At 39.7% G+C, this 229,579-nt stretch overlaps 5 protein-coding genes and 1 long non-coding RNA gene across 13 annotated transcripts; 5 read left to right on the forward strand and 1 right to left on the reverse strand.

Moving 5' to 3' along the window:
- The first annotated feature begins 33,049 nt into the window (after nucleotides 1-33,049).
- Nucleotides 33,050-34,842, forward strand: cfd (complement factor D (adipsin)). Its single transcript, XM_063499264.1, has 5 exons — nucleotides 33,050-33,154; nucleotides 33,266-33,422; nucleotides 33,698-33,839; nucleotides 33,953-34,243; nucleotides 34,380-34,842. Exons 1-5 carry the CDS (start codon nucleotides 33,097-33,099, stop codon nucleotides 34,557-34,559), a joined length of 828 nt encoding a protein of 275 aa, XP_063355334.1. The 5' UTR covers nucleotides 33,050-33,096; the 3' UTR covers nucleotides 34,560-34,842.
- Nucleotides 34,843-39,890: 5,048 nt separating this feature from the next.
- On the forward strand, nucleotides 39,891-63,240 carry dnaaf9 (dynein axonemal assembly factor 9). Its single transcript, XM_063497081.1, has 37 exons — nucleotides 39,891-40,058; nucleotides 40,926-41,005; nucleotides 41,149-41,274; nucleotides 41,362-41,486; nucleotides 41,760-41,856; nucleotides 42,011-42,117; nucleotides 42,240-42,317; nucleotides 43,809-43,910; nucleotides 44,258-44,313; nucleotides 44,429-44,564; nucleotides 45,051-45,132; nucleotides 45,295-45,331; nucleotides 45,425-45,509; nucleotides 45,597-45,673; nucleotides 45,781-45,825; nucleotides 46,556-46,601; nucleotides 46,705-46,816; nucleotides 47,062-47,132; nucleotides 47,262-47,309; nucleotides 47,403-47,493; nucleotides 47,591-47,691; nucleotides 47,906-48,049; nucleotides 48,376-48,455; nucleotides 48,571-48,672; nucleotides 49,912-50,029; nucleotides 50,229-50,317; nucleotides 50,404-50,529; nucleotides 50,728-50,853; nucleotides 53,454-53,491; nucleotides 54,598-54,733; nucleotides 55,075-55,161; nucleotides 55,824-55,930; nucleotides 56,188-56,262; nucleotides 57,073-57,260; nucleotides 57,373-57,438; nucleotides 58,084-58,177; nucleotides 58,410-63,240. Exons 1-37 carry the CDS (start codon nucleotides 40,003-40,005, stop codon nucleotides 58,514-58,516), a joined length of 3,441 nt encoding a protein of 1,146 aa, XP_063353151.1. The 5' UTR covers nucleotides 39,891-40,002; the 3' UTR covers nucleotides 58,517-63,240.
- A 12,136-nt stretch (nucleotides 63,241-75,376) lies between these two features.
- Nucleotides 75,377-179,331, forward strand: slc4a11 (solute carrier family 4 member 11). 4 transcript variants are annotated; one of them, XM_063498168.2, is made up of 21 exons: nucleotides 75,377-75,564; nucleotides 128,053-128,103; nucleotides 130,874-130,990; nucleotides 138,252-138,295; nucleotides 142,494-142,722; nucleotides 146,412-146,444; nucleotides 150,331-150,412; nucleotides 151,908-152,031; nucleotides 154,149-154,358; nucleotides 157,393-157,477; nucleotides 158,448-158,573; nucleotides 161,050-161,163; nucleotides 162,224-162,356; nucleotides 163,756-163,829; nucleotides 166,853-167,072; nucleotides 167,499-167,605; nucleotides 170,179-170,344; nucleotides 172,070-172,243; nucleotides 174,082-174,277; nucleotides 175,383-175,552; nucleotides 176,488-179,331. In XM_063498168.2, exons 1-21 carry the CDS (start codon nucleotides 75,504-75,506, stop codon nucleotides 176,552-176,554), a joined length of 2,583 nt encoding a protein of 860 aa, XP_063354238.1. In that variant the 5' UTR covers nucleotides 75,377-75,503; the 3' UTR covers nucleotides 176,555-179,331. The 4 variants fall into 4 exon arrangements, with proteins under 4 accessions (XP_063354238.1, XP_063354241.1, XP_063354239.1 ...); XM_063498171.1 differs by having other exon boundaries at nucleotides 75,438-75,564; nucleotides 130,879-130,990; XM_063498169.1 differs by lacking the exon at nucleotides 75,377-75,564 and adding an exon at nucleotides 106,068-106,226.
- Nucleotides 179,332-181,797: 2,466 nt separating this feature from the next.
- Nucleotides 181,798-183,754, reverse strand: LOC134645792 (uncharacterized). 2 transcript variants are annotated; one of them, XR_010096585.1, is made up of 4 exons: nucleotides 183,616-183,754; nucleotides 182,728-182,828; nucleotides 182,364-182,446; nucleotides 181,798-182,130 (listed from the first exon to the last, which is right to left on the reverse strand). It is a non-coding gene; the product is annotated as an uncharacterized LOC134645792 (long non-coding RNA). The 2 variants fall into 2 exon arrangements; XR_010096584.1 differs by lacking the exon at nucleotides 183,616-183,754 and having other exon boundaries at nucleotides 182,728-183,609.
- Nucleotides 183,755-187,235: 3,481 nt separating this feature from the next.
- rpia (ribose 5-phosphate isomerase A (ribose 5-phosphate epimerase)) lies at nucleotides 187,236-195,155 on the forward strand. Of its 4 annotated transcripts, XM_063499897.1 has the most exons (10): nucleotides 187,236-187,326; nucleotides 187,423-187,495; nucleotides 188,467-188,527; nucleotides 188,749-188,804; nucleotides 188,924-188,983; nucleotides 189,199-189,263; nucleotides 189,344-189,412; nucleotides 191,382-191,523; nucleotides 192,833-192,932; nucleotides 193,027-195,155. In XM_063499897.1, exons 1-10 carry the CDS (start codon nucleotides 187,313-187,315, stop codon nucleotides 193,122-193,124), a joined length of 738 nt encoding a protein of 245 aa, XP_063355967.1. In that variant the 5' UTR covers nucleotides 187,236-187,312; the 3' UTR covers nucleotides 193,125-195,155. The 4 variants fall into 4 exon arrangements, with proteins under 4 accessions (XP_063355967.1, XP_063355969.1, XP_063355966.1 ...); XM_063499896.1 differs by having other exon boundaries at nucleotides 187,243-187,495; XM_063499899.1 differs by lacking the exons at nucleotides 188,467-188,527; nucleotides 188,749-188,804.
- A 1,887-nt stretch (nucleotides 195,156-197,042) lies between these two features.
- On the forward strand, nucleotides 197,043-224,836 carry eif2ak3 (eukaryotic translation initiation factor 2-alpha kinase 3). Its single transcript, XM_063498718.1, has 18 exons — nucleotides 197,043-197,537; nucleotides 205,878-206,007; nucleotides 212,436-212,630; nucleotides 212,760-212,890; nucleotides 213,092-213,359; nucleotides 213,496-213,664; nucleotides 213,767-213,892; nucleotides 214,149-214,271; nucleotides 214,375-214,604; nucleotides 215,961-216,073; nucleotides 217,417-217,539; nucleotides 218,202-218,351; nucleotides 218,835-219,384; nucleotides 219,491-219,664; nucleotides 219,927-220,100; nucleotides 220,198-220,299; nucleotides 220,993-221,055; nucleotides 222,139-224,836. The coding sequence occupies exons 1-18, from the start codon at nucleotides 197,230-197,232 to the stop codon at nucleotides 222,319-222,321; spliced, it is 3,312 nt and encodes a 1,103-aa protein (XP_063354788.1). The 5' UTR covers nucleotides 197,043-197,229; the 3' UTR covers nucleotides 222,322-224,836.
- The last annotated feature ends 4,743 nt before the right edge of the window (nucleotides 224,837-229,579 follow it).

Below are 229,579 nucleotides of genomic sequence, written 5' to 3' on the forward strand. Positions count from 1 at the left end.
CTTTTTTCTTTTGGCCCTCGGTCTTATGAGAATGGTTGCAGACTGCTGGGGAGGGCGTGGGGGTGGGAGGGCGTATCGTTTCTATTTAGAGGATCCAAACATAATTAAAGGGGGAAAAATATTGTCATAATGTAATAATAGAACATTGTTCAAAGCATTTCACCTCATGCCATGCACTTGTGTGACCCTTGTTTAATTAATAATAATCTGACCTACTAATTAAGCCCTATTAATGTAGCTTTTCACGATCGCAGCTTCGTAGCCAAAGAGTCATTCCAGTGTGATCTAATCTGTAAAAGCATGGATCAGTTAGCACGTCGTTCATGCCCCCGATCATCTCAAACGTGTTTCTTCTTCTGCGCTCCTCTCCAGCGCTGCGGTGACTTCTGAGTGACAGTCAGATTACCTAGATCTGACCGTCGATGTCAATGTACATCGAACAGGCGGTTCCGGAGCTTTTCCCATCCTGGTGGACTTCTCCAGAGCTGTCCGTGAATGAGCATTCCTGCTGCCAAGTGTGAACTTTTCAATTAGAGAGGATCCACTGACCCAGGCTCTGTTTGATCACCTTCTTTTGTGCCTGGAACATCGGGCACCCCGTCCTAATTTGGCATTCGCGCGGCCCTATTGGGTGACATTTGAAAAGCAGCATTGTTGGGCCAGCTGGGAAGCAGGTTAAATACTAGACTGCTGGTGCTATTTCGATCAGTGACTGTACAGTGTAGGCCGAATTCAAGTCCCGAAACGACCCCACAAGACACCCCCCCTCTCCTCTCCCCAAACCCAAATTGTTCCTCTGATAATGGACGGGGAAGAGGTGACGCCTCGCTAATGAGAAACATCTTAGAGGGAGCACAGAAAGCAACTGTTCAGTCTCGTCAGCATGTTTCACATGAAGGGCCGGAGATCAACTTCATCAAGGATCCCTGACTGCGATGTTAAATAAGCACAGCAGAGTGATGCTGCGTCAGTCCGGTGGCTCATTTCAGGACACGGGACTGTCAATGTCCCGGAATGATCCACGAAAACAAAACAGGTTTTCCCCATGTCTGACAATAGCAACTCTTTCATCCTATTAGGTCAAGTATTTTATAATTTGACCTTACTCCTTAACTTCAATTTGATGTAAAGGTCAAACCATGTCTGTGAAGCATCAGTGCCCTTTAAAAAACAATTTTATTACTTCGTTATTATGATCATCTACAGTCCTGTGGAGATAAATAGTCAATTTAACAAATAAGATTAAATAAAGGAAAAAGTAGCGTGAAGGATCCCACTGCACCAAGACGCTGCGCTGAACGGCTTCAAACCTGGGGGTGTTGGTGGTTCCCTTACATGAACTGCTTGGTTGTGATCCCACATTTCTAAAAGATCAAGACTGACTTGGCCAAATTTTAACATTAAGTTTATTCTTCGTTGAACAGGTCTTGTGCTCTTTTTTTGTTGCTTTCTGGCTTGTCTTTAGCAACTCTCAAAGGTTACAGGTGCTTTTCTTCTTGCAGCAATGTTTTTTCTTCAATAAAGTGATAACAAAGTCAATTTTTAGGTGTTTTTTTTATATTTGATGATGTTTTTGGTCATAATTATGCAGAAAGAGAGAACATTTTAAAGAAGAAGCCATGCACCACTCAATCTGGGAGTAAATGCTTCAAGTTACTTTACCTGTGAACACCATTCTGACTTTTAATTCTAAAATTAAAAAGTAGAATAATAGTTTTGGCATGTGTAGAAAAACAAATCTTGGTGGGCTGCGTACTGTAGAAGTGGGAAGGTGGGGAGGGTTGAAATAGTAGGGTGGCTTGGGGGGGTCTTGGGCATGATTTGATCCTGGAAGGCTCAATTAAGTGGTTCGTTTACCCCTCGTGTGGAGCTGGTGAATTGGAGCCAGGTCAGCTCCGGGTTGAGATGTTGTTCATTATTTTTCCGCCTGTCGGATCCCATGAGTGGCCGCTGGAGACGGTGGCTGCTCGGCGGCCGAGGAGCAAAGGGCCTGCCGGTGGGGTACGTCAAACACACTCAAAGCCTCTCCCCTTGCCGAGGGGATTATGATCAACAAAGCATGTCCCACACCTGCACCGGCCAGCACAATGGAAACTCCGCGGGCCAATGGAGACGCAGAGAGAGACCAGTTATTAGAGGCCCCCGCCAATGTAATGGATTACATTAACCCCTTCTGTTGTTCTTCCTCCTGGAGCTTAAACATTGAACTGACGGAATCCACATCCCATTGAGAAAAACTTTAGCAACACTTTGTTGCAACAGCTTTTTTCCAGTCTGTCCACTCACCAGTGGGGATGCACTTTAACTTCACTGCTAAGCTGTTTGGTGACCTAACCAAACGCTGTAAGGGTTTGGGAACGTTTGGATAGCTCTTCTTACTAATACTACACACTGGTGGTGATTGTACTAAAGGCTTTAGTCTTATATAAGTATATACAAAACCAGTTGAACTAAAGATACTTTTTTTAATGACTGTTTAACTTTTTGGTCACTTTTTTTATTTATTTTAATCCGAAACAGGGAACATTCAACAAACTGTAAATACAGCAGCAAGGCCTACCCAGTGAGTAGGTTTGGGGTTACTCACAATAGGCAGGTAAATGGTAAATGGCCTGCATTTGTATAGCGCTTTACTTAGTCCCTAAGGACCCCAAAGCGCTTTACACTACATTCAGTCATTCACCCATTCACACACTGGTGATGGCAAGCTACATTGTAGCCACAGCTGCCCTGGGGCGCACTGACAGAGGGGAGGCTGGCGCCACCGGGCCCTCTGACCACCACCAGTAGGCAAACATGGGGTTAGTATCTTGCCCAAAGATATTTGGCATGCAGCCAGGAGGCAGCCTGGGATCGAACCACCGACCTGTGGTGGTGTTTAAACGTTAAAAAGTACTTAAAGTTAATAGCTTGATTTTTCAACACAGGTATCATATTTTAGCTTAGTGATGTGTAAACAAAATAATTTCAGCTCTTGGTTGGATTTTGTTGAGGCTAGCCTGCAAATCCCTTAAAATATTGAGAATTAATTGCGTTTTCCTCACACTTCACTCACAGCAAGGTGACTGGTGATTTGTGGTCTTTCTGTTTTCTATTTATGAGGTGAAAAATCCAAATCAAAAAAATCCAAAGGCATTTTGTTGGGCTTTTTGGAAAGTGGCCACAGTCAGTGTGCCGGGATCAAATGATGCCTTCTGGCTCTCAAAAATGTTTTGCCAGTCTACAACAATTCCAACATGATGAATACATTTTTTTTAAAGGCACAGTGTTATTTTGAATCATTTAGGTCCAAGAAAAGCTCAAAAGTCAGCAAATTAATTCCTAATCTTGTATGAGTCAAGATAATACACTCAGCCAGAGGAACTCTCTGATGTCCATTGTAGATTTGCTTATGCTTAGTCTAAGCACAACTTTCAAATGAGGTGCCATCCTAATGCACATTGTTATTTTTTAGAAAATGTACTCTGCCGCACACAAAAGACATTACATCAAAGTGGACTTTTTATGATTTTCCTTAATTTCTCATATATGAAATGTTACAGTTCTGTGACTATGTAAAACATGGACCTTCAAAATAATATCAGCATATGTCAGTGAATTTCCTGGGTCTCCATGATGTTGTACGGATCCTTAATATAGTCATCGCTGGCACAGAAGTGTTCAACTGTTTTTTGGCTCCAGCTGACAGCCAATCACAAAAACGCTGGCTTAAATGGAAAGTGAAGGGATTGTGCAAAGGTACTTTGTTAGAGTTGGAACTGTACATTAGCATAATAGAGCCCCTCTAAAGAAAAAAGGTAGCGGGTTTTCGGAAATAAACATGGTAATATATCACTGCACGTAGTGACGCAACTATCTATGATCTGATCCTGAGACAAAATGTGGTAGAATCTGTCTGAGTCACCTCAGGCAATGGCAGTTTGACTGACTGACACTTGCGCTGTTCTAATTAAAACTTGTTTTAACTAGAGCTGTTACAGCAGCTTTTACTTGATCACCATTTAAACGGACATACTGCAAAAAGAAGGTGAGAAATGAGAGGAAAACAATTCATTTTGTTGGGACCCAGCTTCTATATTCATGATTATTCAGGTTGTTATGGTCTTGTCAGGCCTGGAGTTCTCTTTTTTTCTTTGTCATTCTCAGGTGGCGTTGTAGGCCGGCGTTCGTCCCTGACCCACATGTGGGTGGAGTTTCTCTTTCCCGGGCTTTCTCCCCTACACCTGATCTGCATTAACCCGCTGGTTCTTGGTATTTAAGGCCCGGCTGGTGTTGCTATGCTCCAGATTGTTGTTGCTGCTATGCTCTAATTAGGCCTCATGTCTGTAACTAGTTCCTGTGCATTTTGCTCTTTAACTTTGCTCTCTTATTTGGTCTCCAGTTACCTCTCTGATGCCAATGTGATTCCACTGAGAGAAATTCTGATGTTGGAAACTGTGAGCCTGTAGTTGTTAGGTTAGCATAAGAAGAGTGAGGCACTGGTTGGAGGGGTCAAGCAATAATTGTTTGAACCATAAATGGCTGTCCTGCATTCAGAATGCAAATGCTTAAACTCCAGCCAGGCTAGCTGGTCCCATATCTTTTGGTAAGTTTAATTTCACTATTACTTACCAACCAGATTCTCCAAATATTAAACCTGATGCTCTCTCTAAGCAGTTCTCCATCCAGTCTAGTCCATCCCCATGAGAAACTTACCTGCCACTTGTATCCTGGGTTTCATGATAGGAGGAGGATGTCATTTGCCAGTCTCAGTTTGCTGAACCAGATCTTGGCTCTGGTCCCACCAACCGCCTTTATATGCCTTCTTCAGTATGATCACAAGTCATTCACTTGGTCCACACAGCAAAGTTTACCTGCTACCGCAAACCTGCTGTCCTAAAATGTTCTTTTTGGTTTTCAACTTTTGAGAAAGATGTTAAGTAGTAATGTTTAGCCTTCTCTGTTTGTACCAGAAATCAAACCAGTTCCCAGCCACAGGTCTGTTACAACCTATCTGTTCCGAGTCACCCTTGTTCACAAATAGCTTAGATTTTGTTTCTGGCTTACCTCCCTCAGAAGGCAACACAGTCGAACTAATCACCATTCTCAGGCTCTCTAAAGCAATAAATTTCTAATTAGTCCCACCTAGGTTCTCCAGAGAAATTGACATAGATCACCTCTGGGTACTAGAGGTAGTCTTGCCTATATAATACTCCTCAATAATACATTGCCAATAATACATTGACCTCTACAGGTACTGGACTCTCTCCTTTTGAAGCCTGCCTTGGTTACCAGCCTTTGTTTCCAGCTCAAGAGTGAGAGGAAGATATTTCATCCATCCAGCTCCATCTATGTTGCTGCCACTGAGTATGGAAAAAGGCTAAGGCTGCCCTCCTCAGAACCATGGTTTGACAAACAAAAGGGGAACCCCTCAGCCTCGCAGTGCTCCCCAGGTCAGAAGGCTTGACTCCAAGGACATTCTTTTTAACATACTCCTCCCAGAAACTCTCATTTAGATTTATTGGTCCTTTTGAAATGGAGAAATCAATCAATTCATCTGCAGACTGTTTTAAATTGTCTGCTGCTATGAGAATCATCACTACCATCCCACATGTCTGAAGTCAAATGAGCCACTTCTAGCCTTCTGTCTATTGTCAGATGAGTGTAGAGTCGAAAATATGCGTTACTACTCTTGTGCTGTTGTTGGTCCATCATCTTAAAAGCTGAAATCAAACTGAGCATTAATAACAATTAAAAGTGCCCATTGCAGCCACTGTCTGTACTTCTGTCTGTACTGAACGTCTCCCATTCCAGGTGAACTCTGCTGCCCCTTCTTTTCTGTTCCGGCATACTTGTCAACCAATCACTCAATCGATGCACAGCATCATCCACATGAAGCAATGTGCAATTGGAATCTTTGAAAACTGGATGGGAGCATGTTTGTGTTCGTTGAAAACCCTTCGCTGGAGGGTCTCTGTTGGCAAATACATATCAGTTCAGTTTATATAGTGCAGTAACCTCAACATGTTTTACATTGTAAGGTCAAGACCCTACAATAATACAGTGAAAGACCCAACAATCAGATGACCCCTTTGAGCAAGCACTTTGTGACAGTGAGAAAGAAAAACTCCCTTTTCACAGGATGAAATCTCCAGCAGAACCAGGTGAGGGGTACAAATACGTAAGGTGTTTGGTCATGATACAAATACGTAAGGTCTCAAATCGATTTACAAATTCTGCAAGACCTTATCAAACTTACTTTGGACACTCTCCCATCATCTCCAGCAGAAGCTACAGTCCCATTCCTATTGAGAGAACTCCCTTTCACGCCATTTGCCTGCTTTCTGAATACCGATTCCACTTTTACAATAAAATCTGTAAAGCTGCTGCCGGTTGTCTGGGTCTGCTGTCTGAGACCAATTTGTGGTTAAACATGACACTGCTGCTAATATTCTAACTCATCACAACAGCTTAAACTACAGTGTTATTAACTGCACAGCCACATTCGCTGTACAACTCTTGTAGTGGTGTCAATAAGAATATTACTCCTCCATATTCTCCATGTCCCATTTCTCAGACTGTATCAACAAGTAAACAGCATTGTTTACCCCAAACTGTGCAGCGGTAACATAGTTTGCGAGTGTGTTTGGGGTTTATTTTAGGTGTGTTTTGGAACAACAGAACAGGAGGATACTCAAATATTTTCAGTGGAGGAGGGTGTCAGTCCCTAGGGAACCCGTCATGGGCAAATTGGACCAAAAGCTCAGTGGAATGCACATCGTTGCCCTCGTCCTCACCCCCTCCCTAATACTCCCACCTCCACCCCTTCCACACACACACACTCCCTTCTCTTCTCTTTTCTCCTTTAATTGGGCCCATTTTTCTGGCACCTCCCCAGATCACACTGTCATTTTACACTGCGTAATAAGCTATTAGCCCCAGCCGGACCGGGTTCCACAGCCACCCCACGCTAATCAACATGGACATGGCCATTGTGAGGGACTGGTACTCAGGACATCACAGTCCTGCTATTGTTATTGGCTGGACCTCAAGGCCCTGGTTGCCCATGCCCTGGCTCACATAGGGAGGAGGTGGGAGGAGAAGGAGAAGTAAACAGAAGGAGGAGATCAAGGAGAGGTGAACTCACTCTCGCTACCCCCTAGGAAACAGCGAAAACAAACTGTCACACCTTTGGTTCAGCCATCCTGCTTTGACAAAAATATGACTTTCTACCTTGTCCTAAAAGAGCGGAGCGCCTGTTAGAAAAATGCTGATAGTAGGCTTGTAAATGAAGATTTTATTCATTGCATATTTTACCACCTCAAGTTTATCCAGAAAGTATTCTGGAATGTGTATTTTTCCGTCTGTCTTTACCTTCTGGATTTATTTTTGATACATTTTTTTAATCTTTGTTTTTGTATGCCACATTGCAAAGTGTTGGGCACGTGGTGCATGACAAAATACATAAAAATCAGCATGAAGGGAAATGGCAATCCTGCATTGGGAGCATCTTTTCATTGTGGGGTGCTCAGAGGTTTGGTCTACTACGATATTTTGTTTTCTCAGGTTGGTCTGACAGGTTAGCTTGGCAAACATGACACTTTTGTTTTCTTCACTTCTTCCATTTCACATTCCAACACCCACAGTTCAACCACAAACGTACAAAACTGCGCTGCTTTCACACATTCGTAATAAATATCACAAATGTTATTTATTTGTAATCAAATGGTATAGTTACTTATTTAGCAAAACCTTTGTTAAAAACGTTTTAGATGAGAAGTCTCTGGGCCTGCCTCAATGGAGAGGAGCTTTCCTCAGCCATATAACAGCTCCTGTACATGTCTCGACACCTCCAGGCGGAAAATCAGGGGGTTAGACAAGGCCTTGGCACTGCAGACCGTCTGAGGCGCTAATACTTGCACAAAGACTTGGCAGGGAGAAAGCAGAGCTGTATTTTATGTTGGGGATATACATGTTTCACAGTCGTTGAAGATTGTCAAGCACTCATTTGTCACCAGGAGTCAATTCTGAACTCCTGCCGCACAACTGATATACAAGTAGGTAAATCAAATGTGAGGTCTGTTGATTTATCCTGCTGGAAAGCTAAATAGTGATAGATTTTAGGATTTTATCTTGCAAGATATCAAGAGTTTTTTAAGAGAGAGAGAGAGTGTGTGTGTGTGTGTGTGTGTGTGTGTGTGTGTGTGTGTGTGTGTGTGTGTGTGTGTGTGTGTGTGTGTGTGTGTGTGTGTGTGTGTGTGCGCGCGCGCGCTTGGTGGAATGCTGGAGGGCAGGCTGGGACTGAGGTGTGAACAGGTGCATCAGAGGGGGGAGTCCAGGCAGGCGAGTCCCTGTAGTTACTATGTGAGTCTGTCTTGTGGTTAGATGTTGGAGTGGGGATAAACTTCTTCTTTACTTTATTAAGTTTTCTTCACTTTGACCAAAATCTTTTCACATTTTGAGTAAAATGTGTGTAATTAAAAGCAAAAGAATAAATTGCTACAAAAAAGTTTTTTATACGCCGCAATCTATGTCTATCTATCAAGATCCTTCTTCTACTTACACACATGCACGCACAAACATGTGCACACACTCACCCACCCTACCAGCCTCCACCCTCTAATCCAGCCACCACCTCTGAGCCCAGGGTCCTCAGGAAAAGTTCATCCAGAGGGCGGAATCAACCTCCATGGCAAAAAGCTGGGGCTAGAGAGGCATTCAGTGAGGTTGGTGTGGGATGTGTGTATGAGTTTGTAGTAGTGTGTGTAAGAATGGAGGGGACTGTAAGAGGGCATCATTCCTGATGAGTTTGAATGTGTGTGCATGCATGTAGTTGTGTTGGAGGTTCACTGGTTCTGAGGTTTTTTTTCTTCCACATTTGTCATAGTTCACCGCTCTGAACGTCTGCTCACGGGTCACAGCTGAGCTTCTGGTCAGGCTCCCGGCCATACCAGCTGTCTGAAATCGCATATTTTTTGGAGGGAAAGACGAGGAGTAGCTGTCTGGAGTAACGCTAAAAGATCATTTTAGGAGGTCTCAGAGAGGCATAACCGAATTGATTATATGCTTTCATCAATGACAACTGATCTTAATGCACTGGTTTTTGTGTATGATGTAACAACATTTCCCTTGAAAAATAAAATCAGTTATTGTTATTATCATTTAATTTTTAAAAAATATTTTAATATGCTTCAAATTAAATATATTTTAAGTTCAATATGGTAGTTCAATCTTTTTTGTGCATTATTTTATTGATATTTCATGTATCTAAAAATAACAGTAAACCTATGTAAAATTTATATGAAAATTAACTTATTCTTAACTTTTTTCTCACCAAGCATTTCTAAACTGCTTTTATTTATTTCTAAGATCATCCTTATAGAAAATTAGTAAACCTTCAAAATTAATTATTCACTGTATTAAATAATTCAGCTTTTGTCAGTAAGTTCAATTATCAGTAAGTTATAACAACAGAGGGGCTGCTTTAATAAGAAATCTAATGACACATGCTTTCAGTAAATGCTCCAAGTTATTCTATATCCACTGATGTGAAACTATAAAGACATATCCAACATGCTGCAGGATTGCATGGTCACCCTTAAATCATTGCTAATTGGCAGGACCTGAAGCTGCTCTACTTTTTCTGTTTTTCCTGCTGCTCATAATTGTTAAACCAAAACAAAAAAGCAGCAGTTGATGGTCAAAAGTGTAAAGACAAATAACTCCAAACAGAAAATGGCACCTACAATTAGTTCACTCAGATTTTACATAGAGAGTGGGAGCAGTAGTCCTCATGTGGCCCAGACCCAACCCTAATGAGGCAAGTTGTTGTTTCTGGGGTTCCAGTTAAAGTTGGGATGATTTAGGGTTTCCACATTAAATGGAAGTTAACAAAATGTCCTATCAATGATAGCTGACTGTGTGTGTGTATTGTTTACAGTTTACACAGTAGCACTCTGGCAGTGCATCAAAACCTTGTTGCTTTTTGTTATGAGGTAAACACAACCCTCAACCCTGAGGCAAGGCCAGGACAATCACCCAGACCAAGAAGGCATCCCATAGCTATGATACCCCCAGTACTCCAAACCTTCACGTGATAACTCGTACACCCAATAGGGAATATTTTAGTAAGAGCGCTAATGTAAAGACTGATACACAGCACACTGTGAACACCGAAGACGAGTGTGCTTGTTTGCAATTTTATCCTGGGTGACTTCATCAGCAGTCATCGAGTATTTCAAGGATAACCTCACGTTTTTTAAATGGTGTTGAGTGCCCACCATGTTACATTTGACACTATTGAGAAAAACAGTAAAGTGTAGTGTTTAACTATAAGATGCACCATATGTCACTTTTTAATAACAAAATGCTTACGTCTCACTATCCAGCACAGTTCTCCATAACAAGTGCGTGCTTTTTAGAAAGACAGCTATTTGTAGGCCACCTGACTCAAACACACATAGAGGCAAACAGGGTTATGCTCCGTGGGTTCTGTGTGTGTGTGTGTGTGTGTGTGTGAACCAAATGGGGGAAGAACTGGAAAGCCCCCAGCGCAGGTGCAATACAGGGCCATCCGCGACGCTCCGTCAGCTTCACACCGGGCCAGCAAGGGGTTCAGACAGGGGGGTGGAGGGTGAGATCTTCTCACCCTGCAGGCCTTCTTCTGCGCAGCAGAGCTGGTAATTTGGACAGAAAACTGGATTTCTGCCCAACAGCAAAGCAGAGCCTGGGCAGAGATGCAGTGAAGCAGCCCACAGCTGAGACTCAGAGCAGGCAAATAGGGGCTGAACTCAGGATGACCAATATATTTTCATTCATTCATTTGCTTGTCTTTTATTTCCCCCTCTACTCCCACCTCCACCTCTTGATCTCTCGCTGCACTGATCTACTTTTCTGTGATCAGCTTAGTCTGTCTCTGCTCATCGGGACGGTTCATCAGCTCTATTGTTAACAATTGAAGAGTGCATAGTACAGTTCCTATTCACAACATTTAGGACGGGCTTGCTTTGACATAACTACTGCAGTAATAACACAGATGTGTGATAGTTGATACTTACTAAAAACAGCCTACAGTTTCCTTAAATCCAAAATGTTTTGTTGCAGAAACTGTACTAAAGATAAAAATAAGGAAACCTTTATGCTAAAGCACTGAATTCTCCAAATAGCTTGTTGTTAAGGCATAAAAACTGCACACCCTTAGCACTGCTTTGTGCATATAAAGGGGCACTCAGTAATGATGATGTGCATACAGGTGTGTGCATGTATGGTGTGGTGCTAGACAGACACTAATTTCCACCTGCAACAGAGCAATGGGCCAAAAGCACAGCTTCAAATAATCCAGAGCAAACTATCGCCTGATGTTCTGTCTGTAATATTGTGACCAGTGGAGACACTGGACTTCCAGTTCAAATCCAAATTTTCTGATAACCGCTTCATAGCGTGCTTCCTATAAAGTGTCCATACAACAATCTAATATGTGGTGGGGACTTCAGGAAGCACTGTGTCCAGATTACCTCAACATAGTTTTTGACAAAAGCAATGTTTGAATGAACAAAAGAAAATGAATAATTAAAAATATGTATATTTAGCACCTTGACTATGGTTCCTAAGATGTCCTTAATTTTCAGGTGACTTGGAGATTGTTATTTTAAATTTACCACAGAATTAATGCAATACATCTGCAGCAGTTAACTTTAGTTTGTACTTAAGCGGATCCTAAGATGTAGCCCACACAAGTGACCAGCATTAATACCTCTGTGACCAGAGTTGCACCAAAGCAATGTGCAGTTACACTTCTAGAGATATTAACTTACAGCGTAGGGTTTCTGAATTGTTATGATGGGCCTACACTGTAGATTTAACACTATATATAAGTCCCCTTTTATAGGGGAGCCAATAGTTTTAATAGATCTACTAACCATGGATTCATTTCTAAGCAAAACCACAGCTAGCTCGTTTTACTAACTACCTGAATTTAACCAGTGCAAATTAGCTGGTGGAAACAAAGTAACGGCCAAAGTTACTGTTACTTTTTCACCTGCTTAGTAAATGCATGCATCATTACTTCTTTTTGTGTATGTGTGCGTGTGCTTGTGTGTGTGAGGCAGCGTATATTGATTAAAGTCAATATTCTATATTGTGATATTCACATATTGATCTAACATGCAGTCTCACTAATTGTTGCATTTTGAAAGACAGTGACTAAGCAACTAAGTGACTAAGCATGTGAAACATTGACAATCCTTACTCATATACTTTTTACTTTTTGCATTGGGATTTTTTCCTTCACCCTCCAAAGTTCACTTCAGTGAGCCGTTACATGGCACAGCCAAAGCTCAAGGCCCTGGGCTCACAGCTTTGAGCCATCCACCCACACCGTTTATGCAGTCCTTCTGATAAACTCCCACTCCATTTCCAAATAAATTAACACCCCTAATGGAAACTATAAAACCTACGCTGGGTGCAAAATATGGCATGCTTTTATTTTTCCAGCATTAATTTATAATTTACAGTAAATTGCAAATCATTTAAATACTTTCCACTTCCAAAACCTTTTGCTCTGAAACCGGAATACACAATAAGGCCAGCTGCAAAAACACCTGTGTCCATGCCTTTCAATGACAAAACTGACACTCTGGCCTCTTTAATAAATACAGATAGTCATAGCCATTAGTAAATGAGCTCCACAGTCATTACAGATTGATTAGTGCAGTTTTACACTCCAAAAACCCAGCAGTGTATGTGCGCATGGACAGTTCAGTTACCTTAAATAACTTAATTTATCAGAGCCAGTTACACAATCTGACTTTAAAGGTTGTTTCCATACCGCTCTTTTTTGTGTGTGTGTCTCTATTTTTGCCCTCAAACAGATAAAGTCTTGTAGATTCACCTGCCGGCTTTGTTAGTCAGTGTGAGGTCTACATCTGCCAAGGCAAGCACAGCAAAGTAATAGAAGGTAATAAAGTACCCCGTAATAGAGCATCGCAGAGGAGGTAATTACAGTGAGGGGTGCCTTTTAAAGGGTTGTTTGTAATGATTCATGGTTGCACAAATGCAATTTTCCTGTCACTCCCTTCTCATCACTCACTGCTGCTCGCCTGGATCTGCAGGTAGCCTTCCTCTCACCCCTGCACGGCGCATCTCTGCTGTGCTAACTAGACACATTTCCCCAACGTAGAAAAAGAAAAGAAAAGTTCCATTAATTTAGTTAATGTTCTATCTAACGGCTCTTTTAGCAGCTCTCAAGCTTCGAGCACAAACTGCACACTTTGCACTTTCTTTCATCCCTCATGTAAAAAAAAAGCCCCTTTCATGAATATCATCATTATTATTAATATTATTATTTGCTGCATACAAACAAAAAAGATGATTCAAATGTGTGATCTAACCAGTTTTCATCCCGTCAACGTGCATGTGAGAGCATGCAGTCAGGAGTGAGGCATAATGCATAAGTCATTCAACTTTTTTTCATTCATAATAAAGCAGATTTAAGCGATAACAGCATGGGATTAGCAGACTGTAGTAGCTGACATTTGCCACAGGACAAAAAAAAAACTGGTTGACGAGACTCTTTTTGTATTTTAACAGAATATTTCAACGGTTTAGTTTTCTACTAACTACTAATTAATACTAACTAATAACCTTTAAAAAGGAGAGAGAGAGAAAAGAATATTATTTATGCCAACTTGCTGTAAAAAGTCAAAAAATTATAATAAATATTACAACAACAAATATGACAGCATTAATATAAATACAGCCACTAAGAATAAATTGACAGTGGTATTTTTTTATTAATTAATCATGACGATAATTAATAAGTGGACAAAAACATACTGCAAAGCTTCTGTTACGAGGTGTCCCACACAGTATGTACATTGGGAAGAGACCATGCACAACAAGATGCTGCCTTGTTAAGCTGTTTGACTTCCTCTTGGCTCCCTATACGCATGAACGGGGTAAAATAAGAACAATTATATCAGAACCTTTACAGTGAGTCCAATTTTTCTTCTTTAAATTCCACAAAAGTTACCACAGATTTTCATGTGGTTTTCATCTGATGCACTTAAACTGAAGAAGTCATCATCTCTACCCCTGAGTCATCTCTTATCCCTCTGTCTCTTAGTCAGTCTTGACAAATCTATAGGCCTATTTGTCACCACAAGAAAAGCACCCCGGCCCCTCCCCGGCCCTCACGCCTTGCTTTAATAAACCGGGTTTGCATGAGATGCCATTCATGTTCAGAAAAAAAAAAAAAAAAACAGGCAAGCTGGAAGAGACTCGCGGTGGAGCTTACAGCAGCAAAATGACATCGCCTCTTTCCTACGCATCCCAACCCCAACTGAGACCCAGACATCAAAGGCAGGTGGAGTGAAACCATGAAATTACAGGTAAGGTGTCAATTACCCTTTGAAACCAAGCACTCTCCAAATCCAGGCAAGACCCAGCCGGTCCCTGGAATTAGAACAAATAAAGAGGAACTGAGGAAAGAATGGCAGGGAAGGGAAGGGAGGGAAGAGGAGTGAAGGAGGAGGTTTTACGGGCCATGTTGACAATATGGTATCAGTATAAAAGGCCCTAATTCACCTTTAAATTATCCCCTCCTCCTCTCTTCAGTACAACTGTACAACCATCGCCTGTTTGAGCGCGTGAGAGAGTCTCATCTGGGGAAAAAGGAGGGGATGCAAAAGAGCTGCAAGTAAAATCTGCATCTATGCTACTGTTTTTGCATGCATCAAATTTCCCGTGCAGAGTTTATGTGGCAAAAAGAAGCACTCTTAAACCCACTTGCATCTCTGGTTTCACTCACACACCTTTGCCCCTTAAGCATCAAAGTCAAATTTTCGGCATGTAATGAAGCATAAATCCAGCTGAACACCTTCTAATTTACAGGTACACCTTTTTTATGAGTAATAAAGTCTTTATAGGTTAGATTACACTAAGTATAATCTAACTGGGGGGAAAAGAAATGACAACAACATCAGGTTTGGGGTTTTGTTGCTCGTGTATTTGTTTCTGTATTTCCGAAGTGCTGCTTTTATAAACTACTGAAGCAAAAGAGACAAGTCTTTTAACTCACGCACAGCAGTCTCTTGTTTCTCTGTGATTCCAGTTTGACGATATAGTATTTATTATTGCCTCATAAAGGAAACTGTCACAGTGGGAATTAATTGAATTAATTATTGCGCTCTCTCTCTCTTTCTCTTTGTGTGCCGTGAAGTCAGTTGACAGCTCATGTGGGGGTGGTGGTGGGGGGGGGATCCATCCGCGGCTTTGGGTTACACAACACACACCCGACAGCGCGAGCCTGGTCCAGCCCAGACGCTGCAGAACACCCACAACGCTTCCCCGCCCCACCACCAACCCCCTCCACCTCCAGCCTGCCTTCCGCTGCCAGGTGGGCCTCACCGAGCCTGGCTTTAAAGAAGGCTGAGGAAGGTAAAGATGACCTGAGCTAGGGGAAACGCTACACTTTATACACCCATTCACAGAATATGCATCTGAGACTATAAAAGATATAACTGAACCAGAAATGCTACGTAACAATATGTTCCTGATTGTGTCTACAGCTTGCAGCTGACAACAGATTTTTGTAGGTTTTGAAGACTGAAATCTAAACATGAGGTAAATCATGTGATGTGACTGAAAGCTGCAGAATAGCTGCTTCCTGGACTCTGTGGTAAGTAAACACAGTTCAGCCACAACATTAAAACCACTGTCAGCTGAAGTGAATAACACTGATTATGTTATTACGATGGCACCTATCAAGGGATGAGGTATATATATTAGACGGTAAATTAATCCAACACTAGTGTGTTGGATGTAGGAAAAAGCTAAGTATGACAATATAACAGATTTTAACATGAGCTAAATTATGAATCACATTTTCTTTTGCAAGCTGGCAGAGGCAGTTTGAAACCTTGAGCAATGTGCTCCTAGAAACCTGTCAGTCTCTGTGTGTATCACTTTGATATGTACCAATAACCTACGCCTAATAGCAGTGTCCCCTTTCAGCAGGGTAAGTTCTGTTACAGACGTTGTTCAGGAATGCTTTGAGTAAAATGATAAAAGTTGGTCAGAATCAAGTGAGATCTTGCAACTCACAAGGCTTAAAGTATCTGCTGCTGACATACTGGTGCCATAGTACACAGCACATGCAACGGTACACCTTCAGAGGTCTTGTGAGGTCCTTGCTTTGACAGCAGGTTAGGACTGTTTTAGTGGCACAAGGTGTGGTTTTAATGTTGCGGTGGAAGTGTTATACAAATAATGGAGTAGCATGGATTAAATGCCCAGTTTATGATGCCCTAATGCACTTTAATACTGTTTATGTTTGGTCTATTTTAAAGCAGTACACCTGTCAGTATTCTGTACGGGACTTTTTATTGATAATTATGATTGAAACCAGACTCATTATGAAAATGCTGTTACTGTTTTTCTTTGTAACTTAGATCCATGTTGCATAATTTTTGACATGTAATTAATCAAGGACCTTTAATTCATATTATCACTTAGAACTCTTTGACCCTAATGGATTATGCAATACACTAGCAAGCTGATATTATCATGTCAACTCAGTCTTCGATGTATGAGTTAAAGAAGGAGGGAAAGTCCACATATCAGCAACAAGATTAAAACCAACTCCCTAACATTATGTAGATCTCCCTTTTGAAACAGGTCTGTCTCATCAGAGTGTGAAACATAAACCTCAGGGAGTGTGCCATTGTGTGTGGTGTTTTTTCCTTCTTATAGCATAGCTATAGTAGGTACCGGGTATAACCAAAGTAACATCCATATGAATGCCCACACAATGTGCATGGTGTGGATCATTGGTGTGTATAGAACTACTAAGGAATCAAACCGAGGTACTACAACTGCAATTTGTACACGTACAACAGTCTACCTGTTTAATGAAACCTGCTGTGAGCTCAGGTTACCTTTACACTTAGTGTGTTTACAAATGCTTCAGTTGCTAATGAATGTTGTATGAATGGAGAGCCAGACAGAGCAGACAGATCGTCTGTCAGCAACCTGATGACAATAATAAGTCATCTACATTTTCGAGGTCATAAACAACTTCCCATTATTAATTCGGCATTAACTGCTGTGATTCATTGTGGGTTGCGGTCTACAGTTGATTGCTGCCAAGTTTTTTATGCATGAGCTGAGTTAAAAGGTTGGTGTGTGGCATTGTTTCCAGCAGCCCAGGCCAAACATCTGTCAATTCATCTTACACTTCCTAATGAAGTCTTTTTGCTTTTTTTGCTTTTTGCTTTTTAAAAAAAACTGGGATACTGTCAAAAACACTCAGTGAAGTTTATAATGTACTATAAGTTATACTCTTTTTGCTATTACCCAAAGTACTCATTTCTTAAAGTTATAGTGTGGAAAACCTAACCACTAGATGTCAGTAGACTGCAGATTGCGCTCAACTGAATTCTGTCTTTTACACCTCCCAATTGAAGTGCATAATGAAGCTTATACATAAGTTTAATAAGGAAGATCTTTGTCTGCTTTCCGAGGTAATTTGGCTGTTTCCATCAGTTTCATTTTCCCAGTCTGTAAGACTTAATCATCGTCATCAATCATAGTCCAATCATCTTTCTACCCGCTTCAAGCCAATCAGCCTCCACTCTGCGTACTTTAAATAAAACTCTCATGTTACCCTTGCAGACTGCTAAATGCAACCTGCTTCCTCCCCTCATGCAAGTCACTCCATCCAACCCTCCATCTTATCTTCACCACCATTACCGTGATGGGTCATTTGAGTGTAATCACCAAATACTAAAATTTTGTATATCAAAAACTCTGTTCAGTTCCTTCCTATGATCTGTCCTTATTTAAAACCTAGCTACAGTGGCTGCTGTAGGACGAACAACTCTGGCTACCACCCATTTGTAGTGAGTGTGGGCTGCCAGTCTGCTGACCTATTTACTCTGGAGAAAGCTATAAAACTTTGTGAAAGGAGTCTGATATGACTCGATGAGTCAATGAAGCTCACTTCTAACTGATGACGGCGATGATGAGGTGATTGGTTGAGGCTTTCCTGAACTTTCTGTCAGTAAGCACTGCTGTTTTTACCATTTTTAGCTGCTATTAGCAGGCGATAGGGAAACTTTTATTTAAGTAGCTCTGATATTGTTGGACTCAGACACTTAGCAAATAAAATCAACTGTTTATCAGATGGAAAAGCGTGTTTTTGGGCCCTTTAGGCTAACATTAGCTAGCATAATGTTAGCTTATAACCAGCTGTTGTTGTTTAGCCAGTTCTTGGCAGTTGTCTGGAGACAGAAGCGCTGTGTTTTATTAATCTGCTGACAGTAAGTAAATGCGACCGTCTTGAGAATAAATAAACATATTTGTGCACGTTTTTGTTGCAGTTGGAACCCTGATGGGAGGACATGAGGCTTTAGGTGAGGATGAGTATGAGATTGTATCCAGATGCTGGTTGCATTGTCCCTGTCCTTCGCAACTACATTTTCTAATATCCTCCGCCTTTGGCGTACTGCTTTTGTGGCCAGTCTCAAGCTACATGCAATTTCTTCTAAAGCTATTAGGCGAAGTCTCCATCTTGGTCACTGCATTCAAGATTGTGGGTCAACAAGGTGGCTTCCGCAAGGTGGTGCCTGCACCTACATATTTTTTGATGGACAATTCTAAGCTTATAGGAATGCATCAATTAGTTAGAATACATAATCAATGTATATTTATGTGTATATCTTTCTATTAAATAAACTCAAAGGATGACTTACCGGTCCTTTAAAGTGATTTTGAAGCTAAGAGAGAAGTTCGTCATTGTGCTTGTATGACTGATAAGCACAGTCAGCTGTGCAGTCTTATTCGTCATCAACTGCCTTCTGCACTCTGTAAGCGCTTATCAACACATTGCCAGCATCCAGGTGTCTAAAGCTTCTTTAAAAACCTCTCCTGAAAATCATGTATTTTTAAAGCCTTTTTCTTTCATTTCCAATTAAAGTTACTGTGACATAAAAAAGTATTTGCCTTAATAAAGAACTATTCTGGTTTCCACAACAACATCCGTGTGGGGAAAAAAGCAGCGCTGTCTCATTTTAGGTAACCCTTCATCAAACTGTTAGAGGCACCAAGCTTTCAAGTAATGTGTGAACTTGCCTTTGTCAGAGCGACTTAGATAACAACAAGCGAGTGACACTTTTCGTCTGAGACTACCTCAGAGGGGAAGTGATGCAATGCTGACCCAGGAGATTCAAAAACAACTCTGAGCCCAGAATCAAAGAGGCCGGACACTTTGTCTGTTCTGCTGACAGACGCGACGTTTCAGTGGAGGTGGAGCCATGAAAGTCTCTCAGGTCGGAGTCACTCCTCTGGGATCACTCACACCCTCTTACACACATTTTAAATATATTCCAAGAACTGCCATGTTGTTTATATGTTTGTATGCAGAAGCGAATTGTTCTGGGCAGATGTGAACAAGTTTCTAGCTGCTTGCCTACGTAAGCAACTGTGTGTGGTGGATTTGAATTTTATGACTCAAACATAAATTATAGATCGAGATTACAAAACAGTGCATCGCTCAAGGTGCGATGAGTAGAACATAGTTGAAAACACGTGTTTCCACCGATAAATGCAACAACATCAAGTGTTCGAGCAAAGTGTATGAATATTTTCGCTCTCTGGAGGTCTGTTGTTGTTGCTCAGCTGGGACAAGACAGCTGGCCTTCGTGCTATGCCATTACTTCAGATCCCATTATTACAGAGAATCCCAGCAGTAATGGAAATAGCCTGTCGTCTTGGGCCAGGTAGCACAGCTAGCCCATAAATCAAACTGGCGTTTGGGGAGGTGAGTGAGGCAGGGAAGGCAGCGGTGATGGTGATGAATGGGGAGAGTGAGTAGGAGACAAAAGTGGGGTAAGAGAAGACGGGAGGAGTTTCCTGTGCTTGCTGACAACCTCGAAGAAGGCTTGAGCAAACAGGTCCTATAAGATGCAAGCTAAGATAGCCATCAGTAGACCGGTAGAAGACAGACAAGTTTGATTTAGGTTAGTTGGAATGTCAGTTTAGATTGAAAATTTGTTATCACTGATTATCACTCTGTCACAGATACACACACCTTTCGTTTTATTTGCTGCTCAGTTGGTTGTATTCAGTGTTAAATCAGAACTTCAACATTGCCTTTTGAGATGTAGCCTACAGTAACAAAGAGTTACATAAAACAGAAAGAAAGACCTCAGCCATTTTTAAGGTTATTTATTAGGAAAAAAAAGAATACTATCCATTAATTAGTAACAATAAACATGCTTGTGTATTCCTGATATTGTCACAGTTACTTATTGTGAGCAGATTAGACGTGCAGACCTCCCGTTTCTGCACAGCTAGCAACAAACTGGCGAAACAACAAGAGCATCTAATGGTGAAATTTTAGAGACTGTAACTTTAAAATGAGAAGGAATTAAAAGTTTAAATTACATTATTACATTATTATACTATTATTTTTTGCCAATGCAGACATGTGTTATTATTATTATTATTGTGATACTGATGCTCATGTGCCCACGCATATTATGTGCCATTATAGTGATATCCAGTCAGATATGATGTTGTTATCGGGAATTACCATAATATTTAAATTATGAAAAAGAATGCAATTTGTTGCACAGGTATTTATTTATGAATCAGGCTGCTTCAAATTCAAAAACATTCCAGTTAAATTCGGGAATAACAAAGTGAAGTCTTAATTAAATTTCAAAGTGACTTTTTTGGTCTGGACTGAAATGAAATACTGAATATTTGGGAAAAAAACGAATATAGCCATCACGTAGACACATCAGCTCAAAACTTAGGTTAGGCATCCCTTAGCTCATTTGTCCAACAACAGCTCACTAACCTCAGTATTATTCCACTCGCTGGAGATGCAAATTGCTCGGCTGCTCATAATTTACGTCCGACAGCCTAGTGGTTTGCCTTGAAATAATTAGTCAAAAACAGTCTTGTGGCATCACAATAATCAAAAGCCACTCTTGGATTTGTTTTATTTGGTGGGGATTTCAGTGATTTGTCTGTGTAAATGGGGTTAAATTCCTTGTGGTGATGTTGCTGAACAATCCTACCACTGTTTTCTGGAGTTATGACTGACTGGATGCTTAATTATGATCCTGTGAAGTAAGGCAGGTGGAATCATTGTGATCTCTCTGGTTTGCGTTGATTAGCTGTTACGGTGTTTGATTGCTGTGTAATGAAGTCAGAATTAAAGAGTTAAACGTTTCAAGGACCGCAATGTCTGCACCGTCTTTTGACAACATGGCATATGTTGTTATTATTTTTTTTATAACAGAATAAAAACCTTGCGAGTCAGAATTAACACATCATCTATTTGAAGTTCAACAACCGGAGCGCAGCCTATAACAACTACTATCAAAGCATTAACGCTGCATGTGTAAATTGTTGTAGGTGTGCTTCGCTGATCGAGTAAGCATGGAAGAATCTGGCAGAGATGTCCTGTTTGCGGGAAATCCAGAGGGAAGCCACTTAGAGGGCTGTATTTATCACTCCCATGAGTAATAACCACCGAGGAAAACACAACTTGGCACCAAGCACAATGGCGCAATTGTTTTTTGGGGGGTTTTGTATACGGGAGGGGGTAAAATGAAGTGCTTTTAATATTCACATATATCTGTTACCAGTTTGGATTGCAGGCCTCTCCTCCTTTCCAGGAGAGCTTGTTTAGCATTGAGCCCTGGGGGGAACAGGTGGATTTTTTTTCCCTCGCTGTGTCTGGACAAACCAGTACACACCAGGAGACAACATTGCAGAATGGATTTCATAGTTCAGGTCTTTTTTAATTAGCTCGTAATAGCGCTTTTGCGTTGGAGATCTGCACCATTTGCGTAGGAAAAAGGTGATTATGTTCCATCATGCCACACATCGATGTTTTCTTTGGCCAGGTGATGTTATGTTTGCTTGGCAGGGGTGCCAGTTTCTGCATTTCAGCACAAAGCATTTTGTTTTAGGGCTAATTACACGGCAGGCAAATGAGCCCCGTTTCTTCCTCTCCTCTGTGGGTGACAGTTATTGACAATCGACCCTGTCTAGCCATAATACGCCAGAGGCAGAGGAATCAACCACTTCCAACATAAACACTGCAGAAAGAGGAGCTTCAAATGGGGCAGGTTTTACCTTGACAACTGTAACTATGTTCAACAAATTAGTCCAAGATTCCCTGGTTGTTTACACACCTTGAAATGAAAAGAGACCCTTTTTTTTAATCAGACTGACAGCACAGATCCTTCAGATTTAGCATTTTGTTTTCATTGCTGTGGCTGTGAATGGGCACAGCAGATGACACCCACTCCAAGTTGAATCTGAATCGTCAGATCTGATGTTTGTGTGTGTGAGTTTGTGTAAATGAATGTGTGCAATTGCCAGAGGGTCACACTGTATTTTCAAACAGTTTTTTGGCATCAGTTGTATCCTGTAGGATTAAGAAGTACACAATTTGACTGTTTTATTTTGTCCGTTGGGTGTGTTTGAGCGTGCGAGAGCGTCTGAAACCAGGATCAAAGATCAGCAGATTTAGTCAGTGTCTCCCCCCGTTGAGTGACTCTCAGTCTTGTGTGGAAATGGTTGGAAGGGTCAGTGCCCGCAGGTCACCCATGCAGCTATTCCCTCTCTCCTGTGATTGTCCAGCGTCTGCTCCCACTCACTTGCAGCAGCTTCAAAGGACGCACCCCGTCACACCTTGCACTTCAAAGACGCACGGTCAACATCTGTGCCAATCAAACTGTGCACAGATGTGTCTGCGTAAGTCGCTACTGATGTGGCAACTTTAAATGGTTGACCTGTCAGTCAAGATTTGCCCAGCGTTTTTTGTTTTTTTGGTTTTTTAAATCAGCAAGGCCCCCACAAGCTATAAGTGATTTTCTTTGGTGTTTTAATACATAAATAAAATAAAACATCTCCAGCTGTTAGATTAATGGTCTTCAAACCTACAAAGATTAAGCAAAGGGGGGGAAATAAAGTGAAATTAAAAAGAAAAATTTGTATAGTTGCAAATGTGCATGCAATTTATAAAGTCAAGAGAGAAGAGAGTGTTCACATTGCAAATATTGTTGTAAAATTTCATATACATAAATCTACTTTTGTAGACTTTTATGTGTATTTTTAATGTGATTTTCACCAACCAGCGAGCAACTGTGCTGGGGGTTTTTCTGCTATTGTTTAACTGAGTGCTAGATGTTAGCTTCCATAAACTGTACTGAAGTAACCGGGGAAAAAAGACAGAGCAGTAGAGATGTGACATAAATTCTTCAGACGTTACTCTCAATAGGCCGAATAGTCCTACATTTGCCATTTAATATTTTAGACTTATAATTTCATAGTAATTTAGCTTCACCCAGCTCCTCCAACCCCCCTTGCACACGTCTGGATTTTATTCAGTCCGTTATATCATCTTTTATCTGGTTTAACATGAATAATAATAGTTTATATTAATAGACTATTATTATTTTGTACCTTTAAGTCATCATAATAAAAACTTTCTCCTATTTGTGCCAGACAAGATGCTTTATTGTCTATACTACCAACATTATAGAGGGCTGAAATTCATACATCAATAAGCCAGAGCTGCTCTCTTTAGGGGTCGTCACAGCAGATCATCTGCCTCTATCTCTATCGCCTCTCCCTAGCATCCTCTTCTGTCACAACAACCCTCTGCATGTCCTCGTTCACTAGATCCACAAACCTTTTCTGTGGTCTTCTTTTTATCTGGCATATATCCACAGAGTTGAGATGGTTTGGACATTTGCAGACATGTCCAAACCATCTCTTCTCTAACCTTGTCTCCAAACCACCCGACCTGAACTGTCCCTTTGATCTACTCATTTCTAATCCTGGTCACTCCCAGATTTAAGCATCTTCAAATCTGCCACCTCCAGCCCAGCCTCCTGTGTTTTGTGGGTGCTGCTCTCTCCAAACTATACATCACAGTCTCGCTACTATCTTGTAAATCTTACTGCTATCCTTCTGCCACAAATCACCCCGACAGTCCACCCACTCCACCCACACTGCGTTCCTTTTTCTTGTGTGCTGTCCGTCGCTTTCGATGGTTTCCCCCAGGTATTTAAGCTCCTCCATCATCGCTACTTCCACTCATTGCATCTTTACTGCGACACCTGCCTCACACATGCATTCTTTCAATCCCACTGACAGCCTCCAATATGCATTGATCTTCCATTGCACTGACAGTTATTTCAAATCCTCTGAATACCTCTACCCGGAAACAGACACGTCTACAAACACACTGGAGATATCAGAGTGTCAGAGGAGCACTGAGAGCTGGTGCTGGGCTCAGATCTCACGCTTTTGTAAAATACCAGCTTCATGTCTTTCCTCTCAGGAGTTTGGAAGTTGCTCACATGAGCTGAAGTGCAGGTGGTCCCATATTCTGCCAAAATGATCTGGATCTGGATCAGGATCAGAATCTGAATCTGCGTAAATTACAGCATCTGAAAACCTCACTTTTCCTGCATGTTCAGACGAGGATTGCGGTCATAGATCATCCTCGCTGTGTGTGTCTGCGTGCTCATATTTTCTTTGGTTCCCTCCTTTTTTCACTTACTGTTTTTTTGCCTTTGTTATCTGTTTTGTTGTTATTTTGTTAAGTCCTCACGGTGGTAATCTTGCTTGTTTTTAACAGAATTGTTTTTCTATTGTCAAAAAAACCCAACACACATTTACAAAAATGCTGATCTGTCGCAGAACTGAAAGATCAGACAAGGTTCTGCCTGAGCCGGACAATCTGAGCTTTTCACTCAGTTAAATTTCAGTAAATTCATAAGTGATTAATATGACCCTTAACCTCCTAGGACCTGGCGTCCACATATGTGGACATCACATTTTGCGTTATTTAGACCAAAATACTCAATTTTGCTCGACAAGGGCCTGATATCCACTTACGAGGACATTATACTGCTACTGTTCTATCAAAATTTTAAACGAATATCCTCATATGTGGCTCTTATTTTTCATAAAAACAAAAATAAGTAAAAAAAAAAAATAAAAATCTGGTAATTCTTTGTTTTTACATTCATCGGGCCCCAATATGCCCAAATATCAAAGAGAAATTAAAAATGCATGCCATGGAAGAGCTCGGGTCTTAGGAGGACCTTTTTGTACCAAAGAATGACCATCAAAAAAGACACAATTCAATGAAGTGAAAAGCTAAAATAAGGGAAAACTTAGGACTTTGCAACCAAAAAATAGCAACAGATTAAATGTCAAAATAGTTTCAGTTGATCAGTTCATCAATTATTTGTCTTGGTGTGTGTTCTGTTGCAGAATTTCGCAAGAATAGGTGATTTTTCTGTCATAAAGTGTTCTTTCCATCATGAAAGAAAGATTTTTTCATCCAAAACATTTTTTTTCCTTTTCCGTTTTCTGTTCTTTCATTTTTTGGACTCACAGGGAACATCAAACAGGTTTAATTGTCTCTTTTTCTGTTACATTCAAACTAGTGTTTTTGTCACATTTGTTTTACTGAGGAGGGACCTATTTCAGGAAGCGATCTCAACCATTAAGTTTTGTTAGGGGGCTTTTTTGTTTTTTCAGCTTTTTTCTTTTTCTTTCTTTTCATAGTTCGTACATTCCTTGACCTTGAGATAATATCATTTTTTTCCTGAGATTTTTTTTTTTCTAAGTTGAGTTGCTTATTTAGGGATTAATATTGAACCCCTCACTGTAATTACACATATATCCTGCTCGAGCTTCTTTATGAATGTGTTTCAAGACACATTTATTCCCTTGTGGGAATGTGAGCTCCTGGTTCTCAATTTTGTGGGACTGTCGCACATTCTCACCCTGATGTCTGGATGTACAAACAAACTGAGCGCTGCACACAGATGGGTACAAAAGCCAGGCTTACGGCTGAGGCGAGGAGGAGTCAGGTGGATCAAGGAGCAATGTGGGAAAGGTGGAATCTCCCGCTGATCCTCCTGGGACCAACACCAGGAAGAGAAATGTCAGATTTACAGGATTCAGTGTTCTCCTGGGAAACATGGAGGTACTGACGCACATTCACACACGTTTACTGGGAAAAGAAGGTAAATAATTGTAGATATTTGACCGTTCCTGAGAAGATTGTCCTCACACAGTCAAAGACACCCTCAAACTTGTAGTCGCCTTTCTTTCAAGGTCTAACTGGCAGGTATGATTATACAAATGCAAAGTAATGCATGGTCATACAGACTGATAAACTGTCAGATTACAGGATTCAGCTTTTGATGGGAAAATGCTGGGAAACACATTCACACACATATATAGATAAACAAACATCTGACCCTCAGTTTCATCCTTTCTAGAATAGAAAATGTAAATGTGCAAAAACAAATTAGTTCTAAAAACAAAACATTAAGTTAATTTACCTTTAGATAAATATATATACATCTAGTTAGCATTTGTAAACACCATTTGTATCCTGACATCTTAAGCACCAATAATTACTTAATGTGCATATTTCATTTTACTGTAACAGAGCGATTTATGAAATAAATTTACATTTATTTCAAATAATGCATCAGAATCTGAAGCATTTATTTGAATTGTAAGCAGTCTGTTTTGTAGATAATGCATTTTTATAGCTAAATATAACAGACGTTTCATTAGAAAAGACACAAAGCCTCTAAAAAGTGCCTAAACAGCTTGTGTGACCTTTTTTGCAAAACTCCCCAAACCTATTAACTGAAGATTTATTGTCATTAAGTATACACTGCATTGAAAAAAATTACCATAATTACTTTTTATGAGTTTGCATTTGCAAAAAAATGATTATATTTTCTCAACTAAAAATACAGGCTCTGTCAAATGGCTTTAGAAGAAATATGACAGTGAGTTACAAAGTGTAAAGATGACAGTCCTGTGGGACCCCGGCCTGCAGTAAGAAGCGAGATTAGAGAGATTACAGTTAAAGAGTATCTCGTCCTGTGGAGCCCCTTCTAAACACCAGCTCCCATCAGATGGGCCTGGTCTGATGGAGGAAACAGGAGAGATTATACATGTTTAACAGTAATCCCCCTCTTCTGGAGCGATGCCAGTGCAGAGCAGAAGACCTCCGTTCGACTGGAGAAACAAAGAAAAACAAGGAGAGAGAGACAGTCCCGGGTGGAGAGTCCACACTTTTAAAAAGATTTACAACTTTCACGAAAGAATGCTGCAGCTGACTCGGAGAATAAGTCACGTACCAAAGCACGTGCATTTTGTTGTAAAGCTTTTAAAAGAGAAACGTGAAGAGAAGATGTCGATTTCATTCCTGACACTTGTCATTTATGTTATCTTTTTGAGCCACTAGGCTCCGTATCTTACTAATTAATTTTTTATTTTTTGGTGGGGGTTATACTACTAGGGTACAGGATGTTATATGTTTAATTCATTCATGGATAGATGCAGGCACAATTACTTTTAACAAAGGAAAAATGACTTTGGTAAAGGTTACTGTTAATCTTTCCTGTCACTGATGTTCAGTTGGCATTTCTAACCAACAACTGCACCTACAAAGTTTAGTTCTTCTGCAAAATCACCTAAAAAAAAAAGCCCCCCACACTAGTCAGTACAAAATTGAGGCCTATAATCATCTTATGTCACTGGCTGATGTCTTTGTAAGGTGAAGATTCTATTCAATTTAATTCAGTTTTATTTATATAGAGCCCAATCACAACAGCAGTCGCTTCAAGGAACTTTATACAGTTAAGCAAACAAGACAAAGAAAGGCCAACGATCTCACAACCCCCAGTGAGCAAGTACTTGGCAACAGTGGGAAGGAAGAACTCCCTTTTAACAGGAAGAAACTGCTGGCAGAACCAGGCTTTGAGGGACTTTTCACCTTAACTCAGTAGTGCTGTGAAAAAGAGACAAGAAAACAGAGAAAGAGAAACACTGGGGCTGGTGTAAGACAGCGGTCCCCAACCTTGTTTGCGCCACGGAGCGATTTATGTCCTACAATATTTTCACAGACCGGCCTTTAAGGTGTCGCGGATAAATACAACAAAATAAAACCAGTACCTGTACCAAAAAAAGAAGATTTATTAATAACACACGGGAAAAGACACAGGGAAACTGAGTTAACGATAAAAACAATTTAAAAAATAACTATAAAAACCAATAATTTCACACACGAGCTTCAACTCTCGCGGCCCAGTACCAAACGACTCACAGACCGGTACCGGTCTGTGGCCCGGGGGTTGGGGACCACTGGTGTAAGACACACAGCAAGGGCCTTGCATCAGAATCAAACCTAGGCCGCTACATTTAGCCTGCACAATCAGTTTGCGACACCAGCATCCCAGGAGCTTAGATCTAAATTAAATGCAGGCACGAGGTGGTATCTGTGTCAACAGAGCTGAAACAGATCAGGATCCATTTATTCTCTGCGGTTTTTCACCATAGCCACACTAACACCAGCTGATAGAGGAATCCCAACTTTGTGTAGATTCAAACTTGAGTCAGACAGCAGTAGGACGGCTCCCCTCAGCAAGAGGCAGCAGTTCAATATTCAAGCCAGAGAAACAAGCCTTCACAGTAACATGTCCAATTACTTATACTGCAGCTATATGTAAGACTCCATTCAAACAGAAGTGTTTTTCATTCAATGTCTAGTCAAATTTTTCTTATTGATGTTGACAGTTTATTTTTACTATACAAATGCAGTTGCCATAGTGTTTCATGTTATGTGTGTAAACAATACAAGTTCACTTTTGTAAGAATCATATATGTCGGATGATTATGTTTGTTCTGTTTCTTTTGTGTCTTGGATTCTGTGCTCATGATCGACCTGTAAATCAAGCACTAGTGTAAAACAAAGCATAACACATTAACACAGGGTGTCAAGTGACATTAATGTGTGTGACACCAGTGATTACATGTTGTGGGACAGTTTGCTGCTTTAAAGATCCATTGTGTAGTATTACCTTGAAAGTGATAGCAGTTTTTATTTCTGTACTTCATATAGGATGTTTATGAATATTACAAGCAGAGTTAGTACTATGAGGCAGATTTACTGACAGTAGTTGATTTTATTCTGGTTTTATTTGCATTTCTAATGTGGAATTGTGTAATGTTGTCTGTATGTTTTATAATAAAAAAAAAGCTCAAAAGCCAAAAGAAAATAACATGCTACCCATGAGGCCGATAGCAAGGAGAGATCAAAGACATAGACAGTCAAACTGGCTGACTGACTGATTGATTGAAAGAAAAGCCTGCCAGACAGACTGAGACTGACAGGCACGCTGAGTCAGTGTCTGAGAATGAGAGGCAGAGGTGGAATGAGCAAGCAAGGGAAGCCGAGAGAGAGAAAGAGAGAGAGAGAAATGAAACATTAGAAAACATAAAGTTGAAAATGACTGTGTTAATTTACCTCTGATAACTGGTTCAGTGCCAGACCACACACACGGACGATCAGATATAGATGTCTGCACATACACACACACATATACACACACTGCATACCTGGATGGGTGGGCTCGATTGCTCGAGGCTACAGTTGTAGTTGTAATTCGTCTCCATCGCAACAGCCACGATTCATGGCTGACAATCAAAATACTGGAACGATTCTTCAAAGCTAATTAAAGTCTAATAATCTTTTTATTCTGTAGTAACCATAAATTGGTAAATATGCAACTATTAAATTACATTAAATGTATTGCACGTCCAATAACCAAATCAGGTGGTGATATAATTTTTTTTTAATATTCAGAATGTTGTTGGGTGAATTACTCACAGATTCTGCAGATATACCAAACATTTCTGTAGCTAAATTAACTCATCATCATCCAAGGTGGGTAGTCAGTTTTAACCTGTAATTTCTAACTATTATATCCTTCCTAACTTGTAATTGGGAGAATATGACTCATGACTTAATTGGTGAGGAGCAGGAAAATGTTATAAGGAGAGAGAGAAAAATCCTCCATGCATGCTATTTCCCCACTTTACAGTAATGAACCCACGTGATCACTCTTCAGTCAGATCCCAAAGACATAAGGAAAAGAAACTCTTAGTAAGCATTTGTAAGCACTTTAATTACCATAATAGGTCTATTTCAGAGAAAATAGCCTTAATGATATAAAATTGTTATCCTGTTCAGTCAATAGACACTAACATTTTAAATATGGCAAGACATTTGTTCATGTAATTTACTGTTTAACATTCATTACATTTTTACATTTACTGTAAGTGCTTCAGAACCTAAAATGAACATTTGGTAACACATTCACGCTTCCAGCCAAATATGAAACTTTTTTATCTTCACTGATGAGCGTCTCTGTTTTTCTAAAACATGGTCGTGTAGTTTTTGCTTGTACCTGCAGAGGGCAGTGCAGGCCTGCAATTGTAAAAGAGTAACAAACTGTTACGTTGTCTCCCTCTGTGTGTCAATAGTGGTAAATCGTGACACTTCAACACGGATTCTCAAAATGTAACGCAATAAACCGAATTGTCTTTGCTCTAGGTAGCAAAAAAGGTGTCACCAGCACATTATTTTCTACATTATTATTGTGTAAAATAATTATTACTGAACAGCCCTTAATTGTCATTGTTCATGTACAATGAAATTATGGGTACTCCGTGAAAACTGTGCGGAAGTAAAATTTAAAGAATCAACATAGTAAAGACTGAAGAAATAAACAGAGTTAAGAGGTAAGAGTGAAAGATATATACAAGGTTTAACACAACATGCCCCAGTTCCACGTGATGATGTCAGGAAAGACCTTGCAAACCTGGTACTACATCTATGACAGCACTATTTATGCTTCAAGTTTTAAGAACTCTCAGGCTTCAGCAGTGAGAATCCTATACTAGACAAAAATGGGACCAGACACTGGTCTCTCCTCAGTTCCCAGATGTTTATGGACCGTTGTTAGGAGTAGAGAGGATGTAACGGTAAACATGGCCCCTGTTAAGCTCAATTTAAGCATTTCATGTGTTTTCTGTGTTTTATGGTAAATTAAAGATGGGGTTTTGAAATTTGCAAGTCATTGCATTCAGTTTTATTTTAATTTAATAATTTTTTTTTAAATTTTACACAGTGTCCCATTGTTTTTGGAATTGGCGGTGTAGATTGGCAAAAGTTTTAAATGTATTTATGAATTTTTTTTTAATTAGTGACAGGCCACTCGAATACCCTGGTTTGGAGTACAAACTGTTACAGTTACAAGTGTGCAGTTTTACATATATGTGAAACTTTTAGATTTTCATATATGAATATATATTTTAGTCTCATCCAGCTGCACACTTTGTAAATACTTCCTCCAAAGGAAATGTCTAATGGGATCACAGAGCGTGATGATAAATATGTGACCTTTTGAATAGCAGATGTTGTCCAAAGCCCAGACCCACAAATCTCTACTACTACTACACTTACAATCACAAAACAATTCCCTTTACACTAGATGAATGTGGCAGAGAGGGTATGCTTAGTCAAAGAAACTTACAGTGTAAATATGAAGACATTTATTCATATGCATCCTTTATTAACTGTAAAAATCAATATGTTTTTTACGAGCATAAGGCATAGAGTTCAGTGAAGATCATAGACACAGGCTGCTGTCTAAGGAGTAATGATGCATAATAAGCTTCAGGGGACACAGACTACAACCTAATTACCAGGTCCTAAAGACCTTTGCTGAAACAAAAAACCTCAGTGTATTTCCCTGTCTATAATGCCTAACTGTCTCCCCCCAAATCAGCCAACTAGAGACGTTCCCAAATGTTCAGAGCAGGATAATTCTGTCCAAACTCCACCCAGTAAGAGTTTAAATTTAAGCAACCGAGAGCCTGGACAAGTATCTAAAGAAAAAAGAAAACAATTAAATACAACTAGAAATATAAGTGTAATATTAAGATCAAGGATTCAATACTTTTTTGCCATGTCATCGTTAGGAATTTGCCTCAATGTGCCCATGTCTGACAACAATCACAGCAAAACACCTAATTATATCTGATATATGAGGGGATTTGTTAAGAAAACTACAATTAGTTCTCTGTGTGCACAGTACACAAACCTCTGTGTCAGATGACATCCTGATGTGAACCATGTGTTGACAGGGACAACATTGAAGTGATTGTGCTTCTGCTGATTTTAGGCGGCATCATACATCACACAAAGACACAATTACATACCATTGCAAGTGGCTTTTACTGTAAATAGCAGTATCACGTTCCTGAGTTTCACTATGGATGTCCCAGGCTCACATTTTTGGCATGTTATCAATCTACTGTTACCTTTCTGTTAAAGTTTGGAGAGGGTTAATGTCTCCTTAGGTGCTGATGGTACAGACTTATTATTTTAACTGTGAGTTGAGTCAAAATGTACTGGAAATGGCCTAGACTGTCATTCTAGACACAGTACAGCCAAGTTTTTTTGAAAAAAAAGTTTTTTCGTTGAAAGCAGCACTACTCAGCTCGCCATGCTGTAAATTTCAAAGTTGAGAAACAAAGTTTTAAATCATCGAAGCATCTTCAAACCTACAAAGATATTTCATCCATTCTGTTTCTGATTTATATTTTGCAATACTGTGCCTCTGTATATAGGATTTCCTTGGTAAGGGCGTAAATTAGGAATTGTGTCTTTTTGCAGTGGGTATGTTTAAAGTCTGAGCCAAGATGCCGAAGCTTTGCACATATTTTCAACACATGCTGGAATTCCTGCCTCAAAAACTGCTTTGCAATGCATTTTCTCGCCATATTTTCCTGCATCTCTTACAGAAATCAAAGAGGAACATGATGTTTTCATCTGAGCGTTGTGTTTATGAACCTGAAGTCATAAGAAGCCAATTAAAACATGAGTTTTAAAAACTACTGCTACTATATACTACATACTTTGCTCATCTTCATTTAAAGATCAACTCAATAATATGACTGTATCAGGAAAAGTCACGCATAGGAATTCCAAGCAAAAACAATGGCAAAAAATAAAAGCCATGCAACAAAGTAAAGACCTCAAGAACATGTTTTATGTTTTCCTGTTTTTCATTCCAGGAAACAGAGAATGGGAGGATGGTCCGACTCCCACTTGTGCTTTGCGTAATATTGGTTTCCTTTGTTCCAAGTGAAAGGCTTTAAAAACAGCACACATGCTGGTTCTGTGTCAGTTAAAGCGACATCATGGTGTCAAAGGTGCTCGTGGGTGCTGCTGTTTTTGTTGTCGCCCTCATTTCAGAGAGTACGTCTGTGCTGCTTTATCTGTGTTTTTTGGTGCAACATTTCAGATGTTATTTTTCTGCTATTAATATTTTGCGCATCTGTAAAAGAAAAATATGCTTCTTCATCTCAGGTGTGGGCATAATCGGTGGCAGGGAGGCAGCACCGCATTCTCGGCCCTACATGGCTTCCATCCAGGTGCCAGAAGGGGAGAATCTGAAACATGAATGCGGAGGCTTTGTGGTAGCAGATCAGTGGGTGATGACTGCAGTGCACTGTCTACCTACCGGGTAAGGCAACATTTTTTACAGTGTAACAAATGTATGAAAACAAGTGCAAGATCAGAATCATATTAGCATGATATTTTCCATTTAGAGCTGGTTCTGTTTGGATTGTGTTTGTTTGTATTTGCTTGGGCAATAATCTCTCATGTGCTTGTTCAAGTTTCATGTTTAAATTTGCTCAATGGCTCTACAAAAGCATTTAGAGTTTGCTTTTATGTAGTAGATAATTATTTTTCTTGATGATTATTCAATAATATAACACTATTGTGCTCTTTTTTAAGACCAAATGGAAGGAAGGTGGTGCTCGGTGTCCATTCTCTGAGTGAACCTGAAGAGACAAAGCAAATCTTTGACATTTTGGAACTTCACAATCATCAAGATTTTAACCCGAGTAATTATGACAATGACATTGCTTTAATTAAGGTAAGTGCATATGCTATGCCCTTATACTATCTGAATACTCAGAAATAAGAGTCTATAATAGTAAACCAAAACAGTGATATATTTGGAATCATCATCTGTGGGGGCTTTTGCAGCTGGATCGTCCATTTAACATTTCCGAAGCGGTTAAAGCGGTGGAATTTCTGCGTGCTGGAGGCACAAACCCCGACACCGGTAACGAGGTCGAAACAGCTGGCTGGGGATCGGCTGACAACCTGGGGGCCAGACCAGATAAACTCAAAGAGGTGACTGTCGAGGTGATTAGCCCAGCTCGGTGCAGACGCAGCGACTACTTTGGTAGAAAGTTCACCACTAACATGATATGTGCACATAAAGTATGCGCAGACCCCTGTGACCAACCACATAAGAATGAGGACAGTTGTGATGTAAGTTTTACTTCCTTTTATTCTACTAAACATGAATGGTGAAACGTGAAAACAGTTGTTAGACAGCTGGCTTAGATGGCATTACTGATCCTAAACTTGTGCTTTTTTTTCCTGCTTCTTTTTTGTGGTCATTCAGGGGGACTCTGGAGGTCCTCTGCTCTATAATGACGTTGTGGTGGGCATCACCTCAAATGGCGGAAAAAAGTGCGGCCAAAAAAAAAAGCCTGGAATTTATACTATCATCTCTCACTACACTCAATGGATTGACAACATCATGAATCCACAGCCAGCTGCAGCACAAGACCAGAGCACATAAATGAAAGCAGACGTTACATTCAAGTTTTTAGCTACAGCTGACTATACATCTGTCACAGTGTTTTATATATATATGATTAACGCATGTCTGTAGGAGCAGATCATCAATGTGTGGCAAATGACAAAAACATATGTAAACGTCTTTATTTTTTTCTACTGCTCCTGATTGCTCGCTCTATGGGCGTCGCCATAGAGAATTGTCTGCCTCCATTTTACCCTCTATAGCATCATAATAACAATCACATAATTTAGCACTTTGCTGTATTATGGATTTAATAAAAACATAGTACGTGTCTCGTGTTATACCTGTACCTTGCAAAAAAGCAACAGATAGATAGATAGATAGATAGATAGATAGATAGATAGATAGATAGATAGATAGATAGATAGATAGATAGATAGATAGATAGATAGATAGATAGATAGATAGATAGATAGATAGATAGATAGATAGATAGATAGATAGATAGATAGGCAAAATAGGACACCAAACATTTGGCTTTAACATTTGGAGGTTTGATTCTACCTAAAATAAGATTGTATTACTGGGCATCCCAGCTCAGAACAGTAGTAGAGATGAAGAGATTAGTTCTGTTAAACAGAACTCCAGGAATGCCAGGAATATTAATATCTACAGTGCAATATCTTAGTCAACAGTCTCAGAGGAAAATTAACGTAATACACGGGTTAAACAAACACTGCAGGTATGGAATGGAGTGCATGCAATTAAAGGTGAACGTAGCAGGTCATGGACCATGCCTAGTGTACATTAGGAAATATCAAGTGTCCCCCCTCTATACTTGTTATTGATAATAGAAGATGGGCCAGAAGTTAAGAATTAACCAATTATTTGATGGAAACGTGTTTAAATTATCAACTCCAGGAAAAAATAATTGTCTTACTCCTAGGTGACTTATGTATAGACATCTAAAAATTAGACATCACATCACAAAACACACTGACTGTGGCATTCTGAAAAAGGATCCAACCAATATCGAATTATGATTTCATCTATGTATTCCAACAATAAAACATATATATGTTTAAAAAGTGAGTGACAGAGATATCAGAAAATACCAGATATATTATACAGCTTTAATTACTTTAATTTATAAGAAGATGGACACTTATCATTGTTGTCTATCTTAATTATGATTATGATCCATTTCGAACTTTTTGGGGATAAAAGCTTTGTTCTTTCTACAGTTTATTTATCTGTTTGTAGCTAAACTATATTTCAAATGAAGCCAACCCTCAAAGTCAGTCGGTGCCTTTTCCTCTTGTTTAGTTTTGTTTAATACTACCTGTAAGTTGTGCTATTGGCAATAAAGTTCCAAATGTACTTTGTGAGTAGAAAGACAAACAATAATAGATCAGACTAACTGAAACTATGGTTAAAAGCCAAAGTTTACAATGTTGGAACACAACACCAAGACGTCATCTAAACAATTTATGCATCACTGTTGTAATTTTAATACATGTGTGTCAGCTTATTGGCAAGTGGAAACATTTGTAAAATTGTCTTCAAGTCTCAGGCAATCAAGATAACAACAACAACAGATCTCATAAACTTGCCAGTCTTCATACCAGTGGTGAGGAAGTCCAAAAGCAAATAAAAAGAGCACATGTACTTTTTCTTTACCTCCTTTCACTGGTCTGTGCAGACAAGCAGGTATGTGAGTAGTTCCCAGCATGCTCCACTGATTTGTTTAGCTTGATCAAATCCACACCGTCACCCCTGCCATTGTGTTCTACCAAGTGGCTCACGTTTGTAAAAGAAAGTACATCTTAACAGTCATTTAAAGGTATTCATAGCTAGTTAACTTAAAATACAAAGGTTATAAAGACAATAAAAAAGGTTACAAGGACATTTTCTGCAAGTGATTCAACCTTCAAAAGCAAACCATGCTACCACATGAGTATCAAATAAAGGAAACAAATGTTTAATGTTTAATTCAATCCAATTTAAAACATCTACACTAACATTTTTTTTGCCAAACAGGAAGTTTACGAAAGGTTCAAGGCTCTAGGGTACATCATTATACTGCTTTTCCATATGCAGTGTTCCCCTTTTTATGACAGACAAGAAATTAATTTTCTCTTAATAAGTAGTTCACTTCCAGTGCTCCTTCCTTCCTCTCTTCAATCACTTTTTTTCGTTCCTGCAGCTCCTGCAAAGAAAATCTCTTGACTATGTGGGGGTGTCCTCCATGTGAGGCAACCAGTTTACTGATCCCAGACAGCAAATCTTTCACCTGAGGATAGCTCAAAGCATTCTGGGATTTTGTAATGTTTAGCTCATAATAACGGCTCCCGCACTTCCGGACAAGATCCTGCAGGGCTGAATGAGCACCAGCAACATAGTTGTTGATTTTCTGAGGCCTGTACTTGTTGTTGTCGAATTGAACAAACAACACGATGGCATGCTCTGCGAATTCTCGTCCAAAGATCTTCTGGAGGTGTCCGAACATCTCGCACTCGCCATGGGTGAAGCGTCCCACCTGGAGCACCAGCAGGAAAACATGGGGCCCAGGTACGGCCAGAGCCAGGCAGTCCTTCACCAGCTCTACATTCTCCACCCCGTCTTCGTCCCACAGCTCAGGGGTGTCGACGAGGATGAGCTTCCTCCCTGCTGCGTATACCTCCTTTCTCTCGCAAGATACGGTCGGTAGGGCCAGTTCATGAGTGGATCCGTTAATTGAGTACTGGCTGCCTGCTCTCTCTAGGATTACATTCAGAGCAGAAGACTTACCGCTGCCACTGAGACCCAGCAAGATCACAGAGATCTTATTCTTTTCATCATCTGAAAGCCAAAAATGAAATGGAAAATGACTGTTAGAAAACACCTACAGAAAATTAGACCATACAACTCTTATGAAAATGTTGAAAATATGATTACACACCAGCTACAGCCCTTATATTATAATATCTATAACTTGTGGTGGGTCATTTCCCCTGTTGGGGTCTATATCATGTTCTTCTGGTTTTACATGTGTCAAACTGAATTTTTAACACTAAAGATTATAACAATATCCATATAAAAATGTAACTCTATCACCCCCTAGGGGCAATTAACATCACTTTTACCTCTTCCAGTAGATGCTGGACCATGTATTCACCACTCTTTGGTGTACAGGAAAGTTATGGGTCTGTATTTTTATTCATCTTGACAACTTTAGTTTTAAAACACCAGAACAAATGGAAATAGCTCTTACCATCAGGGGCACTGATCTGAAGTTGCAACATGGCTCTGTGGCTTCTTACAGCCTCCTCAAGGCTCTCTCTTTTTGCCTCATACTGCTTTTGTTCAGCTCCCTCCTTCTTTCTTTCCTCAGCGTGCTTTGCTTTCAGCTCCTCCAGCTCCCTGGCTCTTCTCTGCTCCTGTTGTTGAAGTAGCTGCATGAAAGCTTGCTCCTTCTCTTCTGCCTCGCGTACTTTCCTTTTCAGCATGTTCGTGGCCGAGTCTTCTGTGCTACGTTTCATGGATTCACTTAGCATGCTTTCAGTGTAACCTGTGACACCATTTTCAGTCATCATGTAGTCAACCATCTCGAGCAGGGCGTGCAGCCCGCCACCCGGAGCAGAGGACCTAACCCGGCAGTACCTGCCGTCACATACATTTATCAAATCTAGCAGGGCGTCATCTAATGTGTCAACAACCTTTCCATCTTCCACAGAGAGGACAATTAAGTATTTTAAAGCCTCAGCTCCAAAGTGGGCCTGAAGGATCTCCGTCAGTCTTTGTTCTCTCATTGTGTAACAGCCACCTTGGATCAGCAACAGAAATGTTCTGATTCCTTCTGTGCAAGACTTGAAGCAGCTATCGATTGTCTCACAGATGCTCTCCTCTGCCATGTCTTCCTTTAACTCTGCATAGTGCAAGCTGATCGAACGATCCTCCACAGTCAAGTCACAGACTTGGTTTGATCCCACAGATCTAAAACTTAACTTGTGACTTTCATCCTCAGAGCTATTCTGAGGCAGAGATTTCAGAGCGGACCATTCTTCCATCATTGATATGACCACCATCATCTGTCTTATATCTGTTACATTGTCTGTCAAACAAAACAATAACAACTTTTAAGTACACAACCCAACACATCCTTAGGATCTAACGTTTAAAATAATTTGCATTGCTTTGTAAACCATTTAGTCATTGATTTGACTGCATAGTAAAAGAAAAATACGATTACTCACTGCTAGCCATGTCTTTTGCAGGTGCTCCAGCAAGTCTGCACTAAGATCCTTGTCAGCTCAAGATAACACCTGAAACTAGACACTCAGGCTCTGAAACAAGCATTATAAAGGAAAAAGGTAAAACAGGATGCTTCTGGATTACAACATTATGTGGCACTACAAGTTCTACTGTCAAGGAAGTGCATTCCACAGTTCACGCCTGCATGAACATGTATCTTCCTTGTGCTTCACTTTAGGTTTGAGAATACAAAAGAAAAAAAGCATTACTATTATGCTTCAAATAATTTTTGTGCACAAAGCAGTTTTCCATGCTAAACTTTAAAATTCAGTAAAGACTTGACCTTAACATAACAACAACAGGCCTAAGATAACGTGCTTCCGCCTAAGATGGAAGCGCTCATAATGTCAGTGTCTGCACAAGGTGAACATTTTAAATGGAACCATTATGGGAATTTGCAAACACATAATCAGCTTGCCTGATCCGGTTTCCCTTTCCTACTTTAATCATTTACTGCCCTCTGCACCATGGAGCCAGTCTGCAAGACATCCGGTAATTGTTTTTTGTTTTTTTGTTTTTTTTTTAATCTGGATAACAGCTGAATCAGCCACACTGCAGACCGTCAAGAAACATAAGTTTACTTTAGAGTCATGGCATGCCAAATATACTGTGGTTCAACAGCCTGTGAACACTTCATCTCCGATTAATTACTACTAATAAAAATTCCAAGGAAAAAAATCCCCAAGAAACCATTGAATGAGCAGTAATAACACATGGCTATATTATAACACACCACCTTAGAATAAAGGCACACTACAGTATGCAGCTGTTTTCCCCCGTACGTGATCGCCGAAGGATTGCAGCATCACTAGAAGCTGCGTGAAACTGCCAGCTGCTGTCAAAACGGCCCAAAACAAGACCGTACTAAGACGTGAAAACGGGGGCATCGTCTGTTAAAACCCGAAAAAATTATTTCTTATAATGGATTGGTGTGTCCGACACGACGCGAGATACTATAAAACTGTGTCGGGAGTAAATCAAATCATAATCTTATATTGTAAAGATTGCCCGGAAGTACTTATATGCTGGTTTAGTAACCCCCCAATTATTGAAATCGTTCGCTCCGTTGCTATGCTATCTTCTGTGGACACTCTCCAGGGTGATGGAGAAGAAAATGTAGTTACTCGGCCTGATACGGAAAAATACGCAACGCTTTGTCGGTTTTGTGTGAACGGTGACAACAATTACAATGTCCAGTATAAGGAAAGTTAACGGGAAATTCTCTGGAATCAACCCAGCCGTGAGGTAATGTTTGAATCGAGTTGTGTTTTGTTAGAAAATGCTTCACCGTAGCTGCCATGCTAACGTAGCTAACGTTAGACAGAACCACTCTCCATTACTGGTCGACGTATCAACGCCAGTTATCGTTATTAATTTTGACTGAATAGCATATAGTAATGCCCACATTATCAACGTTTCAAACCAGCTGAAGTTTATATTTTTTTATTAATAAAAACATCTGGTCAAGCTGCATAATAATTTTGCTATCCCCTGCCACTCATTTCTTAAAATTCAATGCATCCCAGTAGAGGCAGTTTATGCTGTGACAATTTTAACAGTGGCGTAAACAAAGAATTCTAAAATTATCTAAATGAATCCTATTAAATAAGTTAATGCTTGATACTATTGAGTATTTTATTAGGTGAACCTGTGTTATAACTATATTATTTCTAGAGGTAGGACTCACCAGACACCCCACAACACGATATTATTACAATACTACTCACGATAGCATATAGTGGCGATTTTAAACGTTTTTAAAAGTTATGTCCTCAAAGATAAACTTTGACAATATCGTTTTTTAATAGTAAAATGAAGTTAACTCACTTTGTTTTTATCTTATTTTTATTTTTTATTTTTGCCACAAAATGAGATTATCAAGCATACTGTCAGGAAAGCCATACAACAGTCAGTCTGATATCAGTCTGCAATTAAATGGGCTCAAATTGCCAATTACATGCAACTTCATTAGCTTCCGTAAATTTGGCATAACAAAAGCTCTATCTTTCCAAAAAGAAGAATTACTTTTCTATCTAAAATGTGTCATCAATAACCATGAAAGCCATGACTTTGTACTTATTTATGGGGTTTTTTTTTTATCATGCTTTTCAGTTGCTGTCGTCTGCGTCAAGTTCAGGCTCTGCTCTGTGGAAGTGGCACTGCCATTCCTGATGGCATCCTGTGCTCTCTCGGTATGTTAAGTCAGAAACTTTGATGTGTCAGTTGTTAAGGCTAGAATAAAGTTTGGTAAGCAGAATAGAAAGTGAATTGAATATTTTCTCTGGCCACTCCAAAGCCATTTACTTTATTTATTGTATTTTTTCCTCTATTTTAGGAATTGATAGCAGATATAATGAGGGGTGCACTGAGCTGGCAAAATACTTGTTCTATGGACTATATGAACAAAACCAGGTGAATCTGGAGCATGGCCTTGAGGAATTTCCTGAAGAAATGCTGGATGGTGAGTGTTGGTCTCCATATGTATGTCATATTTTTGTGCATGCTTTAGTTTTTATCAGCTTTGACACATCACTTGTCCTTGTGTCAGATGTAATCCTGCTGATTAAGGCGGACTGTGTTCACCTGTACTGCAACCCACTGAACTACAGTTACCTGTTGCCCTATGTGTCCCACTGGAGAAACCTACACCTGTACTGCATGACAGAAACAGAGGTAAAAACGAATAGATAAATAAGAAGAAGAAGGAGAAAAAAAACTATACCTCTCACTTTATTACAGTTCCTGTTTAGTCAATTAAATAAGAAGTACTTAGGTTTAACAGGTTGCATGTTTAACTTATTGACTCCACAATGATAGCACATTTATTGTCATCAATGACATAAAGAGGATTTTTCTTTAAAATGTGTTTCTTTGCAGCAGTGTTTGTAATTCTGTTATTCTACTCTAAAGCCTACATTTACTGTCGTTTTTTCCTTCCACTTACAGTATGAAGATGAAGAAGCAGCAGAAGAATTTAAAATCTCCAGTTTTGTTGCAATGGTGCAGGACTGTTGTCACATTGGAGTACCTTACAGCTCGCAAGGTACATGTTTTTACATTTTAATTTCCCCATCATTTACTACTTGTGTCTTTCAAAGAAATTAAAATGTCTTCTTAAACTGTAATTCATGTTGTTCAAATGAGACCTCCCAATTAACAAAACCTAGTTAAACTTAGTTAGTTTCTGTTAATTTTAGGACAAATCCAGAAGTTTGATATGTTTATGGTGGAAAAATGGCCTCTGCTTCAAGCTTTTGCTCTGGAAGGCATTGGTGGAGGAAGCTTTTTTACCATGAAATACAAGGTAAAGCTTAACAGCAAAAGAAACAACAATATGTAGAAAGTTCTTGGGATCCTATGCTTCTTTTTGTTTGTTTGTTTGTTTGTTTATTTGTTTATTTGTTTTATGTATCTCTACTTATGCAGCTAATGGACATGAGTGAGAATCTGTGGCAGGTTTACAACAGACTCGACCCAGTGTCGCTGGATAATCTCCTCACAGAGGTAACAATGAGTTTAATTTTCTGTCAGCTTTACCAAATTTGAAAGTTTCTTGTTACTTTTAGTGGCGAGGCCTACAGTAATTCATCATCTGACATCTGAAGTTTTTTTAAATTGCCAAAAATCCAGTGCCATTATTAGGAATCATTTTTTGGACTAGCCATTAATATATAAATCATTATTTGGTAACTACAAGTCATAGTAAGCACAGTACTATGGAAAGGTTTCCTTCTGTATTTTGCTAGACTTTCTTGCAATTGCTGACGTGGTCTTCAGCAATCGTTCAAAGGATTTTTCTTGACATTGGCTGCTTTTTCACTTTTTCAGTTCAATTAATAACCACCAATTCAATTTCCAATTGTATCTTTAGCCACTTTTTTACTAGCAGCCTATCATGGGAACACATAATTTGTGCTGATTTCCTTAACTGAATCTACAAAAAATATAAAAAAATAACAGATTGACAGGCAAAAAAATTTTTTTTGATCCAACAAAGTGATTCCTACAGCGCTATTAGCCAAAGACGTATTAACTGGGGACATTGTCCCTTAAAAAATGAGGATACTGGACAAGTAGAGGACAAAAGAAGAAATGGTAGGTCTAAAAAACTATCTATGGCAGATGAACAGTATTTGAAAGTCATATCAGCAAACACCTGACACAGGACCTGACAGATGAATCCAGTCCTTTAGTTGATCCATCTAGTGTTCACTGAAACCTCATCAGAAATGATCTTGATTGAAGAGTGGCTGTCAAAAACTCATAAAATGTGCAAGAACTAGACTGAAAAACAGTGTCAACAGTTCTTATATGTGATGAGTACAAATGAAATTGTTGGTTAAAATTGTTGTCTATACTGTATGTAGAGAGAGAGATACAACAGTGAGTTTCTACAACTATCTGTAAAAACATCTGGAACCCCTGTCATGGTTTAGCACTGAATTTCAGCCAGTGGTGTTGGGATCTTACCAAAACTGATCATGTTATGAATGCAGAAAAGCACAGCCAGATTTTGATCTGCCATGCATTAACATTTAGAAAGTGTCCAGATGACAGCTTGGTGACAGTTTTATTATTCAGCGCGTGAATAATCCTAAGAAAGCATAACTGGGTAGAAAACCACACACTGGAAAATTATCACTCATGTATTGGCCTCCCCAAATTCTGGACCTCAACATTATTGAAGCAGTGGGATCATTTTGACAGAGAAACGGAACAAAAGTCTTTCCTTCAAGAATCCTGAGGACTATTGCTGAAGATTACTTTAGCATATTATAGGAAAGCTTGTTTAAGAGAGTTTATGCTGTTTTGAATAATAAAGCTGGTCATACCAAATATTGATTTTCAAGCTCATTAGAATTCTAGAAACTATGTTTTATTAAATCCCTGCACCTATTTCCCATTTTCCAAGAAAAACAAAGGAATGAGGGACTCCACGGTACTGTATGTAAAGAGATATGTAGTATTACCTGAGTGCTGTTGGCTTTGTTTTAGGACCTGGTAAACTTTGAGAAACAGTGGAATGGCTTCTTCTCGGGCATGGACCTGGAAAGTCATCTTTCTATCTTGGAGCTCTCTGAAGCACAAGCAGGGGAGGTACATTTATACCTTCATATCATTACAAAAGTAGAATAACTGGTGTGTGATATTTGGAGTAATTTAAATTGTTCTGAATTTTTTTCTGGATATACTTTTTCCAAAAAAGAGACATCAACTGCTTTTTTTTACACAGTGAAAAGATAAATAATATTGAATGACTAATCAGACTTTGTTGCCAGTTCTGTTGCAAAGAGTAGCAGCTGAAAAAAGATTGTCTGCACAAATGTTATGCGGTTCATAACAAATGTAAAGAGTATTTGCAGACAGCAGGGGTTTTTTTTATCAGTCTAACAGAAGTAGAGTGTACCTGTATGAGCATAAAGTGTATTCTCAACAATCTGCAGGCATTCCGTTCATATTACCTTCATGGACTGATCTCAAGCAAAATCACAGATAAAAGGTATTCTTTATATTCACTCGTGTGTAAATATTGAAATGATGTTTATCTGTGGTCTTGTTGGTGTGGAATGAAATAAACACACACCTTTGCTCAGTGAAACATTTCTTTATTTCAGTAAATGTCAGCAGCCCTATGTGTTGTTTGGGAAACACTCTGCCTTAGAAGATCTGGAGAACTATTTATTCAGCTTTCCCTCAGAGAGTCATCAGGTCCGCAACACAGGGCCTCAAGGTTCTGCAGCCAGACACATGGTGAGGAACAGCAGCATAGTGAAGGATAATAACTTCTCTGGGGTAGAGCAGAGAGCAAGTACGAAGCAGAAATTTAAATCATCAATAAATAATATAACCCTACATCTACACCCATTACTATAAAACATTTGGTAATGACTGGACAAATGCTAAAGTGATTATTAGGTTCAAAGACCTCTGTTAAGACTCCACTATTTCAAATGGAGTGGATTTTTTTCCACTTCTAATGAATGTGCTATAAAACAAATTACTCAATTAAAAGAGAAAAATATAGCTGCAGCACCATCTACTGGGCTGCATTTTGATAAGTCATCTGGAGCATGTGTAGTAAGAAGCTTTTCACTGCTGTTACTAAGTCCTCCTGTAAATAAGAGATGTAGGTCAGTTTGCAAATTCTGGGTCTCAACATTGTTACTTGTGTTGTTTGTAAAGTGGGAACGTTCTGCTGTTCATGTCATTCATACAAAACACCTTTTACCCCATTAGATTCTCCAGTGTGTGGCTCCCAAAGGACCTCTAGCCTGCGCTCGGACCTATTTCTTTGGGACTACCCACAACCCATATCTTGGTGAAGTTTATTGTGTGACTTTACTTGTGTCTATTCATCTGTTGCATATTTAGAACATCTTATATTTACTTTGTTGTCCTTAGTACTTCAGAGACTGCAATATCTGATATATTAACCCATAGTTAAAGCAGTAATAACATTTTCCCCTTGTATTTTTCACAGGAAATCAGAACACAGAGCAAAAGAAGACAGACGTCTTGTAAGTGTTTAATTTTTAATCTTTCATTTCCCTTTAAGCTGTTGGGTGTCAAACGTTTGAGAATATCTAACGAAAACTTTTCTTTTTCTTCAGAGTTTTGTCACAGATTTATTCAGCCGCCATTCAAGCAGTTCTGTCGGGAATCAAATGCTACTCCTGTACCACCAGCGCTACCAAGGTTAGAGAAAAAGTACACAGATTTTAGCATTGGCTTTACAGCATGTACTCTAGCATATACAGTTGTTCACTGTGTAATCCTTTGTAGGCTAAGGATGTGGCTGAGAACACCTTTCTGATGTCATTGGACTCGATGAATTTAAGCCAGTATCGCAGTTTTCTCAGGTAGCAATTGATTACTTTTTTTTTTTCAATCATCAACTGTGTCAGACCTTGATCAAAGGTTTAAAGTATATGTTATATCCCTTTGCTCTTGTGTTTGCTCTCTACAGGTCCAAATGTGAATTCACCATTCAAGCAGTGAATAAGCAAGGAATGTGGGTGTTATCCGCACGTTCTCAAATTTGCTTGTGGCTTAATATACAAAGATTTGTAGATATACAAAAGGACAAAAAACACGAGGAAAATAATAATCAGTGAATAATTAATTAATTAATTAATAACTAATTAATAATTAGGAAGAGTCATAAACTTATTCAACCCCACCCCTCCCACTATTTAGTAACTAATAGTCAGCTCTTTACTTCCTGTTTATGTCCTGTCCTAACATAAATCCTTCTTTTGCCAAATTATGCACATACGTATACATGCACATGTACACACATATAGGTTAAGTAGTGGGTGGGAACACCCAATAAAAGCCCTTCTTCCTCCTTGTACCTTGCTTTTGGACTTTGCTTCAGTTCATCACTCAGTCTGTTCCACAGCTTTACTCCAAATACAGAGATGCAAAAAAAAACCACAAATATTTTTTGAATTTAACTCCCCCTCAAATTGTGTTCTCCATCTCCTTTAAATAACAGTTTTAGAATATTATCAGGAAGTAGGTCAGTGTTATGGATTATCGTTACGGCCCTTTTTTTGGAATATAGATCACGATGATAGTGAACATTTTGAAGTATTGCCCCGAACCTCTGTTTAAGCATTCAAATATGGTGAAGTCAGTGAACAGTGTTTTCATTGTGTTATCTGAAAACTATATCCCAAATTGATGCTTTCTTAAAACTTTTTTTTTTAAAATATTGAAGGTTTCTTATTTGTTTTCAGGATAATTCCTCTCACTAATGAAGACAGCCGCTACGTAATAAAAACAGTAAGTTAGAGAAGCACATTATAACTTGTTTGATCAAAGGTTTTTGATAAAATTATTTGTGCACACAATGTTCTACATTGTGAATAATTCTATGTTCCTTAAGGCTTCCCTGATTGTCCATGACATCCCAGACCTGCAGTGGGACAGGGGGGAACTGGGATCTGTAGTCTTCTCTGAATCCTTCTTGGAGTCCAGTATCAACATTCAACAGAGAGGTACAGTACAGATTAGATTTGAATGAATTGCTGATTCAATCTGCAAAGGAAGTTTGCAGATTGTAATTTGTAATTAACATTACAAATCCACTGCAAATCACTGCAAACATAAAAGTCATCACAGTAGTACAAAAATATCTTATTTCCAGTGCCATGGGTTGTGTTTGTTGTACATCTTGTGTTTGTCATTCTTTGGCTTGTTTTTTGTTTCCCCACGTTAAACATGTCTGGTTCTTCTCCTGTAGATGGCACTGTGTCCTCAGACAGCTGCTACACCATCTTGACTGCAACAGTGCCTCGCTACGCCTGCTGGCTGGTATGTGTGGTACTGAATGTAGAAATCAGAACCAATATTTGAAGTAATCTGACAGATTTATGCTGAATCTGTGATATAAACATAGCATTTTCTTTGACTTTTGATTTTTTATTGTCATTTTGTTTTCAGATGGAATCTGATGTCAAGCAGTCTGAACAAGCTCAGCAGCTCACTAAGGTAGGTTCCAAAGCCTCTGCTCATAGCACTACAGGTTGCTTGTCTATGTCCTTCATGTACAACCTGATGATCTACATTATTTGTTTTAAACAGGATGATGATGGTACTTGTTTGGGAAAAGTTCTGACTGCAGCAGATGCTGCATATGTGTTGTCCAGAAGCCACCTCTCAGCTCCTGAAGAAGGTGAGCATTGTTGAAAAACCTGGGAGGAATTTAGTATTTTCTATTTTGATTTTCCTGCAATCATTCAAAATGTGTTTTATTCAAATTTTGATTTCAGGAAAGATCATTTTCTTTTCTGAGGGACTGTTTATCCATTCCCAATATGGAAGCATCACTGTTTCCAAGGATCACATCAACAAAGTCAAGTTTTACAATCCGGTATGCATAAAACTACTCGTTTTATCAAATGAGAGCTACATTTTTAGCTCTCATATGATAGTTCATCTTTACACACCTATATATTTCTGTGCAACATCTGTTTTACAGTTAAAATTCAGAGTTTCAGTACCTTCCATGTAAAAGTATGATAAAACATATTATATTGGATTTCTCATTCCTACTTCTTGTGTTTTGTGTGTCGTTTTATCACCAGGACTCCAGCACTGTGGCTTCTCTGTTTGTAGAGTATGAGGACAGCTTGCTCCCCCACCTTCCATTCCCTCTCCACAGCTCTGATAGGTGTCTGGTCTTTGCTCTACTTCCAAGGTCTAAGAGCCAGAGGGCCTTCTACTCTAAGGTGAGAGGGATAAAATCTCATTAGCAAGTTTGTCCATTAAATGTATGACTGAATATAACTTTTGTATTTATGTTATATTTAAGAATAAGTGGGGTTTTTTCTCAAATCCTATTGTCAGTTTGTTTGTTTGTTTTTTCTGGTGAATTTATCATTTTAATTAATTAATTATTAAGAATATCCAATTAACACTTCTCTTGTCGGCACAAGAATGTCATTATTTATTTGTCTACTATATACTAAAATGTGTTTTAGCCCCCTTTCTCTTTATATTATTCCCATTAAAGCCACAGTTGTACTTGTACAAACCTGTTATCTTATTTTTGTAGGTTTTGTCTGTGTGGAAAAGCTCTGGACTCGCTCTGCAATTCTTGGACCAAGACAACCTGACGTGGAACCAGAAAAATATGTAAGCAAACAGTGCTTGCTTTGCCAGTTTCAGCTATTGTGAAGTATGATCATTTGAGTAGGTAGACAGATAAGTACATTTGTTTCAGGGTAGACATTCTGTTTTCCTCTTTCAGGTACACCAAGCTGCAGAAGCTGCATGACAGTCAGGAGCCACCAATGGCCAAACGCAGAGGCAGCCTGAAGACTTCATACTGTCAGCTGCCAGGACAGGAAATGTTAGTACACACGTAGCACCAGAGTGCTCCAGAACTGGATCAAACAAGTAGTAAAACCTGATGCTAGGTGTTGCTTAATCATGAGTATGCACTCCCAAAATAGCTTTTAAGCCTGTGTTGCACTGTTTCAATCAGTGTTGACCATCTGCACTTCTTAGGTCTGTTATGCTGACACAGAGTATATATGATCAAAGAGCCAAAATAAGAAATGCATTCTTTTTCCCCAGTCTGCATAGCTAGAGCCAAAACATGCATAAAGCACTTCTTTTGCATTGTTTTGTTTGTTAGCCAGTATAATTAAAACTCCAGCTGCTTCAAAACTAGAACTGCCAGGATCCCAAAGTCCTCAAAACCACCAGGAGGGGTCATTTTGACTTCGTCCTGCCACAACAGCATTGATGGCAAATAAATAACTTCTTGAAGAAGTTAAGTTGTTAATTATCATCTAATTTCTCAAACTTTAAGTATTAAAGAAGGTTTTTATTTGTTTTATAATCTATTTCGATTGTTCCATTACAGGTTGTAAAGTTAAAATTCAAATTAGAGTAAACTAATAAACATAAAAATAAACTAAGGAACTGAAACTGCTGGATTTGGCTTTTCTGCTCTGGATTTCACTCTTTACTTGGACTCTGCTCAGCTCAGTTACATTTCCCTTGCTCTTCAGAACAGCCAGCAAACCCACCCGGGCACTCGACTATTACCTAACTACATTCTACTATATAATAATTTACCGATCACATCGAGCAAGCTTTTGCTCGTGTTATAGCAGCTTTCATATCAAAATGTGTGTAAACAGTCGTGTTGCTAGCCAACTCAGCGTGCCGCAGTAGTGGTTTTGGATTAATTTCTATGTGGTCAAAGTAATGTCCTCGGCAGTTCTAGTGGTCATATAGTTTTTTAAATTTTGATCCCACAAATCCCAAAATGTAGTAGTTGTTGAATAGAAATGTAACAGAGTTACATGATTTTTAAAATGCCAAGGGTTCAAAATGACCCCATTCGCAGTTCTAGTGTTAAGCATTTGCACCCAAAATAAGCATCCTGTGCGTTGTTCCATAATACTCACTGTCCATAGTGTTATTTTGTATTATCAGTGTAATTTCAATTGCTGTTTTCTTTAGACAGTAATGGCATGTAAAAACAATACAGTAAATGCAATCAAAGGTTTGTCTAGGCATGTCGGTCTGTGTCAACCACATTTCTGTTCACTGATTCCTGTATTCTGGCCTGTACCAGGTTTCTTCAGCATTTTGCTCTTAGTAGCATTGGTCAAGAGCCCATTATGTATGACCACCTGGGGATGCTCTTTCCCTCTGCAGAGCTTAGGAATATACCCCCTTGTCAGGGAGACAAGGTGAGTATGTTGTCTTAGGATGCAGTGAATCCTTCTCCCTCTCTCTCTCTCTCTCTCTCCCCCTCTCTCACTCTCTTTTTTTAAAGATTGTAGACATAGTAAATCATTTTCTGATTGCTTTCTTATCTAGCACCTAGTTTAATTATAATAAAGCTGATTTAATGAATATCTGATGTGGGCTTTTTTAATGTGTGAAAAGGTTGTCATCACCATCATCACTGGACTGCCAGGAAGCCATAAGAAGATACTTTGCAACTTCTTAGTCCAGCTAAACCACAAATGTGAAAGGTAAAAAATTTCTCAAATAACACAGTAAATACCAGACTTATAACACAACCAAATATATACAAGTTTTTCAATCATTACACTCACAGGTGGGTGGTTTATGAGCCTGCTCCGGAATGTTTCTCAGCTTCTCATCTCCAAAAGTATTTGTCCAGTTTCTTGGAGAGCCAAAGAGGTACAAGAGGCAAACCCCGTCTGTTGGTGCTCACACCGGGGTAAGAAAAAAATAGCAGTTAAGACTAATTCGTGCTTTAGACCTAAAGAAGACCAGTCATAAGACTTGTACCTTTTAATATTAAAGATGTATTCATCTAATATAAAAGAGCTTAGAATATGAAACTATTAAAACATGCAGGATGTTGAGTATAGAATAGATCAATATTGTTTACATTTGTGAATGTTCCTACTTACAGATATACAGATGTTCTAGATGTGGTCCAGGCTGTGCTCTTCCATCCTGACCCAGTTGTTCAGGCATGCTTCACAATTGGTGCAGTTACTGCCTGTGTGAACCCTCTCACCTCCTTTATCGAGCACAGGTACGATTTGAGATATATCTCTCTGCTATTTTTAAGATATAAAACAATTTTGGATTATAGTAACTAGTGGTAAATAAATCACCATGACTCTGAAAAATGCAGAGGACTGCAAGTGCAGTCAGCGCAGTTTCACAGCAGTTAAAGTCAATTCATTGATCCAACGATGAAAAATTATATATTACTTTTGTTGTATAGTTTGCCATTCACCTCTCTGTGTGCTTAGTTTCCTGAAACACGTGTGTCCACCATAGATTTTTCTAGCACATGAGCAGATGTGCAATAAAGTAATTTGCTACCAACAAAGATTATTTCTGAAATGACACACATTTCAGTTTGTTGTGCAAAGTTTAAGAGTTTCAGTGAGGTCAAACGCACCAGTATTAAGAGTTTCACTTAGGTATATTTTCAAGCAACATATGGACAGGTCAGATAATTACAGACAGGAGATGCTCATAAATTGTTAAAGTGCTGGAGGTTTCCAGGAAAAGGTTACATGACACTTTTAGCTATTAAAACTCAAGGCTGGGTCCCTTTTTACAGAGAGGATCAGCTCTACATTTAATCTCACTCTCCTTTTGTTACAGGCTTTAGATGGAGTTTACAGAGCTTCTCACTGTCATAGATTTACTGAGCAGCTCAACACAATATGGCATACTACTCCGGTTGATAGGCTGTTTTTCCAAAGCAGGCCAAGCTTGGCCAAGCCCCTGATGCTTTCATACACACAAGGCCAGTCTAAAGGGTCTAGTCTTTGCATGCTTTGAAAACTTGCGCCATCATCTGTCTTCATCAGAACTTTCATTTAAAAAATCAATAGACGTTATATAACAAATCCTTTGTTAGTTAAGCTATAATAACTAGATTCTGGGTATTAAGCTTGACAAATGTTAACTACACATATAAATTCCATGTACTGGTTAGGAATTAAAGTCATTTTTATGCAAAAGCTCACATTTACAGAGGCTGAAAAGTAATTGCACAAATTAGGATAGTTTTAAATACAGTAATTGTTTTTCATCATTATATTCAGGAAAGTTTTGATTTGTTTTATAGCATGCTTTGGGTCATTATCCATTCACTAGAGACTTAATTCCAAAGGCCCATGTTATAATATTGTCTCCACCATGTTTGACACATGATGTGGTATGTTTCCGGTCATGAGCTGTTTCTCTCCTGCTCCACAGTTTTGTCTTCCCATCATTCTGATACAGGTTAATGCTGGTTTCATCTGTCCAAAGACTTTTTCTGTTAAGGGCTTCTTGAGTGTAACCAGTGGTTTTCACCTTTTTATGAATCCACTGTAATTACATTCAGGAAGGCATCTCTGGATCATAGACTTTATCAGAAACATGTCTGCCTCCTCTTTGGACCTCATGCTGAAAGTTGCAGTGAACAGTTACCAGCTACAAGTTCAAAACTGAATCAGGTCCAGATATTTTATTTGTTTCATTTGTCATGAATTAACGAGCGATTAGGCCTCTCATGACCATGAAAGTGCCTGTCAGTCAGTTGTGTACCTAAATCTGAGTCTATGAAAATCTGGGACTATATATAAAACTTTGGTAAACCCCTTAAAGTAAATCTTAAAGTCTGTACTTCAGTTAGATGTTGTTTGTCTCCACTGTGGAGATGTGCATGAGCAAAATTCTAAAAATTGTCAGCGCTTGTGTCACAAGCTAGGCTTAATTAATAAATATGAAAGATGTCTTGAATTTCATGCATTAATCATGCAGTGATGACCTTTCAGTTAAACTGCAGTACCTACTTAGTTCAGGAGTGGAAAATGTGTAATAAGAATTTAGCTAACAATGCAGTTAGCAGTGACTTTTCCAATTGAGGCATCTTCATCAAGCCTCCTGTCCCTGTCTGTTGCCATAGATTGTATGGAGGTCTGTGGACCCCTACTATGGCGCTAATTGGATACGGTTAGCCCAGCTTAGGGCTGACCTGCCTGTCACCCGCTTCAGCATAGCCCTTTAATCCCCCAGATCCACATGTGTGGCCAGCAACCCCCCTCAGAGAAGCTCATCAGTCAGTCATGATCTATTCTTTGTGATGGATGCAGACAGTTCATTACATCAGGACAGGAAAGATAAATGCCTTTCAAATTGCTGATCCTCAAGCCTGTAGGCTCCCAAAGAAGGGTAGTGGTTGTAAGGAGACTTCAGAAAGTGGTGTATAACACAGATCGATATGAAAACTCAGGATACATTGTTACAATGAATTTTAATTAATTAAATTACAGAAAGATGTTCCATTGGTCCATTGCCAGTCAAAGTCCTGATGTCATACATTATGGCCAAGGCCCATAATGTGGAATTAGTCTGTTTATTGCTGCTCAACGCTGGTATGCATTCATTAGTCAGAAATAGAGCTCTTATTAAGGATGATGTGGTGACACAGGACATGGGCAAAATAAAGAGGGCAGAAAAGTGAATACATTTAAATACACCTCTTGTGTGTTATTTAGTATGGAACCTATAGTGCAGCAGTGAGCGTCTCAGTCAAAAATAAAATTTGCATTAGGTAGTTTCTAGAATATGTTTAATATTTAACTATAGTTCTCCTCTCTCATTTCTTCTTGTCAATTTGTTTTTTAGGTTTGCTTTTCCTAAGCTGTTGGAGCAGCTCAGCCAAGGTTAGTCTAGTCTGTTTCACTGCGCTTTCATTCACCTGTCCAGCAGCACAGTATGTTTAATGCTGAGGAAGGACCATGTCGATAGATAGTTAGAATTTTTTTTTGTTTGCAGTAAAGTTAGACTCTTCTTTATCGGCCTGTAGCTGCATTATAAATTGTTACAGACCATTTATCAATTAACCAAAGTTTTGTATTGTTTGTACTAGAAAGTGTTGACTTATGAAATATGATGCTTTTTACCTTAGAGTTGCTGACATGTAAGATGCTTTATAATAAATATGGAGGTAAAAACTTTTAGTTCTTAAGCACCATTTATATAAAACGATATGCTCGTTGTGCATCACTTTCTAGCTGACACATCACCACTTAATGGACATTCTAGGCTCTTGTTGCCTAGGTAACAGGTAGTTTTTCCTTCCCAGTGTCACCAAGTGCTTGCTCATAGGGGGTCTTTTGATTGTTGGGGTTTTCTCTGTGTTATTGTAGTATCTTTTCTTTACAACCTAAAGCGCCTTCAGATGAATGCTGTTGTGATTTGGCACTATATATATAAAACAATTTAATTTAATCAAAGTGTTTTGTAAATACAACTCAGTGATGGAGGTGAAAATAGCAACAATACTAATACAGTGTATTTTGTGACATAGTAAATTTTAAATAATGTTTTTTAGAGATGCTGTTACATACAGCAAGAGCTATAAAACATTTCACACCTCATTGGTGCAAACATTACTGTATGTTTGAGATGGTTTACTTTCCATTTCACATTCTCAAGTGAAAATTTTCACATTTTTGGGTTTACTGTCATCATATTTCCCATCTTTGTTACTGGATCCTAATTTGGGGCAGTGCGGAGGAAAAACATGGAACTGTGAAGGGAAAAAATATGTCGTTCCCTTTTATATCAATCAGCTCATGTGAGGTGATCAAAATGCATATTCTGCTTTCAGGCAGAAAAAAAGCAGTGGTATGGACAATAAATTAAATGTAGTGTGAAATACGGTATTTCAGCAGGGACAAAACTGAGGAGATTCTGTATTTTTTGGGAAAGTGATCCATTTTCTTGTGGAATTTTCATTCTCTTTTTGTGCCTCGTTGTATGTCAGGTATTGTGAGTACAGTGGTGTTCACTGGGCTGACAGCAGAGAAGAAGCACCCTCTCATGCAGCATGTTCAGCAGTTGGTACGCTCTGCCAACCCCACTGCTGCCTTCATACTGGCAGATAGAGGAGCTGTCACCAGGTAGGCGCCCACAGAATCATGATCAATGCTGCAAACAGTCATTTCACTGCTTTTATCTTTGCCTAAAATATTCACTCTAGGCTACATTTTATTCCACTCTCTGAGTCTATGTTTAAATCTTCTGGGTCAGAGCACGGCTCAGTTAACTCCTGAATGTGTAATGAACACTCCCCAATGCATTCTATACTTAATATTTTATTGTTGTGATTGACAGTCTGATCAAAGTACTCCTTTGTCACATTTGATGTTCAAAATGCAAACACTTACAGACAGATTACTGGTACAGTAGAATATTAGATGTTAAATATCTATTTTTTTATATAATTTTTCTCCCTAATTAGGGATGAAGATATGAATCTGATATTGTCTGAGAGCAGCTTCAATGAGCCACAGATGCTGAGAGCCCGTTACGTCCTCTACCCTGGATGGTAAGGCACCCATATGTCCTCCTGTGTCGACACACAACCTCTTGGCTGCTGAATGACAGATTGATTCCTGCTTCGGCTTTCCTCAGTCCTGCCTCCCTGCAGTTTAATTACTGCTCAGCTACAGTGGTGTGTGTATCGGCAGCTGATTGGCATGAAGCCCCTCAGGGCATCTCGTGTTCTATCACCAGTTGCCTCCTGGCAGCACAGTAACAAGCTGTTGGCCATGCAGTTGCCATGTACACAGAGGGGTCTCTTTTCCTTTGGACTATGTCCAGCCAGTCTTCATGCCTCAGTGCTCAGCCTAATATGAACTGCTGCTAAATCCTCCCCTCAGATCATACACTGTATCTGGCCAGAGTCTGGCCCGTTTTAATTTGCTCATCTTCAGCCTTTAATTTGTACAGTTTGTGTATATTGGGGTGTGTTTGGGATTCTTCTTAGATGCCCTCATATCAAGGAGCGAGAAATGTTTGTTTTGTTTATACCTGCTGTTAAAAGAATCTGCATTTAGAAATTTGTTGTGCATTTTAGCAGCAAATCACATACACTGGCCTCTTCACTGTGAGCAGCTGGTTGAGTAAACAGCTTTCCAGCCAAAGACAAAATGTAGCACAAACATTTGGCTTGGTCTAGATTTAACTTTCACGTGTTCTGTGTTCCAGGTGCAAAGGGCGCTTCTGCTCTGGTTCTGGGACTCTGGTCCTCACCCAGCAGCGCGTGGCTTTTAACCGGCCCCTAGAGAGGCCTCTATTTGTCACCCACTGTAAAGGTGAGATGGAAAGAAGCCCCCTGCCTCGTGACAGACTCTCTAGATATGAGATGGAAGGATTTGGTTGTGATTACATGAGCTGCCTTCCCTCCGAATATGGAGGTGTTGAAGTAATTATCAGCCGTTGCTTTGAAGTAATCTGTACTCCCAAAGGATGGCTTTAGAGTCTTGTCACAAACTTGCTTTCTAGGAAATTTTCACTTTACATAATTTGCTCGAAAATACTAAATGATCAAACTCTCATTGTTTTTCTGTAGCAATCAAGTCATCGCTACGGCCAAGCCCCTTCCAAGGAAATATGTACAATGTTTGGGGAAAAGTCAGATTTTCTGGTAGGATTCACATATTTTTCCCTTTGATTTTACTCTTTATAAAATATATTTGCAATATACTTCTGCTAACTTTTTAAAATTTCAGATCTTACTTTGAAGAACTTGCTTATGAAAAACATGACAAAAAACAAATGTGACTTCTTTCCTTGGGAAATATTTTAATCTACATTTGCATTTCCCAGTTTGGGGAATCATTAGACAAAAGGTTTCTCTCAAGGCAGGAAAGAAGCTCCTGACGGTAGGAATTTTGCTTGGTTGTTGCTCTGGTGTCTGGTGCTTAGAACTCAGCCCATATTCCACTAGTTTGGTTTGCTTCACATAATTTTCTCACTCTTTTTGTTATTTTTTATTTTAAGACGTGTGTAGAGTTGTTGCATGAGGAGAAAGTGCAGGTGCCTGTGAGGAGATGTTCAGCGAGTGTGAATATATTTGTATAGTTGGGAAGATAGAGTATGAAACCAGTGTGGTGCCTGAGACTCCGACTTTCCCTTAATGTATATTTTAGTAGCTGCCTATTGGGTAGTGTATCATTTACATCCATGTAGTTATTTTGTTCGAGTTTTTCGATTTAGCTGATATACATCCAACACATATTGTTGAAGTGGGACGTATTTATCTTGCTTTTATCTGGTTTTGTACACACGGGTTCTGTGAGCCGTTTTGGGAATAGAAGCCCTGTATGGATGTTAAAACATTAACACTCCACCAACAGCATGCTGGTAACATATGAAGCTGCTGTAGAAGGTGTTAGACAAGGTGTGAACTTTACTGAGACTCAAATCTGAGCTACTTCATCTGTGAAACCTCCAGACTCAGACCAGCTGATGGAAGTGAGCTACAATGCACTGAGTGGGAACCTGAGAATTGTCCCTGAAGACAACAGTGACCCTCTGAGTCAGGGTCCCAAAGAGACCAACACCTCCTGTTTCCTAATCTTTGATGGTGTTGGTCTCACTGTGGATGGACTGAAGGACTGGTTAAGACTGTGCGCCAAGCAGGTAGACATTGAACACTGACACTCATGTATAGACATGTTATCACACAACATCAGTCAGGTTTTAAAAAAAATAACGTGTTGTTTCTTTCTTTCTTTCTTTTTTACGTTTACAGAAGCAGGCGAAGAAGACTAAGAAGACCAAAAGTACCCTTTCACCACAAGAAATCAAGAGCATCCACGTGAGTCTCCACTTTCTAACATGCTCAGAACTATAGGGACTGTAGGTATAATTGATGATAATTGTCATGCAATACATAATATTTCATAAAAGGCTCTAAACAAGCAGAAATACTCAAAGGCAGGAGTACTTTGACACCTATGCTGCAGACTGTAGAAACTAAAGATGAAAGCACGCCCTCTTTTTTTTGATCTACATACATGCCAGTGTGTTCACGTTTATATATTTTACATAATTTCATGTTTACCAGTTTTTTGTTTCCAGAACAAAATCATTGCTCATCTTTGGAGTTCGATTTTATCACTGCATCATCAAAAGTTGTAGCAGTTTTAAACAAAGATGTGTCTGTTTATATAAAATCAAAACATTTTACAAATTAGAATACATGAACCACATTTATGAAATCAAAGGATTATACACACATCTGATAAACAATGAATGCACAAAAATCTCCCAAGGTTACCATTAACGTTTGCTGATAGAGACAGTTTTCTAACTGATGTTAAATATGGGTGCCATTGTTCTTTTTTGTGGTCTGTTCTTTATTTATCAGATTTTCCTCATTCTTAAATATTGGGCTAGATGAGGGACTTGTGGCTTTTATGAATAATCTTGAATGAACCTGATATCATATGTTTCTGTTTAGATGACCAGACATTTGGAACCTCTTCCACCAGGCTACTTCTACAATGGTTATCAATATGTTGACATCTTTGGAGATAAAACAAACTTCCATCCCAGTATCCTTTTCACAAGGGTTACTGTAAAACTGTATGTCCCTGTCATTAAGGCTTGAGAATAGATGAGTATGACTAGCACTAAAACAAAAGTCTGAAATAGTCATGAGTCAGTTTGATTTGACTGACTGACATTTTGACACAGAAGAACAGTGAAAAATACTGAGATGCATCTTTATATACTGCTGTGTGGAGTGATTGTGTTGCAGTTTTCCTTACATTGCTGCTACCCTAGACATGGAGGAGTTCATTAAAGAGTATATCGCTGAGGCCAACAAGGAGATAGAGCAATTCAACTGTCAGCTGGAGTCGCAGGGACAGCCCGACCTCTTTGATCCGTGATAGAATCTGCGTGTATGTTCACTCCATCTGTCTTATTTACCTTGTAAGGGAACCACTGTGGGGGGTGAGGGAGGGCAAAGGGGATATGTGCTGAACACTCCACTAGAGCAGTCAGTGTGTGGTCACACCTCATGTATCTTCACAAGCCGCTTCTGCTGGAAGTCCTTTCTTATTTACTTTATCATTTTATTTCTTATTTGGAGCCTTCAATCATCAATGAAAAGGCGGTTATGTAATTGTATGGCTGTTTGCCATGCTTTAGACTACACTAGCATTAGCACTTTGGTGAGTTGGGTTTCATTGTTATGGTAGGTAATTTAGATTAAGACATGTTTGTCAAGAGATGCAATTTGCTCACAGCTGTAGACAAATCTGAACAAGCACCACACAAATCTCCACCTTTAAACCAGTATGATTATACCACTGAGTCTGCAAGCTATGCGACTTTCACAATTGAAGGGAATTTCCAGCCACACACTCCTTGTGTGTTTCTGTTTATCACAGTTGGCAAATTAATGCCTCTATTTCTGGGCAGGCGTGGATAGCCTTGTGATTCTGGTGGGCTCCCTGGTGGGGTTTCTCAAGAATCGCTCCTCCTCTGTTGTCACCCAATCCGTGGTCCACCTGTTAGCTTGTCTGCAAACCACACTGCAGAAGAGGAAGACATGATCATTGAGCTGTAAACATTGGACAGCCTGTTGGCCACAGACAACTGATGAATGATGCCATTAACCGCATAGCTATAGACCGTCCCAGTGCTTTATTTTAAGACATGTCAAGGGAATCTTACGAAAGTGCAATTAACCAGATTTCAATTCCAGCAGCAAAGTGTTATAAAACAGCTGAGGCTGTCATGAAACATATTGAATTACTGGGGTTACCCAGGTCCTCCACAAACTTCATCATAGCCCTGTGTTCTGTTTGTTGTAATGTTAGTTAGTTTACACCAGCACATGATAATAGACACAAAAAGTTAAGACAGCCAGAAGTGGATCATTCATTGTGCCACTATTTGCTGAAAATTCACACATCCCCCTGATTCTTTTGAGTGGCAGCATTTGGGGAGGACAGGGAAAATGAAATAAAGTGGGGGAAAATACTGCTTTATTAAATCGTTTGGCTAGATTAGGGTTAACATGAGTAAAGCAATTAGTAAAAGGTATAAGGCTTTGTATCAGTGGTGTGATGTTGCAGAGACTCAGACTTACAGTCTTGTTTAAATGAGTTATTCCACTGTTTGCTCTGCGATTGTGTGTCACACTAATGTTTTATGCACGTCTTCCTTTTATCAGGGTTCCTACACGGGTTTGGAAATTGTGCGACCTGTAAGAAAATGTGTTTAATAGGCAGTCATTTCTCTGGGAAAAGCTGCGACAGCTGCATTAGTGGCAGCAAAGAGCCACTAATCTAGAATATTTATACTGAACAAGTATTTCAGTGTAACAGCGTCAAAAATATATGAAATTTTGAGGTGCAGAATGTGTAGGAACCCTGCTGCAGTATCTGGAGATTCAGTGGCTTTCATTCATTATGGGGTTAGCAGTGTAATATATTAGTGCAATCCAGTTCACAAATATGCTTTTAAGAAATACTGCTGCAGCTATAATTGCATGATATATTGCAGTGGCTGCTGTACCAAAAAAAAATGTCTGTAATCGGTGAGAACTCTGAGATTTACGGATAAGAGAGGAAAAATGTTTCTGTTCAGTCTACGTTTCAAGTCTACAATCAAAATTTTCCACAAATGGAGGGGACGCTTGCTAGTGAGGTGAACATTTGATGTTATAATCTCCTTTAAAAACATATTTTTAGATCAGTGGTGACCTCAGTGTGTTATGGGTACCCTTCATAATTCTGGCTGTCATATTTTGGATAACTGTGTGACGGTGCTTTTTTCCTTTTCAGACAAAAACAGTGTGATTACATCATTAGCAAGTTTTGGGGGTTTTTTCCCCCCAGGTGACCTCTCTGTCTGTGCAGATTTAAGTGATCCAGCACTGCTAGCCCCATCCGTCCACTTTGACCTGAACAAGCCATATAGTCTTAGGTGTGCTAGGTGTGGAGCGATCATGCATAGTTTTAAAATAGCACATAACGTAGCGGTGAAGAACATCTTCTAACATGTGTTGCTCTGACATGTTTCAGATAGCCAGAAAAAAAGGGGGGCTCACAAGGAAGGGAGGAGCTCACCCCAAGTTAGTCATTCCATTAGCTCCTCTCCCGATGTTCTTCTCTTTTATTCTATGAAGAAGTGCAATTGTTCTTTGTCTTTTTATATATTCTACTTACAGTACCCTCAAAAAGCTCTTTAAGGACATAACTGAGGAAACAAATGAGCTGCTAAATTCTCAGTCTCTGATTTTCACTCACTTTCAAGTGCTCACAAAACAAGTCAAGGGTTTGGTGCAACATTAAATGCCGTTGGAGGGGAGGCGGGGGGGTATTACCTCTGCTTACAAATGACGGATAACAAAATGCACACAGATTACAGTGCTTCTTTTAATGGAGTGGGATAATATATAACTTAAATCCTCTGGTGACAAAATGATAACTATCGTTTAAGCTGGATGTTCTTTTTAGCGTTTCAGAGATGCACTCTAAGCCGTCTGTTTGCAACAACAGTTGCCGTCATTCTGTAGTTATGTAATACTGCAGAGAGTTGCCTTGACTGACAGTGAAATAGTTGTTAGGAATATGTATGGGAGACCATTTTGAAAGCTGCTTTATGTCCAAGAGCAGAGATGTTGTAACCTTAATTGGCCAAGAGATCATAAAGTGGTCCTTAAAGAGGTGAGGGTTATGTAAGATGTTTGTGACTTTTAAATGAAAGCACTACTAACAGTGTACGCTATAATTACTACTACAAATGTGTCTACACTATTTTGCATGTTTGAGATGTCACGTGAATATACCACGACATATATTCTGACACAATTGCCTTTCACCAAACTGGTACAGCAAAGAGAAAATAATCGCGTTTATTTTACATATCTGCTAAGAATTTGAATGACCTCTAAGCAACAAATAGTATTTTTGTAAGACCGTGAATTGAGCATTCAAGGTGCAAAACAAAACATTTCCTTTCGCACAAGCTTCAAAAAGCAAAAGCAGATGCAAATTATTTTGTAGAAAAAAACAACTAACTTGAGAATCTGATAAGTTGTGAGACATCAGGTTTCTCAGATCCAGCAGTGCCTTGGCTACAGCTAAGAAAAGCAGAGATTAAAGCTGCATTCAGAACTCCATCCTTCTCCCTTTCACCAGGGGAGGAGGTGTTGTCAGGCGAGGATCTGTCCTTCAGCAGTGTTGGTGAAAGGAATCCATGGAGTCGTTCTTTAAAGCAATGTGTTTTTACTAAGCCAGAGGGTAAAGTAGTCAAGGTCACACACAGAGAGGCCGCTGGCTGGCTCAGGATAATTCAGGTATTCTCACTAACAAACCAAAAATATGGTGTAAAAGGGGCAGGGCACCACAGCAACTCTGATTTATGTTCACGCTTACATTTCTTTTGTGTCTTTCGTTCAAGTTCATTTGGTCTTTTAAATGAAACGTACATTTATGTCTCAGTTCTTTTAAGATGTAGAATATTTTATTCGTATGTTTTTATGATACGTGCCTAGCACAAGCTGGGATACAAAAATGTAAAGCTTTGCATCAGAGTATACCCCACCCCTGTGAAATAAGCAAAAAGGAGGATTGAGTTTGTGACTAAAGTTGGGTGGTCCCTCCTTTCTTGCACATGGGACCCCCAGAGAGCCCTCCACAAGCCTCTCAGTGTGACTGCTACGTAGCTCTCTGGCAGACTGAGCACTCTGGTGTCTTCATCCTGTATGTGGAGACTAGCTATTTTGTAGCTGAAGTTATAGGACAAAAAAACAAAGTTTGGTGTTAATTGGTTATTTGGGAAGGACGGAAATGTGACGTTCTCATACTGCAGTGTGATAATGCAGTGTTAAAGGTTTTTCTGTTCTTTTCTAGTTTGGCTCCAGTGTTCAAAAAAGGGGCCACCCTCTAAAAGTGGAAGTGGATCTTTTTATGGTGTTTTTGCGCTTATTTGAAAAAAATGCAGCTCGCAAATGGATTTTTGACTGACCAAATATTTCTCAGGCCTCGGGGACTGTTGATACTAATTGTTTGAGGTGTTCTGTTCCGAGAAGGTTAAATTTGAGCACATGCTCTTCACTCCTCAGTCCTTACAGACGGCGAGGAATTCTTTCAGGTGTAGTTATTATTATTTCTGTGCCCGAGATTACATATTTGCCCTTACAAACTCAAGTCTTAAAGAAAAAGATGGAGGTGAAGTTGTGGTTAATGTCTTGTGTCTGTAGCTACATAGCAACAGGCTGCACGGCCGCATACAAAATGAGGATGTTGTAATTTATGTTAAGGAACAGTTGCGATTCAAGTTGACAAGCATTTGATTTCATGATGGCAGAATTAGATCTCAGCAAAGGGCTCAATCTTTTTCTTCCCTATACAGGCCGTCCAAAGTGAAAGGGGAAAAAAATAACTTTGTATTGTGATGGGAAGCAAAAAACAACTTCAAAAGTGCCAAACTGACTTCCACATCTTGTTTTAAGAGTGTTCACAGAAAGTGAGCAAAAACAAATTGCATTTGCACAAAACTACTGTAACTTCTGTTTTTCTTCCTGTGACTGATGCTTTTATAAACTAATTGTTGTATTTATTGCACCACATAATACATTAAATATTTATAAGTTTAATGAGTTTGTTTTCTTTATCATTTCATTCAACATGTAGTAATTCATATTACATCACATTTTGGGTTGTTTAGACCACAATACTAAATTTTGCTCTACAAGGGCCTGATATCCTCTTCTCCGAAACTACATCAGGTAAAAAGATAATTCTTTGTTTTTACATTCATCAGGTCCCAAATAGCAAATAAATTAAAAATGCATGCCATGAAAGAGTTCAGGTCTTAGGAGGTTAAAGGTCTGAGTTACGTTGCACTCTTATGATTGTGTGATGGACTTGAGAAATGACGGCTGGAATAGCGCAGAGAGAACAAGAGGAATCCTGCCCCACAGATCCCTTTATTTCCTCATGCTGTGTGAAGATAGTCTGTGTGTCCTTGTATTGTTGCCAGGCAGATACATTCGTCCACATGGCTAACCTCTGACATCAGCGTTTCCTCGCCTCTCTTCTGCCACCACTGTGCCGCCAGTTTCTCCCCAGCGACTCAAGGCAAGACTACCCGCCCAGATACACTTAGCACACTCAAAACACGCTCTAGCCATATCTCTTCCAACATTAGTTGCTCTTTTTTTCCTCCCCACCCATTCTATTGTTGTATTTTTACCGAGGCACTGAACTGAGGCTATTTGTGGCCTATTATGAGGGCCACATGTAAACACTCATCGCTCTCGCTGGTGTCTGCCAAAGCCTGCTGAGTGGGTCCAGGTCTCTACAACAATGGACCACTGTGCTAGATGTTTTCATTTTTACAAAGTGAAATTCAATGGAACTTATTTTTGTTTGTACTTTAAGGCCAGTAAAGTAATAGCTGTCTAATTTAGCACTCCTGTGAAGCAAATCTTCACAATAAATCTTGAGAACTTGTGACAGGTATTCCAGAAGCTACCAGGTAAATCAGTGTAAGTAAGACAATTGTAAAACGACCATTAACAGGCCTTTATTGCATAATTAACATAATTTGGAGACTTAAATTGCAACGTTGCGTGACTGTGACTGCAGAAAACAAAAGACATACCACCATCACTGTATATATTTATTGCACAGTTTTTGACAGCCGTCATTTCATAATGCAGTTTTGTTTCTCATAACAATAATAATACACACAGCTCTCTTGATCAGTATAATATCACGGCTGAGCACCACAGCTGAGCACCATTGTCAAGCTTGAAGGTTTGCTGGTGATGAATACTGCCTGCATCAAATAATAGCTTTCAAATAAAAATGTCATGTTGGTTTGCGATTGTATTTATAATACTACACTGCTGCAATGCTTATACAGTTGCAAGAACATATTTTAAGATCAATTCTTATAGAGTTACAGGAAAGAGAAAGAAAAGCTTGCAAACCTTTTGAACTGGTTTTTTTCTGCATAAATATAGCCAAAAACATTTTTAGACTTAGAAATCTGAAAACTAGATTTCTGAAAACCCACTTAAAATAATGGCCCACAAAAACTTTTGATCTTTTACTGACTCTCTGGAAGGGGAAAAAAAATTTAATTTTTTCTTTCAGTATCTTTTGTGTTTGGAGAACCAAACCCTTAAATATTTAAAACTGTTTGGATTGGAAGAATTTTAGCTCATTCGACTGCAATATTTGGTAAGTTTCCCTTCTTGGGTCGCTCTTTTTTAAAAATAATTTCTGTTAAAGTTAAAAATTTTGATTGAAAATATGTTTTTGTTCTTCTTCTACTGTTCTTTTAGATACTTTTGATATTGTCTTGCTGAATGGCTAATTATCTCTGTGTTGTTGGGTTTTTAAAAAAAAAAAATCAACAATCGGTGTTATAATTCAGAGTTCACTGTAGCTTTAATCAAGAACTGTCCTGATCCAGATGCAGCAAGGAGTCCCATGACACTACCACCACCATGTTTCACAGATGGAAAAGGTTCTGTACAAACACAATGCTTCTCATTTAAAAGATTTAAATGACTAAACTGCTTATCCAACTTACAGTGGCAGAGGGCACCAAGGTCTATACAGCACCATTGTGCTTTTTTGGAGAACAGTAGCTTTCTACTTGTGCACCTTGCGCACCATTTTTTCAATGTGTTCTTGGTGAACTGACTGAGATGAGCAACATGACCATTAGCCATTGTAAGAGAGTCTTTCTGTCACTAAGGAGCTACCCAGGGTCCCAATTGGGGCCTCACAAGCTATCACAGCTTTCATTCTTGGAGTGCAGGTAAACCTCTCCTCTAAAGGGTTGTTGAACATTGTTGTTGAATCTGACTTTGGCATACTCTGAATTATAATTTGTGGTTTGAGTCACTTCCCTAAATATGTTTAGTGAAGGTCAGTTATTAACCGATCAGTGTCTCCAGTTGCTCTTGATTTTACCTCAAATTTTACCATTAAATTTACTGCTAATCCTAGAGGGTTACATACTTCTGCCGCTCACAGATATGCGCTATTTGACCATTTCTCACAATAACCAAATGACCAAGTCTAATTTTTATTCCATGCTATTTATTTAATTTTGTTCTTTTTGTCTACTTTCAAGACTTGTGCATGCACTTGAATAAATGTATTCAGAAATGTAGAAAATCTCCAGTGTTGTACCTTTTACTGTATGCTTCATTTTGAAAAGCTTTAACATACCTCCATCTGCACTTTGTTAATACAGTTAAACATAGAAGATCTGAGCTCACAGTTTGAATTATTTGCAAGTATTCTGAGTGCGATTTGCTTCAGTAGCCCCCACCCCCCATTTTGATTTCACACTTCTTTGTCCTGCTGCTTGATGTCAAAGGTCATCAAAACAGCCATGTCACTGGAGTCCCCTAAGGAGACAGCCAGTTTTAGTACCTGAAGAGCATTTCCACTGAAAACGTCACCCTCCCAGATTCTGCTTTTATTAAGTTTCAGGTCAGTCCGTGTCTCTCCCACCACGCTTACCCTCTGGGTTCCTGGAACCCGTACCCTGAAGCGAACCCATGAGGCGGGCTCCAGCAGGCCCACACGAGGCTCGAAGAGAACGCAGCCTTTGCTCCAGGCAGAATAGACACAAGGGAAAGGGATCCCCGGCTGATCGCAGATGTTCCTTAGAATAAAGTCACACATGGGGTTAAAATCTCCACCAGGGGTTATCCTAGCGTAGAGGCCCAGCCGATATACCCCAGTATCAGGCAGGCTGATGCTCACTGTCACTTTTGTGTCTGTGTATGTGCAGAACAAATAGCGGGAAAGTGGAAAAGCTGCTGATTTGTTCTCTTCTTTGCTGAGCACAGTGTGAAGCTCAAGGTCACGATGGTTGTGGAAGGTGATGTTGCATTTGCCTTGCTGGGTAATCACCACTGCTGTTGTATGACTGAATTTGGACAGTCCCGCCTCTGACGTCCGGGTCCCTGGGCCACATGCTGAGCCCAGGTTAGGAGGGAAGAGCTCATGAGGACTAACCACTTTCCCTTTGCAGTGCAACAGGAAATTTGCAGTGTTCTGGAACTTGACTTCCATTTTCTCATAATCCCGCACAAACACCGACAGCCGGTAGAAGCCATGTAAAGGGCAGAGGACGTGGCACGTCAGGGTGTCTGGTTTAATCTGAGTAGCCAGGCAGCGTTTGGCTATGGCAGCATCCATCTCTGGGTGAACCAGTTCGCACAGCATCATCAGAGGCCTGGAGGTCTTCAGCACCAAATCAAAGACACCTTCGTCCACCTCAGCAACCTCGCTGCTCTGGCTGCTGCTTGTGACTCCAAGAGATCCTGCAACTGGCTGCAGGCCCCAAGACAAGAAGGGGTTCTCTGGGATCTCTTCCATCGCTCTGGGGGTAGGACACTCGACTGTGAAGGAGCAAACCCAAACCAGAGGCGTGGCAGCTGCCTCGGGTCTAGCAAACACCTTCACATCGTACATTCCACTTGCGGGTGGCAGGAGTTGCAACTTCATGCTCCGATGGGAGACAGTTAGGATACCGAATGAAGAGTTGATAGACTCTTTCTGCTCTGAAGCACCACAGTGGAGGAGGTCTTGGTGCTGGGTGATCTCATAGGTAAAGGTTGTTGGCTTTGAGAAGCCAAGGGACACACTTGCCTCACCATTATCTGAGCAGAAAATACAAGAGAGCGTTTGTTTTTGTTTTTTTAACGTACTTGAAGATAGATGTTAAAAATAAATATGAGTGCATTCTTGATTAAAACATAATGACATTCAACAATAAGACTAAACCAAAAAAAGAAAGCTGACCAGAAGAACAAAACAAAAAAGTTGTTAGGTAACCTGTGACAATGTGACAGTGATGTGGCCGAATCAGCCTAAGCCCCATACTGAAGAAGGCTGAGGTCTTGAAGACCCTTCTCTCAAACTCTTCCAGGGAGATGGGTATGTCTAGGAGCTGCCATTTCTCCTCATCAGGGAAGTGCGAATCGATGAACTCCTCCGGGTCCGTTAGGAAATAGAAATCATCAAACCTTGAAGGAACAGATAGAGACAGCGTGCTGGTTTTAGACTCAACCTGCTGCCTGTCATGGGATTATTCGAATAAGCAGCTGTTAAACTTCAGTCATTATTGTCGTACCGCCGTGTCATTGTGGTATTGTTTGCAGCAACCTAACCGCTAAATAGTGAATGTGTTGAAATCATTTTCTTTTCACACCTTTTCACAAAGCTTTCATGTTCCATATCTACTCGTCCCGCTCCCCAGCAGGCATCCAATAGGAACCACTGTCCTCCCAGAAGCACAGCGTTCCACAGGTGATCAGATTTCACATGCTTCAGGCTTTGGCCCTGGCGGTATCCTATGCCCTTACTGTGGCCTGGCACTTCTTGGCACTCGATGCCCACCTCTCTGTAAACACAAACCAAACAACATGCTCATGGCTTTTTTGTTTTTATATCGCGTGTCCTCAAACTTGAGTTCATAAACTCAGAAGGCCTTTAATACAGCAGTTAATAAACTGGCGATCACAAATCAACAACAGCTGTTTTCGGAGGTGTTGTGTTTACCTGCACATCTCCGTACAAAGGTTGGAGTAGCTGCAGCAAACACCGCGGCCAGCCGCAATCACCTCCTCTGGTGAACTCAGCTTCTCTGAGTGGCCGAGGTACCCGCTCACATCATACTCTGTGAAAGCAACCTTCCTTTTATTCACAGTAGGATGAATGACACCTGTATGAGTGAATGCTGCTGAACATTGATGGATTCGCCACCTTAAACTCAAAAATATGTCGCATTAGCGAAACCTAGCAGTGGGCTTGTGTGGGCTGTAGTTACCGATGTTGTGGCACAGCCAGACCCAGATGGCACGAAGTTTCTCCAGCTCAGTTCTGGCTTCCTTTGTGATGCTTTGTACAATTGTTTTCACATTGTACACGCACTTTTCTTTCAACTCCAAAACAAACACAACAATATGCACTGTTAGAAATCACAGCTTTTTAAAGGTAACTAACATAGGCAAAGATGGACTCACAAACTTTCATGCAGTTGGAATGACCTTAATTCCTTACAGTTTTACAGCTTTGTGTCTCTGTGTCTCTCTAGTGTTGAACTAACCAAATACTGAAACTGACTGAACTGCAGTTCTGTTCATCTTGGCATATGGAAAGTGTTCTAGTGTGACTCACTGCTGAAGCTAAAGCACTAAGATTAAGCGCTAAATGGCAGATAGATTTGCAGACACTTAAAAAAACACACGCACACAAAACTACTTCTGACCTCTGCTCCAGCCCTCACAGCATGTGAGTCAACCCTGTGGAACACGTCTGAGCTGGTGAAGAGGTCCTTTCTGTGCTTTCTCGTCACTGTTACTGAAGCACACGCTCTCGGCCTCTGTCCCAGCTGTGCTTTTTGCTGCAAGTGTCTTGGTTCATCTGCCTCCTTCCTCACAGCACTCTTTTTCACCACCGTGATGGTTCTAGCCGCGCTCTCAGACGACAGTTGTCTCTTTGCAGCGGGACGCTGGTCCTCGCTCTCCACTATCAGTTTCTCAAACACGCACTGCCTGGAGAGCACAGTACTCTTGGAGGCTTCACCACAGACCAGGACCTGTGCTGCTGCCACGTCTTGTCCAGGAGGAAGCTCTGGTAGACTCTCCTGTGCCTGCTTCTCATTGTGTGCCTGAGCTCCTATAACCCTAACTGAGCTCGGATTGCTTAAAACAGGATTCTCCTGAAGCTCACGAAGCTCCAGGGTTTTCACCTGTATGCATCCCTTCTGGGTCACATCGTTTTCCTGAGAAAGGTGTGCAACACAGGCAAACGGAAAAGAAAACTTTTGAATTGCAACTTCAGCGGACATTATGCTGGATGCATGGTATCCTGTCCAGAGACAAGGTGGATAAAATGTAAAATTCAGTTATTATCTGTAAGATATTTTTAGCTTATCCTCATGAGCAGATAGTGACTCCGTATCTTGTTCTGCTTAGAGTGAGACACACAACTGCTGAGGGATCCCTCGTGCGCAAGCTGTTCGGAAGACAGAAGCAGAAAGCTTATTCTATACAGTGCAGTGCGCTGTGTGTAAGACAGAGATGAATTGGCAATTATATCGTGTCTATTCATAACCATAAATGAATGCAAAAGCTAAAATCATTAATCACTGTCGCAGCTAAAAGCAGAAATAAATCTTTCGTCATATTACATGACCCCATAACTTCCTGTACGTGATGAACCTTCACACTGATGGCTGTATTCATCATCTCTTTAAAATAAGCAACGTATGGGAAAAACTGCTTATTCTTGACAGGGCAGCAGACTGGCACAGCGACTGTCCTTCAGCCAGATGACCTGGTTTGAAGCCATGTGGCGTGTATCTGCCCTGCTCAAGTGTCCCTCACCAGGTCCTATCAGCTGTGTGCACTGTGTAGCAGCTAACCCTGACCCCTTCCTGAGGAGCAATTCAAGCAAAACTTTCAGATGACAGTAAAGCTAGCCCCTATCATGTCAAAGTTAATCCATTCTCCTAAAATAATTAGGTGTGCTCAAGTATTTAAGAATAGTACTTTTTTTTTTTTAACAAATAAAAACATGGATGAAAATAGCTCTCAAAATACTGATTTATGCCTGATTTACACTTAAAAGGGCAGGAGGGGAAACCCATTCTGTGTAGGTTTAACTGCTCCTACATCCCTATATGTTAGTGAGGCTTATACTCACCCTGAGAGGATTTCAAAAGCCTGCCGGATGTTTGCCGGAGTATCGACCAGAGATGTTTCCACTGGGTGTTCTCTGTGGTCCCCAGTTGCAGGGTGGGAGGCTTATATATTCTCCCATTGGCCTGCCAGGACAGGCCCCAGAATAACAGGCCTAAAAATACTACAAAGCAGTTAAGACCAGCCAATAGAGAGAGCCCCAACTGAGAAGTGTGTGACGTCTGTGTGTGTATTTGTAAGCGCTTGTAAAGCTTACAAATGTATGTTTGGATGTGCTTGTGTGTGTTTGGTACGTGCTTTTGCTAATAACACCGCCACCACCGCCGGCATATCTGGACACACAAGTGAGTGTAAATTATTGGACATCTGTGTCAGTCTGTGCATGTGTATCCGCGTGAATTTTGAATATGCGGGTTTGTACAGTGTTAATGTTTAGGTCCATTCCTGTTGAACGGGCAGGTGGAAGGGTTAATGTTTGAGCATGTGCTGATTGTGACAAAGGGGCAGGATTCAGAGAGTTGGCATAAAATAACATTGACATCAACGTTAAAGACGTTACAAAAATGCTTCTGGTGCACATAAGCACAAATAGCTGTGTATTCACAGTTAAGGAGACAAGGAAAAGGCAACAACTCCTCAGACAGGTGGGGAAAATATTTTGGAAATATTTCTTATTCACGTTTTAGACAACAGTTGGATAAGATCTGTATCAGCCTTTATCTGTCTGATCGGTTTTGAAGGTAACAGTTTTTCTTCCACTTCTAAATCTCGCTACTCTCCAAGTTATTATCTTCTTTGTATGTGAAAATGATAAGGTGTGATTCAATGTGAGATATTAGACTCATTTGTTGACTCATGAAGTAACTTCCTTGTTGTTTGTTTTTTCACTTTCAGGACCAGAGGAAACTATTTCAACCAGCAATTTGAACAAAAATTTAAAAAAAAAAAAATCAAAAGAAAAAAAATTACTACATTAAAAAAATATGTGTGCAACTGATGTGGGAACACCAGAAAGTCATTAGTGTAACAAAACGTTTCTGCATAAGAGCCAAGAAACACTGCGAGTGCAACAGTCAGCCAAGGCAGCTCACTTTATGCGCAATATTTACTTTTAAAGGAATAGTATTTGTATTTTGTATATATTTATTTCATTTTAAATGCCTATTTAGATGTTTGTAGTGCAGTTTTTTGGTATTTGTGAACCTATTTTAATACATTGACCTATTTGGCAGACATGAAATGTAAAAGTGAAAGGCCAGAAATCAAATGTGACCTGATATTTGGATGCAAACTATAATGTGATTTTTTTAAAATCCTCATAAATAATTTCCTTAATGTTGCTAATACAAAAAAGGCAATAGAATATTAAGCCCAGTTTTATAGATAAAAAACTTTCTATGACAATTTGAGTCTAATTGACCTTGAGGTCAGAAGTCCAAAGTACTGTGTTCTTTAGAATCCCAGTATTGGGATATAGGGAACAATATCCCTATTTCCCATTATGTTTTAAAAACCAACAATGGCAGTAAGAAATATAAAATGTATTTTTATATAGGATTATTGTCACTTTGACCTTCAGATCAACCTATTAACTCTTACACAGAGGTCAGAGGTCAAATGTGACATGATATTTTGACTCTTTATATGGTACTCTCTATATGTTGACAATACTCACCACACTTGTAAGAATCATAGTTTCAATGTTCTAAAGGTTTTTGTATATTTTTGACCTATTAATCATTAAGTTGACCTTGGTAGATGTAAGCCAAATGTTAATGGGTTGTTAACATGACCCTACTCTACACCCCTACAAAGTTTTGTGAGAACACATTCAAAACTTTTCGAGCTATCATGTTCAGTGGCACACACACACCCCAACGCTATCAAAAACATGGTGGAGATAAAGCTGAGTGAAGGGGTAAATTGAACTAAAGAAAAGGATGCAGCAGCAAGAGTCAGCCTGCCATGCGTTTTAATAAAAGCGCAGTCCGCGTATTATCTGGTATATACATCATGGACGCTTTGAACTTTTAAGCTAAACCAATTTTGTGCTTTTCAAGTATAGGCTTCAGGCTGTTTTCATGCCAAGGGAGCTGAGAGCATCGAGGTTTTCTCACCTTTTACTTTCAACACAACACTCTGTCATCTTCAGTGCATTTCGTCTGCGTACATAAACACTGCAGAAAAGGGAAGTGGTCCTTGAACGGCGATTGAACCCGCCACAGAAATAAAAAGAAAGAAAGAAAGAGAACTTGTTGGATTATCACAGAAACATATCACCCAGCAGATACAGTGTTATATAACACTGCCATATGTTGGTGTTGATATTGATGCACAGGCACAGCAAAGGGACCGCCACCTGTGCCAGTGCTGGATCCCGGGCCAGATGACTGGGAAAGTGCAGAGTAATAATGCCATCTGGAACAGCTGTCTGCCAAGGAATCTCTTCCTGGCTTATTAGGGAGAGTGGAGGAGCGGGATTGGGTGCGGTGGGGGTTTCTCTCCACCTCAGAGAGAGGTGAGACGCACTGGCGGGAGAGATGTTTGACGCAGCAGAGAATTGAAGGAAATAACCACAGGCTGAAAAAGAAGAGATGTATCCCACTCGCTTTTGGGTGCAGGAGGTTTGTGTGTGATTCTTCTGCAGTGTAATAAACTGTGTGCTTTCAGTCCAAATGGGCATTAATTAACATCTAAAATTTTATTCCGGCTGATACAGCTCTCCCCATAGGTACTATCTCGAGATCAATGACAGTTTCCACTACACAGAACTTTGAAAGCCCCAAATGGTCTCTGTGATAATACTGAAATTTGAAATTATAACCAAAAAAACCCCCCACACACATACATGGAGAAATAAACGCCATAAGAAATGTAGTGGATCAAATAACACAAAAGCAGGGGAATTTAAAAAAAACACAAATTTGACTTGAAAGTTATGGTACCGCATTGGGGGGTCGTGGGTGTGTGTGCAGCTCGGTTATGACTGCAGGCAAAAAAAGCTGTTACGATGAGATCTAAGGGACTGACTGGGTTTGTATTCTTCAAACATATCAAACAAATGTTAGCCTTTGCTGTTACGTGATCTAAGAAACTGCGGAAGCCCTCAATAATCAATTCTATAACTAACTCGGTGCCAGTCACGGCAATGTGCTCAGTTGTCTTTCTAGTTATTCCACATGTAGCTTTCGACACGTGTTCTGTTTCAGCAGATCAAGAACGAGTGAGAGTGTTGCACCCCGCAGGAGGTGAAGACAAAAATCAGTTGCTATAAATCCCACGTGGACAAGAGACCTCTCTTTTATGCTATTTTTAGACTCTAAAAGACCGATTTAGTCATAGTTGTGGCAAGGCTGTGGTGATGCGGCAGCCAGAGTGACAACCTGAGTCCAATATGACAAAAACAATTTCTAACTTAGGGCTTTAGTTTCTATTGCAAACCCAAGAAAGGGTGTATTATGATGTTCAAACAAACGCTTGATCACAAAGGGTCTCTGTTATGTTCACCTTTGTGAATGTGTTCTAATAAGTGCTTTATATAGCACATCTACCTGAGGGGTCTTGACAGGAAATAATAAAAAAAACTTTGCAGAGCAATATAACTTAACAGCCGCAGCTAAGAACTCAGAGTACTCAGCTGATAGCAATTCTGCATTTTAACAGCTGGCAAATGTGGTGTAAAAACCACATAATCTGGACAGCTGGCTTCTAAAAATAATATTAATAATGAGTAAGTTATGTATTCCAATTTTGTTGTAACAATGTCTAGTTTGAAAAAAATCCCAAAAACATCAATGGGCAATAAGCCCTTCTGTGATAATACCATAGAAGCTATGGTAAACTACTGATACAAATACCGGGGGCAAATCAGTTCTGTAGGTTATATAATTAACCAAAGTCCAGCATATAACAGCACCGAACAAGAAGCACTCACAGAGCATAAACCTCTGCCAAGGCAGCTCACTCTCTGGGCGTTATTTACTTTTAAGGGAATAATACTGTATTTTCTGTATATTCATTTTGTTTCTTTGTTCTTTTTAAGCCTACTTTAAGAATTTTCTAGGGTGGTAAAAATTCGACTAGGGCAGCGTGACAGATGTTTACTTTCATTACACAAACATTATGTTGAAGCAGATAATGGATCAGAGGTACTGATTTGTAAATACCTGGACATGGATTATTTGACCTTCAAGTAGAGGTCAGATTACCAAGGTCACGTAAGGAACTCTATATAACCTTAATAGTACTTTGACCTTGAAATCAAAGTAATGTTGATTTCAAGGTCAAAAGTCATAGGTCAAATGTGACATATTTTAAACGGTAGTTTCTATATGTTAATAACACAGACCACACAGACAGAATGCCATGCATGCAAACGCTACCAGAAGCATGACCTAGATGGTATGTGGATTGTTGTTTTTTGGGGGCTTTCTCTCTGTAGGGTCTCTACTTTACAGTATAAACCACCAGGAGGAGACTGTTGTTGTGCTTTGGTGCTATATAAATAAAATTTAACTATTTAGTAAGAGTAATAAGAGTCAGTAAGTAAGTAATCATTACCTACTCTTTTACAAAGTAGATGATTTTCGAGGAAGTTTTCTGTATTTCTGCTCTCTGGCTTGCTATTTTTAAATATAAAATAATACATAATTAGACTGTGATACAAAAATGCTAATAATATTCAGTACGCCCCCCTCCCGCTCCTTATTTTCTATTTATAATTTAGTTAAAAAACAAACAAACTGTCAATCAGTAAAAATGATAAGAGGTTTTACATCATGCAGTTGTCATTTTTCTGCTGTGTAATCGAAACAGTATAAAATCTAAAATCGCGCTGTATCAGGGGGCAGCAGGTGTCGCATTCAATGACTGCTTTCAGTAAATTGGAACACTGTAGCCAGTCAGTTTGTTCCCGCTCTGGATACTGTTATGTGACAGTCCGCACCGCAGCGCGAGCGGTGGGCGGGGCCGGTGTTCAGGCACTCGGCGGGCGCGTGCGGTCATCAGCACCTGACTACCACCGTTAATTAATTGATGACACTTTCTCTAGTTCTTTAAATGTAGCGACCGGAGAAAACAAAGTCAAACCTTTCGTTATTGCTCGGTTTCTTTATTTTAAAAAGAGGAGGAAGAAGAAAAGAATATATTCTCGACATTTTCTGGAGACCGGGAACATTATGAAAACTGTTAAGGACGATGGAAAGGTGAGGGCGCCGTCAGTGAATCGTTTTACTAAAGGTAAGATGTGGAAACATAAAACTTTTTTGCTAATGTTTTCCCTCACAGGTGACCTGTCGTGACAGTTCACCTTATATAAGGACTGTATTTCTTATTTTAGTCACTTGTTATGCACCGGAGTTAAAAACAAGGCAAGCGGATGGCCAACTTAAAGAGTGTGGTACAAGTCTTCATCTTAAACACACTCAGTAATATGTTTTGGCTTCAGTCCTGACAGGTGTGTATGATTAACAATAATAATTGTTTTAATTAAATGAGTCATAACAACTACCTGTACTGTCATTGTAAGACATGATTTAGGCTGGGGGGGGGGGGGGATTATTATATGTGTAAATACAATTGGCTTCCTCAGTTCTCAGCAGAACTTATTATAAATGGATGGAGTACATGCTGAACACACAAGCAAGGCGCAAGTACTGTCATTGGCGCCAAAACACATGCAAAGAAGCAGCTTTAAGTCTAACAAAAGCGAAATATGGCGTCTAATATCTGCAGCCATAAAACACTGATATTTATTTCATTCAGTCTTCAAGAATATAGAACAGCAGAATCAGCCTTACCTTCTACATCATTAAGATTTTAAGCAAGTTCAGTGGTGAGGCACACTGATAAGATTATTTAAGTACATTTTAGAGTCATTCACTGATTTTGTGACCTTTTTAAAATTATAACACCATGTGAGAGGTATTATGTTTTTTCTCAAGCTCTGATCCTCCATCCTCCAGCAGAGCATCTGATCTTAAGGGAGTTTGAGGATTTTACACACTTTAGATGTTCCTAAGGCTGTGTTCTTTCAGACAGGGTTCTCAGATGTAGTTGGAGTTAGTTAGCTTTTATAACAACTTTGATCTTAAATTGTGATGTGTCCACTGTTATTGCAACCTTGTCATGCTCCTCTGTTGTCTTGTGGATTTTCTCTGTCCATCTAGTCTTCTGCTCTTTTCCAACCATCAGTATGTGTGGTTGGCCAGCGGCAGCTTGTCTATTTGGAGCTCTAAACATCTTCCCTCTCTTTGCCACCATCCACTGGATATATCCAGTTTGAATGACATTCCAATCTTCTAGCCATTGATCCTGGTGAAATGGATCAATGAGTGGATGTCTTGTTCACTCCTGGCATACAGCCTGACATATTTGTACTAGGTGAGACATCATGAATTAAAAATTGACCTAACCTGCTTTAAATTTGGCTGATTTTCACATTTCTCATGTACTTGTGCACCACTCCCAGCTGATATTGCTCTGTTGTGGTACCTCTTAAACTTGTGCATGGGTAGCAGCTTTCAGTGGAAGAGTCTGCCCTGTTCAAGTCCACATGTGATGCTTCAGACTTGGATATAACCCAGAGCATCCTTGTTGTGGCTGAAAAGATCCACAGGGTTGTCTGCGTGAACCTCAGTCATACTGTCAGGGGAAACTGACAGTATGACTGTACCGTGCTGCCCTCCTTCCTCTCTTTGTTGCTATGCTACTTTGTGACCTTGTCCTCTTTTTCAGAATTAAATTTGAGTTAAATTGTTGCCATTTTGATACAGTGGAGAAACTTAAGCATTGCAGATAAACATGCGTGTGATCAGGAAAGGGTTTCAAGGAAATTAGTTTAAATCAGTGTTGTTTTTAATTGTTATCAGTAGAGTTTCATAAATTATTCCATCTTGTATATGAGGTGGTTGATGGTCACTTACCTTTTGAGATTGAACAATGATGGCTGTGAACCATGAACAGCATTGTGGACAATGCACTCTGTTAGTACAGATAATGCCTCCCCTGATGTGGCTTCTGCAGTGGCCTTGGAGTTTGCCTTCACAGCCGCATTGTGTTCCTGGTGATGGTTATCAGCGTCCTGTTACCCTTGAATAGTAGCAAGCACTCTATCTACGCAGTGTTAAGTTGTAGGTTTCTTGTACTCAGTCCAAGCATCACCTAGGTATACCTAGGTACATTGTGGTCTCTCGAGTAGTTCCTTTGTTATCTATGTAGGGATACATCTATCTGACTGGTTTGTATATCTGTTTGATCCTGACTCAGAAAGTTGGATTGGGTATCAGTGGAAATGGGCTAATCTATGGGACAGATTAATTTGGTAACTCAATGTTTCCCCAACCTAATGAACTGTAGACTTACATAATAACTGAAACTAGCACCACTGATGAACAATATACTGTGAGGTCAGTTTCCTGATCACTAATATGGAGGTTTTCTTGACCATTGATCAACTACCACTAATGATGATCGAAAATACATAAACAGGGTGTACCTTTAAGACAAATCTGTATACCTAAATCTGCATGATCAACTTGGTCACCTATAACATCTCAAGGTTTCTGGCTACGATCCTCAACCCGTTGGTAGGCAGCTCTAAACACCACATCCAGAACACTTTGGATTTTGTTGAGAAGGTGAGAGATGTCATTATGGAGGCAGATGAAACAATGGTTTTGTACGATGTTACATCTCTCTTCACTTTTGTTCCAGCCACTGAATCGTAAGAGGTTACAGGATGACCCCAAAGGACCACTCTCAGCCCCGCTGGTTCGAGCGGGGAGTCAAAGAGGCCAACCCTAAATTGAGTAGGGGGCCTAAGGATACATCTTTCACCATCTTACAATGCTGTGATTGCAGCCGTTCCCCAACTCTGTGTAACTGGTACTCATGGTAATGATAATTTGCATATAAATAATCCAGAAACGGACCTCACAGCCCATTGTTTGTCAGTGTTGCTAGTTTCAGTCATTATGCAAATATACTGTTTATAATATTGGGGAACCTGCAGTCAGCTGAGACTGGAGACATTTCTGCCACTGAAAACACTAGACCAGATAGACAGAATCAACTTTTTGGGCCAAGAAAAAGAAAGCAATTTATTTCTGCAACCGGAAAGATGCTGGTAGAAATAAGGGTTGTTTAAGTAGGTTTCCTTTTTACGTCAAAACGACATGGTGGTGGTTGTTTGAACTGGTGCTTCACAGCAGGATTTAAATCCACTAGCAGGATGGGCTCTTCCTTTGTGTTTGTGTGTTCTCTCATGCTTACATGGGTTCTGTGTGGATACTCTGGCTTCAAACGCTCAGTTTCTTCCTCAGACAGAGAAATAAATCCTATTAATTTAAAAGTGGTGTGAATCGGTCAGTCAGAGCTGTAATAAAGTTTGATTGGTAGATCTCTGCATCCAGTGGCTGGGTCTTTGACCCTCTCATCGTGGAGTATTAAAAAGATTTCTGGTTGTAGACCTGACACTGGAGAAATTACAGTATACAATTCATATTTATTACTGTTTCATGAATGCAATCTTGCACATCTTTGCACATTTTTGTTTCTGATTTGCAAATTTGTCAGTGATGCATAATCTGTTTCCTGTTCGCAAGAGAGATCTCTCTCTTTGAGAGTTTGCATGAGGGCTGTTTAAGAGTGATTGCGCTTAACTGCAGCAAATGCTGAGTGTGCTCATTTCAAGTGTACCAAGCCTTTTACATGTAAAGGAGGAAACACATGCAATCTGTCAAAACAGTTAGCCAAAGTGCATCACATACTGACAGAGAATACAGTTTTGATTGCCTAGCTTGAGTTCATGACATTTTGCTCTAGGTTTGTTATGCTGGGTTTCCTCTGCAAGCCAGTCACCCTGCTTTTTTTTTATTATTATTATTATTATTAATACATTTTTAGATAAAAACTACAACAATTAGGCCAGCTAATGACAGCACAAAAATAACAGCTAAAGGCAACTTTTAATGAGTAATCATGTTAAATAATCACCATGTGAAAATTAACAATAATAATAATAATAATAGTAACATAAATGGGGAAAGATAAAACAGTTTTTTCTATGTGTAGGCTTGCAGTATGTTGAATTTTAGGTCTTCTTTTAGTACTGCAGTTCTTACATCATAAAATCAAGGTGCTTGTAAATGGAACAATTCACAGAAAGACACACAATTAGCCTTTTGAACCCTCCTTTGCCTTATCTTGTAATATTAATTGGCTATTGAAAAACAGAAGCTTTATAGTTCAGAAACCTCTAAGTTCAAAGCCTTATTTAAAAAAAAAAAAAAGACATTGGTTTGACCTTGAATTTCCCCAAACAAGCATTTTTTTTCCCCACACATCATCCAGTCTGTATTGTGTAACGGTCTGTTTTTATCAGGATTACCACTTTTTTTTATATATATGCTATCCGGCTGGCACTTTCACTCTGAGCTCCTCCCAGACTTGAGAGTGCATACATGTTGTTTTGTTTCCAGTGGGATCTGAGCCTCTCTCTCTGATGCTGTTAACACCATGCTCTACATGTTGACCTGCTCCCGAGAATACACCCATAACCCTGTTAGTACAGTACAGGTCACATTAAGAGGAAAAAAGTGTAGTGTTCACTGAATATTGGTGTTTTGTGGTTGAATATACTACCTATACCCCATGCCTAATATTTGTTGTGCTGCTAAAACAATTTCAATTTTAATCGTTGGGGGCTTGTATGAAGGTGTCTGGTTTTACTGGGCCTTGGCGGCGGGTTCTTTGGGCTGTGGGGTGGGTCCCCTGTTCATCATCATTGCATTTGGTGGTTGCTTGATCAGACTGCGATGTGGAGAGTTTGGAGCAGGAATCTTTGTCCTGCAGGGAAGAGGCGTTGTATTTTTCATGGGGCTGCTGGAGTGTGCTTGTTTTGCCACAATGTTTGGGTGGGTGGTACGTGTCAAAGTAACATCGATATTCATCCCAGTATTTAAGGTTTTCCAGCGCAATATTGTATTGAAACAAGATTATCAGCTTTATACATGCCCCCTTGTCAGTTCTTTTACTTTCATGGCTGCTTGTCTCTTCTGATAATCTTAAACAGCTGTGGTTATTCTAGGCTTCTAGGAGCAGGACAGCTTTATGGCAGTTTTTATCTATGTAATAAATTTTCTTTATTAATTTATTTAATTCATTGAATTAGCCAGGAGGAAGCCTTTATCCTTTTTCTTAACAAAATTCTTTAAAGACTGTATATACCATGACAAAATTTTATTAGTCTTACATTTTAGTTCCCTTCACTGTCACATAGATGTCTGATTTAGGAAAGATGTAAAATACTGTTTGCTTTTTGTAAATATTCTGGACTACATTAAAAACATATTTTCAAAACTAACAACTGAATATTAGTCAGTAACTATTAATGCCCTTGGATGGATGCAGAATTTAATAATTTCTCTCTAAAACTATAAAGTAACAAACATTATTTGAACTATTATCTGAGGGCCTAAAACTCTTTCTCCATCTTTATTCTGACTTCAAATTAGGTCAGTGGTGTATTCATGGACGCGCGGGAATTTGGTCAACAGTGTTAATTGTTTGTTAAGTGACATTCATTAGCTGCTGTCTGGCAGAACTGCACTGGAATCAAGTAGCTCCTGGTGAAGCTATTAATCAATCACCTCAGCAAGTGTGGACAGTCAGTTAACTTCCAGCTCTCTCAGCTGCCTTTAGAAGCCCTTTATTTGTCAGGTTAATTAGGCACATCATTGTGTGGGGGTCAAATTGATATAGACTTGTTTAAAATGTTTAGGTAACTGCATGAAGGACATCAGGAGTCTATGAAACCTGTAACTGAGAAATTATAGTGATCAGCAACTAGTAGTTCATCTTTGTTGTTTTCATTAGTTATTTTTTTTAATGGTTTATACTACATACATGTAATGTCAAAGGAATAGCCATAATTGTTTAGCTTTAACAGGTAACCGCGTTTGTTCAGTGGGTTCCAGGCACTGTAGGTTTGTTAATACATGCATGATTGGAGCCACACTCTCTGTGGGACCTCCTGATGGCATTGCACGGGCCAGCTGTGCCAGTTGAAACCTCCTTATACAGCCTTAAATATCATGTGATAAGGACAAATTGTAGTATCACCTGACAGTCACTATTCTACCGAACTTGTCTGTAAAAGAAAAATTTCTGTCTTTTGTATCGCTGTATGTTAAGAGGTTGAAACTTTAGCAATGCTTCTGAATAACCACTTTATTACATGACCAATGTATTTCAGGCTGTAGCCTTCATTAGGCAAATCAAAAAATATATTGCAGTATAGACGTTTGTGTGGAAAAAATGTTTCTAGTAGAGAAAAACATAGAAACCAATTATATACATCCAGTATACATATCCACCAATAGATTACCAACAAGGGATTGGCTGGGCATATGTTGAACAAGGTAATATATTTACTTTATATGTTAGACAATTATTTAATAAGTTAAATGTTTGGAAATGGACTGCTGATTGACAGAACTTCCAACATAGCAAATAAATTTTAAAAAAGTATGATTGTAAATATACTATAGTTAACTATGTTTCTAAAATGTAAGCAAACATACAACAGGACATGGATGAAACTGCTTTCCACAGGATTTCAACAGTCTGGGCCACTTAAACACTCAACTACAGCTGCTACTTAATGATTTTGGAAATATAATTTGGTCATCACATGTATAGTGATGAACATGAGTATAATTGCAGAAAATATCAGTAATTTTGATAATTAGTCATTTGTTTGAATTCTGGCGAAATAGGATAGATATTATTTACTATTTTTTGGACATTTTATACATTTTTAAAAGTAAAAGAAATCTGTTGACAGATTGGTTAATAAAAAATTAAAAATTTGTTACAAAATGACTTACAGTTATACCGCTGACATTTTTAGCTCTTTTGCCAAATTCAGCACAGTCTTACCAAACATATTGGTATAACAAACATTATGTGGCTATTGCAGAAACATAATTCTTGTATAAGCTCACAAAAAATAATTATGTTATCAGTTAGAGCTTGGCCATATCATACCATTCACGGTAATACCGGTATAATGTTAGGCAATGATAGGAAAATGAAATATCGCGATAGAATATGGGTAAAACGCGCACTTTGTTTTCTTACCCACATGGCGGAGGTAGCATGACGGCGACGGAGAATGAGAAGGGCGAAAGCGGATCGTTGAATGAAACAGATGAACAAAACTTGGTTTGTAAAAATTGCGCAACTAAAGTGGTGTGGAACTGGTTTAGCTTTCGTCCGTCAGATACACACCAAAGCACAATGTGTGGTAGAGCATGCAAGCGGGCCGTCGTTATTACCAAACCGATTTTATGTGGTACGCGGCACTCAAAAATCTGTCAAAAATGTTTTAGTATCACTTTGGTAAGCTATGAAGCCGCAACGCTTATGGATTGTCGGAGCATTACGGTGACCATAGTCAGGAGCCTCACGGAGTAATACGTTCTGTGCTTCAACATAATATTACCGTAATGTGTGTGTATAACCTCTTTTTAAGTTTTGTGGATATTATACATGGTTATGCTGAGGATATGTCAGCCAATTTCCACTGGAAATGCCTTTTGGTTAAACTGTCAGCAAGGAATTTGCATTTGCACTGTTAAATTTTTATATAGCTTTAGTGCACATAAAAAAACCAGCTGCTTGTTTAAGTGAAAATACAGTGATGGGTTGGGGTTTTTTTGGGGTTTTTTTTTGCACTAATAAAGTTGTGGAGTTGTAAAGTATTTTGTCTTGCATCAGTTATATTGTCAGTTATGCAAATTTTCAAATATATATCGTGATAAATATATTTGGTCATATTGCCCTGCCCTATTATCAATAGAAGGTGTTGTTTATATGAAACCCATGGGACGGGTGCCCAGCGTGTTATTTAGTCTATGTCAAGATTTAATTTAGAATAGACTAGAATAGAATTCAACTTTATTGTCATTGCACATGTCACAAGTACAAGGCAAGAAAATGCAGTTTGCATCCATCCAGAAAGTGCTTTAGCAATAATATAGATATATTACAGAATATGGATCTATTATAGGTATGTTACAATGTACACGGTATGAAGGTATGTTATGAATATACTATAAGTATGTACAAGCTATGAACAGGTTATACATATGGTTAAAAATATGAAAACTATACAGAAATATGAAAACTATACAGATTTTAAATATACAATTGTGAGTATTAATAAACAGTTGTAAACAGTTGTAAAACTATGATTATTGTATTGTACAGTATGATTGTTTAAGTTTGGAGCAGGGTTGTCACCATATTAGAATTTCACACTCAATATCGATACCTATAAAAATGCTTGATACCTAATGCCATTTTCAATACTACACGTCTCTTAACTTGACAAAATTAAGAGGCGTGTCTTTTTTTAAAATAAAGATTTTAACATAATGGTAATTTCAATATACAACTCGCGTGGCTACAGGGTAATTGCTAATAGTTAAAGAGCTAACATTAAGGCGCGCACCAGCCAGGTTAACATTTGAACCGTCGATGTTGAAGATAAGTGTTAGAAATTGATTTACCTTGGCTGCAATCCTAGTCAGAATGCACGCACATGATGGAGAGCATTTATTTTGTTTGAATATCTTTGTGTGTCTGTCTGTAGTTTCAAAACAGACACAATTTGTTATTGTCCATGTCTGCGGCCCTTGGCCAGCATATGGAAACAGACAATGTAAGGCAGCAGCCAAGAGGAAAGGAAATCCCACCCAGTGTTTGTCCACTAACTGCGTCTTTGCTGTCTTCCTGCTTGGAGCACAATGCAACAAGGTGCCCTTTGCGGTTTATTGTAGCGTTTTAATGTGCTCTGTAGGTGCACAGAATTTTAAAGCTTGCTGCAGAGCGACTTTTTTCTCTCTCTCTGAAGTCTTTCAGGACAAGCAAAGGGAAGGGCTTCATTTCAAAATGAGACAGTTTAATCTATTTTGATAATGTGACATGCAGTCTTGCAAAATATTAATAGCACGAAGTAGGAGACTGTAGTTCAGCTGATAAAATGAAGCAATTTTGCAGACTGGATCTTGAATCATGAGTATGATGCAATTATAAATTCCTACCCCCCAAAATAGCTTTGACACATTCTTTAAGCACATATCACATTCAGCACATATACTCTTTTGTCATTTTGGCTTTAGGATAGGGCGAAATATGACTCACCCAACCACTAGTAATGTTCAGGGAATATTATGACTCACATAACTGCATTATTATTTTATTCCCATTATAATATGCAAATAAATTTGTTGGATTTTCTTTTAAAGAGAGGCGTTTAAAGTGAGGCAGGACAATCCATGCTGCTGATTTGACCATTTACCTCACTTACTTCAAAGTTAAAAAGTGTCTGTGTCAGCATTGCTTCCCCATAAGGGCTTTTGGAAATATAAAGACAACAAACATTTCCTGTGTGTGTGCATGCGTGCGTGGGTACAGAGTATCACAGTGAAGAGGGAAATATGTAGGGGAAATTTGGAGTTAAAGGGCACCTCTACAATCTTCTGTTCAGTGTTGCTTCTCCTCTCTGCACATTTGTGCATCTGGATCAGACAATCCTTCATTTGTTACAGACAAATACTGTACAGGATACTGCACATAAATACATGCATGCCTTCTAATCGATTTTAAACATTTTAAAATACAAACGGCGTCTGAGAAAACACTGCAGAATAGAAATATATTTAGAAAATTGACAATAGTACGTTTTTTCAGCCTCTACAGTTTCCAGCAGAGGGCAGTGTGTATGTGCTCCTGTATCACTAGGAAATCGTTTTTAATATAAATTAAGAAAATAATAGTCATATAATTGTCACTGTGCATTTATTCACACATGAAAAAGACTCTGTATGCTGCCTGCAATATCCAAATCATACTCAAGCATTTAAGGAAAAATGTATCTTGTACCTTCTTTTTTTTAAGGTTGTGATGTATCAGCTTTCTTTTCTTTCTTTGTTGATGATATTTTCTTTTGGTCAGTAGTATGAATATTAATAGAAATATTACGAATGAAGGGGTTACAGGCTTGCTGGTTTAATCACTTCAGCCACTGCGAAGGTCTATGTAGTGAAAATCAATAGGAAACGCTTACCTTTGAGCAGAAGAGACCATTGCATAGAGGAGACTGTTGCAGCAAGCAAAAAGGTGCTAGTAAGTGTGTGTGTGTGTGCTTAGCCAGCCTTCTTCAATTCAATGAGTTGAAACATTCCCTCTGTGCTTGTTGCACTACACTTGTTATTTTACAATTTTTGTCAGTTATGTCATTCAGGTTTCCAGGACAGCTTACATTAAGGGTGGAGGGGAGGGATTTGTTGCTGCTCAAAGTGCCTGGGTGAAGGCTATTATTGGGCTGATTCTGTCATGCTGATGGCTACCCAGCATTCATTAGTTAATCACTTTTGTGCTGATCATTTTGACAATATGAGTAATCAAGAGGTATAATGGAGTCAGATAATAATGTCAGTATTGTCTCATGTACTGTGATTATGTCTAGATTTATTATGTATTAGGTTAAGGTATTATAAAGTTATATACTGACTTGATACACTCAGAATACCTCATCTAGTACCTCTTTAAAAAAAATTTTTCCTTCTTCTTCTTCTTTTTGCTTTAATTTGCCACATTCTTAAAAAGAGTACACTGTTCATTAGAATGTGACTTGACAGCCAACTATTTTCTCCGGTGTGCATTGCTAGTAATGGCTAATGTAGCCTTGGCCCGCTATCTGACATGAAGGTCCACAGCCCCAGATACTGAAGTATCGTTGCATTTAGCAGTTTGCATAATCTTGCGCCACTTCTTGTCTGATCATCAAAACAATTTGTTGAAGATGTCATGCTGGCAACCTGCCGACCGCACCAAGAATACCTTTTGGTAATTCAAAAATATTTTCCCTTTGAAATAATAAATGGTCTCCAACTCTATTGTAGAGTGTAAGAGTTGTATGAGGCCAGAGAAAGTACTGCAATTATCTAAAAAATTTGAACATAACAAAACATACAGAGACACAGGAAATGTAACTTACTTGCAGTAGGGCTCTGCACCATGTTATTTATTTAGTTATTTATGTAAAGGTGTAATTTGATTTTGCGGTGGGATTGTCAGTCCCGATCAAAAGTTTAAGACCACTTGAAAAATGGCAAAAAATCATATTTTGCATGGTTGGATTTTAACAAGGTTCCAAGTAGAGCTTCAACATGCAACAAGAAGAAATGGGAGTGAGACAAAACATATTTTGAACATGCAATTTATTGGAAAGAGCGCTTGAACTGAAACAGGCTGTTTGACAGCTGATCAAAAGTTTAGGACCCCGTGCCTTTAAAAGGCCAAATCTGTGCAAAAATGTGGATTCATTGTCTTTTTCAGTCAGGTAGTCACGCTGTCATGAAGTTCTGATGGCAAAAAACGGTTCCCTTTTTGAACGTGGTCGGGTTGTTGAATTGCATAATCAGGGTCTCTCGCAGCACGCCATCACTGCTGAGGTAGGACAGTGATAAGACAGTGATTTGGAATTTCTTAAATGATCCTGAGGGTTATGGAACAGAAATGTCAAGAGAAAGACCCAAAAATATTTTACCAGCACTGAACCAGAGGATCCAATTGGCTATCCATCAAACTGGTCGATCCTCGACCCAAATTAAGGCCGTTACAGGTGCCGACTGTAGCCCCATAACCATCGGGCGGCATCTGAGACTAACAACAAAAAACGTCTTCAAAGGCCTCATCTCCTTGAACACCACAGAACTGACTGTTTGGACAAGAGAGCACCAAACACGGGACATTGAAAGGTGGAAGAAAGTTTTATTCTCTGATGAGAAAAATTTTAACCTTGATGGTCCTGATGGTTTCCAACATTACTGGCGTGACAAGCAGAGCCCACCTGAGATGTTTTCTACGCACCACAGTGGAGGGGGCACCATAATGGTCTGGGGTGCTTTTTCCTTCAGTGGAAGAATGGAGCTTCAGGAGGTGCAGGGGCGTCAAATGTCCGCTGGCTATGTCCAGATGTTGCAGAGAGCATCCCTCGTGACTGAGGGCCCTCGTCTGTGTGGTAACGACTGGGTTTTTCAACAGGACAACGCTACAGTACACAAAGCTCGCAGGACAATGGACTTCTTCCAGGAGAATAACATAGAATAACACTCTTTTGGACCCCCCTGTGTGTTCCCCTGATCTAAATCCAATTGAGTACCTTTGGGGATGGATGGCAAGGGAAGTTTACAAAAATAGACAACAGTTTCAGACAGTAGATGCCCTTCATGTGGCTGTCTTCACCACTTGGAGAAATGTTGCCACTCACTTCATGGAAACACTTGCATCGAACATGCCTCAATGAATTTTTGAACAGATCAACAAAAACGGTGGAGCTACTCATTACTGAGTTCCTGTTTGGAACTTTGATTTATGTTTTGGGGGGGTTTACAGTTTTTTGTTTTTGTTTTTGTTTTGTTTTGGGTTTTTTTTGGGGGGGGGTAGGTGTGGTCCTAAACTTTTGATCAGCTGTAAAACAGCCTGTTTAAGTTTAACTATTGTTTTCAATAAATTGCATGCTCAAAGTGTTTTCTCACTCGCATTTCCTCTTGTTGCATGTTGAAGCTCTACTTGGAACCTTGTTAAGATCCAAACATGCAAAATATGATTTTTGCCATTTTTCAAGTGGTCTTAAACATTTGATTGGGACTGTATACTGCATAATTTCACTCTCAATACCAGTACCATGAAAATACTCAATACTACAGGGTGGGGCATTTATATGGATACACCGTAATACTTAACTTAATACAAATGGCCACCATGGTCACCACCCATCTTGAGGAGTTTGCCCCCTCACATACACTAATGTGCCACAAACAGGACTTTAATATCACCAACCATTCCCATTTTATTACGGTGTATCCATATAAATGGCCCACCCTGTATTTTCAATATCGTAGAGAAAATGAAATTCTGAGCTATGTCTTTTTAAAAAATTAAGATTAGAACAATAGGTTGGTGCAATATAGACAACTACTGTGGCTATAGAGTGATTAGGAACAGTTAAACAGCTAACACTAATGTTTGCACCAGGCAGGTTAGCCTTTATGATAATTGTTTACTGCGTTAATGTTGCTGAAATTGGAGCTTTACTGACGCAATAGTAATTTTAGTGTCTGTGTTTTGTTGTTTGTTTTTGATTTTTGCCTTTCTGCAATCTTACTATACAGACCCTGTAAAGGTCTTTGAATCTTGAAGTGACAAAGCATGTGACACATAAATATTTTTGTCACTACCAAAACTTTTAGCCTATCTTTATCTTTTGTGTGATTCAATAAGTAGGCAGTATATTTATTTTCACTTGAGGACAAATTGGTAGTGCTTGCATTTATACAGTGCTTACAATGTTTGGTTTTGATGTGTGTTTTTAAGAGTTCAGCTTTATTAGCCAGTATAAAACATTTTCTAGAGATTTAATCAAAAACAAATCATATAGATGCAGTTGGAATACATTGTGAAAAAATTGACATTACAATAATTGCGTTTTTTCCTATCTATAGACAGACAGACAGACGGATAGTGTTGTTAAAAGAATACAGAAATGTTAACCAGATGAAATAAATGGTTCTGTTTGGAAAGCATTAATCATACTCAGATGGGTTGACTGGGGCAAAATCAATAGCAAAATGCTCCTTTTTTAAGTTGGAAAAAGTAGTTTCAAATCTGAAGAGTTTTTGAGTGCACATTACCTGTTTTTTTTTTTTGTTGTAAACTTTATTGCTATAAAACACTTGGTTTAAATGCACCAAATACCAGAGAAGCTCTTTGTGCCTCAGATTGAGTGACCCTTATTAAAGGACTCTTTCTCAGGAGAGAGGCTTTTTCTCTATTCTCACAACTCTCTTTGTAGCTTTGAGGAAAGAGAAGTGCACAGAATGCTGCTTAAAGGTGAAAAGTTATTGTAGAACTTTAATACGTAGGATCTACAGTAAGAAGCCCAAGGAATAAGATGGACTTGTGCAGGACACAGCCAAAGGCTTTCTCCTAAGTCAAGCCTGAAAAAGTGGAGGTCTTTCGCAGCCCTGGATACATACCTTCTTAATACTTTGTAATTTTTTTAAGAGACCTTTCTTGAATAATGTTCTTTTGAATTGAACATATTCAAAACTGTCTACTATTCATTCAGAATGACTTAGTTCTTCAAAGCAACTTATATTTCAACCAATTTCAGCTCCACCACATAGTTCTACTGTGTAGTGGTGGGGTCCCTAGGTCCCTGGCTGTCCAGGGCTGAGTATAAATCTTTTTGTAGAACACTTAGTTGGCTTTTTGCATGTTCAATTCTTCTTTGGCAGCCTCACGCTCAGTGCTTTCTCCTCGAGTGCACACTGTGTGTACTCACAGAGGTTGCAGTGAAAAACTATGTCCTCTCTCCTTTTCACCTACCCATGATTGAAAATCTGCTCTGCTCTCCTCATCTATGATGCCCAGCTCCTGATGTCACTCTAAAAGCTCCTTCAGATATGCTGTCTCCCTCTCTTTTGCGTCTTCCTAGCCTCTACTTTTCTGGGTTTTGGATTTTGTTTTTCACTCCTGTTGATCTTGGGAGGTGATTTTCTTCAAGTTATTTCCCCAAACTGCTCTCTCCCGTCCTCATAGATGATATTATCAAACTATATACTGCCTGTCTCTGATCATATCAGCCTTTGCAGTGCAAGGTTGCAAGTCAGCTTTTAAGCTGCATCTTACCCTCACTTGATGTATCACTGGACCCATGTGTGTTAGTTCACTTTTATTTATGTAGAGCAACATCAGCTGTCTCAAGGTGCTTTATATTATAAGGTAAAGACTGCAGAATTAGAGACAGAACCTCCATCTGCAGACAACGGCATTAAAGAAGAATCTCGGTTAAACAAGAGACTCCCAGCTGCATCATTGTATGGGAGTGGCAGCCATCTAGTGCAACAGTCAGTGTCCATCTAGTCTGAAGCAGGTGGAAGTACAGGAATGAAATTCAGAAGACAGAATAGATGTGTGCAAATTGGGGGGGGGATGAAGATGGAAGGAGCGGATGTAATGAATAGAGGATACGTTTAAATACCTGCAGTCAACCATCCAAAGCAACTGACAGTGTACAAGAGAGGTGAAGAGGAGAGTTCAGGCGGGATGGAGTAAGTAGGTGGAGAAAAGTGTCAGCAAGTAACACAGCACACAGCAGTGTGACCACAGCAAGATTGAAAGGACATGTGTATAGTTTGGAGACTGTGGTAGTGACAAAAAGACTGGATAGGAGGTGTTGGGAGTGACCAGGAGGGGCAGAATTATAAATGGATACATCAGGGAGGGAGTTTTTCCTTCGCACTGTCGCCAAGTGCTTGCCTTATAGCGGTTTTCTGATAGCTGGTGTTTTCTCTCGGTATAAAGTGGCTTGAAGTGACTAATGTTGTGATTTGGTCCTATATATAAAAAAAAACAGCTCAGGTTGAGTGCTGTTTTTTTAGTGCTTTAGTCCGTATAGTGCGGCTCCGTGTGGCTTGGGAAAATAAATTAGAAGTATTTAGCTGAAGTGTATTTTATTTATGTTAGTTCTTTTTTAACTTGTAGTTCTAAATTGGAAGATTATTGTGATATTGAGATATAAAAATAAAATTATATTTTATTATTTTTTCATCGCTCAAAATAAGCGTCACACTCGCGGAAGCCGGTGTACCCGCCGAAACGCCATGCATTTATCGAGACTTTCAACCCCAGGTAGGCCAATTATGGATCTTCGGATCCACATTATGTCAGCAGCTATTCTCCACCGTGAACTATGTTAAAAACAAACACCGCTCGCGCCTCACAGATGACAGCTTACAGTCCTGCGTAAAGATGAAAGTGACTTCGTACAGTCCCAATTTGCAGACGCTGTGCACAGAGGTTCGGGAGCAGAAGTCCCATTGTAAACATATCACGGCAGACCCGACGATGTTTGCATGAACATGCTTTTCATCATCTCTTTATTGACCACTTTTCACACACGGTTGCTGTACACATACAGCCGGCTATAGCTTTTCAGCTCACAGCCCGACACATACCAACAACAACACAACAGCATAGATGGCACAGACGTTAAGGCGGCGAGGCGTGATTGTGGGTGCCGCTCAGGTGCGTCCGCCTCCCCTGCAGCGGCGCTGCAGACCACGCCCCGCCACACACATTAACGTGGTAAAATACATATTTAGGCAGAATTTTGTAAATTTCTATTTTTCATTTTTTAGCAGCATAGTGCTGGTCAAGGCTCCAAAACCCCAAAGGCGATATCAGGGTGGCGGCTCACAGCAGGTTTTGTTTGCTACATGGATCATTTTAGTTCAGCTGGGTGTCTTTCCTTTTGTTATATTTCTTTAAGAGTTCAAAATGTGTTAATTACATAAATAAAATGTAATTTTCTCTGTAGCACTTCATGGATTTCATAAGCAACACACCTTAGTTGTTCACACAAAGCATAAAGGTAAAAAACAATATATACAGTGTTATCTTCATTTTAGATGTCAAAAAGTATTTGCGGCTCCCAGTGTTTTCTTTTGCGTGGAAACCGGGTCGAAATGGCTCTTTGGGTCTTAAAGGTTGCTGACCCTTGGTATAGGGTGAGATGGATGCAGATGATCTGCTGTGGTGAGCTCTAAAGAGAGGAGCTGAATGAAGAAGGCTGGGATTAATTCGGGCATGCAGATACTGTAGTGTTACCTGCAGATTTGAATTTTATTTGTTGCAGTATTGGGGTATGTCTCTGCATGGACTCATGCACAGTAAACGGTACCCTTTATTAAGTGCTCCTTAGTAAATATTTTCATTGCCAGATACATGATGCCAAATAAATAATATTCAACTGCCTTTCCAGTGAGTCTCTTGTTGCGTGGTAGGGCTATGATTAGTGCTTGTTCTGCAACCTTGGTGAGGCTGGTGTTCAGCATTGTGAAACAATTCTCTACCTGCTGCAGGTTCTAGTTAGACTGACATGGACAACTGGAGACCTGGCACTATACTTTACTGAAGTCCGCCACGTGGGATGTGTCTATAATTGGTGCACTGTAATGTGAATTCTCCACGGATCAGTCTGTGCAGTCACAAAAAAAACAAACTCCTTCACATTCACCATCTGATGACAAAATATGCGTCACTTGAACCATAACGGACTCGTAGATGTGGAAAGTTTAGTCGAGGTTTAAGAAGAACCATTGCCACCTGCAGTCCAAGATGGTGATGCTAGAGTCTGTCGGGCTGCAGGGTGATAGACTCAAGACGATATCAAAGACTGCCACAACAGCATCCTGGCTGTTTTGTAAGTCTGGCTGATTATTAGTGATTGAACTTCAAAAAAAAATGTGGAAGACAAAGTTCTTTTGGATAAACGTATGTTTTAAAAAAGCTAAAAATGAGTTGCCAAATCCCTGTGCAACCCATGCAAGTAAAGTCAGTGTGGGATGCATTGTGTGTGTGTACATGTGCTCGTGTGTGTTCACCTGTGTCATCTTAGTTATATTTCCTTAAGCTGTTTTTGCCTGAGAGAACATAATCAAGTTGTTCTTCTTCAAATTAAATCTCTAGCTAGTTTGTGACCTGAAATATAACCTCATCCCCTTGGCAATGCTTTCAGCTACTGAACATTCTCACACACACACACACACACACACACACACACACACACACACACACACAGTTACTTGTATCCATAGAGAGGGAATTGCTGGAGCCTACTGTATATACTGATAGCTCCTGCAGTGAAGTGTATGGGCAGCAGAGTAACGAGAACCAGCTGCTACCCTCATCTTCTTTGTCTTCCTCTCCTTCTTTCTCTCTCCATTTCCTTCAGCAATGTTCTTTATTCCCGAGTGTTATTATGAATATTACGGTCTGTCTCTCTTCCTGTGCCAGCCAGCATAAACAACAACAACAAAGAAAGGGACCTCCCCTAATAAACACACATGGAAAAGCTGACAACCACACTAGATAATAGACGCATACAAACAGAAAGGCAAAATAGACTCCTACACATAGACAGAAAGACAAGATCAACGCCTACACATGCAGACACTGAGGTGTGGTTAATGCACAAGCGCACGCATACTTACAGTAGACACACACACACACACACACACACACACACACACACACACACACACACACACACACACACAGCTGCTAATGATGGTTGTTCCCAGTCAAAAGGAGGGAGCAGGATTCCCTCACTGATTGATGACTCATTGAGGCAATAGCTGTTGCTGTTTGCGAATCATTACTTGCTGTGCAGTATTACCATTATTTCTACACTATTGCAGATGCAGCTATCTTACCCCATGACTTCTATAAAGCAGGATCTTCCATCAGGCTTTAAAAAGCCAAGTGAAAAACGTTAACCCCCATGCAGAGGCAAGTTGGCATCCTAATGAGTCGTACACCACATCCTGACATCTGGCACAAGGACAAAAGGACACAGCATAAAATGCAGCAGAACAGCCATGTGCAATACTAGACTACAAATCAGTTGTCACAGAATTTCAGCCTGGCTTTCTTAGTATGTGTGCATATTCCAGTATCTAGCAAAATGGTCATACTTGACAAAGAAAACTAAAATTCATGTGCACAAATTAACAGATTTTTGAGATTCAAACAAAAGTGTGCACATCCAAAAGGTAACAAAGCCTTTAACCCTTAAATAACAGACCATTTAAAGAACTTTTACACAAAAATATTTTAAATTTTTCCACCATCATTCACTTAATTTGGCACCCAAATCTTCTACTAACAATATAGCAGCCGAAAAGTTCTTGCAGATTCACCTACTGAAAATGGCTGCCTGGTGACAGGACCAAGAGAGATCGCTGACCGATCCTTGGCTCTCTTCTACTGGTCTATGATCTCCCTCCACCCACCAATGATGTAGTCAAAGCAGCATCTAGGAAAGCAGTCATAGTGTCTGGTTTTCACCACGGGGAGAGCAACTATGATGGAACCTCATTTATTTTACTGTTGGCTGTATTCATATATTTTAAATTTAAAGTGGTTCTACAGTTATCCTGGAATTATTTGAGTGAGTCTGACAAGGACCAAAATGTGATGGCCCGATGACTGGGAAGGAACAGTGGTAAACCAGCGACAGGGTCATGGGAATGTGAATGAACTATTATCACACCCTGTTAGCAATTGAAGCATTTTAAATATGTTTCAAAAGTGCAGGCAAGGATATGCTTTCATTGTGCGACGCTATGTACTTGCATATTCTGCTTTGGGCTTGGTACAATTTAAAAATGGACTCCATCGAAGTCCAGTCAGCAAGCGAAATCTGCTCTTTGGTATGGAGATATAGTTTGTAGCAACTGGTCGACCAACATAGCATAAGGCTTAACCTACATAGAGAAGAAAGCTGGTAATTGAGCAGGTTTTGCACCAATAGGAAGCAGAAAGATGCACAAAGGCAGTCGCACAGTCCAAGGCAGTGGGCCGACTGGGAAAAACTCGAACATTGCAAACTCATCTGAGGGCAACTCTGTGAAACGGAAGGAATCAAATTCAGCTTAATGATAGACCTCTATGATCTTCTTCCCTATAGATGTGCATAATTTATGCAGAAGTCATTTCTACTTGATGGATTGATCTGAGGACTATGCCTGTTTAGTTTTTTTTAGGTTCAGTCTGTCAGAGAAAACAGTTTCCAAGCTGACACTCTCCTGCAGTGGGGAGCATGAAAACACAGACACCAGAATGTCACTCTTGCTAATTTGGGACATTGTGAGAGCATGGAGTCTCCTCAGGAGAAATTGTCGGTTTCAAGAGCAAAAACAAATAAAAATCGAATTTCATCCACTTGGGGCAACAAGAAGGAAAACCTTCAATTTACTATAGCCTAGGATAGGATAGGGCAGTAGTCTAGATGCCATTTTATTGGGGATATTCTCAGGGGTTAAAGGGGGATTTGGCAGGTGGGGGAACCCTTAGATTGGATATAGTGGTGCAGCATGGGGAAAATTACTTAGAAATAAGTCACATAATTTGTCCTGCTGTTTCTCATATTCATGATTCTTTGTGGGTTTAGCCAGCTGAATTCAACAAGATACCAGCAGATTTTTCACAAGGTGTATGGCTGAGATACTAAGATACTATAAAGCTTGTATACAAGACAGAGGTCTGTGAGTGAATTTAGACAACATCACCAACATCATGTCATCTCTGTAACCGACCGGTACCAGGGATGCTGGCTGCCTTGCACCAAAGTGCAAGGCAGCCAAGAAGTAAAGCAGGTTATCAGCTAATCAGAAAGGTGGTGGTTGGATCCCTGGTCACTCCTACGTGCCAAAGTGTCCTTCATGAAGACACTGAACGCTAAGTTTAATATCTTATCATTTATTTGAGCTTGAGTTTTTGTGGCTTTCTTTTTGATATAATGGATATACCAATAATAACATTATTCCCACTGTAATTCTTTGCTCTTCAGACTATTCAGCTCATGTTAAATATTTCTTTATGAAACAACCACTGTGTTGACATTCTGCTGTTTACACTGTGGGACTTGTTAAACCTTAAGTCAGCTCCGGCTCTGTTGTTTAGATAAGGTGTATGCCACATGCTCTTAACTGTTTGTTTTTGTCTGATGAAAGCGTATTACAATATAGTTCAGGATGGATACGTTTCATTGATTATCTCAATATTGTTAGAAACCTCACAACTGGGATCCAGAACAAACTGTCACATGTAACAACGGCTTTAACCTGTTTCCTACTTTCTAAATATTCTGCCATTTGGATTCACTTTGTTGTTTGTTTGCAGTGCCAGTGTTTTGTAATTCACACTTGATTAGTAGGTATGGCTTTCTGGCAGAGGACAGCAGAAAGGTACGTGTGGTTACGAGCTGGGAGTCCTAACCACTAAACTCACTCTGTTCACCTTATTGCTTTTTAGTGGTTAAAGCGGTTCACACATGGTGATTCATCTCTCACTATTACACACACGCGCACATGCACGTGCACACACAGACACCAAGCTGTGAGCTTACTGAAGGCCATTCCCACCTTCATCGTCATAGCACCAGCTGATGACTAGCCAGAGAGTAGCTGCAGGTCATTTCATATTCTTCTCTGTGTGAAAAAAATGAAACAAATTTGTAGTTTCAGATGATAGGGCTTGCACAGAGAGTTCCCATTCTAGGTGTGTGGTGGAACTACCTTTTCATGCCAATTAGCTGGTAAAGCGAGACAGCATTTTTGCTAGATGTGTGACTCTGAGCAGAAATGAGAACTGGACCTGACTTCACTCTCTCAGCTGGAAACTAGGGTATAACCTGAGAGAGTGAGAGGAAGAAGAGCTGACAACAGCTTCTTTTACACTATAACAATGCCTATGCTATACTGTACTATACTATGTATAAGTATACTATAATTATAGTAAGTATTATTGGTGTGAACGTTTGTCCCAAAATACACAATAAAAAAACTGCAGAAATAAAATGAGTAAATGCAGTACAAACTGTGCACATTTGAACAATACAAATACGAAATGAAAGCATATGAATTTTTGAGAACTGGTTTTCATAAATGCCTTTAGGCAACCATGTTCACATTCGCAGGAGGAAGGCAGATACTTATACCAACTGTATATTAGTTTGACAGTTTACCAAAATCAATTGCCAACATTTGATACCCTTCAGATTATCACTATGGTAAATGCAAATGTTTTCTTTCTGTGTGTCCGTGTGTCCCAGTATCTAAGACTGTTTCCTCCAGTCATTGGAGTTTGCATGTTCTCCACGTGTCTGAGTGGGTTCTCTCTGGGTTCTCAAGCTTCCTCCCATTGTCCTAAGACATGCAGGTAGTGGGTTTAGGTTATCTGGTTAATCTAAAAACAGATGGTAGTGAATTTTGTAAAAAAAAAGATAGAAATGGTTTGTAGGGGAAATGGTGAGACATGCTGTGTAAGAGTGGAGGAAAGAAAAGTGGGCCAAATTCTTCCTCAGCGACACGAAACACTCCCCACCTTTGCAAGTTACTGCAAATACTTGATTGCCCTTCTTGATGGCAAGGGTGGCACAACCAGTGATTAAGTTTAGGGGGCAATTATTTTTTCACATAGAGCCAGTAAGGTTTGGAGGGCTGTTTTTCCTTTAGATTAAATCATCATTTAAAAACGACTGGTTCAAGATGGTGGTAGGGATTGCATCAGGGATTGGCTCGAAGCCCCCCCTGGTTTATGATATTGATGGCGAGGTTGACATATGGGGTCAAGCAGGAGTCTTCATGGAGTATGATATTGCAGATCATGTAATCTGTAGTGAGAGTAGGGAGCAGGTGGAAGAGAGCGTGGTCGGGTAGAGGTATGCCCTGGAGAGAAGAGGAACGAAAGTCATTAGAAGCAAGACAAAATATATATGTGTGTGAATTAGAGAGCAGCAGGTGGAAAGGTAAAGATGGAAGGAGCAGTGGTAGTGAAGGATGATGAGTTTAAATACCATGAGGTGAAAAGGAGATTGGAGGTCGGGTGGAGTGAGTGTCAAAATCAGTTTGCAACAGGAGGCTAGCAGCAAGCGTCTAACAAAAATGCACCGAGATTCCTGCCAGCCTGTTAAATTCTTTTTTAAAAGTTTGACTAGGAGTAGAGTCGATAATGGCCATTTTCCAGTCTATCAGTATCGCATAGCTTGTCCACCAGAGGGAGTACAGTTTATTCTGTTGGTAACACGTGTTTCGAAGACCACAAACACAACCACCAGCTGATCTGAGCAGAATCAGGCAGAGCATAAATAAGTAATAACTCCACTTAAAAAATGGTTGGCAAGTCTGTTTGATTCATGTTTCTCGACAGAAGAAAAGAAATATTGGCTGATATCAGATTTTTAAATCGTCAAATGTTAAAATCAGTATTGGTATCGAGTATCGGTATTATCAATCCAATATCAGCTGGGCTTCAAAATTGGATTTAAAAATCCTGAAAACCTCTCTTAAAATGCCAGTTTTCCCAGATGTAATAAAATAAGACAAAGATGAATCATTTCAGAAGTCTCACAAAATAATTAGTTTGAAAGTTTCTTTTGACTTTGATGCTGTATTTAGTCTTTTTGGGTTATGCACATCTTAACTCAGCCACAGTTTCCCACTCTCCCTTGCACAAGCATGCCAAATCTCAGATCGCAAGGACTTCTCTGATGATAGGCCTCTTTTGGGCACCCCCCATATTTTCATTTGCCTTGGGGCTAGCCATTCTGAAACTTTAAGATTCTTCTGGTGAAGCCATTCCTTTGTTAATTACGATATATGCTTTAGGTTGTTGTTGTGCCCAAAGGGGAAATTCATCATTGTCGTCAGCTTTCTAGTAGAGGGGTTAATGTTTTGTGCCAGATGTGACAATTTGGAATTGTTCATAAAGGCCACCACTTTGACTAAAACTCCATGATGCTGCCACCACAGAGTTTCACAGTTGGTATTTGAGTCTATTCAGTTCTATTCTATTGTGTTCTATTCTTTCTGTCTTGCCATCCCACCCCATAGTCTGACATATGAAGAATGTTGCATGTATTGTCGCATGTAGTACATAACGACTTGCAAAAAAATTTCTGCAACTTCTGGGTTCCAGTTCTTGGTAATATCACTGTTGTGCCATATTTTCTCCACATGACTGTCTTCACTGTGTTCCATGTTATCTCCAATGCCTGACAAATTCTTTTGTATCATTTTCCTAACATAACTTTCCCTTTGATCTTGTGGACCATAGCGTTTCGTCTAGGTCAGCGGTCACCAACCCCCGGGCCACGGACCGGTGAGTCGTTTGGTACCGGGCCGCAAGAGTTGAGGCTTGGGTGTGAAATTTATGGTTTTCAGGGTTTTTATCAGTTTTTAGCGTTATGTTTGTCTGAGTAAAATGTCTGAGTAAATGTCCTTACTGCAACAATTTAACTTTATTTGATTTTTATGAACTCACTGGAACTGATGACAGGTGTGTGCTAAAAACTAGTCTTAACATTTCTGCCCAGTTATAAAAAGGTGTTTGTTCAGTTGAATTGTACAGGTTATAAGTCATATTAAAGGTTTAGATTTTCTTACCCATTGTACTTTGAAGTGCAGCTTTATTGGTGTGTAGCTGTGAGAAGTTTGCTGAACTACATAAGAGCTACAAAAACAAATAAGCAGAAAACATGGCCTGTAGAAAACTCGTGGGACAAGTCTGACATGACCTATATCACATTGTGGCTGTAGGCACAAAGCTGACCCTCAACATCAAAACGGGTTCACCAATGGTAAGAACAGAGAAGCTGAAAAGCAAGAATAAAACTCTAAAAATGGATTTTGTGTTTTCAGGTGTTTGTTTCTTAATCTAAAATATTTTCTTTTCTTTCCACTCATTTGATCTAATTTTGACACCGTACCCAAAACACCCCAGGTGCACCCAGGAGGCACCATGTTAATGAGATTTGACTTTGGTGACAAAGATGGAAGCAAATCTAAATCGAACCTTCAGACTTTTGATCATTTTAAGGACATATACAGTGCCATGAAAAAAGTATTCCTGATTCTTTCCTGATTTCATACATTTTCCATTTTAGGCACACTTCAGTGGTTCAGATCATCGAATACATCGAATACATAAGACCAATTTAACCCAAGTAAATACAAGACAGTTTTCGAATGCTTTTCAATTATTAAGGGAAAAAACGGCTATACAAACCTACCTGGCCTTATGCTAAAAAAAAAGTAATCCCCCTTGTAGTTAAATCATGAATTAACTATGATTAGCTTTTTTCTTCTTTTCTTTTTTTTTAAGCAGAGTTCACTAGCCACACAAAGGCCTGATTACTTCCAGACCCATTTAATCAAGAAATCACTCAAATTGAACCTGTGGGGAAAAAACATAGATAGTAGGTAAAGGATTGCAAAAAGCAACACTTAATGCCATACTCCAAGAGCGCAACAACGAAAGATCCAGGGCGTTACAAAAGATGCCACAACATCTAAAGTACTGCAGGCCTCACTTGTCTTAGGTATGGTCAGTGTTCATGATACAACAATAAGAAGGAGACTAAGCAAAAATTGTATCTTTGGGTGAGTTCCAGGGCAAAAATCACTGCTGATTTTAACACAAATACAAAGGCTCGTCTCGCAGTTGCCAAAATAAACATCTTGATGATCCCCAAGACTTTTGGGAAAATATTCCTTGGACTGACCAGACAAAAGTTGAAATTTCTGTTATGTCTGTCTTAAAACCAACCACATCATATCAGCAGTCAAATATAGTGGTAGTAGTGGGATAGTGTGGACTTACTTTGCTGGTTCAGCACCTGGACAACTTACTGTAATTGTTACAACCATGAATTCTGCTCTCTACCACAAAATCCTGAAGGAGAATGTCCGGCCAACGGTTTGTACCATGAAGCACAAGCACAAGCTGTGTTATGCAGCAGGACAGTGATCCAAAACACACCAGCAAGTCCACATCTGATTGGCTCAAAATACAAAATTAATGTTTTGAAATGGTTTTGGAGTGGCCTTGTTAAAGTCCGGACTTAAATCATGTTGGGGTGATTTGGCATGACCACAAACAGGCTGTTCATGCTCAAACCTTCCAAAGTGGCTAAAATAAAACAATTCTGCAAAGAAAAATGGGTCAAAATTCCTCCCTGTTGATGTGAAAGACTCATTGCCAATCATCACAAATACTTTGTGCCAGCATGAACCGCAATAATCAGTTACTATTATTTTTTTTTTCCACATTGGTTCATGTATGTTTGGATAGGTTTTTTTTCCCTCCATTAATAAATTAAACCATTTAAAAATTGTATTTTGAATTTACTCAGGTTATCTTTGTCTGATATTAAAATTTGTTTCATTGGAAACATGCAATTGTAAAAAAAATGGTTAAAAACTGATAAATCAGGAAGAGGGCAAGTCTTCATGGTGCTGTAAGTACCAAACACTACCAGCTTATTTTTATGTACTGTAGGTTTTCATTTATATGCTCTTACTGATAACCAAAAATAGGCCTGTAAGGTAGCTGTGCACATTGATGTTTAAGTAGAATACACATGTCTTTACACCTGTGCTACACGGGTTTGGTGAGAACACGAATTATCCTCTGGGGAGAAAGGGCTCTGGCTCACAAAGTGACGCATTTGCCCTAACTGTGTGTAACAGTTCTTATGCAAAACAGACCCATTGGCCATACCACACATAGGGATGTTGTACTTGCAGACTTATGTAAATGACTGACCTTTCAAAGAACATTTACATCACGGTAAGAATTCTTATTTTTTTTATTATTATTATTCAGTAGTTTCTGTCAGATTAATAAAATTAAAATCAAATTAAATGTTTTTTTCCTAGTCCCTATTTTTTTTCCTTATTAAAAATCCTAGTTTTAATAAGCATTGTTACATTTGTTACAATGATAAGTTCACAGGGATGAAAAGAGACTTTGAACAGGACTTTCAGTTCAGTTGCTCATTAAAATGTTTAATTTAAAAATGTTTCTTTTTCTGTTTTATGTTATGTGCATTCATTCTGTTACCTGCCATACATTTGTATATAGTGAAAAAGCAATAGTGTAAGCTTAAAAATCAATACATGTGGGATTAGCACAACTAAACAGTTTACCTCAATTCGGGTGGATATGTGAACGATGACATCCAATGAAGTCAATCGTATTTAACATGCCGTATCCCATGTGATTTTTGATCGTCCTTATTTGTTCCACTGTGACTTTAGCTTGAGTCTAGGGTGGGTTTTGATTATCGATTAAAATCGATTCTAGCTTGGGTAACGTGATATCGATTCATTAAAATCCTTAATCGATTTTTTTTATATAAATTTATTTTGTCCGAAACGCCAGAATCTCAGGTTAAACCTCACAAAATTTCAACAACCACCAAACAGCTAAAACAGTAAATGAGAGCAGGTACACGGATTCTGCACAAAGACGTAAACACAAAGCGTGGACCCGCCGACGCATCAGAATCAGTCAGATGTCGCCTTTCTCACACGACGGCACGGACACGGTCGGGGCTGAAAGCCGACAGCTCACTGATTCTGATGTTTCGGCGGGTCCGCGCTTTGTGTTTACGTCCTTTTTGCGCTGATTCTGAAGCTGCAGGTTTTATCTCTCTCCAAACAATATTGACTGAACCAGCAGCAAAAGAAGATCCAAACTACGCTTCACATAAACATCGTCATGAATTCCCTCTTCCTTTTGCTGTTTTGTTTCCAGAGCTCGCTCTCTCTGTCAGTGTACTTCAGGAACAGTTTCCCATCTAAAAATCTGTTTTCTGCATTATTCGCTTGCTTGTTACGCACAAGTCTACCGTTGTTTACAGCGCTGTCGGCCGCTGTTTTTTCCTTTTACTTACTTCGAAAAAGAAAACATAATTTCTGCTGTTCAATAGGCTACTGACCAAATTTAAACTTTTTAAAATTATGCAAAATTATAAAACGCTCAGCTGTGTCTCTAATAAAACCTCTGTAACTTTGCTCTGCTTCACTTCAGCAGCATCAGGTAATGTTCATATGTTGATTAATGGTTTTCTTTTGTTTTTGATCTACTGCAGAATATTTTTATAAAATCCCAGGCCAGGAAAATCGCCTTCATGTTTTTCTGTGTTTTATCCTCAGCTACTTTGACACAAAGGCATCTGCTGTGATGCTTACTGTCACGGGTTGCCCTTGAGGATCCACACGCAGGACTCCTGAGTTGCGAGTTAACAATAAAAGTTTATTTACAGTTTACATTTTTGATAAAGTCTCGCAAGTGTCAGCTTTCTTTTTATAGATATAAAAATATGGAAATGTACTGATGCATGATCTGAATTATAATATTTCTGACTGTCTGAGGCAAAATTTCCCTGAATCGAATCAAATTGAATCGAATCGTGGATCGAATCGATTTGGGACCTTGTGAATCGGAATCGAATCGATTCTAGAAATCAGTGACGATACCCAGCCCTACTTGAGTCCTATGAGCAAGAAGTTGTCCTGTCTCTTGGAGGCTGTCCTTAACCGAGGCAGCAGCCTCATCGAAATCAATGTATGTTTAGTTATTTTTGGTTGGTTGGGTTTTTTTTGTAAGTAGTAGGATTTTATCTTGCAAGTTCAGCTGTATGCAACTTGTGAGGACAATCTCATGAGTGAAAACAACTCTCATAAAAAGAAAGGAATGAGCTTGGTTGATTGCCTTTTGAATTGAAATGTGCAAGCACGTCTATCCACAGTTCAGTATCTACAGCTGAACAGGGATCTGAAAGGTCACATACTCTTAGCAGGAGCTTGTTTTCTGGACAAAGATGACTGGGCTGCTGAATGAAGAGGTGTGAACACAAATCTAGTCCCAGGCTCTGTCTTTTTATCTAGCCACAAGCCCCTAGTTTTTGTTCTTCAGTTGTTTTATCACAATTGCTTTCTTCTTCTGACTCCCATCATCGTCACATCTGTTCCATCATTTTTCTTTCACACCAAGGCGAAATTAATTGTGAGTCAAATGTGATCAGGGTAGCAACTGAGATTTTTAACTATAGAAGAAAATGCTAAAACACAGTGCAGCTACTTATTGAAAACATGCAAAGACAGAGATGGGCATGACATGCATCCATTTCTTTCATAAAGCCCAACTATTAATGAAGTAAAAACTTTAAGGGATACAGTTTATACAAATGAAGAGAATAATTTGCAAATCCGTGTGGTGATTTTTTTTTTAAATGTATTTTCATTATTTTTGTAACTACCTCAGTACATTTGCATGTGATCAGATATGTTAAAAAATCGTAATCTGCATTCAGCTTTGCAAGCTGATATTGGTAAATGAAAACACAAATAGAAGTAAGTAAGTAAAAGTAAGTAAAACTTTATTTATATAGCACCTTTCAAGATAAAAATCACAAAGTGCTTCACAGAAGCTAAAACCTAAAAATAAAAATCAACCAAAAGCAAGTTTAAAAAGATGAGTTTTTAGCTGTTTTTTAAAAGCGACCACTGAGTCCACAGATCTCAGGCTCAAAGGGAGAGAGTTCCACAATCTGGGGGCCACAGTTACAAAAGCTTTGTCGCCTTTTGTTTTCAGCCTCGTGTGTTGGACAGCCAGCAAGCCCTGGTCACATGACCTCAGGGACCTGCTGGGAATGTATGGATGTAAAAGTTCACTTATATATGTTGGTGCTTGTCCATGCAGAGCCCTGAAAGTCAAGGTCAAAACCTTAAACTGGATTCTGAATTTAACGGGGAGCCAGTGCAGCTGAATCAGCAGGGGTGTGACATGGGAAAACTTGGAGGACTTGGTCAGAAGCTTTGCAGCAGCGTTCTGAACAACTTGCAGATGCTCCAAAGAGGCTTTACATAAACAAGTAAACAAAGAATTGCAATAATCCAGACGAGATGAAACAAATGCATGAATGACAATTTCTAATTCGGAGCGCGATACAATGAGACTCAGCTTAGCAATGTTTCTCAAGTGATAAAAACAGGAGCGAACCAGAGATTTTACATGGGCATCCAAAGTCAGAGCTGAGTCAATACTAACACCAAGGCTCCTGATAGACGGTTTTGCAAATGTAGCAAGTGGACCCAAGTTTTCCATAACACTAGGTACAAATTTTTTAGGAGCACAAACAAGAACTTCAGTCTTCTCCTCATTTAGTTGAAGAAAGTTTCCAGCCATCCAACATCTAATGGAGTCTATATATAAATAGATATATAAATATGAACATTCATTGATGTCTGAATAGTATTTTGCTTCAAAACATGGAAAATATATACAAATTATTAGTTAGAACTCAGCTTGACCTTTAGAAGGCTGTCTTTACATATGTTTTGTTTTGTTTTTTTGTTGCAACAGTCAGGTTCAGAATGACCAGGATACCTTTTCCTTACCTGGCTTTACTTACGCTAGCATCAGCTAGCATTTTTCATTTATTTGTACCTCTTTCCAGTAGCAGAGCACTTTATTTTCAGGTGTTTTAGTAAGAGAAGATCCTGTAATTACAGTTAGGGGGAACCTGAAAAGTTGTACTTAATTTATTATGAAAATAATATTTCACATTGGGGGGAAAAGTTAAATTGTATTGTTGTTTCTATATGCTGTTAATTATATGTCTTGGAAGGAAAACTGGAACTGGCAAAAAGCAGTATTAGCGTGTTTATGCTACAGAAATGAAAGAAAGAGATTTATAAATGTGGGTTCTGGTGGGTAAATACAGGCATCCCCCATAGATACTAGTGTATCTGTATAGCTGTAGCTGATTTTAATATACTTTATTGTTAGTGAAAAACTGAGGAAATCAAATATAGCAGAAAGCTTTAATACTGGCTTGTTTATCAAAATGATCACACAGCAAAAATGCATGATGGTTTTGTTGCATCACTGTTCCACTGCTGGTTTAATAACACCAGCCACTGTGAGTGAACATGCATACGTCAGTGTGAAGCAATATCTCACATTCATAATGAAACTAGTTTGGGAATTTTAAGCTCTGTGAAAGTGTAGGGACAAATGGCTGACAAGATGGCTTGTTGCGTGTTATTGTTAAGAGAACTGTGCTGAGGAGGTGTGTCCTGATGTTGGGTTTGCCTTGCAGCATGATGCCCTGCCATACGCCGCTGACTGGTGGGCCTGGTGTAAAGCAGTAAAGAAGAAGGCACTAGGACCCAGACAAGTGAGTGAGTAGGCAGGCAGAGTGGGGCTGAGTCACTGCATGTGTCTGAGAGGCAGTCAGAAACAGAGCAGAGCAAGGGAGCAGAGGTGATCTCACACTCATCAGCACAGGATAACACAACCATGATGGGTTGACTTGGGGGGAGGGGGGGCGGTTGGAGAGAGGAAGTGTGCATTCGCCACCACTTGCTCAGCTATGGAGACCAACAAAGTTCTTCATTTTGTGCCTTCGGGTAAGTGGATCAAAGCTCCGAAAGCTGCTTCTCAGCTGTGCACGACACATCGTTCACTGGGAGAACCTTGGGGTTCCCTACCTAGTGAAACCTGAGAACCCCTTGTGCAAAACATGTGCAGCCCACTTCCACCTCTGCTCTGAGGGATGGCAGATGTTTTTGTGCATGTGCTCTACTGTACATACTTGTTTTCGTGTTTGCCCTTTCTTTGTACTTAGGAATGTGGCAATGTTCCACTTGTGACAGAAATCCAATTTTTATTTTCTTCTGAGGGGAGGAGGGGTTTTGGAAGACCGATCGCAGATGTTGTTTTTTTTTGTTGCCTTTTTGTATTGGTATGCATTTGTGGGGGGGTTTCTGTCTTGTACTTGTTTATGTCTGGTATGCGGCACAAGAGGTTCCTGTGTCGTATATTATCAGTTAAGGAACTGAGCCTTGAGAAACAATCGCATTGCAAACCCACCCATAGAAAGCCAGTGTACCTGTCGAGCATGTACAGAAGGCATGCAGAGGAAACCTGGGATCACAATGCACTTTCTCAGTGTTGCACTGGTGGGGCTCATGAATGTAAGACTGTGTGCATTTGCATTCATGTGTGCGTGTGTGCATGGATCCATGTGTAGTGCCTGCATGTGTTTTTCTTTCTCTTTTTTGCGTCTTTTGAAACGCGTGTTTATGTGTGTGAGATAAAGAATGACAGATTAGTGTTGGTGACAGCCACAGGAGAGCAGCGAGTTCTCTCCTCACTGAAAGTCCTCTGAGAGTCCATAGCCCATTTGGAGGTGTGATGCGGCTGCCGCTTCACTTTCATTTTGTCTGGGAAGACGGAGCAGGATGCTGGCTGTGTGTGTGTGTGTGTGTGTGTGTGTGTGTGTGTGTGTGTGTGTGTGTGTGTTAGAGAGAGAGAGAGAGAATAGGATGTTTTGAGGATAATACAAGTGGGGGAATCTGTGTGTTAGTGTGTGTATATCAGTGTGTTTTTGTTTGTAGTCTACAGTATTTTGTAAGAATGCATTTATATAGCTGTGTTGGGGTTTTGGGGGGGGGTGCGCTCATTTTTGTTTTTTTCACACTTCAGATGTGTTTTGTGTCTACATATGTGTTTGTGCGTACACGAGTGAACATCATGCTTTTTGCACAGTAACTACATCCCTGAGTATGTGCTGGGGTGTGATGGACACTGCTGTGGCTTGTCCTCTAAAGAATAATTTGCATCCATTTGCCTGGGAGCTGATTAGAGGCGGAGAGGGCAGATTTGATTCTTACAGCAAAACAATTTGGTGGTGTGAACATAAAGGTATTCAAAAGATTTCTTACTAGGGAGAGGAAGAGGTTTTTAAAAATTGCGGGTATTAATAGGAGAAATGTCTGGTATAGTAATGGCTTATGTGAAATTACTTTTGCGTTTGTGTGTTGTGTAATGTAACCTTGGCTTTAACAGCAGATTTTAATAAAACAAAACCCCTCTAAACATAACTGTACATTTATAAAAAATTTGGTAGCATTATTGATCTCTGTCGGGAATCAAAAATGCTGTCAAAAAGGTACATGTTCAGAAATGTGACAGCAGATATTTAGCTCCACCGGTGACTCAACAATTACCTTTCCAGAGGATTTTTCTTTCTTGCTTTCCACACTCACTTTACTGCCCTCTGTATTTTTGAATAAAGCAGAGCAAGCTGTTCCATGCAGCAAAACTCAGCATACTTAACAGGAACATGGAGTCCAAAATAATGTTCGTCTGAAGCTGACTGCAGACCTTTATATTGCTTTTGTCTTATATGAGCATTAACAAAGCTCTATTGCTGCGTAGTTTGGGGTAAGCACCCAGATTGTGTCATTATCAGTGGCAAACTGCTGACAGTTGAAAAAAACGGTTATATAAAAGAGTTCAGAAATTTCTTTTTACTTTATGGAGTAGTAAATTACCACAGAACGTCCACATGTAATTGCACAGTGTGAACATATTGCAGTGGGTTTCAATACTGAGGCATAGTTTAACCTCACTGATTTTTGTTCCCTGTTCATCACACGCTAGCAAATTCCTGCAGCTTGTAGGAGTGCAGTCTAACAGCATGCAGAATGGTGCAATGATGACGGATATGACGGTGAGGATTTAAATTGAAATGTATTATAGTTTTTTATTTTTTAATTTGTGCAGGAATACTTTGATTTACACAAAAAGAACAGCAGTTAAAAAGTATTTTTATTAAAAGGTATTCTGTAGACTTTTTTCAGTTAATAATTTGGTCCGTGACCAATACAGTGGTTGAGACAACCCAACATGCTACTCTTCAAGCAAAAGCAATATGCATGCAGTATGCAAGTTCCATTGAAAATCATCCTCTTTGTTTCTTATGTGACTTTTGGAATACTAAATAAATGTTTTTGTTAGTAAATTACAAGCATCATTTCAGCCAGCGGAAGCTTAAAATATGTTGGCGTATTTTAGAACAGAAGCTCAGCATATTTGCATTATGATAAATTAAGTACACCATTAATATGTGACTTGTTTTGAATGAATAAAAACGTTGCAGTTGATTTGCAAAACAAATTATAAGACCTGTAAGTCCAGCCTTCACAGGGAAATGCTCATGTCTGCTGTGTTTTTAAACAGTTCATTTTAACACAAATAACCGTGACTTAAAACTCAACCTCGAGTCATGCTGGTAGGGTGTCGATCTTCAGGTGGGACAGAGTCAGATAATCAGTGTTGCATCCGTGACCTGCAGTGCCAGAAGATATCAGCATGGAGGACACACAGTGGATGTGTGAATTAGTAGTTCGACCATGTGGAAGTGGAGGTGTGTGGGGAAGAAGATGGATGACGTGTTCCTGTGTGCATGCGTGCGTGTTTGTGCTGTAGATGTGACAGTGATCTCTGATCAGTATTCACCGCTGGCAACAGATCTCAGAAGCTCCAGCCTCTGAGCACAGCCATCTGGGCAGAGGAGAAACACACATTGACACACACATACAAATTATTATACAGTACCACACATACAAATACTAATACGCACAAGCACTGAAATGTCACAAAAACACGTCCTTGCAAGACACGACAAGACAGCCACACATGCAGCGCTGTCACACATAGGCATCGTTTGAAAATTCACGCACGCTCGGTGTATTTGCACACACTAAAGTACACTCGCATACCAGTTATGTCAGATAATGTTCACGCACTCCACATAATTATATACACAATTCATCTTATCTACATGCATCTACATACATTTGTTAGTTTATACACACACACACACACACACACACACACACACACACACACACACACACACACACACGTATATACGCTCCTTTTACGTGCATGTTAAATTCCATAAAATATGCATGCACGTTTGCAGAACTGTACAATGGGTAGGTGTGCATTTTTGGGGGAAGAAGATGATATTTTTTATTTATACTAAAATATATACATCACTGTTGGTCAGCTGTCTTCAGGTGTTGTATTCTAATATCTATTGTCATTTCTTAATCTTTGTCCTTGACAAATTACCTTACACTCTTTGTAATTTCAAAGACTAATAAAAGCTAAATATTAAAAACAAAAATCAAAATGAAATGGAAATAATATATAACTGGAAAATAGAAAGCTAAAAAACTCTGTTTGCCATTAAAAGTAGTATTAAGAAAGCTAAGAGAACTTCACTGCTGACATTTACTATACTTAGATTGAGATTAGAAAATGCTATAATGGATATTTTTGCAGTTTGGAAACAATCAGGGAAAAATTAATGACTTTAAAATCTGTATTGCAGATTTTATATTTTCTTGCAATTTTAATCTGTGTGGCTTTTGTGAGATTTTTATTTTTTCTTTTATTCTTTACTTTTTAACAAAGCTTGCTATTTTCAGACCAACATTACAAAATGAGATGTGGTACCAGGTGTGGCCTAGCACCTTACTGCGTTTTCAAATTAATCAGGTGCACCTCACACCTCTTGGCCATTACATTTTCTACAGCATAATGGGTTTTAAATTAAATACTAAATACCCATTTAAACTAGATCTTGTGGTTTAAAAAAGGCAAAAAAGAAAAGTTGAAACAAAAAAGAATTTAGTGGTATCCTCCAACAAGACCAATGGTCTAGCTTGCAATAATTTTTTAACAGTGAGGCAACACTGATGATGTAATTTTACCTTGACTTGCCTTTGCGGAAGTGTTTAACAGCAACCGACCAAATTCTTCTTTTGTTGTTGTTGTTTTTTTTCTTTTAATTAATTTTGTTGTACTGTATGTAGCAAAACCCTCTGACAGCCTTCTTTGAATTTGGTCCTTTAAGGTCAGGACTAAGCTAAGTTATAGGGTGTATATTTTCAAATGTGGACTTAAGGTCTAAGGAGCAGAACATATTGATACTTTAACACAAGCTCTGTTGCATTCCTTTTAACATCTAAATTAAATTACTCACTTAAGTGATGTCGTTAGCCAAACATCAGTTCACTAAATTGGGTTACGAGACCTGAAAAGGACAAATAAAACACTCAAGTACTCGTATATATCTTAAAAGCGTCGAGCCAAACAGTAGTGAATAAAGCAACCTTACTATGCTTGTTAACAAAATCTAGTCTATTAGTCCAGCCCTCACCTCCACAAATCAAAATATAAGCAGTCAGATATGATAAGATATGGTCATTCACTATAATTTTTCAAATATATATAAATAAATATATCAAATATAAAGAATCTGAGTCAAATTGAGATTTTTGACTGATGCTTTGAAGCTTTGAATTTCGTTGTGTTGTGTTTTTTATAGTAGGCGCAACATGCTACATGAACTAAATCTAGTCTGCTAGCTTGTAAATTCCACATTAGGGAGGACCTTAATGTGGAATTTACAAGCTATTTAGGCAGCTGTGTCTATTAGCTTCATTAGCACTGTACAAAAAAAGCCCTGTAGTCCCAACATGGTATTTTTCATGTTACGATTGCAGACCTTTTAATTTCACATGTCCTCACTGCTTTATAGCAGCCCAGATGTGGAAGTATGAAAAAGATCTCTTAAGAGTTTTTTTCAATGTTCAGATAAAAATGGGTGTAAATACTAGTGTGCTGCATATCAAGTGAAGCTGAATCTACTTATACCATTTGTAGATATTTTTAACCCTGATTATAAAGACGGGAAGTCTCGCAGGCGTTGGCAATTATGGGGAAGTCTCATTTTATTCTCAAAAATGGATGTAAAGCCCTTGTTCCTCTACTCAAGTATTCTTTGTTTTTAGTAGCAGATTGCATGTTTGGATTCATGATGATGTTTAAGTGGCTTTCAGAGAGTGAAAGTCAAAGATGATATTAACAGCTCTTTAGTGCAGATTTGATCCACTTTTAACACAGAGTGCATGACTTAATCTCATTCAAAACACAATAGATGCTTTTAACTCAGAAAAAAAGCCAGTTGTCAGCTGCCATCATCTCCCACATGTTTGTATAGAGCTGTTTCTTTTTTTTAATTTCGAAAATAGAAAAAACAGAACTGGCAGTCTCCTCCCATCTTTGGTGTTGGTGCTGACAATCTTCAGACTGTACACACATACACGGAAAACAGAGGATTAGTCCACATGTCATAACACAGACAATTTAGCAGTTTTCAGACTAACAGATAATCGATATCTTGTCCCAAGTGCTGGTCTTTGTTTAGAGTCGGGCAAGAATGCAGATACACGCTAGCAAAATGCAACAACATTCTGGCCAAAGCTTTTTTTCATTTTTCATTTCCCTGCATGTAGTCAAAGCTCACTAAAACATGATTAGTTAACACTACTCATACTGTTACAACTAATAATAGTATGAGTAATAACAGTATGACTTCTGGTAGCTTCTGGAACAAACCCTTCTGGTACCGCTGCCTGCACATTCTGCATATGCAGAGATATTTTCAGGTTATAAACACAGGAAGCAGTACTGAGCATGGCCGAGGCATTTATTTCAGTTCCCATTTATTATCACTTTTGTATATTCAACCAAGACGGCACAGGCTTCGCAGCACAGAACAGCTTGTACTGTGCAGGGTATTTTCTCCTTTGCAGTGAATTTAATTTAAAACCAGCAAACAAAACAGAACCAACTTGTAGAAATGCTGCTATACTGCGCCTCCCCTCCTCTTGATATGTACGCCCCTTCTCCAACAAAGACATCTTGGAATAATTACTAAAGATACCCATGTTGATGAATTCCTGAACATTGATTGTAAACCTTCCCTTTTGATGTGAGTGAGCAAAAACATCAGCATGCTAAAAAGTAGCATTATATACGCAAAGCTGTATTGTAGGCTTGCAAGGAAGCTAGATTGAATGTTTATTTTCACTATATTATAATTTGAATGATACCTATACATGTGCACACACACAAGCGAATGTCCTGTCATGTATGACCCACACAGCTGAGACAGGATGTATAGAGAACTGCAGAAATAGGTTGCATCACAATAAGTACTGCAGATAGTTTCCTCCTTCCTGCTCACGCTGAGGTTAGTTGTGCCATGCTGCTGTTTGCATACAGCTGTTAAATGCAGAGATTACACTTGGAATTCTTTTGCACACTTCCTTCACCCCTGTGTCTAATGTCCTTTTTGTCCTTGCAACAGTATAAGTCACAAAGGCTGGGTGCTGCAGCACCAAAATTGCGTCGTTATTTTTGCACATATAGTATCTATAGCGGGATCTGCCTAAGCTGTAAATAAACTTGGACTGTTACTTAATGGCAAGCACTTTTTCAGAGACGTATAGAAGCATAACAAGAAAATGAGAAGAGCAAAAGGTCTCACAGCATTGCAATGAAGAAAGCTAAAGAAATAAAACGTACAGAGGACTACACAAACCCAATCTACATTGAGTGTCAGATGGAGGATTAAATGAGATGGCTAGAAATGAGTAATGGCATAAAAAATATTGAGGAGAACAATGCGGATCCAAGGTTGCATAATTTAAATTCTGTCAATGTGTTGCAGGATGCAATTGAGCTAAGCAAAGAGACAGCTAGTGAGCAGAGCAGGGCAGGCCACTGACACTGCTCAGGTTAGTGGTTTGATTCTCACCGGGGCCAGCCGAGGGGGGGGGGGAGGTGAACTGACAGCTTTAAAGGCTTATTTAATTAAAACAGCCATTCAATTTTACACTTTACCCACTAAAATGCCAAGTGTAGGTAAAATAGGTAAAATATCTAAAATATAATATTATTTCACACAATACTGTGTAAACATGACGAGACTTGATGTAAGTAAACTGAAAGAATGTTACATATATAATGTAATGGACTTTTTCTCTTTTGCTGCTTCACGTTGATTAAGTCTGAAACTGTCAGAGTAGTTCCGTGGGGGAACACCACAAATGAAAGGCAATGAGATATGATGTCGGATAGTGGGCAGGCTTGAGCAGCCTACATGGCTGTGTGGAGAACAGCAGACTTGAAAGGGAGATGGTGGCCTGGCTTTAATCGAGCCAGAGGAAGAAGGGAATGTGCAAGCAATTAGCAGGAATCCCCGAGCACTGGCCCTTTTTTTTTTTTTTTCTCATTCCCCCCTTCTATGAAAATCGAGGCAGCCAATTTCTGCAGCGAGTGGTTGGCTGGTGTGTGTGTGTTTGTTTATATATTGGAACTACATCCTCAGTCACTAACTTTCTCATTCACTGCCTGGCTTCCTATAAACACACACAGGGTGTCTGTGCTGCAGCACCTGAGCTTAATCCTATACCAGGAAATCAGGTGAAAATGCAGAGAAGAAAGAAAAGGAGAGAGAAAATGTGAAAATGGAAAATGAGATGTAGCAACAAATGGTGGATGGACAGAAAGAGGAAACGAGGTGAAATAATGATGAAATGGTGGAGAGGTTTAGGCTGTAGATTCTTCCTGTGCCTAACCTCAGTCACGATGTCTTGTTCTGCCACGCCGCAGAGTATGTGAACCCACACCAGCCAGCTCACTGTAACCATCAATCCCTCTCTGGTGAAAGGACCAGAGGATTACTACACAGCTTTTCGGTCCACAGACCTTACACCAAGAGTTAAATATTCAATTCAAGTGTGTGTGTGTGTGTGTGTGTGTGTGTGTGTGTGTGAGAAAACTCAATTACTACTACTAATTATTCAAAATAAATTTAATTGAGTTTTCATTTGCAAAATTGTATTTTGTTGTTGCTAGCTTCGTCAGGTTAATTTCTTTATTTCTAAACACAGGAAATGTTTCTTGAACATTTTGTTTTGCTGCAAATTAGCCTGAAGTAACTCTGCTTTCAACATATTCTTTTGCTAAATTTACATGTGAACAAATGGTACTCAAGGCGAGTCACTTATACACACACATACACAAAATGAAAACACCTGTAGATTCCCCGAAGCAAAAAGACAATTTATAGATCTTAATTTATTAATGTGAAAAGGTGCTGGAACAGATACATATAAAGACACACGCACATCAAGAGCATATGGCTGAGTGCACCCACGCACACTGCTGTCCAGCATCAGCACAGCCACAGTCCACCTGCTTGCCAGACAGCTTGGCCGTAGCGAGCCTCGCAGTCAAGGGTCTGTTATGACATCATCAACGTCAGACAAGAGCCTGAGGACACAGCTGTCTGCAGCAGAGCCAGCATGTCTTCTCCTTAACCAAATCATCATATTTTTAATGTTTATAATATTTAGAAAAGTATAACTTGATGTGAAGAAATCTGGATCTAGAGCTGCAAGAAGATACAGAAAGAAGTCTTCAAACTTAAATGTGATAGTTGTGATTTTTTTTTTTCGATCACTTGTCAGTGTAGCAACTAAAATGCCTTTGAATTTATTTATTTATTTTTTTAGAGTAGGAGCATGACTTAGTGAAACACAACAGAGAGAGCTTGATGGAAACATGAAGACCATTATATCCTTCAGTTTGAATAACGATTTCTACCAATCTCTTTCAAGGAAACCAAAAGAAAAGAGATATTTTTTTTCTTCTGATGTGACTCATTGTATTTCAAGGTCCATTGGACAAAAACATCAAATAATGTGATTTATCCAGGATACCGCCTGGACAGCTGTGCAGTAGAAGCTTGCCGAATCAGTACTGGTAAACATGTACGTAATTATGAAATCTCCTCCATAATATATATGTGGTGAAATGATTAGACATTCAGTCTAAATATTCAGTCTAAATATTGACTTAGATCCTTACATTTTTGTGTTGTATTACTGGTAATAAGTTTAATATAACACAGAAAACCTTAAAGTATAGAAGCTCCAACTATTTATCCCCCACCGGGATAAATATTCAGATTTTGAAAATTCATTGAAAATTGCAACCTTACATATACAGTAAATGCGTTCCCTCTGGAAAGATTTTATTGACTCGGTTTGTGGCTCCTGTGTGGGGAAAACTGCATGAAGGCTTTTGTTGACGGGTGAAGCTGACAGCTGAGTGGAATATTGCACTCACAGTGTGAGTGTGTGAATCTGGTGAGAGACCAGAAAGGACCTGTCCTGATGGAGCTGGGATTGAACTTGACTGTGACCTTGTAAAGTTGCGATGAGTTTAATTATCAAGCCAAATCATGTTTCTTCACATATTACGTCACGCAAATGACATTTGGTTTGAAACTCCTCTATGCCTTGTAGTTGTCTTAAATGGCTCTGCGTTTACTGCAGCCGCTTATACTCCTTGTAGAATGCTGCTGTGGCTTCTCACATTACTAATATAGCCACTGAAACTGCAGTTTTGCTGTCAAAGAGCACCAATTGAAATAGAATGATGGTGTTTGAATGAGCACACTAGTGCTGTACTCTTAGGCTCTCTGCCATATGCAAAGTTAGCTGGACTGACTGCTTTCAGCCCTTTTTTTCAATGGGGTCATCTATAGTCTATATAAGAAACATATGGGAGCTGTAGAAGAGTAGATTGAGAAAGTTCATAAGTGAAATTTCAAAGAATGTCATGAAACTGTTCCCTGTGTTACGAAAATAAAAGTCTACCTGACAACTAAGGGCTCATATTGAAATGAACTTCACCTTAATGAAATAAAGAGATACATCAAAGTTTATGCTTCCAGTATGGTTTAAAAATGCAAAATGCATCATTGTGCTTTCTTACCTGCATGCCACCACTTCACTTGGAAAGCAAAATGCCAGCATATACAGGAAATTATCATTTACAATGTGTATGTAAAAAGTCTGCTGGCTTAAGTTTTTTAAATTTGTTGAAAATGTAAAAAAAGAGAGGCAAAATGTTGGCATGTTGTTTAAAATGTGTATATGATCAAGCTTGTTTGCCCGGAGCAGAGCGTCGGGAGGAATTCCCTCTCTGCCTGGGCTCTCTCAGCGACCACAGATCCAGAGGACGGGTGCCAGAAGAGCCTGTGGGCACAATTAGCCAACAAAAGGCCCGGCCTCCTCTCCTGTGCTGGCCCAGGCCTCGTAGATTCCCATATTAACGCAGCAGGAGCTCCTTTTAATCTCTTGCCCTCTTCACTTAAGACTTTCAGCCTCACCTCTCCTGTAAATTCCAGGGTTGTCCCTCCTGGGGGTTCTGGCATTTGTTTTGCATGTACCTGCAGCACACAGCTGTACAATATATCAACCTACATGTAGAGGAATGTTAGCTCAGTTTATATGGACAAAAGGGTTGCCTCAGTTTATAGACACATAAAGGGTCGTATAAGTTGACTTCCTCTTGTCTTGAAGCATTTTGAATTCACATCAAGACAGGAATAAAGGCAGCATCTGTACCAGATTAGAATAACGAGTGATCCTTACCTATAAAGTCATGCACAACTGTGCGGAGAATGCATCAGTCCCTTGCAGTTCATTAAATACCTGTAGCCAACATATGGAGGCATCTTAAGATGTGTTGGTATCTCCTTCCTTTTAGTGGTGCACTGCCTACCTTCTCCCTGCTAGAGAAATAATCTATTTCTGACACTGAGTAGCCAGCCTGTTACCCCTCAGTATGTCACTATTGTGCACATGTAAATGTAATGAAGTATGAGTGAACTAAAACAGTTGGGGCATGAATTGAGTGAGTATAAATGGAACAAAGTAAATGTGAAGTGGTAATGATGTTATGTAAAATTGCAGACTTGAACTTATCTCTCATGAAATGTTAATTCAACTTTTCAAGCTTTGGGGATTGCTTCATATTAGTATTTGTGTCCTGCTGCTGGTGCTTCTTTTAAAAGGGGATTAATGGTAATGGGCATTATTTAAGCTCCACCCGACTTCACCCGCTGATACTTTTCTTACTAACAATATATTCATCCTGCTTTAGCTTTTTTTAGATTGTGTCACACTTCAGTAGGATGGCACTTGTGACTTGGGTTAAAGGGGAAAAAAAAGAAAAAAAATTACACAAACCTGTTCCCTCAGGGTTTTTTTCTTCTTTTGCTTTGGTTTGCACACCAACCACCCAGGAAATTGTAAACCTATAGCATATAGTTGCAATATTTTTCTTGCCCAATTGTTTTTGAGCAAAGAGCATTTGCAGCTCTTCTTGGAGAATTCTCAGTAGGCTTTGTTTACTGAAACAAGCTTTGTTCTCTCTGTGAGTTTGTCATGCCTGGTAGGGAAGAGCTGGGTTTCCCGCAGTTTTCAGCTGTAATGGTGCTCTGTGACTTGATAAGAGAAGTGGTAGATCTTACTAACTGTGTGCACATGCATATAGCCACAGGGGTTCATCTTAGAACATGGAAATTACAAAGTCATCTCGTAAATTTACCTTAAGAAATGTTTTGTCCTCGAAAGGATGGTGGGAAGTTACGTTCCTTTCACTTTTTTTTTTCTCTTTAAAAACCAGATCAAAAAAGAGAATTCAAAGAAGTAGTAAAGGTCGGCTGGTGTTTTGATTTAAAACCCGCAGGGATATTTGTTGTTCTGGTGATAAAAATCATAAGAGGATCGCAAGTAAATTTTTTCCCTGCTGAAACCCCCTCTGTCTGTCTTTGTCAGACAGCTGTTACTTACTCTGTCAGTCGTCCTCAATCTGATGCTAACCCACAATCGCAAAGGCAACAAGCAGCTGCCTGCCATCTTTTTTTCTTCCTTTTTTTTTAGATAGCTAGTATCAGTCCAAGGTCTCGGTTTATCAGAAAGAGAGAGCTTGTCATTTGACATATAAGACGTTATATCGAGTGTCAAGCAGAGCAGATGTTGCCTTGCTTGTGGGTTTGTGACATGTAAACTCAGCTGACTGACAGATATTTCCCTCATGTATATGCTGGGCAATGATGAAAGCACTGACTCTAAACAAGACACTCGCATACACAAACAAATGCACATGCAGCAGATCAATGAAAGTGATGAGGCGTATGTGTGATACTGTGCTAACCAGATCTGACTTCCTGCTTGCAAGTCGACAGCTTCCTGATTTCTGAAGAACGTTATCAGGCATATTTTTTTTTGTTTCTCTTCCTGTGAGAGTGGTTTTGAAAGTCACTTCTGTTTAAGCACTGTTTGTATATATTTAATGCACACTACCACTAATTATAAATGTGGCCATACTGAAAATAGTATTTAAAACGGCAATTTGGGCTTGTGGAAATTAGGTCTGTTTCTGTGCATTTTTGTGTTTTGGTAACAGTTTTGATGCTTTGATGAAAAGATAAATTTGCAAAACAAAAACATGCATTCATATTATGTTCCGGATCTCTATATACACTGTGCAGAGGGGCAATAGTATTCAAATCATCTCACCTTAATATGTATCATGTTGATGTGTATAGACTAAATAAAAATATGCATGAAGTCTCAGTAAATGGAGACGTAATATGTATTCATACATAGCACCAGCAATTTTAATAACATAAGCTGACATTTTGAGTTTAAGTAAAAAAATAAAAAATAAAAACACCCCATGCACTAGTATTCAGCCCCCAACCTCAGCACTCCTGAAGCACCTTTTTACCTCCATAGACCTTGATTGACCTCTAATGAGCGTTTTTTGGTAAGACAAGCTTCAGACGTCTCTCTTGTGAAGTCTTTGCCTTTTGTTCCCTTCCAAAAGCTTCCATCTTATTGAAGTTGATGGCTTCCGTGCTGCAAATGCTCTCCTTAAATCCCACCAAAGATGTTCTTTGGGATTGAAATCTGGAGCCTAAGAAGGCTGCTCCAGGCTATTCTTATGCCAGACAAACCAGTGATCCATGTGGCCAAACAGTTCCAGTTTTGTTTTGTCACTCTGCAAAACTGTCTCCTATCACTCTGCAAGCATTTCAGAATTTCTTCTGATATATCACCGCCGACCCTTGTTTTGCTTCTCGGTCAGGAGTGGGATGTATTAAGTAACCCACGAATGCCTTATTTGTTAACTGATCTTAGTGTGCTGAGCACCGATGCATTTGTTTCAGACTTATCAAGGTTATCAGTTAGACATGTTTTTCTACATTGTCCTCACAAATCTACACTTGTTCAGAACAGTTCTTGCTGCTTTGCAGTAGGTTGGGATTTTATCTGCTGTGGTATTTTCTAGGAAAGTCTTTGGCGTCTTGTTATACTCTCTGCCTTTTTGGTGAAATGGAACTGTCTTTACTCTTTTCACTCTCGACTACAAAACAAACAGCACTTTTTCACCAGCTACATGCTTAATTTTATCTTGACATACCTTCTCATCATATAGAGTAGTTTTATTATTCATTTTCATAAGTAATGTAATTTTTGGATAGAAGGAATATTTTCATGTTAATATCAACATTTGATATTCAAAGCTCAAAGTTAAGACACATCTGCTATAATTGTTGTTCTAGAGCTTATATTTTGTCAGTGACTGGCACTCAGTACCATAGAACTACAAACCACCAAATACACATACAGACACCTCCATTTTTTTCTTCGTGCCTGTATAATACTAGCCAGGTCTGTGTTGCTTTTTTAAATGAACATAATAAATCTTTGTGTGACGAAGTTTCTTTTAGGTTGGCCCTCCTTTTAAGGAGGAGATGGGGTGCATATGTACATAAACTATGATCATTATAGTAAGAAGTTGTATAATAACATACATATACATACATAACTAATACATATAATAATTTACTATGTATTGTTGTTCTGTAGTGGTATACAGTTTGACAGCTGAATTCAGTTCAGTTTCATTCATTTTGCACCACATCAAAACAACCTGTGTTTTATACTTCAGGGTAAAGTCCCCAACAATCAGGCCGCCCCCTATGAGCAACCACTTAGTGACAGTGGGAAGGACTACTCCTTTTTGACAGGAAGAAACCTCTGGCACAACCAGCCATCTGCCGCCACCAGTTTGGGGGGAGGGAGCCTGTTTAGGTTTCAGATCAGCCTCAGTCTCTAAAATATCTCTAAATATATTTAGCATTTTTATTTTTAAGACATCACACGCTAGACCTTTCATGATTATGAAACTAATGTTGTTTATGAAAGTGCAAAATGAGGAAGTCATACATGGAATCGGGCAGTGAATGAACCTGCCTATTGTGCTGCATCTTTTCATCTTTTTTCAGTGACCTTTACTTATCGGTCTGAGTTGACACAAATTAAATATATCACTTTCATGTTCTTTGACAATAAAATAACCTTTATGACTACTAATAAACCTGTCCCTAAAGGACCACTGGCTCTAAATCAGTTGCATCTGACAGCACATATGTGTGTCTTCAGCTGATGATAACAAATAATTCAAATTTATAGATTAGTTACAGATGGCCTTAGTGCTACTAATTTCAACTATAATATATTACAGGGTTTTCTGCCATTGATCATATTATTGGAGTTAAAGATATACAGAAGCCAGACACTGCATGAAAATATAAATCAACAAAAAAGGCTATGCAAATCATTTTACCCCTATATCTAACTGAATAATTCCCTTTTTTAAAAATTCACATAAAAAAGAGACATCATTCTTTCTGTTTTTCAAAAGTAAAGATGAGTGGGTGCTGGAGAAATATGCAACAATTTAAAATTGCAAAGAAATAATTTTGTCATCTGCTTTACACAATATTGTTAAGAGTGCAGGAATTGGGATAACTTTCTGTATGTAAGAAAACAGTATTGAATATCCATGATCTTTAGGGCCTCAGACAGTACTAAAACACTTCTGTATGTAATCACTGCATGGGCTCAGAGAGACTTTTAAAAACTCGTAGAAACAAATTTGTTGGTGCATCCATGCATGCACGGTAAAGCACTACTACAATGCATAGACAGTGTTGGGGAGTAACGGAATATATGTACCGGCGTTACTTATTTAAAATACAAAATATGAGTAACTGTATTCCGTCACAGTTACCGTTTAAAAAGGTGGTATTTAGAATACAGTTACTTTGTTGAAATGAAGGGATTACACGGTGGCCTTTTCCTGTTTAATATGTTAGGCTATGCCCTCTCTATTTTTGGTAATTCCACACTGGAAGAAAACACGCATTAAGAAACTCTAATGCCTGCCGCTAGCAAAGTTGACCCAGACAACAAAGTAAAGCTAGTTTTCGGCTACGAGCCCGACACGGAACCCGATGTACTAGCCAGAGGCCCCTTTACTACGGTTCGGAGCCGCGGACCTGTTTTATATACGCGCAGAATAGTTTTCTGTATGAGATCGGTGCAAAAAGTGCAGCCTTACCTAATGTCCACCCTACTGTTACTCATTTTATATTAAGATTTAAAAATCTAGTTGGTATTGGTATGGTGAGTACCTTCAGTAATAGTAAAAAATCACACAGCAATAGTACATTCATGTAGTTGTAAAAAGCATGATAATATAATAATATATAACAGAATACGTTACAAAATACATTTTGGGGCATGTATTCTGTAAAGATTTAAACATTTTTCTGGTGTCATATTCAAAATGATCACATATCTGTCATCTTATTTCTCAGCTTTAGTTGTCTTTAACTGAAAATAGTCAAACATGAAAGTGTTTAAATTATTTTCTTATTATTGAGGTTTCATTTTTCTTCACATTTTACACAAGATTTCAGCTGTCTGGGGAAACAGGGTTATATTTGGATACAAAGCCCTCTATTTGATCATGAAGGGAAGTTTAGTGTCTCACAACAGAGAAATCTTCTCGGTGTATTTTCATTGATCTAGCAAAGCCGGCAACATGGATAACGTGCATTCCCTCCAATCCTTCTAAATCTCTTTCTGCATCTGTCAGTGCCAAACAGCTCAATACAAGCAGAGCACATGAATCTTCATGATGCTGCTCCTGATCACAACACTCAGAGTAAGACACAGTTCAGAGAAGCACAGCATCCACAGGAGGCTGGCATGATGTGACACATAAATAAAAGAGCAGTCAACAGAGCAACCCTCCAGGATACAGAAATAAAAAGATTTGGCTTTGTTCAGTAATTTTCTAAACATCTCTGTCTGTGCTGATATGCATTTCATGAAACGTTTTTGCATTTCACCCACTTTCTAATTGATGCGGTGTCATGATATGATGGTTTTGTATCGTCACCCAGACATCAAGAAATGTGGCACTTTATGTTTCCGTCAACAGCTTTTCCTGTTGAAATATTTTTAAATAATAATGAATTTTAAAGTTTTATGGAAATTTTCTGAATCATGACCTCATGACTTGTATGTAAAAGTGGCCTGGTCTAAATACTGGGGCATCAAATACAGCTATTTTGTCAGACCCACTGTCATCTGCAAATTACACACAATGTGTTCTTTGATATCTGAGCCTGATCTGCCAGAGATAGATAGCAGTCACTCTCATATGTCCCTGGCATCACATTTAAAGGCGCTGTTTAAGAGCAAGTTCTCGATGTACGGGATTACCTCTTGGTTTGAGTTTGAGATAAACCCATTAAGAGATCTTTTTCTAAACGTAGCCAAGTACTTTAAAACAAAGTTGGGAAAAAAAACAAAAAAATGCGAGAAACAAATCTAGGACTGAATGCCAAGGGAAACCATGAGAAACACTAAGCTTCCAAGTAGGATGTATATCAGTCACCCTTTCACCCTTCTAACCTCTAGGTATTATACATTGCTGTAGCTGGTCTTTAGTACACTGATGTCATTGTGCATAATTTAGAGATACAGTGATATCGGATGAATTTTCCCATTTTTATTTGACACCTATGACTTGTACTTACTCAGTTATGAGACTAACGTCACGTTTATATAAAAAGGTTTGTTGTTTTATGGCTAAAAGAAGGTTAATGAAGCCATAATGATAGTTACATTATCATTATCATCACTATCTTCATTATAGCTAGGAGAGAGACACATGTGCGAAGACAAGTAAAAGAAAAATGATTTGGATCGGAGCAGATTATGACGCAGGAATACTAGCACCACCTCAGGCTGCTGAGCTGTGAGCATGACTGTGTTTACAGGGTTTATTTTGCTGCACATGTAAAATGACTAAACAGTAGAAAAAAATAACAGATGTCACAGTTAAGTTGAAACAAAGCTGGCTATGCAAAAATGTAAAAGCTACATATTTCAGTGCATCCATAATGTTCGTCGTCTGCTATTCAAGATATGTTTGATGCAATAGCTGCAGATAAACGGGCTGCATGGGGATGATGCATATGTGTGTGTTGTGTACAAAGATGAGAAAAATAACGTTTGCATGACTGCCATAACAATCCAACACATACCCTGGAGTAACAGAGGATAGTTCAGTAGCAGGATGTTGGTGAATTATGCCGCATACTTTTTTTTTTTTTTAGCACAAAAACTCAGATGACAGAACTGATTTTTTTTCCCCTAATGCTTGAGGATAAAGAGTTAGAAGGAAAGCCTGGAGAATATATACCACTAGGGTGTTTAGTTTTACAAACTTGCTTCTGCTGACTTCTTTTATGCATCAGAATGAAACACAACCAAAAATGTTCTGATAAGCAGACTTGTCACAACCGATTTTTCTTTTTTTTTTCTTGTGCAGTGACAGTTATCATAAGAAATCACAAAATATCTTACATTAGTAACCGATAGGTTTTAGTCATGCAGATTTTCTAAGGTAGTACAGGGAGCTAATTATTTTTTGTATTTTTTTGTTATGAAAAGTTATGGAAAATGTGTAAATATCTTCTTAAAAAGACATTTTATGTGTATTAGCTCTATCATACAACCAGCTGCATGGCATAAATTTTGAAGCAGTATACAAGTGCAAGAGTAGCTTAGCGTAACACAAATACTGGAAAGCTATCGTTGTGGCTCTGTCCGCATGTAAACAAGAATCTATATGCCTGCCAACACTTGAAAAGCAAATAACGATTATTAGAAAAGCAAAACATAAAAAAGGGCAAGCTGTAATTGTATGTGCTAGCGACCAGTTTATACACTTGATATTTTTTCTGTCAGACATTCACAATATAAAAAGATTTCCTTAACATTCGTTCTGTGTAATTGCTTACTTGCTTTTACGCTTTGCTTAGATCAGCTCGTTGTTGTGTTTCTACACATATTTTGCCAACAGGGAAGTTGCAGAGTGCCTTCGGGTGGATAAATTATGCAGTTTCGACACTCATAACATGGCTGAAGGGTGATTCTCCGGCGTCTTTTTTACTTTAAAATTTTCATTTATCTGCCTTCATGAATGCCAAGACCAGTATGACTATTGAAAATACAGACCCACTAGTTAATCTGTCAGCTATACTGTGTTGGTGACTATTTCTTAGTAGGTGAAGCAAGAGTCCAGATAGTCAGACACATGCTTTAAATGAAATAATTGAGAGTAGAAGCTTTATCTGGTAAACCTGAGCCATGATTTCCAACCATTTACAGTACTGTGCAAAAGTTTTAGACAGCTGTGAAAAAATGCTGTAAACAAAGAATGCTTTCAGAATTATAAATGATTGTTTATTGGCCCCAAATACATTCTGCAGCAGGACAACGACCCCAAACATACAGCCAAAGTCATTAAGAACTATCTTCAGTGTAAAGAAGAACAAGAAGTACTAGAAGTGATGATATGGCCCCCACACATCATCGAGTGTGTCTGGGATTAATGAAGAGACAGAAGGATCTGAGGAAGCCTACATTCGCAGACGATCTGTGGTTGATTCCCCAAGATGTTTGGAACAACCCACCAACCGAGTTCCTTCAAAACTGTGTACAAGTGTACCTAGAAGAAGGCAAAGGGTGGTCACACCAAATATTGATTTGATTCAGATTTCTCTTTTGTTCATTTGCTGCATTTTGTTGATTGAAAATAAAGGATTAACACTTCCATTTTCGAAAGCATTCTTTGTTTACAGCATTTTTTCTCTCCTGCTTAAAACCTTTGCACAGTACTGTAGCTTCACTGCAATACTTTAAAGGTATAAAAATGTATCAGTGGTCTTTTGTATGTTTTCAACGGGTAAAGGTTGGTTTAGAAACTATTTGAAATCATGAAAAAAATCAACACAGCATTAACCATATCAGTCAAAGTGCAGGAGGTGAAATCTTAAGAAGATTGAATGTATGCTTGTGTAGCAGACTGAGGCAGGAACCTGTATGGATTAAAAAAAGTTGATTGTTTTGAGGATAAATGAATCCCTGGGTCTTTAACTCTGAAATTGTTTTGCTTTGTGTGTCCTATCCCAAGAGTGAAAGAGCATTTTGTGTAATTAAAGTTGCATGCTGTATTTGTATGCTAGATGTTGTCACATCAAAGAATCCTTTCCAGAAGAGAAAGCTGTTGTAAGTCTTTACTTCCCTCTTCCATGACAGTCGCCATGTTAAAAGAGGCACTTGGTTCTTTTATAATGATTTTTTTTGTCTGTGTGAAAGTGGTTGTGTATGTGCTTGTACACAACTGTGAGTATTTGTGCAATTTCTTTCCCAGTGTGTGTCCCTTTGTCCAGGATGCTGTGATTTTTAGCAGTCAAATCAGAAAACTACCTGCGCGACGTGCCGTTGATCTGTGGTTATGGGATGAGTATGTAAACATGTTTGCTTAATGCTCAATAAGAGCCTCACTGAAGTCTGGTAGCATGGCAGGGCCCTTCCTTCACAATGTCTCAATAACCTTCAAAGTATCCCTGCTCCATATCTCACTCTTTTTTTCTGCGCAATCCACATGCTGCACACATCCACAGGGCCGCGTGACAAACACTCTGAAATGTTGTACTCTAAATTCCCTCAGTGCATTTGTAGTGGAGCTCTTCACCAGATTAAGTTTAATTCCAAAATGAGATATCCACCATTTTAAAAAATGCTGCACACCACCAATGCAAAATGAGTGCTGGCCTGGAAGCAAAACTCAATGTGGATTATCACTGAATGTATTAGAAAAGTCAAGACCTTTGCTGATGAAAGGAGTGTGCACTGCTCATAATCACTGCCTGTTACTATGTTTTAGATGTAATGAAGGAAGCCCTTGCATTTTACTGATAATGTTTCTTCCTTAGGGGAACTCTTTGCCTTCTGGTTGAACTACATGGTCATCCAATTTAAGCTCACTTTTAGTCTGATCATTGTCCTGCACTGAGTGGAAAATTTTGCTATCAAAATCTTATATTACAAGGTCTCATTGCAAGTTGATCTATGTACACAAGAAACAGAGATACACATATGTTTGTGCTGATGAGGCAATTCAAGTAATGGAAAAATAATGAAACTGATGTGTTATAGAGGGGTGGTTTTTTGTTTTTTGTGGGATTTTTTTGCGGTTGGGATTTTTTTTTTAAAATGACATTTTTGTCTGACAGCTCGGTGACAGAGCAACAAAAAGTCTGCAGCTGCAACTCTTGCCACACATTTCACAGCTCATCTTCTAGCATTTTCCCTTGATTATCAGTTTTGACAATATACACCATTCCTCATGGTCAAAATAAGCATTTTTAAACCTTCTCAAGTCTGTACAATACCTAAAATAAGTTTTACAAATTTTTGTTATTTGTATTCCTCAGTTCCCACACCCATACCCAAATGGTAATATTTGTTTCATCTGTACCACATTTGCATTCATGACTCTCCTTGCAGTAGGCAAACAAAAGTGTTTCCCTCATTCACTTTTATACGGCGTATTTTATTTCTGGCATCTAGCAGCGTATTTTTTCTTATGCAGCTTTCAGCCTGCTATATGTGTTCCGACTGAATTAAAATGTAAATGTACACAGAGTGTGCTTTATAACAATCCGTACGTATAACCATCAACAAAAGATGTCAAGATCAAAATTGCAACTCTAAAATATTTCCTAGTGATGCATGGAATTTCATTCAATGTAACGCTGCTGTATTTTTCATCCTGTGGGTACCATAAACGTATTAGTACCTGCTGTTTCTTGAAAGCAAGATGCAGAATAATAGGACATTGGTTTGGTACTTAATGATTAATAAATAAGGATTTTTTTCTTGCAAGGGATAGACATTCAGGAGACAGCTGACCTAGATGGACAGGGCTTTTTTTTATCGAGAGAATGAATAGATGGGCTCATTATAAGCTAAATATGATTTTTTTTTAACTGTGAATACTGCAGAGCTATGGTTGAATTAAAAAATAAATATGTGATGACTGGATGGGTCATCTTTAAAATAAATAGACCGCACTCGTTAGGATAAAGTTCATGTCAAGGACAAAAATATTTTAGGCCTTCCTGGGTTATTTATGTGTGTGCATGCAGTGTGTTAGAAGAAGTCATTGTTACATCTTCTAGCGGCCATTACAGAACAAATACTTTTGCTAGTAACCAAATAGTCCGTGGATTACTTTGTGTTTTACCTTTAAATGCATAGATCTTTTCCATGTATAATAACCCTGAATGACAAAGAGGTCTGAAAATGATGCATATTTGTATTCATAACATTTCTCATACCAGCAATTGCTGTGTAAAAATAATAACGAGTAATTGCTCCCTGCCGGGCCTGTTACCGTTGCCTAGATTCAGCTCAGTAATTACCGTCTTTCTCTGTTTTGCTCTCACAGAGGCGCCTCCCTCTGGGATGTCCAAGAATGGATACTTCTTTCAAGAAATGGGTGAGTGTGAACCACCAGCACAAGGACAAAATTTTCAACATTTGTTCCTCTTCCACTGTGTATTAAAAATGGAAAGAAAAGCATGGAATCTATAAGCCTAATCCTCAAAGTGAATATAGCCGCTGTCATCGACGTCTTTGAACATCTTCCTACCAATAATGTGTATTGTGTAAGGTATATTTAGAGTGAAAGATGTGATTTAAAGATTGGAGCTGCAGCACACGTAAAATTAAAAACAAAAAAACAACCCAAACCTTTCCCAGCTTACACACTCTCCTCCATTTGGATATAAACAACAAACTTTGATTCAACTGTTATGATAACGGCAGTTTCATTACCTTCAAGCCAAGGAGAGGCACCCAATTAGTATGTGCAGCACAGGCAGTCAAGACAGAATACACTTGCACTGGATCTCCCCGTCTCCCCCAGCCAATTATTCCCCTCCTGGAACACACCATCTCATTCGGCACATTCACAGAAGACCCCCTGCCGCAGCTCAACATAAATATCTTTATTATGCGACCTTTTATCAGATATTAATGTAATTACAATACTGTTGGCAAGTAGGCATTACAAACCATTGTTATCTTTAGTGGTTCATTAGCAAAGGTTGGTCTGGAACGTCAGTGCTCTTGTTGTGAACTTTGCAATTAAAGGGTGAATCACGGTCGCACAGTAAACAATATTTGAAGTGTGTCTTGTACTGCAGAAGCAGCTCTGCTGTACATATGCTATCTGTGTCATTTAGTTCTTTGCTGAGAAGCTAGAAGTGACCAGGTTACTGAGACACAGCGGTGTTATTCACCAAACATGGCAGTTATGTATCTTTTTTGAGTAATTCTCCAAACACGAAGCAAGAAAGTTCCAAACTTTCTTTTAATGATCCGAACATGCTACCGTGTGATTGTTGTTTCTTTATGTCCCACGGCGTCTCAAAGGCAGCAGCAAAACCCTGCACACCGTTTGAAGGATGCACATCAATCGTTTAACGTTTTCAACATTCCTCGTCCCTTAGCTCTTGTTCTTTCTAGATGTTGCAAACTTGTATTCACCGGTTCTGCAGGGCAACATAGCTTTACATTTAGGAAGTAGTGATTCATTTATTTCAATGATAGTTTATTTATTTTTAATACAAGAAGCTCTAATTGTGACGTTTTGCATACTTGGAGTTCTAGTTAAATGTTATGTAAAGATAAATTACATGATTGCTACATGGAGAGATTGGAATATTTTTCATGCAATAGTTTATAAATAAGTTTTAATACATTTCCCTAAAATTAATGCCATTCCATTTTTTAACCCTCTAATTTAATGCTTGCAGTTTAGCAGTTGCTTCTCTCCTCCAAGGTGATTTGAAAGTCAGAGCCCAGCTGGTAAGTCTGAGGCACAGAGGGATGCAGGGAAGGCAACTACACAGTGAAGTTCAAATAATGTCAAATGCTGAGGGTTGATCCTGATTCAAGATAAACTGAATGAACTGAAATTTGGGGCTCCTCACGTATAAGGTCAGCAGATGAAGAGCAAGTGAGATATTGTTCTTGTCGCATCAAGCCAATCGCTGGATGATATTTGGGAGCCCACCAGTTACTGGAGCTTTGGATTTAAGGGGGCCGCTGTCTCGGGAAGAGGGAAAGGAATGAGTCATCCAAACAAGCTCCAGGCTCAGTCCTGTGATGCTTTCCAACATGCAAAGTCCTGACCGTTACACACCAAAACCCTGCGAAAAACAGCGTTTACCTGCTGATTCATAAAAGACTTGTCATGTCTCACTTGTCTAACAGCTTAATTTTCTTAATATTCTTTGACAATTTGTGGCATTTTTAGGGTTTTAGGCATAAAGGACCTCTGCTTGCAGCTATTTGTGCATTACACTAATTGAAAGCACCTTTTAGTTGTTGTTGCTGCTTCCATTGACATTAAAACACTGCTCTTATGTATTCATATGAACAGGAGAGGAATCATGAGCTGAAAAAACAAATTTAAGCTTTTGCACCTTAAAGGGCACATCCTGTACATTAGTTTTGTTTGACTAAGTCTGGATATTTTGGACATTGTCCACCCGAAAATGATTAGATTCATCTCTTAACGTACACCAACACAAATTTTAGGTCCATAGTTTGCCTATTTTAAAAGATGTAGAGGGAGGAGAAGTATTTGGTATTTAGACTGACAGTATGTATACATGTCAGTGTTTTAAGGTGTAATATCTAGTTATGTCTAATAATATCTAGACATAACTTTTTTTTCTGTTTTTCACTTGAACACACTGTCATTCTCAACCATATCATCTGACAATGAAAGAAAGACTGTCTGGAAGAAAGAAGCTCTCTAGTCATACTTCAGGTGACACTTGAGCAATATTTTCTTATAATTTTCAGGGTTTTTGTTTTAAGCAGCAGATGTTTATTACAGAGTCTGGATGGTTCACTGACTGTCAGATGAGTTGTCACAGACTAGCATAATTGCTGTAATAATTTCCTGTCACTGTCTAAAGCTTTAGCTTTTTTTTTTGAGTGATTTTTGTTTTAAGTTGGACTAGTTTTATTTTGTGAAAGACTTCACTCAGAAATTTCATTTATTCCTTTCACATTCTTTTATTTATTCCTCATTTTGAAAGTGTGCCATAAACATCTACAAAGCACTAAAATAAATTTGACTGTTGGATTTTGTGACTTTGGCTGAGGATAACAACAATAATTAAAGTCAGGTTGCTACCCTGCCTGGTAGCCGGTGAGGTCCAGGAGGTGACCCTGTGCTGTTGTGTCCCCAGAGCAGCGGGAGGTGGAGCAGGAGGAGGGCAGCGAGGGCCGAGAGGAGGGACAAGATTCGCCGATCGCCTGCGGAGATGACATCCACCTCTATGACAACCAGATCAGCCCTGGGCCAGGTCAGTACAGAGAGAGAGAGAGAGGGAAAGAAAGTGAGAGGGCAGCAGGGGTTAGAGTATGCAGTCTGGACAAGGAGGAAGAAAAATAAACTTGATGAAGCCACTGAGAAAGATTTTTAAGTGAGTTGGAAATTAAAGGCGATAGAATCCATAAATAGAAATAATTCTTTGGTTTTATAGAAAAGCTGAAAGCTTGATCTTTTGTTTAATCTGTAAAACAAACTGTTAGAAAGAAAATGCTAAAGATTAACTTAAACCTCATCAAAGATTAATTTAACACGTTTGTTAGGTTTAAACAGTACTGTACATATAAGATTCGAATATACTGAACCCACAGGCAAATACCAGGATAATCTGCAGTCCCAAGCAATCGTTTCTGCTCGTGTTCAGCTGAGCTTTCTCTTTTAGTTTTGCAGCCATTAGTTTACTTTTGGTGTGTCACTCACATCAGCATCATTACCAGCTGCAACAAGCATCGGGTTTTAGGAAAAAAAGCTGTGTGCCATTTTTCAAGCACCAGATAGCAAAAAACAGAGTTGGAGACTACCTTTTAAAAACATAGTGGCACAACTAACAGCAGCTAACGTGATTCTTATAGCAATCATGACACGTGCTAAACTGGCCGGACACATGAATCTATGTGAATGCCAATATGTTGTTGAAGTTGTTAGTGAGTTGATATAGATACAGGTGGACATACAGGTAGAAAATTAGAGAAAATTAAGCTTCATAAGGCTGAACATCTTGTCTCACTGACTAATGTTGTTTATACAGTCACCAGCATCAAACTCATTCTGAATCTGGTGCTGTCAAACTTTGCCTAGGACTTGAAAATGCTACATGCATAAGGAATTACATCCATAAACTGACAGATACAGAGTACATACATATATAATATATATTATCTATTAGCATTTTATGACAAGGAACATTTTTTCATATTTTAAGCTAAACATGAAAGTTGAAGTTTACATGAAATAAATAAACTTGGATAGGTGGCTTTTTTAATATGCGTCTTCCAGTCAGTGGTCTCCTTTGCTGTTCAGCTGTGTGATCGAATCAAATTTTCCCTGCTTTTGAACCTTTTTAGATATATTTTGTATTATAGCTTGAGTCACATTCTTTATACAGCATAATCATAATCAATACAGCATCATATAGGAAGGAAGAAAAAGAAAACCTGTTGAATAAAGCCATGTGAGAAACATTTCAATAATTTCTGTGGAGTTCTGGTGGACGCTGCCCTTCCATAGACCGGTGGCATGATGGTGTTGACTTGATGGACAGCTACTCAGCTGCAGGTGCAGATGATTTTGACCCCATCACCACAATCCCATTGGGTCAACCCAGGTTATTGTTGCCATGGTAACAGTCCCAGGTGCACCACAGGGAGAGGAGGAAAGACAGAGATGCCCATTTGCTTTGAATGTGACAGGTGACCACAGGTGACCATGCCACTTAGGCTGGGTCTCCATACATAGTAACACTTAAGGCATCTGACAAGAGAGCTGAAGTGGTGCAAGCTGGGGACAAGTTAGAGGATGTGATAACGCTCTTCTTCAGGTTGAACAGCTTCTATTTATGTCAGGCCTAAAATAAAAGCATAAAATACCTCATTTTTACTCACCTCAATTAGCGGTTTTGTATCTGTCTATACGCCAGTGTGACAGTCAGTTCCAGACTAATGAACTATCAGGACGAACAAAACAGGAAGCATTTATGGAATTGATTGAAAAAATTAACTTTATATCCAGTGCCTTCAGTAAATTAAAGGCTGACAGCCTTCCCAAACATCCAAGAAATATTGCAAGGGGGTAGATGCTACAGTTAAGTATAGCTAAGTCTATGGAAGGGTAGGATGAATTGATATAATCTCAAGTTATGTAATTGTCTTCCTGCTCATCCTTAATCTCAGTGAGTGTGTTCACATCCTGAGCTCCAGTGATTTGTGTAATATTCCTGTCTCTATATACAGCTGTAATATGTTGAAATCTCGCTGCTGTCAAAATTCTCACCTGCAGGTGCAGAATGTTTGTCATGCCCAGCAGTTCCTGCTCACAGATTTTCAGTGCATTACTCATTGACAGCACAGCTGAATGCTGATTAGAGTGTTTTGTTTTCATTCCTGGCTGCCCCCAGCCTCACAAGTCTAGCTGTCACATACATTTGATCCCAGTATCATTAGTTGTTTGCATCTTATTTTTGCTTTTAATTTGTGTCACAAATTATCATGTTATTTTATTATACCGCATCAGCAGACCACTGTGGAATATGTCCACCATGTCAAATTAATCTAAGACTGACTAAGACTTTTAATCACATCCTGTCTGCCTGAATAAGCAGTGGTTTGGAAAAGCAAATAACTCAGTGATTACGTCATACCAAGAGACAGCAGCTCCTATCTTAATCTAATTTTAAAAACATCTGTCTGTTTAATTAATTCATGAGAAAATGTTTGTTTCAAATGTATCTTTCCAGCCCGTTTTCTAGGACAGCATTCAATTGTGTTTAACTCCACCATATTCACCATTATATGTTTTTATATATATTTAACTAGACCTTTTCTGCCTTCCTACCAATCAGTCTTTAGACCAGATGAGATGAGTAGCAGAAAGCAGTATAATGAGCATGAAAGTCAGAAAGAAAGTTGGATGTGGCAGCACAATGAATTAAGCAGAGGATCTTGATCTTGGAGAGTGGGGTTTAAATTCCATGTGAGGGCAAAGGTCAACAATGAAAAAGTCCTCTTATTTTTAGGTGTATTAAGCACGGGCACAGGCATGTGCTGTGCTTAATCTCAAAAGAGCAAGAGCTGCAGGAGGAGGGGTTTCTATTTTCATTTTTATTTCCCTTTTCTTGATTCGTGCCTGGTTTCAGAACATTACTGACAAACGTGGCCTTTATCAGTAAAACCCTTTATCAGTTCTGAGGTTTTACATACCAAGACATAAGACAAATAACCCGTTTCTTACCAGGTCTTAAAATTACATAAATAAAACGTCAAATGAATAACAAAACGTGACATATTACACTGTGTCATTATTTATTTAGCAAAAATTAAGCCAAAATACAGAAAATGTGTAGTGAGCCAGGTGCTGATATTTGATGGCACTCGAATTAATTAATCAGCAGCAGCAGTGACCGCCTCTATAAAGATGTTTTGGCAGTTTGCACTTCTGGAGTATTCAAATGTGCATTTATACAAAACCAAGAAAGATATCACCAAGTAAAAAAAGTGAAAAAAAAAGTGAAAAACATTCAAGACAACTGCTGATCTTCCCAGAACTGGATGTCCAAGCAAATTCACTCCAAGGTCAGACAACGCTCAGTGAAACTGCAAACACTGAAGTTATCTACAGGCATCTGGTGGATGGGGTTTGGGTTTGTTTTGCAGCCACAGGGCCTGAGCACCTTGAGTCCACCAAGAAGAACTGTGTATACCAAAGCATTGCAGAGCTAAAGGCTGACCAAATTGGGTCATTAACGGGACAGTGACCCAAGCACAGCACCAAATCTACAGCAGAACGGGTGTGCAGAGATCTGTGTATAAACAAATATCTGCAAACTTCAAAAAACTGAAGCAGGAAGGGTGGGTTAAACTTGCTTCATGACTTTGCAGAGACCGATAGTCACACAGAAAACCATTACTTCAAGTTATTGCTGTTAAAGGTGGTTCTACAAGTTATTTTCTTCAATTTATAGTTTTTGCAAAACGAAACAAAAAAAACCCAACCAACAGCTGACATTGTGTGCTGTTGTTTCTAATATTGATTCCTGTAATGAATGTCCTGATATGGTAAAAAGAGAGTGCACTTTCTGTCGGTTCTGAAGTACTATTCCTCCTTGTACTACAAACTGAATGATCCGCTCCATTATCTCTAATGTAAGAGAAGGGGCCAAATTCCACAGACTCCCTTTTCATTGAAAAAGTAGAGTAAGGTTTAAACAAAGTTTAGCTAAAACAAATAAATAGATTTAGAAGTTTGAGTGTCTGAGTTTTTGAAAATTAGTGGGTGTTTTCAAAAGTTACCGTCTTCTTTTTCTTGTACAAAAAGTGATTCTTTACTGAGCAGTGCCTCAGGGAGAGTAAACCAAAGAGGGACTCGTCAATCTGTCAGTAGATTCAAGTTGGTTTAAGATTTCGGGTGATCCTGTGGCTTTGTGTCAAGCCCACATTATAAATATGTCCAGTACCTTGGTTTCATCATCTGTAATTTGTGAGTTATTGCTAATTAGGAAATGCTGGCACGCTAAACTGGAACAATAAGCAAGAAAAACAAACCGATTATATATCTGCTGTGTCATTATTCTGACTTTAGCATATAGCTACAGCCCCCCAGTGAGAATAGAGTGTTAGTCGTGTTAGTTATCTGCCCAGTCTGTCAGTATACACTGTCACTGAAAGTATCTGAAGAAGGCTCACTGTCTCAGTGTGGCTGTAGCAACATCAAAAAAGGTGACTGATGGTGGTTATTGAAGGGAATATTAAAGATGTGAAAATGAAGAGGTTACCAGTACTGTTGTATCACAGTAATACAGACTTGTTTGTTTGTCTCCTTCTGTTATTATATCGCTTTGACATGATCTCATCCATTCTTCTCTCTTTGTCATAAAGCTGTCAAATGCCCTCCATAAATACAATTGATATCATGATTATACATTTTTCAGCCAGCACTGGGCTCAGTTCCATTTCACTTCAATCAATTTGGCTGAATACTGATGTGGAAAAGTCACGAGAAAGGACAGCCGTCTTTCACGCTGGAAAAGACGTTTTGGTTTTTACCAAGGTCCTGACTTGACCTTGATAACCTGGAGTGAAGTTAGTTTCATGAATGTATGATGAGTGTGGAGAAGGGATTGACAAAAATACTTTTTTCCCTCTTTTCTTTTTACTACAAAGATTTGACTATTTAAAGATGAGATATCTGCAAAAAAAAAAAAATAGAGTCCAGAGGTAATGCTATGTTTTCTAACTTGGGTATAGACGGTCTTAAGGTAGTCAGTCTAATCTTTTTACAGTTAATACTTTTATACAGAAGTAATAGTGCAACTTCTTTTAAGACCTGGGTAGGAATTGGACATTTTCATGAAAAAACATAAGAAAGAAACCTTTGGGGTGTGTGATAAACAGAAAGAGTAAGAGCTGCCTGAGACGCTGACTCATGTGGTATTAACAGTAATGACATACATGCAAGAACATTAGTTTTCTTAGGTTAATGTTTAAGGCGTCGTTTTAGGTTTATATTATTTTTCAGTTTTTTTCAGGTATTAAATATAAATACCTGCAACAAAGCCTCTTAAATAGGTACTGGTCATATTTGTTTGAAGGATTATAATTGCTTTTGAAAGGGACTGTTGAATGCCTTTTGAAGCCAACAGCTAAAAATAGTGTTGTACCTTTACACTATAATCAAACGTTATTGTCCCACTTGTTTTCCACCTCTTTATTGACTGTCACTGCTGACTTCCATGAGGTTTCTTAAAGGAAACTCTGCGAGAAATACATTTTTAGACACTCAACTAAGAGTAACATCTGATACTAATTTCCAGTTTGATGCCAGGTGTTCTTGTTCAAAACGCAAGAAGTTAAATAATGAATAATTTTCATTTTAATCTGTAAGATTGTTGACCTGTGGGTAAAATCTGCCAGATGCAGATGTAATCCATGAATCCTTTTTAGGTTTATAGTTTCATCCGGTGCAAAAACACTGGATGTTTAAGGCAGAGTATGGGAGATCCCCAACCTTAGCCTAAGAACAAGGTTGTTAATCTGGTATCCTCAGTCATAGTGGCACATTGCTCAAATAAAGGACACATTTTAACACTTTTTTTACCTAATCCAAAGAAAATGAAATTCTTCTGGATTACTTTAAGCTATATTGAGACATACAGAGTCCATTAGAAGGAGGTGATCATCGGGGACGAGGTAATCTTAATATGAATATTTGAATATCTCCTTACAGCTACAGCCTGACAGCAATTAGAGCCGGAGCTTCCTCTCCCCTAAGGGAACAGATCAGCCTGGCCGTGTGCTTTTTGATTGTGCGGCTTTGATGAACCAAATCCACTGCACATGACACGTGCCCCCTGCTATAGTCTCATCAGAGACAGAAAGGCAGGGGTTGGGGCTCTTTTTTTTCCTACACTGCCTGCAGGGTTTTTTGTGGCAAGGTGTTTGGTGTTTCGATCAAAGCCCCTCACCCTTTTCTGCAGACTCACACTCAAACGTGTTCACTCGTCGCAGGATTATTTATAATATCCTGGCACTTTCCTAAGGCTTATTGGCTTGTCAAAGTGTATGTGCGCGCGTGTGTGTCGGGGGGGTGTTCTTGCTTCTTTGTTGCTGGAGGGAGGAGTTAAAGCACTGATTGATTTCCAGACCGAGTCGACAGTATGCATCACGTGGAGCAGAGGAGGAAAGCCCATGGTAACCTAATAATGTTGTCCCCACAGTAAACGCCGATAACCGTGTTATGTAACTGTGGTGGCGGACTGTTTTATGAGAGTCAGCAGGGTACTGACAGTCTGCTAGTTAAGGGACGGGAGTGTGTTGAAAACCACATTCCCTCCGTTTGTCCCTATATTGTTTTCTAACATAAAAGGTTTTTCCCTCTTCCCAACACTGGGAAAATCCAAACCTTTGTACTTTATCTGAGCTCATGCCTTAGCTCCACATGCGCGTATTAAAGCCTTATCAGAAGAGAATTTTCAATCCTTATTCAATGAGAGCATTTAAAGACGTGCCTCTTGACATTTTCATCACTTTTAGAAAAAAGGGGTCTCAGGCTGTTTTTCTTCGAGTGGCTGTTACTTGTGATTTCAGAATTAATGCCTGTCCTGAAAATACAGAACATTATAATGACCATATTGGTGTTAAAACTTTAACATAGTCTATTCAAACGAAGCAAATATTGATATTTGGTGGCCCAGGAGTTTAAGACACTGAACACGAAGTGGTTCAAGTCTGCTTTCATGTTCTGTAATTCTTCATCACTCAATGTCTCATCTTCTGTTTCAGCTTTGCTGTCAGTTCTGTATTTTCTTAGTTTTTTTTTTAAGTATATAAAGTAAAATATTTTGCTAGAACTACAAAATGTTGGCTATAATCTTTTAGAGTGCACTTATGGGTTCAAGCCCTTTGAGCAGATATATACGTGTTCACCCTTATTGTAGATAAATCTGTTTAATATAAACACATGTCAAGTCTTTATTGATGTACACTTTGAGTGTCTAATTATATCGCTTTTTATTTCTTTCTCAGAGACTGACGATTCTGGCTGTGTGTTACTCAATACATCAAGAAGGGTAAGGATGAATATTTATCAACTAGAAGTCTGATATTACTGTTTATTTATTATATTTATTTGACCTTTGCAGCCCTGACAGATGGTTAAAGAGTATAGAGTCAGAGGCAGATTTAACCCGGAGCAAGTCACCAGCCAATCAGACGTCTAACATAGAGAGTCAATCTGTCATGCTTACATCCACACCGGTGTTAAATTCAACAGTTGATTTAATCTGCATGTCTTTGGACTGAGAGAGGAAGCTGAAGCATCCAGAGAAAATACTTGCAGAGACGAGGAGAGCATGCAAGCTCTGCACAGAAAGGCCCCAAAATGACCAGAAGATTCAAACTGAGAACGTTCTTGTTCGGAAGCAACAGAACTAACCACTGCACTTTGCCATTTTATGCCTCTTTAAAATTATGATGGAGCAGAGAGACAAAATATAAAAACAGAGGAGCGATATGTAGCAAATGGTGCTGCAAGCCAGGAATTAAACTTGGGCCTCCGTGAATTGTAGTTTTCCCCCTAACCATTCAGCTCTGGGATCACGCCTGATTTTTGGCAGTTAAGGGCTGAGGCACACTGCTGATATTCAGTGCAGTAATTTAGCAATACAGGTCAGTAACATATAATGCACCCAGTACTTTTTATCAAGAAAGAAAAACAAATATGATCTAAAATTTTAAACCTAGTGTATGTAGACCTCTATGAATATACACAGGACCAAAATCTCAGTTCTCAAACTGAATGAAGAACAACTTGAGAGAATAATCTCTACAATCTCTACAATATTTGCCAAGTAAAGTAGCAAAGAGAAGAAGGCATTTGAAATACCTGCTTACCCACTGCTGACTGTGCATGAAGGTACAGAGATGATTTTTTTTTTATTAAAGTAGGTTTGGGCAGTAAATTAAAGAATAAACGTCTTTTCCTGATTGGTTTAATATTGAGTCTCATTCTATATGGAACCAAAACGTGCTGCTTTTATTTTCCTATGTGTTTTAACAGCCCACAGTTCCACAGAGCACACTCGAAGTACACCAAGATTTGTAAAAACCAATCCAATCTGTGTAAGATGTGCTTGACAAATGAATAGCTCTGCTATATTGAATATTTTCTGTAAAACTGCTAGTGTTAATCTTTTCATGCATCTTTACTGCTGGCTCACTCGTATTGTTACGGGTTAGTTTTGGGGTTTTGCTTAGAGAAATGTGGCAGTGTTATACCTGTACAATAGCTACATGTTGTGATGGGCTAAAGTAAATTATGCAATTATGAATTATTGCAATCATTTCAAGCATAAAATACCTAAATAATGCACATATGGATCTTGCAGGAATTTGCTGAGGCAGTTCGGGATATTAAGAATTGCTCTCCAGCTATAGAGGGTCTAAATGAAACATCTGTAATGGTTTTATTGTGCTTGATGATCCTGTAGATGTGATGGCTAGCCTGAGGACCTTTGTTTTTACCATTCATCTATTTGTGCGTCATTCTTTTCGAATTCCAGCAAACTTTATTTTTGCACTGGATTAAAGCCAGACGTTTTCATTCATGTGGCATCATGAGCCCTCTTTGTAAAGGTCTCAAACCCAAAAACCTTAATTTCATGTTTTGATTAAAAGAATTACCTGATTAATTTTGTTTGTCACCAGTTAAAAGTTGGCAGCAGTCTTGTTAGTCCATATTTTCATAGCAGGGATCTGTCGATACAGCCTGCGAGTTTTGAGGCCAGGTCAATACTCGGAGCACGTTTTTGACGTCCTCAAGCCAGCCTTGAGTAGTTTTGTGGTGGGACATGGTGCTTTGTCATGCTGTTATGCTGGGGAGGACCATAGCTGCTGGATAGTGCTGCTGCCATGGGGTGGTGGGTTTGTTCTGAACAATCTGAACAATGGTGGTACATCTTAATATTATTCACATGAATGCTTAGACACAAATTTCAAAGCGGAGAATGATAATCTTCACTAGTTCCCTTCACCAATCAGTTTTGGTAAGTTGATGGATTTCTGTTAAAATTATGGGCTGATGAGAACCACACAGTGAATGTAGTAGTAGCAGTAAGTAGCAGGATGCAATTGTGGCACACAGAGTAGGTATACTCATCATGGGCATCAATGTCATGGTAATTTGTGACTTTTAATGATTTCTTTGAACTGTTCTATTTCCAGGCTGCTGTCAAACAAATCATTTTTATGTTTGCAAAGAGAAACTACCAGTTGTAGTGAATCATGGTCCCTAACAAGAATTTAATAGTTCTTGGCCTTGTGAAGGTGAGACCTGGAGTAAAACCTTCAGCACTTCTTATTAAAAGATTTAAGTGAGTGTATGTATATATTTGAGCCTGCATGTTTTGACCACATGCAAATTGGATAAAATTCGCATTTTAAAGCTTTTAAAGCTGTACGCTGTACAAGCATTCCACCCTGGAAATAGAACAGTTGAAAGAAATTATTAAAACCCCCAAATTACTGTGTCATTCATGCCCATGATAAGTGCATGTAAAGTTTGGACCACAAATGTAGCCGCTTATCGTCGGCATTGTTTTGTGCAGGAGTCCCACAGTTGAGGCACATATGTTACATGTATAAGAAAAATTGTATTTTTACAAAATTTAGGCGAATAAGATTACTATTATTACAGGTTTGTAAATCATTAGTGATGCAGTAAACAGATGTCTCTGTGCCAATTAAGTAAAAGGGTTTAAAGCAACCCCGAGAGGGCATTAGTTTGAACTGGTGACCAAGCCTGTCAAGAGTTAGTCTTCCCCGTTATGAGCCTGTCAGAGATTTGGGTTTGTTGTGCCTCATTCCTACCAACAGCTTGCCTGGTTCTTTTCTCTAATCTCCTCATTCTGTATCACAGTTCTGTTTGTTTGCTCTCTCCCTCTGCTTTTTATTAATTTCACATGTTCCCGTCCTTAAGTCCTAGCCAAGAATTTTGTTATGGATCTTTTTTATTTGCAATGGTCCATAAATAGATTTTCATTTATGCCTGTGCTTGCAGGTGGGTATTTTTCACTTCCTTCATGAGCAATTTAAAATATAACCTTTGAATTAACACATGAACTACTGGACCACACATTTTTCCCTGTATGACTCGCTTTATAAATTCTTTTAAAAAGTGGAAAATGAACTCGATTTGTTTCTTACCTCTTTAATCATTTCATTCGAGTTGCATAAGACTCCCAGGACCGATGCTTTCTGTGATTGTACAAACAAAATCATAAAATCAAATTTATATAGAGAGCTCTTTGCAGAAATACCTATACATGTTTTTTCTGTAAAGAGCACGGGCAGTTTCTGCTTGGTGCTTAAAAGAAACAGCAGGAAATCCACTCATCTTCAGAATTTCTGTCAATCACACGATCAATGACTGGTGGGTGTCTGGGCTCTTAATGGAGCTGTGTTGGTTTCTTTGTCCAGTCGTCTCCCTTGAGCTGAATCGTGGACAGCACTAGTATAGTTTTGATAAAATTTTGATTGTTGGCAGTGTTCTGCTATTTTGAAGAGCTCAGAAGGATTCAAGGCAATAAACTCAAACCTATTAGGGTTCTTTTATATGTGACTGCAATCCAAAAGTCAGTAAGATCTTAGATCTGCCCTCATTCTGAAATAGGTAAGAAATGTGATCTAATTCTAAAATGAATTGGAGTTGAGCAGTTTGTCTTTAAGGTAACAGTTTTATAGTTATACAGTTTTGTTTTTTAACAACTAAAATCACCTTAAAGGCTTATTTATTGTATTCTTGATTTTCAAAAATGTAATTTGATAGACATTAAATTTCTAGATATAAATAGATTATTAGATATTATATCTTAAGATATTAAATAAAATGTATCTAATAAGTGGATTCAACATATATATATATTTAAAATAATATAAACGCTTAGCTCAGTTTATAGCCAGGATTTACCCTGATATTCAGTTTACCTTGACAATTTTCAAGCTTTCTTGGTAAAGTGCACTCACATAATTTGTGGTTAGATGCTATATAAATAAAGTTGAAACTGAAAATTGCCTTAGGAGAATAAACCCTGCCATATAAACATTAAAACTAAATCTAGTTTTGTCCTTTGGGTACAATTCTGCAGAAACTAGGGTAGATGCATTTTGACACTGTTTTCTTTTCTTTTATAATTGAACTTATTTGCATTCTCAACACGGGATCTCGTTTAAAACTATTTCAGACTTGAAAGAATTATTGTTTTTCCACAGTATGTGAAGCTGATGAATTTTGAGGAGGAGGTTCGGGCACACCGTGACCTGGATGGCTTCCTGGCGAGGGCCAGCATCTTGCTGGATGAGACAGCCGCGTCCCTGGATGATGTTCTGAAGAGAATGTTGCACCATGTGGGCCAGGACAGCCATGCTTTAGAGCCCGGGTGCAACTTCGAGGAGGTGATGAGCATGCTTTTCACAGATGCAGGAGCACAGGAGGTCAACGGTGAGCAAGGATTTTGTCGACATGCATGTAAACACAGTCATATGTTGTCTAATTTGTTTTGTGATACAGTTGATACAGAGATATGCAAACCACAAGATGGAGGAGTACAATGCATTATCTGTGCCTAACCACAATCAGACCAGGACCCATAGCATCTGACACTTGACCTAAAAACATCTGACGTCTGCACATGTCATCACCTACCTAAAATAAAATAAATAAATAAGCTGTACCTCAGGCTCTGCAGCGGAATTGTCAGATAGACTTGAGAATGGTTCAAGGAGCTTTGAATACCCAAAGGAAAGTTTTTGATGTTTGTACCAAGGATGCCAATTTGACCCACAGCTTTTTTAGGTGGACAAAAATAGCACTCAGCATGGCGAAAAGTGGATGTTTTACACTTCAACACACCACCATATACTACACACACAGACACCAATGTTCTTTTTATTTTTATTTTTAGGTAGTTTAGCTTTTGAGATGTTCTGGTTTATCGTTTTTACTTTTTTGTGCAATTTAAAGCAGGCGTTCACTTTTTTTTTCCGGAATATTAAAGCAATTAAATATTAAAGGGAAGGCTACAGTTTCGAAGTGCAGAATTAATTGGGGAAGCAAAAGCAAAAATGTAACAGCTTTGTTAGGTCTCGCATACATTTAAACATTTTTTTTTCTATTTTGACCTGAAAGTATGTACAGTAACGGTTGTACCTAAAATATTATATTGTAATGCATGAATGCAATTGGTAAATGTACCCATGTTTCTAGGTTTGGTGCCCATTTGTCAGCTTACAGATCCCTGTCACATTAGTTTAGTCCCCTCAGCACAGGTCCTCTTGGCTGAGTAGCAAAGCCTCTTGGTTAAGGCGAATCTCTTCAGCCCATTAGAGCAAGAGAAATCCGCCCTCTTACATAATAGTATGTAGCTATTGTTGAAGCATTGCTTTCTGCCGCAAGCTGTACAGAAAACATTCACAAAAGTAATTGTTTGGCAAATGAAACTTTGCTTTCTATCTAGTTAAAGTCGTGAAGAATCGGGGGGAAATGGTTTCTTTCATTACATTCGATTTAATGCCGTGCCAACACAGGAGTAAATATAAGTGGGATTTCACCACTGTAAGAGCATGTGGAGGTAATCATAGTGTAAGGGTTTCCTGTCATGTACTCGGTGTCCAGTGTTTTCCTGTCTGGCTGGGCTGGTGTCTGCAGTTGTTGATGGATAGTCAGAGGTGGGCGGTGTGTGACGCTCACCCTGCAGAGCCGCCTCTGACAGATCCGCAAGGTGATAATTGACTTCTGTCATCGATCACTCACTTAGTTTTTCAAATGGCTTTCCAAGACTCTCAAGCTGTGGTCGCTGCAGCTGCGTTTTCACTTTTGCTCTTCAAGAATATCCCACAAAGAGGCTAAGGAAGGTTTTTTTCCCTTTTTGTTTCCCTTTTTTATGGCTGTCAGCTTGACAAAAAGGATTCCTCTGCAAGTCTGGGCTGTGTGTTTCTAAAATCAATGAAAAAAATACATAAATGAAGGGATGACTTTCTGTTCAAGTGATGCTTGATTGTGAAAACAGAGTAGCAGCAGTCAGTATTACATTCTTTTTGAAGTTATTTATGAATTAAACAACGAATAATCAATAATTTCTTTGTTTTATTATGCGATACAAAATACTATTTTAAAAATAGGCTGAAACTCATCACACAGCAGGGACACATCAGTTGCAGCAGACGGAAAAGGGTAATAATAGACTGAACTGTGGGGATCATTAATAATAAGCATAGTGAAGCTATTCAGAAAACATTTACAGTTTGAAACACGAAAACTTTACAGAAGCTACTATAATATGGTCAAAGAAGGATGTGAACATACAGAAATGTTCATAATTAGTTTAGTCTTTCAAGTATGCATTACACAATGTTTACCAAGTAGTCTGTGGATTTCACTCACCTCTTTGATTTGGTCGTCCTAATAAATTAATAACAATGGCAGTGGTTCAGCGGTGCATTTCAAACAAAGTTTGAATTCCCACATTGCTGGTAGAATCCCTGAATTCACCAGTGAAACACTCGTGTCAGCGCTGAGGGGAAAAAATATCTCTTGGGAAGGAACAAAGGCTTTTCCTGGGGGAATACATTCATATTGCACGTAAGTATGTTATCAACGGGACATATCTCTTCAGGTATTAATTTCTGCCATATCAAGGTTCCCTCTGCCACAGTGGGGTATTACGGCTGGCGAGCGGACCAGCTCATTTGGAGTGTAATACTGTACAGCTGTGAGATAAAGAGAACAGGGCAAGATTATAACAGGCACCGAAAGAACAGAGAATTACAGAAATGAAAAAGATGAAAGCCCACAGAGATAATTAGTCCTGCTCCTACTTGTACAGAGGAGTGGTTTTTTTGGAGGCCAACTTGAGCTGTTTTTTATTTTTTTGCTTTGCTTTTGTCTTGGGATTCAGTGATGGAGAGCGCGATTGTGCAGAGGAATAATGAACAGCGCTGACGATGATGCAACGCATGATAATATTACTTCCGCTTTTAATATGTACAACAAAATTGCTAATATTTAAAAGTAATATATAATCTTTTGACAAACTAGGAGTACTTGAAGAACTAAATGATTTTAGGATGCTGACCAAAATGATGATCAGCTACCACAGAATAACTGACAGTGTTTTGTATAATAATGTATAAATATATTTTCCCCTCTTCCTCTGTGATGTTGTTCATAGCCACAGTGCTCTGTGTGCTGCTGATTGTGTGCCCTGTCTGTGATGACTGTAGCATAATTTCTCCCTAAATTGCTGTCACCTTTGATCGATCTTGCTGGCTCTTTACTTGGTCTCGATTTGCATAATCCTCCTGTGTTGTTGTATTTTTTATTTTCTGCCAGTTGAATTTAGACTGCAACATATTTATTATTTTAAGTATGAAAACTTAGGGTAGGTCTCTCTTTTTTTTTGGTAAGTGCCTTACGTAAATGTATATCTCCATCTGTGTACGCTGTGAGTTTTGTCACCCTTAAACTCTTCAGAAATTCAGAAATACTTGACCATCTGTTCAACCAGGAGGGGATTATTACTGCTTGTCTGTTTTTTTTGTGTTTGCAAAGAACATATTTTGCACAGATTCGTATTTTTAACCTGAGAGCACTGCCATGAATGCTGCTATCCTTTTCCTTTGGACTTTACCCTTATTATATCACAGCAAGACACATGAGTTTTCATTGCGGCACATTTTTCAGGAAAGATCAGAATACTAAATTGAAACCATTAATTTAACCACTTTACTTGTCATGATATATGGTGGCCATACATGCCAGTTTTCTCATCTTGATCTCATCAGTGACGTCTTTGGGCTTCTTGGACCAGCTGAACACACGACCGTTATCGGAGATAAAATCCAATTTTTGTTAATAGCCTGTAGACAGTAATCAAGATGGGATCTCTCTGTGCCTAACAAAGACGAGATTTTCTCTGGAAAATGATATTTAATATGTATGAGGTAAAGGAGGGCAGGAAATGAAGCTTCTGTTCAGTAGAGATATTTATGTGTGTGCCTGCTCGGTAGGAAAGTGTGTGTATGCGTGTCATTTTCTTGCTGAAAACTGCTAGCCTGTTGCCCAGAAAAGGTGACTGAACTGACTCTCTTTGTCTCTCCTCTTGGTTTTTCTTCCTCCTTCTCCCCATGCAGACAAGTCTCAAAGTTTCGTTTTCTTTGATGACGGTAAGCTGTGCTAATTGGATGAAAATGTCAGCATCAGCCGCCGTGAGGCTGCAATCAGTCGTTTGCTCCTGTACCAATCACCATCAGTATTCCGTTTGTGTTCCTCTCCGTGCTCAGGACTGGGTCGATCCATTGAGTCATCAAATGATTAGAGACGCCAGCAAAACCCCGTGTCGCAGATATCGATGCCTCTTCATTGGCCCCTCAAGTCAACGCTGGGTCCAACCAGCAGTTAGTAGTTCTGCGTAAAAAGAAAACTGATAGTTCTGTAAAGTGGTCGAATAATTCATACATCTGAATGAGATTTAACCTCCTAGGACCTGGCGTGTGGACATCACATTTTGGGTTGTCTATACCAAAATACTAAATTTTGCTCTACAATGGCCTTATATTCACTTACGAGGACAATATACTGCCTCTGTTTTATCGAAATTTAAAACTAATATCCTCATATGTGGCTCTCATTTTCTTAGAAACAAAAATCAGGTAAAAATATGCCCAAATATCAAAGAGAAATTAAAAATGCATGCCATGGAAGAGTTCGGGTCTTAGGAGGTTAAAGCATAAAATCAAAATAATTAAATAATTTTAGTTTAGAATAGACATGATGTCCTTGCTAGGAAAAAATGACCTATTTTTCAGGGGTTTTATATTCAGGTATTTTTTGTTTCAAGCTAATTATATAACTGATTATATTATTGCACATTTAATTTGTTTCTACCCAAAGAAATCACTGGAATTTAAATCTCTCTAAATATGAAGTTTCACTATTGACCCAGTCCTAGTGGCCCCTTCCTTACCATGTGACCATAGCATTTGTGCCTTGTGATTGGCTGTGATGGATACCTATATGTTTTAATCACCTCCTTCATAGTGCCCTTTGCAACATTCACACTCTGTGAAGGAAACCAATCATTTCTCTTTGTGTGTTAGTGTGTGTGACTGAGGGGTTTTGTGTATGTATGATCTGAGTCTACCAGTGGTTAAGACCACAGTTAATCTTTTAGGCATCATAGACAGAGGAGGCTTTCTGGAGGTCACCTCTGAGCGTAATGCAAGGAGTCACCTTGCCAAAAGATCTTGTGCCGTTTTCAGACATCGACTGGGAAACTCCTGAATCAATGCGTTTTTGTACCTGCACATCTCTGCAGATTTTCTGTCACATAAACCGAAAAAAAAAAATGAATATCACATCTTTTTCACTGGTTTACCATATTTATTGATTCCTCGCTCCCTTATTTATGACAGACGGCTTTATCCTCATGTGATTTGCAGAAATTGCAATCTGTTTTTCTCCCTCCAACCAAACTGTGAATAACACAGTTAAAGAATTCACCAAGAATACAGAAAGATCAAAGGGACCAATCCAGCCATCCAGTCTTGCCTTCCTCATATTTTTTCATCATTTTCCATTGAAGTTTGTCACATTTGATATGCTGCGTGTAAGAATCAGTGTTTTTTTTCTTTTCTGTGTGGAAATAGAAGTGTTTGCATAGCAAAAGCTGATGAAACCGTGCAGAAATCATCACATAACTGACAAGTATCAAATGTACATCTCTTAATTAGTCTCTCTCCTGATCATGTCAGCAATCACTCACAAATACTTGTTCTCTTCTTCCTGTCATCACCTGAGCTGGTGACATAAGACTCGATTTATTCCCTTGCGCTACACTTAATCTTTTTTTTTCTGCTTCTACGAGGTTATCAACAAACTGAACGAACTATGACATCACATTTTGCTCCCCATTCATTTTGGTTTGCACTGAGTGACCTGCCGTCGCTTTCCTTTCTGGTCATATTTAATTCTGTGTCACAGTCTGCTGAAAAGGGAGTGCACTGTACACCTTCGTAAATCTGACTGGCTGTCACTCATTACACAGCTGGTAGTAAAGCTGTGGATTATTCTAATATATAAACTTTTGCAGATCATCAGTCTAGGTCATTACTGGATCAAAGTCATAGATGTTACACAATCTTCTATTTTAGTGCGTTTATCATAAAAATGCCTTCTTTAAGGCACCTCATTGACCACTTGCATTGCTCATAATTGTATAGAGCTTTTATACTTTTAGCTGTTGTTGCATTTAACTCTAAAAATGACCGTTCCTTCTACACTGCAGCAGCCTCTCAGTTGAAAAAGGCATATGCAGCTAACAAAACAAAACACACTGAAGTGGATGTGATATTGAGGCTTGCAGCTAGCAGATTTAGCCATTAGCTTCTCTTCTTTTAGCATGACATTGACAACATAGTCTGTCGATATAGAGGACAACAGATAACCTCACTACACACATTTACCTCTCTTTCTCTGTTTTTCTTGTCTTTTGCTCTTCTGTAACCTCTCTCTTCTTGCTTTTATCCTCATCCCCCTTTCTTTATCTTTTAATCTTTCTTTTGTTCTCTTTCTGTCTGTCTCTCTCTCCTCTTCTCATCCCTGACGTCAATGAGAAATTGGATGGTTTTTGATTATTACATGGCTGTCAGGCTTACTGCTATTAATTGAATTGAATCCCAGTCCATCTCCTCTACTTCTCCGTCCCTTTTTCCTCCCTCTGTCTCAAGCGCTTCTTGTCATTTCGTTTAAGTCTTACTTTTTGTATGACTTATTTTTATTCCCTTGGCTTTATATTTCTTGCTTTCATTTTCTTCTTTCAGAGTTTAATGCCTTCTTGCTGCATGCATCATCTCTCTTGTTCTCTTTTCTTTCTTTTTTCTCTCTTTGCCTCTTGTTTTTCCTTTTCCTACACCTCTTTTTCGCTCTTCTTCACCACGTGCTGGTTTCATTTTCATCCTTGTCATTCTCTTTCTCTAAAGACTTCTTTTCCCCCTTATTCTTTATCTACATGCGCGCTCTCTCTCTCTTTTTGTGTATCTTTCTGCCCCCCCCCTCCAATTTCTCCCCTCCTGGCTCTCTCACTCCTTGAGCACTGTGATACTGTTGTCATGGTGACGCCCATCATTTTCTGGCATGAATGGAGGATACTTTATTGATGAGACGGCAAGGCAGAGGGAGAGAAAAGAAGAGTGATGGAGAGAAAGACAAAGACAGATGGAATAAGAGAGAGAAAAACCACTGGCAGGGAAAATCAGAATGATATGGAAATGATCGTCCCCGCTGCTTACGATACAAAACATTTCCACCCTGTAATTTTCTCAGTACTAATGAGTTGAAGAGGATGTTGCGAAGCAAAACATACTGAATCTTCTAGAGGGGTTTGGGATATTCGGGCTGCTGAAGAATGTCCCCCAAAACACTATTATTCATCACTCTCAGCGGGAGACAGCGGAAGGGAGATTCCTCTTATTAGGAAGCAATGAGCTGGCTTCAGCAGTGCCCCCAGTTGCCCATGTTTAATGATTTGTGCTCTGTAAACATGGCAGCATAATGAAATGTTTTTTTTTTTAATCTGTGAACATGAGCGTGGTGTTTTCTAAGGTTGGATGGACACCCTTATTAGCTTGTCGTGGTGTGGTATTTGCACACAGCGCAGCCTGGCGATACTGTCTAAACCAGAAGGCGAGCTTGTTAGACACTTCTGATGTAGACGACACATTGAGAGGTTTGGCGCAGCAGAAAAGGCACAAGATTTCAGTTGAATGTTTTTAGGCTTTTAAATGACGCCTTTTGGGCCAGATTAAAAAATGAAATCTAAGCTAATTTGTGTTTTCAAATGCATGAATTTTGTAAACTTAAACAGTAGGTACTCCTATTAATGTAGTAACACGTTTTTATAGAGTTTAACACTGTTACAGTCAGCTACTTTTAAGGGATGACATGGATTTCTAAGACACACACACAGGAGTTAAACACTTTTCAGGGGGCTTAGAGTATGTGACACTTGATCTCAGATCATTTGTGTTTGACTTCTGACTTTTTGGTCTGCAGTTCACCTGCTTTCAGAGACGATCCAGGGAGTTACAGCAACCGCCACAGGGGTCCAGTACCAGCAGTCCTGGCTTTGCATCCTGTAAGCAAAATATATGTGTGTATATACATGTGTGTGAGGGAGCCAAGAGAAAGATATTGTATTTATAATAATGTGTTATAAGATGCTTTCTCTTATTACTCATTTATGCTTTTATGTAGTTATAAATTGATTATTTTTAACATTCACGCTCATTATCAATATAGATTATAGGTGTATTTTATGTTACATACATTACTACTCACATTGAAAACAAGATTTTGATTTTAGCATATTACAGTAAGTGCTGAATACAGCTGCCGGGGTATGGTGTCCTTCACAGAGAATGAAGTCACCCTACCTGTGTTGCAACACAGCCTTCTCTGCTCTGTCCTATGGTCGATTATCTGACTGAATGTGCAAGTTAGTAAATTACTTGCACTTACTTCCCTACCTTTCAAATTGGTGGTCATCTCCACGCTCAAGAAGCAGAGAACAATCGCAAAGTGCACTCTGGAGCATTCAGTCACTGCAGGTGGATATTTTTTTCTTCTCGTGTCATGTTAACAGGCTTCCTGGTGGTAAACGTAATGCAAAGGAAAGGATGACATCATCACCAAATCAAGTATAACTGAAATAATATATAATCTCTTTTAAAAAAATGTATCCAGGGTCAGCTGTGCATAAATGTCAATAATTCAAACGAGTAACAAATCAGGGGGAATAAAGTGTAAATGAACAAATGGCGAAACACAGAAATGCAGATGCTTCCACGTGTGTGCCGCTTGTTACAATTAGGCAGTTAATATCCAATCATTCTCTGTTGCAGGTCTAAAAATGCTAAGCATATTCTGATTTTGTATCAAGATGCCAAGAGGAAAAGATCTAAGAGACTTTGAAAGTGTGTTCATTTTGGGGGGAACAGATGGCAGGAGTTTCAGTACCAAAGACTGTTTAATTGGCTCGTGTTTTACTGGGACTAGTGACTCAAGTGACATTTGGATTTAGATCTGTGAAAAAGACATTAGTAAGGATGGATGGAAGAAGTAACCTCAAGCAACTGAGACTAGGGTTGAGAGGTGAAAATTTAGTAAGGTAGGGATCTTCGGAACTAGGTGGCGTTTTCACTGGTGTGGTTTGTGTACTTTCCTTCTTAGAGGAAAGGGGGCAAGTAAAATAAACAGAAATGCAAAGTTTTGAGTGATACCCATCATATTATGATCAAACATTACCACATGGGAGTGCCGTCTTTGAGGATGATAAGCCAGGAAGGATCACTGAGTGGTTTTCTGAGCATGGAAATTATATGAATCTTTAAAAAGCCTTTTTACACTGACCATGTTTAAATATGCATGATGTGATATTTAAGTATTATGTATGTATGTTCACATGCATTCCTATACTGTGGCTGAAGTGAATGCAAGCTCACCTGGCATATTTGAACATTGTCTAACTGTTGCTGTCGAGAAAGAGGTTAATCTATGGAAATGAAGGGCGCTGACGGTGAAGTGAGGTGTTGACATTTATAAAACCTCCTTCTTTTCCCTCTGTGCTCCAGCTGCAACGTGAAGCATCTCCAGAAACGTCATGTGTGCATCTCCCGCCTGGAGAGGCCACAAAACTGGGGGGAGAACTGCTGCGAGGTCCGCTATGTCATCCTGATACTGGCCCCTCTCAAAATGGTAACTAACCCACAGGCATAGGGAATGATACATGAGATTTATGTCTTCGCTGGTTAGTCACTTGTTAATTAGTTCCTATTTCATTTATTCATTTTGATTATTTCATTTCATGCTCACTTGTAGCCCAGTGTGATTTAACAAAATATTTTTCCTGGTAATTAAAAATCTGTTTTATTGTTCTGCTCTTGCAAAATCACTTATTGTGAGCTGCCTGTCAACCTGTCCAATTAGGTTAAAAAAAATTCAAAGCAAATTCATTTTTGAATAAAATTATAAAATCGGTAATATCACTTAGTTCTTATCTTTATTGTTTGTTTGTTTTTTTGTACAAAAAATGCACAGATTGGCTTTAAAGGGTTTTCTGCTATTTTAATTCAAAATGCAAAGCAGAAGAAACCACAAATCTATTATATATTATTATATAATGTTACATAATTGTAGCACCACAAATTAAATATTGGTTAGGCCGCATGATGTTTGGGGTCTATATGGTTGTTATTTGTGAAGATATAAAGCAGAAATCTGTCTATTTCTGCTTTATATACATATATATAGATATGTATCTGAAAATATCTGAAACACTGACAGATATGATGTCAGAACTGCTAAATGGCCAAATTGACTCCTGAACTGAAATCAGTTCAAGGGCCTCTCTGTATCTTGTGTGGGCAAGCGCGCTGAACTTTTTGGGTCACTGTTGTGTTTGTGTTTGCTGTTTTTCTTCAGCTCTGAAGAGCTTCTGGAGAGACACATATCCTGTAATATCCCTCCCTCCCATCAAAACCATGAACTCTTTCTCCTTCCCATCAACCCACTCATCCCTTCTGTCCTCCACTGCTTCATCCTCAGCTTTCGACTCGCATACACACACATCACTCCCTCCTTCAGTTGACTCTGATTGTTGCCCCAAACCAGGTGAAAACCCTCTACTTCCCAACCCCCATCCTGCTGGGAAGAAGAGAGATTTCATGCTTTCCTCACTTTTACTTTGGTATCCTCCCAAGTATGCAATTTTCACCACTGGGTAGGTGGTCAGTCGAGGAAGAGGAAGCCTGGTTATCGGTTATGCTTCAGCTTGTTGCATTATGTTTTCTGTATATTTGCTTGTTTCTATCTCTTTTCCCATGAACCCTCATTTATGTTTATTTCTTTCTGTAGTGCCTACAGCACCCTCCTTGCCAGTCTTATTGGCAGCAATCAGAACCACTAATGGTATTTTCAGAGACATTAATCTAAGCCCCAAGTAAACATAAAGCATTATTATGCCTCAATTATCCTTGATGGTGAATGCTTCTCAGAGAAAAATCTTTGAAGGGGCATGATGGTAATGATGATAGAAATTCCTTTGGTTGGCAAATGTATGTGATCTAGCATGTGTAAGAATGGACCATTTCCATCAACCACCATTTACAGAGCTGTCTAGAAACTGTCCCCCCCCTCCCCTTTTTTTTTTCCTTCCTCTCTTTAACCAGACTGAATATGGTATGAAGACATGACCTTTGTTTAAAAAAAAAAAGTTTTCATTAACTGTTAATCACATGCCTGAAAGCGCTTATCAACACATTCATGTAATGTTACCCTCAAAGAAACTCCTCTAGCTTCTTGCCTGTCTGACATGCTGCCCTCTGAGTTTTATGTTGGCAGCAGGGTGCTCATCAATTTCTACAAGCACATTTTCCCAGTTGGCATGGGCAAACTATTGACCTTAAATACTTAAATATGTTTTGCAATTAAAAAGTATCTCTTTAGTATGAAAAAGTCTCTCCTTTGTAAAAGAGATTTTGAAGTTTTGTATATCCCCAGTGCAGGCCCTGGGTCACAGAAAAACATATCAATAACACCTCTGCAGCTTGATCCCATTCTCTGGTATTAATTCAAATATTTGGTATGTCGCAAACGCAGTTTTAAAATAACCTAGTTAAAGACTCCCCGCTCCCACCCCTCGCCCACCTTTGCCTTTCTATTTACCTATATATTTTTTAAAACAGGCAGTTACACATGTAGTGATTGATTGGTATACAAACAACTGTACAGAACAAACAGATGATCAGCAAAGAAATGTAGGAGGTATTTGTGATTTAAATTTTGTATCACTTTGCATTTTTTTTTTTTCGTAGAAAAGTACCAAGACTGCGATGGAGCTGGGTCGCACATTCGCCACCCTCTTCTCCGACATCTCCTTCAGGCAGAAGCTCCTGGAGACAAAGACACAGGAGGAGTTTAAGGAAGCGTTGGTGTTCCAGAGGCACCAGCTCACGGCAGCCAACCAGAAGCCAACGGCTCTGGGGAAGGAGGAGACTGACCCTCGCAGTCATAAACCCCTCAAGGTCAGCAAGGAGAATTTATGAGTGTGCGAGTGTGTGTCAGTGCTTGGTGATTAGACACGTTTCCGCACATTTTGAAGTGATGTGAAGGCATTACGAGTCGTGCTTGGTGCCCTGAAATGGTGCCTGTGATTGGTTAGAACTTGTGATGATGTTATATTTGAGGTCTTCTTCCTTTTCTCCGTTTGCCTCATCCCCCCCTTACCTTTCACTTATTTCTTGATCATCTCACATCCTTATGATTGTGTATAGAACAGAGAACTGCACACATACAGTACAATTTTTTTTAAAATTTCTCTTGTATTTATTTCTTTCTCTCCCTTCGTTAACCTTCAGCACCATTTCCTCCTCCCCCTTCACTCCTCCTCTCCTCCTCGCTCGACTGGCTTGACTCTTCAATCTTTTCTCTCCCCCTAATCAATCAGCATCAACTCCTGCCAGGCCTCCTCAGTGGGTAAATGACCTTACATCTCTCACAGTCCTGTCAGAACTCCCCACGCCTTAGTTACATGTGCATGTGCTCGCCGGCGCACACACACACACACGTGCACACATACCTCCAGAGGGGCTCTGCTCAATGCCACGGACCGACATCTCTTCCTAGTGTTGCCACTGGCATGCCACAGCTCCTAGACATTTCCCCTTGTTTTTTTTGTTTGTTTTTTTTATACAGCAAAGGATTTTGTTAGGTGTTTATCCCAGGGCTTGAAAGGCTCAGTGCCACTCAGAGACAGAGGGCTATATGGGGAAAGACAGATGGAGTGAAAAGGGAAAGAAGTGATGGGGGAGGGGGAGCAGGTGGAATAAAGAGGAAACGGAAAATGATAAAATAAGAAAGAAAATTACAGGAAAAAAGCCAGCCAGCCCGCCTTCTCCTTGTTCCACATCCAAAATTGACACCGGACCACCCGCAACAGCAAACCACTTTCCGGTACTTTAAGAAAAAAGGTCAAATTGCTGCTGTGTTTTTATGTTTTTCCTTTCTGTTGCCTCACTCCATCAGAACAAATGGCAAACAGGTGGACGGTAATTCCTGTCTGAGACTTTTGTTTATCGAACTTGAGCCAAAAGCTGGTGATTGCAACCCCCTCACCCCACACACACACACACAAACACACACATTGTTCCTTGCAATAATAAATAATTCCATGATGTATAGGGATTTAATGAATGAACAGTCATTGTTGAGCAAGCATGTGTAGCTAAAACTAGCCAGCTTGGAGAAAAAAAGTTGTTTACATGTGATGTAAATACCTTTGATCTGTCATAGACCATCCAAACTTTTTAGGATGACAAATGAGGCCAGAATGATTTTCCTGGGAGCTTTTCCCACTCACCCACCCCCTATCGTCATCCGTTCCACTTCATTGCGTAATACTATGTTCAACAAGAAAATGAAACACTGGGTAATTGGATAATTTGCTTAATAAGCTTAATCAGGGCTACACATTTACTCCATGTCTGGTGTAACCTGAAAGCTCATATTTTAAAATGAAACACTTCACGTCTCCTTTTAAATCACATGGCTCTTTATAACCATTCTCTTCCTGTCTTGTGTAAAATTATACTGAGTCTTCTCTCCGTCACTGATGCTGTCGTCTCTCTGTCTTTCCCAGTCATTTTTGGAGACACGGGGATCCCATTAAATGTGCATCTAAATCCAAATATGCTGCTTTACTTGCTATGTTTTAGATTATATGATTTTTAAGAACTACGCCATTAATGGTCATGACTCAAATGATCTTTCAAAGATCCTCCAGTGGAATCACCAGTGTCTTAGCTGAATCATCAAATGTGCAACTTTTAATCTAAATGTGTCATTGTCCACTGCAATGCGTGTTTAAAATAAAACGAGGTTTCAGAGCTGGATACAGCCTCGGGCTTTTATTACTCTTCAAGGTCACTGTGGATAAGGCAGACTAAATTAGCAAAATGCCTAAAAGCAAAACAGAACCATATGCATCAAGAGGGACATAATTTAAGATTATGGGTTTAATTGAAATGCTCATCTCCGTTTAGTTTCAGTTACTTTGGGGTGATGCCACATATAGACAGGGAAAATAATACTGGCAGAACGACCTACATGTGATACAGTGATCTTACTGTGCACCCAAATCCAGATTAGACAGAGAAAAAGTCACTCCATCAGTTTTGCTTCTTCATTAAAAACAGTATCTGGCCATTAGGTAACCAGCCTGGACCTGTAAATCAACAGCCACACAACATATCCCTATCTTCCTGGGGTTGTGTGTTGGCTGATTTTAGTCGTTTGACCACAAATGGTAATCCTTCTAAAATCAACCCAGATAATATAAAGTTTTCCAGTAGATTTTTGTGACTGCCCTCTTGCTTGTGTTGTCTTTTTGAAAAAAATCACCAACAGTGTTAATGGACCCCTGTGCCACCATCTTTTCTTTAATGTCAGATACCAAAGATTTACCTAGTTGACATCGTAATCGGACTAGGATGGAAAAAAAAAAAGATTTCTACTCCTTGTGCTCCTTGACTGAGCCAAATTCTTATCATTGTTCTTCCTCAATAGTGGCGTCTCTGCAGCAGGTTTTCCTCTAAGCAGCTGATGCTGAGATGTATCTGCTATTTGAACTCCTGGCACTAATCTGAGTTGCTGTTAATTGCTGCTTTCTAAAGCTGGTAACTCTAATGACCTTAAACTCTGCAGCAGGGAAACTCTTTGTCTTCCTTTCTTCGAGTATAAGAGGCATCTTCATCTAAGTGTCTGATACTTTGAGTTGCAAAAAGGTACAGTTCTCATTGGAAAACATCCCAGCTCACATCATCATGAAGATACTGCTGCTAGTGTGTCGTCATCAAGCCATAGAGTGGCTTTTTCTTCTATAATGTGGAACATATGTTTGTTTGTTTAACATTATTTCATTTTATATCACAGCGTTGATTCCTTTGCTCTTGTTCTACTGTATGATACGTAATTCTCCTGTCTAAAGGTGGTGCAGGTGGGACTCCATCAGTGAGACTATTTCTCATTTTTAAAAAGTAATCTTTTGTCTTATCTTCACAGTGTAAAGATTTCTTCAAAGCTGGCCGGGGAATTTATGAGGACTTTTGCCGCAGGCTGCCTTTCTACCCCTCTGACTTCACAGATGGTAGGCTGGACCTGAACTTGTAGTGAAAATGAATCATCTTGCTTGTTATGGCACACTGTGGTACTTCTGGCAGCTCCTCATTTGTCTGTCACCCTTTGCCTCAGTTACATCTGTGCTGCATCTGTGTCACGTCTAGGGTCATCTCCTGCTAAAATGACTATCTCGGATGCCTTACTGCTCTCATATGTTTCCATATGTCCAGTATTATTATAAGTCATCAGACACGAGACTTTCACACACGTTGCATACTATACATTCTCATTGCAAACACATCCAGCTGGTGGTTTTATCGACTCATCAAGTCACACTGCTGCCAAACATGAAAGAGCTTTTGTGTCTCAAGTCAAATAAATGTATATCTTACTCCATGTTGAGTATTTTTTTTTAATGTTAGTTAATTAGTTGCTAGAATAGCTTGTGTAGAAATATTTTAGATTAATCTGTGTAATTCAAAATTGTTGTCTGTTGTAAAGAAAAGCAGACAGAGTAAAGAGAGCAGAGTTTTCTAGGAGCATTCTCCTCTTCAGCTGTTTCCTTTCAGTCTTTCCTCGTGTCATATCAACCAAACACATTGACTGGGCAGTAACAAAATCAAGATATTTCTGTCTTGTGAGCGTCATCAGAGAATGATTATCTGATGAAGGTCACAGGACCAAAATTGTTGTGATCACATTAGAGCCCAATTAAAGTGTTTTATTCCAAAATGAGTTATCCATCATTTGGGTAACTGCTCTTGCAAAATGATGGATGACACGAAACCAAAACAAATGACTCATATTTTAAAAGGGCAGCAGGTAGCGTAATCCTCTGTAGAATATTTTTACTGTATGAACTGGGTGTTTATAGATGTAGAGGCACTGAATGATGAACTGTGCTAATGTTCTTGCCGTTTTGAAATTAAAGTGTTGAGCCTCCTCCGCTCCATTATGAGGTGAATATGACTCATGTGTTTGTGTTTGTCTCCCCTCAGGTATAGTTGGCAGTAATAAAACCCTGCTGAAGTACATGACCACAGCCATCTTCCTCTACATTGCCATCCTCCTCCCTGCCATTGCTTTCGGCTCCCTCAATGATGAGAGCACACGTGGCGAGATCGGTATGAACATGTACTTAAATCTAGAAACGTGAACGCTTTTCTTAGACTGGGATTCTTGAGCTCCTGCAAATTTTTCCATGTCAGTATCAAGTGCTGGGTGTAAAAACAGCTATTTTATCAATCGTTTAAGAAAATAACTGTTGAAAAATAAAAGTTTAAAAATAGAAAGAAGAGTTTTAGTCAGGATTTAGAGTTCATTATAACACAGAAGCAGCATTGATGAAGGTTACCAATGATGTTCTTTTGGTCTCTGTCATCTCTGTGCTTGTCCTGCTAGACCTCAATGCAAAACCACTGACCACAGTATTTTACTACATAGATTAGAATATACTGCAATGTTTTGAATCATATCTATATGATAATCTCCATTTCATGTATATGGGGTATTTTCACACATAAAAACACTGTTTTACATAATAAACAATTCCTTGAGGCAGTATTATGAAACACAGTACACATTTTTTTTTAAATAATTTTAATGAAGTTTTAACAAAGAATGTCAAACAGTTCAGTACACACACAAAGCATGAACAGCCCACACACACACCCACAACAGACCTATGACATGGTTAGCAAATCCAGAATAATAAATTAAAAATTCATAGTAATAATAATAATTGTTATAATAGTGATGATAAACAGTTAAATTAAACAGGAAGACATAAAAGGGTGATTTTAACTGCTCCCGTTCCTTGTAGTTGACTACATGTATATCTTTTTAAGGTAACCATTCATCAACAAACATTAAGTCATGAATCGCAGATTCTGGGATATTACTGAGCACTTCAATTAAGCAAAATTCTTCCCTTCTGGAAGTGTTTTCCAGGCTTTAAGGTAGATGATCTAAAATCAGGGACGAGACCCTCAAAAATAGTTTTTCATTTCTTTTTATAGTAGAGTGTAACCTTTCATGTGGGAGATTATTAAAGATTTCCTGATACCCGATGGTAACACTTTGATTCTGCTGCGTACACTATACTTTCTGGCAATTAGAAGAAGCTTCTCTAAATTTCTATAAATACATGCAACTCTCTAGAGGACAGGAGGAAAATAACATGTTTATTCATTTTAATCAAAAATTTTAAATATTCTATAGAAATTTTTGTCCATAGTGGGCAAACCAGCGTTTTCAAATTATTAAACTCTGCCTCTCGCTCTCTCTCTCGTCTGTAGTGTATTTTGTCCTTTCTCCCTGTGCTTTCTTCTCTTTCCTCCACCCCAAACCAGTTGCGGCAGATGGCTGCCCCTACTGTCCGGTTCTGTTAGAGGGTTCTTCCTGTTAAAAGGGAGTTTCTCCTTCCCGCTTTCACCAATTCTTTTCTCATATTGGGTTTGACTGATTGTTGTGGTTTGATCTCTAGTATTTTAGGGCTTTTACCCAACAATGTAAAATGCCATGAGGTGACTATTGTGAATTTGCGCTAAAAAAATAAAATTAATTTAACTGAAAATAATCTTCCTTTTGTACAAAAATATTTAGAGAACATAAACAGCCAATCACTTTGAAAAATGTAATTTTATAACTTTTCACTACTGGACATTTCAAAATAAACAAAGCAGTTCCTTATTTCCATAGTTGACAAGTAATAAGCAAATATTAGCACCTGTTTGAAATTCACAATGCCCAATTTTTACTTTTTTAGCTCAGAAAAATGTGATTTAGCTACTTTCTTTACCTTCTAGCTGATAACATGGCTAATGAATGCACTGAGATTAAATAGTAACACATTAGTGTGCAAAAGTCTTGAGCTCTACCTCTTATTTCTTTATATTTGGCTAGGAAAATTGGAAAAACTTACAGTAATTTATCGAAACATGCAGACATATGGGGAAATACAGAATAGACTCAATGGTGCCAATTTGTAAGACCACTTTTTTTTAAATCACAAGAAATTCTAGCTCCTTGAGAGAAAAATCTAAACAAATGAGTAGTGGCTCAAGACTGTTGCACATTACTGTTGGATAAGACCATAAAGGGCTACTTTTGGTCTCTGTAAGTAGTGCCAAAATCTAGTAGTAATTCTCCTTTATTCATTGTGCTATATGAGTAAGCACTTTCCTTACTAAGTATGCTTACTGTTCTTTTTTTCTCTTGTATGTTTGACCCTCACTTTTTTTCTGTTTTACATCTGAGCTTAACACATATAGTTGTGAGCTGATGATTGTTCAAAAGTACTTAATGCAAGTTTCAGGTGACCATACACATAGTAAAACAGTGAAACATTGAAACCTCTTTTTTGGAAAATATTCACATAATTATGTACTCAGTGGGGGTGGGAAAGGCATCACATTAGCTGTTTTGTTTAAAAAAAGAAAAAGAAAAGGAAAAAATATACATATTATTTCCAAAGTTAACGTATCTTATCTGAAAAATGAATATGTAACTTACTTCAGCTTCAAAGGAACCCTAGCAGTCACTCATGCACATTAATCAGAGCTTCACGCTGTGTGTTCTCTGTGTGTCATCTCTCTCCAGATGTTCGGAAGACCATCATTGGCCAGAGTATCGGTGGGGTCATCTACTCGTTGTTTGCCGGCTCTCCTCTAGTCATCCCTCTAACCACAGCTCCCCTCGCCATTTTCATCAGCGGTAGGCTTCCCCGCTGTCATTCAGCTCATCTCAATCAAGATGCACTTATCTTTTCACAGTTTCTGCTGACAGCCAGTTTGAATGGAAGGCTGGGAGTGGGTGGAGTACTAAGAAGATTACGTCAAAAATCAAGAAAAAGAAGCACCCAACCATGTCGAACACCAGCCAAAAACTCTTGTGTCCTCATCTGCTCTTGCTTTTACCAGAAAGCGGTACCACTAGAGTAATTAAGCTGTTAGCTCACACATGTGCCCTTAATGAGTGTTCCTGGTGCAGTCAAGCAAAAAGCACAAATCTTCAAAAACTTGTGTTTCTTTTTTTCAAGAATGAGGAGCAGAACTTTTTTTTTTTGCGCACTGTGGTTATGTAATGATTGGTTCCAGGGGCCTGCGGGTCAGGAGAGTCGCTCATCGCATTCACAAACATGTAAACTTTAGGTTCAGTTCAGAGAGAGACAGCGCATAAACTGTTACATGGTTTTTACCCAACAGCGATGTTTTGTTGGTTGGAATTTAAACGATCTTGACGGCTGGAAGCTGCAGTATCAGGCCATGATGAGGAAAAGCAGCAACTCCGATGCCAAGATTTAGTTTTAATACCAAGGCTGTTTGTTAGGTTTGTGGTGTGATGATCTTTGAAGTAAATGGGTTAGAACTGTGCTATGCGCATTCTCATGGGCATAATTATAGCACATTTCCAGCAGCCTGTCTGAGCAGAACAATGGCTTGTTTGTAAAGCTGTAACTCATCTGCGTACAAATCTGCTCAAGATTACAACTAAATTGTTATGGTTTTAACAAACCTATTACAGTTCTTTTTGTCCTTTCATGTTTGAATGAATTTAATTTTTTTCCAGTCATTGTTTATGTGTCTGTACTTGTGTGTGTACAAGTCAGTCTTTTGCTGGGAGAGAAATCTGTAATGAAGTTCTTTTGTAACATTTTTCTCACTATCACAAATTTAGCATAGCAATTGTGTTACTTAGTTTCATAATGTGTATTTATTATATGCGGTTTATTTGTCTGTCTGTTTACATGTGCACATGTGCAACTGGAACACAGTGATCCGAGGAATCTGTGACGACTACAACCTGGATTTCCCAGCTTTCTACGCCTGCATTGGGTTGTGGAACTGCCTCTTTCTCATCCTGGGAGGAATCTTCAATGTCAGTCTGCTCATGAAGCTCTTCAAAAGGTGTCCTTCATATTCCTGATTTTATATGCTGGAGTATTTTAATTTTTAAAGTCCAATTTTTTAATCACTTTGAGTTTCCTTTTATTTTGGTTGTTTTCTGTCATATAGAAAAATGTTTTAAATTGTCTTGTAACAACAGAAAAGTTTTTGGGACAGCAGGATGTTTTTAAAGAATGCACACAATCAATGTTTGAAATGTATTATTATTTTTATATTCTAGTATTTTTAAGTAGTTTTAACTGCTATGTGCTCCGTTTACTTATTTTAGAGGTAGTTTATATTTACTCTACAGGCATGTGTGGCATAACATTGCAATCAGTGCAACTTTGGTTAATTTGAAAAAAGTATGTGCATTGAAATTTCCATAAATAAGAGTCCATAATTTCGATTAATAAATATATTTATACTCAAATTCTCCCAGACCAGCATGCATTCAAACACCTACCAGCTGTAATGCACTTCCCACTCGGTACTTGGCTAACAGCGCCAGCTCTCGTTATGGGACTTGCAGCAATTTGCTGTTCGGCTGGTTTTATGATACTGACCTGTAAATCCTGCTACTGTGTTATCTTAGGAACCGCATCCATTTAGTTGGTGATGCATTATAGTTGTATTTTATTGCAAAGTTGGTGTCATACTGCCAGTATATCAGCTAATGGAGATTATAAAATGAATTACTCTGTATGTATTTATCACAGAGTGTCTTATATAGGCAGTGAAATTAACTTCATGTTGGCCAGAGATTAAAGTAATTTCCATGGAGGGTTATTCTTCATTATTGGTCAGTGTCAGACTTAAATGGACTTCCTGAGTTTTCCTGAGCTTCCATTTGAAGTATTTACAAGCTCTAATGTGGAACCTTAAGGTTAAATGACAATACTGAGAGTGTGCTCTGTGTTAAAATAAATATTAAACTTATGAATTTATAACATTAACAATGTTTGCGACATTCCTGTCTTGCCTTTAGATAATGCGTGTTTGTGTCACAGTCGAGCTCTTGACATGTTCCTCTTGACTGAAGTAGTCGGTGCATTTTCTATGGAAGGAGGTTCAAACGAGCCGTCAAACAGCTGTTTTATTTAAGCACAGAGCTCTCTATGAAATCCCGGGTTAACAAAGAAACTTGGTAACCACAGCTGTGCCACCTATGATCTCTAATTGGACTAATGCAGCTAATACAAGAAAACCTTGTTATGTACCCTAAAAACACAAGAGTGTAGAAAAGTATCAATTATAAGAAAAGTTTGTTCTGAAAATATAATAATTGTTAATTCATTAATTTTCATTTCCTTCTGATGTGTTTTTTTTTATTATGGGTGTCCTTTTTTATATAGATGTATTTATATTAGTTTTTACTGTCTTACAACGGTCTTAATTGTCACGTGTGTAATGTGTTTAGGTCAACAGAGGAGGTCATTGCCCTGTTCATTTCCATTGCTTTTGTGGTTGATGCTGTGAAAGGCACAGTCAAAAGTAAGTTCATGACACACACGAGAAATATCTTTTTTTTTTCTGAGAGTTGTTTACACGTTGTCTTTCTGTGGTGAAAATCAAATCAATGTAGTCGGCCAACTCAACACACCTGCTGTCGAGTCTGCCGCAAGCTCGTGTCTGATGTTAATTTCTAAGCCCCGAAAGATAAAGAAGATAAAAGCCTTCACTGCCACATACATACACATTATTATGTGTAAGTGAATTTTGAGATTATAATTTAAGTGGGCAGCTGAGAGTCATAAGATCTTTTCAACTAATCATTTAGTCCTTTTAATTAAAAACTGTCAAATAGTTTCTTCCAGTGTTTGTATATTCCTTCTGCAGTCCTCTGCACCTCTTAAAATCTAATACTTATCAAGGAACAAACTGTGTTTATTGTGATAGTGAAGCCAGATAGGATTCTTTTATAAAAACAGCTAATGACTTATATTTAATACCCTGACAGCAAAACATAAAAGACCAAAAGACACAAGTGTTAGACAGTCACCTGCCAAATGACTTACTAGTGAACCACGGGTAATATAATAATATGATCTTAATTAGTAAATTTAGATAAACAAGCATATGTTTGGCCAAGAGTTGAGAAATATTACCTTTTAAAATAGTAGGGAGACAGAAATACCATACGAGGTCATTTGTTACTGTTGTGGGTCAGCAGATTGAGAGGCTTTAGAAATTAATCAGTCCAGATTTTGAACCCCATCTGCAGCTATATTATACCACCCCAGCTTTTATGGCCCCATATCATAAATATTTCACACAATTTAATTTCACAAAAATGAGATGACGATAGCTGAATGTAATTTATTTTGAATGCAGTGTTCTCCTGTTTTGTAGATTGCCAGTGCAGTAGTTCAATTTTCAGAAACCATTTGTAAAATACGCTCCGAGCTCATATGCCATTACCATAACATTAACCTATGCTATTTTGTTGACACTGTTCCTCCAAAATATTTTCCACTAACACAAATGAATACAGTTTGGGGCTGCATCTAGTCACCTGCACAACCTCGCCTAGCCTGTAACTTTATCCCTGTTTGATGAAAAGACCTGTGGAGGGAACTAGTCATCTCACACACTATTCCTCAAAAGTGATGTTAGAAGGCATTATGTTGCACTCATTATGAAATTCATAGAGACAAAGTTGTGCATTCATTCTAAGTCACAATGACAGGAAAAGCACCATCTCCACTGAGTTTAAAATCCCAGCCTTTAGCCACACATTACAGTTGGTGAGCTATTTATTCTGCAGTCCTTACATGGGTGCAAAGACTGATTTCAGCAAACTGGGTAGAGTTTGTCCAAGCTGGTGTAGATAATGCATTCTGTGCTGTTTCCCATCATTTCACCCCTAATCCAGACTCGGCCTATTCTGCTAAGTTTGATTAGTTTAGATTATCACTAAGGTTACTGGTTCATTTAGTGGTTGGAAAGAGAACACTGGCATCAAACACCCAAACATACAAGAAAAATAGCACCTTGAGTGAGTATTTTACAGCCTGGTTGATGGGCATTCAGTGTAGAGACATAACTCAGATGAGATTTATCTCGCTTTCGAAGTTTTATCCCCAGCAGTACTGGCAGTCACTCTCACGTGTCTCTTCATGAAAGATTTAAGCATTGTTAAAAGTCTGTGTTGACTGCAACATGAACAATGCAACCTGAGCATGATGGACATTTTTTGTAGTTTTGGTTTTATATACAAGGCTTCTTGAAAGATTTCAAGATTTTCCTGTTTAATAGGAATCCAATCAATATTTTTTAAAGGATTATAAATATGTCAGTTGTAAGTTTTGGATTTCATTTGAGATCTGTGATATTGCGTCATTTACTATACCAGACTTTGGCAGCATACTTGTTATTATTGTCCGTTCATTGTATCTCTGATGGTTCACATGGAATCTGTTGACACTAACGATGCATTTTATAGGCAGTGTTGGGAAGGTTACTTTTAAAGTGTATTCTACTACAGATTACAGAGTACATGCCCAAAATGTAGTTTGCAACGTATTCCGTTAAGTTACTCAATGTGAGTAATGTATTCTGAATACTTTGGATTACTGATTACTGTCATGCTTTTTACAACTACATGAATGTACTATTGCTGTGTGATTTATTACCATTACTGAAGGTTACTCGCCACCGAGCTAACATTGTTAGCTGGCGTTAGTTGAGGTTAGTTCATAGACTGCAGACTGTTAGACTTAATGGATAGCATTAACAACCTGCTAGCAGCAAAAAATCTTGTGCAGTTCTGAAAGCAATACCAACTCAATTTTTAAATCTTAGTATAAAATGAGTGACAGTAGGGTGGACATTAGGTAAGACTGCACTTTTTGCAGTGATCTCGTATAGAAAACTATTTCTGTATCTGCATATGATTATTTGCAGCTACCAGATTGTAATGCAGCCTTCATTAATAGTAATAAATCACACAGCAATAGTACATCGACGATACTGAAGTGCCACATAACCCAGGTAGCTACCAAAACTTAAACAAGGTAGTTGCAGTAGGCTAACATTTGTTTTTAAAAACGAACTGACTTCCAGATGGTTGCTGATAAACAGAGTTTGCATTGCACGGTCAGATTTCGCCCATCCCTTTCTTCTTTAAATGTGAAGTGGTGTTGGAATTTCCAAGTAAGAAACGCATTCCTGCCCGTGCACTGCTGGCTCCGGGTCCATTGTGTAACTGACGCCACCAACATTAACAGGACGCTTACATTAGAGCCTCTTTTGTTTGGGTTTCCGGCAGTCCGTGGTATTACAAAAATTAGAGAGGGGATAGAGAGGGCATAGCCTAAAATATGAAACAGGAAAAGACAGCCGTGTAATACATTTATTTCAACAAACTAATTGTATTCTAATTATCACCAATTTAAGCGGTAACTGTAATGGAATACAGTTACTCAAATTTTGTATTTTAAATACGTAACGCCGGAACATGTATTTCGTTACTCCCCAACACTGTTTATAGCTAAACACTGTGAATGTGATTTCAGTCTTTCATAGGTACTACCACGCTCCAACACTGGCCAACAGAAGCATAGGGGACTTTCCTCAAGGTGGAGACCTGCTGGGGGGAAACAGGAGTGAGGTGGTCGCGGGGTTTGCACTTACTGAATCCTTCATCCAGTGCAGTCGAGAGAGACCTGTCCTCTGCCTCCTGCTGATGCTCGGGACATTATGGATGGGCTATACTCTCTACCAGTTCAAAAGGAGGTATGTGCAGCACTGCAGTGCTGCAGCAGTCTTAAGATAAATCATTGGAGAAGTTTAAATTGTGTTTGGATGGGAGCACTGCCTGCTAGCATGAATACCGCTGAGTAGGGCCTTGACTCTAAAGATTGCAGGAGTGACAGAGCTTACAGGAACTTTCCAGACAGCTCTTACAAAGCTCACTTTTCAGTCGAAGCTTCTGTTCCAGCCTGTGATTTAATAAGCATTAATATTCTACTTCTGATTGCTCCCAGTAATCAAATCAACCTCAAAGCTCGATTCAATTGTGTAAGCAAAAGGCGGACCAAGGTACTTAAGCAGTGTCAGGATTGCAGCCATTGTCCTTGTCTTGTCCACAGTAATTGTATTCCTCTATTATTTGTCTCTCCCTCCTCACTCCCTTCTCCTTTCTCCCTCTCTCTCTTCAAGTCCGTTCCTGCATGCCAAAGTGAGGGAGGTGCTGTCGGACTGTGCCCTGCCAATCTCAGTGCTCATGTTCTCCTTCATCGGCTCCTACATTTTCAGTGACATTGAACGTCAGTATCATTTATTGCTTGGTAGTGTTAGTATCATTTATTTATTGCAGTTATAGAGTGCATTTGAGATGTTCATTATAAATAATACTATGCAGTATAGTATAGTGTGTTTCTTACTTTAAAACTGTTTTAAAACTAAAAATGTTTGAAACATGTGACCACGTGCAGCACTTTTTTCACCCTATTTCTAACACTTTTAATTTGGAGAAGGTGGAGAAGGTGGTGTGACTATGGCCTGTACCAGAAAACGTATCTTGCAATTCTCACACACGCAAAGCGATAGAGGTTCATTGTCTTGGTCAAGGATGTTACCGCGAGTAGTCAAGAACTAAACCATCAATTGTCTGTGTGATTAATGGAAGACTTGCGGTGTAGCTCCACAGCTATATAATGTCCACTTCATTCAAAAGAGACCCCAAAATAAAAAAAACTATCTTAAAACTGTCCCTAATACTTGGTTACTGGTTAATTAGTTTTCTCTTTTCTCAGTAATTTTGTATCTATTAAACCTTGTACATTATTTTTTCTATTTAGTAAGGGGAGATTCATGTTCTTAAAACTCTTTTTTTTTTTCAGGAACCTTGAATGCCCACACAAATTCCATTTCAAATTACTACATAATCGTGATAAAGTGAATGTTCACAGGACTCTATGCAATTCTGTGAAAAACTAAGTACACCCCATGATTCACTGGCTTTTAGAACCACCTTCAACAGCAATAACTTGAAGTAATTGTTTACTTTGACTTTGTCAGTCTCTCGCGCTGTTGTGGAGAAATTTTGGCTCAGTCTTCTTTATAGGGCTGTTTCACTTCATTGAGGTTTGTAGGTAGCTCTCGTCAAGTCTCACTATAGCGTTTCAGTCAGGTTGTGTCAGGGACCATTAAAATACTATGATTCTTTTCTTTTTCACCCATTCTGTTGTAGATTTGCTGGTATTGTTGAGATGACCATCCTGTCCAAAGAGACTGTTTGGCCAAGTTTTATCCGGCAGACAGACAGCCTTATATTTAACATAAGGATACAGTCCACTACAGAGTTCATGGTTGACTCAGTAACTGTAAACTGCCCAGGTCTAGTGACTGCAAAACAAGCCCAAATCATCAGCACTCTGTCACCATACTAGAAAGTTGGTAGGAGGTATTTGTCCTGATACGTTGTGGTTTTTGCCAAAACAGGTGCTGTGCATTATTCTTAAGCTGTGCTACCATGCTCTTTTTAAAAATAAGAGGTTTCATTCTTTTTTCTAATTGTACTGTCATTAACTTTAATATTTAACATGGCTAATGGAGCCCTGAAGAGTCTGCAGTGTAGCTCTTTGGTTTTAATAGTATCTCTGCAGTCTTGCAGTCTGACCTTGGGGTGAATTTGCTGGAACGTCCACTCATGGGAGGATTGTTGCATTGTGTTAACAAACACATGAATACTCCAGACCTGCAAACTGTCGAAACTTGTGCTTTTAGAGAGGAGCTCGCACATGCGGATGATCAATAATCAAGTGCATGTGATTTGCAGCACCATGCTACTACTTATCCTCTTAATTCCTATGAAGGTCCGTGAAAACTATATTTATCTCTATAGTCTGTCACAGCATTTTAATAAAAGATAACTGAAACATTAAATAGTTTCTTGAATACATCTATAAATATATATTTTAATAATTTACTCTTGAGAGCTTTTTTGAGTGTCTTGTTTGTCAGGGATAGACATTTAACATTTTTACACAATTATGAAATAAAATTGTTGGAGCAAAAGTGTAAACAAAGTGATTGCTCAAGCTCTTACTTTGTGACATACTGTGGTATTGTTTGAGCTCCATTTAAGGAATTTGAAGATATCCTAAACTGCTGAAGGGCCCAAACTTATAACCTTTTTATTTCCAAAACATGTTTTCTAACTGCGAGGCCCCTCTTATTTAACGCCTTTATTGTCTTTTTATGTTCCCCAATCAAGGCGCAGGCCAAAACACATTGGAGATTTTCAATTTTTATCCTCTATTGTTTAGCATCATTTTGTGTCCCCATTCATTGTTGCCAAGGCAGCAGCTGTTCTCTAGAGGTCGACATAGAAACAAAGAGATCAGTGCCAAACCCTCAAATGAATTTAAATATAAGTGCTTTACCTCCAGAGACAATAAGTCATAAGATAATAGAGCCATTATTGTATTGTCATTCCTTCCTAAATTTAACCAACTGCACTTAATTCAACCGCCTTTGACAGGAGAGTGTGCCAAATAAGATGTTCAGCATTTGAAAAAAAATCCAGCCTCTCTTATGATTATTGGTGTGAAAAAAACATGAGTCATTACAAGAGTTTAAGAGACAGTCGTGTTTGTAATGATTGAATGTGATGAGATAGGAGTAATGCTAATGAATTTTACACAGCTCTTTTCTTGAGAATATGCTTAATGAATTTCAGTACATTCACACATACAAGAATCTTGTTGGAAGCAGATGTTTCTCACGTCACAGGCTAAAGTTAAATATGAGTTATGATGGAGGTTTAAGGCATCATTTTGTAATATAAAGTTAAACTCGTGGTTGTTATTTTTTTGTTTTGTTTTCTTTGAAACAGTTCCAGTGTTTAAAGTTCATAACCGGCCCATCTTCAACGTGGCACCATTTGAGCGGCTGTCGCCCATGAACGTTGTCAGCGCCATGGGACTCGGCTTTCTCCTGGCCCTCCTTATCTTCATCGATCAGAACATTGTCGTTTCACTGACGAACGCACCAGAAAACAGGTAAATCCTTATATGCTGAGCAGACGTTGGACATCTAAGAGATATGATTGCAAAACTCTCTTCACTGAAAATAGCTTAACAACACCAAGGCGAAACTTGAGTTGATTCTAGTATTTGCTTAGCACACTTCCTGTGACCATTCAGAATGCTGTCAGACTTTTAGAGATCCACTCCTCCACTTTGGAATTTGCTTCAACCGGATATTTTCCAGTCTGTTGGGGAGGGTGGAAGAACTGAGCCAGAAATTTGACATCTGAGTCAAATTGTCACAGTCAGAGAGCTCTGAAGAAGCCTCAGAGCCAAAACACAATGTGAGCTTTTACCCAGTTCTTCTAAATTTGCATTGGATGGGCCAGTTTAGAGCCATCAACCATCTAGCAGCCCTACAGTGAAAACATATAATGATGGAATTTCTGGCATTAGCTTGTACATTTGTTGGACAGAGATTAATTGGCTCTAAATGTCTGCTCCAAATATGGAAGAATTCCCCAGAGGGCAGATATCCACTAGTCCTCAAAATTCAGAAAAAAATTAAAGATATCTAAAAATGGGACTCATTGTGAGATGAAAAAGAGTGGTAAACAGAATTCACTTTGTTTATACCTCATGTTTTCCTTCATATGTCATTAATAAAAGAGTCCCAAACAGCTGAAGCTATTCCTGCTGCAGCTTTGTTCTTTGTATTATTTTATTCGGTCCATTCCTATATTTGCTTTACGTCTTTTTTGAAGCATTTGAACTTTTTCCCCCACCCGCACAGATATTTGATTGCATCAGTCGTGTTAGTTTAAAAAATATGACGACATTTTGAAAATGAATAAAGAATTTACATGCTCTCAGCATGATCCCGACTTACAAAGTTATATATATGGTTGTTGAGTGGATATAAATGAAAATAAAGCTAAAGGCTTGTTCACCAATAAAATCCTCTTTCACTTAGATTTATGCTTGATGACCTAAAGTTTCCTGTGCACTGTAATTTACAGTATGCAGCGGTGCCAATGTCATATGCAAGGGCACAGAGCGGGAGGCACGACTAGTGATCAGTGTGTTCATATTTCTTTACAAAACTGCTGCTGTCTGCCTTCAGGCAGCATATTTACAGTTTTAGGCTACCAAAAGAAACACACACAGACACACACACACACAGAGTCCCCCTCATACCACCTCAGAGATGATGCATTGCAGTGATCCCTCACTAACAGGGGCAAAAAAAAAAAAAAAGTTCGGTGGCATCAAAAAGGTCGCAGCTTTGTTTTTGTATAACATTACTGTAATGTCATGCTCGGCTTATGATGTCATCATCAGTGACATATTGTTTGTGCTTTTCATTCTGTAAAAAAAGGAAAGAGAACGAATCCACAAAAATGTACAGGATTTTTTCTTTTATGTTTAATGGGAAAAAGTTAGTGAAACATGAGTGAGGTTTGTCGAAGGCCATCACTGACCTTAGGAGAAAGATGCCCTTTTTGGTTTTAGCAAAAGTGTACTAGTAGTTGTAGAGTGTACAGGCAGACTACTGTCACGTGGACTTACTTCTAAAAATTTGTGTATGGCAGTTTTCTTGTGCGTGCCTTTAAACCTATTTATAGAACTTATGGTAAATGTACTCTGTTACTTTCTTACATTTGTATGTAATTTGTCCCTTTATGGTTTTAGAGGCAGCTTTAACCTGTTTTTGTGCTGCATTATGCTGTTGACTGTAAGGGTTGCGTTGCTCCTCAGATTGCTGAAGGGTACTGCATATCACTGGGACCTAATGCTCTCTGGGCTCATTAACATCCTAATGTCAGTGCTGGGGTTGCCCTGGATGCATGCCGCCTTCCCCCACTCCACCCTCCATGTGCGCCAGCTGGCTTTTGTGGAGCAGCGCGTTGAGGGGGGGCACCTCTACGAGACGTGAGTTACCCACCCTCTCACTTCCAGTGCTAATCAGATTCTTAATTAAAGCTCGTCTTCAGAGCGTGTGGCGACTGTAATTTTGAGTTGTATCCGAGCTACTGTATCCTGTTCTTCCCTGATTGCGTGATTACTATGTAACTAAAGATTTTCCCTCGGGGTGGAAGAGGTGAGGGAGTTTTTAATAGATGAGAGGATTATGTTCATCAATCTGGCCACACAGATATGTGCAAAATTACAGTTTGCATATATTCGGGATTAAGAAAGTAGTTGAGTATGATTAATGGAGACTAGGGGGGACAGTCTTATATAAGATCTGAAGATTTAATTAGAGATATAAGCTGGAGAAAAGTGTGCCATTTCAGGAATTTTGAAAGTGTGTATATGTCTGGAAATTTCCTAGGAAATTTTGAATATTAGTATCACTGACTGTTTATGAACAGTTGTTATTTCCAGTGTTTTTGAAGGTGTACTACATAAAGTATTTTTATTGCATCTTTATTAGGAGGTACTTACTAGTCCTGAACAGGTGACATTAAATTAAAAAGACTCAAGAATAAGATAAACACAAGGTAAAATAAATAAAAATTACACAACGAAAAAAATGTGAGGTTTCAGCTCCACAGGTTGAGAGTCCAAATGAGGTCATTCCAAGGTCACAGATGCAATCCCTCATGTTGCATGCAGCGGAAAGAAAATGTATAACAACCTTTTTTCAACATCAGTGTCTAGAGTCTGAATTAACAACTCCAATAAAAAGGGATTTCATCATCATTTGGACAGTCAACCTGAAATGTTGGGAAATTGATTGTTTCCTTAAAATGATGGTGAGGTCCATTTTCAACTTCAAAAAACATATATAATTGTGCAGGTTCTTCTCCAAAAACAGTTCAGCCTTCATCAGGCCACTAAACTTTTTCCCAGAGCATCGTGTTGCTCATTGACGGGTGTGCATGATTTTTTTTTTCTGCTCTTCTGCGGTGTCCTGCTATGAACATCCCATGGTCAGTGCAGCCGTGAACTGTGACACATGAACGTCAGAATTATGAACAGAGATCATCTGATTGGAGAGTCATTTCCAGGAACAGTAGACATGGTTTGTCTAATTGTAGACTGATTAATACTAAATACTTTCAAGCTTTTCCAGATTTATACAAATCAAAAGTAATCTTTGTGATATTTCACTTTGCAAAGCAGATGCATTTTTAAATAGCAAATTCAAAATGCTCACATGTTTTTTAAGTCTAGCCGACACCTCCAATCATGTTCCATTAATTGGAGTGCAGGATTGCTGGTGCCTGACTTCAATTAGCTTTTGTAGATGTCATTAGCCTAGGGCTTTCCTTACTTTTTCCAAACAACTCTGCAGATGTTTAAATCAGCTATACTCTGGCAAAAAGCTTATTTGTATTTTATTAATTTAAACTTGTGTTTGTTCATGATGCGGATGAAGAGATGTTCTTATTATCACACAGGTGATTCATAAGTGCTGATCATTTTTGTTATTTTATTGTTCTAAAGAGTGGTTAATATTTTTAATCTGTAAGAAGAGAGTTATCAGTAATAGCAGAAATCTTCATCCTTTTTGTGGTTTTGAAAATAACAGGATCTGATAATGAGATATTGGAAAAAAAAATATAGCATGTCTTTTCCCCACTGCTCAGGCCCCTTAAACTCTGGGAAGTGGGTCTGGAAAATTCCTGATTTTTCAAATGAAAAAATATGCTGCAATACTGATAACAAAATCCCAGAAAATGCATTGTCTGTTGCATTGTATGAATCAATTGTGGGCTTTCCAGTAACCATTCATTTGTATGTTATTGTGTGCGTCTCCTCAGTATCGTCCAGGTTAAGGAGACCCGTCTGACGTCTCTGGCTGCCAACATCTTCATTGGCATATCAGTGTTGCTGTTGCCTCTCCCGCTGCAGTGGATACCCAAACCTGTCCTCTATGGCCTCTTCCTCTACATCGCCCTCACCTCCATCGACGGAAACCAGATGTGCGACCGAATGGCTCTCCTTCTGAAGGAGCAGGTCAGAAAGTGTGTGGCGGAAGTAACAGTTGAATAAATGTGTGTGTCCGTGTCCATATGTCGATAGCAGGGCTCTGCAGATCAAACGGTTGACTGTGTGCCCGGTGCTGGAGGACCAGACACGAGTGAAATGGTATTTGCAAATATAATTTTTGTGCTCGTATATTCACAGTACGAGGTGGGTAGTGTTTAGTGAATTAAGACAGATAAGCTGATAAATTAACATTTTTATTCTAGTATAGTGTATCAAACACATAACAATACTAAAAGAGAATGCTGATTGTTTGTCTTGAGTGTTTTATCCTGTGTGTCCGATTTAACCTTCCTTCTCTCTCAGTAAAGATGTAAAGCAAGGCTTGCCATTTTTCCCTACGCTTGGTAATGTCACACACTGGCGCCTCCTAATGACGATATGAGGAAATGACTCAAAATTTACAGGTTTCGCTGTCTAGAAAGCCTGCATAAGTGTAAATCTTAGTGTTGTAGAAGCTGTTATGATCATGTACATATATAATTGTGCAAAGGTTAAACTGAAAATAAAATAAATGTATTAATTAAATAAAAGTAAAACCAAACCTTAAAAAATCTCATATAAACATTGTTCAATTTAATGACCACATTTTTTTTTTTGCTTCGTATGAAATCCTGATCTTTGTCTGTTTTCTTCTTCACATAAATACATTTTCTGTCCTCAGTGTACAGGTACCAACCAAGCTTTAGAAGATGCAGATTTGTCCTGTCATTTTTTTTTTATTTATTTGCTCTTTGTTTGTTATAAGATTAGTACCTGACACCAGATCAGTTGGTGGAGCTAAATTTGTTTTTGCTGCAGCTCGACTGGGACTGCATGTCCTACCAACAATCAATGTTATTGTGGTATACAGTCACACAGGAGATACTATAAATACAGTTATTGTACATTGTAGGAATGAATGCTAAATGTTCGTCGTGATTTAAAATCCAGAGTGCACTTCTTAAATGCGTGTGGGTTGCCCACTTCCCTTAGTCATTCCTTTAAGTTTGCAGGAGACCTGAGGACAGTGAAGAAGAAGAGCCATAGGGGAGATTGTTTTTTTAATCTGTCTTGATCCTCTCACCTCCTGCAGACGTCTTACCCACCTACCCACTACATCCGCAAAGTGCCCCAGAGGAAGATCCACTACTTCACCTTCCTGCAGATGATGCAGCTGCTGGTGCTGTGTACGTTTGGCATGTACCCGATACCGTACATGAAAATGATCTTCCCTCTGGTCATGATCCTCCTAATCCCAATCAGGTACGACTGTGACCACTTTGTCCCGTAAAATTGTTTTCTCGAGTGCTTTAAAACCAGGGTGACATTCAGCACCACACGGGTAATAACAAGAGCTGTGTCTGACCTAAATCTGCCCTCTAGATGAAAAAAGCTTTAAATTACAGTGAAGTCTGGTTTCTGCTGTCTTTTTTTCTTTCAAAAATCCTCATATCACTCTAAAAAGCACTATTATGGGGAATAAAATAGACAAGATGATGGATTATCTTTATTCTGTTTTTAAACTTTAACATTTAATGTGGAATGGAAAAAAACTGCAACGTCTGACTAAACGATACCCAAATATTGATCAGATTGATAAAACTTTGAAACACACTGTATGGAGGCTTTTACCATAATGATCAGATGCAGAACTAAAGCACAGCATACAAGCCTACCGGAAATACCTGAATTTAAAAAATAAAGTTTCAATTATTTATTATATTATTTATTTATTATTATTCAGCAAAGTTGTGCTTCGGGTTACTGGGTGCGAGCTAATTCAATATTCCCCTTTTCACTTGTTTGTTTTGGTTTTCTCCAACTATGTTTTTCCATCTGGATTGTACTACAAATCAGGTTACATTAATGAGTTAAAAATTTTGAGGGAAAATTCTCAGTCGTTCTTTTTTCAGTTTGATTTTATAGTGCAAATGTTGACATTTAATCACCGTGAAGGTAAATGTGTATAAAATAATAATTTCCTGAAACCATAAAGTGCATCTTTTAAAGTTTGGGGGCTCGTAAATTAGCCACTGTAGAAATGCGCTCTTGATCACTGGTAGCACTGATAAGAAGGCGGTCAGTTTTATCTGGTAAAATCAGACACTGTAAAGGCTTTGGGGTTTATTTTCTTCTTATGTTTTCTTTCTGCTCTAACAAGCACCAACTGACATGAATTATCTCTGCTCTGTGTTTAGGAACAACGTGCTCCCTCATATCATTGAGGCCAAATACTTGGACATAATGGATGCCCAACACATGTAGCTACAGATGGAATAAGCTCTGGATCCACATAAAGACATCTGGAATTTAAACAAAAAAAAACAAAAAAAAAGAAAGAAAATTAACAAAAACATATTTTTCAATGCAAAACTGTATGGAAAGCAAAAAGGAAATATATATCGACTGTTTTGATTTTTGTATCCGATAAGAACATTCTTTTAGGTGAAACACTGGAAAAGTGGCAAGTCATGTGAAGAGGGACGAGAGTCGTGGGAAATATTTTCCAAACATTAAACGGACAGCATCTCTCTGAAGGGGAAATTCTACCGAAAAAAAGGAAGGAGAAAAAAATGAAACATAAAACAGGACCGTCCAGAACTCCCTGTTTCACTTCTGTTTGACCCTGTCAGATTGTTCAGTGCCATATACCTCCATCTTCTCCATTCACACCTTTTACTTTTCTATGGTAACACTTTACAATATCCTACTGCAGTGTGTACATCTGTGTTTTAACCTGTGGGCAACTGCTTCAAGTATTCACTAATACTGCTCAAGTAATAAAACTGCTGCCAGTGGAAATTGCGTATTAATTAGAAAGGTGTAATGTCAGTATGAACATTATCTATTTTTGACACTTTGCACTCACATTGTGTTTTTACACTGCCATACAGGGAGGTTTGCCATCTGTACACTGTGTTAAGTATTGAAAATCTTTTCCATGGGCCACTTACATGGCAGTAATACTGTGTTTAGGCCACTGTAAAGAAAATCTTTACCTTAATCATTGTGCAGTGTTAAAACCTTCACATTCCTACACCTTTTAGCTGTGATCCTCCCTTTTATCTATGTAGGACACGTGCGTCCTTCATGTTTTGATTCTAAGTCATTCCAAAAACGTTAGTATTCATTAAGGTGTGTGTGCGTGTGTGTCTGTGTGTGCGTGTGTGTGCCATCATCTAGCTTTCTGCCGGGTCTTAGAAAACCGAATTTTTAAGGTGGAATTTAAGTGCTCAGATGAATTTTTAAAAATACATTCCACGGGTATATATTATGTGTAATTATTTAGAAAGACAGCACAAACCAAATCATATAGTAAAGTCTTTATGAAATTATGAATATATTAGAATATATTATGGCAGTATATAAAACTTATTATTGTTCAAATCTAGGATTATTTATTTATCATGATGACCGTTTGTCTTTCAAGTGGAGAATGATCATTTTGTGTGTTTACCCTGACCTGTACTTCTCTTTTTGCTCTTTTTCATCCCACAGATACCAAATGTTGTATTCCGAGTGTGTCTCACATATAACTCTCCCACAGTTTACATATCAAAGTCCCTTCCAGTTCCATGTCACAGTTCTGGTGCATTGCTAGTAAAGTCAGGTTAAAAAAAACAAAACAAAGCATCTGAGAGCTTTGGACTGAACAAAATGCATTTTTTTTCCTGTGATCAAGTGTTCAAAAATGAGTTTTAGAATAACCCAGTCTTGTTTTCTATTTAGATGTTATGATTAGATCAGTGCTTGCAGATGTTGTCATGTAATAATCCAGGTGTCTGGAGAGATTAATCTTGTTATCTACAGCTCAAAAAGAAAAAAAAAGATTCTAAGCACTGGTTTGCTTAAAGCATGTCACCTGGGTTTTTAATACAATGTGATGCCAATGGACATGTATCCTACATGAGAAAAAAAAGTAGCAAGTCAAACAGTAACTTCTCATTAAAACGAATGCAATGCTCAATATTTAGCAATACTGTGTATAAAGCAGAACTTCACCGGTGATATTGGGGTGAACCAGCAAAGGCGGACCCATCACTGAAGCAATGACAGGCCAGCTGTATTTTTACAACAGCACCTTTTCAGTCCATCCTCATGGTACAAACGCTGCTCTGCGCTGATTTGATTACGTTACACATCAAGAGGAAAAAATAAATAAATAAATATATATATACATATATTTGCCTGTCAAAGAGGCATCCACAGTGGCAGATTTTTATTATGGTTTTGTTGCTTTCCCAATATCCAAATGGCAGCTCCCACACTTCTGTTCAACTTTGTCTTACAGATGTGAGAAAGATGTCCAATTTAAGCAGATGGATGTCTCATGCTGAGATAGCAAGGCATAAAAGCCTGCAAGCATTTGCATAATCCTTGGACTAAGCCTTAAGACAGCACTGGTGAAAGCAGGATGAGATTGTGAGGTATGAAGGAATATGTACAGTTTGCAATGCAAAGTTTAGTTTTTATTAACTATCCATTATAATCCAACGCAAGGTATTAGTTTCTAACTTTGGACTGAGATTTACTGATTCTTCTTCTTATGTGACAGTACTGTTGTTGTTCCTTGATATCCTCACTGTACTGATCATTTTGGAATAGCAGCAAACTTCTCTCAGAGGACTTGATATTGGATTTGGGATGAAAGATACTACTCCGTTTGTGAAACCTTGACTTCCCCTTCCTCCTAAATGGATTTGTTTGAAATTGCGTACTGTGATGTTTTGTTTAGGTTAACCCCCCCTCTTTTCTGATTTCATATAGCCTACTTTTTCTAATCATGAATGTATGATGTGTGGATTTTTATATAGCATACTAATTTAGGTGTCAAACAGAATCTGTAATTTTGTCAAAAAGATCAGCTATATTTGTAAGCTGTAAGATGTAAAATGAGAAAAAATGGTTATCAAAACAGAATGTGTTGGTTTACTATAGTGTGTGTGTATGTATATATATATATATATATACACACTCTACACTGAAAAAGAGAGATTATCTCAAGCTGTTTGCCAAATAAAAAGTAGTAGTGATGTAAATAAGTGTGTGCTTGTGCTCACTGTGAATTGGTGATCAGATTGTCGTAATGTTTGATATTTATATTAGTGCCCTTTAGACAAAGGTTCCTTCTAATGTTATTGACCACCTTGACCATTTATCTACGGCCACTACCAGGACAAAACGTTCCCCTCAGCAGCCTTGTTCATTTAGAGGATATTACAAAAGGTCAAGACATTATGTGCCACATGGTTACATAAAGAATGCAGTGTATTTTCAGTATGCTAATCTGCTGTGGAAGTAAGAAGGTAATCAACTCAAAATAACTTCTGGGTAGTGCAAGTAATGCAGCTGCAGGACCGTGTGTGAAATACAGCTCCATACTGCAAACATGCATCTATTTCTACTTATGTTTCTCATTTTTTTGTCACCGTCTTTTGTTTTAATAAAAATAAAAACCCACTCCTATATATATATATATTACAGAGATTTTTATGTATGTTAACACGTTTCCAAAAATATTAAGTTAGCTGTTATTTCACCTATAAATTTCCTGCTCTGTGGGGAATTAATAGGCATTGTTGATGCTTTAAGTATCAGCCTTCCATTGAAACAAACCTCAGTGTAAACGCTATTATCAATGTTACTGACATTCATCCTCGCATGGGGATAAAACCCTTCAACCGCTCTTTAACCAGTAGATGTATTTACAGCGCCGCCTTCAGGACAGTTTTTATATTCCCAACTTCACTGAAAGGGGATCCTGTGTGTATTGGTTCCATAATTACTGGATGAGTAATTACGTGTTTTTAATAAATATTTGTATATCTCGAACTGATGTATAGGCAGAAAAAAATTATAACATCGTCTCTGCTGCAGTGCACCTGCGCAGATGACCGCAGATCTCCAAGTCATAAGAAACCTGGCAGTGCAGGTGATCAGCTCTGTGGGGTTATTAAAGGCACGCGGACAGAGTCGCGTTTAATCAGTTAAGTCCCTCTGCCGCTCTGGGCTGCATGGTGCGGAGCTCTGACTGTATAAACGATGGACGACGCGACAGCACTTTCTCCCATGGTACAAAAATGAAGCCAAAATATTCCCCTTGTGGAAGCTGCCATATTGCGCTTTTGGAGCCGGAGTCTGCGCAGGAGTGACTTGAGGTGGAGCGACTGCGTCACGCTCCCACCCACACGCCCGCTGGACGTGACCGCGAACACCTTCCCTTACACTAATTACGTAGCCTGGCTGCTTCATTATTAATCTGATTTTACTCCTCGCCAAATCCCACATCCATAAATGTAAGTTCTCAAGCAAGAAACCACACTTTTTCACTTTTAGGAAAGAAATTGAACTCTATGTGAATACAATTTGTTCCTCTCACAGCAAAAAAGCTTTAAAAACCGTAAATATTTGTAATATGTTGCCCTTGTTTAATTATCCAATGTCACTGTATCTCTCGCTTTTTTTTTCTTCTTTCCCCTTTTAATTTTGATATGTATCTTACATGTTTAATTTGACACACTCTTCCATTGTATTATAATTTTGCAGTACATTGTTTCCTCCATGTATTGTATTTGTTGTTCCTGTTCCTGAAATAAAGATGGAGAAAAAAAAACATTGAAAAAAAAAAAAAGCAAGCCTGGCCTCCAGTTTATCTGCTGATGGGGTTTACCGCGACTGACGACTCGTTCAATTAAGACGAATAAATAAAACCATGTCCCTATTATGAAAAAGACACCCAGCTTATCATTTTATAGTTCTACAACATCTAAAATCACCCTGTTAATTCGTTTTTTCCTAAATTATCCGCTAGCATTCGCACTGTGTTAGAGGCTGCTCGCAAGTTAGCGCTGGTATACACCTGTTACTCTAATAGTCTGTATTTTTGAATGATTCCTTAGTTTTTAAACAGATGACATCAGCTGCACACTCCACAGAGACCCAGAGTTACAGTTAATATCAAAAATGTAATGCTGTCCTTTGAGATTTTAACATTTGTTCTTTTCATTTAATAATAGAGTCCACATAATTATTACCAGCTACACCCACCATGGGAGAAACTGGTGAGGGAGACCATCAGGACCAAGCTGGGTTTCCTGGGTTTTTCCTGAGAAATCCAGATGTTCTGTTGACGCACTGAGAGAGGCATCATTTCAGAAACATCAGAAAGACTGAAGTTCATCGCAGGGATCAAGGAGGACCTCATGATCTTCACCACCAGCTCCCTTACAGGGAAATCTTCAGAACTCCACTGTAGGCCCACTCCAGAAGAGACCTTTGGTTTGTGTAATGTTATAAATACTTGGATAATCCTCAGCGGACTTTTACATAAAGATATTATATTTAGTCCTGTAGAAAGTTATATATTAAAAAATATATTATCCTCTCTGGTCACTGGTATGAATGACTCTGAATTACTTTGTGGTAAATAACACACTATTGGCAAAAAAAAAAAAAAAAAACAGTGAAAGAATTCCAGATCACCAGTTTTTAGTTAACCTTCATCAGGTTTTATTTAATTGTGTCAGAGAAAATCTCATGTGCTCTTCATGTGGCTGAGTGCATTCAGTGTTTAAAACAGAACCTCTGCAGGTCTCAGATCAGCAGCTTTCTGAAACACCAAACTGCTGATATATAGTGACACAGTTACAGGGGTGATTAATCCTTTTGACTTTTTGTCTTTAACTTTATCAATAAAACAACTGCAGCTTTCACTGACAGCACATGTGGTACTTTAACCTTTGTACTGTTTTCATTAGTTAATTTTGGAGTTAACGTGAACATGTTGGATGATCTGTCTGCTTTCACTGGGTGGTGCTGAGGTCTGAATCTGAGGGGAGCTCCTGTAATCACGAAGAGAACAGAATCATCACAAACTGAAATATAAAGTTTATCTCTCAAATCTGAAATGAAGCTGATCCTTCTTGGTCCTCACAGAGTTCTACTCTTACTTTCTTTCAGTTCTACAGTTCTACTGACATATGAGCTGCTTATTAAAAAAAAAGGACAAAGCCTTATATACCATACATACTATATAAACAACATATATAAACAGATTTTCCAATATAATATTTACCTTTGAGTTGTTGGTGCTTTGTAAATGGAAATCTCCAGAGATGAGAAGATGGAGCAGGTTTGCAGTCCTGGTTCAGTCTGCTCCTGCATTGTGGTCACCGACATACAGCAATGTTAAAGCTGCTGCCTGAGAACTGAAAAACTATTGAGTACTGAAAAATTAGTGGGAAAATTAAACATAAATTTTAACTTAATCTGCCTGCTCTATCTGCCATTCCCAAACAGAGATACACAAGTTTCACTGTGACTGCAGCTGCCAGTCAAAGAATCAAACTTATAGGAAAGGAGACCCCTTGAATATAAATGATGAGAACTATTGATAGTTAAAGAAAGAATCTTTGGAGAAATTTTTATTTTAGTCTTACCCCAGTCCCATCCGCTAACATGGAGGAGGTGGGATTTATGACCTATACTGCAGCCAGACACCAGGGGGCGATAGAAACGTTTTGGCTTCATTTTTGGGGAGCTGTCGCGTCGTCCAAGTTATGAGTTGTATGAAAGGTCAAGTTAGGCGTGCAATCTGATATCAGGTTGTACTTAAGCTCTCAAGGTTACTTTGTTTATAAGTTGTTGATCAAGTAATTTCTTTGTGCGTGACAGAACAAATTCATTTTTAAATAACTCATGACCAAAACTAGCAAAATTTGGCATACACAATGAAGTCGTTTACTAGACGATGTATTTGGTGAAAAAACTGAATATGTGAGGGTAGCCAGTAGTAGCCTCAGTGTGGGTACAAAGTTCTCTCCGTAAGTACAGTGAAATGACATTAAAGAATCATATAGAAATATCACTGTTTCTTCGTGTGTATAGAAAATGTACAATGATTGTAAAGTAAAACCCAGGGTCAACCCTGAAGTTACCCACATAAGCTCAAAGCCTTTCTTCACAGTATAGAGGCCTATGAAACAGCATTTTTGACTTATCCAGATAACTTCAAAGTTGATCCTGAAGTTGTCCAATTTTTGAATAGCGTGACTTTGAAAAATAGACGCTGTTTATTATCTAAACTTGCATGAGTTGAAAACTGAGTCCAGTCGACACAATTTAAATTCCATGACTTACATTAATGAACAACAGACCACACTGACACTATACAAGAACACTTTAGGTTTAACGTGATCTACTTTCATGTAATGAAAACGCTGAAAGGCGTTTAAAAGGAGGAGGTGCTGAGGAAGCCTCCGTTACTAACGCCGTTAAAACGAGTTTTTCAGCAGCAGACTGAAGGCTGACGCATTAGCTGCTCTCACCGTTATCGCGCGCCCCGCAGGTAAAGTTAATTAGTTAGTTGAACTGAAAAACTTTCAAATAATCCGCTTTTCTGTCGCTTGGAACTTTTTTCGCGATGTCAACAACAAATCCGGAGGGTACATAGTAACTTTTGCTAAGCAGTCGCTGGGGGCGGGGCCGATGGAACAGTAATTTTCCTGTGACGTCGTAGGCTTGCCTTTGAACCTTTGAACTTTCCTTTGACGTCGCCAGCTCCAAAACCCTTAAATAAACAGTTCTGCTGTAAGCTCCAAGCAAACGTGGAGCTTACTTTTTACATGCTTTCACAGTGGAAGGTGCATTTTAGACGCGTTCAACTCAAAACATAGCAAATTATCATTTAACCCATCCCACAAAAAATATAAAAAATGGAAGACAAATACTTAAATACTGAGAACATTGAGGAAATCACAGCAGCACATCTTTATCCTGTGATCAAATCTTTCTTTGAAAATTTGACGGCTGTGCAGTGGCATACCATTAGATCAGGAGACTTGGACATTGCCACTAAGAGTCTTCTAGGAGAGCTCATTGTACATATAACTGAAATAGGTTTGAAACACTTTGAAATGATGGCTCAGAATGCCAACACTGAAATATCAGAAGATGGTGTTTTGAGCAAAATAAGTACCATAGTTCCACAGGCTTTTGCTGAAGCTTTGGAAACGGTTCCTCAGGGTGACAAGGCAAGTACTGAAAAGTTACAACAACTGCTTGCTAAGGAGGTTGTGCAAAGTATTAAATCTGCACAGTCTTCAGACAGCAAAACAAGTTTTGGAGAACACGAGCACATCGTTCCTCCAAAACGGCTGAACAAAATGATCCATTTTGCTGGGAGAATGATTAGAGCTTTAATCTCCAAGATGAATTATTTCCGCACGAGCACTGATACCAGTAGCTTCAGTGATTCAGAGGAGGACACTAAAATGTTAGATAGTCCAAGTGTTTCAAAAGAATATCTGGATCAAGGATATAAAAGTCCCGCGATGGGCTCCCAGGACAGCTTAGATAGTGAATTTCTGAAAACTGTGGAATTTCACATCAAAAATGCTGCTGATAATTTTTTTCCAATTTTGCATGAAACTGTCCCTCCTCATTATAACAAGGGGCAATCACGAACAAATGAAGAGATTGAGCTACTTGCAAAACAGCTCACGTTCTTAGTTGAGGCAAAGATTCAATGTTCTGTACAGCGTGGTGAAGTTATCACTTCCGCATCATTTGCAGAGAAATGTAAGCAGTCGCTACAAAACAACGCAGGTAAGCTCAAAACATTCTTTGCGAAGCAATTTGCAAAAGCGACAATTCTTCGCATTGCCAAAAACACCAGGGCTAAATTCCAGAGAAAGGAGAAAGTTGAAAGCAGTGGATCGGTGGAGGAGCTTGTTAATGATGTCGACTTACTGCTTCAGACTGTAAAAGATCGTAGTTCAAATGAGCTTGAACTATTTAAACAAATTTCGATCGGCAAATCTCTGGAGTTCACCCAGGCCCTCACAGACATGCTCAATAAATATGCTGTAGAGGGCATGGCACCTGAAACTTTACCTGATTGTTTCAGAACAGCACATGTAAACCTACAAGTGAAAGTTTTCTTGGCACTCATGAGATGGTGGTTATCCACCCAAGCTGAGAGCCACAGTCATGGTGTAATGCTAGCAATCCTTGGGACTCAAACAACAACAGAACCACAGACACAACCACAGACACAACCACAGACACAACCACAGACACAACCACAGACAACGGAAAGAATTCCAGTTGTAACGTCCCAACCAAAACCTGAGCCGTTTGTACTAGATGATCCTGTACATAAAGCTTACATTAAAATAGTCCTTCATAAACTTTTTAGCCGAATAGCTAAAAAATTAAAGATGAAGTGCACTTGTGTATGCACACAGAAGATCCACACCTGGCTTTTGGAAGAAGTATGGGGCGAACTCAGGGATAAAAAACTCACTATAACTCCACAAAACCTAAAGAATCTGGAAAAGTACATTCTTAAAGACTTGCGCAATTTCTTTGGGAGTGTCGAAGATGTTCAGGTTGCTCTGGAGTCACAGAAATCCATGGCTGTAAAAACCATTACACATAGCTTGACTGAACATCTGTCAGATGCAAAAAAGAAGCCAAATGGCATAGTCAGGTTTTTCACTGCGTTGGCCAAAGCCATCACCAAGCCATTTAGACGCACAACTTGAAGTGGTGGTTTTTAACATCAACTTAGTATTCATCTTGAAGGAAAAACAGTCATCTTTTTCCTTGCAGATGAATACCTAAATACATAACATCAAAAATGTTGTCGCAAGAGAGAAATTTGATTATAACTGGATTAAAATCCCCCAACCGGTCTCGGCAGATGGCCGCCCGCCTGAGCCTGGTTCTGCCGCAGGTTTCCTCCCATTAACCCTGGAGAACCCATGGGGTCAGATCCGACCCCAATGGTTTTCTAGGGAAACCATGGGGTCAAATTTGACCCCATGGGTTCTCCAGGGTTAAAAGGGGGTTTTTCCTGCCCACTGTTGCCAAGTGCTTGCTCATAGGGGATCATCAGATTGTTGGGGTTTTCTCTCTTGCATTGTAGGGTCTTTATAATATAAAGCTCTTTCAATCAGCTTTTGTTATTGGGCCCTATTTAAATCAAATTGCTCAGCAATTTGAGAAAATTTTCCAAATCAATAAAACAAATTCAAAATTTTAACTTGTATTTCTGTCTCTTTTTATTTTCTGATTGTCATTGGATTGTCTTTTAAATGAACATGTACTGTGATTTTTAAATGAAAATGCATTGGTCCTTGTATATAATAAAAAATATTGTGTCTTACAAAATAAATACTGTTAAATGAATAACTGCTCACTATCAGTTTTCAGGAAATGAATAATGTTGATCATTTTTCTATTAATGGAAAAATGGAAAAGTTCTGCTGACATATGAGCTGTCTATTTAAAAACAGGACAAAGCCTTATATACCATACATACTATATAAACAACATATATGAACAGATTTTCCAATATAATATTTACCTTTGAGTTGTTGGTGCTTTGTAAATGGAAATCTCCAGAGATGAGAAGATGGAGCAGGTTTGCAGTCCTGGTTCAGTCTGCTCCTGCATTGTGGTCACCGACATACAGCAATGTTAAAGCTGCTGCCTGAGTACTGCACATGTAACCTTGGGATCATTAACATGAATTCAGATTGTTTTTTAACCTGAATATTTGAAACAAACTCTGTCAAAAAAATAAATAAATAAAAATAATATACAGAGTCGGTGCTTAAAAAAAAATCATCAGTGGGAAAATGAAACATAAATTTTAACTTAATCTGCCTGCTCTATCTGCCTTTCCCAAAAAGAGATACACAAGTTTCATCGTGACTGCAGCTGCCAGTCAAAGCTGGTATGATGACGTTGCACCCCAATTTAAAAGCATTATAGTAGTAATTAGAATCAAACTTATGGGAAAGGAGACCCCTTGAATATAAATGATGAGAACTATTGATTATCAAAGAAAGAATCTTTGGAAAACAAAAGTTCGAGGAGAAATTTGTCTTTTATCCACTAACATGGTGGAGGCGGGGTTTATGACATATAATGCAGATCTATGTTGTTTGAGGGGAAAGCTGTCCGCGGCGCTGTCTTCGGTGGACCTGTCTGTTTCCGTGTCTTGTGGGCCGGGTCATGACACTTCAGGGGTGGGTCTCCTTCAAGAAGCACGCAGCTGGATTTGTGTGTCTAGCATCCCGGAGGCTGGTGGTTCCCAATAACTATAAGCACGTGTGTCTTTTCAGTCAGTCTGCAGCTAACATGGCAGAGGAGGCGAAGAAGCTAGCTGCTTACGCCGCCGTGGATAACCACATTCAGGTACAGCAGGTTCTGTTACCGTTCACTCTCTGCTAGTTTGTCGCTTACTATAAACAGGATTTGGAAACAGCAGTATATAGTCTTATCTGCGTGTTTAGATAACAGCGTGCTAGCAGAGTTGGCTAAATATACAGCTAGAAGACCAGCTTAGTGATTTGTTACCGTTATTTAACTTGCACGGTTTGGAAGCGAATTAGCTGTGATAGCTAGCTAACTTTGCTTAGCATTAAGCAGTGCATGTTACATGTTACAACATATAGTAAGCCGCTATCTAAGCGGTCGCTGTATTTGACAGAGCCGTACACTGCTGATTTAACACGGCATAAGTCTTAGAACTGTAAAGGTGACTGCCCCATGCGTACATTTCTAAATGAACTAACCACATTATGACCGCTCACCAAATGTCACATTAAAGTCTCGACGGTATCCATTTGGGCCAAACTGATGATGATGAGGGGGGTCCATAATAACCATTTACTGTTGTGCAATTACGATTTGTATGTACACTCCTGCACCTCCCCTCGCCTCTGTGTTCAGGGTTTAGAAAATCAATTTCATGAAGCAAAACGCTGCTGAGCAATATAGAGCAAACAAGTCTGCTTAAGAAGTGAGCTGTCTGCACGTTGGGTTGAATAAAAGACTTGAACAGAAGAGCCCAAACCAGCAGGTCTGAAGCACATGCACGTGTCCAGGCTCTTCTCGTGGGAGAGGCTTAGATGAGACAGGAGAGAGCTTTCTACCTGCTGAAACCTAAAATCTTGGTATCTTGTGTTTTAGTCATTTTTAGTATGCCAATACATGAATTAAACACTCAGCATTCCTAACAAAGTAGATTCATGATATGATCATTGTTATTATGACTGCAGGAAATTAAACTCTTATGCATCTTTTGGTGGTGTTTGTTTTTCTCCACACATCCTCAGGATATTTAGCCTCACTGCATTTGTTTAACTTTGTTTTTGTTTTTCTAGAATAATCAGGTTGTTGGTGTGGGGAGCGGGTCAACTATCGTCTACGCTGTGGATAGATTAGGTGAGGGAAACCTAACCTTTGACTGTACGTCACAAGATAATACACCAACTTTGAGCTCTACAGGAAGATTTGAAGCTCTGCTCCAGTTGTGACACAGAGCACAGTTTTTTCTGTCTTAACAACACAAGCAAATTCCTAAATGCAGCACCATTTGGGTCTTTATTAGAATTCATAAAATAGAAGCACTAATGGCCCTTGCGTTTTATCCCTCTCTCTTCTAGCTGAGAGAGTGCGTCAGGAGAAACTCAATATTGTTTGTGTTCCCACCTCCTTCCAGGTTGGTTTGCATATTTCACAACAGTGTGGAGCAATATGGCTTTGAAACATCATTTCCCTTTACTTAAAACTGTGTGTTTTTCTTTCCTCTGCGCTTTTCTTCTGTTTTTTGTCCCACAGGCTCGTCAGCTGATTCTGCAGCATGGCCTCACTCTGTCAGATCTGGACAGGCACCCCGAGGTATGATGAGCTCATTGGAAATCAATCTGAAAGCCCTGATTTCCTGTCTATCTCTGCTTAGTATCAATAAAAAAAGGGGCAAAACCCAACCAAATAAATAAAACATGATTGGGAGAGCTGACTATAGCATTTTCTACATTTAGGGAATGGTTCAGGAGTTTCTTTTGTGCTCAGTGGTCTGCTTGCATAAAAAATCTCCACCTTTGCTTTTGCAGCTGGACGTGGCAATTGATGGAGCAGATGAAGTGGACAAAGACCTCACGCTGATAAAAGGTGGAGGGTGAGTACAGTACAGATGTCTGATTGTAAGCAGCATCTGTCCTGATTTCTCTCATTCATCCTCTTCTTCTTCTTCACCAGTGGCTGCCTGACTCAGGAGAAGATTGTAGCCGGCTGCGCTAAACATTTTGTTGTAATTGCCGATTACAGGTGTGTATCGGTGAACCTAAATGTGAGATGTTAAAGAAAGTGTGGTCATTCAGAGGTGTAGTGTTACGTATTGAAGTAGCAGAACACAGATTTCCATGTGTTCACTGGAGTTGTTGCTTGTTTCTAAGCACATGTAAAGACTGTAATAGCTTTATATATTAGACAACTATAACTAGGAAACATGGTCAAACTTTAGCGATTCATATTTTATATATTTGCTTATGAGATGAACCAGAGTTCTCTACACATAACAGGCAACTTGGCAAAGAATCTATTTTAAATGGTATCTTTAGACACTTTATTCCTGTTTCTTTAGCTGAATCTCTGATGACGTTTGTACCATCCAAGTGATAACCATTGAGCTTTTAAACATGGCCTATCTTTCCTAAGAGTTAAGGCTGTGTTGACATGCTGTTTTGAATGTTCTATGTTTCCATTTTCCTAGCAAAATATAAGGAAATGAAAGCGGGTAGCTCAGCAGCAATGTTCCCTCTAAGCTGCGCGCGTGCGCAATTGCGCACTGCTGGCACGGTCTCTGCGCACAGAAAATCTGCGTTGCGCACAAAAAAAAAAATCTAACTTTAATTGAAATTAAAATTAATACTTTAACAATTCTGTTTTGCAGTGTTAGTCAGTAAGCAACTGGCTGCTCCCGTATGGGATTAGAACGATGCCACCTTATCCCATAGTCCAGCTAATAATGCGATTCACATTCGTATATACGCAACTAATCATCGTCGCTGACAGGCTATGACAGCGTCCTTATGTGCCATGTCCTTATATATCGTATTTTGCAGACAGAGAGTTACAGGACTCTCTCCCAGACCACAGACTCATACTCATAATACAAGTCAGAGCTTTATTTTTTTTTTTTTAAAAAAAGAAAGTTGTGTTTTCAAACTTGGAGTTCAAGTTATTTTTACTTCCAATAGTGTTAACATGCTATACACAGGTCATGAACAAGATTTTTTTTTTTTTTTTTTTTTCATTGTAAGTGGGATAAAGCAGTTAATTAAAAGTAGTCTAACATAAATGTAAATGCTGTAATTTGATTATTTTAATAAAACATGTAACTTGGATGGATTCGATGCTGGCCTGACCACAGTGCACACGTCTGCTGTTGCTCACAGTGGTCCAAGGGATCGCTCAGGGAGTTTGTGTGTTCGCTCAGACACATGAAAAATTAGAGGGAACATTGCTCAGCAGTGTACTTTTTTTTTTTTTTTTTTTTTTTTTAACCAGGGTTGATTAAATTACTCTGTTACAACAGAAAAAATGAACTGCACTGGACTTAACCTGTGCATGATTCCAAACATCCACCATATAAACCTGACCTGACCTTTAGGATGTACAGGACATGAAAAATTATTAATATGAAGAACTTGACTATCTGGGTATAATTAAAGGTGCACACTTGGGCTTTTTAGGGTGATGGGGTCTGGCCACCCTGCCAGGCGGGTGAGTGGTGTGGAAACCCATGTTTGCAAATTTAACTTGAATGAGGAGATGTAAGATTTTCAAATTCTTACCCAACATGGGACAAGTTTAAATCCTGGTGACTTTGACCTCAGGAACCATGTAATCCTACTGTTTATTAAAATATCGTAGAATTCAGAGATCTGTTGAGGTGTCATTAATCGTTATGTTTTGGCAGACGGTTCAGTATGACAGGAAAGTGTGTTTGTAGCGTTACCGTGTACGATTGCTTGTAATTCCAAGACAGCACCAGTTTTACCACAGCAATCACAGCTTTGAACCAGTGATGGAAATGTGTCCTTTCATTCTAAGTAAACTGACACTTGCTGCTGCCACATCAGCTATCACAGCCACATCGGGTACTAAATAAGACACTTTAAGTATTAAATATTTGTATTAATTTTCTTTTACTAAAATAAAAACTGGTTTTAGATTGATCTATGTGAGGGTCATTCGTCCAGATTTGATTCGTTCCCTTTCTCTACAACTCTAGGAAGGACTCCAAAGCTCTGGGCCAACAGTGGAAGAAAGGAGTTCCCATTGAGGTTGTCCCCATGGCGCATGTTCCCGTCTCCAGAACAATAGCCAAGCGTTTTGGAGGCGAGGCTAACTTAAGAATGGCTGTCAGCAAAGCAGTAAGTGGACTGACTCTAACATCTGTGACATCTCAGCTGCACCTCGTTTCATTGCTCACAGCTTTGCTTTGGTTTTCCTCCTGGATTTTCATTCGGTGGATCTTAAACTTACCATTGAACTTTTAGCATTAATCAACAGTTAAAAAGAATTTAAGTTTAAATTTAGCCATAGGCTGTGTATAAAAGAGACATTTCAGTGGCAGCATATTGGTTAATAACCTTTGTTTGCTTTTGGGGACTTGTGCCTGTTGTTTGTCCCGACCAGACTTCCATAGGTGCTACACCGCAGTCACTGATCCCCATTTTCTACTTTTATCAGCAACATTTTAACCCTTCCCATAAAACAGAATCAAAAATGCCGCCGTGTATATCAGCCTGATGTTGCCTGTGTAGCTGGCCTCAGTGTAAAAGGTGATTTTACCATCTGATCATCTCATTTCACTTATCCTACTAGTATTTTTATCTTTAAATGTGTCCAAATTGAAGGATGTGATGATGGATGGTGATACTGTCTCATCAGTGACAGTGAAGCATTACACTGGGCTTCACAGGGAGGAGTTGAACCCACAAACAATAACCGTGACTTTACATTTTCTATATGTCATTTACTGAACTTGGTGAAGCGAGGAGCACATGGTTAAACGGTTTTTGAGTAACTTTGAGGAAGACCTAGTGAAGACTGCTCACATGCTCATTGGCTGCAGTGCCTGTAGTGTCAATCCAGTGCAATTAACTAACTGCGTGGCCTCGTGAGTCGGCTTCATTAGAGGCTTGTGACAACTGTGTGAAACTGAGGAAAGTTTACACTGAAAGCGGAGGGCAAAGCCGCCTACACAGGCGCCGTAACTGCCTCATTAACACTCTGCAGACTTTAATGATTTGCCTCCTACTCGGTTCTTTCAAATGAACAACATCCAGCGAGAGAAGGGAGCCTCTGTTTATTATTCCAGCTCTTAATGTTTTCATTGCGCTTTTTTTTTTTTTTTTTTTTCTCCTTTTTTTTTTTTTTTTTTTTATACTGTTGAGCCTGGAAACTGTTTTGAGTACTAATGAGTGGGACAGTTTGTTTACTCACAGATCCTTGACAAACAGACATGCTGTTATTTAATTAAAACTTCCTTTATAATCGTGCGCGATCACTTAATAATTACATGTGGCAGACCACGCTCGAGCGTTTTGTAAACTGCTAAGGAGAATAATTATATTTCCAGCACCCGAGATAACACGCTTTGCGTGTGTTCCCGTACTCTGCTGCTTCACTCCGTGAAGGGCTCGTGGAGTGACTGGGTTATGTATTTGTGGCTTTCAGGGTCCCGTGGTCACTGATAATAGCAACTTCATCCTGGACTGGAAGTTTGAGCATGCTCAGAACTGGAAGGAAGTGAACACTGCAATCAAGATGGTCCCAGGTGAGGAGCTTGGGGCATGTCTCATTGTTGCTGTAAGTATATTGGTCCATCCATCAGTGTTCAGAGTGCTCAGCCTGTCTCTGTGTGCTTACAGGTGTGGTAGAGACCGGGCTCTTCGTAGGGATGGCTGAAAGGGCCTACTTTGGCATGGAGGACGGAAGTGTGCAGGTTCGGGATCCTCCGGTCAACTGAGTTTTCCACAATCTGCACCATCTCTCTCTGCTCCTCTTTCCGAATGACCTCACCGCTCCCACAAGTGCCATAGTCTTGATTTCCTCCAGGTGCCGTACTGTTTGGGTTGAGCTGCACCTCCTGCAAAGCAAGGCAGTTTTCACACATCTCACTAGGATCTAAATCTGAGGATCACTTGGTTTTCTCATCCTGCTGGTGGTGCTTCAGAGTTTTAAAGTGCCTGATGAGTAAAATCAAGTGCGTCGCATCTTCTTTCTTAGCCTGTAATGTTCCCCAGTTTGGCTTCCCGGTCACACTGGGAATTTTGGCTCTTCTGCAGTTAGCGGGTTTGACCGAGTGTTTGCAGAGTTGTGGTTCTCAAGTATTAAGGTGAACCACTACAGTGCTGCACAGCCAGATTAAGGAGTGCCTTGAGATTTTTAAAAAAGAAGACATTTTTAAAGGCACATTTAAAAAAAAAAAAAAAAAAAAAAAAAAAAAAAATCATAATTATATGTCAAAACATCTGCTAGGCCGACAAAACCAAAAAAACCTGTAATCGGTCAGCACTAGTCTCCCTGCTTTTGGAGGGACGGCAAGAACTACTAATGAATATCCCAATTTAAGCAGCAAGAGGCATAAAATGATCTAGTGCAGCTATGAAGCCTCTGGTAATGTGTTACAAAGATGCACAATATAAAGGTGGTGTGTAATGTAAGTTTCCTTGTTGAAGAAGCCTAACATGACAAAACAACACAAGCTGTTACCCTGTACCTTTCAGTGACACTATATCGGTGTATTGTATCACTGTAAATACATCAATATTGTGACACTATGTTGATGTATTTCCATGACTGCAGGTTACAGATTACAGACTAGAGTCCATCCTTGTTGAGGTGTATAACGGGTATAAAATCTCTGCATTTCGAGTCCACTGTGTCACAACACTGTAAAGTTGCTTTAGCAGAGCTGCAGGTGTAAGTGTTCATTTCACTGGTTGGTAGGAAGCAGCTATCTGGTTTCCTGTCCTGAATGAAGACGGATTGGGAAATATATGTGGTTTCCTCTGAGGTTCCACAACTGTTCCTGTAAAGTTAGACTAATCATTGAAGGTTAAAGTCCTCAGCCTCACTGTTTGTCCAGGAAAAAAACAAAACGAATGCACGTACACATCTCCTTCCTTTGTCTCTGTTCTTTTTGTGCCTGTATGTCACCTGCATGACTGTTACGTGTCCTTTACACGAGTCATCTGGACACTGAGCGCCTCATCCCACTAACATAACTTGAAGTAGGTAATGATAGTAGACAGCCATGCTATTTAACTTTGGTGTGCTGTAGATTATGTAAGTTTCACTAGAACCATGAGTACATTTTATGTGTCTTGTAATACCAAAGTAATAGAATGTTCTTTATGATTCAAATAGCAAAAGTTTAATACATTTTCATAGTTGAATGCCTTTAAAATATATTAGTTTAAGACAAAAGCGTTGTCAGTGTTGGTGAAACTGTATATCTTCGTAGTTCAGTTTATAACATGGAGTCTGTCCCTTGAAGAAATGATCCCTTATGTCATTTTGTGGCCAAGTTACTGTCTCTGCCTGCATCAGCCATCACATGTTGTTCTTATGGTTTTCAAATTCAGCCGTTTCTTCGACTTTAGACTAACTATGCCTTACACTGTGGTTTCATTTTTGTGAATGTGTTTTTGTGTGTTTGTTTGTTTTAATGTAAAACTCTGAGAGACTCTGGAAATTCAAGATCAAGTCATGCAAATGCAGTCAGTTGGCAAATATGTTTAAAAGCCACTGTGAAGTGCACACACTCGGATCCTATTCTAATGTTATTCCAGTCTCATAAATCAAATTCAAGTGGCCTGGAGATGAAAGGTTAAGCAATCTGGGAATGTGTTTGGAATATTTTTGCACCAGCATGGCATTTCTTTTTCCCATTCTTTTCTTTACCAGTTGACTGTGATTATTATTTTTGCTGCAAAGGTTCTAATTTCTTTGTCAACCAATACAGGACCAAAATTATAACTCAATGTCTTGTTTTATTTTTTGTGATTTAGTGTGAGCATACTTGTTGCCACTTATTTCCCTTTATTTAAAGCTATTAACAAAATAACAAATTGAATAACAGTTAAAATATTATATCAGTACCAATAAGTGTGATTTCTGAACATTATTTGACTTTGACCTTGTCAGTCACTGTACAACAGGTATACAAGGAACACAATTTCATTACAGTTGGTTAAGCATGATGAAATATAAAAACCATGTTAAAATATGTTAAAATTGTATAGCAGCAGAAATCCTATAACATGCAAGGGTAGGGACAACAGAGCATGAAAGAGGGATGAGGATGCAGTGATGATGTCTGTGCCTCGAAACAAGCAGCGCTTGGGTGCAATGTCTTAAATGGAGGGAAGACGAGCCTCAGTGATTTTCTTCCACCATCCTCGCCTCTCTTCACTCTTCCAATCAGAGGTACTGCAGCATCCACTCCACACAGATGCAGCTGGTCAAAATGCCCTCTATGGCACCACTCTAGAATGTAGTGAGGATGGGTGGGACTAGGGGGGCTCTCCTCATCCTGCGCAGGAAGTGCAGCCTACTGTTGTGCCCTCTTGACCAGTGACACCATGTTCACAGAGCAGGTGACATCATCCCTGATGTGGTGCTGCTGACCGCCTCCTCAGCCGTGTTGATGAAACGAAGCGTCGCTGGGTTTGTTCTTCCTGAAGTCCGACGTTCAGGATCAGGTTGTTGACTCCACACCAACTGTTACACCTCCTCTCTGTAAGCCAGGTGGTCCTCCCTGATGAGCCCCACCGCTGTTGCATCGTCCACAAACTTCATAGTGTGGTTGGTGGTCATGTGTCAGTCATCAGCGTGAACAGCAAAGGGCTCAGAGTGGTGTTCTCCAGGTGTGCAGGCTTCAGTAAAGAGCAGAGGAGATGGTGTCCTCGGTGGAGCAGTTTAGCCAGTAGGCACACTGGAAGGAATATAACAACGAGCTGTGCTCGAGTTTGTGGAGAGTGCAGGAAAGTACCACCCTCCTTTTTGACCACAGGGAGGCGCTAGAAATTCAGCCTGCTTGGTGTGCTGGTAGTTTAATGCCAGCACAACAAAATGTTCTATTTACAGATTATGAGCTAATACCCTTATGTACAATAAATAGCTAAATGCGTCTTTTGTATATTGAGCAACTGTAAATACTTTGACATGTTTACAATAACTTGTGTAATATATATTTATAACACAAAAAACAAACAAAAAAAGTTCTGTAATGTCATGGAGAGCTTTGAGCTTTTCTCCTGTGACTTGAGTTATAGACATTATGTCATTGTTATCTCTGTTTAAACGAAACTGAGAACGATAACTCGTGACCGGGACCAGGAACTGCACCGATCTTGTACACTGAAGCCACGTTGATGCTTTCATGTTGGCTGTCTTGACAACAATTCATGAATGACAGCCTAAATATCGAATCTAGTTGTTCCATTCAGTCACCCAGGACGCAAACTGACCAATAACGTCTCTGCCTGTCAGACCAACCTGTCTTATTGGTCAGACGACGTCAACTCGGACCAATCACAGACCCGCTACGGAATTCGCCATCGAGGACCTTTTTGCGTCACCTTTTGCTCTGGTCGTCGGGCAGCCGTCAATGCGCTTGCGTGGCTGTGACAGACAGCGGATTAGCCAATGCAGTACAATGTTTGGGAGGCTGGGACTTCCTGAGCCCACCTCTTTAAGTGACATTTGGGTGGTGCAATGGTATTCTGCTTAGTGTGCGAGTCTAGATGATTGACAGCAAATTATCCAACGAGAGGCGGATACATGAATTTTTAACAAACTCAGGGATTTCACTAACCAATCCTAGTGTAGAAACAAGGCGGGATTCAGCGTTACCAAGGCAAGTCGAGTCCAGTATAAAGGCAATAACATGGTTTCCCAGTGGCTGTTTATGTTTACTTAAAGAACATCTCCGAAAAGGGCGTTTTAGAAGACACAGCTTTGTTTTCTGTTTTAATTACAGTTTTTTTGGACCTTAAGTTTTTTTATGTTAAGATTTACAAGGCCAGTGGCATGTAAATCTAATCACTAATGTGCCAGTCTCACAAATGGAAAGGGGGTTTCACTTTGGAAACGTGAGCATTTCCCTGGTGCTCCTCTTGTTGCTGAAAGCGATCATCGGATTCGGGACTTCGCAAGCTCAGGGCTCCGCCATCGGGAGGGTGCCGCAGTCCACAACCGGGGGTTCAGGTTCGACCGCGGCGGAAGATGGTGCAGGAGTCATGAAGCGTGGCTTGGAGAACGTAGGCACCTCGGTCATTGGAGCAGACGTTACCGTGGAGGACGACGACAATGGGTCAGCGGCAGAGGCAGACGAATCACATGGAGAAAGTAACGGAAGCGTCAGAAAGACGAGGTAATTATAAAAACAGCTGCCAACTGATAGTAAGTAACTACACATTAATTATATCGCACCACCACTCTAGCGCCTACAAAATAAGGACGACCCCTAAAATAACAAACACACAAACTAGTAACGCCTCCCTCCCCCAATGTATTTGTAAAGTCATTTTAAACTTATTACTTTTTTTGTCAAGCGATACTTTTTCTTTAGTATTCCTCCGCCGAAGCGGCGCATCCGAAGTTGCTGGGGAAGTGTTTGTTTGTGTCCACTTTGCTCATAAACCTCGTTTTACTGCGTGTTATAATAGGCAGCCTTACAAACGGTGCCAAGAAAATAATGCGACAGAAAGGTTAAGTGGGGTGTCACAGCGCAGAACAGGAAAATGAAGTGTTTGTGAGCGAGTTTGGCTTCGTGTCCGATAATGGACGCACACCGTAGCAGACGCGCTAATGCCCCGCTAACTAGAGCTAGCTGTTTTGATGTATTTATCTGGTGTCGGCAGTTTTTGGTAAGTTGCTAACATTTGGGTTACATGTCAGGGCAAAACGCGCTCGAGATAACTGACTGGAAAGTTTGGTGTACGACGAATAGCTTCTTCTTGCAGGCTATGGAGAAAGTGGCTTTTCTATAGTCTGTTGTTATTTCCAACCACGAAAAGGGAACACGTTATGAGCTGAAATGCCATGGTTGCTTTTTGGGGTTCGCTGGAACTTTTGATTCTCTCTGCGGAGAAATACAGGCAACTATGAGCACATGCGCTCTGCTGTCCTAAGCCCGGTTGAGTTAATCCGAAAAGAGATCTGAAAGCAGCCCCAAGTTGCATTGAATGGAATTTATGTTCCAAGTGAAGATGCAGCTGCTGCTTTCTTTGCAGATTTAAAATGCAAGATTCGTTCATTATAAAACGATAGAGCAGGAGAACAGTGGTAACTGGTAACGTCCCCCTCCTGTCTGCAGATAATCTGCATCACATTTACATGCACCAGTCTGTTTATTATGCTCTTAACAGTTGAGTTGGACACTTTGCATAAAGCGTTTGTGTTGATCTTAGCGGTTTAAAACTGTAGCAAAGTGGCCCCGGAGAAGATACATGTAAAAGTATGCAAAATGGCAAGCTGTTGTTTGTTTGACAGAAAAGGAGTTCAGGTTTGCTACACCTTGCTGCTGCTGCTGCTGCTGCTGCTGTGGGAGGGGTGGGTGGGGGGGTCTCAGACACACCTGAGACCATGCTGCATGTCAGTGCTTTAACCTCAGACATGAAATACAACTCTAACGTGTTTAGCGCAGTTACATTTTCACATAACACCTTGAAAAGGCATGCGGCACTGCTGAGAAAGTCCCCTGGATGCCGCCAGTGAAAAGTTTACAGTCTGACACACACCACATGTTTACCCAGTCCTGCTAGATTACTGCTGCTGCTGCTGCTGCCCAAAGTGAGATGCAGTTCTCGCTGCATCTCGCAGTGGGGAGGGCATTGATTTTGTCTTCCTTGGTAAACAGTAGGTTTGACGCCCACCTTAGATGTTTGGTGCAGTGTGTTCCTTTTCTGTTCTTTCATCTTATTTTTACCTTTACAAGTCCATTACACCCACTTTTTGAGTGTAATATAGCTCCTTGAATCAGGATTATATCAGCACGCTTTCTTGCTTTAGGTATCCAAGGTCCTGAGGTCCTGTAATAAATTATTCCCTATGTATTATTCTGAATTCGCTGTCTGTTTTCCTGAGGGAGTCATAACATCGAAAACCTTGTTAGAGTCGAACCTTTTGAAGATGCGCTGTGTCGTTTCATCACCTTAATGTTCGAGCCTGCTGCCATTGTATCTACTTGATGGCTGAAACGCAGCGTGCCACCAATTTTCTGCCAACCTTTTTTACACCCCAGGTTCACTTTAAAGTTTTCTGACAAGACCCGAAGCGCCGTGTGTTAGCCCTGGGTGTTCGAGGTGCTATATAAACAATGCTCTTTCACAGCAGGGAGCAACTCGGCATGCTGTGTAGTCTGTCCCACCATACTCAAGTCAAGAGATGTAGTTACTTGGGTGGGAAAAATGAAAGATTTCACAAAATCTTTCAGAGTACTGCCACACTCTTTTTTTTTTTTTTCCTTTTTTTTTACACCCTGCACAAAGCCACAGTTTTACCAGGGTAAACTCTTGGCACGAGGGCAACACAAAAGCTCCTGCCTGGCGTCTGCCGTACAATATCAAGATGAATGTTATTAACAGGTAGAAGCAGAATATTCCCCTGCCAGTCACCTCAGCTGCTGCAGGAAAACTCCTGAGCGTTCACCCTGGTGCTGGTCACACCCTGCCACTGCTCGCTTTCTCCCTGCCGTGTCACACTCTCTCTACTTGCTTTCTGTTTGCTCTCTTACATATTTACAGGCTTTTTCGCCACAAACTACCGGCTTTTTTCTTTTCTGTTTTTTTGTCACCTTATATAAATAAGTCTTTTGGGCAGTATGTTTAGAAGTTGTGGACTAATGGTCTCTCGACTTTAATAGTTGTTGTTTGTAAGGTTTTGTTTTTCCGGGGTTACAGCTCAGCAAGCCCAACCACACCACTCTCTCCTTTGCATTTATTCTCTTTGTCTCTCACCCTTGAATTTAAGTCTCCCCCTGCTTCTTCCCTGACACCCTCCCCTTATCCTCACACACATGCTGCTTTTTAATGTCATCCCTTGAGTATATACACTGCCGAGTGCTCCATTTCCATCTGTCCGCCTACAGAGTTGTTGCTGAACTTTAGAAATGTCACAAGAAACAAAAAAGAGTGATTTTTAGGTATGTTTCTCTTGTAAAGGGGCTAATTTAACTGAAAAGTAAACAAATAAGAGGCGCCTTAAATGTCAGAAAACACATTTCCAGGAAGCGTGGAAATTGGCTGTTTTTAAAGGAAGTTGTTTGAAATGTGTTGCTTATATTTATAATAGAGATTTATCCATTGAGTGTAGCGACAGTGAACTTGTATTTGGTTAAAATGAATGTGAAACGGTGAAGTTGAACATCTCTCACCGTTAATTAGGTCAGCTTTTTGAAAACATTCTGCGACCTTTTGGGACTTTTACCTGCTTGACTTTACCTTTCCAAGTCAAACAGACCAGGTCCTGTGGCAGTAACTGGCACCCTGTACTGCTCTGGATTTAACCACTCTTTCTACTTTTCAAGCATCCCAGTAACTTTAGTGCTTTGTTAAGAACATCATAACTCTCACATCTGGATCCCATTTTATATAAAGTATAATAGATCTCAAATAAAACCCTGCTTTTGTTTTTGTTGTTGTTGTTTTCTTCTTTCTTCTACTTCTGATTGAGATTTTGGAGTCGAGCACTTCAAAGGCAAACTCTTGAAAACCAGTCAGCGCTCAGATGTCAGCGTTTTTCAATTTCTGTCATTTATAAAAGCCCCTCCTTCCACTTCTCTATCCTGTAATCTATAAATATTGTAGATGTTTGCTTTGATCCGGCATTCAGCGTGCGACGAGCCTGCTGTTGTGTCGGCTGTCGCTTCACCTTTAACGCTTTCATCCTCGTGCCGTAACGTCGCCCTGGAGACGTGGTGTTTACGTCTGTCTCGGCGCCCGTAAATGTGTACATATAGGATTTAACCCTTTAGTGTGTGTATATGTGCGAACCGTGTGTGTGTTTGCCCTGCCAAGTTTAAAGCCTCTGCCAGCAAGTGCTCCACGGGGCCCTTCAGCACCTTCGGGAGCACTTGGAGGTGAGAGGACAGCAGCTTTGTTTGAACGTGCTCCCCCGACTGCCCCCTCCCCGCCCCACCCACCCTCAGGGCCCCGTAGCTGCAACAGCTCTTCTGGGCCGCTGTGCTCGCAGGCTGGCTCCCACCAGCCTACTGCTTAGCAACAGCCAATCGGCCAAGCTGGGCGACTTGGCGGCCAATTGCGTCGTAGACGGGCTGGTGCTCAGAATTTGAGTTGACTGCACGGGTCTGGCTATAGTTAGGTAAAGGATGAAGTGAAGAGTTTTTATTTTTTTCATTTTCCTCACATTGTATCTTTAGTCTGCTCTGTGTAACCAGGGAGCTGCTGAGTGCGTTTTAATAATAGACACTACTGTCCCCAAAAATAACAGGTCGCGATGAAGCTGATTGAACTCCATCACTGGAGAAGCTCGTAATTGATCGCTCAAAACTGGCTTCTTTAAACCCGGCACTTGTTTTGCTGCAGAGGTCTGAATATATAACTCCACTTACCAAGCTCACAGTGGCTTTAAACGAGCTTATATAAGATCTTTTTACCTGTTTTATCCTCATTGACTGTTCCTTATGTAACCATGTTTTGTTTTTTAAGTGCTGCCTGGTGCTTTTTAATTCTGACCTTTAGAGTCTTTGTGTCTGACCTCCTGAATTTCTCTGCACTTGATGAACACAGTCCGAGATCATAGAAGATGCTCACATGTACAGAGGTAGAAACTGTAAACAGTCTTTTGAAAGTGTGACTGCTTGACAGCAGTGTTGTTCGAATCCGATTATCAGAATGAGTGAATTTATTAGGTCAGTGGCTATTTCGGTAAGTCGGCAGGACCCCCGTCTAGCAGCACTGCAGTATGGGTGGGGCAGAGGCAAAAAAAAGGTGCGATACTCTGAGAGAACGGGAGCGAGAAAAGGAGGGAGGGGAGGATGAAAACTCCAGAGTTGGCTGGTAGTTAGCAGGACCACGCTGTCTTGTTTTCACTCTCAACAGCTCCTCACTGCTTAGCAACAACGAATCACATCCGCGGATCGGAGCTGCGCCCCAGCCAATCGGGCGGCAGGAGCGTGGCGGCATAGAGTTTATATTTTACCACGTGTGAGGCTGGAGAGAAGAGCGCACTTGTGCAGGAGAGAAAAGAGAAGAGAGGGAGAGAGATAGTGACACTTTTAAGTGGTGTGTGTGTTTTTTATGCTTGTACTAGAAGTTGTTTTTTTCTGTTAAAAAACCACACCCTTTGCTCTCTGTGCTGCACTCGCCATGCATGTATGGCCAACTATTCGCCACAGCTCTTCCACTTGAGGCCACTAAAGGCTTTCTCCTGCTGGGACAAAGACATACAAACATGATCACTTGTTTATTTAGCAGGTCCAGAGGACAGTTATGTAAACCTTCAGATCACATTAATCTGTGATTAAGCTCTGGTGTTATGTGACCTTTCATGAAAGATGTCACCTTAGGGTAAGTGGCATTTTGATGTCATGTCAAGCACTTTTGCAACACCCTAAAGATGGACTTTGCTGTCTCTTTTGAAGTGGCCAGCTCTGCTTGTGTTGCCGTGGTAATCGACAATGTCATATTTAGAGCTTTTCTGTGGCGTTGCCCGTCAGACAGTGCACTGTTTAAAGGAATGCACATGACCCATTTTTTTTCCTTTCCTCCTGCTGGTGCAGCTGTGTTGGTATTGGGTGCGGCCGGCTCAGAGCTGCATCCATAACTTTCTCACCACGTGCTCCCCATGCTCTCATATTTTTTTTTTTTTTTTTTTTTTTTGCTCTGCCTCTCAGTGGCTGTGAGTTCGGCTGAGCGGCAGCAGCGCGGCAGCAGAACTCCACAGCCCGGGCTGCTTTGCTGTTGCATGGTTACAAGCATCCGTGCCCCGCCATTGGCTCGAAGTCCGCAGAGCTCGCCACCCATTGGCTAAACGAGCAGGGAAAAACAGAGCTTCCATTGGCTGCCGGGACACGGCAGGCTTGCTGAGATTGGCCCGGTTCGGCGGCTCCTCGCATCCTTGGAGACTCAGCCTGTGTAAACATCCTGGTTGTTTCCTTCAATGGGAGTGTGTTTACCAGCAGCTCAGCTTTGCCGGTGTGAGCAGACTGAGGCCGAGCGTCTCTGAGGAGTAGAGTCTGGTGAGAGCGAGGCTAATTGGCTCCCTGCTCTGCCATACGCTCTGTGATTGAAGAAGCAGTCGGGACTATTATGACACTTTTGACAACATTACAGGCGAGGACACTAACAACCCTCAGTGTGTTGGCAGCCTCACAACACTCTCTTTCTCTTTTTTCTCCTTTTTTTAAATTTTATTTTGCTCAGTCTCCATTCAAACATCCTCTTCAGTGTCTCCACCGCCTGCGTCTGTCACAGCTGGCAGCAGCAGCCCCACAGGCTACATGTTATCCCTTTGGTGATGAGCAGTGCTGCAGCGTCTCAGGGCTCAGACATGGAAAATAAATTGCCTCCAGCTCTAAATGATACAGTAGGGCTATTTGTTTTGTGTCACAGTTTTTGGTTAACTGCTATTTTCGTAGCTGCTCCCTCCCCCACAGCTCGTTTTCTCCATCTCTATCCTGGTACCTAAGTTGTAAAATTAAGTGCCTCCCCCAGCCCGCACCCTCAAATCTACTCATTCTTATCCTTTATCTGGAGTACAAAGAGTCCACAAAAGCCTTTGATCTCCCTCACCGAGTGAAATTCTTATATCTCCTGATTACTCTTCTTCCATCTCTGAAGTTGAACTTGAGCGACTTCTTCATCACTTTCTACATTCACAGCATGACTCCGTGGTGGTGGTGGGGGCGGGTCTGGTCGAGCAAGGCCGCCGAAAGCTTCCGCCTTCTCAGAGAGTCGACTGCTTAGCAACAACCAATCAGCCAAATATTTTTGGCAGGGTCTCGCAGCCAATTGAGAGAGTGAGAGCGGGCTTTAGCGCTCTGTTTTTATTGGTGGCTTGGAGGATTTAAAAAAAAAAAAAAAAAGAAAAGGAAAAAAAAACAATGTTTTTCTCAGTACTCTACTCTTGAGCGCAAGTGGCGAAGCTGATAATGCTCGGAGCAGATTTGGGGGAGATAATCTTGGCTTCGATAGGCCTGAAAGACACATGGCCCATTACTGTTAAGTGATCTTATTTGCATTTTTATGCAGACTTGCAGTCTTGCTGTTCCACAGCAGCGCGTGCAGCTCCCCGTGAATGTGTCAGGGACTGCGGCGTAACAGAACAGAAACCTTCCTAAAATTGATTTGCACTCTCAGAAACAATCAATTTGTAAGTTGTCCAAAAGCTTTAACATCCTCCAACATGCTCCTTCCCCTTCATGACTGAAGACTGTTCGACAGCAGAAATCAATAAGGCATTATGGCCAATCATTAGCAGTCTAAGTGATAGATGCAGTGGATGATGCTATTATTAAATGCACTCAAACTAGTTGATAGATGTCACTGTGCATGTAAATGAACCAAACTGGATGTGACAGCGCAACACGGGAAAGTGAACACATAATATTGTAATATTGTAATATTGTATTCACTAGTTTCCCTCAGCAACTTCTGTCTAGTTGCCCTTGAGGGAGATGGTTGAAATCCCAGTGTGCTCCGGTGGCCAACAGAGGGAAGCTGCCTGGGTCCCAGCTGTGTGGATGTGAGAGCAGTGGGTTCTCAGAAACTGCATGTGTACACAGCAGACCCTCACCAGTTAAATAAAGCTAAATGCCCTGTTGACAGCAGCTCCTCGAGACAGATACAGATCAATAGCTGGGATGTAGCCCCCACCGGAGCTCTGGACATGATTGACAAGCAATGCGGCAGAAGACCTAAGAACTGAGTGGAGGGGTGGGGCGGGATGTCTCAATAATGTTTCAGTCAGGCTGTTACTAGGAAAATAGAGAGGAAAAAGAAAACAGAATTGTTATTAAATATTGCTGCGTTTGCATATAAATAGGGAATAAAAGTACTTTTATTATTATTTTTCTTACCTTAGATAAAGTAATTTGGTATAGCTATAGAGCTGGGGGGAGGATTACAATACTATCATAACAATAATTTATAAAATCTTCTCTCCTATTGGTGAAAGACTTTAGCCCCTTTGACATACTTGATAGATATGATAAACCATAAATCGGGTGTCACTGTCAACTGAAAATTCATGGTTTCACACAGTCACAGTGTGTGTGGTACATATGGTGATTATCCTCTGTAGTTAGTATGCCCCCCACCCCCCAAAAACTAAAACAAAGGGGTTTGTCATGGCACAGATGTGCTGTTAGCTGCTGTTGAAGGTCACCTTGATTCCTAAACAAGTGCAGACTAGAAAAGAGAAGACACCCCTTCACAGTTTGCCCTTTAGTGTCTTATCTGTGAAGGGGTTAGAATAACCCCCCCCCCCCCCCCCCCCCCCCCCCCCCCCCCCACACACACACACACACACACACACACACACACTGATAGGACTGCATTAAAGGGCAACGTCGGCTTTAATGTTTTTTGAAATTTAAAATCAGCTCACAGAGTGCTCATGAGTGCACAGACGAGTCTTAAGCAGTCTTTTCAACAGCGGTATATCGGCGCCCTTGTGTTGATGTGCGGTGATAGCTCTATGAACCCTCATTTGGAAAGTATTTCAAAGTATGTGTGTGTTCTATCCACAGGTCTCTGGTAATCATCAGTACCCTGGATGGACGGATCTCTGCTTTAGATCCTCACAACCAGGGCAGGAAGCAGTGGGACCTAGATGTCGGTTCAGGTTCCTTAGTGTCCTCCAGCCTCAGCAAACCTGAGGTAAATCCATGTCTTTGTTTCCCTACTTTCCTTTCATTTCAGTGGAAAATAGGAGGAAAACTTGCCTTTAGTCTGACTAAATTCCACTGCAGGAATTAAAATTTAAATACCAGCCTTAAGGAATAAGCAAAGGTCAACTTAAGCCACTTACACAGGTTAAAACACCTTTGTTTGTGTTATTAATATCTACTAAAAGATGATTTCCAAAATCTACATGTCAGGGGGAGGTTAAGGATGCAGTCTCATCTCTGTCTCTTCCTCAAAACAAACACTGTCCCTCCTGGCTCTCTCTCTCTGCAGACTCCAAGACTAGTAATTGAACTCTTTGCACTTTAAACAGTCAAGGAAGGGTTGTTGTTGCTTACATACATTTCATATGTACACACACACACAGCGCAATAGACACCAGACATGCTTCACACCTCCGCGTAAATCTGAGAGTAGTTGATTCGCCTGGAGGATTAGCTTCTTTGTTGACTGTAGTAGTTTACACATACAAGCACAGCAAGACCCTCGCCTCTACATGTATACTGAAGCTTAAACCGCCCACACAGACGTGCTGAAAGTGAAGTGGAGCCCAGAGCGAGACCAGAGTGTTGCATGCTAGAAACATGCCCATGGTTCACTTTGATGTGGACTCGCTCTCTGCGAGAGTTTTGCCTCAGGGAAAAAGCCTCTGATACTAACAAGGGTCTGGGTGGCTGCTGAGATCAGTTTAATGTTAGTCTGCTGGTGCTGGTAAAGCATGTCTGAATGTAAGGAACTCTGACTGCTTCATTACTGAGGTAACAATAACAGAGCGATCCAGACGTAGTTCATTAAGTTTAAAACATTTCTGATATCCTGTTTTTCTAGGAGTCGCGTTGCAGTTTGCTTTAAATGTTTCCTAGAAATTTCTTTGAGTATGTGGTGTATAGCACAAATATATATATGTATTTATTTACCAAATGATAAAGGAAATACAACTGGTGTAACAGTGTGTATAAAATGAAGGTATAAAATAAGCAGCTGCAGTCCCAAAATAGCAATTCAGAGTTACTCACTGTGGGAGACTTTCATTCAAATATTTAAGGACCTTCCATAATGAAGGGTGAAGTGATACTCAAGCATGTGTCATTCAGCCTGAAAAGTCTGAATGACACATGCTTAATTTTTTTTTTTTTGGTTCCAGCTTTTAAAACTACAGCTGCTGACTTCATTGATTAGTAAAGCTACAATTAGAAGAAGGGAACTAATCACTGAAATCAGCTGCTATAATTCTGGGTTGCATTTCAAAGGCAGCCTTTAGACTCGAGCATCTCGTGGGCATGTGGTTAAAACGTGCCGTCTGTGAGATTTGGAAAATGAATCGAGCTTCATTACCATTTTCTTTCAAAATCTGGGATTCTTGCAAGTGTAGAGAACCTCTAGAGATTCTGTGATGCACATACAGTATGTACAGTATGCATAAGATAGCTTCTCCACCAGCGTCATCGGAATCAACCCTTTTAAATTTAAATGACTAGATGTCCTGCATGGTTCTCTGCACGCTGAGGAGAATCATGAAATTGTTTATTATTCACTTTTAAAACTCAAACTGGCAAACTATGTAAAGAATGTTTTCCAGCTGAGTTGACGATATATGATGTTAATTTGGTTTAACGTGTATTGTTTACAACATTAAATGAGTTGCACAGTTACAAAGGCTTTTAGTTCTCTCATAAATGAATGCAAACTTTTCTAAATATAAAGAATTAAAAGCAGTTATACTCACTATAACACTATGTTGACACTTCATAAGAAGTGTCATGAAATTCATGGGCATGCACACATGTAACATCCTCCTGTCATCTTCCAGTGTTCTTCTGTTGTGATGGAGTATGGTGTGTCTGCGTTTGTGTGCTTTCTTTTTTCACCTGTTGGCTTTCATTTGGCTGACGGAGCGGAACGAGGAGAGATGCCTGTCAGCTCTGAACTCGGTGACTTGCTGCGATGTGACGTCACTTGTTGTGATCTGTCGAGTGTGGGCTGTTTGTGTTTTTGTTTTGTTTTTCATTTGTTTTTGTGTGTGTGTGTTGGTGTTGTTTGTTTTTTCTAATATACTTTATAAGTTTTAATCCAGCCTTACCCTCTCTGTCCTTGTTTACCTGTGATTCCTCTCTCTCTTACTCCGGGGTGAGGGGGTGTGGGTGGGGGCAAAGGCAGGTGGGAAGCATTGCCAGTTTCTCCTGCAACCTCTATCCCCCCACCTTCCCCCCACCTGCCTGCCTGCTGAGCGGTAAGCAACAATTTCAGTGGTGCTTGCCGGGTCCCTGAGACACCACTCTGCTCAGTGATCAGAGGCTGGGGGGGTTGGGTCTCATGCTATACTATTGGCTGGCCTCCACACACCGGGCCGGAAACAGCCAGTCGCCTGCTGCATCTTGTAGAGAGTGTCTTTTTTTTTCTTTAAGTAATAAAATGAGGGACAGAGCCACAAACAGCATTGTCTGCAGAAAAAGCAGCCATCACTTCAAAAAGCAAAGTTACCCCCGAGCTTAGAGGGGGGTTCAAGTGTGTGTGTGTGTGTGTGTGTGTGTGTGTGTGTGTGTGTGTGTGTGTGTGTGTGTGTACGTTAGACAGTAGAGTCGGTGCCAATGTGGAGTGACTCACGCAGGGGGGTGGGGGTGGGGCTAAAGGAATGAAGAAAGAAGAGGTTGGGTGATTAGGGAGGTGAGGTAATGCCTCAGACCAGAGATGATGTCATCACATAATAGACACATGCTCACTCCAACACACACACACACACTCTCTGCTGGCATGCAGTGCAAATGAATGAATTGGGAGAATTTGATTGATTACAACGCGGGGACAAATACTCGCAATAAATCTCCCAGAGCCGCCTTCCAGCTGCTCTGATTTAGTTTTGATTGTTTTGCTTCGTGTGTTTTATCTGAACCCCCGGTGTTAGCGTTTCTCTCGCGCGGTCGGTCTGCCACCTTTAAGCAGAGCAGTAGCCTCGTGGACCAAACATGGCATATTAGCGGTGGGTAAGAGGCGACACTGTTTGACAGGCTCACCGGAGCGTAGGCAGCAGCTTACACACACAAACAATTGCGCACATTACAGCTCCCCACACTCCCCCCACCCTTAATCTGCCCCCCACGCCCCAGGGGTGGAATATGATGGTATGATCAGTGACATCAAATAATCATCAAGCACATTTGGATGAATGCCTTCATGAAGAAGTGGTTATATAAAGAAAAATGATAACTATAATTTGAGCGTGCACGCTGGAGGCATGCAGTGGATGTTTCTTTTAGCCAGCAGATGAGTATCTTAAATAAGTGAATGGCTCTGGTCTCTCAGTAATGGTGCATATTTTTCTTCAATGAGTCTGTCTTATAGCTCTTTAAAGATTAATAAGCTCTTAAAATTCATAGTAAATGAGGCACAAAGAGAAGGAAAACGTTTGTGCTGAGAAGTCAGGTTTTTTTTTTACGTTTTTTTTTTAAGTTAACTCTTGAATATTTTATCACATCCTACAAATTAAATGCATTTAATCTGAGACCTTGTTATTTTAATAACCAATAGTTTGACTATAAAAGATACTGAAGCTCTCTCACAAAAATAGACCAGGGTAAACACAGCAGACAAAGACATGGGAACAAAACAGATTGTGGAGGTGGGATGTTGATCTTACACAATTCATAAGCATCACTTAATATCTTTATATTTTGGTGATCATATAATCAAATAAGGGTTGGCACAGATTATAAAATTACTTTCCCATCCTTAAAGCTTTTTTTACTTTTCGAATAATCTAATTCCAACTGGTGGAGCGACAGACTGTTATTTCAATCAAACATATTGTGAGTTATAGCGAGATCTCTGTAATCCTTATGGCTCAGATTTTAATTGGCAAATTTTCCTAACAAATATATATCAAGGTCGACTGAGTGGTGAGTAATACCATGAATCTCTGATAATGTTATGCAGGTCTGTTGCCAAAAACATCAAAATTTGTGACACTGCCAGCTGGTTTGTAGGAAGCTTCCCTTATCAACATCGTGTGTTCATCTAAATCTACATTTTTACAAATTAAGTAATGAAAGCATATTTTTAAAAAATTGTAAATACATTAAAATGTACAGTTTCAGACAGAAGGATCATTGTAGGCAGCATACCTCAGCAATCCAAAAGAGAGCTGTTAGCAAAGTCACTTAGCTGTAAATACCTTAAGAACCCAGCTCAACTCGTCTTAATCGTTTAACTGTCAGCTTTAAGTGTCATTCATCATTAGAGAGTTGTCAAAGTAAATCACACCACAGAACTCCTGATTCCGTTCAATTTTATTTTATTTACATAGTGCCAAATCACAACAACAGTTGCCTCAGTGCACTTTAGATTATTAGATAAAGACCCTACAACACCTTATACCTAATACTGAGAAAACACTGAAAACCCCAACAATCAGATGACCCCCTATGAGCAAGCCCTTTGGCGACAGTGGGAAAGAAAAACTCCCTTTTAGCAGGAAGAAAGCTCTGGCAGCCAGAGATGAATAATAACAAATGATTAAATGTAGCATGGTGCATAAACATAGAGAGTGAAACACAAGGTGCACACTCAGTGATACCTGATAAAGGAACCCTGAAGGAGCTCCAAAACTATACCACTTGAGATCTGATGATTTTTAAGTCCTGTTAAATATTAGTTAAATAAATAATTACATTTCTAAACAATAATTAGGCATCTCAGCTGGGTCCTTACAGCTAAATTTGCTGTGATAATGCAGAAAAAAATATGCTTGAGCACTTTTTTAAAAAGTTATTTACAAGTAAAAGCCACTGGAGAAAATTTTACAATAAGTCTGAGATAACGATAACGTAATTGACTTTCAGTAATTTGCTGAGCTCGTGGTTTGTAGGACAGTCACTCAGAGTACATATGGGGACCGTGTTTCGGACTTGGAGGACATTTACAAGCTGAACAGCTGAGATGAAGCTAACTGGGCTGGATCAGAGAGATGGATTAAAGCATCAGGAGCAGGATGACTCATCCATGGCTATAAGAATACCCCCCACCCCCGGCTGTAAAGCCCCCCCCCCCCCCCCCCCCACGCCACAGTAGTATCAGTGTGGTGTGATGTGATGGTCAGATTGCTAACCCTTCCTCCTTTCACTTGCTAAATTTATCCCCATCTTGTGTCTAAACCAACCCCTCCCTCTGAAAGAAAAGATGACATCACCGCTTCTCCTGCCTGTGCTCTCTAATAAATCAAACTGCCACACGTTGCTCCCCGCTGGCATTTTTCTTAATCCGCCACAAAGCTCTGACTTTTTTCGAGTCTGATAGGATTTCCGAAGCAAGGCTACTGACTGATTGGTTGCAGTTTTAACCTCAATAGCACCTGTTTAGCATCAACAAGGCCAAGAATTGGACCCAAAACTGCTGTTATGTCACTCATCAGTTTGTTGATAGAAGTGAGTCACAAGTTGGACATCGAATGAAAAAGACTCTCTTTTGACAGCTAAATCTGCAGAGGTTAAATCAGGATTAGGCTCAGGGTTTTGGCAATGATGTCATCCTTGTTGAACCAGCACCTAATAGAGCGCGCGCACACACACACACACACACACACACACACACACACACACACACACACACAGTTGAGGGTAGCACACTTTTATAAAGATTTGAGTTAATTTCTCAGGCTTTGAGTTGTATAATGGTTCCATGTCTGTGGATTGAGTCCAAGCGTGTGGAGGCCGAAGCTGCTGCTGTGTGGGTGGATGTGTGTCGGCCAGCACTGTCTGTGTGGCAAGTGTTTTTGTGTTTTTTAAGGATTGTCTTTTTAAGCTGGGAGAAAAGAAATAAAGAAATACATAAACTGCAAGTTTAAAACAACCGTGTGTACTAAAGGAAAACTGCGTGGGCCAAAAAAAAACCAAAACCATTCTTAATGAATCATTTTGTTTTTTAGTGATTTGTCTGTGTGGCATTGAAACACAGTGTTAGAGGAGTGCTGTTAACTTGTGCAGCAGCTGTAGAGCTCTTTACAGTATTTGTAAAACAAACAAACAAACAAAATTTATACATATAACCCTATGAATTTTTTTTTTATTTAGTTTGTTTTATTGGTAGTGGTGTTTTGATAAATTGTCGCTCATTGTGGTTTTATACAGCAGCCACTTGTGGGGGCTCACAGGCAGTTATTTTGTTGCCAAACGCATAACAAATATAAACATTGTCCCAATTTTGATTTTGATTAGCAACGCTGACCTGGCAATTTAGAAATTGAATTTAAGATGCTTATTTAAAAAAATATCAATATAAGTCATTGCCAGATCTTTTCTGTTTTCAGAAGTTCCTTTTATTTTATTTAGAGCGATCTTCTTCTAGAAACCAAAACTAACCCGATTCTGTGTTTTGTTTTTTTGTTTGTTTATTTGTTTTTTTTGTTGCAGGTGTTTGGCAATAAGATGGTAATACCTTCCCTGGATGGTGCCTTGTTTCAGTGGAACCGGGACAGAGAGAGCATGGAGGCAGTGCCTTTCAGCGTCGAGTCTCTGCTGGAGTCGTCATATCGCATTGGAGAGGACACAGTCCTGGTCGGGGGGAAATCCCTCACCACCTATGGCCTGGGGGCCTACAGTGGCAAGGTCTGTGAAACAATTTCAAGTACAACTTGATAGGACAGGTTAACACATGTCAAATCTATTAGCATACTAACCAGTCCAGCGCAGTAGGATAACCGGCTTTTGTAATTTCCCCCCTGTTGCTTTCCTCAGCTTCGGTACATCTGCTCTGCGGGGGGCTGCAGTCGCTGGGAAGAGGATGAGGTGGAGACCGAAGATGTGCTCCTGCTGCAGAGGACTCAGAAGACTGTGCGAGCCATCAGGCCCCGATCGGGGATGGAGAAGTGAGTCAATCAAAGCTAAATCACAAAGCAGCTACTGACGTTGTTTTTATTAACAAAGTTGGCTATTTAGTCACTAACAGTAGTGAACAACAAGTAGTAGTAAGTAGAAGGAAACCACAGGGTAACATGAAACATGAAAGACCAGAAACGTATAAGGCAGGGATTTTTATTTAAATCATGCATCTTTGCTGTTTGTGCAAGGTGGAACTTTAGTGTCGGAAACTTTGAGCTGAAACTCGTTCCGGAGATGCAGCCTGGAATTCCCTTCCTGGAGGGCGAACTAGCAAATGGTGACAGCTGGAAGGAGAGTCAGTGGGTCATCGCTGATGAGCCAACAGAGAAACGGCAGGCCGAGAACCACCAGAATCAAAACCAGCATTTGGACCTAGTTATCAAAGTGTCTGTTCCTGATTGGAAGGTCATGGCTTTCAGCACCGGGCCTGATGCACAGCTGGTCTGGGAACATCAGGTTAGATGCTTAAAATAAATCCTCTGGTCACTTATTTATTAGCGAGTTTTAGTGCTTTAATGGAGTTCAGTGCTTCGTGACTTTGACTGTGGAGCTCATTAAAGTATTTCTACTCATTCTCATGTGTGTCGTGTAGTTCTGCACTCCCATCGCCTCAGCTTGGCTGGTGGGTGGTGGTAAAGTTACGCCAATCAGCCTGTTTGACGACACCACCTACAGCAGCCCGTCCGAAACAGAGGAAGACGAGGAAGATGAAGATCCAGAGAAAGCGCGGGAATCTGCAGAGTCCTCCAGTGTTTACCTAGGTAACTTCTTACACATGTATACAGACGCTTCACTATTCCTGTAAGGGTTAGGAACCAGTGATTGTGGTGCATAGATAACTGTGTTAGCTGTTGGTTTTTTAGGGATGTTTCAGGGGCAGCTCTACCTTCAGTCATCGGTAAAAATCACGGAAAAATTTCCCTCCAAAGCCATCGGTTCAGAGAAGGACATAATTCCACTACCCACCGTCAAATGGAAGCCTCTAATACGTAAGTTTGCAGCACCAAAGGGACTAAATTCATGATTACATGCAGAGTCAGGGCAGAACAGCCAAAGCCCATCTTTAAACACAAAGTTACACCATGTTCCAAGAAGTATTTGATGTCACGTGGACACAATCTATCACCATGCTCCCTGTAGCCCAAAGCTTTGCCCTTCATTCTTCATTGTCCAAAACCTTTTATTCCATATTGATCAGTCTTTCTTGTGAGATACAAGAAGTTATTCATCTTGTCCTTGATGCAGATTCTCCATCTCGGACACCAGCTCTGGTCGGCTCTGATGAATTCGACAAGTGTCTAAATAACGACAAGTTCTCCCATGACGAATACAGCAATGGAGCCTTGTCCATCCTCCAGTATCCATACGGTAAGAGTTTAATTGTGCAATGTTACTCCGTACACACATTCTAGCTGTTAAAGTTGAAATGATTTGAAGTGGACTGAAGAATTTTTGCTTCTTCTTGCTCCAGACAATGGCTACTACTTCCCCTATAGCAAGCGTTACCGGGAGAAGCGTGACACCGCCATAAGTCTGATAAATGGAAACGGGGCAGGAGGTGAGAATCGAAGAAGAAAGGATCCCGTGCTGCTATTACCCTGGTGGAAGGAGATTCTGGGCACCATCATCTTTTGCATTGCCACCACCACTTACATTGTACGCAAGTTTTTCCACCCTCCTGCTCCTGTGGCCTACGTGAGGGTAAGAGCCAAGGCAACATTAATGCTGCACTGACGGTGCCTACTGGTCATCATGTTTGCCGTGTAATGTTTGTGACATTTTAGACCTTTTGTCTCAATTTTTTTCACAATTACTGTTGTAATAATGAGCTGGTATGGATGACAAAATGATTTCTTCATGAGGAAACATCCATCTATCCATGTTCTTCCACTTATCTAGTTCAGGGTTCCCAGGGGCTGGAGGATGGATAGCTTGATTGCTTAAAAAGTTAGTTTCAAACAAGAACTGGATACTGTTAGTTCTACTGTGTGATCAGAAAGTGTTCATACTTCCTTATGAAATCTAAAAAAGATTAACTTCCCTTTTAATTTCTCTGAATCACTGTATGTTTATTGAGGTAGACTTGTGGAAATTCAGTTCGTTGGATGTCAGATACCCTCCTGTCTACTAGGCTCACAAATGCAAAAAGCCAGTCATTAGTTTGAAAGAAAAGCCTGCTGAGCTAATGGACAGCTTTGTGTCATCACACAGATCTGGGAAATGCTGCAATGCAGTTTCAGCTGGATTAAAGATCCCAAGAGGAATATTTAAAAGGATAAAAAATAAGCAGTGGGGGAGAAGAGCCTTGGTAAAAGAGTTCATGGAGAAATTGATGGTCACTTTGTCTGAACTCCAGTGATCCGATGTGAAAATACGAGAAAAATCAGAAGGACAATCATCACTGCAGCACTCCACCAATCAGGATTTTTTTAATGATTGGTGGAGTGCTGCAGTGAGTGGCAGGAATTTTGTCATGGTGGAAAGACGCAAGATTGAAAATGTGACTGACCTCAATTCTGTCATGTCTGAACCAGTTCATCAACAGTATCACAGCAGGTAAACCCAGTGGTGGCAGCAATGTGCTTCACGACTGTTTTTCTGCAGAAATGACAGGAAAACTAAAGCTAAACTGTGCAAAGGGCAGCGATACTTTCAAGAAAGAAAACTAGTTTTGCTTTAGTGGGGCCTCGTACCTGACTTGAAACTCACCTTTAGACAGAACAGTGACCCTAAGCTTGCAGTCAACACATCATTGATTACTCTATGAATGTTTCAGCCCTGATTTGATCCCAGTCGAACTTTTAACACCTGAACCCAGCTGCTCACTCACGATCCCCATCCATGCTATCTGAAAGCAAGAAACAGGATCTAGTGTTTATGTGGGATACTTCTTTTTGTTTTCATGTTTATAGGGGTTAGCTGTATACATTTCCACCCTCTTTTTCTTGTGACTGTTAAATCTTTAAGTGTTTCTTGCCCAATACGCCACAAACAAGTTAACTTGTTGTTTGTCGTGTTTTTAACACATCGTTTTTGTCATCCTCCTGTCCCTAAAAGCAACGGAAAGAGTCGGAGACACAGTGCCAGACAGACAGCAAGTTTGACCTTGAAGTTGTGGAATCCAAAGAGCCGGTTGCCATGGAGACCCGTTCCAGCGAATATGTGTCCAGGTAAGGCGCACCGTTAAACAAAACGTGTCCCGTGTCAAAAATATTTGCAATGACTCGGGAGAACTTCGCTTAACAGTGTGCCGGGAGTGCTCTTTACAGTTCAGTCAGATGCCAGCATCACTTTTTCAAGGTGTAGCTACAGATTCGGCTCTGTTACCATGGTGACCAGTGGTCTTCCAACCTGCCTTGATAGGACAAGGCAGAGATGGGCGATATGAATCGTAGTAGTTCATGATTGGGTAACTCAGCTGTTTGGCATCAAATGAAAATGGCCTCGGTCCCCTCAGACCGCACCCTACAACAGCAGCATCTGCCTCAGGGTCAGAGTGTCGTTTTACATCACTGTCAGGACATTGTCAGAATTTCTAAATATGATCAGGAGCCATAATTTATGGGCTGCCGCTGCCCTCCCGCAGTGTGATCGATGAGGGTTTTTGCGTGTTTACGTCTGTGAGCCTCACCCTCCTGGAACAGAAGTGAAAAACTGATTTTAATCTGCAAATTTCTGTCCTCTTGGTGTCACCACTTGCACATTCTCTTCTTTTTGATCCACCCGAAAATGACAAACACCCCACCCCACCCTACCCCCTCCCCTTCCTTCAAAGCTGCTGCTGCTGCTTCTGCAGTCCATGCAAATCACTTTTGCCGAACAACTTTCCTTAAATAAAACCGGCGGCTGTTGCAGCAGCTGCGGCGGGCATGAGTCAGGATCATTAGGAGGCAGATTGAGATCAGGAACCGAGGCTTGAATCGCATGCTGCCCACACACATCCTAATAAGGGCCTTTTAATCCCCCTGAGCAAACCGAGCAGGGATGTTTTGACAGGGTGGAGGGGATGGAGTCGGTGTGCGACTGTGTCTTACGCAGCAGTAAACACAATGATTTTGCATAAAAAGAACTTTATAATGATCCTTGCTGGAACTGTTTGACGTGCCAAACCGTGAGATACATGTAATATGCAACACTGTGACAGCTGTTGCCTTAGTTTAAAGGCAAGCTATGCACGCTATTTTGAAAACTTCTGCAACTGCAAATAATGTCTTCTCTTTGGGAGATTAAGTGGGAAGTAAACCTCCCAGAAAGTCATTTAAAGTTTCTCTTTGGTTTGTAGAAATGTATTTTTGCTGACCTTAAAGTGGAGTGTGGCCAAGGCAGTGAAAAAAACAAAGCACTTATCTTACACACTGGTTGTAATTCCCTCTCTGATAATTAGGATTTATAATTTAATAGGGCTCCTTCTTGGTCTTTTTTTAAATTATCAGAGATCCAGATGATAATTTTAAAGCACTTGGAGGACCGTGAGTCATCTTTCCACACTGCTAACCAAAGTGTCTCTCCTCAGGTACCTGACAGACTTTGAGCCAGTGCAGTGCCTCGGCCGTGGGGGATTTGGCGTCGTGTTTGAAGCCCGCAACAAAGTGGACGACTGCAACTACGCCATCAAAAGAATCCGCTTGCCCAATAGGTAGCGCATCTCTGGCTAGGCTGCGCCAGACTTCCTTAGCTGGAGGCTATTAACTCTTCCTTTATCTCTGTTTTCTCTAAAGCTGTTAAACTGAGTTATGTAAGCAGCAGCCCACTGGTCCAAACACAGAAACCCATGCAGAGGAAGCTGACATTTCAGAACAAATATTATCTGTGCGCTATAATTTATGCTGACAAGCATGGGTAATAAATGTTTAGCTGCAGTAGCTCTGTGTGTGTTTTTCTTTTAGTCCTGTTGTTCACTGATGCAACAAAGCTCAGATGTTAGTCTCCTTCACACAGTCTGTTCCAGCCGGGACTGTTGCACCTGCATTGCCTGTTCACTTTAAAAAGAATGGGGAGCCATTGTTGTTGTACCTTTTTAGTCAACAGCAGAGGCACCATGGTTGCCACAGTGTGTTGCACGCCATGGCTCCTTTTCCCCCCAATTGCTGAAACACTATCTGAACGTGCACACTGGGTTCGCTTTACACCATCTTTGCCTGGTTCTACATAAATAAGCAAAAAGTGGCACTACAGCTTGATCCTCGTGTGAAAGGGGCTAATTATTTTCAGGCCTGCTGTGCTTATTGAACCTTTGGTGTAGACTTGTGGGTTATTACAAGCTCAGTGTTTTTCTTTTTTCTTTTTTCTGTCGTTCAGGGAGCTGGCCCGGGAGAAGGTGATGCGAGAGGTGAAGGCTTTAGCAAAGCTGGAGCACCCGGGGATCATTCGCTACTTCAACGCCTGGCAAGAGAGCCCTCCTGAGGGCTGGCAGGAGGAAATGGACCAGAGGTGGCTGAAAGATGCAAGGTGAGGCATATGTTTTTAAACCTTTTGTACCTCAGCTGGCCGAACCAGCATGCGGACATCCAATGAAATCTAGCTGTCCCTTCTGGAATCATTAATTAGTGACATTTGTGACAAATGGTGCACCACACATCTTTATCCCACTTGGCTAATTTGATTCACAGATGTTAAAATGCCACGGGATAAAAAAATCTTGTGCGCATTAAAATTGAGTATTTAAATTTAATTTGATGTCTGCTGTGTGCTGCTTTTAATTGCTTTGGTGGATATGTATTGATTAGAACCATGTCCCCGTGCACTACACTTGTAATATTACTACTGTGCTGTTTTTACAGCTCACATGACAAAAATCTGAAAGAACTACATTGAAAGCACCTTCTGCCTGTTGTTCACGTCCTTATTTAACTGCTGAAATGATTGGCACACATGTCTTCTGTTTGTCTTGCATCAATATTGGGAGAAACAACAATCCTTTTTCTCTTTCAGTACCACTGACTGGCCAATGAGCTTCCTCGATCACATGGAGGCTCTGTCAGTCAAAGTACCCGTGTCCAGCTCAGTGTCCCCTGTCCTCAGCCCTCAAGGAGATGCTCGTGAAGCATCAGCCGAAGATCAGGTGCTGTTTTCCAGCAGCACAGGCAGCATTGTGGGCTTTGGCGCCGACCTGTCCTTCCCCCCGCTGCTGGGCCACGACAGCCTAATGTCTGAGAGGGACAGCCAGGCCGACCCTGACGCGTCAGACACCCCCCACTCGTTCGAGCTCTGCCCTCCCCGCGGTCCCAGTGACTGCACTTCCTCTTCCTTTGACATTGTGTTCGAGGATTCGGGCTGCGATCGAGATGCCGACGCAGACACGGACTCTGGCTCTGGCCCAGCCAGTCCTGGCACGGTGACGGAGAAGAACAGTTCGTCCTCGTCACACACCAGACGACAGGAATCCGTCCCCCCCGCCTCTTCCTCTCCTCCTCGGCCAACCTCGCTCGCCCTGGCTCTCCCCACAACTCCTCCAAACCAGCGGGTTCAGCCTTCACCTAAGGTTTGTGAATAGTTTTGGGTTGTTTTTTGTTTGTTTGTTTGTGTTTAAGATTTTAATACTGCAGTGTGAAATTTTAATGTGGTGAATCCTCTCGCCCCCTCTCCAGGTCTACCTGTACATCCAGATGCAGCTCTGTCGGAAGGAGAACCTGAAGGACTGGATGGCTCAGCGCTGCCTGCCGGAGCAAAGGGAGCACAACCAGTGTCTGGACATCTTCCTGCAGATTGCAGAAGCTGTTGACTTCCTGCACAGCAAGGGGCTTATGCACAGGGACCTCAAGGTGAACATGTACACATTGTCTGTGCGTGTGTGCAGATCTAAGTTCTGTGATTTTATGCTGTGTATATTAAACACGGGGAAAAAATATCCTGATTGCAGCTTCAGTTAGGGAAGAAAAACTTTCCTTCAGACTTGGCTGGATTAGAGTGTTTTATGGTTTGTTTTATGGGCAGCATGTGAAGTTGAGTTTTGTAAACCACTCTCTGCTGTTGTCATTCTTTGTGTGGTGCGCGTGATGTAACCTGTAACTGCTGCTCCTGCAGCCCTCCAACATCTTCTTCACCATGGACGACGTAGTGAAAGTGGGAGACTTCGGCCTGGTGACGGCGATGGACCAGGAGGAAGATGAAGATGAACCAAGCGCCCTCACGCCTGCCCCACTCCTCACCCGCCACACGGGCCAGGTCGGCACCAAACTCTACATGAGTCCAGAGCAGGTGAGGAAACGCCGTTCATTTTTTAAAAACTTTTAGTTCTTGGTTTCCTGCTTCTGCAGTCAGGACTAATTATGTGCTTTCCTTTTTGTCCTTGCAGCTCTCTGGAAACTCCTACTCTCATAAAGTGGATATTTACTCTCTGGGTCTGATTCTGTTTGAGTTGCTGTATCCTTTCAGGACTCAGATGGAGAGAGTGAGGGTGAGTCAGAAAACACATGACCTTATAAACCTGGCTTATTATTACTTTTTTTAGGATCTGTAAAAGGGTTGTGAATTATGTTGTAATTAGGTTTCTTTAACAACCAAGAGATTAATATTATTGTAGGATTAATTTGTATTTAATTTGATGATCTAAAACTGGTTTGAGTTCCTTTGCGAATGGTGCATATTTGCTGTCTGGATCCTGTTAAACATCTCAACATCCAAAAACAATTTTGAGCTTAAAAAATAATGAAAAACATTTACTGTTCATCTTATTTACTTGTTCTTACTGAACTGCAGTGCCTATGAAGGATTGAATAAAATGTTTTATGGAACTTTTTAAAAACGTAAGAAATGATTCAATGACCAGATGATTCAGATTGAAATGAAATGATCTCATTTTGGCTTCAGTAAGAAGCCCAGCTGGCCAATTGTGTGTAAGCTAGTGAGGCCGTTTATCTTCCTGCCTCCTACAATGTCATTATGTGTTGAGAAATCAAGAATTCCCGATTGCTGATTATTGTTATTTCTCGTCGTTGCTGTTAGTTTGTGTTTGCTTTCCCCACAAGTGCTCACGTGAGGCATGCACAGGCAGTTTCTTAGTAGCCATGAAGTCTTTGTCTCAGCAACAAAGGACCTGGTAAGCCATTAGCACAGCTCCGCTCACAGGTGTTTACATCCTTTCTTCCAGACACTGACAGAAGTGAGAGTACTGCGCTTCCCAGAGGTTTTCTCCAAAAACAATGTTCAGGAGGTGAGTTGCTATCTGCTGCCACCTAGTGGCTGTAAATATGCACTGCATCTGAGCCAGAAATGTAAGATATACAGGATTGGGAGGTTTCTTCTTATCAGTGGTGCCAGCAGGACTCCAATTCATAATTTGAGCTCTCTGTAATAATATTAGGAGCCCTAACTCTAACTTTAGCAGTGCTTCATTTTCAAAAGCCTAAAAAAGATTATGTTGTCTGAGCTTATTTGCTTCCAAACACATAAAAGTTACTTTTGTCTAATTCCTTATTCACAAGGGGTCGCAACAGCGGGTCGCTCCCCATGTTTGATTTGACAGATTTTCACGCTGGATGCCCTTTCCTGACGCAACCCCCAAAGGATGACATCAGCAAAATCCAACACAGCCAGAGTGTCTATTAAGTGTCAGAAATGTTGGCAAATTAATTCGAAACAATCCAGCTTGCAATATATTTGCATCATAACAGAGGAAGCTGTCAAAATTAATCAATGAAAGAATCCAAGGGAATGTTGTTACAAGTGTTTAAGTGAAAGTCTTCTGTATGCACAATGCATGCAGGATTATAGCTTCTGTTGCCGCTAGTAGCTCTTATAATGAAGTCAGTCACAGATTTAAATAGACTATAAAATAAATGAAAATCAGTTTGCACACTGAAAAGTTAAAAGCAGCATGACTCATTTGCTGACTTATATTAATACTCAAATTACAATTAGAATGACTTATTTAATCAAATACACAGATGAGCATTTTTGTTTTTTAAATTACCGCTCTGTATTAAGCATGGGACTGACCACCGAACTACAAACTGAGGCTGTAATTTGTTGTTTGGTTGGTCCTATGATCTTGTTTACCTGTTTTCTTTGTAATTAGATTAACATAATCCCAGAGCATAATCTGTGATTCTCTGACACTGGAAATTACTTCTTACCTGAGTATCTCGCTGTGCTAGTAGTAGTTCTGAGCTGTTGTTGTTTTTTAATTATTTCATTTAGTATTGTATTATTCTAATGTTTTATAAGCAAAGCAGTTGAAGAAATGGATGATAATGTTATCTGACAGATTTTTACAGTCTGTTTCCTCTCTGTTTAGCTGGCCATGGTCCACAGCATGCTGTCACCGAACCCCAACAAGCGTCCCGAGGCGGCTGATATCACAGGGATGCCCCTCTTCCAGGAGCTCGAGCTGCCTTGCCGATTGGCCGTGAGGCAGCGCTCCCGCACTTACAGCGCCTCTTCGATGGGCCGCCCCTCACGCCAGACATCAACTAACTGAAAATCGCACCTTACAACATGTGACCCCCCACCCCACCCCCACCTTGTGGTCTGCCACCCTACAGAAACCCCTCGGTGCCCTGCCATCCCATTGCGCTTCGGACACAATCACATTGAACACTAAGAACAGCAGATGTGCTGGATGGCGTCGCGCTCTCTTTACGGTAGTGAGGCACAAATCCTGCACAGCTACGTTTCTTAGTAAATACACATGCCGTTACATTTTGTTGCCTAGGCTTCCAATTTTAATCTCGCTTACAAATGAAGGGATATTTTAAAAGCGACAGCCGTTCTGTAACGTTCACTGCCAGGCTTGGCTCGAGTGGTACTTAGTACTTGCAAATAATTATCAGTGGCTATTTTAAAACAGCCCTGATTACCTGACGGGCAGCGTTTACTGCATCCAGACAGCTCGCAGTAGACTCGGCTTGTGATTTATTTCGCGGTGTTTACCTGTGATTATCCTAAAGCGTTGCCGTTCTCCTGACTTTGACATGGCGCACTTAAGAAATGGAGATAATTGACAGACGTGCTAAGAACATGCTGCTTCCTCCCAACGTTCAGCCAGTGTTCACTCACTCACACTACACCTCAGGTATCAAAACCAAGAGGACACTCCAAAGGGGCCTTTGATGCTTGATCATCCTATCTACTAGTGATTTGTACTGGTCACTAGTACGAGCACTAATTGGTGTTCTGACACCCAACATGCCTGATACGGGAGACCAAAAAAAGAGACCACTTTTTTTTTCCTGTTTTTGTTTTGTTTTTTTAATGCGAGAAGGTGACGTGTTGCATAGAAAGAGTTTATGAGTCCTTTCCATCAAATATGACTTGCCTTTAGAAAGGGCCTTTGGCCCCCTCTGAATGAATGCTGAGCCTGTGGCTCTTGTCCTTTTGCATGTACCTGTTAGGAAAATGAAGGGGTGAATGTGAGTTTATCTTAAAGCCAGTAACTGGACAAAGTTTTTTTTGTGTAAATTCTACACAATGACTCTGAGGTGCTCAATCATTTTCTAACACCTCCTCTTTGCTCTCTGTACAGAACTGAAGAGAAAACCCTGTTTATATGCTTTTCTTTGTAATTCTGAAGACCAATCTTGTACATATTGTTGCTTGTAAATGGCTTTTTCATTAAGCAACTGTAAGATAGTGTGATATACTGTGAGAGAGGAAACAAAGAGGAGACGATCTCTGATAGCTGAATGTTACTGCGTGACCTCCAGAGACGAGATGATGGTGGTTGCCTCTTTGAAATTATTCTCAGTGTTTGTTTTCACACGTTAGGGGACCCAAGTGGAAGGGGTTTGCCGGAGGAGAATCTGCATGAACCAGAGTGCCATTTGAAAGTCAGTTAAGTGTACTTTTCTTCGACGGATAACTCGCCTCACGTTTTCGGAATTGTGCTACTGTGCTCCGACCCCATCCAGCTGGTGTTCCCAGCGAAGCACAAAAACACAAATACTGAGGTCTGCAGCCCTCCTGTGATGCAGAAAAATAGCATTTAGCTAATAAGTCGATACTGTCGATACCCCTCTACACTGTGTACTGGGGGACCTGGACCTGATGTTGGTTATGTGATCCACATTTTTTTATGTGCATTAGAAGTGCTGAATCACATGACCCATTTGTAACTACACACACTCACTAATTGTAACATGCTTTCAATGATTGTACTTTTTTAAGGCTCTTGTCTTTTTCTTTTCTTTTTTTTTTAAAGCACAGTTTTTTGATTATCTTCAGGGTTTTTGATTACTGTAAAATCCTGACTGTTACAGGAAGTCATAGTGATGTTTGCTCATCCATCCACTCAGCTCACTGAAGACGAGCCATTCATGTCCAAATCCAATTCTCTCTACGATGATTAAAACGAACTGTAAACTCACCACGACAGAGGTGGAAATTGCTTTGTTAAGGACTGTATAAAGAAGGTGTTCTTTCTTCACACCTTTTGTAGACTAAATGTTTCATATCTGATTCAGACATTTGATTCAGGGCAAATTCTTCTAGCGGAGAAAACGTTTCGTCCCCTGTTTTAATTCCAGAGTGAACTGTGATTATTCATGGACAAGGATGGGGACTGTAATCACCTACAGCAGGAGATGGCTTGTCATCTTTATACCATTAATACTGAAAACAGCATTATAGAGTATTGTCAGAGGTTCTGCGCTTTTCCCTCTTTTCTGTCAATCCAAGAAAATGTGATTACACTGTAGGTCTTCTCTCACGCTTTGTTAAATCGTGTTTCTCCTCCTTCCACTCCAGTCATCCGGATGGTTTCGTTGAAAAGTCAGACCCTTCTCCTCAGCGTCTGATCTCTCCTCCTAGACATGTAGTTGCGTGTTCTTGTGCACAACTCCCATGTTAAATTGTAAATATGTTCATTTGCTTTATTTATGTTTTTGATGCCGTGATCAATCCTTTTGGGGTTGGTGTTATTACGAATGTGCTTCACGCGATGGAGTGCATTGGAATATGATGACTTCTTAAAAGTCTAAATTTAATAAACTGTTCTATACCGTTTTTAAAGTTTTGTGTCCTTCGTCTGCAGTCTCTGGGTCAGTGTGTTGGGGTTTATTTATTTATTTATTTTAAATAACAATCACCTGTTCATCAGTCGGGATGACTGCTAAGAAATTCAGACAAAAACAGGAATATTTCGTGAGGCAGCAGGCCTATAAATCATTTTGCTGTCTCTTACTTGACATATTTTCTCACATGTATATGATGCACTGAAATAGAAGATTACAACGTGACAGAGCCCACCTAATAATGTGCTTTCATACATTTTACAAAGTGACTCAAAACTGCAAAGTAAGAGTGATGACAGTATTATATCAAAGTGAGCGCCAGCAAGGCTGTAAATCTAATAAAGATGAATTCAGTATAGCCTTAAAAGCAGAGACAGACAAAACTGTATGACATCTGAAATATTTCATGATGCTCCTTCACACTTTATTTGTTTTTTATAAAGTGCTTTACAAACCAGAACATTACAGCGAACAGCTGGAATTTCCCGTTTCAGTGCAGCTGACCAAAGAGACAATTACAGCTAAAGAGACGGTGAAAGTGGACAGTATATCCTCTGTTTCTTAGTGTAAAACTCATTGTTACAGACGGGCAGCACAAAAGTGATCCCCTCAGTTAATGATTCTCTCACTAGTTAGCTAAAATAAACGAATGTAAGTCTGAGCCACAACCAACCAACCATCCCAGTGACGTAACGTTCTGTATGGCATAAGGTGGCGCTACACATGTTCTCAGAATTTAAACATCACCAGGATGTGTGGCCTCTGCTCTTCAGTAGACTTGGGGGCTGCGGATGGCCTCCTGGATCCAGCTCAGTCTGCCTCTGACCCCTGGAGGGCGTTATTGTGGCTTCCCAACCTCATTATCGAATACATTTGTGACAAAGACAAACACACACACACCACAAGGGGATTGTCAAAGTAAACTTTATTGTCATCTCTTTTTCTTTCTTTTTTTTCCTTTTTTTGTCTGTCCCATTTGGTTCTTTAGCCGTCAGAATTGTTGTCTGAAGACCAACAAGGATACCAAATGGATTTATTTTGCCAAATGGATCATCATGGCATTGCCGTATTGGTCCATTTGATCAAACTTTGTTGTTATTATTTATTTTATTTTCAGTTGTTACAGATGGGACAGACATGACTGGGGGATAGGAAAGGGAGAAAGAAAGAGAGGAAGGAAAAGAAAAACAGAAGGGAAAAGGGACAGTGAGAAAGGGCACTTACAAAGACAAAGAAAAAAAAATCTCCTGGATCACCTGTTGAGAGAAAAAGAAGAGAAAACAAGCAAAAAAAACAACAAAGCAACATACTAAACACAACACCATCACGTTAATCTAGCTAAATGTGAACAGCAGTAAATACTAAATATTGAATGTTGTTGTGCAGCACGCAGGACAGACAGCGCACAATGTGCTTTGAAGTAGCAGCTAAGAAATGTGTAGTTTATGTCTACGAACAGTGAACACCCGTGTGCACACCTGTGTGGATCAGCGCGCTTGTATACAAAAGGTTTCCCCATGTAACGGTCTGCTAGAGGGTGTGGAGGGCCATAGCCCCGTCCCCCAGGGCATGAAGCAGGCATGGAGGAGATCCAGGCTCCAGACATCCAGAGGCCCCAGAGTGCGAGAGCCCAAGGAGTACCACCGGAGGGGCATCCGTGCCACCCTCCTGGGAAGGGCTGAGGAGATCCCCAGACGAGGGGTCACCCAGTAGCCACGGAGCAGAAGCCAGAGGGGGCTGCACCGGCGTGCCCGCTGGCTCTGCCGGCAGCCAGCTGTGCCAGAGTGAACCAAGTTGCAGGCCCCGAGGCCGGAGGCCCGAGGGCCCCCTTTGCCCCGGAAGAGGCCTGACCGAGCGACAGGCACCAGGCCCCGCCAAGTAGCCACCGGGAGTGAGCTGGTGCATACCTGAGCGCCCAGCCCCGGACACCAAGAACCACCAATGCACCAACCCCTGAGGGCATCAGTTACCGGCAGGGAGTGTGGTGAGGGGAGATAGGCCTCCACACTTTGGAGGGCCTGGGAGTTCCAAGGGAGGTGGAGTCTAAGACCCGACCTGACATATAGACACAGACAAACAGGCACACACAGACACAAACATAAACATTTTTTTCCCACCCTCATGCACACATATACAAACACTCAGCACTCACCCAACGTAAGGATAGACATAAATGGACATGTACACACAATCATACTCCCCAAACATACTCTATACCCCGGGTCCAGGTACCCTAGCCCCCAGAGGGGGAAACGGCACCCAGACCCAAGAGATGTGACCCTTTCCCCCGGGGTGGAGGCAAGCAGACTGCCCCAGGCTCCGCAGCAGCAGGGAGGCCAATCGGACAGCCAACACCTCCTCCCAGTCCCCCGCCCCGATGGCTAGTAGAGAACGGGGGTGTGTGAAGACCCCATACCTCCCTCCTCCCGCTCATGTGTAGTGTTGCTGCGTGTTGTTCTAAAGTGCATTTAAAACAAGGGAGGACATGGTGCTGCTGCCAGAGAGCAGCAGGTGTTAGCACGGCCCCTCCCGAGAACCCTCAATGTCTACATGGATTTAAAATTGAGAGGTGGGCACCGGCGCCAGAGGTAGGGTTGAATACACAGACCGTCTACTGGACGCCGTTAACGTGGTCACCCTCAAGGCCCTATATATGTGTGTGTGTGTTATGAGAGTGTGAATAATGTGGATGTCTAAGTTGTGGAATAAAATTGAGGCACAGGTGGCCAGAAGGGGACAGAGGGGGGGGGAATGCCTCCCCTGCACCCTGGTGACACACCCGCACCCCAAGGCCCTACCTGTGTGGGTGAGTGTGGTGGAGCGGGAAGAGGGAGGCAGCCGGGGATGGGGAGGAAAAGAAGGGAGGGGCAAGATGCCCCCCCTCCGAATTTATTGTCATCTCTGCTATATACAGTACAGTATATAGAGACGAGACAACGAGGCTCCAGTTCCATTCAGTGCAAAAGAACAACAATAAATATAGGAAGAGTAAGAATAAATATACGCTTTGAGACTGAGGTAAGGGGAGTAAATATACGCTTTGAGGTAAAAAGGGATAATTTTAACAGTCTAAAACTTTACAATTTACAATTTACAATTGAGATATAAAGTGACCTTGAGTGGTTTTAAATATATGTGGATATATGTATCTGTGCGTTTTCATATTTTTGTGTTCCAGGTTATTCATCTTTGTTTTTTCTTAGAGGTCCAGCAGTTGGGGAAACAATATGGATTTCTATTTGTACTCTATCCTTTTGTTATATTTTCCCCTATTTTCTCCTCCCATCTTTTTTCTCTTTCTCCTGCCTGCCCTTCTTTAGACATCGTCATAGTATACCAACATAATGTAATAACTGAAATAACACAAATAGAAATGAATAAATAAAGAGATAAAAGAAATACATGAAAAAGAGGAGCCTATAGAGATTTATACGGCTGATCTTGGAAAAACACAATGTGTTGGGCACAACAGGGCATTCATCATAAATCTTAATTGCAAAAGCTGCCAGACAGGACAGGATTAAAAAAACAAACAAAATTTACCAGGTCATTCCATATAATACAGTGTTGATACAGGACGAACACCTTGAAGATAACCCTTATATCAAATTGTGTATAAAGGGAAGGCCCTCTTTTTGGCGTAACTTGATGTAATCAGCCACTTACAGATAAGGATAACAATGTGCTTTAACTTTGTAATCCTCAACGCTTGTAAAATCAAGTTAAAACGGGAGGTTATCTTCCAATAAAAACTTCAGCAAGGCTTTTTAGCTGTCACTGAGGAAGTATCGTGCCAAAAACAAATCAGGTTAGTCTCAGAAAGAGAATTGTTGATGATCAGAAAGCAGGGGATGGACATACAAAGTTATCACAAGGTTTCCAAGTGTCAAGAACTGGAGTGAGAAGTATCACCAAGAAACTCAATGAGAGCCACACTGTACAGAACAAGCCTGGCAGAGGTAAGGAGAAGAAAATTTCAAAGACTCTGGAAAGAATACTAGCCAGAAAAAAATGGCAAATAACCCCAGAACATCTGCCAAGACATGAGTGAATGATGGGAATTGTAGTCTCAAAGAACACAATCGCTAGAACTCTGCACAGTAATTGACTATGAGGTTATAGACAGAAGAACATGAAGGACAGCCGGGAGAAAGATTATGAGAGATGAAAAGTACAGCTGTTTGGACACGGAGAAAGAATGGAGAAGCTTAACACCCTAAGAAGATGGTCTTCACAGTGAAGCATGGTGGTGGAAGTATTATGGTGTGTCCAGATCATAAAGCAGAGCTTGCAGGAGGCATTCTGCCCATCTGGTCTTTAAATTTCTTTTGGACTTATTTTTCTTTGGATTATAAATCCAAGTGAAACTTTTGCATTTTGTTTGGGACCATTTATCAGGTATACAAAGACTCACTTATGGTTTAGGATTCTGCCTTCAGTGTCTTGCATCAGCGTCCTCTCTCTACCACAACATGTAAGATGATTTGTGAGATTCTGCATCTCGGATTAGAATTCAAGGTTAATAGTTCTCACGAGTCTTAGTTTCACAAGTTATAACTAAAAACGGTGTCCTGTTGTGTGTGCAAAGCATCATGGAAAGTCTAGTTATAGTACTATAACAGTCATAGTGGTATACATTTTTCCTCATATTCAATGACGCATGACTATAAAGTTTAAGCTAAATAGCCAAATAGGCTATTTAGCTTAACTTAAGCTTAGAATATATCC

This window comes from Pelmatolapia mariae, linkage group LG16_19, assembly GCF_036321145.2.
Source record: "Pelmatolapia mariae isolate MD_Pm_ZW linkage group LG16_19, Pm_UMD_F_2, whole genome shotgun sequence".
NCBI lineage: Eukaryota > Metazoa > Chordata > Actinopteri > Cichliformes > Cichlidae > Pelmatolapia > Pelmatolapia mariae.

Excerpts from the sequence above, each read along its gene's own strand:
- cfd (XM_063499264.1), top strand. The coding sequence starts at position 33,097 with ATGGTGTCAAAGGTGCTCGTGGGTGCTGCTGTTTTTGTTGTCGCCCTC. Across the intron at positions 33,423-33,697 it reads GTGCACTGTCTACCTACCGG|ACCAAATGGAAGGAAGGTGG; the intron begins GTAAGGCAACAT and ends CTCTTTTTTAAG. Across the intron at positions 34,244-34,379 it reads AGAATGAGGACAGTTGTGAT|GGGGACTCTGGAGGTCCTCT; the intron begins GTAAGTTTTACT and ends GTGGTCATTCAG.
- dnaaf9 (XM_063497081.1), top strand. The coding sequence starts at position 40,003 with ATGTCCAGTATAAGGAAAGTTAACGGGAAATTCTCTGGAATCAACCCA. Across the intron at positions 48,050-48,375 it reads AGAGGGCCTTCTACTCTAAG|GTTTTGTCTGTGTGGAAAAG; the intron begins GTGAGAGGGATA and ends TTATTTTTGTAG. Across the intron at positions 53,492-54,597 it reads GTTGGAGCAGCTCAGCCAAG|GTATTGTGAGTACAGTGGTG; the intron begins GTTAGTCTAGTC and ends GTTGTATGTCAG.
- slc4a11 (XM_063498168.2), top strand. The coding sequence starts at position 75,504 with ATGAAAACTGTTAAGGACGATGGAAAGGTGAGGGCGCCGTCAGTGAAT. Across the intron at positions 75,565-128,052 it reads AGTGAATCGTTTTACTAAAG|AGGCGCCTCCCTCTGGGATG; the intron begins GTAAGATGTGGA and ends TTGCTCTCACAG. Across the intron at positions 170,345-172,069 it reads ACGAACGCACCAGAAAACAG|ATTGCTGAAGGGTACTGCAT; the intron begins GTAAATCCTTAT and ends GTTGCTCCTCAG.
- rpia (XM_063499896.1), top strand. The coding sequence starts at position 187,313 with ATGACACTTCAGGGGTGGGTCTCCTTCAAGAAGCACGCAGCTGGATTT. Across the intron at positions 189,264-189,343 it reads ACGCTGATAAAAGGTGGAGG|TGGCTGCCTGACTCAGGAGA; the intron begins GTGAGTACAGTA and ends CTTCTTCACCAG. Across the intron at positions 191,524-192,832 it reads GAATGGCTGTCAGCAAAGCA|GGTCCCGTGGTCACTGATAA; the intron begins GTAAGTGGACTG and ends TGTGGCTTTCAG.
- eif2ak3 (XM_063498718.1), top strand. The coding sequence starts at position 197,230 with ATGGAAAGGGGGTTTCACTTTGGAAACGTGAGCATTTCCCTGGTGCTC. Across the intron at positions 218,352-218,834 it reads AGGTGGCTGAAAGATGCAAG|TACCACTGACTGGCCAATGA; the intron begins GTGAGGCATATG and ends TTTCTCTTTCAG. Across the intron at positions 221,056-222,138 it reads CCAAAAACAATGTTCAGGAG|CTGGCCATGGTCCACAGCAT; the intron begins GTGAGTTGCTAT and ends CTCTCTGTTTAG.